General features: G+C 44.7%; 2 protein-coding genes, 1 non-coding gene and 1 pseudogene across 3 annotated transcripts in view; all 4 read right to left on the bottom strand.

The window, feature by feature from the left end:
- Positions 1-62,880: 62,880 nt before the first annotated feature.
- On the bottom strand, positions 62,881-62,984 carry LOC142853192 (U6 spliceosomal RNA). Its single transcript, XR_012911118.1, has one exon. It is a non-coding gene; the product is annotated as a U6 spliceosomal RNA (small nuclear RNA).
- Positions 62,985-76,876: 13,892 nt separating this feature from the next.
- Positions 76,877-243,534, bottom strand: Arsb (arylsulfatase B). Its single transcript, XM_075976301.1, has 8 exons — positions 243,109-243,534; positions 225,628-225,814; positions 221,046-221,236; positions 212,744-212,951; positions 163,517-163,760; positions 134,355-134,425; positions 80,285-80,407; positions 76,877-79,405 (listed from the first exon to the last, which is right to left on the bottom strand). Exons 1-8 carry the CDS (start codon positions 243,409-243,411, stop codon positions 79,140-79,142), a joined length of 1,593 nt encoding a protein of 530 aa, XP_075832416.1. The 5' UTR covers positions 243,412-243,534; the 3' UTR covers positions 76,877-79,139.
- Positions 136,562-136,682, bottom strand: LOC142853214 (small nucleolar RNA SNORA24; annotated as a pseudogene).
- A 16,030-nt stretch (positions 243,535-259,564) lies between the features above and the next one.
- Positions 259,565-278,330, bottom strand: part of Dmgdh (dimethylglycine dehydrogenase) — a 69,484-nt gene continuing 50,718 nt past the window's right edge. Inside the window, exons 15-16 of the mRNA XM_075977855.1 lie at positions 267,738-267,872; positions 259,565-260,167 (exon numbers count right to left, since the gene is read on the bottom strand). Coding sequence (XP_075833970.1) covers positions 259,922-260,167; positions 267,738-267,872 — 381 coding nt within the window. The 3' untranslated portion in view covers positions 259,565-259,921. The remainder of the gene's footprint in view (positions 260,168-267,737; positions 267,873-278,330) is intronic.

A 278,330-nucleotide genomic window follows, 5' to 3' on the forward strand; every position in this document is an offset into this window, starting at 1 on the left:
GGTAAGAGGAAACTTAATCATTTCATCATACATTCTAGACAAGACAAACGATATGCAAAGAGAATCCATTCCTTACATCTTTTATTTTCATAGACAATTTGCATCTTGCTCCAGCTATCAGGTTATTTTTTTTTCAGCCATCTTTAGAGGGAAGGAGTTCTTATAATTTCTAACTAAATCTCATATCTAAGGGAAGTCATCACTGAACCTTTCGCTGGTGGTGAGTGTTTATATAGCATTTTGCATTTATGTGCTCACTTCTGGTCTCTGTGGGAGAGACAGGATACAGTTACCTGTTTCACAAGTTAGAATACAGATCAGACAAGGGGAAGATATAAAGCAACTTTATGTTTTCTCACTTCAAATAACTACAGGCACCTTGTTGGTATGGTGAGCATCCTTTAGATAGCCCTGGCATTCTGGAGTTTCAAACTGTCACCCTAAAGAAGCAGAGTCCTGCCAGTGGGATTACATCCGTAATCCCAGAACTCAAGAAGCGAGGGCAGGAGAATTGCTCAAGGTTTGAGAGCAGCCTGGTCTATGCAGCAGGTTTCAGGTCAGCTAGGGTCATCTCTCAAGACTGTCTCAAAAGAAATGAAAAATGGGTAGAAGGGTCTGGTAATTTACCTCAGTTGTTAAATTTGGATTCCAGCACCCATGTGGCTCATAGTCACTGTATCTCCAGCACCAAGCACTGTATCCCCATTGTCTCCTCCTGCCTTCTTTGGGCATCAGTACTCATCACACACACACACACACACACACACACACACACACACACAAAGTGCATGTGTTTGCTCACTTTTTTAAGAGGTAGAGTTTATGTTCTTATACAAACTCTGTTGTTGCCACAAGCACAATTTCAGCGAAAGGAATGGAAGCAGCCGGAGAGATCATCAGATGTGCAGCAGGTGCTGTGTTCAATGCTTTGTGCATCTGGTCTCACTGGATCCTCATGATCTCCCTAAAGGGAGAGGATCTGCTATGCCTCTATTTTATATACGAGGCAGGTGCAGATGGATTGTACAATATATAATGCCTTGTCAGAGCAATTCCGATGACTCCAGTAATGTACTCAGTTCAACCTGACTCCTGGCTCCAGACCTTTTCTCTTTTCCCATTTCTCTTCCTCTTCTTAAATCCCCCCACACTCTCTTTTGAGAAAGGGTCCTTTTATACAGTCCATGTAGGTCTCAAACTTGTGATCCTCCTGCCTCAGCATCCAAAGTGCTAGATTTGCAGGCATATACCACCACATCTAGCTCCCGGAACTTGGAAGTAGCTCTTTACACAAAACTAATTCTATGTTTGTGTTGATGGCATAAAACAAGAGCATTTGTAGATCTGTCTACAATGGACTGTTTTTCTAAAACAACACCAAAAAAAAAAGAAAACCCAAAATGTCAGTGATATATTTCTGATACAAATAGAAAATGTCCTGGCCACTCAGAACAAAAACTGGTCCATTTTTAACAAAGTTAATCACAGGCTCCTGCATGCTTTTCATATGCCATAGCAATCCCGCCCCTGGGTATTTACCCACGAGAAATAGGAACATTAGCCGATGCTAAAACCTGAGTGGAAATATGCACAGTGCCTTTATTCAGAATAGCCCCTAGAGGAAACGGCTCAGCTGTCTAACTGGTGAGCAGATAGGCTGATCCAGCCATACCATAGACTGATACTCGGTAACACAGAGGAAAACCACCAATCCAAGCCAACCAGAGTAGATGACTCTCAAAGATGCTGTACTGAATAAAGACACCAGATACTAAAAGCTACATTCAGTGTGATTCTATTTAATGGAATGCTAGAGGGTTTAAATGTCATAGCACCCAAAAGCAGATCCATGGCCAGCAGAGGGGTAAGGAAGGACCTGAGTAAGAGGCGTCCAGGATGACGGAAACTCTCTTCATCTTAACTCTTGGGTGATTTTGCAAGAATATACATTTACTGAAACTTACACATTTTATTTTATTTATTAAAAACTCTTAAAATTCTTTTAAAATTCTGTATATGTGTGTGTGTGTGTGTGTGTGTGTGTGCATATATAGTGGGGTTATGTGCACATGAGAGTCCAGTACCCACTGAGGCCAGCAGAGGGCATCAGACCCTCTGGAACTAAAGTCATAGGCAAATTATGGGAAGTGAACTCAGGTTCTCTGCAATAGCGCCTACTGTCACCCACTGAGCCATCTCTGCAGACTCATACATGTGACTTTAAAGGGTGACTGCCAGCAGGTGCAGTGGCTCACGACCACAATCAAAGCCCTCAGGAGGCTGAAGGAGAAGGATTACCATAAATTTGCAGGCAGCCTGCACCACAAGTATAAGTGTCTGTGTCAAGAAACCAAAGAGAAAAATGAGATTTATTATGTGTAAATGTTATCTCAACCTGACTTATAAATAGGTTGGGTGTTAGAAATAGGTCCCGCTGATGCCAATGTAATAGACTGCCATTCAACATGGTCAAGGCCCCAAGTTCAGTTCCTATAAAAAAAAAAAGGAGGAAGGGAAAGGGAAGAGAAGGGGGAAGGAGAGAGGAAAGGGGGAGAGAAGAGGGGTCTTAGTCTTCGCCCCTCCTGCTCATCTGGAGTAGTTCCTGTACTTTTGGTTGGAAGCCTAGCCTTCAAAGGCTGAGCCATCTCTCTCACCCAGGAGTGTTTCCTTCAAGGCTACAGACATCAAGAAGTTAGGGCAAAGTTGACCCTGTCCCCTTTTTGATTCATAAAGCAACATTTGCCTTTTAATGTCTCTTACTCTTTAGGAGGTAACTATTTACCCTCTTCACTTCTCAAATGCTCTACCCACTCATCTCACCATGTCTGTAAGGCGTTTAGCAGAGATCCAAACTATAGGACAGGACAAAGTGAAGGCTGCCTCCTCTTCCCAAGGGCGAGCAAACACAGTGCTCACCCTCTATGAGGAATGATGGGTGATGGGAGTTCTGAGTGACGTATGGATGGATGGACATTCAAGGTCCTTTTTCCCTGAGCATCTCACCGTACTCAGATGCGGCAGGGGTGCTTCCTTGCAAAAGACTGCTCTTTTGTTTTCAGAGAAGACATTTTCTCTCTCTAGACAGTTAGCATTTACCTTCTGAGTTTAAAACCCTGTGCATTTAGGACCTGGCTTTCTGTGGGGAAGCTATGACATTACACAATACTCACCGTACTCTATCCTTAATAGCAAAGCTTGGAATACCAATCACAAAACAAAGTGATGAAAAATGCATACAAAATGCAAAGGGAATAACCAAACGGGTCTTAACAGACACAGCTTTGCATAAAGAAGGCTCTGGTGCATTGAGAACGATTAAAGAAACAGCATCGTTAGAGCACAGGGAATTCTGATCATTTTCCCTATGCATGTCGTAAGGGTTCCCACATATTCACACAGATTGGGATAAAGCCAAAAAGAATTTGCTATTGTCTTCCTGTAAAGCCATCAGAAGCTTGTGCCAAGGATTCAATCAAACGTACTCCATCAAATACATGCATTTATAACTTCTCTCTCTGAAAAGCCAATGAAAATATGAGCAAAACAGATACATAAACACAAGCATACACCACTCAAACATACACACACACACACACCAGAAAAGGAGACCACTTTGACGTTAGACCGTTTTGAAAGACGCAAGTGAATGTCAGAGTCATCACTGTACATTGTGTTGAGAAAACTAACATCTGTTTGCTTCTGATGGGATGCAGCCTCGAGAAGCAAGTCAGTTCACACCACAGGAATTCAGGGAGTCACAGGGACTGGGGTGCTAGGTATTCTGGGGGACAAAGTTAGTTATGGAAAGGCAATGAAAATGAGGTGCAGGTCAAAAGAAACAAATTTCTAACACCATGTTTTCCTCTTCTCATCAATTTACCCCTTCCATCGACACTGCATAAATTAGATACTTATTTTGTGGAAACTGAACACAAGAGATTCCCATCCTAGGATATCAACCACCTTCAATCTTAGGGGAAGCTGAGAGGGAGGTGCTGCCTTGGGAATTTGCACAAAAATGAAGTCCCACCTCTCCTTTGCCTTTTGGCTTTCAGAACAATGGCAGACAAGAAGGTTGCCAGCACATGGGCAGAAGATTTGAATCCTCTACAAAAGAAACATAAAATGCCACAAAGAAAAGATCTACAGATCCTGACACTTTCAGGAACCCCAGCTAAGGGACAGTTCCGGTTGGAACATAGTTTGTCACACATTCATGAGTTGGAAGATTAATGAGAGATGGTAGGGCTATTAAGCCGTGGACCCGGTGGAGAGACAAGATGAATAATTGCTAAAGGGATGGGTGAGGCCCCACACATGGCTTCCTCCAATGGGTGCTGGGAAGCAAACTCTGGTCCTCATGTTGTGTAGCCCTCCAGCTGACCTGTCCCCTCACCCTCTGGATCACACCTCTTGGGGATGGAGCAGTTACTTTGAGAATGAGATGTTATAAAGTGAGTGTGACCTTTGGCCTCGTCTACTGCTCCTTCCTTCTGTGTCTCCCCTTGCACACACCTTCATATGCTCTTGCCATGTAAACAACATACAATGTGCCATGATGCCCTTACCAGAAATCAATGCCAGGGACATGGTTTTGGACTTCTAAAACTGTGTAAGCGATGTACACTTCATTTTATAAAGTCCCAAGTCTTTTTGTTATAGGAGCAGAAACCATACTATGGAATACATACATAGTATGACATACTATGACATACAAGGACTCACTTGATGTCCTTGGGGCAGAATCTACTCTCCACAGTCCCTACCTGGATACTACATCTCACTCTTAAACCTTGTCAGAAGATTAAAAAACCACAAGCTACCTGAAGTAAACCTCCAACGTGAGAGAGAGGAGACAAATCATATCGGAAAAATTGAAAGAATGTAGAGAAAAATAACTACAGCTCAGAAGAGGAACAACAACCCTCTCTTGTTCTCACAGAATGAGAGCTGCAGCAGGTCTAACAAACAGGAACAGAATGACACAAAGGAATAATTAGAGATAAGATAAAATTCCCGTGCTGGGCACGGTGGCATAGGCTTATTACTCTGCTGTTTGGAAAGGCCAGAAGTTCATGGTCATCCTTGGTTACTTTGTCAGATTAAGGCTGCCCTGAGCTACAAAAGACACTACCTTTCAAAAATAAAACCCTAAAGAAAATACTCTTTAATACATAAATTATTACAGCTTAAATTAAAGATAAAAAGACAAATATAAAATATTTTTCATATTTGGTGAAAAAGGTAAGCAATGAGAGAGGAGGGATTTAAAAAATTGTCAGACAGCCAATCCTGTAAGGAGTCTTTCTCTGTCCCATCAGCCAGCTTCCAAATAATGACACAAACTTGCTAATTATGAAAGTCTGGCCTTAGCTTGGATTTGTCCCATCAGCTGTGATAACTTAAATTAACTCATTTATATTAATCTATGTGTGGTCTCATGGTTTCTTTATTTTGTATGTTTCACTACCTTCGTGTGGTGTCTGATGCATGCCTAGATTCATTTCCTATTTCCTTTCTCTCTGCCTGGAAGTCACTCTTATAACTCCTGCCTAGCTATTGACCACTCGGCTTTTTATTAAATCAACCATTGTAATATATCTTCACACAGTGTACAAATATTCCACAGCATTTTTATTTAGACAAAAAGGGGGAAATGTTGTGGGGTATTTGTACTGTGTGAAAACATATTGCTGTGATTGATAAAATAAAAACTGAATGGGCAATAACTAGAAAGAGGTTAGGAGGGACTTCTGGGGGCAGAGAGGACTCTGGGAAGAAAAAGGGGTGGAGTCACAAGACAGACACAGAGAGGAGACAGGAGATGCAAGATGGAAGAGAAGTAACACCATGTGACAGAACACAGATTTAAGAATATGGGTTAATTAAAATTAGAAGAGCTAGTTGAGACAAGTCTAAGCTAAAGACCAAATTTTCACATTTAATAAGTTTCCATGTCATTATTTATGAGCTGGCAACCGAAAAAAAATCTGGCTACACAATCAAAAAAGTTCTACATCTGAATGAGTTCAAAGATGAGAAACTGTAAAATCTTAAGTGAGGATAATTGTCAGACAGATAAAGTGTTTCTTACTATAGAATAGCATTGTCTACCAGACTGAGCTTTTAAGCTTCCAGAAAGAGAAGGACAAGGACCAGCAAAGCAGAAAATTGAGAATTCGAGGACTGGGAAGTATGGCCTCAGACTGACCAATGGCAGTGTCAGAATGTAGAAGGCAAGAGCAGCAGCAATGAGACCATGTCTGAGGGAGCTGGGGTTCTATTCCTTACTGTACCGTGCAGGAGGGAGCTAGAGTAAGGGCAGTTTCAGAGCCTTGGAATGTATAGTAAGTGTCATGTCTGAGAAAGCACTGAGAATGTGCTTCATCAAATGAGCACTTACAACAAAGAAGGAAGATGTAGAGTTCAGAAACTAACACCCGTTGATGGCCTGAAAACAAGATGCTGCTCAGGCTCCTGTCCACTGGCCGTCTGAAACTGTATCATCTGACCCCCTGCCTCGAGCTGGCTACCCCTTTGCAGTTGGCCTCCGTGTTTCTTAGAGTGGCCCTTATTCAACAGTTGAGCAAGCTTTATACCCATCCTGGGGTCTTCAAGGGATAAGATTTGCCCTGAAATTCCCCACTGGGTCAACAGATCCTTTGGCAGGTTTGCAACACAGGGGTGAGGGCAGCTTTCCCAGAACAATCCTACTCTACCTTTTGCATTTCTTGGATAAATAAATCTTGAGATTCTTACCTAAGCCTTAGTCTTTTTCAAAGAATGCCACTGCCCAGGACATGACAGGGAAGGAAAGGAAAACCGTGGAATAGTGACTGTTCAGCCCCGAGAGAAGCCAGAAGGCAACCTCCTGGCTTAAAACACAAATCGGAGGAGATAATCTGGTAGGCTCCAGCCTGTGAAAAACAGTTCCAAGATAAACTACATGGTTCTGCGGGAGAGTCTAGCAAAGCACAGGGGTGATACAGACAACGCTAAGAAAACAGGAGGGAAAATAATAACTGCAGACAAAACAGAAAGCTAAAAAATAGAAATATAATCATATTATACCTCTTGGCTAGCCTTATATGAAATTGTAAAAATAAACATCAAATTAAACTTTTTCAAAAATTCCTGGATTTGGGGAGGTGGTGAAAAGTAAATTCCCATTCCATGTTAGCTAGAAAGACAAGAGGCAATGTCCAAAATTGATATTTCCATCACACAAGTAAAGTTTAATAAATAGCAGGACTAGGAAGGAGTTCCATTCTTGTTTCCAAGGTACATGATCAAAGGGTCAGGTGGAGGGGTGTAGTTCCTAGTCACAGAGGTGTAGTTTACAGAAAGAAGGAAAACACATGATCAAAGGGTCAGGTGGAGGGGTATAGTTCCTAGTCACAGAGGTGTAGTTTACAGAAAGAAGGAAAACACATGATCAAAGGGTCAGGTGGAGGGGTGTAGTTCCTAGTCACAGAGGTGTAGTTTACAGAAAGAAGGAAAACACATGATCAAAGGGTCAGGTGGAGGGGTGTAGTTCCTAGTCACAGAGGTGTAGTTTACAGAAAGAAGGAAAACACATGATCAAAGGGTCAGGTGGAGGGGTGTAGTTCCTAGTCACAGAGGTGTAGTTTACAGAAAGAAGGAAAACACACGTGGAGGAAGTGAAACCGCATCGATAGACATTGATTCCCAAAGCAAGAAGTTCTGTAGGCAGAATGGTGGGAGGGGTGAGTGGTCAGAGCCTGAAATGGCTCTGGTCCCAGGCTCCATGCCCTAAGAGGACTGGGATCCCGAATGCTCTGCCCACAGAGGCCCTCGCCTGGATGACCTAACTGAATGTTTTATCATTGGAATTTCCTAGTCTGCTCAGGAAATGCTATTGATCTTGGATAGGATTCAGTTATTGGAAAGAAAAAAGAAAAGCGAACAGGAGAGGAGAGAAGGTGTGAGAGGGAAGAGGTGAGGAGAGGAGAAAGAGGGGAAGAGAGGAATAAAGGGAGAGGGGAAGGAAGGAAAGGAGAGGGAGGAGAGGGGAGAGGAACAGAGTGGTTTCAAAGGTCCAAATATAATAATGAAAGACAGAGATGAAACACATCAAGTTCCAGCTTGATACTTTTCACAGAAAAAATATCTTTAAATTACTGCCCAGTGCTTGGACTTGGTGATAAGAGGCAGCCTGGCAGGTTTGGACAGAAGTTGAGATGCAAGATGCAGAGGAAAGTTAGAGCAGGTCACAATCTGAGAAGAAGCAAAGTTCACTTCTTCACTGAGGAACAAATTGTGATGAGAGGATTAGGAGCCCTTGCTCCAGGTAAGGCATGATGAATGAGCCAGAAAGTTCCATGAACACGGCAGCCTGGGAGGGAGTCCCCAAGAAAAAGTGGAAGGAGTTTCAGAAGAAACAGACCTCTCATGTCGGAAGGGGGGAGACCACAAATACACTAGAGCCACGGGGAGACCACAGATACACTAGAGCCACGGGGAGACCACAGACACTAGAGCCACGGGGCGACCACAGACACTAGAGCCACGGGGCGACCACAGACAGACTAGAGCCACGGGGAGACCACAGACACACTAGACCCATGGGGTGACCACAGACACACTAGACCCACGGGGAGATCACAGACACACTAGACCCATGGGGTGACCACAGACACTAGAGCCACAGGGAGACCACAGACAGACTAGAGCCACGGGGAGACCACAGACACACTAGACCCACAGGGTGACCACAGACTCTAGAGCCACAGGGAGACCACAGACAGACTAGAGCCACGGGGAGACCACAGACACACTAGACCCATGGGGTGACCACAGACACACTAGACCCATGGAGAGATCACAGACACACTAGAGCCACGGGGAGACCACAGACACACTAGACCCATGGGGTGACCACAGACACACTAGACCCATGGGGTGACCACAGACACACTAGACCCATGGGGTGACCACAGACATACTAGACCCACAGGGAGATCACAGACACACTAGACCCACAGGGTGACCACAGACACTAGAGCCATGGGGAGACCACAGACACTAGAGCCACAGGGAGACCACAGACACACTAGACCCACAGGGTGACCACAGACACTAGAGCCATGGGGAGACCACAGACACTAGAGCCACGGGGAGACCACAGACACTAGAGCCACAGGGAGACCACAGACACACTAGACCCACAGGGTGACCACAGACACTAGAGCCATGGGGAGACCACAGACACTAGAGCCACGGGGAGACCACAGACACTAGAGCCACAGGGAGACCACAGACACACTAGAGCCACAGGGAGACCACAGACACACTAGACCCACAGGGTGACCACAGACACTAGAGCCACATGGTAATCACAGACACTAGACCCACAGGGAGACCACAGACACTAGAGCCACAGGGAGACCACAGACAGACTAGAGCCACGGGGAGACCACAGACACACTAGACCCATGGGGTGACCACAGACACACTAGACCCATGGAGAGATCACAGACACACTAGAGCCACGGGGAGACCACAGACACACTAGACCCATGGGGTGACCACAGACACACTAGACCCATGGGGTGACCACAGACACACTAGACCCATGGGGTGACCACAGACATACTAGACCCACAGGGAGATCACAGACACACTAGACCCACAGGGTGACCACAGACACTAGAGCCACAGGGAGACCACAGACAGACTAGAGCCACGGGGAGACCACAGACACACTAGACCCATGGGGTGACCACAGACACACTAGACCCATGGAGAGATCACAGACACACTAGAGCCACGGGGAGACCACAGACACACTAGACCCATGGGGTGACCACAGACACACTAGACCCATGGGGTGACCACAGACACACTAGACCCATGGGGTGACCACAGACATACTAGACCCACAGGGAGATCACAGACACACTAGACCCACAGGGTGACCACAGACACTAGAGCCACAGGGAGACCACAGACAGACTAGAGCCACGGGGAGACCACAGACACACTAGACCCACGGGGAGACCACAGATACACTAGAGCCACAGGGAGACCACAGACACTAGACCCACGGGGAGACCACAGACACTAGAGCCACAGGGAGACCACAGACACTAGAGCCACAGGGTAATCACAGACACTAGAGCCACAGGGTAATCACAGACACTAGACCCACGGGGAGACCACAGACACTAGAGCCATGGGGAGACCACAGACACTAGAGTCATGGGGAGACCACAGACACACTAGACCCATGGGGAGACCACAGACACTAGAGCCACGGGGAGACCACAGACACTAGACCCACGGGGAGACCACAGACACTAGAGCCATGGGGAGACCACAGACACTAGAGTCATGGGGAGACCACAGACACTAGACCCACGGGGAGACCACAGACACTAGAGCCACATGGTAATCACAGACACACTAGAGTGAGGAGGCCAAGTAGGGGCAAGAAATACTCAAAGGCTCCGGAGAAAGCACACCACCATGGCTTTTCACCCGGTAAAACTAGTTTCAGCCTGCTGGCCTCCAGCACTGAGAGAGAATAGTCACCTTTGGTTTTAAACCCCCAGGTTTGTGATCATTTGTTGTAGGGGTCACACAGGAAATAATGACAGACACACCATTAAGTCCACACTGGTAAGATATTTATATGTCTAGTTCATTTATTGGATCTAATCTTTCCCAAATAATTAAACATATGCACAGACTCTGGGATTGATTTTTTGTTCAATATATGCCTAATGTTTTTATGTTTTATTTCATGTAATTAATTCATTTTGGTGGTCAAAACTATTCTGTTGCCTGCTTAGCCACTCTCAGTAAGATTTCCATAGCTATCTTTCATTAAAGAAGGCTTGTTTTTTCCCTGACCTGAGATTATCCCCAGGATGCCACATTTCCGTGTTCTTTCACTTGAATTAGATGAGATAAAATCCCACAGATGGGATTCCAAGCACTCCACCAAGAGTGACCAGGAGTTCACTCCCTAACAGGGTGAGCAAGCTGGAAACCGTAAGGGAGTGGGACGCAGCCGCCTGGTGTATTCAGTCACGGCAGATGCTCTTCAATCCCATCTCCCAGTCCAGAGTAGCCAGAGGAGACAGGACCACATGTCAGAAGAGTTCAGAGGGCCAGCCCAGGACACAGTGACTCAGCAGTGTAAGAACAGCATAGGAGGTAAAAATTAAATGTAAGGAGATATTAAGATGCTAACTGGAGCTAGCCATAGCTAACTAGCCTTTCCCGAATAGCCCTAAAGCCACGAAAAGCACCATGGATGACTCAGCTTGGCACCGAATGGGTAAGTGTCCATGAGATGGTTTTTTCCTCATCTAAGGAAGACTTGTCCTGGGCAGTCTTGCCTGATTGCAGGTGATTCATCAGTCTGGACCTCACTAGCTAGCTACCCATTTATTATAACAACCCATTTTGTCAAACACGTCTTCATCACATATGGGAGCCCCTTTCTACTTGCCATTCAAATGATTCCTTCATAAGAGTCCTAGAATGCACAGACGCTTTCTGGGGGGTCACGGAAGGGGGTGCTGTACACCTCAAGCAAAATAAAACCACATTTCCCACATGAATTCTCTATCAGTTTTTTTTTATCTAGTAACAGCTGAGTGAAAGGGCAGATACATTCCTTTTGTGTTTGCATGTAGGTGTGTGTGTGTGTGTGTGTGTGTGTGAGAGAGAGAGAGAGAGAGAGAGAGAGAGAGAGAGAGAGAGAGACCAGGTTTCTTCCTTGATCATGCTACCTGATTTTCTAAGTCAAGGTCTCTGCAAACCTAGATCTCACTGACTTAGAGATCCCCTACCTCTGCCTGCTGACCCTAGCACTGGGGTTGCAAATGGGTATCATCTTGCCTGGGGATTTGAACTTAGTTTCTCGCACTTGCACGGCAGCCACTTTACCAAGTGGGCTCCTCCCCAGCAGCTACATTTCTCAGTTTAGTATATCCCTTCACTGGGAACCCCACATGTTGTAGCTCATAAGTTTCTGAGGGCTCCCCGTGAAGGAAGACCTCCTCTCTACACCTCCACGAGCCGACCTGCTGGAGAGTGTGGTCCTAGAAGGGGAAGCACCTGGCTGAGCCTATTAACATGGAAGGTTCCAGGTGAGTCTTCAGTGAGCATCTTAGATACCTAGAAAAGGTATCCCCGTGGTCCTCTTCATGACATATCTCTGGGACCGAAACTGCCTAGCTCACCCCTCCCGATTATCCTTTCTGTATATTTTCAGTCCTTCAGTCTCCAGCTGTTGAAACATCTGTTCACCCAGTCAGGCTTATGTGTTTTTCATCGTTCTTTTCCATTGTTGGCCCTTTGGCCACCTAATTCCTCGCAGGTCTACTTTAGAGACTGACTGGGCACAAACCAGGGGATGGTTTATAGAGGAGAAAGGCAAATAGTGAGATAATCTTCTCTGTTCACACTAACCCTTGTCACTCAGGAACCATCTAGAATGGTCCGTATTCTGCCATTTCCTCTTCATGGGTTATTCAGGTGTCCTTCCAGACACTCGGGGAAATTCCACCCATTCAAAGCACAGGAGAAGGCATTTAGGCTGCCGGCTCTCTCTCAAACTTCTCTTCCTCCGAGCCATATCCAAGTATTTGGGGTTGAAGCCCAACACATGCTCTCAGTAGTTCACCGGGACATTTGACAGGTCACCCTGGCTCCAATTGCCATGCGTAGACAGATGGAAACTCTGGCGGGCTTTGCCAACAGCTGTCAACAGTCTTTATTTTCACAGTTACCGACCGAGACAGCAAACCCATCGCAGGCCGTGCGTGGTCTCATGCCTACAGTAGCGACACTGAGATTGGGTCCAAATACTTCCAACATTTCTAGATCTTTCTTAAATCAATGACTTTCTTTGCAGAGCACAAAGGCAAACACTATTACCCTCCAAAATCAATACAGAAGAGTGATGGATGGAGAAATAGGACTGGGTAGCACAAAGCAAAAGAAATAACAAAGCCAAAGGTCACAGAGCAATTGCTTTCTAATTTGTCTTTATAAAATGGAGAAGGAATTGAAGGAGAAATTGGCAAGTTAAGTGAAAATGTCAGAAGCATTTAATAATCTGAGGCCGTGCCACATACTGCCTTGCACAATGTCAGAGGAAGTGAAGTGGAAATTGAGAATATTTTCACAAGTCTGAGTCAGCCAGGAAGCCAGGGGAAAATACTCTTAAATTTGGGAAAATTACAGCCTTGCTGTTTGACATTAGTTGGAGAAAAAACACCAAAGCTCAGAACGTATGCGGAGAACTTGGATGAGAGATCTAAGCACCGTGATTGGCCCAGGAGGGTCGGAGCACTGTTGGTCAGAGGCAGCAGGCAGATGCTGACACTGGGGAACGAAAGAGGCTTCATATCTTTGCTTACCTTGTTTGCTAACTATTCAGACAAGGGCCAAATCTGACTTGGAGGAACGGGTCTGCAGGAATTCTTGAGCAAGGCTGGAGAGCCATGTCTCTACGGTAGACCCCAGCATCAGAGGGAAATGAAAAAACAAACGCACTAAATATCTTTGAAAACAAGAGCGATGAGGGAACAAACATTCACATGATAAAACCCATTATCAAAATCTAATGAGTGGTCACAGGGGCAGCCATGGGGTTGATGAAACAGACCTGAAGGCCCCTTTGTACATCAGATTTGGCCAGAAATTTATACAAATAGAGCCAGTGGGCATTTCAAGTCACAGGGTATGTGGCCCATTTTAAAAAGTGCTGCTGGGACAACTGGATAGTCATCCAAATAAAAACGAATTCTAGATAGTTGCAAACCTGGAAAGAACTGTACTAAACCCTAGAAGACATAGAGGTGATAAAGGATATATATATATATATATATATATATATTAGAAATATGAGTATTTTGCAAAAGGTTCAAGACTTACAAACTTGACTATATTAAAGCAAAACTATTTCTGCACAGGATCCCTTTACACAAATAAAGTCTAAAGAAATATGTCACAATGGGAGCGGGGGAGCAAGGTGGCAGACACTGCGTAATACCTGAAGCAGAGTGTAAAGAAGGAGTCCTAGCTTCCTTTCCTGTTACTGTGGTAAGATAAAAAGCAACTTAATGGAAAAGGGTGCATTTGGCTTAGGACTCAGGTTACAACCCACAGTCTCTAGTAAGTCAGAGTAGCACATTGGAGAAGCTAGTTATATTACTTCTATAGTTACTTTGATTCTTCAAAGCAGTCATCAAAAAATTAATGTATTGTGCTAGTGCTCAGTCTCTCTCTCTCTCTCTCTCTCTCTCTCTCTCTCTCTCTCTCTCTCTCTGTGTGTGTGTGTGTGTGTGTGTGAGAGAGAGAGAGAGAGAGAGAGAGAGAGAGAGAGAGAGAGAGCCCGTGCGAGCATGCACGTTCATGCACACGCACACATAAACAATCCAGTTTCCTTTGCTTAGGAAATAAGGCTCCCACAGCCTGGATCTTCCCACTAACTAAGATTATCTCCCAAAGATATGCCCACAGGCTGACTTAATCTAGCCAATCCCTCATGAGACCCCCTTCCCTGATAATTGTTGCTTGTGTCATGTTTAAAATTAAAACCAACCATTACAGTAGAGCTTCTACATATGGTTAAATGAAAGACCAAAAGTTCTTGTCAGCTTTAGTCATACTATGAGAACTATGGTAAAACATTGCTTTCACTCACTAGACGGATACTGGGGTGGGGGTGAAGGGCAGCCTCTGGGGAAAGAATGACCGTTCTGTTCGCAATAGTAGCATGATTTTTTTTTAATGTTCTGGAAAATGTCTCGGAAAAGAGCAATCCAAATTATAATCACATTATCAACACTTAGGTCCAGGACTTTCACTCTTGGGAATTTTATGCTAATATTCTTGCATAATTGTAAAATAAAGAATGTGCTTAAGAAAGCTCTTTATTGTATTATTTATACCCATAGATCTTTCATTGAAATTCTTGGGACAAAATAGTCGTGATCTGAATGAAAATGGCCCCAATATGACTATAGGGAGTGGTATTATTAGGAGGTGTGGCCTAATTGGAGTAAGCATGGCTTTGTTGGAGGAAGTGTGGCACTAGAGGTGGGCTTTGAGGTTTCGGAAGCTCAAGCCAGGCCTCTTGTCGTGTTCCCTTCCTGCTACCTGTGGATCCAGATGTAAAACTCTCAGCTACCTTGCCAGTACCATGTCTGCCTGCATGCTGCATGTTTCCTGCCATAATGATAATGGACTAAATTTCTACACCTCTAAGTCAAGCCCAAAAATTCTACTAGCAAACTCTTACAGCTGATAAACACCTCCAGTAATGTGGCCGGATACAAGAACAACTCAAAAAAATCAGTAGCTCTATTATATAGAGATGCTAAAAGGACTGAGAAGGAAATCAGAGAAACATCACTCTTTACAATAACCACAAATAACATCAAACACTCACCAAATAAATGAAAAGTACGAAAAGAACTTTTAAGTCTTTGAAGGAAGAAATCGAAGGAGGTATCAGAAAGGAAGATCTCCCATGCTCTTGGATAGGTAGGATCAACACAATAAAAATGGCAATCTTACCCAAAACATTCAACAGATTCAGTGCAATCCCCATCAAAATCCCAGCATATTTCTTCACAGATCTCCAAAGAACAATACTCAACTTCATATGGAAAAAGAAAAAAAAAAACCCAGGAGAGTCAAAAGAATCCTGTACAGGAAAGAAACCTCCAGAGGCATTACCGTCCCTGCCTTGAAGCTCTACTATAGAGCTATAAGAATGAAAACAGCCTGATATTGGCATAAAGACAGATGGAATTGAAGGTGGACTAGTGAAATTGAAGATCTGATATTAAGCCACACACATTTGAACACTTGATTTTTGACAAAGAAGCTAAAATTATACAATAGAAAAAAAGAAAGCATCTTCAACAAGTGGTACTGGCATAACTGGATGTCAACATGGAGAAGAATGCAAATATATCCATATCTATCCCGATGCACAAAATTCAAGTCCAAATGGATCAAAGACCTCAACATAAATTCAGCCACACTGAACTTCATAGAAGAGAAAGTGGGAAGTAACCTTGAACGCATGAGCACAGGAGACTGCTTCCTAAATACAACACTAGAAGCACAGACACTGAGAGCAACAATTAATAAATGGGACCTCCTGAAGCTGAGAGGCTTCTGTAAAGCAAATGACACAGTCAGTAAGACAAAATGGCAGCCTACAGAATGGGAAAAGATCTTCACCAACCCCACATCAGATGGAGGACTGATCTCCAAAATATATAAAGAACTCAAGAAACTAGACATTAAAATACCAAATAATCCAATTAAAAAATGGGGTTCAGCTCTAAACAGAGATTTCTCAACAGAAGAATCTCAAATGGCCAAAAGACACTTAAGGAATCACTCCTTAGCCATCATGGAAATGCAAATCAAAATGACTCTGAGATACCATCTTACACCGGTCAGAATGGCTAAGATCAAAAACACAGATGATAGATAGTTTATGCCAGAGAGGATGCAGAGAAAGGGAACATTCCTCCATTGCTGGTGGGAGTGCAAACTTGTACAACCACTTTGGAAATCAATATGGTGGTTTCTCAGAAAATTGGAAACCAATCTACCTCAAGACCCAGCAATACCATTCTTGGGCATATACCCAAAGGACACAGACCCACACCACAAGGACATTTGCACAACTCTGCTCATAGCAGCATTATTCATAATAGCCAGAACCTGAAAGCAATCTAGATGCCCCTCAGCTGAAGAATGGATAAAGAAAATATGGTGCATTTACACATTGGAGTAGTACTCAGTGGTAAAAATCAATGACATCTTGAAATTTGCATGCAGTGCAATTGGATGTAGTGCAATTGGATGGCACTAGAAAAAGTCATCCTGAGTGAGGTAACCCAGACCCAGAAAGACAAACATGGTAAGTGGGTATTAGCTGTAAAGCAAAGTATAACCAACCTATAGTCCATGACCCTAGAGAATATGGGGAACAAGGAGAACCTTAAGAGAGACATACATGGATTCCCCAGGGAAGGGGAAATAGACAAGCTCTCCAAAGAAAACTGGGAGTGTGTGCATGGGTAGGCGGGGGTGGAAGGAGAGGGGGAGGGGAGAAGAGGATGGAGGAGGAAACATGAGGAAAGGGGATGGGCAAGATGGGGGAAGAATAGAGAGGGAGAGCAAAGAAAGAGATATCTTGATTATGGAAGCCATTATGGGACCTGCATGAAACCTGGTACCAGGGAAATTCTGAAGAATCCACAAGGATGCCCCCACCCCCAGCTAACATCCTAAGCAATAGTGTAGAAGGTGCCTGAACTGGCCTTCTCCTGTAATCAGATTGAAGACTACTTTAGTCTTCAATAACTGGTAGAAATAGATGCAGAGATCCACAGTGAAGCACTGGGTTGAGCTTCCAGAGATCACTTGAAGAGAGAGAGAAGTGATAATATGAAAGCAAAGAGGTCAAGACCATGATGGTGATACCCATAGAAACAACTGACCTGAGCTAGTGGGAGCTCACTAAATCTGGGCTGACAGCAGAGGAACCTGCATAGGACCAAACTAGGCCCTCAGAATGTGGGTGACGGGTGTGGTTGGGGCAGTCTTTGCAGCCACTGGCAGTGGGACCAGGATTTATCCCTAGTGCTTGAACTGGCTTTTTTGAGCCCATTCTTTTTGGAGGGATATCTTGTTCAGCCTAAATATAGAGGGAAGGAGCTCCTGCCTCAAAGTGATGCGTCAGACTTTGTTGATTCCCCACAGGAAGCCTTACCCTCTCTGAAGAGTGGATGGGGGTAGGGTAGGAGGAAGGTGAGGGAGCAGGAGGAGGGGAGGGAGTGGGAGTGAGACAGGTATGTAAAATGAGAAAAGATTGTTTTAAAAAATAAATTAATTAATTTAATAAAAAAGATATTAAAGCTAGGAAGTTTGGCCAAACATGTGTATCTATCAATTTAGATCCTATGCCATGCTATAGACAAAATGCATTATAGAGTAGCCAATGAATTGAGTGCTTTTTAAATCTTTTATTTTAAAATAATTATAGAATCAAAGGAAGTTACAAATGCAACATGGAGTGTCTATGTGTCTCTTGGCCAGTGTCCCCCAATAAGACATTTTCTAGAGTTAGAATATCAAATATCAAAACCAGGAAATGAAACATTGCAATTGACTAAGATATAAATTTTCATCAGTTTCTACCCTTTCAAGCTTCATTTGTTGTGGGAGCCCACAGATTTGAATCCATTCCATCTAGACTAAAAGTCAGAGAGTTCAAACCTATTCTTGCTCCTCAAGGTCAAACAACAGGATGTTTGACCAAAGATGTGGCTACTGAGTGTTTTGCTCCTCAAAGGCCAGAGAACAGGATGTTTGACTTGGGGCGTGGTTACCAGGTGTTTTGAGATGTAAGGAGGTAATTATGCTTGCTTGTTTTTCTTGTATCACTGGTAAAGAAGTCTTTTGCCCTCTGTCAGAGACCACACTATGTTGGGCTGCAATATGTCGGGGATTGGCCTCCACAAAAATATCTCTTGCCAGGGTAGGGGTGTGGGGACTTAGAAATATTAGTGAAGAATACAATGACATGTTTGAAAATAACAAATCGAAACCATAGAATTGGGAGGGCATTCTAGTGCATTAAATCATTTGCATTTAATTTTCCATACGCTTTTACATTCCAACACAGAAGGGGGAAGAAGGCAACAGAAGACTTCTTTAACATGATACAAAGGACAACTCGAACAGTTAATTGTTTTAACACTTTGGGGCATCAAGTCATTAGCATTCTGTTGTTTAGGCAGGGAAGCCTCCCTAGACCAAGTATCCCGAAAGCAGCCCTTCCCCAGGCAACCTCCAATTACAAAAGAAGGAGCAGAAGTTTGCATATCCTAACCACTGTCAGGATGGAAATCCGCTTACATTTTTGGGCCTCTACAGCCCTCCCCTTTTGATTGGGGTATATAAGGACTGTAAGTAAAACTTGGGATGGTTGCCGTATTCACTGAAAGCCCTCCTGACTCTATTCTTCTGTCTTTGTCTATTTCTTTCCTCAATCCTCACTCCTGTTTTCAGGCACGTGAGAACAGGTTGGCTGGTCCCAACAATATGTGTGCACGGGTGCCTTCAAAGCATGCTCTCTATAGAGTCTACTTTAGCTTAGGTTACTGCCGCTCTTGGTGGTGTATGTTCTATGGACTCGGACAAGCAGATAATGACACCATCACTACTGCAGGCCCCTGCAGAATATTTTCACTGACCTAAGTATCCCCTGTGCCCTACCTCTTCCCCCTCCCTGCCCTGCAGCCCACAATAATCACGATAATTACTATTCCCATAATAGTCTCTATACCTTCATGTCTTTAGAATGTCAGATTCAGGTTGAGCAATCTTAATCTAAAATGGCTAAATGCTCCAAAATTCAGAACTTTAAATACACACCTGATACCCCAAGTGAGAAATACACCCCTGACCTTATGTGACCCACGGCAGTTAAAACACAGGTGTGTTTTGTCTAATCACCTTCAGGCTCTGGGTCATAGGATAAGAAAACATAGGCAAATTTAGCATTTAGACTGGGGTCCCTTCCCAGTCTATTTTCCCTGAGCATATACAGATATTCCAAAGTTTAAAGTATCCAAAGTCCAAAGCTCTTCTGTTCTCATGTATTTTGGACAAAAGCTAATCTGTAACAGAATCTTAATGACATGTAGCTTTTCAGATACGCCATTTTTACTTAGTAATATGTGTTTAACTTTCCTCCATGTCATTTTATGTCTGAATACCTCATTTCTTTTTCTTCTTTTTTTTTCTTTTCTTTTCTTTTTCTTTTTGTTTGTTTTTCGAGACAGGGTTTCTCTGTGGTTTTGGAGCCTGTCCTGGAACTAGCTCTTGTAGACCAGGCTGGTCTCGAACTCACAGAGATCCACCTGCCTCTGCCTCCCGAGTGCTGGGATTAAAGGCATGCACCACCACCGCCCGGCTGAATACCTCATTTCTTAATATGACAAAAGACATCTTCACCTATTGAAAGTTACGTTGGTCATTCTCAAATTTTGGTAATTATCCAGAAAGCTGCTATCAACTTCTACGTGGGAATATTTATGTGGACCTCTTCATCCTGTGCTAATTTATTACCACAAAAGACCTATGTGACTCTACCACAAAAAGAGATGAGCTGCCCAGTCATTTCTGCAGAACCCCTGTCTCCTTCCTCTTTGTAGCTGCGCTCATTTCTACCCTTCCACACACCATCCCCCAACACATATATCATTCCTATCCCTTCCCAGTCACTAATCTAGTCTTTAACTTATAGTTTTTCAAAAATGTTATATAATTGGGATGCAACCAGAGATTATCTTTCTTACACTAAGAAATAATGTACTCAAGTAAGGTAGAAGCACTTGAATTGCCTTGGCACACTATGGATGAAAGGGTCAGAAAGCTCTGATATGCAGGGGTGATTGAGCAAATTTCTTTTGCAGGACAATAGGCAACACTGGAGTGCAGCATCCCTTGGCAGAAAGAAGGAAGTTTCCTGCACAAGGGGCACACTGACATCTTTAGAAGTTTGATGGTATCTGCTCTTGGCAGAAGAGGCTATTGTGGAAAAGACTCCCCAGTATCAACAGGAATGGTACAAACACTTGAAAATATGTTTAGGAACACGTGGCGGTATGCCTCACCAGACATGAAGACATGGGGGAGAATTATCTCCTAACACTGGCCCCATAAAACTAAACAAACAAAAACCAACTTGTGGTCCACATGCTTTGTTATAAACACTCATCACAGATCTTTCTGGAGACCTTTTATGGGGTGAAGATCTGGCTTTGTGGGTGGTAGACCGTCACTAAGCTGGAGTTGCTGTCAAGGGAGTTTATCTGCTCAAGGAGTGGAGCCAGAATGAAGGCGGTATTTACATTGCTCCTTGCATCCAATAGTCTTTGCCATGTTACCCTAGTTTGTCCCATGAAGAAGTGGTTCACCTTCCTAGTCCTTAATGCTGCCCTTAGCCATGTGACTTGGCTCTTCTGCTAATGGGATGTTACCACTGCACCAGGACAGATCAAATGGTGTTTGCAGGATTCCACTTATTCCCTTGGGTTCCTTCATACCCTGTCAGAAACATGCCCAGGCAAGATGCAGGGTGCTAAACCCAACCATTTGGCCTTCAGTCAGCTGAGTCAGATATGTGGTGTTCCCCAGCAGAGCTGTCCAGCCTACTCCTGACCCACGAGCCAATGTCCCTGAGGTTTGTGGTCATAGATTATGTAGAATTAGCGTGATGAGTAGGGTCATACTGTGTGGCAGAGATATAAAAATGAAATAGACTTAATAGAAGGAAGACAAAACAGAAGGGAGAGATCATTGTTCTCTTTGTTTCAGCAACTGCCAGTGTGAAAAATAAGGAAGTGTATTGGTGGTAGAATTTAACAACAACAAGGAAATTATCCGTACAAGCTGGTATGTCGGCCCTTTGTGTTAAGCTCTGTTTTAGTGACTTTTGTATCTCTGTGGCCAAATACCTGAGAACTGTACCTTAGATGAGGAAGGATTCCTATTTGCTCTTGGTCTGTGTGCATAGACAGAACACCATGGTAGCAGGGGAGACTGTATGTTGTGGGGTAGGACTCTCACTCTATGGCAGACAGGAACAGAGAGACAGGAACTGGGGTCCAAGTAAAACCTTCAAAGGCTTACCCCCAAGGCTCTTAAAGTTTCCTCAAACCTTCCCAAATAATCAGCCAGGGACCAAGTATCCAAACACATGAGTTTGTGGGAGACAAACTCATTCAAATCATGGCAAACACTTCACATCAGTGGCTTCAAATATCTAATATGTTATGGGATCTACTTGGATCCAACACAACTCAAACACCAAGTCAATGCAAAAAACTCTTGTAATCAAGTCACTACTGATCCATCAGGGCCACAGAACAGACTCAGGGGCTGAGCTGAGACTCTGAGCCAGATAATTACAGAGCTTTTAAGCATGATAACTAAAAACATCTGTGCCAAGTTCCAGCTACACTTTCACCAATCAGCTTTCAGGGATTAGGGACTTTCCTAGGAATGTTTCTCTGTGGTACACTTATCTTGCTCTCATTGGTTGGTTCACCCAACTGTGGCAGGATGACTTGCCCAACATTTATGTCTTACCTTGCCAACCAGCATGTCAGTGATGCCAGAAACCCAGGGAGATCTGCGGAGGTCTTGGGAACTTATTTATTTGGCCCTTATTCAAAATGGAACTTCTATCCAAAATGGCTTAAGTTTGGCTCTTTCTTACAATACCGTATCAACAATGAGAGGTAAAGCTACTAGGCATGAGCCTGTGGGAAAGTCTTACTTCCTGCCCATGCCTCAGTTTCTTCCTTTGTAAAATAAGGTTGACAGTGGTTGCCTCACACATGTGGGATGAGTGAAGGGTAAGCAAGACCTTGCAGGGGTCAGAAAGGACTCCTGAGGTGGAGGTAGGGGGCAGGGGTCACAAAAGCCAAGCATTGACAGGGCCATGGTATGTTGCCTGACTCTGAAGTGGGGGAGCAAGGGTGGGTGGCCCCTCAGGTGTGGAATCCCAGAGCTAGTAGGAACATCACAAGCCTTGCTCAGGAAAGAGGGGAGATTCTAGGATGGGAGACCCAAGCCTGGTGGAATAGCTTCCCCTCACAGGAACTAAACCCTCTAACTCTCACTGACTTGATTTTTGGCCCTGCCTGAGCCCTGCTTCCTTGGCTACTCTACTGGAAGCCTCCACATGTCCTCAGTATTCTCCTCCCCACTTACCAACTCCAACCTTCACAGACACAGCTCAATGTAGCATGCCAGCAACGCAAATACAGATTTGCTCTTGGCTAGGAATATCTAGAATATCACCTCAGGAGTGAAGGCCTCTTGAGTCACCCATGAAGTCAGAGCTCCACAGAAGCACAGTATCAACTCACGTACCCAAATTGGCTTGTGGTCAACAGCTTTTTATTGAAGAGCCTCTACCGTTCAGCAGACGCTGAAGTCTTGCCACCCACCAGAGGAATGGCTGTGTGGATAGTGGGTGGCTATTGTGAAGTCCCATAGTATCAAGAGCTCTACGGTGGGGAGGGAGAACCTCGTCTGAGGGTGTACAGTCAGGGTGGGAGGAACTGGCTTCTCCAACCATGGGTGAGCCTCCTCTGGGGCCTGGTTCTGAGCTGGTGAAACTCTGGGGCATCCTTCTTTCCTTGTGATGAGAAATTCACTCTTTTCTTAGGCCTACCTCTTCTGGCCAGGAAAGCAGGCCCCATCTGATTATCTTTGGACTAGAAATTCCCTAGCCCCGGGCCGGGCCAGCTCTTGTGGCAGAGCACCTGCGACATCCATTCTGGCCCCTCCAGGGCTCTCTGCTGGATCGCACACCCATGCAATGAGGAATTTAGTCTCAGTACCCCACCGCACTTCCAGCTGGGGTTATCCTCTGGTTGGGAGACAGTTCTGGCTTCTGGGAAGCACGGGTTTCAGGGCTGGCTTTACAGGTGGACCATGTGACAAGGGCCAGAGCCTGAAAGCTGCCCAGTGCTAGAACTTTCTCAGCTTTTGTAGACCTGTGATTGCTGTCTGTCTGGCACAGTGAGATCATGACCTCTCCTTAGATGCTTGACTTGGATGAGATTTGGAACAAGCTTCCTGTAAACACAACATGTTTGTATGAATAGGACAATCTGTCTGATTGTCACCACAAACAGGGACCTAACCCTAGATTTTTTTTTTATTTGTTCAGACTGGGGGGTTTTCTTTTCTCTTTCTAGCATGGGGATCCTTCCACAATCACAGCGGCTCTGCTGGGGCTGCAGTTTGGTGCAGGCGATTGGGAAGACCACATCTGTCTCCATGCCTGGGTGCCTTCTCACAGAGTCAAGGCAGGCGAGCAGATGCCTGATCTTAAATCCCCCATGACGGTTTCTTTTGGTCCCTCCTTCAGCCTCCTACAAAGCTGGAGAGCTCTCCAGGAGCACTGGGCTGGTGCTGCTCTCAGGGTACACAGGAAGCCGTAGGGCTCGGTGGCAACTCTGCACACAAGGGCTCTTAACAACCAGCAATAAAACACACTGAGCCCTGAAAGTAAACTCCCACAGAGGGGGGCCACATTAATGGGGCTGTCATTAGGACTCAGCCGCTAGCTTGAGTGATTTGTACAGGCGACCTTCCAGGCCTCTAAAGAACTGCACGAGGCCATTCCGGAGGAGGGAATGGAAGCAAAGAGAATGGTGTTAAAATTCAGTTGCTGGGCGGTGGTGGCACACGCCTTTAATCCCAGCACTTGGGAGGCAGAGGCAGGAGGATCTCTGTGAGTTCGAGACCAGCCTGGTCTACGGGACAGGCTCCAAAACCACAGAGAAACCCTGTCTCAAAAAACCAAAAAAAAAAAAAAAAAAAACCAACAAACTCAAGGAGTTAAAGGAAACTATTTTGTAAATAACAAAAGCAGACATTCATCCTCACCAGCAAGTGCTATCCCCATTCAGGAAGGGCAAAGGAGTCATTGTTAGTAGGGGATTTCCCAACCAACACCCAACACTGCAGGAAAAAGGGTCACAACCATCGGACAGAGTTAGAAGATGACATAATGTGACAGGAAACACCTTATTTCTCAAACTGGCTTAGCTGAAAAAGCGCACCTAGATTCATTATTTTATTGATTTGGAAAAAAAACTGAAGAATTTTCTGCCTTACCCCCAAGTGAAGCATCAGGAGTTCGGAAGTCGCTCATGGGTAGATCACTGGTCCAGCATGCACGAAGGCCTGGCTCTATTCCCCAGCTGTGGAACACACATACACACACACACACACACACACACACACACAGAGAGAGAGAGAGAGAGAGAGAGAGAGAGAGAGAGAGAGAGAGAGAGAAGCATGCATACACACACACCACCATCTGTCACATTTGAAAATTAACCACATTTTTACAAATCTGAAAGGTAGAATTTCATTTTTTCTAATACCAGCTTTAATAGTAACCTAGAAACCTCTGTGAGGGGAATTCACTCCTTCAGGCCATAGCAATTGAAGCTGCAATAACAATGAGGCTTTTCTTTTTGGTTTGGTTTGGTTTGGTTTGGTTACAGGATGGAACCCAGGCCCTCATGTGTGCTGGTAAACCCTTTATGCTAAAACATATCCCTGATCCTAATAGGGGTTACTCTTATTTTCCTCAAACATTTTTAAAGAATTTGATACCTAGTGATTTCCTCTTTAGAGGCTGAGAACCAAAGCCCAGCGACCAAGCTCAAGGACAGGTGACGAGTGAGTGGTAAGGCTGGGATCCGAACCAGGGGGTCTGTGCAGCCCAAACTTTGGAGCACTACATTATGCTGCTAACAAGAATGTGAGCAGCACACAGAAAACATTGTAATTAGTAGAGTAGACAAATAACTCTTTCAACATTTTCGCATCAGCTGTTTTATAGGAACTAAGAAGGCGTTATTATTACAGGAAAGTTAGAGTTTGGGGTAGAAAAGTTTGACTCCTAAAGCCACAGATCACAGCCAACAATCTTTGTGATCTCTTCCTCCTCAACTTGGTTTTTGAAAAGAGCATGTCTCAGTGTGTGCCTGGCTATCCTATGACTGCTCAGCACCTTGATCTCCTAGGAGACCATCTTCTAACCTACAGTCCAACGGGAAGCACGAGTCTCAAGCACCTGTCTTAAATGTCACACAACCATCTTCAGCTGTTAATCCGAAAGCCAGCAACGGAATTGAGTATTTGTGTTATCTCTACCCTGTTAGAGAGAAACAGGTTCTCATGACTGCCTTGTCAACAGAGTTATGAGAAATAGACTTTATCGTGTTCAAAACATGAAGATGCTTACTGTGAAATAGCCATTGGTTACAAATATAATTCAGACTTCTTATTTCCTTGAATCCCATAAGTATAACCTAAGCTCTCTAGGTGGTGATTTTACTTTTGTGGATGTCTTTGATCATCTCTCAACATCTGAAAAGCAATTCTCATTGAATGTGATTATGTGTTAAGAAGCAGTGTTTAGGTGTCCATGCGCTGTCCCAGGCCATCGTTGGTCCCAGCCCCAGGGGTGGGGGGTGGGGGGTGGGAGGAGTTATCTGGTTCTGCTCTGGTTCCTTTCATTTTAGATGCGAATGAAGATTGTGGTTTTCTTTCTTTTTCTTTCTTTCTTTCTTTCTTTCTTTCTTTCTTTCTTTCTTTCTTTCAAGCCAGTAAACAAGTTTAAAGTGTCATGTGGCCAGTGATAGGTGTTTTCTTTTGGGGAGAATGGCATTAGTTTCAAAAATACTACAGAGAGCTTTCTTATATTATATTATATTATATTATATTATATTATATTATATTATATTATATTATATTTGCCTACCCCATTTTCCGATGTTGCTTATTAGGTCTACTAAAGGGCCTTTATCTGCAGTTGAAATGGAAAAGCTGGCAAGTCCATCACTGTGGGGATCAGTTTCTAAGTATTTTGTTGTTGTTGTTTTTTTATTTTGTTTTGTGTAAGTAAAATTTTATTCTGTCCCAGCAGCAGTGAAGCCCATTAAGAGCTGCTGCCTGCTAAGCTAAAAAATAAAATAAAATAAAATGGAATCTATTACCCCTTAAGGGTTAATCCAGTTGGGCCAGCCAATCACCTGGCCAAGGGACCACCCTTCAGGGAGGCAGGTAGGAGGAATAATTATCCCTTTAATCAGATAACATACTTGTCCTCCCAGAATTCCCAGCCTTCCTAGTGCAGTCTCTCTGAGCTTCCTCGGGGTTCTGTTGAGTCCCCTGTTTCTCTGAGCTTTGACTAAGACAGACATAACTTTTCCTTTTCTTTTTCTTCTTCTGACTTTCCTTTGGGACACTGACTAGAGCCTAAGCCTGAGGTCGCTGGTTCTCCAGGCTTTTGTCATCGTTTTTTAATGCTCCCTCCTTTCCATGGGGCTGCTTATGCGTCACGTGACTGCTCACGCATCGTGGGGCCTCCTTAACTCAAATGGTGCAGCCTTTTCTTTTTCTCTGTCCTTCTTTTTCCCTCCGTACCTGCTCTGGGATTTTTCTTAAAAATTCTAGCAAAACTGTCCTCAAGCCTCCCTTTGAAGTCAGTTCTTAAATTTTCTTACAAACAAGACTATGAATCCCTTCCTGGGCACCCTGAATTCTCTATTAGCAATTCTATCCATGCATTCATTGTAGAAAACACTCAAAGCGCAGAAACATTAATTACTCATAACTTTACCTCCAAGAAAAGACTCAGTGTGTCCTGCCCTACACACAGGTGGGTGCCTATCACGTGACTCTGACTCCTGCTTTTCTGGAACGCACAATAGGCTTCCTCCTAGGGTCGATGCTTCACCTCTGCCAAACTGTCACCCCGTTCTCACTCTCCCTCCGTCATTCCACTGCAAACCTGAAACGTCCCTCGTGGCTTCATGTGACTGACGTGTTGTAACTGGCCCGGCAGAAACCAGCACGTTCTAAGGCGACACCTATGCCCCTTAATCTGACGTTCAGACATGGAAACAATGGGCCCTGCAGAGCTGGAATTCCCCCTAGGAAGCCAGTGTTGGGAAGGAAAAGGCTGAAGCCTGGTGCCAGCCAGAGGGAAAATTTCCCAGGAAAGAGACTGCACACAGTTCCAAAAACTTGTCACGCCACCTTGTAAGGTGAGCCGGAAGTCCAGACAGTGACAGTAGGCAGGACCACTCCTTGACCAGGAATTCTTAATTATGCTTATTTCTGGCCCTCTGTTTAAACTTTAATGTCACGTTGGGAAGCTGAAGATGGACTGGAGGAGGGTAACTGGATTTCTTGTCCTTCTTCCTTCTTCCAAATGCAGCCATATTGAATGAATCTCCTTTTTTTGGTCTTTTTACTACTGATTTATTTCAATTGACTTCTCCAGGACAAGTGGTCAAATTTGACTTCTAAGTGTACAGACCTCAAGTTTGATAAAAGTGGCACCATTTGGAGACATCCGGGACACTTTAGGAGGTGGAGCCTCGCTGGGGGAAGCAGGTTATTGGGTCCCTGATTCTAGTTCTCTCGGCTTCTTGTGTAACACGAAGCGAATCGGCTCCGTCACACACTGCTGTCTCCAGAGTGGCTTTTTGTCCAGGCAGACGGGGCCAAGCAAGCAAAAAACAAGCTCTCAGAAGCCGTGAGGCAAAGAGTAATCCTTCCTCCTTCATGGTGTTTTCTCAAGGGTCTGATTCCGGTGATACACAATAGTGACGGGATGTGTTCACATTTGCCCCTCACAGATGGCTCCAGCCCTCCTTACACCGACTTCTAATGAGCATGAGCAGCCGCTCCAGAAAAGCCCAGGCATTTCTGAAGCTGCACGTGGGCTCAGTCTGGACCATCCTTCTGTGTTCCATACTCCTGAGAAGAAATATAACAGATTTACGGCAGAGGCTTTCTGATATTAGAAAAGTGATCACGGGGGGGGGGGGGGGCGATGACATCACGCTCTAGGGGACAAAAGTGTAAAGTCGGGAGAGAGGTGAAGTGGGGAGGGTTGTGGGGGACACAGATGACACAGCCTTTCTTGAGAAGCTGTGACATTTCTGATTAAGTCTCAAACCCTGGAACAAATGGCTGAGGTGCCTATTTAACATATCAAAGTGAACCTGGCCACCAGGTTCTCCTAGCATCTGCCAGCCCCTATAGGGCTTACAGAGCCTCCTGGCTTGTGTAGGTCCTGAACTCTGCAGCCCAGGGGGCTAGGCTGACTTTCCCTGTTTAATACAACCATTTTGGTTTCCCCACCACCAACTCTATCTGGTGCCTTTGGGCCTTCTTGTTGCTACACCTGGTTTCCCTCTCTGCACTCCCTTTCCCTCCCCATCTCCTCACCTGGCTCAGCTCAGCCTTGTCATGTCCCAGATATCTGTTGCAGTGGACTGCTTGTTCGTCCCAGCCTCCCAGAACTGAAATAACCACACAGAAGACATATTATTTGCAATACTGTTTGGCCAATAGCCTAAGTGTATTTCTGGCTAAACTCATATCCTAAACTAACCCATCTCTATTCTGTATATTGCCATGTGGCTGTGGCTTACTGGCTAAAGTTCTCAGCGTCTGTCTCCAGTGGATCCATGACTTCTCTCTGACTCTTCCTTCCTCCTCCCATGTTATAGGCCAAGCCAGTTCTTCATTCATTAACCAATAAAAGCAACGCACAGACAGAAGGACCCCCCACACACCAGATGTCCCTGACTCTAGCTCTGCTCTTTTTTATCTACAATAAATTTTCTCCTCCACCATACCTAGGAACAGTCATGACCTTTCCTTCTTATTTCTTTTTTTTCTTTCAGGTTCTGATTTCTTGTCAAGATGGTTGCAAGAGGGAACGCCAAGGGCCAGAGGGTTGGTGACAATCTCTTCACTACAAAGTGCTGGGACTGTATTTTCTCCGAGACTGTCCTCACGCCTCATGAGTTACAGATGTTGTGAACTTTCCTCTGTGTCACTTGAGCAGTCTTGATGGTGGCTGTAGCCACAGGGCCTGGAGCAGTGCCAGGCACATGGTAGATGCTCGGAAGATGCTTGTTGGGATGAGCAAACCTAGCCGCTGTGGTTGCCCCTTTGCTCGGTGTCTGAGGACCATAGACCAGCCAGTAAGCTTCAGTGGGAAGTGCTCAGAATGGCTGGCTTCCTAACTCAAAGAATTATCTGGTTTCTGCTATTTTTGGGAGAGTCCCCAGTCTTGGCTTTCTCAGGCCGGTGTGTAGAATGGACTAAAAGTTTGAGTTTTCTTCTACCAAACAAATCCAAATTCATACTCTTTGGTTTGATGGACAGAAAACTGCTTAGGCAATAGATTGGGAGCCCTGGATTGCTGCAGCCTTTCTTTTGGTGTGTATGTAGGGTGGGGAAGGGAGGAGTGTTGGGTTGGAGTGAAGAGATAATGAGCATAGGAGAAGAGAAAAAGGCAATTATTTTAAGCAGGACATACCACTTTCAGGTATTGTGTGACATGTATGACATATATATATAGATTATATATAATATATATACATGTATGACTCATGTATATTGATTATATATACATGTATGACTCATATATAGATTATATATGTATGACTCATATATATAGATTATATATACATGTATGACTCATATATTATATATACATGTATGAGTCATATATATGATTATATATGTATGTGTACATATATATAATCAAGTATGTTGCATTTCTGTGACAAAAGGACTCCTTTTTTAGAAGCTCTTGGGATTGAACCCAGCACCTTGAATATGCTGGGCAAATACTCTTCCACTGAGCCACATTCCAGGCCCTGTTTGTAATTTATTTAAAGGTTTTTGAGAGATGGTTTATTAAATCACCAGGCAGGCCTTGAACTCCTGATTCTCCTGTGTCAGCCTTCAGTCAGGGACTGAAGACCTGTGCCCCCAAGTCCAAGAAGGAAAAATTTAAGAACTGCTCTATCAAGTGACCTTTTAGTAGTTCAGAAAGTGACTTACTGTTGGACAATGGTCTTGTACCCTGTAAAGATTTGTCACTTGTATTGGTTTAATAAAATGCTGATTGGCCAGTAGTCAGGCAGGAAGTATAGGTGGGGTGACTAGAATAGGCGATTTCTGGGAAGAGGAAAGGCTCTGTCTGCAGTTGGCACCCAGACACAGAGGAAGCAAGATGAGAATGCCTCACTGATAAAAGGCACCAAGCCACATGGTTAACATAGACAAGAATTTTGGGTTAAGATGTAAGAGTTAGTTAATAAGAAGCCTGAGCTAATATGCCAACCAGTTTATAATTAATGTAGGCCTCAGTGTGTTTCTTTGGGACTGAACAGCTGCGGGACAGGGCAGGGGGTTGGGGATGGGACACAGAAACCTCTGCCAACAGTGACTACCTTTGGCCTGTTTTCTAAGTGCAAACTGCAGTTCCATAAGTACAAAGGGACATTAAGCTCCTGTCACAGAAGAGACTGAAAATCCAGAGGACCCAGAGGGACTTCATCCCAGTCATGCCCGCTCTTCAGGCAGGGGGAATATCCTCCCAAAAGTCATTGTCTTTCTGCCTTAAAGAGTGTCTTTAGCACTGACTCTCTGCTCTTTATGAAGAACATCTAAGTCCCAATTATCTGCCTCCTTTTTATGTGTATATTTTTTATTTTTAAAAATTATAATTGCAAGGCCGGGCGATGGTGGCGCACGCCTTTAATCCCAGCACTCGGCAGGCAGAGGCAGGCGGATCTCTGTGAGTTCGAGACCAGCCTGGTCTACAGAGCTAGTTCCAGGACAGGCTCCAAAGCCACAGAGAAACCCTGTCTCGAAAAACAAAACAAAACAAAACAAAAAAAATTATAATTGCATAATTTCCCCCTTCCTTGTTTTCCCCCAGCCCATCCCATGCACCCGCCTTGCTCTTTCTCATGGCCTTTAATTGTTGTTTTTGGTGGTGTGTGCATGTGTTGCTAAAGTCCTGCTAAGTCCATATAATGTCACTTGTATGTAAATGTTGTCAGGGTTGGCTAATTTGGTATTGGATATATCCACCTGCCCCCTTTAAGATTCACATCTTGTGGGGCTCCTAGACGCACATGCACACTCACTGGTATTTCTAGGCCTCTCTCCTTCTAATCTGTTCCCAATTTACTTCCGCAGACCTAGCATGCAATGCTAAGAAGAAACTTGAACTTCTGTGGTTAGGGCTGAAAGTGTTTGGAGACTGTGCTCAGGCCATCATTATAGATGCTCACCAAGCACGGCAGCACAGGCTTGCATATGGCTCAGTGTTCTATTATTGCTACCTTGAAATCCCTGCAAGTTGGAACATGGTATCTCCTGCTTTTGTCTTTCCCTGGGTCCTACAATTACCGATCCGTTTTGTTCACATTTGATCATTGTAAAAGACCTTTTGTGATAGTTGATCTTTAAAAGACTTTTAAATTTACACTGATTTTGTATGGATTTGTGTGCCTGTGCATGTGCCACAGTATGCTGAGGTCAGAAGACAACCTACAGGAATCATTTCTCAGGGAGTTGAGCTTGGTGGCAAGCCTGTTTACTGGCTGAGCATTCTCAAAGGCCAAATAGTTAGTCTGGATTATCAGTTTGGCAAGATCTGGACTTAATGAATAGACACACCTCGGGCTGATCTGTGAAGGCATTTCTAGAAAAGGTTAACTGAACTGAGGGGAAAGACCCTTCCCCTAGAATGAATGGGTGGTACCTTTTATGTCAGCCCAGATATGAAGAAATCAGAAGAGAGTGCAATGTGGTTTACATGCTTCTGAGTCTTGCTGGTGAATGCATCTTTATCTTAGCAGCTGCTATATTCTTACATAAGACTTTAAATTCTTGGCCTTTAAATGTAAACTGAAGACCAAAAACACCCCAAGTTCTTCTAGGCCTTCTGTAGTGGAATGGGTCTGTTGAGCATCTATGACCTCTATTGTTTGCCTACCCAGTCCAGATAGATTCTTCTCTTATAGGATCACATTGTGTCAATCCTGTTACTGTGCAGACTCTGCCTTGCACACCTCTCCTCCTTCAGAGCGTGTCTGTCTCCACGGCTCTCCTTCATCCGTAACTTTTAGGCTGGTCAGCCTTGGCCAGCTTGGCCCCTGCTTCCTAGTGAGACTTTTGCTCCAACAAGCCGGCAGAAACCAGTGTCCCTGGGGGAGAAGTGAAGGAGGAAAGCCGAGGAAGCTGGAGAGTGGGAGAAGAGCCCCTGCAAAATTACCCTCTGCTCACAGGCCAATTCCAAGGACTCCAGCAGCAGAGAGAATTGCTGGCAGAAGCCCGTTCCCACCACTTTAAAATTAAGAAGATTCCTGAGCAGGGAAACACTCATATTATTGGTTTCTGTCACGCTGTGAGCAAATTCATGAGCAGCTGTAGGATGTTCACTAGCAGAGGCCTTGGCACAGGAGAAAATGTGAAGGAAAGAGAGGGATAATTGGGTCTTGAAGGTGAGAAGCTTCTGGAAGCGTAGGTCAGGATCAGGCACTAGTGTGTTACTAACTAGGGTAGTTGGAAGGCGGAGTTGGATTAGCAGGGAACTGAGGCAGGGGAGCTGTTGAGGCTTTTTGTTTGTTTGCTTGTTTTGTCTTCACAGTTTTGCCGGACTGTGAGGACGAGTGAGAGCTGACTGCTCAGAGTCAGTCTCTGCATGGTGGGCTTGTATAAATTTCCTGTGACTTCCATAAGTGACCACAAGCTGAGTGACTCCAAATGAAAGACCATTGCCCTCACAGCTCTGCAGCGTGGCCGTCTGAAATATTCACCGTGTCACAGGCTTGGTCCCTTCTGAAGGCCCCTACGAAAGAACACATTCTGTGACAGTCTTTATCTGATGATGGTTTTCTGGCAACTTTTGATGTTCCTTGGCTTGTAGACATGTCACTCCAGTCTCTGCAGCTCTGAGCATATCTGTGAGAGAAGTCTTCCTCTCCTTCTAGGGACCTGGATTGCTGGATTGATGGCTCACTCTAAGCGTGAGATGGCCTCAGTTCTAGAGCCCACCTTAGTGACAATTGTGACGCTTGCTCCATATTTTCAACCTGACCAAAAGACATGCCAGGGAGTAATAAAGCTCCTTGTTTGATGTATCTGGGAAGATGTTGCCAGAGATGTGGGACAGCAACAAAGGAAGAAAGCCCCGTCGGGAATGTGTGTGGCACCCGCCAATTGGCTGAGGGCCCAAAGAGAATAAAATTGGTGAAAGAGAAAGCTGGGGAGATGGCTCATCTGTCTTTCTGGTTTTGAAGCTTCCAGTCTTGTGAATTAAGAGGTTACTGGGTTCTCAATTCCCAGCATGTAATCAGCTATTGTTGAACTATATAACCTCCTATGGTATAACTTAATCCAACAGAACACACACACACCACACTTAGTTGGTTCTGTTCTGTTCTCCTGGAAAACCCTAACTAATATAACAACTGCAAAGACCCGAATTCCAAACAAGGCAATGGGGTTTGGAACCTGGTATATCATTTTGGGGTCACAATTCAATCCATTCCAGGGTCTTCACAGTTTCAATTTATGTTTGACTTTTGTTCTTGCTTACCTTCGGTTTTTGAACTGTGGGTGTCCCCTTGACAGAATTCCTGAAGTCTTGAAAACCATTATTAAAGCATAATAGCAAACCCTCTGCAGATCCAAGGAATTCTACAAGTATGTGCCCCAGGAGGCTGCAGGATCTGTGAGCATCCCCAGAGAATGGGACTGGAACAATGGTGAATGCCTTTGATGGCTCCGCAGCAGAGCCGCAGGGAAAGCCAAGCCCTGTGCCTTCAGCATCCTGTGCCCTGGAGTCACAGCACAGAAATGTGCTCGCCATCTGGAAACGGAAGTGGAATTGTAACAGAAATATGGCGTTGGGAGCTTTGAGTCAGAGCTAATGACTTGCTGAAAATTTTGGGGAAAAAAATCTAATAATATTGATGAATAAAGAATGGAGGAATCTCATTCATTTCATCCCTCTCTTACCATGGGTGGGGAGTGCATGGCAAATTATATAAAATAACATCACAAATCAAACTCCTGACCACTAGTGAAGCTACCCTGAGATATTGGGCACTCAATCGTGTTGTCAGTGCCGCAGAAGGAGCCAGCAAGCACCATGCCACCATGCTGCGTTCCAAGCCCCGAGCTCAACGGTTCAGACAGGGAAGATCAGATGAAAGGTTAGGGTTTTTCCTCCCTGTTCTCTGCTAACTTGGGTCATTCCTCTTCAAGTATCAGTGTGGGCTGGAGTAGTCAGCAGATTGAGGGTGACATTTCTCTCCCAGTGGCAGGCTTCTTTTTAGGGTGCCAGATCACCTCCCATTTCCTTCTTGTATGTTCAGAAAAATCCAAACAGCCCATGAGGCTCATTTACCTTAGCAGTATCGCAGGATCAGTGCTATGGCCATGTTTTAGTGTAAGATGTTTTCATGGAAAAACTAGGGAGACAAACACTAGATGACATGTCACAAGACTACAATTCTGTGCCACAATGCAGAGGGCACATACATGCACCAGATGACATGTCACAAGGCTAAAATTCTGTGCCACAATGCAGAGGGCACATACATGCACCAGATGACATGTCACAAGGCTAAAATTCTGTGCCACAATGCAGAGGGCACATACATGCACCAGATGACATGTCACAAGGCTACAATTCTGTGCCATCAGTGCAGAGGGCACATACATGCACCAGATGACATGTCACAAGGCTACAATTCTGTGCCATCAGTGCAGAGGGCACATACATGCACCAGATGACATGTCACAAGACTACAATTCTGTACCATCAGTGCAGAGGGCACATACATGCACCGTATACAAGCAATATAAACCCTAACTGTGGGACTTTCAGATGATAGACGCCACAGCTCAAATCATGTGTATAGCATTGGAGGAAAAGACACTTGAATCCCCACCTTATACTTGGGGATAACATTAATAGTAAACACATCAAAGATAAAAAATTTAAAAATCAAAGCAAACACACACATTTTTAAAGGAAACAAGAGGATATTAATTAATCTGCCCTAAGTGTTTTTACATGAAGAAATGATCATCAGCAAATTCAAAGGGAAATAATACACTAGGGAAATATGTAACTCACATTACAGGCAAAAATTAATTCTGCTCCCCCACCCACTTTTACAGAAAAAAGAACTATGACCCAGTAGAGAAATAGACAAAAGTTGAGAAAGAGGATAACTAACCACAGAGGAGCAGACATTCAAAGGGTGCTCATTGCATGCGCAGAGGAATACAGTCTTAAAGGTACAATTCAAGGGGTTGGAGAGATGGCTTAATGGTTAAAAGCACAAGCAGCTCTTCCAGAGGACCCGGGTTCTATTCCCAACACCCACCTAGTAGCTCCCAAGTGTCTGTAACTCCAGTTCCAGGGGACCTGACACCCTCACACAGACATATGTGCAGGTAAAATACCAAATGCACAATAAAGTAGAAAGTAAGTAAGACAGCTTTTTAAAGTACAATTCAATTATACTTGTAAAAGAAGTTTATTTTCAAAAACCATCCAAGCATCTAGCTTTACTTATGGGATCAGGCAGGTACCATGTGTACTTTGTACAGTGGGGCTGACCTCGGAGGGGAGCGCCTTCCTTGCACCTGGGGGTCCTGTAACCTTCACAGGCAGTGTGGACTACGCCCAGAGAAGTCACGTGCCTACCGTCCTTCTCAGTATCTCACAAGTGCAGGCCAGCCAGAGAGGTGCGCAGAACTGCCTTTTATTCTGCTGTGCTGCCCCAGGGCGGAAAGACCTCCTGAGGTCAAACAAAGGAACAATGCAAAATATTGGCATTGGCCTTGAGAAAATGAGCAACATTAAAGGGGGGAAGTGGGCCGCGCAAGTCTAATTAATGCTTGCAGAAGTATTTCCCAAGCTTTGGCTTTTCCAAACGAGAAAAGGACTTACTGGGTTTTCAACAGACAGGAGGTTAAAAGTTATTTTTTGAAAATGTTACTGGAGTCACAGCCTATGTCCTCACAAGCCGGGTCAGTCACCCCATCCTCAATGAGCAAATTAAAGGAACAAACATCAATGGTAGAAGCAGAAAACAGTGATTTACTCAGTGTGGCCACATAGAAAGACAAAGAGATCTAGTAAATGCCACCTCACCCCCAAGTCCCTCTTCAGGATCTTAACATGAGAGTCAGTCAGGTCTAAACAGAGGACAAAGTACATGTGCAGTTTAGCAGTCTGGCCAAGGTATGGGCCTGTCCGACACTGTCTAGGCTCCCTATCTCTCCTACAAGGCCAACAAACAAACTGGACACTTTCTCCAGCAGTCAATTCACCCCCTAGCAGATAAGTTCCTTTAGAAGATGCCTCCAGCACTTTAGACCTTCTCCAGTAGATGCCCAAGGGGATTCTTGAAGTCTTCTGTTTTAATAGTCTGATTAAAAAAAAGAGACAGGGGCATAAGCATCATCTTGGTTATATTAGTTGTTCCCAGGGAAGCCAGTTACAATATATATCCCTGGGACTACATTTGTTTCTAATGTGCAATAGGACTTTTTTACTTTAAGAAAATCTTTTCTTTGCTGCTTACTGAATGCAAACACGACTTCTGAGTATTGCCGAGGTGAAGAACAAGAGGGCACGAGCAGGACCCGGTCAGTCACCGTAGTCCACACCTCACTGTCTGTTCTTTGTATTTTGGTTGTTTGTTTTGTTTTGTATTTTAAGATAGGGCTTCCCTGTGTAATCCCAGCTGCCCTGGAACTCATTTTGTAGACCAGACTGACCTCGAACTCACAGAGCTTTGCCTGCCTCTGCTTCTGAGTGCTGGGATTAAAGGTGTGCGCCACCACCGCCCGGCCATTAGTATGTGTATGAATGCTTGCCTGCTTGTATATATGTATAATGTCTGCCTGCCTGGTGCCCCTGAAGGCCAGAAAAGGGCGTTGGACCCCCTAGCTGGAGTTATAGAGAGTTGTGAACTCCTAGGTGGGGACTGGGAACCGAATCCCGGTCCTGTAAGAGCAACCAGTGCTCTTAACTGCTGAGCCATCTCTCTACCCACCCACTTCTCATGTTTGACAATAACAATTGGTCAGATCAATTGTGCTGCAACTCCATCTGAACTGTTTCTATCATTGAGCTTGACAGTCACAGGATATATTGCAAGTTTCAATCTGCTTACATACGTTTGTTACAAAGAATGAGGAAGAGACTTAAAAATAAATAAGGCTTTTAAGCATTTGGGTAGATTATGCCAGGGATGATATTCCTGCAGGGGAAAGAGAAGAAGATGAGGTCTGTGCGCAGCAAGTATAAAATGCCTAGTCCAGGAGAATAACTTGCTGACCTAGTTTAAAGATAATAATGGTTGACGTAGAATGGCCATTTGAGCACACTCTAAAGAGTCATGTAAGAAGCTTTAAAAATGTCTACTTATTACATGCTGGAAATTATACATCTAGTTGAAGTAACTTTTTATAGCCGCAAAGAGAAAACCAGGTTTTCAATTTTTTGGAGGAAGACATAACCAAGTAATTGGAACTATTGCCCTAGGGAACAGCTGGCCAACCAATTAGGAAATGAAGACCTCATCCTTCCAAGTCTTTCTCAATGATGGAGTGATAAAAGGAAGTAAACCCTCTCTGCCTTCTTGGCCTAGGTAGGCAGGTCCAATCTAGGCAGACTGCCTGGAAGGAGTGAGTCATGACGAGCCTTGGCAGAAGCAGTGGAGCAATAAAGAACACAGGGAGTCACAGTCCAGCCTTGCAGGAATGCAGGAAAAGCCCCAAGCCATGACCTACTCCCTGCCACGTCCCCATGGGCTGTGCAACTTTCTGACACCTCCCTCTGTCCTTCCACCTTGTATTCCCGCAAATCTCCTGCCTTCACATCCTCATCTGACTGTCTCTTGAGAACTTGCCTAGTCCCTCCTGTCTGAGATGTCAGCAAACACTGCTTGGAGTTGGTGCAGGGCATGCCGCTGGTACTGAGGACGAATGGCTGCTGTGTAGCTCTTGTCTGGTGCTGTGGAGACAGGCAGCAAACACCCCAGTGAGTAGAAGCAGCAGCTACCTACCTAATGTGACTTGAGAGTGCAGAAAATCTGGGTGGAAAGACAGACGGACGTGGTGGGGACAGTAAAAATCTATTCTTTTTATCTAAGTAGTGCAAGAACACACAGGTGAGTTTGAAGTAGGGACCAGAGATGGTGTAGGAAAATATTCGGAGCAGACAGTACTGGACCAAGTTTGCTGAGAGGTGGGACATTCGTGGGCCCCCACTGCTGGGACAGACACTGTGTGGGACATCCCTGCGTGCAATTCCATTTCACTTTTCCCCCAAACCACATGGCGCGGTGGCCTCTGCTTTGTGTGCTTGGCTCAGTATGGAACGTCCCGGTGCCTCATTGCCTCTCGGAATTCTCTTTTATTCTTTGAGGTTGTAATATAACTACACCATTTCCCCCATCCCAGTACTCCCTGCAATCCCTCCCATATTCCCTCTGCCCCTTTCACATTTATGGATTCCCTTTTCATTAATAAAAATGTCTTTCAAAGGATCATTACCAGGCTAGCAGTCTGGTGGTGGGGCATACACTTAGCATGAGAGAGGCCCTGGGTTCAATCCCTCCTGCACCGGCATAGGAAGAAAAGAAGGGGAGGAAGGGAGGGAGGGTGGACCATTAGAGGATACAGGTAGAGCCAGGAATAAGAAGGGCAAACTCCTCCCTCAGTGCAGTTCTCCGCAGAGACCAGAGCCTTTGCTTGTGTCCTTTCTCCTGAACCTGATCAAAGCCTGGCAAGGGACCGGCAGGGACCATCCCTTTCTCATAACACATCCCTGTGCCCTAAGTGTCCTGACTGGGCTGCCAAGTTCTACATAGTTTATAAAAGACCAGTCTGATGATTTCCCTTGGTTCCACAGGGAGGATTCTTCGATTGGTCCAGCCTCTCCAAGAAAATGGTCCATTCCAAGATATACTTAGAACTTTACCAAAGTCTTCAGTCTGCATGTCTCTAAAAGCCCAATTCATCTTTTACCAGCCTTGTTTCTCATTCCTTCCTGTTTTCAATACGAGCCTGGCCTCTCTTCTCCCCTCTGCCCCCGCCGTGTGTGTGTGTGTGTGTGTGTGTGTGTGTGTGTGTGTCTGTCTGTCTGTCTGTCTGTCTGTCTGTGTGTTTTCAATTGTTTACTATGCCAAACTCTTTCTCAATGGATCCCTCAGCCTGGACTTACTTTCCCATGGATCATTCTTGTCTCTTAGGCCAAAAGCAAGGCCTGAGTGAGCGCCACTTCACGCCTATGTAAAGAGGCCCTGCTTGTTTCTCTACAGCACAACATCCTGCCTGTTTCTTCAGTCACACAGCACAGCCTGTAATCATCTTGCTCATCATATACTTTCATATACTTACATATAATTTTGGATACTTACTATATTTTCTACTCTATAATCATGCCTACTTTGCCATGATATAATCCCAAGGACCAGATCTACCTTTCCTCTGCTCCTACCCTAACATGTGGTTCATACAAGGTACTCAGCAAATGTTTCTTGATGATGACAACGGGCAGGAACTCTTACTGGGAATGTTAGGTCCATGAGTGTGACCAGCTAGCTAGGGAAGATTAAAAATGGCTTTGCCGCGGAAGAACTCAATCTTCAATTCTTTTTCTATTCTGTGCTTGTAAAATTATTGTAGCCTGGCAGTGGTGACACACCCACTTTAATCCCAGCACTTGGGAGGCAGAGACAAACAGATCTCTGTGAGTTCGAGGCCAGCCTGGTCTACAGAGAGAGTTCCAGGACAGGCACCAAAGCTGCACAGAGAAACCCTGTCTCAAAAAACCAACCAACCAAACAAACAAAGAGACCATTGTGCTAGCTAGTTATGTCAACTTGACACAAGCTAGAGTCATCTGAAAGGAGGAGAACCTCCACTGAGAAAATGCCTCTATAAGATCCAGCTGTAAGGCCTCCACAGGAGCAGGCCCAAGTGAGTGGCCTCCATGGGATCAGGAACGAGCCAAGGACATGTGCAGGCTCGGGAGAGTAACCTCAGCAGGAGCAGGCCCAGGTAAGCAACCTCTGCAGGAGCAGGCCCAAGAGAGGGACATCTGTGGAAGCAGGCCCAAGAAACAACCTCCGCCAGAGCAGGCCCTAGCCAGTAACCTCCACAAGACCAGGTCCAAACTAGTGACCTCTGCCAGAGCAGGCCTGAGCCAGGGACCTCCGCTGGAGCAGGTATGAGGGAGCAACTTCCAAGGGACCAGGCCCAGGCCAGGGACATCCACAGGAGCAAGCCTAAGCAGTACCAAGTCAGTGACCTCTGCCAGAGTAGGCCTGAGCCAGTGACCTCCACGGAGGTAGACCCAAGTGAACTACCTCCGTGGGACTAGGCCCAAGTCAGCAACCTCTATGTGAGAAGGCCTGAGCCAGCGACCTCTGTGGGAGCAGGCCTGACCAGCTGTCTGGATTGCAGAGCAACCACAGGGATTGTCAAGCAACCTCCAGGAATGCTGAGTGACCTCCAGGTTGACTGGAACTGTGGCTCTGACTCCATCACAAGGAACAACCATATGAGCCTTGGAACTATTGGTATCTGGAAAAGTGATCACCAGAGACACGACCCAACTACACTATTCAGAGGAAAAGACGAATAGACAAGGTAAGAACACACTCAACACCACAAAGAGCAAGACAATACCAACAAAAACTAGTGGCTATTAAACAACAAGAATTGAAAACCCCAAAACAGATGACAGAAGAAAATGACCTAAAAAATAACCTTAGCATAATGTTTGGGGCCCTTAAAGAAGAAATGGAAAATTTATTCAAAGAAATGTAGGGAAAGACAAACAAAAAATTTGAATAAGTCAACAAATCCCTTAAAGAAAACCAAGAAAAAGCAATCAAACATATGAAAGAAGCTATTCAAGACTTAAAAATCAAAATAGAGACAATAAAGAAAAAACACAACTGAGGAAATTATAGAAAGGGAAATTGTGAGAAACAATCAGAAAATACAACTGCAAGCATACACATCAGAATACAAGAAATGGAAAAGAAAATCTCAAGTGTTAAAGACACAATAGAGGAATTAGACTCATCAGTCAAAGAAAACACCAAAATCTAACAAAAGCTTCACATAAAATATCCAGGAAATATGGAATGCCATAAAAAGACAGAACCTATGAATAATAGAGATGGAAGGAGAAGTCCAACTCAAAAGCTCAGAAAATATATTCAACAAAATTATAGAAGAAAACTTTCCCAACCTAAAGAAAGATGTGCTTATAAAGATACAAGAAGCTTGCAGAACACAAAATAGAATGTACCAAAAACCTCCCCTCACCACATAATAATCAAAACACTAAACATACAGAATAAAGAAAGAATATTAAGAGCTGTAAAGAAAATAGGTCAAGTAACACATAAAGGTAGACCTATCCGAATTACACCCAACTTCTCAATGGAAACTATGAAAGCCAGAAGATCCTTGTCAAGCATTATTCAGACATTAAGAGACCAGAGATGCCATCCCAGACTACTATACCTTCTTCTCAGCACCTCATGGATCCTTCTCTAAAATAGACTACATACTCTGTAACAAAACAAAACTCAACAGATATAAAAAGAATGGAATAACCCAATATATCATATCAGATCACCATGGCTTAAAATTATAATTAAAGAACAACACTAATTTCAGAAAGTTCACAAAAACATGGAAATTAAACAGTGCTTACCTGAATCACCCAGGAGGACTAGATGGCAGGAAATAACCAAATTGAGAGCTAAAATCAACAAAATAGAAACAAAGAAAACAATACAAAGAATCAATGAGGCAGAGAGTTGGTTCTTTGAGGAAATCAACAAAATAGACAAACTTTATCCAAACTAACCAAAAGGCAGAGAGAGAATACCCAAATTCACAAAATAAGAAATGAAAACGGGGACATAACAACAGACACGGATGAAATCCAGAGAATCACCAGGTCATATTTTGAAAACCTGTACTCCACAGAATTGGAAAATGTAATGGAAATGGACAATTTTCTGGATGAATATCACTTACCAAAATCAAATCAAGACCAGATAAGTAAATTAAATAGACCTATAACTGCTAATGAAATAGAAATAGTCATCAAAAGTTTCCAACCAAAAATATCCCAGGCCAGATGGTTTCAGTACAGAATTCTACAAGATTTTCGAAGAAGAATTAATACCAGTACTCTTCAAATTGTTCTAAATAATAGAAACAGAAGGAACTTTGCCAATTACCCTGATACCCAAACCACACAGAGACATTACTAAAAAAGGGAATTACAGACCAATCTCCCGCATGAATATTGATGCAAAAAACACTCAATAAAATACTAGCAAACTGAATCCAAGAACACATCAGAAAAATCATTCACTATGATCAAGTTGGATTCATCCCAGAGATGCAGGGATGGTTCAACATATGAAAATCTGTCAATGTAACTCACCATATAAACAAACTGAAAAAAAAAAACAACCCCACATGATCATCTCATTAGATGCTGAAAAAGCCTTTGATAAAATACAACACCCCATCATGATAAAGGTCTTGGAGAGAGTAGGGATAAAAGGAACATACCTAAACATAATAAAGGCAATATACAGCAAGCTGACAGCCAACATCAAACGTAATGGAGATGAACGATTTCACTGAAATCAGGAACAAGACAAGGATGTCCACTCTCTCCGTATCTACTCAATATAGTTGTTGAGGTCCTAGCTAGAGCAATAAGACACCAAAAGGAGACCAAGGGGATACAAATAAGAAAAAAAGAAGTCAAACTCTCATTATTTGCTGATGATATGATAGTTTACATAAGCTACCCAAAAATTCTACCAAGGAACTTCTACAATTCTTACGCACCTTCGGTAATGTAGCATGTTCCAAGATTAACTAAAAAAAAATCAGTAGCTCTCATTTATACAGATGATACATGATCTGAGAAAGAAATCAGAGAAACATCACCCTTCAATAGCCAAAAATAACATAAAATATCTTGGAATAACTCTAACCCAACAAGTGGAAGATCTGTATGACAAGAACTTTAAGTTTTTGAAGAAAGAAATTGTAGAAGACACCAGAAAATGGAAAGATCTCTTATGCCCTTGGGGAAGCAGAATCAACATAGTAAAAATGGCAATCTTACCAAAAGTAAAGTACAGGTTCAATGCAATGCTCATCAAAATCCCAGCAAAATTCTTCACAGATCTCAAAAGAATAATACCCAACTTCATAAGGAAAAGCAAAAAACTCAAGATAGCCAAAACAATCCTGTACAATAAAGAAACTTCTGGAAGCATCACAATCCCCGACTTTAATCTCTACTACAGAGCTACAGTACTGAAAACAGCCTGATATTGGCATAAAAACAGACAGGAGGACCAATGGAACCAATCGAAGACCTAGATATCAATCCACACACCTACAAACAACTGATTTTTGACAAAGAAGCAAAAAATATAAAATGGAAGAAAGAAATCATATTCAACAAATGGTGCTGGCATACTGGATATCAACATGTAGAAGAATGAAAATAGATCCATAGCTATCACCTTACACAAAACTCAGAGATCCACCTGCCTCTGCCTCCTGAGTGCTGGGATTAAAGGCGTGCACCACCACTGTCCAGCCAAATACTGGAAAGCCTTTTTGGACAATGTAGAATGAAAATGTTCCCTATTGCACAGGACTGTACAGAGAAACCCTGTCTGGGGTGGGGGAGCTAAAAGAAAGGGGGGACTTTCTGATTATTATTGTAACTTTATCTTTTAGCCAGGAATTATTCAGAAGCATATTCCTTAATTTTAATGTATACTGATTACTTCTAGTATTTCTGTTATTAATTTCTATTTATCTATAGTGAAGTCAGAGAGTCTATATACCATGTAGCTTTAGTCCTTGGGAATTTGTAGAAAGTTATTTCATGATATCACATATGATCACTCATACAATCAGTTCAAATAAATCCTGGCCTGGTAATTCAGGTCTATAATCCCAGCCAAATGGGAGGTTGAGGTAGAAAAATAGCAAGTTCAAAGTCAGCCTGTACAACTTAGCAAAACCTTTCAGAAAACACTGAATAAGAAAAGGCGTGGGACTGAGTTTAGTGATAGGATACTGATACAGATATGTATGGGTTCACCCCCCAATACCGTAATTAAATGTGTACCCATCTCAACTGGAAATAATATTCTGTTATTTAAATCTTCTAGAAACAAATTCTATCAGCTTTTAAAAAAGATATATGTCTCATTCAAAGTACATTTTCAGTCATTCTTAGTGCCATTTTGAGAAAATATTCCACATTTTCTATATCACTTCTATTGTAGGCAGTTGTCTCTCCCATGGTCATGCTTTAAGTGATGTCGGAATTATAATCAAGAGCTATTTCAGATGTTCCTCCCTGAGTCTTAGTTTTACAAGCCTTACTGTATGATAACTAAGGTGGTTTTCACTCTACTTTGTTGTTTGTTTTGTTTACAAGAAGGAAGGCTTTATTTTGATCCACTGTTTGAGGTCATGGTCTCATTGGCCAATGAATGAACCTGTCTCAAAGTAGGTGAGTGCCATTCCTACAAATGGTACTTGATGTTATCCTCTGGCATTTATACACATGTACGCATTTACATAGGCACACACATAAACTTGCACACAAAACCACACAAACATGAATTCAACTAATTTAATTAATAAAAAACAAAACAAAATCTGTTCTAGATGGACAGCTTATTAAGACTTTTATCATTGTATTCTAATGTCTAGAGTATAGATTAGAGCTCTAACTATGGGTTCTCCAATGATTCCCACGGTGGACACTAGATTGGATCCCTGGTCAAAAGGGCTGTCATCTGGCCTTCCGACATTTCAGCTCTACCTTCATAGAAGGCAAAAGCCCATAGCTGTATGTGTGTGTATGTGTCTGCATGTGTCTGTGTGTGTGTATCTGCTCATGCTGTGTAGGTAGATTTTCATCAGAACTGTAGATTAGCTCTGTCCTGCCAGCCACTCCCAAATAACCACACAGAGACTTATTATAATTAAAAATGTTTGACCAATAGCTTAGGATTATTACTAACTAGCTCTTACATCTTAAATTAACCCTTACTTTTATCTATGCTCTACCACATGGTTCAGTACCTTATTTCAGTATGACATGTTCATCTCTTGCTTCCTCTGTAGAAGGAAGACTCTCTGACTCCACCCTTCTTCTTCCCAATATCCTCTTAGTCTGGCTCTCCAACCTAATCGTTCCTGACCAGCTATAAGCCAATCAGCTCATTATTGACCATGAGAGTCACACATCTTCACAGTGAACAAAAGGATTATTCCACAGCCATGCTGAGTCATCTCCCTGATGTCTGTCCACCAGCCAATTTCCTTTATCTTCCTTGAAAATTACCAGATTCTTAAATATTTTGTCCCATTGCCACTAGATTCCTCTGTGAGGAGACTGAATTAGATCAGCCACTCTATCATTTCCAAAATTTTGCTTATAAAAAGAGAGAAGCTGGGCATGGTGACTCACACCTATAATTGCCACTCTCTGGAGACTGAACCAGGACAATCACAGTAAAGTCCAGCCCACCAGACAATGGTGGACTACTGAGCAAGACCTTGTTGAGAGGGTTGTTGGCTGTGGTGGCTCAAACCTGTAATTCCAACTTTCGGAAGGCTGAGGCAGGAGGTTTTCCATGTGTTCAAAACCAACCCGAATCACATAATGAGATATAAGCTAATGCGGGCAATGGAGTAAGTGGGTCCCTGTCTCAAAAAATGAAAGCCAGAAGGAGGGTGAGGAGAGGTGAGGAGAAGGTTATAAATGTAATTGTATTGCCTTATTATATCACCAAGGTTAGAATGTGTACCTCTGTTTCAAGGTGATTAATTTGACATTTATACCAATATAAAGGCATGCAAACTTTTGTTTCTATACAAGAGTATAGGAAAAAATACTAAAATTATAGTCAAAGTTTGGGAATTTTCAAAAACTTTTTGATATGGTGAATGGATTTGGGAGAGTTCTCCTTTGTAGTCTTTATCTTGAATCAACTTTTTTTCTCTCTCTCTCCTCCTTCCTTCCTTCCTTCTTTTCTTTCCATTTCTTCATTTTCCTTCCTGCCTCCCTTCTTTTCCTTCCTTAGTTCAGAAATACTCTTACAAGATGAAATATATTACCATAGAATTGCATAATTTTTGTTTTAAGAGAATCTTAAAAATAGTTTCACCATTGAAGACTCACTCTTCAATTTCCTTTTTCTATTCTGGGATTTTAAGATGTCTCCTCTATTTTCCCCTAGGGCTTTTAGCTCATTTCCCTTGGAATGCTTTCTTATAGCAGAATGTCCCACTTTAAAGGGGTCAACATTATATCATAAGACAGAGATAAAAGTGGGTCAGCTCTGGGATGGACACATACTGGAGTCTTTGAAATCTCTGGAGATTGAACAATTGGTGAACTCAGCATCTTGCCAGAGCAGATTCAAGAGTGTCTTCTGCTTGACATATGCCCTAATGAAGCAACCTTATATATCATGCTAACTGTACTACTAAAATTGGGCTAAAGCATGTGGAGTTTTCTCTTTTGGAAATCAAGCACTGCACTTTCTTCGTAGTTTGGAGGGCTTTAGGCCTGATGAGTTTACCCAGCACAGACTGGATTCCCTGTGACTTTACAGGTAAGACTCCTTCCAAGAGGATAGAGGTCCATTTTTCTCACACTGGATACATCCAGCTGGACAAGTAAGTGACTGGGGACTGCAGCTTCTAGAATGAACTCTAGGAACCAAAGTTTAATAAGTGTCCGAGTTAGGGTTACTAGTGGGGTGATGAAACAGCATGACCAAGGCAGCTGTGGAGGAGAGGGTTTATATGGCTTATAAGGAAGGAAGTCAGGGCAGGCACTCAACAGGGAAGAAACCTGGAGACAAGAGCTGGTGCAGAAGTCATAGAGGAATGCTGCTTACTGGCTAGGGTCTGCTCCCACAGTGGTGGTTCCCTTGTATCTGCTCCTGTGGGGGTTGTTGCCTTGGGCCTGGTTCGGTGGAGGTCACTTGCTCAAATCTGCTGCTGTGGAGGTCACTGCCTTGGGCTGCTCCAGCATAAGTCACTGATTTAGGCCTGTTCCTGTAGAGGTTGCTGCCTCAGGCCTGCTCTGGCTGAGGTCACTGCCTTGGGCTGCCCCAGTGGAGGTTCCTGGCTTGGGCCTAGTTCCGTAGAGATCTCTGACTTGGGACTACTCCCTCAGCGGTTCAAAGACTATACTTAACTGTGGGTACAAGGCAAATGTTTATAGTTGTCGTTATGGATTATGCTGGTTCAGTAAATAACTGATTGCTGTAGATTCTCCTCCAATAACCATGACCTCACTAGGCCTGGGTAGTTGGCTAAGTTTCCAGTACCAGGCATGGTTTTCCTCTTGTTGAGTGGGTTTTATGTCCAACCAGAGAGTTGTTGGTTACTGTCATGGTGTGTATGCCACTACTACGCCCTTAGGGTTACTGTATCATGTTGACCATTGTTGTAGTTCACAGGTGTCATAGCTGGGTAAGATTGTTGGTTGCCTGTCTCATTTAGGAACACACATGGTGCCTTCTAGTGCCATGAAAGCTAGTCCTCAGGGAGGGACATTCAAGTTAGTTCTAGCTCAGGGCCTTTCTGGGCTCTCTTTTTGAAGTGCATTTCTTCGACAATAGGGACTTACATACTTGTCTAGGTAACCAAGGGCAACAGCAACAAGCCGTGTGTTTTGGGAGTCACTTAGATAGCCCTGCCATGCTGAAAGTTTTAACTAGCTTGATTTTCTGATGGTCTTATGCAGGTAACTTCATTTTCTGGCTATGTGTCCATGTATCTAACTACCATGTCATGTTTTGAAAACAGCATTACACAGCACCCCTCTTCATCCCCTGGCTTTTACAGTCTTTCCATTCCTGTCTTTCCCAATGTTCCCTGAGCCTTTGTTGGTGGTGCAGGGTGTTTATATGGATGTTTCATCTATGGTAGAACAGTCATAGTTTGCTATTCTCAGCTCAACAGGGTCTACCACTAGCTGAGTAGGGACAGAGTCATTGCTCAATGAATGCCACTCCCTTAGAATATAAGCACTGCCCCTAGGAATGTTGAGTATACAGTCCTTTCTGCTAGGCCCTCGGAGACACCTTCATTTCCTAAATGCTGGAGTGCTGTGAAGAGAAAATGGGAAGGTGAGGAGAAGAAAAGAGAGAAGAGGAAAGAGGAGGGGGAAAGAGTAGAAGAGAGTGGAGAGGAGAGAGGGGAAAAGAGAGAAGAAGAGGTGAGAGGTGGGGAGAGGAGTGGTGGAGGCTATATCAGGGACAAGAGCTGGTGGGGAGGTTGAAGGCTTTATGGCCATCCCTGAAGACCATGAAGTAAATGGCATGTTTGTTGAGTTTCCATCTGGAAACCAAATGGACTGTGCCACAAAAGCTGTGTGCATGGATACATGTTAGGAAGACACACGCAGTGCAGATAGACCTTGCATTTGAATGAGAGAAAAGAAAGAGTAGATCTTGCCCATCAAAAGCAAGAGCCTGGTTTCACTGTCTCCTGTGGAACCCCTAGATTCCCATGCAAGAGCTGGACGCCCAAGCACCGTTCATTTCATTCATCCAGTGGATGTTTCTAGAGCCCTTTTGAGTTCCGAGTCTGCTTTAAGGCTGGGAAGGCCCTTCAAGATGAACTTACACTAGTATACAATATAAAATATATATTGTGTAAAATATATGTAACATGAAAAGTCATTCATAACAACATCATAAGGCTACCTAGTAAGGGCTGCGGCTACCCAGGGTGTAGCTGTGTGACTGAGTACACTGGGAGAGGTAGTCTTAAGAACTGATGGACAGGAGGCTTTGAGAAAAAAAAGCTCATTTAAGGTGACACTTAAAATATGAGGATTTGTGGTGCTGAAACTATGGGCAAATGCTGTGTATCCTTAAATTGGTTCTTACTAATAAGATCTAATTGACATGTAAATTGAAGGTTGCTTGTGTGCTGGACCCCACCCCTGTCCCAGGAAACAATCTCTGATGCAGTTTCTCACATACCTTAGGCAGATTAGCATTGTCCCCTCTAGCTGAGGATAGCCTTGCACTGGGTTTAAGGCTGTGCACCACCAGGTGAGTGCTGGGGATAAGGTTTAGGCCTGGTGCATGCTAGGCACTCTGCCAACTAAGCTAGCTCTCCAAACCCCAGAGAAGCTTCCTTCCCATTGCTGTGAACGTAAACTCTCTCCCATTGCTTTGACTTTCAAGCCACCCTTTAAAAGATCCCAGTGCACTGAGTTGCTTTCTGGCCTTTCATGTAGCACAATTTCAAAACTTTGCTTGGGAATTCCAGGAGAGCTAATGGTCAGGAAAGCTGGGAACTGCTTTTTTAGAACATCTGCAGACATCTTCAAATACTAACTAGCCACGACCAGCTTTTGATTAAAATGTCATGAGATCAGTGATACAAACCACTTTCCACTACTGATCTATTTCCCAGGATCTCTCCACGATGGAAAGACGCTGGGGTTTCAGGCCAAAGTGGAAATACCCCAGTGCTTGCCGGCATCTTTACAGACTGCAGAGATATCACTGACACTGCCTAGCCCAGCTTCACTCTGGCTTGCCTCCCCAGCCAGAAGGAAGGTTGGCAGGTTATGTTTCCTCCAGTTTCCATGGATACCATAGCAGAGTTTTAAACGTTCCGGTATAGGTTTCTTCTTTTAGGGTACATTCCTTGGAAATCCATGGTGGTGTTTGTCTGGCTTTTAGCTTGTAGATCACATGGCTTTGGCTTGCTTCCTTCCAATGTGGCACAGATTCCCTCGTCACCGGGAGGTGGCCTTGGGATGGGCCAGACAGCTTGGACCTCTGGGAGCCAGAGCCCTTGGATTTGAGATTTGAACTTGTTAGAAAAAGGGCAGCTAACTGAGTTCCCTCTAAGTTGGCTGGACAAGTGGAATGAGGAGGAAAATATTTAGGTTAGTTTAGATGAGAAAAAAAAAAGAGAGAGAGAGAAAGCAAGCTTCAACTTTCTGGATCTTTCAGTGAGAGAATCCCAGCCTGGGATCCCTGGAATAGCCTCCTTGTTACTTTGAAGGTGTGGGCCCTGCCTTAGGCGTCCTCTCACACTTAAATTGGACACCCCCTTCCTTTGTAAGAAATTGCTTCTGGGTTCCCCCTCTTTTCCTCACATTCCATATAGGGGTATAATTATTCCTGCTTCTTTTTCTTTTCTGGGCAAGTCTTGTATTGACCACAGCTGGGGCTCACCACCAAGAGGGAAGAAATCTTGTCCTAAAAGTTGAGCCTGTGAATTAATTATTTACTGAGATGCTTAGAAGAGGCTAAGCCAAGATCAGGTGGGCTATCCTTGGACGGGGCTCAAAACACATCTGGTCAGTCCAAAGGGTGGGTGGGGTAAGGGTCAGGGAAGGGACAGCAGGGAATTCCGTTTCCTTGGCAACCCATCTGCTGAGGTCATGAACAAGCCACGTACTGGCTGCTCTGACATATCGCCTTGTGGGTGGTCTCCAAGCTCATTCCACCAGCTACGCGACACAGCCCACCCCTTGCTTGTGGCTTCTGCCAGGCTATTTATTAGGAGCTCTGCCTTCTTGGGAGACTAAATTGCTAGGACTTGATGATTAAAGACTTCAGTTGTTTCTTGTTGCAAATTTCTGTGGCTAATGGGACTCAAGCCTGCATTAAGCCATGAATGGCTTCTAATCCGTCAATCTCAGCCACCTAGCAGATCCCCTCCCACCAGGCTGCCAGCAGGATAAGGGGATCAGTGCCAGGTCCGCATGAATCCACACCGTGGCCGAAACTACACTAGGAAATTTGATGCCCATCTATCCATTATCATTCTCATCTTCTTCGAGACAGGGTCACTATGTAGCCTAGACTGACCTAGAACTTACTATGTAGCTGATTCTCCTGCCTCTGCCTCCTGAGTATACCAGGATTTGAAGTGCCCACCGCACCTGCCGTATGTGGTGTTGTATGCAGAGCATCATGCATGCTAGACAAGCACCCCATGGCTGAGCTCCAGCCCCAGCCCAGCCCTTATCGTTGTCTACCTTCAGTTCCTAAGAGTAAAGGGATCATTTCAGAGATGTATCTGCCCTCTCTCCAGGGCTTCTCTATCTAGACCATCCCTCCAGAGAATATTCTAGAAGTTGCTGGGACAGAGGCATAGACTTTTAGGGAAGTGGAACAGAGCTGCCCACGGAAGCTGGCTAGGTTGCAATCATGAGGTCAGTACATTTTGTCCCAGAAAGGGTCATTTTGTGTCCTGTTTTGAGAATGAGAGAATAATACTGAAACCATGGATATGCATTCTTCTTTGGTTCAGAGACTAGTCTGAAACTTTATGTGCATTATAACCCCATAAGACTCAGCTCTATATCAAATGCTGTGTGCTCTTTTTCCCCAAGAAGTATGAAGGGGAATTATATTTCTTGAATTATATTTCTCAGCTTCCCTTAAAGTTAGGTGAAATCGTATGACCAGACAATGAACTGATGTGTGGTGTACAATCCAGGTCTGGTCATACGATCTCACCTAACCATGGCCCTTATGACAGATCTGTTCCTCTTTTTTTGTAGACTGAATCAGTAGAAATTGCAGAGCCATCCACCAGGCCAGAGCGCTTGTCCCAGGCAGTTTCCTGGTCGGGAGTTAAGCTGCCTGATCTCTAGTTCATCCAACCCCAGGGATCTTCACCACCAAGCTTATGCTGTTCTGGCGTGTCTCCAACAACCCACCCAGGAATGCCCTCTGACGCTGAAAGGTTGGGGTATGTTCAATGAAATCATTGAGTTAGTAGTTAGCAACACTGGCATTCAAACCAGTTTCTTGAACAATCTGTGATGATAAAGGTCAGAGCTTGGTAGACTGAGTAGACTGAGGGTAGAATAGAAATCTTTCATCTTTCCTTTTTAAGAAAAAGATGCTTGGATTAGATGTTAATATTTGACCCATATCTGTATTATAACAGCATCAGCAGCAGTACTATAACCCAGAGTGTTTGTGAGCTCCAGAGAAGTTCATAAGATAAAGGTATTTTTATATACTAATAAATGTCTAAGCTGGGTGTTGTGGTACATGACTTTAATCCCAGCACTTGGAAGGCAGAGGTAGGCGGATCTCTGGAGTTCAAGAGCAGCCTGGTTTACATCGCAGATGTCAAGTCAATCAGGGCTACATAGTGAGTGAGTCCCCGTGTGATCATATCTCTGAGGACAAAGCAGAATTGCTGCATGACATGCTGGGCATCAGATTTCTTTCTTACGTATTTACCTGTGTGTGTGTGTGTGTGTGTGTGTGTGTGTGTGTGTGTGTGTACACATGCGCGTGTACCCCATGGGTCCCATGTGAAGGTCACGGGACGTCTTTGTGAAATTGGTCCTCTCCTCCACCTTCGTGTGGGTCCTGGAGACTGAACTCAGGTCATCAAGCCCAAACATCAATCACTTTTACCTCATGAGTCATCTCTCCTGTCCAGACTTTTCACTCTCTCTCACTTGATGGATCTTCTTTGTGTGGCTGGAAGAAAATAGAGCCAAAGTCAGCTCCAGTTCAGAGCATTGGAGTTTAGTTTCTCACAGAAAAGAGCGAGTTCTTGCTTACAGTTCGATTAGGTATTAGACACTGGAAAGATCTTGGGTCTATTGCCTTCTCCACAGACCACTGTTGAAGCCCAGGGGGATAGGGCAGGATAGTGTAACTGGTAGTCCCAAGAGAATCACAGAGAATGGATAGTGAGCCCAGAAGAATAGTCCATAGGAACTGTCAGACAGAGGATGCTAATGTCAGAACCAGGAAGGAGTGTCGGATATACAGAAAGAGATCCAGCATGCACGGGCTGCGTTATGGAAAGGGTCCAGCATAGCACATAGGCCTTAGTTTTGTATACATCACCTCTATGATTATTATAGTCTTGGATCCTCCATGCAGTAGTGCCTGAAGAGCTGTAATCCTTGATCTACTCCTTAATTCAAAACTCTTTCTGGAATGCCTTGGAAGCTCCCTGGTGATTACAGCCTCTAGGGGACTCTGACCAGGGTTAGGTGTGTAACCTTGTCCTAAGTACATCTGAGTCCCTGATTTAAGGAATGAACACATAAAATGCTTGCACACCGGTATGAGGATCTGTGTGCTCTCTCTGTAGGAGTTGCACACGTCCTTAATTTTCTGTCTCCAAGTTTTCTCTCTGGAGACCAGCATTCATTTTTATGACCATCCCTGACAAGACGAGAAGACTAGCAACACGATTCAGGTGGACTGTTTTCTCAGGCCTCAGGGTACAGAGGTATTGCCTCTGCTTCCGGTCCAGTCAGTGCACTTGGTGACCACATGGGTCAGTCTGCTGTGCCACAGACATAGATTCATAGGCTCCAGAGGCCAAAGAGGAAGATGGCCAGAACAGTGTCTACCACTTGTGACTTCTCTAGAAATTTTTGCCCCACTGCTAAGAGACCCACTCTAGAGAAGTGTTCCACGCGTGACTTCTCTAGCAACTTGTGACCCGCTGCAAAGACATTTATGTTCCCGGCTCTGCATTAATAATGGGGGGTTTTAACGTTGAAATAAAAATTAATTCTACAGTAAAACACGTTTTACATTGACCTGGCATACAATAGAGACGAAAGTGTATCTTGAGAAACACCTGTTAACTCCTGTCTTGTGCATGGTGCTCTGAGATGTTGTGTTCAATTTTACTTCATTTTGAAAGATCCGTGGATACATGCACTAACATTTCACAGCAAACTATTACCACCAATACTTTGGAGAGTACCACACCTAAGCATTCTACACTTTCTCCAGAGTACCCTCAGCTCCACGTGTAAGCACCTTGCCACCAAATGCCTTAAAACCCTTTGCTTAAGGACACCATCATTCAAAGAGCCTACAGAATAGGGACAATATTTCCCAGACATACGTATGACAGAGGGTTAGTATACAGAATATACAAAGAACTCAAAAATTTATATAGTAAGGAATAACCCAATTTTAAAAATGTGGCATGGAACAGAGAGTTATCAAAAGATGAAAAAAATGGACAACAACCATTTTTTAAAAAATGTTTATGATTCTTAGCCATCAGGGAAACATAAATAAGAACTACGTTGAGATTTCATCTTACCACAATCCGGTAAGATACACAGGGATCCACAAGGTAACTGACAATATTTGCTAGCATGGGTTTCACTCACTGGTTCTGTGAGTGGAAACCGGTGTAGCCGTTACAGAAATACTACAGATTGATCTACCCCAAGACCCAGCTATACCAATAGCAGACATACACCTGGATGTATGTCTTACTACAGAGAACTTGTTCTCTATGTTTATTGCTGCTTTACTCACAATATCCTAAAGTTGGAAACAGCCTAGACGTCCATCAACTATCAGTGGATAATGAGAATATAGTACATTTACATAATGGGATGTTATTCAGCTGTTAAGAAAAATGAGACTATGATATGAACAGATAAATGGATGGAGTGGTGGACACTCATTCTGAATGAGGTAACCAGACCCAGAAAGACAAGTGTTTTATGCTTTCTCTAAACTCTTATTTTAAGGACCCAGATTTTGTAAGGGAAAGTCTTCATTGCAAGACTGGAAGCTCTTGTCCTAGTTAAGACATTGGGTCTGCTAAGATTTCATCATTGTTATGAAGGGAAGTTATGTTATTTAATGTGAATTGCCTGAATCAGGGTTTCTATTGCTGCAATGAAACACCATGACCAAAAAGTAAGTTGGAGAGGAAAGTAAGTTGGGCTTACGCTTCCACATTGAAGGAAGTCAGGGCAGAAACCTAGAGGCAGGAGCTGATGCAGAGGCCGTAGAGGAGTACTGCTTACTGGCTTGCTCCTCATGGTGTGCTCAATCTGTTTTATTTTAGAACCCAGGACCATCAGCTCAGGGATAGCCCCATCCACAATGGGTTGGGCCCTTGACCATCAAAACTAAGATGATTGATCATTAAGAACCTGCCCTACAGGCTTGCCTACTGCCTGATCTTATGGAGGCAATTTCTCAGTTGGGGTTCTCGCCTCTCACGTGACTTCAGCTTGTGTCGAGCTGACAGAAAGCCAGCCAGTATAGGTGTGGAGTCAGTTTGAGATGCTGAATAAGTTCTTGAGAGTAATGGAGACACTAGTCAGCACTGTAAATAGACTTGAATCCAGTGAATTTAATGGTATATTTAAAAATGTTTAAAGTGATAAAATGTATTTTTTAAAAGAGAAAGGGGTTATATCGGGTGTTCCCAAGTCTGTGTCTCTAAGTCCCTCATGGTCCAGTCTTCTCTCAATTGCATCACCTGGTGGGGATCAAGTCTTCAACACAGGAGCCTTTTGTGAGTGTACATGTCATTTCTAAACCATAACATATATAACTTAAAGCAATCAAATAAACATAATTACAATTCCTGTCTCCTTAAACATTTATCAGTTCTTTGTTCTGGGAACCTGGGATTCCTTTTAAATTCTTCCTGCCTTTTTTTTCTAGGTCAGATAGATGTTGAGATTGGATTGGTTTTATTTCTCTTTTTCTAAATTTAAGAGTAGTCTCCTCCCTTTCTTTTGAAAGGTAAAAAAAAAGGGGGGGGGAATAAGTAATAAAAAGCCTGCAACAAACTGGATTTGGGGACAGATAGTTTTCTGTTGTCACAAAGGTATGCTATGTAACCAGGTAGATGTGGGGCCCAAGCCTGACCCGGGGTTCCCAGTCCTTGAAGTCTGGTCCCCATGCTGACCATTCACTCTCCTGGGACTCTGCAAAAGGATGCAAACCTTAAGCAGGAGGTATTTGGAAGTGAAATAATAGAGGTATTTTACTTATACTAATGTTTTTTCCTTTACAGAAACAACGAGGGAGCTGAAAACTGGACCTGAATAGCTTGCTGCTGAGTAGAGCTTGGTGCTTACATTCCCCAGTTCACCCACCACCAGAGAGACACGAAGGGGACAAGAAAAAACAGAGCCATTGGAGGGCATCTCATACCTCTTTCATAAGACAACAGAAGATGAGAGAATGCCTGCCATGGCTGAGAAATCGAGTCCGAAGACAAGGACCTCTTTGGCTTGAAGGTGGCTGGGCACAGAGGGTCCGTGGGTCTTTGGATTGAAGGTGGCTGGGCACAGAGGGTCAGTGGGTCTTTGGATTGAAGGTGGCTGGGCACAGAGGGGCGGTGTGCAGGTGATCAGCTGTGCATCACTTAGTGAGCCTCAAAAGCCTTCTGCGAACAGGGCTTCCCAATGATGCAGATGAGACTCCAACATGATGGGCAGATGACCAACAGCGGATGCGCTCCAGTCTCAGAACAGTCTGCCAAATCATGAGCCTGCTCCACCGTTCTCGACGCTGCTCCTATGAATGAGAATGCGGTCTTTTGTTGTTGTGTTGTTTAGAGATAGGGTTTCTCTGTGTAACCCTGGATGCCTTGGAACTCACTCTGTAGACCAGGCTGACCTTGAACACAGAGTTCCACCTGTCTCAGCCTCCTGAGTGCTGGGATAAAGGCATGCACCACCACTGCCCAGTAAGAGTACAGGCTTAAACCAGTCACTGTCATTCGGGTCCCTACACTGTACTATAGAATAATTCTTCCATTCTTTCGTTTTCATGCCCTTGTGGTTCACAGACTCATGGGTGCTTGTGCACAAGGGTATCACATTTAATGGCTCATGGTGTGCTTTGATCAATATCAGGAGATGGAATGAAGAAAATTGCTGGGTTTGTGAAAATACTCCTTTTCTACATGGGGCGTGCTCATTTGGTTCTTTGTATGCCAGTAAATTATATCTTTCTTACTGTTGAAAAAAAAAACCAATAAAAAGTCCTCTCAGACCTTGTTTCACTGAAGAATTTTAACATTTTACATTTATCACTGTAAAAGCAAGGACAATTTTATAGCTCCTTTGTATGTGTCATATGAAAAACAATTTGTCTTTGAGGAGGGAAAAATCACTCTTTTTAAAAAATACTACATAGCTTTTCCTTTATGTCAAAATGTTAAAAACATAAGTTTGTTTGAAACAAGGAAGAAAAGTGAGGTGGAAACAGAATAAAACTCTCAGGTGGTAGTTTGCATAGCCATTAAAGATTAAGAGCGATTGAAGTGCCCATCCTAGGCAAGGTCCCTTAGAGAGAACGAAGGGTTCACATACAGCCCCAGTTCGTATCCTCTCTACTTTCCTCAAACTGCAAGAGCCATGGCTAGGCCACTGCGAGCTCATCTGCTTCCCAAGTGTGATGCCAGGGCCACGCCTTGGGTCCTGGAGTTGGTCAATGTGGTTCAAATCCTGATCCTTTCATTTGCCAGCACCTGATTCTGAGAAACATCTTAGGCACCCTGTATCTCTGAGTTTACTCCCCCACAAAGGGAAGACACTGGCACTTACCTCCTAGGTGGTTATGAGAGCAAATGAGACAACAGAGTCCCCAGCAGACAGAATCTAGTAGACCTGTAGTTTTCTTCGTTTTTCATTTTACATACCAATTCCAGTTTCCCCTCCCTCCCCTTCTCCTGCTTCCTGCTTCCTCTCACCTAACCCCCTATCCCCTCACCAGAAAGGGTAAGGGTTTCCATTGGGAGGTCAAGTCTGACATATCAAGCTGAGGCAGGACCAAGCCCCTCTCCCCCCTGTATGGAGGTTGAGCAAGGTATCCCTACACAGGGAATGGGCTCGCTCCAAAAAGCCAGTTCAAGTACTAGGGATAAATTCTGGTCCTACTGCCAGTGGCCTCACAGACTACCCAAGCCACGCAACCGTCACCCACATTCAGAGGGCCTAGTTAGGTTCTATGTACGTTCCCCAGCTGCCAGTTAAGAGTCAATAATTTCCCACTAGCTCGGGTCAGCTGTCTCTGTGGGATTCCCCAGGTCTTGACCCCTTTGCTCATATAATCCCTTCTCCCTCTCTATGACTGGACCCTGGGAGCTCAGCCCAGTGCTTAGCTGTGACTCACTGCATCTGCCTCCATCAGTTGCTGGATGAAGGTTCTATGATGACAGTAAAGGTAGTCATCAATCTGATTACAGGGGAAGGCCAGTTCAGGCTCCCTCTCTACTATTGCTTGGAGTCTTAGTTGGGATTCCTGGGAATGTCCCTAGCACCAAGTTTCTCCCTAACCCCATAATGGCTTTCTCTCAAGGTATCTCTCCTTGCTCTCTCTCTCTGTCCCTCCTCCAACTCAACCATCTTGTTCCCTCATGTTCTCCTTTCCCTCCCTTTTCCCCTACCCTCCCAACTTACTAAGGAGATCTTACCTATTTCCCCTTCCCAGGGGAATCCAGTGTGTCCCTCTTAGGGTCCTCCTTGTTCCCTAGCTTCTTTGGGGTTGTGGACTGTAGTTTGGCTATCCTTTTCTTTACGTCCAATATCCACTTATGAGTGAGTGCATACTGTGTTTGTCTTTCTGGATCTAGGTTACCTCACTCAGGATGTTTTTTTTCTAGTTCCATCCATTTGCCTGTGAATTTCAAGATTAGACCTGTATTCTTTTTTTTTTTTTTTTTTTTTTTTCGAGACAGGGTTTCTCTGTGGCTTTGGAGCCTGTCCTGGAACTAGCTCTGTAGACCAGGCTGGTCTCGAACTCACAGAGATCCGCCTGCCTCTGCCTCCCGAGTGCTGGGATTAAAGGCGTGAGCCACCACCGCCCGGCCTAGACCTGTATTCTTATACCCTGCAATGTTCCAAATCTGAGCGAGCTGGTATTTCCTCCCTAATATTTTATCATAAGAATTTCTAACATACAAAGAAGCTGAAAACCGTACATTTAGCTAGGCATGTTTCTTTGTATACTTCTGTCTAAGCCACTGTCAATGTATTGTATTTTTATCTTTTTTCGTTTAAAATACAGAATGATTCACAAATTGGCAGGCCATCTGTGTTCCTATCTGTGCTTCTGAAGTGAACTGCATCCTTTGTTTTTAATAAATTACAGATACATGTATTTCCCATATTTATTTTCCTTATTGAGAACTTTTCCCCACCATTTTTGCCAAACAAAAAACTATGTGATATTATCTGGATTCTTTTCAAGGCAAAACTTACATTCAGGGGCAAGAAACAAGCCCGTACCATCAAGACACGTATCCTCTGTTGTCATAAAGACAGCTTTGCTATTGGCTGGACTCTCCCAAGGATCAGGTACTGCGTAGCAGTGGCTTGGGAGCACAGGGGAGGCCTGGAGGCAGGTCTCCACATCCACAGACTGACCCTTTGAGGCCCAGGACAGCATCTCCAAGAGGCACAGCTGAGACACAGAAGCAGCCACCGTGTCACAGGTCCAAGTCATTCTCTGATGCTGCCTGGGTTTCTGAAAATGGAATCTTTTCCCACAGTTGCTCATCTGTGTGTGGGCTTCAGGTGGCCTCAACATGTGTACACGTTCCCTCTGCCAAGGAACCAAATCCTCTGTCCTAAGCTCTTCCCATTGGAGATGGCTCCAGGGTCTCCTAGGGACTGCAACCTTACACATTCCCTCTGCTAAGGAACCAAATCCTCCTTCCTAAGATCTTCCCATTGGAGATATGGCTCCAGGGTCTCCTAGGGACTGCAACCTTACACATTCCCTCTGCTAAGGAACCAAATCCTCCTTCCTAAGATCTTCCCATTGGAGATATGGCCCCAGGGTCTCCTAGGGACCACAACCTTGCTTCTGCTGCACCCCTCATTTCCCTACATTCCTCCAGATTGCTGCCTCCTTCCTCGTTCCCTGCCTCCAATTGTTCGGTGACAGATCATACCCTTTGGTGATTCCTTGATGACACGTTCTGTGGCAAAGACCAGAGAAGGCATCCTAGGCCAGCCTGAAAGGCTCAGCTTCTCTGAAGGCGTGCCAACTGCCTTATGTGAAGAAAAGCAGCCTTCCACGGGCCAGACAGAAAAGTAATAGTCCAAGCATCTCCCCCAGTTTTGCCTTTCAAACACAGTCTGAACTGTATATCACAAGGAAGCCAATGCTCTACTCGGTGGCTCTTCTGTGCTGAGAACAGTCACAGGATACAGCATCTGACCGAAGTTTCACTGCATACGGTTATAAACAATGCAGAGATCCTCTAACTAACCCTAGTTAACTCTTGTTGTTGAGGGAGGAGGCCTGCGTAATCATGACTGCACACTTCAGAAGGGAAGTTTCGAGAATACCTTGCTGTTCAAGAACTTCTTTGAAATGTCAAGCCAGGTGCAGCATCTGCCCGGAAGCCCAGGGCCAGGGAAGCCACACTGCAGTCTGGAACACAGCCAGAGCTTGTGGCATGAGGTTCTGTTTTCTACAGCGATTGCTGGACCGTATGGTAGCCCAGTTTTATCCTGTCTCTCTCTTCCCCGTTGAGCCAGAGGAAACCCAAGTTGAAAAGTCTCTAAGTAACTTTTGATACCATAAGTGTCTGCACTCGGGGCGGGCAAAGGCCCTGCCAGCTCAGCTGGTTTACATTTTTTTCAGGCTGTGTTTATAGAAAGGAAAATGTCTGATCTAATTTTTACCAAAGCTGCTTTTCTCTGCTTCCCATGAGACCAAGAGTTAGACGAAGCCAAATAATCAGTCCGGCAAACTCACTGGGCCCTCACCCTGCGTGCTTCGCTTTGCTTCCAAATTTAAGAGGTGGAAAAACCCAAACGTATGTTCATCTGCGGTTTTCATGAGGGGAAAGAGTTGCTGACACCATCCAGATGGGGACAGGGAGGCTTCGGCTCCACCCGGGAGCAGGGGAGTGTTCCCAGCACAGGCAGAGGGATCTCTACCGGTGTCTGTCAACTCACAATCAATCTGGCTCCCTGGAAGTTTAGGAAATATAAACTATACCTGTGTTGGTTTTTTATCGCAGAAGCCACGAGGCAAAGGCATGTCTCCAGTGCACCGTGGCATGGGCAGGGACTCTGCTATTATTGATCGAGTATGCAGCGCAAAGGCTCATGGGCAGAATGCTTAGGCTCAAGCGTAGCAATGTAGAAGCGATGAGAGTGTTTAAAAGGTGGAGCTTGGTGGAAGGTTAGGGTATTGGGAATAGCAACCCTTGGAAGGGACTGATTAGTTCTGGCAAGTTGTTAGTCTCAGGAACAAGCTGATGTAAAAGAGCAAGTGTGGTCCCTGACACATCTGCCTTCCTGGTTTATCTGTGATCTCTCCCTCTGGCGAGTAGACTCGCCATGATGCCTCTTCAGTATTTCGACGCAGCCATGTAGCTCTCACCTGAGGGCAAACAGATGAGGATGTCTGACGTTGGTTGGACTTTCCTGCTGAAAAGAAATATTGTGTGTGTGCGCGCGTGCGTGCGCGCGCGTGTGTGTGTTGGGGGTGTGTCTGTATGTGCCAGAAGAAAACTGAAAATCTGCCAGCGTCCATTCTCTTCTACCATGTGGGGTTCAAGCCCTGAACTCAGTCATCAGGCTTGGCACCAAATACCTTTATCCACATGGCACTGCCTCTAATGCTGTTTGGTGTTTAGCCTCCTAAATGGCTTGCTGAGCTAAGCAATTATTTTCTTTACAAAGTACTGGCCTTATTCTTTTGTTATAGCAACAGAAAATATGCAAGACAGTCTTCTTTGGGAAGATAATTTCTGGAAAGAAAAGAACCAGCTAGAATCTCAACATTAGTGTAGACGTGTTTTATTTCCTTCCTGCCCTGGCTGATCTACCATATTTGATCCCGAGGTCAATACAGGAGCCCGAGATTGTTACACTTTCCTGTCGTTCTCTAGGAAAGCTGACCTAGTCTGGTATAAATGCTAAGAAGTGGTTCTGGAAGCAGCCAAGAACAAGAAGGTAAGAGGCTGTGTGACTATAATACCTGAGTGTACCAGGGGTCAAGACCAGGGAAGCCCAGCTCTGTGTCCGGTACTCATATCCCACAGCCTATGGCAAACAAAATGAATATGCTGGATTCCATGCTAAAATGAGTCGAGAGTGGAAGACAGGATAGGAGATAGTTCGGGGCAGCTTCCTAGGCTAAACGTCCTGTGCAATCCAGTTTCTCTGAGCACGAACAGCGTTCAGCTTGCAGTTTATGGATTGCTTGACACATGATGCTGATTTAATTTCATATACATCATCCAGAAACACAGCTGCTCCATCTGCCTCGGCAACTTCGGGCTCAAAAAGATCCAACATTAAAAAAAAAGATTTTAATTTGTTTTACCTTATTTTTATATGTGTGGGTATTTTGCTTGCATGCATGTCTATGCAACACATGGGTAGGGCACCCACAGAGACCAGAAGAGGGTGATGGGTCCCCTGGGATTGGGGTTATAGACAGTTGTAAACAGCTATGCGGGTGCTTGGAACCAAATCCTAGTCCTCTGGAAGAGCAACCACTGCTTTACGCATTAAACCATCTCTCTAGCCCTATTTATTAAAATATGGAATGTTTCATACATTTGTATTTCATCCTTGAGCAGGGAACATGCTAATCTCTATCATTCTGATTTCAGTATATGTGCTGCTGAGTTGAGAACACTTTTTTTTTTTTTTTGATTTTCGAGACAGGGTTTCTCCGTAGCTTTTTTGGTGCCTGTCCTGGAACTAGCTCTTCTAGACCAGGCTGGCCTCGAACTCACAGAGATTCGCCTGCCTCTGCCTCCCGAGTGCTGGGATTAAAGGCATGCGCCACCACTGCCCGGCTGGAGAACGCTTATTTTTTTTGTCATGTTATAGCCATGTGTATCTCTGTGTGGGTATGTACGTGTGAGTGTAGTACCCATGGAGGCTAGAAGACAGTATTGGACCCCTTGGAGCTGGAGCTACAGGAGGTTGTGAGCCTCCCAGTGTGGGCACTGGGGACTGAACTCAGGTCCTCTGCAAGAGTGGTGTGTTCTCTTAACTGCTGAGTCAGCTCTCCAGCCCCAAGATCCAGCTCTTGAATGGAAGTCAAACTTAAACTGTTTTGGAGTTAAAAACCTATAACTTTTAACATTTTGTTGATCCCCATTGTAAAAAACAGGCATCTCCTTTATTCTGGATTGGCAAGTTTAAAGATGCTCAACACAAAGTCGGCCCCCAGATACACATTCAAAACTAGTATATTTGATCATCTCCGCTGGAATTACTTTATTTCTACTCAGAGCCCCCAGGAGAGTCTGTCTAGATTATGGCCATAAAATGGTAAACATCTTTTACTTTTTAAGGCATGAGCTCATGACATAGCTTATGCTGGCTTTGAACTCATGATCCTCTTGCCTCGACCTCTTGAATGTAGGGATTTCGGGGATAACTACAACAGGGAGGAATAACTTTGAAATAAATATATTAGAATGAATAACCCAAATAAATGTTGGATCGGAGAGCATCATTTATTCACTTTGGCTTGTGGCATTTTAAAAGTCCTTACAGACTGGCAGTCTTTAAGGATGCTCTCTTTGCTTGCTTACGAGAGGGGATCCCCCTTTTTGATAAAGAAGTGACAAACTGAGCTCGTTCCCTTTGTAAGCTCCCACCACAGAGCTCTCTATCACAGAGGCCTCCTGCCTTCTGCCCATCCTTAGCCAGCAGATGGGCTTCGTTCAGCTCTTCTCTTCAGACTGCTTGCCATGCGTTCACTTTGAAGCAGCAGTGGACACCTGAGACAACAGGATGGGTTCCAGTCCACATCCTGTTGGCCATTGCTACCCCCAGCTTTTTTCTTCTCCTTCCTTGGATCGGCCTTCCGTCTGGCACCTCTCACCCTGCCGTCTATGCTCATCTAAAATGTCAGGGAATCACAGGGCAACTTCATCTTCAAACAAAGCTTCAAACAAACCAGAAAAATAATTCCTACGTACTTTATAGAGTGGATGTGGGATGGATAATGATGTATTCATTCTTAGCCTAAAAAAATGAGTTCTTTTTTTTGGGGGGTGGGTATTAGCTGTTGATGCTATTATATAATACACAGTATGGCTTTCTTCATTTTACATTCAAAGACAGGAAGATACAAAGAGATATTTTTGCAAAATCCTATCCAAGAGTTTCATCGGTTTCCTGAGGGCCTTTCTTCTCCTTTGATATTCAAATCACCTTTCTTTGAAGAGCCTTTTGTGTCCTGTCAATTTTCTCTCCTTTTCTGGTAACTGCTACAGTTTTTGCCGTATTCTTCTTAGTGAATGGATTTACCAACGAGAGAGAGAGAGAGAGAGAGAGAGAGAGAGAGAGAGAGAGAGAGAGAGATCAGCTCTCCAATTTCACTGCCTGCCTCACCCACGTACCTGTGTTGCAGCACTGGGAGATCAGCAGGACCAGAGGGAAGATGAAGTGGTTCCCAGGAAAGGGCTGGTCTAATAATGGCAGAGTATTTGCACAGGGACACCTTGTATAAAAAGGGGGTGGGGTTCACCGGTCAACATTATGCTTTGACAACCTTTGCTTTCCCAGGCACTAACGTTGGGGATTAGCTATTGGACACTGGAGCAAGCAAGTGCCTCTGCTGTCCCAGGGAGCAGTTAGACCTTCTGCGTGTTCCAGCCAGGATGGAGATACGGGTGGAGAGGAGCCATCAGGGAGTTCCTAGGTGCTCAGCGGAGGGGAGTGTGTTGAATCGTAGATCCAGGAAACCCTTGGAAGATTCTAGAGGTGGTCCTGAGAGGGTGCTTATCAAGACTAGTTTGGCCTCCGTGACCATCTGCACCAGGCTCAATCCTTAGATAAGATCTGAGTCTCCAAGTGACAGTAAGTATGTAGCAAGAGGCAGATGGGCAAGAGAAAAGCACAACAAATGGGTTGAAATGTAGTTTTATGGGACAGTGGAGTCTTCAGAAGCAACCCCATGGCTCACATGGGTTATGTTTAGCCTTTATAAAGACTGGACAACTGCATAGATGTTCAACTGGACGAAAGGAATCAGATTGTATGTAGAAAGACAGAAGTCAGGAACCCAGCAGAGAAAGAGGCTTTGGAGCCTCTTCACTTCAGCTCAAAGTAGTCAGCATGCCAAGGCGAGATACTTTGAGTACCACTTTTTTGATCTCCAGTGTAGGCTACTAAGGAGCATCAGAGGATAGCCCCAGCTTCAAGTCCTGTTTTGCAGAAGTGTTCTAGCCTAGATGTCTAGGTGTGACCTCTTTATGACCCGCACAGTCCCAGCTTTATGAACTGCTGTGATTGAAGGCCATTTCCTCAGTGACACAATGAAAGGATGGAAGCAGTGTCGTGTCATTGTCTAAATGTGTCCTGGACTTGGGCGGCGTGGGGAGCAGTGAGATAGAGCAGCAGCACTGGATCACTGGAGAAGGTGGTCTGGGGGACACAGGGCACAGTCCCCAGTCTCCAAGTTAGTCCCAGGGATTCCTACCATCTGATGTTCACACCTTTGAGGAATCCCACCCAGAGTGGGTGCCGGGTTCAGCACAGATTTCTAGTAGACAGCTATGACAAAACAGGGTGCCTGTGACAGCTGACTGCTTTGTTGCTATGGCAAACCTTGAGAGGAAGTTTATCTTTTTATTTTTTTAATTTTATTGATTTTTTTTCTTGAGCTCTATATTTTTCTCTGTTCTCCTCCTTTCCTCTCCCCTCCCCTTCAACCCTCTCCCAAGGTCCCCATGCTCCCAATTTACTCAGGATATCTTGTCTTTTTCTACTTCCCATGTAGATTAGATCTATGTAAATCTTCTTAGAGTTCTCATTGTTGTCTAAGTTCTCTGGGATTGTGGTTTGTAGGTTGGTTTTCTTTGTTTTATGTTTAGAGACCACTTACAAGTGAGTACATGTGATAATTGTCTTTCTGTGTCTGGGTTACCTCACTCAAAATGATGTTTTCTAGCTCCATCCATTTGCCTGCAAAATTCAAGATGTTATTTTCTTCTGCTGTGTAGTACTCCATTGTGTAAATGTACCACATTTTCCTTATCCATTCTTTGGTCGAGGGGCATTTAGGTTGTTTCCAGGTTCTGGCTATGACAAACAATGCTGCTATGAACATAGTTGAGCACATGTCCTTGTGGCACAATTGAGAATCCTTTGGATAAAAGTGGTATTACTGGGTCTTGAGGAAGGTTGTTTCCTAATTTTCTGAGAAATCGCCACACTGACATCCAAAGGGGCTGTACCGATGGAGGAGGGTCATCTGTCTATCTGTTGCTTTCATTGGTTATTTAATCAAGAAAGCTGCTTGGCCTGATAGGGCAGAATTTAGATAAGCAGAGTAGACCAAACAGAATGCTGGGAAGAAGGGAAGTGAGGCAGACGCTATAGCTCTCCTCTCCAAGATGGACGCAGGTTAAGATCCTTCCTGGTAAGCTACCACCTCGTGGTGCTACACTTATTAATAGAAATGGGTTAGTCAAGATGTGAGAATTAGCCAATAAGGGGCTAGAGCTAATGGGCCAAGCAGTGCTTAAAAGAATACAGTTTCCGTGTAATTATTTCCGGTGTAAAGCTATCCAGGAGCCGGAGTGGCAGGAATGCAGCCCCACCGCTCCTTCTACACTGTACCAGCTTGCACTCCCACCAGCAATGCAGGAGTGTTCCCTTTACCCCACAACCTCTGCAGAATAAGTTGTCATCAGTGTTTTTGATCTTGGCCATTCTTACAGGTGTAAGATTGGAATCTCAGAGTTGTTTTGATTTGCATTTCTCTGAATGACAGGAAGTTTAAAGGAAAGAAGGTGTACTTTGTCTCATGGTGTTGGTGGAGCCTGCTTTGCTGGCTGCATTGTTTCTGAGCCTGAGCTGAGACACAAAAATCATTGCAGCAAAGTAGGATGGTGGCAGCTCGTCTCCTAGCAACTGGGATGGTGACAAAGGGGCAGATGGAGGGAGGAAGAGAGGGAAGGAAGAGGGACACACACACACACACACTACACACACACACACACACGTACACACACACACACACACACACACACGTTTGGATCACGTGTCCCCCGCATGGTTATGTCCCCAGTAACCTACTTCCTAAATCAGACCCTAATTATCCACTGCTTCTCCAGATGCCAACAAATTATGGCTTTATCAATGGGTTAATCTACCAGGTAGGAACCAAGCCTTCAATACCCAAGCCTTTGGGAGGTAGATTATATTCAAACCATAACAAGACGCCATTTATTTCTTTTTTTTTAATTTTTTTTTTTTGAGACAGAGTTTATCTGTGTAGCCCTGACCCGCCTAGAACATGCTCTGTAGACCAGGCTGGCCCCAAACTCAGAGATCTGCCTGCCTCTGCCTCCAAGTGCTGGGATTAAAGGCGTGTGCCACCACTGCTTGGCTGCGGGACCTCATTCCTAAGAGGTTAAGATATAAGTGCTTGCAGCTTCCATCACGGGAATGCCCACTATGACCCTATTCATCCAAGCCATACCTCCAATCCAAACGCCTGTCTCCTGAGAGTTCCTGAGACAGACCACACCTCAGTTCTGGGCCCCTAGACATTGGGGAGACAATATGTGTTTTTTCTTTTAAGATGTAGTATCGTGGTATAGATCATTATACATTGATAGATGGTTTATATGGCAAAGTATTAATATGGGGCCATTTTTTTGATTTCTGAGGACAACTGAGAAGAACATAGCAGAATCACTAAATGATCCTGATAAACATATTAGCATCTTACACTTTTCACAAGATGCCTGCCTCAAGTTCCCCGCAAAGTTCATTTTCCTTAAGGACACCAGCAGTTTATCTCTGACATTTATAGTCTCCCAAACCACCCGCCATCCTGTGGCAGGAGAAAAGTCCCTGTGGGTAGGGGGTAGGGGCTGATAACTAAGAGACGTCAGGAAACATACTGCCTGCCCCTTATAGTTTGTCATTGACTTTGCAAGAATTGTCTCGCCCCTGGGCATAAATTCTGAAGCCTGAACTCAGCGTGGAAGGTCACGCACAGAAAAGCATCTGAAATAGAGTCGGAGTGAGTGGAAGGCGAAACTCTGAGGGGGAGCCTGGAAGATAAAGGGGGAAATCTGAACACATCCGATCTGGAGACTGTAAAAGGGTTTGAAGTCAGGAGCTGACCTGTTGGAGGAAATTCCCGGTAGACTCTTTGGTCTGAGAGGCCTAGAGAGTATAAAGGTTTCCCCTGCTCTGATAAAGGTCTTGAAGTCCTTCCAGTTGCTACAAACGAAGCCTTCACTGGTAACCTGGCTCCAGATGCCTAAGTCCCTGGAGCAAACAGCAACATGGAGCTACTACAGGGACTGGGTAAGCATGGTGGGCAGGTAGCAAGCACCACGCTAGGTCCAGTACTGAAATGTCTCCCTGAGTTATGAAGCAGCTAGGTCCTAATGAGTCAACAAGCAGCCCTCCTTCGCTAGTGTTGCTTAAGGCCAACCCTGGGCTGCGTTGCATATTCCATCAAGCAATCCAGACATGAGACAGGCATGAAGAAAGCACGCCGATGCCCATTTTAGAGGTGGGCAGGTCAGGCACATGGGTTCTGTTGGACAGGGTCCGAGAAAGCTGCTGGGGTTAGGGTAGCAGAAGTACAGAGACATAATGAACAATGGGTCATTTAAGGAAAGAGAAGAGAGACAAACTACACACAGGAGTAGTAATTGTACTGAAGTTCAAAGTCACTGGCAGGTCAGAGGTCAGAAAGGTGTCAAGGCCAGACAGCAAGAGTGGAGATTTTAATGTTGGGAAGGGAAGGCTAAATGCAGGCTTGAGTAATGAGCTCATACTGTGGTCAAAGGCTTCGTCTTCGGGGGCAGGTTGCTGTTCTTAGACATTGTGAGGAGTGCAGCCATCAGCACAGCTGGGCAAGTACCTGCATGGTTTGTTGATGCAGAGTCCTGCGGGTTCATACCCAGGAGTGACAGGGCTGGGGCATATGGTAGTTCCATTTTAGAATAGGGAGACCTCTTCGTGACTTCCACAGTGACTACGCCAGCAGAAGCTCCCAGTACCAGGGCTCCTCTGGCTTCATGTCCTCGTCAGTTAACATCGTTTGCTAAATCGATGATAGCCACTATAACTGGAGGGAGATGGAATCCCAATTTTTGTTTTTAATGTTGCTTTTGAGATAGGGTCTCACCATGTAGACTTGGCTGGCCTATCTAGAACTCAAAGGGGTCTGCCAGCCTCGGCCTCCTGAGTGCCAGGAGTAAAGGCATGCACTACCATGCCAGACAAGAGCTCAGTTTTCTCTGATGGCTGAGGAAGCTGAGCACTTTTTAAATATTCATTGGTTAGTTTGTATGCTGTGTGTGTGTGTGCGCGCACACACACACACGTGTACACGTGCATGGCATATGCACGTCTGTGTGCATGTGTGCATAGTCCAGAAGAGGAGTTTGGTCGTTTTATCACTCACTCTGCCCTGCTCCCTCGAGTCAGGATCTCTCATTGAACCTGGAGTGGGGCTGCCAGCCATCCAGCCCTAGCAATCACTCTGCCTCCACTGCCCCCAGAACCAAGGGTTCAGAAAGGTGCAGCCATACCCGGCTTTCTCTGTGGGTCCTGGAGACTTGAACCCAGGCCCTCACGCTTGTACAGCAAGTGTTCTCAGCCGCTGTGCCATCTCCCCAGCCCCTTTACTGCTATTTTGAGAACATTACGTTCAGTTTATTAGTCCATTTTTTTGGTTGGATGGCCTATTTTTTAATGTTCTTTTGTTTTGCGGTTCTTTTCCTACTCTAGATAACAACGGTGTACCCGACAGCTGGCAAAAGTCCCTCTCGAGGCTGCCTCTGCACCCAGTGCTGCCAGGTTACAGTCTTGGCATTAGTAACACAACTCACCGGGTGAAAGGTCATTCACACTTGAGGTCTTTCTTCCAGGCTGGGAGTCGTTCTGAGCTAACATTTAAGCGCAATTGGTAGTCATCGTATTTCTATGATTATTTTCCCTTTCTCATGGTGATTTGAAAAAGCATTACTTAAAAGTATTTGCAGAGTGAAGAATGTGAATTAGGGGAAGTTCCCTATTGTCTTCTAGCAGTGAGCGGGTCTGTATGAGTGGCAGCGGTGGGCCAAAAACTCTGGGGAACTTCAGGGTTGCTGGTTTCCCTTAGGAACAGGGCAGCTGGACTTGTGGGCCTTGGTGAGAGGGTGCAACAGGATTCATAGGGGAGACCTTTCTTCTCACCCTGCAGTCCTGGCTGGGAGTGGCACATAGACCAGCTGTGTGTTGTAAACTCAAAGGCATCCTTTCAATCCCTGTAGCCCTTTCAAATCAAAGTAGCCGTTTCTCTCACTGAATCAAAGTATGCACCAATCAAAGTGTTAGCTATAGTCTCTATAGAAAGAACTCATACTTTCATGGAGGTAAAAGATAAAATAGAAAATGTTTATCAATAAATATTTATCAATAAAATAGAAAATGATAAATCAAACTCCCTCGTTGGCCTGCAAGCTGCACTCATTGGATTAGTGAGAACCTCATAACCCTCTGCTCTCAGGCTCCATTCTGGAACCTTCTCTCATCTTTTACCTCACCCTTGGGAGCTGTGGTATCTGCCCGTGCATTCTCTTACCCTGTTGGGGGTGGACACTCTACCCATTTTCCCTCCCGAAGCACACCACAGCATAGACTCGCATGATTCCACCCATTTTCCCTCCCGAAGCACATCACAGCATAGACTCGCATGATTCCACCCATTTTCCCTCCCGAAGGAAGTCTCGCATGATTCCACCTCTAGGGATCGAAGAGTCCATTCACTAAGTGCCAATAAAAGCCAGGTTAGTCCTGTTTACGTGAGTGGCACGCGCTTGCCTCCTCTGCCTGGCTTTTCAGAACTCTGTCTGGTTGAGTGGCCATGCTCTGGGCTTGTAGGCTTCTTGGATGGCACACCAGCCCCTTGTTAACCAAACTGCTCTTGAAGCCCGTGGAGAATAGCAGGACGGGCACACAGGTAATGATTCATACCCCTTTGGAGTAAACAGTCTTAGAACATTTGTACTTCTTTAAGGATATTAAAATGATTACCCATTTTAATGGCAGCATTTTACTTACCAACCATCTTAGTCTCTAATGATGCTCAGCTGGGCACAGTGGGCTCTGAAAACCAACCTGGAAAGTGGCTACTTGATTATCCTTTTAGCCAGGCGTTAAAGCAGCTTCATGGGACTGGCTCCAAGTGCAGGGGTATGGCTGGCCTGAGGCTCTGTTTTAGATGTTTGAAATTCAGTGAAGCCTCTGGAGTTCAGGGATTGGTCCTGTCTCAGCTGGGGTTACTATGGAAAGGCTGGAACACCATGACTAAAAGCCACTCGAGGAGGAAAGGGTTAGTTTGGCTTCCACTTCCACATCACTGTTCATCAGTGAAGTCAGGGCAGGAACCTGGAGGCAGCAGCTGACGCAGAGGCCATGGATGGAAGCTGCTTCTAGCTTGCATCATGGCTTGCTCAGCCTGCTTTCTTGTAGAATCCAGGACTCTTGGGAAATTCAAAGATGACCCGTGTCACTGTCTCTCTGTCTGTGCGTGTCTGTGTATTTTAACCTCCAGCTCCCTTGCCCAAAGCTCGGTAACTGGGTGCCAGTGCACAGACCGCAGACACGGGGGGGGGGGGGGGCAGCACAGTGCGCGGCAATTGGAGGTCTCCTCCGAGATAGCGGCAATTGGAGGTCCCAGCAGAAATATCGGGAACTAGGGAACGCTGAGAGGTCGCCCTCAGAAGGTGAGGGTGGATTGGTGTATATGTGTTAATCCTGACGTCCTTTGCTCGGTTTGGCAGCAAGTGGAAGTCAACCGAGAAAGAGGGGTAAACAAACAGGGTTGTCCCCGGCCGGAGAGGATGTATGTATTGGGAAAAGATAGAATGTATATAGCTTAAAAAGACAAATGTGTACAGATGTATGATATGTTGATGGTGTTGTATTTTGTGCTCTGGGCTGGAGAAAGACATTTGATTCTAGGAACCGCTAAGAAAGGTATTTTGACTTTAAAATATGGGCTTAAGAATTTGATGTTTTGGAAAGGAGGCTCTGTTTTTTGTCTCCACAGACGATGAGAGCCTAAGGATTTATTCGATATTCATGTGGTTTGAATTCTCCAGGAATGCCCCCTTTATTGTGTTCAGGGGCAGATTATATAGAGATAGCCACGCCCCAGCCAAACCCACCAGAAACCACTCTCCTGCCATCAGGAACTCCTGAAGGTCTCGTGCTCAGAGCAGCTGTAGGCACTCAGATCAGGGGGTTACAAGAAATTCATGATCTGGGGTCTCACTGCTCCCACCAAAGGACCACCAGCTCAGGATGGCACCACTCACAATGGGCTGGGTCCTCACCCATTAGTCACTACTTAAGCCGTGGTTCTCAACCTGTGGGTTGTGGCCTCTTTGAAAGTCTAATGACCCTGTCTCGGGGGTCACACACCAGATAATTACATTTCGATTCATAACAGTAGCAGGATTACAGTTATGAAGTAGCAATGGAAATGACGTTATGGTTGGGGTCACGACAACATGAGGAACTGTATTAAACTGCATTAGGGAGGGTGAGACCCACTACCCCACAGGCTTGTCTGCAGCCTGATCTTCTGGGGCATTTTCTCAGCTGAGGCCCCCTTCTCTCAGATGGCCTGACATAAAAACCAGTCAGCACAGTTCCTTTGGCAAGTTACTTCGAGAGTGAAACACCCCTCTGATGTCCCAGAGGAACCAAGGAACTACAGTGCTCTTTCTTCCCTCCGGTGTTTGCGCCATCCTGGGGGCGGCTTTCATGGAAACAGGGCCAAGGTGAACGTCATATGCCTGCTGCCATCTGGTTTGATTCCACCCACCCTTAGGAATCATAAGGCTAGGGTGTGCAGTCTGGGTCTTTCAAATGAACCTATGAACACACATTATGGATAGTCCACCATTTGCACAAAAACCCAGATTTTAAAGCTCCTTTAGTTTCTATAAAGGGCAGAACTCATCACCTTATTGAGCCCACATATTGCTGGGATATTGTTTAAAACAACAGTCACACTAGAAAGACCACTGTAGCGCCGTGAGACTGCCTGTCTCTCTGGGCCATGCTGTTGGAGTCGTTGTGTCGCCCCCTGGTGTCTGCACCTACTAGCACGTGTCTAGTCCATCACACAGGGTGGTAAATGCTTCAGGATAACGTAGGCCTTCTAGGCTTGGAAAGATGGCCCAGTGGTTAGGAGTACTTGCTGCCCTTACAGAGGAGCTTAGCGTGGTTCCCAGCACTCACCTTGGGCAGCTCACACCTGCCTGTGATTCTAGCTCCAGGGGACCTGGCGCCCTCTTTCTGCCCCTACGAGCACTTGCATTCATGTGCGCACACCACCCCACAAAGGCATGATTAAAAATAAAATAATTTAAAATATAAAGTGTTTCCGCACAACACTGAAAATGTTGTATTTGTGCAACATTTTCAAAGATAAATACATGGTCCTTGTTTTGTTTAAAGGACGGGCACCTTGTTTTTGTTTGAAAGAACTGTGTAAGTGGGTATAAGATACACTCCGTAAGTGTATGTATCAGTGTATTTTGGTGGGTGTCTACACTTGCCTATGAGGAGACTAAGGTCAGCATCTGAACCCCAAAGCGTTCCCACCCCAGAAAAGAACCACTGTGTTGACATCCATCACCATCAGTTAATCAATCACTAAGAAATCTCACCTACATATGAGGCAGGGGTGCAGCTGTTTTTATTGAGGAGGCTTTGGGAACCCCAGGCACACAGTACTCCAGGCCCACGAAGCCCCAGGTCCATAGAGTCCCAGACCCACAGAGTCCCAGGTTCACAGAAGTCAGGCCCAGGGAGCCCCAGGCACACAGAACTCCAGGCCCACTGTGTTCTAGGCCCACTGTGTCCCAGGCCCACGAAGCCCCAGGTCCACAGAGTTTCAAGCCCACCGAGTCTTATCTCCTGCTGATATTTGCTTCTCTCTCCATGACCCAGTTCTGGAACTCTGGCGTACTCCCCTCTCCTATCTATTTATATTGTGATAATACATACACACACGACATAGAGTTTTTCTGTTGGTCCTGTCTCTTTGCCGAATACCCAAGGACAGCTCGAAGGGGACTTACTTATGTTGACTTATAATTTTACGGTTTCAATCTACAGCTCTTGGCTCCATTGATCCTGGGTCTGTGGTGAGGAAGAGCGCCCTGGTAGTGGGAGAATGAGGCAGAAACTGCTGGCCTCCTGGCGACAGGACACAGAGAATGCACACGCCTGTGCTAGCAGGTGCCCTCTTCCCACCTTTACTCCATCCAGACCTGCGACTTCAGGGATGGCCCCACCCCCACAATGCAGGCTTTCCCCTTTAGTAGAGACTTTCTGGAAATGCCTTCAGCTACACCGCTTTACCAATCTCTCAATCTAAGGAAGTTGACAAGATCAGCCACCACAGTAACCGGTTCAACAGTACTGGTTATATTCATGGTTTTAGGACGCTGAAATCCCCACCTACTTCTAAAATGTCTTCAGAAACTCTGTCTCCACTGCACTGGGCAATATCTTTCCAGTCTCTGCTTCCCCAAGACCTGAGTGGTATCTGCCTTTACACCTGGGTCTTTACATGTTACATTCGAGTATTATTGCTTTTTTTTTATATGCATTTGTCTATTCTTTAAAAACTTTCCTTTACATTTATTTATTTAGCATGTGCTAGAGTGTGGGAAGGGCACAAGATGGAGCTTCCTCCTTCCACTGTGTGGAACTTCGGTCATCAGGCTCAGCAGCAAGCGCCTTTACTTACTGAGCCATCCTACCGGCCCTGCAGTCTCCTGTCCTTAATAACACTGCAGTGGGATCATGCAGTATTGTCCTTCATGCTCAATGCCTTTCACCTATCATAATGTTTTTCAAATTAATCCAAATTATAGAATGTATGAAAACTCCGCTACTTTCTCTAACTGGGGAACGTTCCATTTTTGTATATACCATGTTTTATTACCCAGTTATATTTTAATGGGTACTTGAGCCATTCCTCGGATAAATCTTGTAAAAAAAGGGGGGGGGGAGAGATATAAAAATGGGTCTAGAGAGATGATCCAGCTACTGAGAGCACTTACAGATCTTCTATAGAACCCAGGTTCAATTCCTAGCACCTGTAGGTGACTTCAGGGGATCGCACATCTTCTTTCAGTTTCTCATATGTATATATTCATGTACGTATACACACATAGACACACGTACACACACACTAACATATTTTTAAAGACAGAATAATTCCTTCATTTTCTTGTTTTAAATAATTTTATGTTTGGACAAAGATTGCATGTTGGGATTGCTTAATCCAGCCATCTCCTTACTGGAAGGGGAAACAGGAACTGGCATGACTAAATGGTTTGCTTTTGGTCGTTCTACCACCAAAATAAAGCTGGAATCTTTTCCTGCCATTCTCTTCGAGCAGCAGCATGTGGTAAGTGCATGTCAGTTTGACCGGACAACCGTGTCCACTGCAGTGAAACACAAGTACAGACCCAACAGTCTCTGCAAAAGTGGGCTCCTTCTCCTGAGCATGACCTTGATTAAGAGATAGTTAGCATGCATATAAAAAGGCAGAAGTGACAGTGTACAATTTTGAAGACTACGTCACTAAAGGCGCCAAAGCTCCCTGCCTGTTGCTCCTTCTCTAGATTTCCTGCCCTGTAAGGACATTTTCATAGTCACCACTGATGCCCACATGGCAAGGAAGTCAAGCTTCTGGTCACAGCCAGGCCACGAGGCATCTCAGAATAAATCTGCCAATCACATCCAAGCCTCAATGATCTCTGCTCAACTGCTGGACTGCTGACTCATGAAAGACCCTGAAGCAGAGCCCGCAGATAAAACACTCTTGAGTCCTCACCTTTATGCAATGTGTGCAAGAAATGTTTGTTGTTTTCGGTGGCTACATTTTGGGATCATTTCTTGGCCAGTCATAAAACACTACCACGCTTTATCATCACCATTCTCATGCCTGCCTTTCACTGATGCTCCCCTAATCTTAGTAGTGAAGTCCTTTTCTGTGGTGCTCAGGACTGAACCAAGGCCTCATGCGAGAGTCAAGCACTCTTACCCTGAGCCTCATTATGTAGGTTCTTAGGGAAATGTCTCACTTGTTTTTCATTTTAAGTGTTTATTATTACTGTGACTATGATGTGGGGGATGTTTATGGCAGGGCATGTATGTCAGAGGAAAAGTCTATGGAAGAGTTCTTTCTTTCCACCCTTACATGGGTGCTGGAGCCAAGTTCAGGTTGTAGGGTGTGCATGGTAAGTGATTTACCTTCTGAGCAGTCTCACGGACACTAACACATTTTTAAAAAAGCTCTGATATATTTGTTCTTATTTGTGTAACAGATGTGTTGAGATATACTTCACATAATATAAAACTGGAAAATCAGAAAAAAGTGTGGCAATGCCTCTATTACACACAATCTGCCTTTTCCACCACCTCCTGGTAGCCCACTGGGCCCATCATGACCCATTCACCTACCACTGCTGCTGAGTTCCTGAACTTTCAACCATCGCAAGCTGAGGTCCCACGCGCACATAGTTTTAGAAAGATCAACTTTATTTTGTAGCTCAAATCTGAAACAGTCATGTGGTAACAAAGGGATGAGTTTGCACATTAATAAACAAAACCTTCTTTAAAGGCAAACACATTAGAAAGAACTAACAATTATTATTCCTAAAGATAGTTATAAATCTTTTCTTTTTGAAAATCTAAGGAGATAGATCCTGAGACCCATGGCATTCTATTTGTTTGACTAAACAGAATCTCCAGCCATTTTAAACATGACTGTCTGAAAGTCTTCTTTAATCCATTCATATGCTAACATTCCCAAGATAGCCCACGATCAAGATAGCCCAAGAGCTAGAACTGAGGGTAGCTGCTTAGAGAATAATAAGGAAAATTCAAATAGGTGTTGTGAAGTAGAAACCTTCGGTCTCAGAAGACTAACAGCCACCAACAGCTGTGGGACAGAAGGAGCATCCCGAGTCACCTCTGTCATTGCTCTGGAGTAAGAGGTGGCCTGGTGGTCAGCTATTAGCCAGATCAGCTGAGTAAAGGTTGGTAAAAAATGTCATTAGCCTTAGCACCACTTTCTTGCAATAGTTTTATCACAAAAATTCAGATTATTAATGACCAGGAAATACTACTACGAACTGAAGGTGGCTGTACACGAGGACCTATATATCCTATTATTTGATGGTTTTAATTCCTTGTGTTCAACGAAGAATGGAAATGGAGATTGTTGGCAACAGAGAATAACTAGGAAAAATAATTCTCTTGTGTCTCCCTGGACAGGATATCACAGTCCTGCCATGCAGGGCCAGAGACTGTCCAGATGTGCTCCAGACGTGCAGCTCATGCTCCCACCAGGGCAGAGGGAACAGCTTAAGGGCAGACTAGCAAGGACTGGAGGGTATTTACACTGCCCTTAGAGTCAGCTCACTTGACTAGTATCATTCATGGTGAGTCTTTCCCGTTTATTCGGTTCATTCACTCATTTTAAAAAAAATATACCGAGTGCCTATTATATCCCCGGCCCTGCTGCGGGCATTGGTGATAAGCCTTGAACAAGGCAACAGTGCTGATGAGAAGCAGTTTTGTGTCTCTCTGGGTTTGACACTCTCTGAGGCTAATCTGGACGGAGTCACATTGGTAGGATAGAAGAGGCTCTGAGAAAAGGTTGAAGATCAAATAGTGTATCCTCATTCTTCAACCTCAGAACCCCAGTATGAGGCAGTGAAACAGAGGACGAGAGGAATAGGGATGGTGTTTTCCTGCTTTACTAGGGCCAACATACCAGACATTGGTCAGTCCCTTCCTCAAACTGTTCCTTCCATCACCTCAGAATGAAAGTGCTTTCCTGGCTCTTCTTCCCACTGCTTGAGAAAACAGCACAGATCATTGCGTAGTGGGAGATACAGCCACATTCTTGCTGGATTCCATGCAGCTGGAATAGACCTGCTTAGCAGATGCCACGGACCCACAACTCCCACAAGCATGGCCACGGAATGACCAGTCCACCTCCTCTGGGCAGGGCTTGGGACTGTCCCAGAGCTCAGGATACTCAGAGTGGAGGGGAAAGTGCCCTCAAGCAAAGGACAGTGAAGTCCAAAGGCATAACAGAAACAGAGCCACACAAGCTGGGGTGGCAGAAGTCTAGACAGAATGAGCAACAGTGGGTGGGGGAAGTAGGAGAAGAAACATATTTAGTGATAGTGGAAACCTAAGCCAAGGCACGGGCATCCTCCGTGCTGGCTTACTACAATGGGTTTTATGCTTCACAGTGAGGTGAGTCAGTGAGTGGTGGCCTGTGGATCATGAATCTGGAAAAGCTGAACGAGATCTCAGAGGCACGGAGCCCTCACGGCCAACAGAATCACTAGCAATCATCTGCTCCCCGCCTTTGTTACAAGGCATATGTCTTGCCAATAAAACTGGTTATTAGCAGAGGGAGTTCTAATGACCGGCTTGTGAAGCAAAAAGAGCCAGCTGCTCTGGCCTCAGGAACTCAGGGATAGCTTCCTATGTCAAGTTCCCAGCAACTGGAGTTTAGGAAGCTGGATGAACCCAGCCACCCAGGGCTCCAGACACTAACTCCAGCCAACAGCAGGATCCGTCCAGATTTTACTGGCTTTTTGAAATGTACTGTGGGTTGAAACTGAACTCTTTTGGTAGATTGTGTAGCCTGAGGGCCAGGTGAGGGGGCTGGATGACTTTCAGAAAAGCCAGCTGAGTAGGGAACTGAGGTCCAGCCTGCACACAAATGCGCTCCAGCCCCCACCCCCACCCCGTTGCAGCCCTACATCCAGGGGCTCCAGACACCAGTGTCCTTGGGATCACAGCGGGGGTCCATGGGTGGGAAGAAGGAAGGCACAGAGTGCTCGTGGTAGTACTGCAGGCGGGAAAGGAGCTTTAGGACGACGTGGGGATGCTCCTGGGACAGATCGTGTTTTTCTTCGGGGTCCTGATCGATATCAAACAGCCAGACAGTCTTGGTTGATGAGTCCAGTGAAGGGATCTCAGAAACGTTGGATTGAGATGGAGGCGGGATCCAGTGACCACAGCCTGGAAAAAGACATGACACTTCAAGGGGGGAGAAGCACTGTTCATGGGTTCTAATCTCAAGGCATCTGGGGGACAAGGCTGCCCTGGCTGTGGGTATGGTCATATAAAAAAATCAAAACAAAACTCCAAACCCCCCTGTCTCTTGGTGTTGAGTCTAGATTTGTCTCGAACACTCAAGCATAAGCTAAGCATAGCTGAATTGCATCAGAGCCTGTGAAAATATACGTGTGTGTCCCTTTCTGAGAATCGGGTAACAGAAGCAAACACAGCATTGGTGGAGACTCTCGGGTAGAGCTAGGTGTGCTATGTTTGAAAGTCACACATGTCTGAAATCCATGTTTATGAAGTATTCAAATAGGATTTTCTCCTCTTGCCCCTGCTACAAATAATTAAAAAGCAAAACAAAAAAACCAAAACTCAGAAGAAGTTTGGTTTGAGCAGCTGAAGCCATTCCTCCACTCTGCAGCCTCAGAAAGAACATTTTATGATTTTTTTTTAAAAAGGCAGTCACAATTTTGGTGAGCTTTCCCTTGCCGTTCTTTCTTGGGGAGAGACTGCTCAGACCATGACAACAGCAGAAGTTGTGCAATTCTGACCAGACAGAGGCCACGAAACCCCAAGCAGATAGCTGCTTTCTTAAGATCTGCGGGGAACATGAAAGATCTGAAGGCCTAGTTAGCATGTCAGATGTCTGAGCAAACTGAGGGGGTTTGGCAGGGAGCCTTGAGGAGCCAGGGAAGGAAGAAAAGGGCTTAGAAGGCAGTGATAAGACCTCCCTTTCTAGGGAAATAGCCCAGAGAATGAAGTCCCAAGAGGACAGAAAGACTGGGGGCACAGCCCCTGCTCTGGCAGCTGTGGGAAGAGAGCTAAGCAGTCTACCTGGGTAGCCCGTGAGGAGTTTCCAGTTTTTGTATCTAATCCCAGCATGGATCGATGTGTTAAAGGGAGAATATTCGAATGGAAAAGAATCGTTCTTTTCTGCAGCCATGCTCTTGCCAGGACCTGGGGAGAAATAGTTTGGAAGAATTAGACGGCTGTTATTGGCCCGTGTCATTATAAATCAACATTTTATACCCTTCTTGCCGAACAGTAGCTTTTGTTCAACGCCAGAGCACAAATGAGTGCCCTGCCACAGAAACGAATCTTTTATTAAATATAAACAGAAAGTATAGTTACATTAGATGTCAGTCATAAACCACCACGAATATAAAGGAAACCCCAAAGAGATTAGAAGACTAATCCATCCTTAAAATCACTGCTTCTCGCCAAGACACAGAGGCCATGGGCAGAGCAGTGTCTGTTACAGCAACTGAGCTGGGCGTTGTGTGTGAGCGCACACGTGAGTGTTCTCTTTACTCTTAACTGTTTAAGGGAAATACATTTTCTGTGAATGCTTGTATCTTTGCACATGGCATATCAAATTATAAATGCACATTTTATTGCAGTATGTCTCTCTCAAGCCAGGAGAGGTTAAACACAGCACAAAAACCAAGGATACATTTATTTTTAAACCATTCGTGAAATTTAAAATTTGGTGAGCAGTACTTTTAACTATTCAACAGAACAAGTATGGTTATATCAACCATACTTAGGAGAGAGGATGGATCATATTAATTTATCATTTTAAGGTCTTTCAGCAATTGATCAAGTTTCTAAGGGAACAGTCATTAATACTTAACCCACCTCGAGCTTAGAACCAGTTAAGAGACAGAGGACAGATGGATGGACCTAAACTATCATCTTTGGGACGGATAAATCACCTACAGAGGCACGGCTTCAGGTCACCATGGAAAGAATTGCTAATAATTGACCCTTGGCTTCCTCAGCCACCACCACTGAGCTTGCTGGACAGGCTCAGGGTTCTCTTAGAGCACACAGTGAAGGCAGACTGCTTACATATACCCAGCACATGCGCTGGCTCTGAACTTAGACCTGGAAAGAGTCTCAAGCTGAGCATGCCCAGTCTCTTCTTCTAGGCTAACTTCCACTCTCATCTCCTGCGGAGAGGACTGTGCTATGTGAAGTCAAGTGCAACTTTAGCTGAAGACATTGGTTGACCCCTGAGGGCAGGGGATGGGTGGACTCATGGCTAGGAGTGTATATTTACATATTTATAAGTTTCCACTTTGGACCTCACTGTATAATATTTAGTCTGTTTTAACCTTACATTTCTTTGTTAACTTTCCAAATACGGTCAAGACCATTGTCCGGGGGTGGGGGTGCTTCAGAAGGTTACTAAACAGGTTGCCAGCCTAGTGAGTAATTGTCACCATGTATGGTTATGTCTATAAAAATGCAGACTCAAAACAACTAAACTGAACAGGCCTGGAGATGTGGCTCAGCTGCAGACACGTGCCTAGCATGTTCAAAGCTCCAGCACTTCCCAACGAAACTAAAACAACCAAGTGCACAATCCACCAAGGTGGTGAAAGGGAGGTGGAAGTTCAAAACCCGCTGAGTGAACAGCAGCAACTGTGTGTGCTGTGCCATGACCTCCATCCATCCAGAGCTTCAGGGCTTGCTGGATTCAAGGCAGCGGTTGGCACAGGCTCTTCGGGCCATGGAAAAGGTGGAGTCCTAACCCTTGTCAGTCTTTTGAGTCTGGGAATGGATCGAGTACACATCAGTGGCTTAGATCTTAGTAAGCATAAGGAAAATCTTTTCTGATTGCTTGGTTCTTTGCCTGCAAATGTTTTGGCTGTAACACAAACGGATGCTCCTAGTGCTGGATGTATAGATGGTGGGGATGTATAGTACAGGATGCGGGTTCATGGCCCACAGGCTGTGCTAAAACTGTAATCCTCTCATCTCACCCCTCACAGGTTTGTATAAAGGCCCCGTTTCGATAGCAAACATTTCGGATGTTAAACAAAACAAGCATGTTTTGGTGAACATAAACAAAAGAAAGGAAACAGCTATCTCTGCTATACTTATATTTATATACATTTTTTCTTAAAACAAACAGGAACAGAAAATACCTAAACAACAAGTCTAAGGCTAAATGATGAATGATACTATTATCTCAGCTTTATTTTTCTCATATTGAGTGACTGAACAGAGAGGTCAAAGAATACTAACACTCTATCTAGAGGCACTACCAGTGAACAGAAGTTAGTATTTTGCCACATTTGTTTCAAAATTTCTATTACATTTTATTTATGTTGTGTGCACTTATGTGCATGTGGGTGTCAGTGTGAGTGTGTGCACATGCGTCACTGTGGTATGTGGAGGTCAGAGAACAACTTGAAAGACTCATTTCCCCGCCCCCCATTCATTACATGGGCCCAGGGGACGGAACTTGGGTGGGCAGTTCTGGCGGCAGGTGCCTGTACCCACTGAGCCGTCACCAGCCTCACTCTAGCTTCTCTGAGGAAAGAAGCTGGACAACAGATCATGTTGTAGCTTCCTCTGTCCCCCTCATTCAGCTCTTTTTTCCATTGTTCCACCTGCCGTTGCTGCTATGGCTTGCACGCATCCTCCAGCCATTTCAAAGCTCAGGGTCATGTGGATGTACCAAAGAGTATACACAGTGTTGTTTTACATCTTACACACGTGTGTTATTATATATATTCACACCATACACGTGTGCTATTATACATATTCTGTAACTATCATCCCTCTTTAGAGTTTTATAATTATATAAGTGCATATGTTCCTCTTCACTGCTTAACTTTACACTACCTCTTGTCAATTGATGTCTCTGTCAGTGTTCACAAGCTGTCTGATTTAGGGTCTGTTATTGGTTATCCACAGTGAGTACTGTTGTCTGCACAAGGGATGGGGTTTCTCTGGGGTCTGTGTCTAGAAATGACTACTTACAGGGTCCATGCTTTTCCATCAAACCAATGGCCCTCCTATCAGGAACATCCCCATTCCTCTGAGTCCTGGATCAACTGAAAATCCTTGAGAAAACATTCTTGAAAAAGCACCTTCATGAAGGATGCAATCAGCAAGAACCGTGTGTGTGTGTGTGTGTGTGTGTGTGTGTCTATGTCAAAGAAGGGTTCTTACAGACACCTTTTTACAACCCTGGAGAGAAACACAACATCACAGGTTCACAGCTTGGTGCACAAGAGGCTGAACATCGCCAGGGCTGCAGGACCCAGGCAGGGCCTCCAGATGCTCCCTCCTCGCTCCAAGGCAGCTGCTACTTAACTCTGCACAGCGAAGACGCTTCTGTCTGCTTTTGAACTCAGTGTGAACAGAGTATGCAGTATGTTACTCTCACTTCTGGCTCCTTTTAATTCAAACATGTCCAGTCTGATAAAATGTCTCCACAAAACGTGACACTGAGATTATACGTAGCCACAGGAATTGGCCTCTTTTTGATACTTCCTCTGTGCCTGCCACTGGAAAGATTCCGTTGGTGAAGATCCAACACTCTTCTCTTATATTTGATTTTGAAACCCATGTGGGACTGATTTTTGTCTATGAAAAGAGGTAGGAATCAAGAATACTTCCCCTCCCCCTTTTTGAATATGGCTTTTAATGGTCTCAAGACCATTTAGTGCAAAGACTATCTTCTCTCCATTCATCGGCAGTGGCACCCTTGCCAGGCGCCCCAGGGAGGGGATCTCGTCCCTAAATCTTCAGTATCTAGTGGACTCTCCATGATGCTGGGAATGGCCTGTGTCTGTGCCAGGCTGTGCTCTGGGCACCAGTCACATGTGGCTGTGGCACAAATGAAGTGTGACTGGTACAACTAAAGCAACAATTATCTATCTATCTATCTATCATCTATCTATCTATCATCTATCTATCATCTATCTATCTATCTATTCATTTATTTTAAAGACAATGCCTCATTTTGTAGCCCTGGCTGGTTTGAAACTTGCTATGTAGACTAGGTTGATCTTGAACTTACAGAGATCCATCTACTTCTGACTCCTTGAGTTCTGGGATTAAAGGCGCGCACCACCATGTCCTGATATTTAACCTAACACATGCTTTGTAACCTAATACATGTTTTACCAATGAGTTATACCCTCAAACATTAAATTTAAGTATTTTACTGTTGTTTTTTGTTTGTTTGTTTGTTTTTTTATCTTTCAAGACAGGGTTTCTCTTTGTAGCTTTGGAGCCTATCCTGGAATTCGCTCTGTAAACCAGGCTGACTTTGAACTCACAGAGATCTGCTTGCCTCTACCTCCTGAGTACTGAGATGATTTTACTCTTTTTTGATAGATTAAAATGTCTTTCTAAAATTTCGTGTTTGTTTGGTTCACTTCGGCTGTCCAGGGTACAAATGATGACTCTATGCTGCTCCTAGACTACAAAACTGCTGAAACTGTTGTTGGTTCTCACGGCTTTTAAATTCTGACACATGCTTTAAACATTACATCTGTTTATTTAATGATTTATTTTTGTGTGGTGTGTGTGTGTGCACACACACACGCCAAGACATGTAGGTGAGTATCAGAACAATTTGAGGGAGGTGGTTCTCTGGGGACTTCCAACATGCAAGCCCTGGGGACCAAAATCAGGTCATCAGGACTGGCATCAAGAGGCTCAGCGTTCTATGATCACAACAGATTTACTTCCTTGACCTTTTGGGTGTCTATTCTTCTTTCATATTTCATTGTTTTGCCTAATTCTCCATATATGTCTGATACAAACAGTGAGAGTAGAATACAGTCCTTATAGCTGCTGATTTATAATGATACCTGTAGGACTTTCAGAATCAACTTCTGATCAAGGTAAATAAGACTCCTCCTACTGCTGGCTTGAGCGCTCCTATCAATGAAGGAGTGTAGTTTTGTCTAAAAGCTTCTCTGGATCTATTCGATTATCACTCTTTTGTCCTTTGATCCATTGACTCTCATTAATTAATTTTTCAATGAATGAAAAATCATTAATTACTGAAATGATGTTTCTCTTTGAAAAATCTTTCATTGAAAAATTGAAAAATCTTTGTCATTAATTGATTTTCAGATGTTAAGCAAATCATCACCCTGCATGGTCACAGCATATAATCTTCTTTACACATTTCTGCATTCTGTCTGTTAGTATTTTATTGAGGAATTTTTATTGTGTGTTCAGATATAATGATATTAATCTAAGAAATAACGAATTATTAAATAGGTGTTGATAAGCTGACACAGATGAGACAGACTGTTGGACTGAACGACAGGAGCACAAAATTCATAGAAAAACCAACATCAAAGATTTGTCTGTCAGGGTTGATGCTAATGATGCAGGGAAGAGTCATTGCAGCTGAATGTCTCCACCCCTGAGGCGCACAGTAGGACCATTCTGAACCTGACTGTTTGGGTTCAAGTACCAACTCCTCTACCCACTGTGTGTGATCTTGGTGTTGACTGACCTTCCTGGCCTCAGTTTCCTCAGTTGTAAAGTGTTGGTGCAATATGATTATGTGGCCTAAGTGTGATGATTCATTCAAATTGCCTGATAGTAAGTTCCTTCTGTAGAAGGTATATAATAAATGTTATTATTACCAGTTGCTCAATCTTGAACAACTTTCTGTTTGCTATCGATAAGATTCATTTAACTACAAGTGAGCTAAGACACATACCGTGCTTAACACATTTGTATATTGTGAGACCAATATCAACACTAAAGCTACTTAAAACAGCTGGTACACGAACTCACTATGTACTTGGGAACACAACACAGTATCATGAGAGTCTTCTGCTTGCTGACCCACTTAGTTCCCACAGTTGCTCTATGATGCAGGCAGCAATATCTGCAATCACCGCCAGCGAGTGTCAATTACCATCCGTGTGTACAGGTTTTCTGTTTTTATGTCCTCTTATTCCAAGGTAGAGCAAAGTAGGAAAGAAGAAAAGTAGGCAAAGTGATTATTATTTCAGGAAAACAAACCAAAACCGCCAACAAAGCAAAGCCTGCTCTCCTGACATGGGTCTGGAGAAAATCTGCTTGCTCCATCGCTGTCCAGAATCAGGACAGGGGTGGAGAAAAAGCATTTAAGGACAGAAACTATAGTTTTTGCCATTTTGAGGTTTAATCTCTTTTCTGTTCTGTTGTTTGGCCAGTTACCCACCTCCATGGATCTCTTTGCTTTTGATTATTTTATAATTTACAAAGAGCAGTTTAATATTTCCTTTTCCTACTGATCCATTTGCTTTTTCCTTTTGCCCCTCTTCTCCCCTCCCCTTATCTTCCTTTTCTCTCCTCTCCTTTTTTCTTGAGATAGAGTATTGCTACTACGGAGTCCTGGAACTCACTTTGTAGACCAAGCCTCAAACTCACAGAAATCTGTCTGCCTCTGCCTCCCAAGCACTGAGGATCATTCCCAATCCAAATGACCTGTGCTTCTTGACCAACATTGCAATTTGCTCCTAGGCTATGTCTAGCAAACTTCAGCTCTTCTAGAAATTTAACTGTCCAAGTGTTTTCTAATTCAGAATTCTGACATATATGTTTTTCACAAAGAGGAAATGTTTTGGTTTAGCTGCAAATACCTTCAACTTTTATACACCCAAGTTGAAAAAAATTATTTGTTTTATTTGTTTTTTAGGAGTAGACTGTTAACTTATGATAGGGATGAATCATCTCTTTCTACAAATTATTGTTATGCATGTGAGTGTTTTGCCTGCGGGTATGTGGGTGTCATGTGGGTTAGGTGGGCGCTGGGAATTAACTCCAGGTCCTCTGGAAGAGCAGTTAGCGTTCTTAACTGCTGAGCCACCTCTCCAGTCCTTCAAGTATCTCTGAAGGACTTACGTTAAACATTAAATCAGCTGATTATGTCTTCCTGGTCAAACTAATAGAAAGTTTAAAAGACCCAAAATCTGGGTGAAGTTCAAGTCACAGGTCCTTCTTGTGGCCACTGGTGAAAGGCCTCCTGTTGGGAGTCTGCATCATCTTCCACCAAACTTAAACCCATGCAGGCTGCAGCTGGATGGAGACTTGCTGCACATGTGGATCAAATCTTCAGGGTGCTCACGGCTTCATGTCCCAGGCACCGTGGGCCCGGGCCAAGGCTGTACTCTCATCTTGCTGTGTGGCAAAGCCTTACATCTCCAGATGTGAGTGCGTGCGCTGTTGTCTTGTTTCTTCTTTTAAAAAAATCATTACCGATCCAAACATAGAAGTTTTTCCCCTAAAAATAGTTTCCTAGATGTTACACTGCCTACAACACCCTCCCCCCAGCTGATGCTTTGCTGGCATGCTCCGTTTAACTTTGAAACTTCGGAGTCACAATCTGTGAGCCAAGACAGACCTAGGTACTTGTCCTCAAGAAGCCAATTAGAAGAAGCCAGTCAACAGCGGGAATCGGAAAAAGGAGACTCATTCAATGTGGCCACTTTAGGAAGAGGGACAAGGGGATCGAGCAACTCAAGTCCTTCTGCAGGGTTCTGAAGTGAGATCAGAGTTCAAAGAGAGGGCCCAAGCTAGGCACATCTAAGCAGTCCCAACCAAGGTGTGGTCCACCCACCACTGCCCCATCGTTATCTGGGTTTTAGTCTCCTTCTAGAAGGTGGCCTCCTCTTTCAGGTCCCCCTCTGCTGGCACCCTTTTCTTCTCCCAGCACAAGGTTCCTAGGGAGACTGCCGCTTCCTGGGGGTCCATTGTTTCAATGGTCTCTAGAGTATTATTTCTACCACACTGGCTACGACACAGCGGATGGCAGAGGATGAGAGCCTGACATGCACAGGACGTGGGTGCTGATGACCTGTCCAGTGTTACCCTGGAAACTAGAGGAGTAGAATAGGAGGGAGATGAGGAGAGAAGCTTGGAGCAATCAAAAGGGAGAGGCAGTGGGGCTGGGGAGACAGGGGAGAGTGCCTGGAAGGAGGAAGAGGTGGGGAAGAATGTGTGAGCCCAGTGCGCTCAGGGAGGGTTAGCAACCAGCTTTGCCTTTCACTTCCCTGCCTTTCCTTGTCAACCCCCACCCCAAGACAGGTGAGGACACAGGATAGAGACACTCAGAGCCCAGAGCTTGAGCACCAGTTCATGCTCAACTGTAAAAGCACTTAGCAGGGAGGCCTGCCTGCTGCGGAACCGTCTGCTCCCTCCCTGGGCTCTCCCCCGATCAGCACAGCTTTTCTCGAACATCCACACGACTTATTGAGAATCCTGTCTGTCCTTGGCAAAAGCCTTACAACTTGAAAGAGGAGTGTCGGGAAAAATACACCAGACATGAAGCTAATCAGAAAAAGGCGAGGAAGAATATTACAGATGGTATTTATTATGAAAATTGAAATGCCCATTATTTCTCGATGTACATGCCACGTGATGTGTTTGAAACAAATCTAAGTCCATGATTTTCAGTTTACAAAGTCATTTTCTCTGACACCTACTCACTCAGTCCGTATTTGATATTTTAAAAGTCCCTGTGAAAAAACAGCTTTGCTGCGGCTTGCTCAGCCTAGACAGGGTTCAGCGTTAATCACCGTTGAACTGCTCACAGTGAGTACTCAGAAAGGAGCCATTTATGGGGAACTTCAACAGTTGGTTAATGTCTGACACTAGCCAGGAGTGCCGGCTGAGCAATGTCAGCCAAGACACAGAAAGCAACCACTCCCTGAGGTCCTGTCAGCCCTGCGCTACTCTGATAAAGGAAGTCATCACCATTGGTACATAAAGTAGATTGGCAGAGACCTTCTTATGTTGAGTTTACGCTAAATCTTGAATAATTTATTTGGTGACATTTATTTATCTATAAGACAAATATCTATCTTGATCACTGTATCTCCTAGATACCAAATCACCAGAATAAAAAAAATGCCAGAGTCTAATCATAATGAAAAGATAATTTTGTTCAAACACCCCATATTGTAAAATAGGCAATAAACATTTGCTGCCAGGATGAAGAAACACACGGAGTGTTAGGAGAGTCTAGAGGAGATGTCACTCCCTGCGAGGGCTCATGGGTGGCGTGCGGCTCTGGAGAAGATGCACATGACAAGTAATGAAAGCTTGAGGAGATCATGCATGCTGGATAGCACATGCCTGTAATCTCAGCCCTTGGGATGCTGAGGCAGGAGGACAGAGAGTTTAGGGCTAGCCTCAGCTACATAGCAAGACACTGTGGGTAGGGGAAAGTCAGGCTGGGATCCTAGTGGAAAGAATGTCTCTCTTGGATGGGTGGCGGTGGTGGCGCACACCTTTAATCCCAGCACTCAGGAGGCAGAGGCAGGCAGATTTCTGAGTTTGAGGCCAGCCTGGTCTACAGAGTGAGTTCTAGGACAGCTAGGACTATACAGAGAAACCCTGTCTCAAAGAAACCAAAACAAACAAACAAATAAAATGTCTCTCTTTTTCGAAGCTCTTCACCCTTGGGAGTTTTCTTTCCCATCTCTAAAGGAGGAAAACGCATTCAAAGCCAGCACTGTGGTACCTGTCACAGGAATAAAACCAAAAAATTCCATCAAACTGAGCTTATTTTGATATTCTTTTGCCATCTCTTGTACTTTTTTCCTTTTCTGTATATGTGCATGTAGATATGTGTGTTTGTATGGGGGTTGTGGGGGGACGACACACACACACACACATATGGAACCCTGAAGTTGCTATCAAGTGTCTTCTGACATTGTTCTCTGTACTAAAGCAGGGTCTCTCTGGAAACCTGGAGTGTACCCTTCTGCTCAGCCAGCAGTAACCAGCCAGATGGTCCCAGACGTCCCATGTCCCTAGTATTGCAGGCAGTCGGCATGTCCGCTGTGTTAATATGGGTGACGAAGAACCCCTTCTCAATCAAAGCAGCAAGAACGCCCCAGACTCCTCGTTTGCCTCTTTGGCCTTCTCTGTTCTCTTTTAAATGTTTTTATTCCTTCAGATCAGAACGCAACATTCCGCTCGGTATTTTAGACTTCACCATCTCACCCCCTACCCACATTTCTGTCTGTGGAATCCTTACTGCCTCTTACCCCAAGCCCAACCCAGGTACTGAGTGGCCAGCATCCAGCTCTCCGCCTCACCCACACATGGTCTCTTCAGTCCAACCCTGCACTTGCAGAAGAGGGATTCACCACTTACCTCTTATTTTTGGCCTTGGCCATGAAGGCAGGTTCAACCTCGTTAGCCTGGCCCTCCCACTCTGTTCTCTCTAGTTCTCTGTGTCCCTCCAGCTCTGCTCTCTGCCCAGCCTTTGCTTTGTGCCCCATGCCACAGGCCTATTGTGAGCCATGTGGCCCAAGTGAAGTGGAAAGGTCAGGAAATCTTTTGTACTGGACAGTGCATCAGGAAGCTTCTGTGAGCATCCCTTCTCTGATGTCCCGGACGCCTCAGCTAGGTGCCTTATCCCAACATCTGCCTGCTGGGATTAACGTGAAAGAAACACATGGAGTGGCAAAGAAAGGGGCAAAGGATGGAATGCTGCAGAGGACCAGTGCTGAGAAGGAAGGTGGTCACAGGAAAGAGGATCCCAGCGAGGAGACGAGAGAGGGCACTCTGCGTTTGGCTAGCAGCATTGCGTGGAGACAGCCATGGCATCAGGCGGCTGTTACTTCTTTTTCTTCCTATAATTGAAAATAGTTTTTTTTCCTCACATAATATAACCCATTTACAGTTTTCCCTCCCTCTACTCCTCCCACTTTCTCCCCACCTTCCCTTCTTCCTAGGTCCATCCCCTTTTTGTCTCTCATTAGAATCAAGCAGGCTTCTAAGGGATTCTAGTATGACATGATACGATAAAACAGAACTATCACATCGAAATAGGTCAAAACGAAGAGAAGGAAAAGGCACAGATGCAGAGACCCACTTGTTTACACACTCAGGAACCCCACAAAAATACCAAACTGGGAGTTATAATATATATGTAAAGGACCTGTAGAGTAAAAGAATAAAAAATTAAATATACATAAATAAAATAAAAAATTAAAAATAAGATTTAAAAAAAATGAGAAATCCAAGATGCGACATTCTGAGGCAAGGAACCTCCAAAGATGGTACTGAATTTGTTTGCTATTGGTCATCTCCTGCTGGGCATGAAGCCCAAATTCAAGAGTAGTTTGTTTGCACAATGAGACTCCCATGGAGAAACTTAAATGTTCATTTGTGAGTTATTATCCATTGGAGCTTGCTTCTGGGTTAGGGATTGGGGGTGGGTGTCCACTTCTCCTTTCAGAGCGAGGATCCTATCTGGTGCAGACGTGGGCAGACCCTGTGCCTGCTGCCCTGGTCTGCATGCATCGATCTTGTTCATTTAGAGGGCCTTGTTTTCTTGGTGTCTTACACTCTTCTCTTCCTTGGGGCTCCCTGGGCCCTGAGAAGGGAGGGATTTGATGGAGACATCCCATTTAGCGCCGAGTGTTCCAACGTCTCTCACTCTCTGCAGGCTGTCTGGCTGTGTGTGGCATTTGTTCCCATCTGCTGCAGAGGAAGCTTCTCTGATGATGACCAAGCAAGCAGCTGATCTGCTCCCCTAGCCCGAGTATGCATTGCGTCTTGCACAGAATGCCCTAGAAACATGAACTCGTTTGTTTCTGAGCAATAAGCTTAGGAACAAAGATAAGGCAGACAGAAAAGAGAGCATGTATTTTCTCTTGTCACCATCTCGCTAAAATGCTAGCAGATGGACGTCACGGCCCAGCATCTGCGTGCCAACCACGCCCTCTCCTCTGATCCTGCCGCACTTGGGCCAATATGACGCGGGGCGACGGCTACTCCTCCAATTCCCATTCTCAGCCTGTCTCTCTCTAAATACACGTTTTCCAAGTAATTGGTGGAGTCCAACGACAAATGGCTATAAATAGGCATTGTGTGTATAAAAAAAAAGGAAACTAACCAAAAATATTCATCCTCAGCCTATGATTAAGGTGACGAGCGCGGAGTAGGCTGGGTCATCTGTTTTCTGGCTCAGGATGAAAGAGGAAAAGCCACCCCCAACCCTAGCACGGCATTTAGTGAAATCCCAACCACAAATCCTCACAGAGGATCCAAACGCCTCGCTGAAGACCAAACTCTTCCTGCGTGGCTCAGTTCATTTTCCAGCATGCAGGAAAAACGTGTCTAGGCTCTGAGCGCATGTTTTGGACAAGGATGAAATGATGCTGATAATTAATTTGGAAAGGAGGGGAGGGCTTGCCTGTGGTTCAGCCGTGATGGCTGTCAGGCGGGTCTGGCCTCTCTGTCTTGCTTGGGGATGGTATCCCTCTCTATCCCAGGAGCCCACACTTTAGCTGTAACAGTGACAATTATGGTGTAGGAAACTGAAGCTGGTGGCATCCTCCCAAGAACAGCCCCCGCAATACTGCCGTCCACTGCCCAGATCCAGAGTTACCCAAACCTATAATCACCGCAACAAGGGCCATGAGCTGCTGTTGCCAACGGTACATGAGCCAATAGCGAGGCAGTTCTTCCTTGCCTCCTCTGGTTCCTGGCAATGGTCAAGTTGGAAGAAAGTTTTATATTCTGAGGAGTTATCAGGGTCTCACATGAATCCAGAACATAATCTCTTTCCAAGAAAGATGGCAGTCTGTTTGAGAGAGTAGGCAAAGGTGGCTACATTACTCTACAGCCAGTTTAGAACAAAATATTAAAGAATTGCCAACAAGTCTTGAGATCTGCTTTGGAGAGCTTTGGTTTCAGGGCACCCATGCCTGGAAGGTCCCTGAAGTGCAGATCTGCTGTGCACATGAAGCTTAGCAATGAAGAACAACAGATAGTTCTTCTAAGGTTTCCAGAGACTCGGCCCTATCCCAACAGCCTGAGCTGAGACCTTTCTGCATTCACAACTTTTAGTTTCTAGACTAGGCCAGGCTTGAGGTACCTCAGGCGTATTGTGAGAAGATTCACTAAAGGGGAGACTGAGCCTGTGCTGGATGGCTGTTCTTCAGAGAGGGCTGTGTGTGTGTGTGTGTGTGTGTGTGTGTGTGTGTGTGTCTCCTGCTCTTCTCTCCCTCCCTCCGTCCCTGCAATATCACCTTATCAAAGCGGGTAGGAGGGACTCACCATCCCCACCACCTTTCCCTTCCCCTCACACCAATGGGCACTACTTGCATTCAGGGAGAATCTGCTCAGCAAACTCCCCATTCGGAGCCTGCACCTGGAAAAACAATGAAGAGAGGGAGAAAAACTAAATAGAACTGAACTTTCCACCTGACAGAGTCAAACAGATTTACAAAAAAGGCATTGGGAAGGGCAATTCACACTGGAGGCTTCTTTTTGCCAGAGGATGGTGCCCTGCAGAGGCTCCGAGGAACAAAACCCAGGATGGTGGACTCTGAAATACGGGCTGTTGGTTTGATGCCCTCTCTTGGCTTTGGGGCAGTGTATCATGTGAAAAACCATGGGCTGGTGGCTATTGGGTATGAAACACAGAGAGATGAAGAAAGACGCCATGGAGAACAACTATTGGTCTTCAGCAATCCACTCTACAATTCCAACAGCCAGAGACAAGTCTGGGGGTGCCCAATCCAGAGAAAGAATAATGTTCAAGGATACAGAAATGATAATTTTTATGATTTGGCCATGATAAATTATAAATATGTATCCAATTATAATAGCCTAATTATGTCAATTAAAAAATTTAAACCAGGCATGGTTGTGCGTACCTTTAATCCCAGCACTCCGGACACAGAGAAACGTGAATCTTTCTGTGAGTTCGAGGCCTGCTTGGTCTAAATAGTGAGTTACAAGACAGACAAAGCTATATATTGAGACTCTGTCTCAAAAAAACAAAACAAAACAAAATGAAACACAATTAATTTTAAACTGGGCATCGTGACTCATTCTTGTAATAGCAATATTTGGAGACCGAGACAGAACAGCTGTGGGTTCCAGGTTGGTCTGAACTTCCATGAAAGATCTTGTCTCAAACCAACAAGAACAAGAACAAAACCCTAAACAAAGCAAAATAAATCCAAAAGCCAGATTTTTGTGGGAAGCACGGAGATCTTGCAACTTCTTTCTTGAAAGAGAAAAGAGTTGTGAATCGGAAGGACAGACTATTTATCACTGAACACACAAGAAATCCTCAGAGTCACTTCCTGAATTGGCAAGAGCCGCAGGCAGGCAGGAAGCTGTGCCTAGATCTATGCTGCTGCCCTCCCAACGTGCGCAGAGTCTCCCTTTGGGGTTGAAAAGGCATTCCTTCCTGAACTGCCCATGGCTGTGCATTTTAGAGGGATTCTATGTTAAATGTCAAATTAAAAAAAATGTGAGCATCTCTATTGTTCAAGGGCATCATACAATGTTACAGGAATGACAGACAACCATCCATCCTTTTTCTTGGTATAAAGGGGTGCTACATTTAATTGTTAGAAACAAGGAAGATGTCCTCAAGAAGCTTAGATGTCAAAGGGGTGGAGATGTGCAACTATTCCTTGTTCATTAGTTAGAGAAAGGGATTTTTTAAGATAGGCATGATTTACAATGTCTGCATCAACTGAGTCTTTGGATAATGAGTTCCTCCAAACCCGAGACAGAAGGCTTATTTCTAGCTGGTGGGGAAGGCAAGGATTCCCAGAGAAGGTGAGACTTGGGTGAAGGCTCCCACTGAGGGGCCAGGAGGATTTGAACAGTGGGAAGAAACAGGTGATCCTGGGTAGAGGCGATTGTGTATGGGAAGAAAGGATGGATGGGAGAATGGTTGGGCACCCTGACTGGCTGGCGGGGAACAGAATAAGAACAGCCTGGGAAGAAGAGGTTGCTAGGCATGTGATACATGACTAATCTCAGTACTCAGGGGGCTGAGGCAGGAGGCCTCAGAAGAAAAGAGAAAGGAAGCAGACGGATTGGGTCGGTGCCAATTCCCCCAACTAGAGAGAGAAGAATTTCTGCAGTAACTGTAACCAAGATCCATTTCCCTGTTCCATTTGTTGACTAAGCTGCAAAGATGATTTAATACTGTGGAAATGTGGCCACAGATGGCAGCCAGGATTAAGTGCCCTGGAAGGGATGGTCTGCATCACAGCTGCATAAATGACATTCTGTATCGGCTCAGAGCCTTGCTGGACAAGTGCTGAGAGGGCTCCAGCCTGGGTGTGGGAGTGACCCAGGGGAAATCCAGGACCTCCTAGGGGCTCTTAGTCTCACAAACAAAAGAACTGAAGAATGGACTCAGATGAGGCACAAGCACAGCAGTATTAGAGATTCAAAGAAAAACCCCAGGGCAGGCAAGCTGTGACCCTCAGCAGGTGCCTGGAGGAGGGGACTGGAGAGAAAGAGAAAAGCCAAGGGAGCTAGCTGGTACGGAGGTGAGACACATGGTGGGAAGGGAGGTAGAGTCAGCCGCCCCAAATGGGAGGACGAGAGTGCCAAGTGTCACCTAGGAGACAGAAGAAGGAAGGTGAAACTGTACTTCCTCCCTGAAGAACAGAGACCCTGCCCGTCTCTTTAGCATGGCTCATGGTGAGTCCACCTTTGCAGCGGGTAGCCCTAAGCCAAACGGATGGGATGACCCAGTCTGTCTTAGTCACTGCTCTGTGGCTGTGAGGAGACACCACAGCCAAGGTAACTCTTACGAAAGAAAGCATTTGATTGGGAGTTTACAGTTTCAGATGGTTAGTCCATGACCACCGTGGTGGGGAAGTACGGTGGCATGGTGCTGGGGCAGAGCTAGGAGTTTACAACTGTACACAGCTGGCCGAGGGTGTGGCACTGGGCCTGGTGTGGGATTTTGAAACCTTAAAGTCCACCCCTAGCAACACACCTCCCTGCAGTGAGGCTACAAACACCTCCTAATCCTTTCAGGTAGTTCATCAACTTGGGATGCAAATATCCAAGGCTATGGGGGGCATTCTCATTCAATGCCCACCACACAGCCTAGCTGGAATGCTGTGTCCCCGCCCAAGCCAGAGACTGTATTCTCGTGACTCATGCTTTTCCTGATCTAACAGGAGGATGATCCAGATGGTGGGCAGACCCAGAGCAGAACTTTAAGGTGTGAAGCCATGATGTGGGAACAAGAAGAAACATCACTAGAGATGCTGCTTCTAAGGGATGATGATCTTAGCTTAGGAACCAGGGACAAGGTTACCAGGTGGGTTCACTAATAGCGGGTGTGCCCTGGATGTAGTTTCATTTGGCGTACTATGAATAATGCCAGAACTGCAACACGACCCACAGGACCCGCTTCTGTTCTCCTTTGCACGCTAGTAGAGAGTAAGAGCACCCTCCAGGCCTGGACCAGAACACACTCCTGTACCTTCCATGTAGACAAACGTGTGGCCTTCTCAGCTTGTTGAACTGGCAGAGATGCAAGAAGGGACTGTGGTCTCTAAAACACAAAACTTCAAAACTCCAATGGGCTTTGAAGAGGCCATTTCACACTATCTAGAAATATGAAACAAGTGTCTGTCCTGTCTTGGCCTACATACTCTGGGCCTGTTCAATCAGCAGCAGCATCTTAACCAGTCCACTTGCCTGAGGTCTCCTCTCGTATTACAGCCTTTGCTTGGAACGCTCCAATTGTGTTTACCACTCTAGCTGGTGTGGAACTGGGACACCTCACATGACAGCATTCTGACACACTGCACAAGTTTCTTTCAGAGCTTGGGGTAACTCTGGATGCTCGGAGCTCTGCTGGCCCCGCCTGGGCTCTCTCCACTGCTGCTGTCTTTGCATCTGCCTTCCACCCAGGGACCTTACTATGCAACCCTCTGCCTGGATAACGCCCTCTCTGAGCCTCTCATCAAATCACATTGGCACAGGGGCATTTTTGGCCTCCCAAGTTAACCTAGCCCTGTTAATCTTTTATGACAAGCATTATACTTTAACCACATGTATGTCTTTCCCTGGAAGACCAGAGTGCAGCTAGGTTCACGACTCTCTTGCTCTGTCATGTATTATACACCCTGCACATAGCACGAGGAGGAGGAGGAGAGAGTTCTGGAAGGCCTTAGACAAAGTTTTAGAATATTCACACAGGAAAAAACAAGTTAGCAAAGAGGAGGGCCGAAAACAATTTCCTCCCCAACCACTGAGCCAACTAAAATCAGCCACCATCGCAGGCCCAGAGATAACGCCAGGGTCCAAGCGTGACTGTGGATCTTTGTGATACTAAAACACACACCTGTAAGTGGAGACTTACAATGCTGACGAAGACGCACAATGCATGAAGTCATATGAAGAATGACACGTAACAAAGCATGTGAAGACAGGCTGTGATATGTAAACACGTCCCCAAAGCCCACGCTAAGGTAACAAAAGGCCAGACAGATGCTCAAAGTCTTTGTAGAACAGGGTTCTTCAAGTTGTTGAATTGTGACTGTCCTCTTCCTTCCTTGAAGAGTCTTTTTTTTTTTCTTAAGACAGGGTTTCTCTGTAGCTTTGGAGCCTGTCCTGGAACTAGCTCTTGTGGACCAGGCTGGCCTCAAACTCACAGAGATCCACCTGCCTCTGCTTCCCAAGTGCTGGAATTAAAGGTGTGTGCAACCACCCCCAGTTCAAAGTGTCTTTCTTAACAAACATCATGGGAGGCAGAGACTGGAGGGTCACTAAGACTTGCTGGTTATCAGCCTGTGACTGCCTTCAGAGTTTATCCAGAGGTTCAAACGATTCGAGCAGTGTATAGACTGGAAAACTTTCTCCCACAGAACCCACGGCTTTGTTCATCCCACACACTCTGCCCTGTGCCGGGACAGGAACTGCATGCTACTCAGGTTATTGCTTCACAGAGCTCAGGCAGGCTCTTGCAAAGTAAACCAGGAATACCAGGGTGAGAACGGCTCTGAGGACCAACATTGCTCGCTGTAGGTGGAACCAAACAGAGTGCCCATGCTGAATTCCTCCTTCCTTTCCTCCCCACCCACCCTGTCATTGAGGTTTGTCAGGGTTCTCTAGAGAAAATAAGAATAGCTAAAGCAGACAGGGGGCTGGGAATGGCTCACTTTCACTAGCCCAACCTCCTGACCCACTTGCAAGCAGCCTCAGCTCCTGGAAGGATCAGGGGAAATCTCTTGACATGGCAGATGATTAATCCGCTAACACTGACAGGCAAAGGCAGCAATGAAGGCTGTAATTACCCAAAGGCTTTCAAAGAGGGGATCCTGGAGAGGAGACAAAACTGGGAGGTTCTTACTTTGGTGGTTGATGGCTGGTGAGGACTGGCCTTTTTGCGTCTTCTGTCCTCCCAGCTCACCACAATTATCCCTGCTATAACATCAGTCCTTGTAGCTGCACCCTCAGAGGGAATGCGGAGATGTTGCTGGGGGTCCCATGTCCTTCTGAGGTCTGCTGATGGGTCAGTCTATCTACACTCAGGGCCAGCTGAGAAGAGCAGCTGTCTCAGGCTCCTTGCTTAGCGCTCAGCCTACAGAACACCTTGGAAATCTTTGCCAATTAGTGCTGACTTGGAGGGCTCTGTGAGAACTCATCCAGTGCTTCTTAGAAGCAGGAAGTTCCTCCCAGGTTTCCTCAGAAGAATATGTGTTGCATGCTCCTGTGAGGGTGGGTGCAAGCTGGTGTCCTCTGATGTGGGAGTGTCATATATCAATCTGTTGATTTCATTGGTTAAGTAATAAAGAAACTGCTTTGCCTCATAGCTTAGAACATAGGTGGGTGGAGTAAACAGAACAGAATGCTGGGAGGAAGAGGAAGTGAGCTCAGACTCGATAGCTCTGCTCTCTGAAGCACACGCGATGAAGCTCCGACCCAGGATGGACGTAGGCTAGAATCTTCCCCGTAAGCGCACCTTGGGTGCTATACACATTATTAGAAATGGGCTAGTCCAGGTGCGAGAGTTAGCCAAGAAGAGGCTAGATATAATGGGCTAAGCAGTGTTTAAAAGAATACAATTTGTCTGTTGTTATTTCTGGTGTAAAGCTGGCTGTGCAGGCGGCCGGGTGCCAGGAACATAGCCCGCCGCTCTTATACAACAGTCCTCAGTGTCAGTGCCTGCCTGAGACAGAATCGTGTGCCCAGTTCTGTGTGAGGAAGAGGTGCAGCGAGCAGCAGAAATAGCCCCCCACTTTATTTTAAATAAAACTAATGTTAATTGCTCTCAGAGCTGGACTTTTTTCCCCTCAAAATTAAAACTCTTTTTTTTTCTTTTGGATTTAATGAAGTACTGCTAGCTGAAGCCAGTTTGACATTGTGAGAGATGCAAGGATCATGGAAGGTGTGCAAGATGGTTTATAACCAAACCTTGAACTGTTTTAAAGACAATACATGTGCAGGAAGAAAGGAAAGAAGGAAGGAAGGATGGATAGATAGATGGAGGAAGGAAAGAAGGAAGGAAGGATGGATAGATGGAGGAAGGAAAGAAGGAAGGAAGGACGGATGGATAGATGGAGGAAGGAAAGAAGGAAGGAAGAATGGATGGATGGAGGAGGGGTACATACATTACGTGCTGGGCAGAGCCCCACAGCAATGGTATAACTTTAGAAAGCACATCTCCAGGAGGCTGTTGAAAACACCAGGGCCTTTTGCAAATGATTGCTGAATGGCATAACAAGCAGCAAGCCTAATCCTATAATCACATCAGGTCTATCTGATGCTGATTTACTTTCCCACTTACCACTTATCGGTGGCAGGAATCGGCAGGCCAGTGAGGCCCACGGGCAGCTCCCGTTACATCTCCAGGACCTGCACTGAGATTGACAGCAGGAATGTGATAAAGGTTGGATAAGCACATGAAGAGAACGAAATATTGGGAAGAGTGCCTCTCCACTTCTATTGGTTCCTCTTGTTTCTAGTTCTTCCCTTTCCATCCATCTCTGCCTTGTGAGAAAAAGTTTGTTTTTATTAGATTATTTTTTCAATTTTATGTGTATGAGTGCTTTGGATGCATGTAGAATGGGTACCATGTGCATGCCTACTACATGCTGAGGTCAGAAGAGGCCTGGAAAGACCCATCATTTGGGTGTTGGGAATTGAACTTGGGTCCTCTGCAGAAAGCAACAAGTGATCTCACATAATAAGTCATCTTCTCTCCAGCCCCAAGACAGAGTTCTTTAATACTGCAAGACAGCAGTGCAGTGATGGCCTGTGAGCCTAGACTTACAGAGCGCCCGCCCTGCTACTTTCTGAGTGGCCTGGGAGTATAAACAACTGAACTTGCCTGGGACTCACTTTCCTCATTTGAAAAATGGGAATACCAATGCCTGCTTTAATGGGTTGCTGCAAGCACTGAATGGTGGTCAAGGGAAAAGAAGCAAGTGGCTGACACAGAATAGAGAGAAAAAGATGATGAAGTTTTACCATCATTGTCAAAACTATCTCCTCTGCGTTTTCCGCCCTCTGCCCTCTTACCTAGTGTTGTTCAGTAGTATTGTGCAGACAGAAATGAAACCAGAGGAAACAGGAGTGATAAGAGTCAGTGACCAGGGTCCCCTGGGGGACTTAACAGCCTTACATCTGCTGTGGCTTGGTTTTGTGGGGTTTTGTTGTAGTTGTTTTGTGCTCTTATACAAGGTTATTTTCTATTGCAGAAGAAGCTGGCCACAGACTCAGTGGGTAGCTCAGGCTGGCCTCAATCTTATAGTGACCCTTCTGTTTTGGTTTTCCAAGTGCTGGGATTATGGTATGAGCCACTGTGCTGAACCTCATGTTCACACCGACAGCCAGTGCTGACTGAGACACTGGACCTCATGTTCACACTGACAGCCAGTGCTGACTGAGACACTGGACCTCATGTTCACACTGACAGCCAGTGCTGAGACATTGAACTTCATGTTCTCACTGACAGCCAGTGCTGACTGAGACACTGAACTTCATGTTCACACCGACAGCCAGTGTTGACTGAGACACTGAACTTCATGTTCACACCGACAGCTAGAGCTGACAGACATGATATCTTTAGAAGATCCCCCGGGACAGAATGCAGTGTTCAGATTGGGTCTCCTTTGCTAGACCTGTTAGAGCAGTGACACTTTTGGCCTTTCTTCCAAGCCATGCCGCACTAAAGCCTAATATTAAGTTCCCAGTCAGCCATTTCTCCTAGCCTGTTCTTTCATCACCCGCCTGCCACAGGGCATCTGACCCAGCCTGCTGGACTTGCTTGAGAACGCTCATTCGTCTGTCTCTCCATAATCTGACCGATCACTGTACTCATCATCACCAACAGCCCTGGTGACACCTGGAATGTGGTGTGTATAACTCGGTAGTTACAGCTGTGTGTACAGGAGTTAGCCAGGATGGCTTACTGAAACAGGTAGCTACCCCTGAAGACACTACCATCCCACTCTGTCTTCTCCAGCTGGGACACTGCCACCATGCTTCCTCTTCCGCTCCAGTCTCTTGGCTCTTTAGCAACCACACCTACTGTGTGCAGGGCCGGGAAGCTGAGAGTGGCTGAAGACAACAGGGCAAGCATAGAGCATTCCATGTCATGTCAAGGTGTGTGGCAGAGGACACGGTTTGTTAAGTAAGCGAGCTGGGGAAAAATCCACTCTGTAAAATGCTATGTGAATGGACTAGACAGCCTCTCTGGTCTAGATGGAAACACAACAGAAACGTTTGGGAGGTTAAATAATTCAGCATTGAGCCTGCTTCTTCGCTTTATGTTCCTAGCTGGCCAGGGGTCTCCAGGTTCTATCAGAAAGTCCATCTTCACAGGGGAGCTTCTAAACAGCTTCGGTTCTAGTGAAGGGTCTTTCTGTTCAAATGCTCCCTTGCCAGGTCCCTTGGGACACCGGCACAGCACAAATGGCACACTTCTGTCTCTCCTATCATCTGCAGTCAGCGGGCAGATACCTCACCAGAGAAAGGCAAGCGATGAGCCTCAAAGAGTACTTCAGCCAACAGTTCAGAGCAGGGTCCATAGGGAGGAAGGAACTAAATTTTCAAAGACTTTGAAACCTATTTAACTAAACATAAGCAGAGAGTTTTAAATGGGAGCCAGGACTGGGCTCTCCTAACTAGGAATCCTGATGTGACCTCGAGCAAGGCAGAGACACAGGAAGAGAGAGGAGGAGGGTCTAAGACAAAACAACCTTTCACCTACTGAAACAGCCACTTTGTTAGGAAAAATACCAGAGAGACCATCATAATAAACGCCACCAGATCCAAACTCCAACTCCAAAATCACTACAACCATTTCTTTCTATCTTTACTCCTCATGTGAGTATCGGTTCATCCGCAACGGGTTCAGTATGTCTCTAACAGACAAGGGTTTTAAAACAAACACTTTATAATTTCAGTAAGACTAACACATTACATTTGAGTTAATATGCCAAGAAGAATGTCCTTCCTAGAATGTTAAGGACATTTCTCTAATATTGCTCACATATCTGTTGGTGTTTAGAGATGTCCGACTGTTGTCAATCAGTGTGTATGCATGTGTGCTCATACATGTGATATATATGTTTGTGTGTATGAGATACACATGTTTGCATGGGCGTGTATTTGGGGGTCTATGTATAGAGGGTGGAGGTCAAAATTGTTTTTTTTCTTTAATTTGGTGGCTCTCCACTTTTTTTTTTGCTTGTTTGTTTGTTTCAATCCAGTCTCTCACTGAACTTGCAGTTCACCTCTGTAGCTAAAGATGGCTGGCCAGTGAACTCCAGGGACCTATCCATTTCTTCTTACCCAGTGCAAGGACCACAGACACACGCTGCAATGCCAGATTTACGTGAGTGTAGGAGATCTGAACCCAGGTCTTTACGCTTGTGTGAAAAACACAGACTGAGCCATCTCCTCAGGCCTCCAGAAGCAGCTGGTAGGATTCTGTCCAGTGGCAAGAATCAGGCAGAACCTAGCCTGCTGGCAGGGGTATCCTGTACTGGGTGGAGTCGGCTTCGATTTGTGTTGCATTTATCCCTCTGATCAGAGAAGCACTGCCATCAAAGCATTTCCCTGACTTCCGGAGCCAAAGGCACTTCCAGAGCCAAATACCTTTGAAGGCCTCAAGGGGCCAATTTCAGTCTGAGCCCTCAGACCAATGGGTTCTCCAGCCTTAGAAAGGTCTCCACACTACTTTGCAAGGAACTGGGATGACTGCTGGTTCCTTTGGCTGGGGCTGAAGAGATAGAGGATAATTTTTTGCTGGACCCGTAGAAGGTGGGGAAGTCACCAATAAATGTCAATCATCCCCCAGGCCCTGCCTTTATTTCTTCAATTAATCAGAGCTAAAATGCTAATGAACCCTAAAGGCTTCCATCTTGTTTGGTATGAACTGGCATAACAGAAGGCTTGCAAGAGAGAAGCCATGAGCCCAGGACCAAGAGGAACGAACAGGCCTCTAGGCCCTGGGAACAAATGTTCCTCCTGGGATGAGCTAAGAGCATACAAAATGTTGAGGGACAGCCAATCAGTAGCTGATTCTACCAAGAAAGTTAGTGCAGCAGTGGGCAGGAAGGCCCAACACGGAGGGAAGGTTCCATTTGAAATGGACCTCAAAGCGTGAGTGCAGTTTCACTACACAGAGATGCAGAAAAACACGGCGGGAGCCAACGATCTGCGTGAAAGCTGGCTGAAGAGGGGGTCCCATGGCCCAGGGAGAGCAGGGGGACAGTGCTAACTCGGCAGAGCCCAACCTGCAAAGGGTAGGGCCTGGTGTGTCAGCTCTGCCTTGGATCAGGCATCATGGACTCACTGAAGGGTTTCCACGGGCAATGTGACAGTCATGGAGGAAAGGGCCAGGCCTGGCTGGAGGGGGCGTTAGAATGTGATGTTCCCACCTTTCCTCGGGAGCTTGGAAAACTGCCCCTTAGGCTGAGGCTGACAGCAGACGGGAGCTGCATCTGCGTGGTATGGGACAGCTGGTCACTCTAGTCCTCTCACTCCAGGGTCCTGCTGTGATAGCGGGTGTCCTAGCCATCAGCCCAGCAGACAGGGCTTTCCCTTGCTCTCTCCACAGCAGGCCTACAGGCCTGGCAGGTTCCCTGTCCTGTGACACTTCTCAGTTACATGTCTTCTTGCCTGGCCCACTGGTGCGGGCATAGGATGTGACAGTCCACGCCTTAGACTATGTAAACAGGGCACAGTTCTAGCCCTTTCCTCAAATCCTCAGTCATTTGGTTTGAGGGGACAGACATAGCCTGCTACACAGTGAGTCATAAGAGGGGATGATAATATCTCATCCAGCACTAGTTTTCTGAGCCTATTAAATGCCTGGAGCGCTCACTGGTTCACGTGCTTCTGGGAGAACCAACTTGGGTATTGCTGGAGAAAAAGCACAGTGGGAAATCTGTGCATTGAATGGAAAACAGAGCCAGTGACCTGGACTTATTTGTTTCTCATTTGCTTTGGAAAGAGATCGTCTCGAGTTTGGAAATCCACATTCCACTTGGGAAAGTAGACCAGATTTCTGCTGACAGGGAGCTTGGCAGCGGGTAGATTTTTGCCATGTGAGCTCATTTTCTGGGGACACACTACCCAGCTCTCGTCCAAGATGCTTATCGAGGCTGTACCTTCAACCACAAAGCTTTAATTGTCACTGGATGGCTTTTAAGTTTTTATTTAGGATGCATTTTGGGAAAATATAATGCAAGGCCTCCCTTCTGCAAACAGTGAGAGCCACTGGGGAGCTCCCGAGTTAAACATCTCTAATAGAACTTACAGTCAGCCTTCCTATGCCTGGGGGCTCCAGAGGCTTCAGTTCTGTGTTCAGCTGTATTACAACACGGCTGGGGTTGGATTTCTTCTAAGCTCTCAAAGGCCTTGAATCTTTGACCTAGTGCTGTTAATGCAGTTAAACGTTTTCCTACACAGAAAGCTTTTGTTTGTTTGTTTGTTTGTTTAAAACCCAATATAATAATCAGCAAAACAAGAAAAGCTACATTTCTCATAGAAAACACAGGCCCTAAGGTGTTAGGTTAAATTTCAAATTTGGAAGGAAAAAACTGCTTAAAGCCATGAGCATGCCAGGCTAATGTATCCTCTTCTTGCTTCTGGAGGCAGGAAGAGGCCAGGCAGAGGCCTGTGTTTGACACCCCCACACACCACCATCTCATGGTTACTGAAGTTGCTCCACCTTTCCAAGCAGATGCTGATGCACCTGGGTCCCTCCCCACAGAGCAGAATGGGCGCTCACACTTGTAGGCGCATTCCGAGGCTGGGGCTTTACTGGGAGAGGCACTGCTCTGGACGGGGGTTTCTGTTCTTGGCAGTGGAGCTGCTTGCCTCATTTTCTCCTAAACCCCATCAGGAGGATGTAAACTTAGCATAGCAAACCAGAGCATAGGTGTTTACCGTAGGAGGTTAGCAAACAGTTAACTTCAGTTCTGACATGAGCCATGAGACGAGCGGATAAGGATTGCACACAATGGATTTATAACACAGTAGGGTTTTTTTCTTTCTTTTTTGGATGAAAGCAGTGACTGGGGACATCTCAGATGAAGAAATGGCTGTGTTTTTAAACATTTGCATCTGTGAGTTGCAGAGGCTCAACATAAAGCAGATTTCCTATATCCACCAAGAACCATTCTGGCATGAGAAAGTTCCCTTGCCTAAAGCAAACCAGATGTGTGAGTGGGACATGCCAATTCTCTTAGGGGTGTATCAACTTAGAACTACAGAGCGACCTCAGGAACTATATATTCTGTGGAGCAATGAGCATAGAATTCTGACCACATCTTATCCCTAAAAACATTGAAAGCAGAAACGTAATATTGTAAAAAGGCAAATTATTCGTGCAGATGAGAATCCATTACCCTTCCACAGTGTCAAAGGCTCCCCGCCAAGCAAACTGACCCCATCCTGCTTCTCATTCTTCCCGTTCTTGCCACGTGCTGCATCAAGATCATGAGTATTCAGAGCTGCTCGACTGTTTAAACAGTTACAGTGTCGCATCCTTGCTTTCTATGAGGGAAGACTACACCGCAGTCATCTGCACATGGGATCCACAGGCAAGGCAATATGGAAATGTAACAGGAACCCAGGCTATCTCACTTGAAAATCACACCCAAATGCTGGAAAGATTTCACATTATAGAAAGTCACAGAACATTCTATTCAAATACACACACACACATACCCACAGAGACATACACATACACACACATACACACAGAGAAACATATACACAGATACACATACAGACATACATACACATAGACACATACACAGACATACATATATAGACACACATACACACACATACAGACACACACAGACATATACACAGATACACATACAGACATACATACACAGATACACATACAGACATACATACACATAGACACATACACAGACATACATATATAGACACACATACACACACATACAGACACACACAGACATATACACAGATACACACACAGACATACATACACAGATACACAAACAGACATACATACACACAGACATACATATACAGACATACACATACAGAAACACATATACATGTACATACAGACACATACAAAGACATACATACACGGGGACACACACAGAGACACACAGACAGACAGACATATGCAGACATACACATAAACAGATGCACACACAGAGACACATACACACAGAGACATACACACACACAGTATTAGATGTATTAAATGCAGCTGGGAGAGTTTAGTGCTTAGAATTGTCTGGGCACACATGACTATAATTACAATCACAGTGGTGACAAAGGTCCACAGACTGATTAAGCATAGGCAGCATAAATACAGATCCTTTCACTAACAGTTCTGCTAGCTTCACGGTGATACAAATAGACTCTGGCCTCTCTTTACCTGAATTCACACAAAACTTAAACCCACAGCAGCGATTCATCTCTAGATAAACAGAGTCCTACAGCGTTACAAACTTTTCACTTCCTTGTTCATTTTCATGATGAATACTAGCAAGAAAGGGGTCTCTTAATTTCTTATGATTTTAATAAGACATAGACATTTTTCTGAAGAAAACTTACTCCAATATTCAAACTTGTTTGAATGAGAAAAAAACAGCTACGAACAAAGGTGCTACACCCATCACGCACTCGTCAATAAAGATCCTTAACGCTGCCCTAAGAAGAATGAGCTACGAGCAAATATATGAGCTGTACGCGGACAGGCAGGGCACTGCCCTGCAAAGGTCGACAGAGCATTCCCACATTCCATTTTGAGAGCACTTCCCTTGGTCGGTTTCACTGATTTGTAGTGCAGTCCTCGCTGTCATGGCTGCCACTTCTGAAGGAAACTATGCGGGGCAAATAACCACGCTTTTAATGAAAGCGTGTTCTGGCATTCGAACTTAATAATCAGATACCAGCGGCGTCTACAGAATTTGTCAGCAGTGCAGACACTTAAACAAACCAGGCTGAAATGACACGTAACACAGTGCGTACATTTCTTTTTCTACATGCCATGTGCAATACTTTCTGAAACATTCTGGAAAGCATCCTAATGAGGAAGCACAAGGCTGTGTTTCAAGAATCACCATAGTAGTGAGGCCATCTCGCTCGGTTGTCTGAGGCACTCTGAGCTGTCTGTCACCATAATTCCCACCCAGGGCCCCCTCTGCATTCTTTTAAACATAGGCCCTTTGATCATACCTCCTTCACTCATCCCCCAACTCCTCCCTCATCCGTCCTTTTCTCCACTCCTAAAGGCCCAGATAGAACCCAGGCCTTTGTTTTAATCTTCTGAAGACCTCATTGTGGAACAGTCTCTTCCCAGCTACCATCTCTCCCACTCTTGATTTCTCTGCTACCTGTTGGCTTTTTGGCATCCACAATGGAGGTTTATAACTTATCTTGACACATGTTGACATTCTAGCCCCTAAGACAGTGATATGTCCTTTGGACAAGAAACTACAGCTTGTACAACTTCAGGGAATGTCTGTGCGTGTGGTGTGTGTGTGTGTGTGTGTGTGTACATGCATGTGTGTGCATGGGGTGATCACCAAACTCAGAGATCCTGAGCTCTAAGGAAGCTGCATTTTAAACATGTTGCCTGGGGATTTTTATATATGGTAAAGACTGAGTACCACAGTATGTGGTGTGCAAGGACCACAGTATTATAGACATAGAATAGCAAGAAGCATTTGTTAATATACAAAGACATACAAACAAACAAATAAACAAAACCCAAACCCAAGCAATCAACAAATCAATCAACGAAACAAAATATAATGTGTGAAATTAAGAGTTGAGTGTCTTAGTTCTGGATCACAACCTAACTATATTTTCATGAAGCCTTGCATAAAGTGGTATTTTAAAAAGAATGGTTTTTCCTAGTCTCATGGCTGCTGAAAAGGTAAACTATCTTCCCCAGTCTTTCTCTCTTTCTCCTTTCTGAGTGTTAGAGTTAGAATTGTTAGGAAGTGCCTTACCACTAAACAAAGCCCCAAGGCTCTCTCTAAGAGCCTCCCTTCCTTCCCTCCCTCCCCTCCTTCTTATGCTTATTGTTCCAGCCCTGCCTTGTGTCTGGGAGATTCTTCTCCACTCTCCTCACTGAGACCTTTGGGTTCAAGATGAGGAATGGAGCAGGAGGAGCAGGGACACATGAGTTTTCAGTGTCTTGTTTAAAATAGAACCAGACACTGTCTTGTGTGCCAGGGAGATGGAGGGCAGGCAGTGTTCGTCCACAGTTAGCAACCTGCCATAGTCTATGGAAAAGGTGGAGGAAGGCATTTCAGTCTGCTGACTTTTCCCCACATTTTCCCAAAGTTAGCTCTTCCAGCTGCTTTTATCTGATTTCACTGCCCACCCCCAACTCAGGTCCAGATGCTGCTGGGGAATAAGGAAGGCCCCCCACAAATGCTCAAGGTGTGAGCACGTGACAGGTCCCCACATCCACGATGCTCAGGTGTGAACACATGAAAGGTCCCCACATCTACGATGCTCAGGTGTGAGCACGTGACAGGTCTCCACATCCACGATGCTCAGGTGTGAGCACGTGACAGGTCCCCATATCCACGATGCTCAGGTGTGAGCACGTGACAGGTCCCCATATCCACGATACTTAGAGTGTGAGCACGTGACAGGTCCCACATCCACGATACTCAGAGTGTGAGCACGTGACAGGTCCCCACATCCACGATGCTCAGAGTGTGAGCATATGACATCACATTGTGAAAGAAGTGGCCTTGATTTCTACAGAGGAGGGGATAAAGGCAGGAAGACATTTGGGGAAGGAGAAAGACCGTGTCCTAGGAAAGGGAGGTGGTTGAGGAGCTCTTATCACTGGAGACTGAAGAAGCATGAGGCATGAGGTCTGGGCCACACTGCCTCTGAGACCCTCTCTCTGCTCAAGGCCGCTCTTCTGACAACAAAGTTCCTGGACCTTGCTCTCACACCAAGGCCCTGTCAGTGCTTCCCTGTGGGTCTGAGGTCCCTGCTTTAGGCAATCAGACCCGGATTTAAAACACGTCCAATTACTTCCTAGAGGTACGTACAGGGCAAAACTGTATCAGAATAGCATTTCCAGTCAAGATGCCTCAGCAGCTATGCTAGGAACAGTTAAAGAGGTAAGGACCTCAACTGCTTCAGTATTCACTCAACCACAATGCAGGCTAATGAAAGGGTTCATTCTCTGCGCAGTAATCTGATTCTGCCGGCAGAAGCTGTCCTCGGGTTCCCAGAGGCGTCTCCCGTGTCACTCCATCCTCTGCAGCCTCGGCTCTCTGACCTTCCTTCTCCAGGTATCATTTCAAGGTCAGACACAGCCACATCCTGGACAGGGGGTGGCCAGATTCAAAGACGGGGCACATGGCTCCTGGCCCCCGACGTGCCTCCAGTGCTGTGTTACATTAGGGGCAAAGGGAGTTCTACAATAAGACAACTAATACATGACCAGCAGGGAGAACACCTGCAGGGCCAACCTAACCCTGCAGGCCTTCTGAGAACAGTGTTTTCTCAGCCTGGCAGCAGCCAAGTGGGTGAGAAGTCTATCTAAGAGAGATTCCACAGCAGAGGCTCTCTTCTGGGGACTTGGGGCTGAAGAGCCCAGGACACCAGGGCCTGAGAAGTGGAGGGTTGTCCCTGAACAGAGAGCGGGGTTTCAGTCCTATAGCCGCAGCCACTGCCTTCTGCCTGTGACCTGGATGGCTTCAAAAGCAGACCTTCCCAGAGCCCCCGGGCGAGTCCAGTCTAATGACCATCTTGTCTGTAGCCACAGAAGACCCTGAGCTCGCCTGGCCTGTTGCCTTAGAGACCGTGACTGAAGGCAGTGGGCATCATTTTAAGATGAATTCCTCAAAATGAATCACACAGAGGACTGACATGAGAGCAGGGTACCTCAGAAACTTCTAGAACCATGTTCAATTTGCCTGCCAGACTCTCATTCAATCAGCCAATTAATTAGAAGGGATGAAATATAATCATTTGGTGATGGTGGTAGTTGTTGTTGTTGTTGTGGTGGTGGTGGTGTGTGTGTGTGTGTGTGTGTGTGTGTGTGTGTGTGGTACTCAGAAGTGGAGCCTTTGCCTAATATATAGAGTCCTAGGTTCTGCCCCAGTACACAGTAGGGGGAGAGATTGAGAGAGGGAGAGATGTGGGGGGTGAGCAACAGTGAACAAGAAAAGAAAGCCAGCGTACTTGTTCTCTCACCTATCTCAAACACCTCTCCAATCCACCTCCTTATCCAAGGGAGCTTTGGGGACCACTGAGCTACATCCTTTCCGATCCCAGGACCTCATGGGCAATTAGAACTATAAATGTGGACAGATATAGACAGAGCCCCTGAAGAACCTTCCAGTTAGTCCTAAAGTGATCAAGGGTGGTGTCTTTAAGAATTCCATTATGCGCTTAAATGAGTCAAATTTTAAAATCTTTGATGGACAACCAGGGCTGCTCAGCTTCACGGAGACGGGGATGGCACAGGGTACAGCGCTGGCAGCCTTCACAAGATCTGAGGTGAACATCTCATATGTGTGCTAGGACTGAGGCGCTGAGCCCCCATTTCTATTCAGGCCTCGCCGACTAGGAAAAGCTCTACAGAGTGGCTCTCTAAAAACTCCACGTATTGCTGCCTCGCTTCTCCTTTCAAAACCCCACTTGCCTTGCCTTTGAACGAAGAAAATCCACGGAACAGAGCCTCCGGTTTTAGGTGGAAGCTGTTGTCAGATGTGTTGCTTGGTCCCACTTTGCAATTAAGCCGCCGCCTCCTTGAGCCGCCTTGCTGCATCCTCCCTTCAGCGTTGACTTCAGTCTGTTTTACATTCTAAGTGGCTGTTTATGCAGCTCCCATCCTGGCAGGCTCTGGCTTCAGGGGCATGTGGGTCACATCCCACTATTCTTTCCCAACGGCCTTCACAGTGAACACTGAGTACACAGAAGAGTTTAGTTTCCACATTGGATTGAATTTACGGCTGAGATTTCCTTTGCTGTCGGGTTTTAGGTGGGTGCTTAAGGTTCCTTGATCCAGGGAGATGAGGACCAAGAGGCTCCTTTGGCTCAGACCATGCCTGGAGTCTCCTGGAAGGAGTGTGAGGCTGCAGAAGATGAAGGCCTTACCATCCAGAGGAGGCTGGAAGGCCAGGCAAGGGAAAGAGGCTGTGGAGTGATCACCCTTCCGTCCCCTCAGCCAGTCACAAGTGGGATGGCTTCTTCAAGGAGAGCTCTTAGCCTCGGCCGAGGCCAAGTGTGCTCTCTGCACAGTGACTGTGTGACACACGGGTATTGTAGGGGCACAAAGCGAGGGGTGGCAAAGGTAAGGGGAGTTTTCTTCCTGATTTAGCGTTTGAGATGTATGTTTCAGGAGAAATGGTCATCAAGATAAAAATGCGCAATAAATTCTGAACCACGGAGAAAAAGCATTTCTCAACGGCCTTTATGATCTGTAATACTGTATCTAATTGGTCAGTCAGTCACTCAGCAAACTTGGCAGAATCCCCGATGACAGACCAGAGAGTCTGCAAAACAGGACCCACCCGTAATTTACCTCCCCATTCTCAGAGCCCAGCACAGTTCTGGGGAGCCAGCATGGTACCACAGAGCAGAGCAGGGATGGGCAGCCAGGGGCAGAGCCAAGGTGGCCCAGCACAGTTCTGGAGAGCCAAAGTGTGTTGAGGGAAAACCCTGTGACTAGTTTTGGGAAATATACAGGCAGCTGGGAAGGTAGCATGTAGGGGCTGCTGTAGGCATGGCCCCCTGAAACTGGACCCCAAGGCAGTAAGAAGTGGGGCAGTAAGGCAGAGTGATTTGGCCTGGTGGCTCCTTCGCCATGAAGAGGATGGACGGGGTTGGTTAGTGTGCTTACAGAAGGACGTGAGGAACAGAGAGATGCACACCTTTCTCACTTGTGACCTCCTGTGTGATTTGCCTAGTGTGGTCACCACGATGGGGCACCATCTTGGACTTGGAGATGAAGCCTTTTATAGATACCTTGATCCCGGCCAGGCTCCTCGGCCCCCAGAACTGTGCACAGTGAGTTTCTGATATTTGTGAGGTGTGTGACCTGTAGCATGCCGTCACAGCAGCTGGGATGGATTAAGGCAGGGGTGTGCAGGGAGGAGAGCCGACTGTGGTGAAAAAGGAAGAGAGACTGAGCTGAGTGTGCACTGTGGTGTGGTGAGTGGAATGAACCATGGCTGTGCAACAGTTCAGAGGGAAAAGATCCTACAGGGCGTTCTTGGCATTCTGGACGCTGTGTGTAGACAATTCTCTGCTAAGTGCTGATGTGCATACTGTTTGTCAGCATCCTTGGTTTCTACCCATTAGTGACTACACTCAAAAAGTCACCAAATCTCCCGGAGGCGAAACAGGCCCCACCGAAAGCCACTGATATGTACTTACCAACCTGGAAAAACCTCCATATTGATGAGGACTAAAGCATATGGCAAACAAAACAAAACAGACAAAAAAAATTATATAAAACCAAGTATATGTAAAAAACAAAGCGTATCACACACGTTTGCAATTCACTTGTCTGTATTGTGTAAATGAGTAACTGAAGGACTGACAGGGCAAGCCAAACGTGTTAGCAGAGGCACAAAGCTGCGGCGGGGGTCATGAACTCTGGCTTTATCCTCACTGCTTGTCTCAAAAGCAAACAATAAAAGAAAAAGGAAAAGATGATGGAAGCGTACTTGAGGTTGGAACTAATAAAGGAAATTGAAGATCCAGGGAAAGTGTGTGTTCAGGGGTGTAAATGAGGCAGAGCTGAAGGGAGAAGTTTTAGGGCGTGATAGAACTTAGCACTGCTAAATTCAGTCAAGCTACAGTTCTGCTTCTACATCGTGAGAAGGGGCTGAGTCACTCCTCAAATGCTTCCACTTACTAGACCAAGACTTCAACAACGCCACGCCAGCCAGGGCTTCCCCACCGCAGTTAAAGATGCGCGGACACTTGAATTTCTCTTTCTGTTTTCCTGCCGCGTGTTTTCTCATTTGCAGTGCTCTGGTGTGTGTACAACTCTCTGGAGCTATGGCACAGAGGCTGTTGTGGAAGCTGTCACTCTGCAGACGGAGCAAGCCCTGAGAACAAGGTTGACGTGGAGTGTGTTTGGTCTGGCAGAGCCTGGGACGCTGCAGGGATCTATTTGTTTTTCATTAATTTGTTTGTCATTTTTCTCCATGATCTAGGGAACATTTATTTCCCCTGAAGCAATAGGATCTGAAATGTCAGAGGTTTTTCTTGGTTTTGCTGGGGTAATGGGATGTTGAGCAAAAGAGATTTTTCTTATATGCTGTTTTTGCTGCAGAGGGAGGCATTTTGTGACCTTTTGCTGCTGTGCGGTGGTAATGAATTTTCTGAAAACCTAGAAACCTTGAGTTTCTTTGTTAAAATAACAAGCTTTAAAGAATAACTTTGACCCAGACCTTTGTAGAATTAATCAGATACAGATTTTGGAAAAATTGATGAGTTTGGTCTTTACCAAGACACTATAATTTATTACTGTCATGGAGGCAGTATACAGATCTATACCATGTAGAGACATCAAACGATTAACTCCAGCCCAAAGGCCCCTAGAGGGGGTGTCCAGTCTGCACACAGTATTGCTTTGTTTCCCTTCTCCTTTGTTCTTTTTATTTAAAAAACAAAAAACTTTTAATTGTAAAAAAAATAGATACAGTGAATAAGACCTAAAAGAGAATGAAAGCTGTCTATAATTGCACTTCCCCACACTAAGGGACATTGTAACACTTCTGTATATTCTCTCTAATCCCATTTGATGCCTCTATTACTTTTTTTATAAAACTGACACTGAATATAAAACACTTTTTCTTTTTATTAGATAGAGTGTTTGCTGCTAATCTTTCAACACTTAGAGAAGAAACCATAACAACAATAAATTCTCCCATTCTCCCCTCTGAATGTGGCTGGATACATGATGACATCTGCTTGTCAAATTCTAGGCAATACTTTCATTTTCAAGAGGCACAGAAATGCTGGGCCCAGAGCACAGGATGGGCTCTTAGGATGGTGTTGGGTGAGCAAGCGCTTGTTCTTTTGAGACACAGCGGCAGAACAACAGGCATCTCAGATCCTAACCTCACAGCCAAACAAATGCACAGGTGTCAAAGGAGGGGCCAGAGGGACCTGTCAGCTCTTTACAGATGGCCTCCTCAGCACACAGCAGCACCTGGTTTTTCTATGAAATCTTTCTGGAAGATGAGTTTTCTGCACCCAACCTTAGCACTTCTAAGTTTAGAAACCTTCTTTACTTCTGTAAAGCAGACAGGCCCATACCCAAACAAGGTCTCAGGGAGCTCACTGCCTACTACCTTACTCTCAATTTGGGAACCCCTTCCAGGAAGATGTTCAGATCACTGCCATTTATTGGGAGCCCAAGTTGTCTTTCTGAATGTTGACATCATGGGAAATTGTCTTAGTTAAGGTTTCTATTGCTGCAGTGAAAGGCCATGACCAAAAAGCAAGTTGGGGGGAAAGGGTTTATTTGACTTACACTTCTATATAGTTGTTTATCATCCAAAAATATCAGGACAGTAGCTAGGCAGTAGTGGTGCACGCCTTTAATCCCAGCACTCGGGAAGAAGAGGCAGGCGGATCTCTGTGAGTTCGAGGCCAGCCTGGTCTACAAGAGCTAGTTCCAGGACAGGTCCCAAAGCTACAAAGAAACCCTGTCTTCAAAAATCAAAAATAAATAAATATAGATAGATACATAAATAGATTAAAAATAAATTGTTAAAAAAAAGGAAATCAGGACAGAAACTCAAAACAGGGCAGGAATCTGGCTGGAGACAGAAACTGATGCAGAGGCCATGGTGCTGCTTACTGGCTTGCTTCCCCCTGGATTGCTTAGTCTGTTTTCTTATAGAGCCCAGGACCACCAGCCCAAGGATGGACCACCCACATGGGCTGGGATCTCCTCCATCATTCATTAATTAAGAATTGTCTGACAGTCAGATCTTGTGGAGATATCTTCCCAATCGAGGTTCCCTCCTTTCAGGTAACTCTAGCTTGTGTGTCAAGTTGACATAAGACCAGCCAGCACAGATATCATGAAAACAGGGCAAGGAATCATGAGTGAGTCAAGCTTCAAAACCGTCTTGCCTGCTGACTTGAGCTGTGTTTCGGTCAGACACACTCAACTACACTAGTATTGGAAAACATGCTGGGATCTGGATAATCAGGAAGACAATGTACATTGCTACAGAGCCAACTTAAACAAGAATTTGGGAGGATGGCTTATCATCAGAAAAATCATCTATGAGATTTAAGGACTTGTGTATGTGGTACTAGGGGTTGAATTTAGGGGTCCTGCATATGCTAGGCAAAAGATCTACTGAGCCAGATCCTCAGCCATCCCTGAAATTTAAAAAGTTTCTGTCTTAAATACAATACTTATATACATATATTAAATTATAAGACTTGAGATTCAGATTAGGTGAAAATCATCTATGTTATGGCTCTCTACTCACACTTTAGTCAAAGAACCTGCCACTTGCCTGGGCACTACCTACAAAGTCATCAGAAATGCTGATTCAGGGCTGGAGAGGTGGCTCAGGGGTTAAGAGCCTGCACTACTTGTTCTGAGGACCTATACCTTCCAGAGAACTCAAGTTCTGGTCCCCAGCATCCACATCAGGTTGCTCACACACACCTGCAAACTCCAGCTTCGTGGGGATCTGGTGCCTCTGGCCTCATCAGACGTGAATTCTCTGCCCCAACCCCAAACACAATCTTTAAAGGAAAGAAAAAGAAATGATGAATTCTGACCCAATGTTAATCAAGCAAAGCAGGAAATCTGCAAGAGCATTCAAAGGTGAGCAGCATTGGTTTAAGAGCAGAGTGGTAGACCAGATGTCTGAAATGCAAGTGTTGTTGCTATTGTTGTTATCATCATCCTCATCCTCATCATCATCATCCTCATCCTCATCATCATCCTCATCATCATCATCATCATCATCATCATCATCATCATCATCATCATCCTCACCTGACAGTCACAGGTAAGTTCCTAGGAGCTGCAAGAATGGTTACTTCTGTTCACACCTTGCTGTTTTCTTTGCGAGCAACACCCTAATTTCTAATATAACCTCTGCACTTTCGCCTCACTGATCATCAGAGTCTGCCCACTACTGAAAAGCACTACAGCAAAGATACTGCATGTGATTTTTCCCAAAGCAGAATAACAACGCCAAGGTTATTATCCTTTTGGTTTTGAGTGGGGCTAAGACAGGCAGGAAAGAGGGTGATTGGTGTGGATTAATGAGGCACCGCAGCGTAATTTAGTACATTTTGACAGATACTATTGGAACTCGAAGGAGTGCATGCTCCTTCACTCGCTCACTTCTATTTCTAGAAACAGAGAAACCCATGGGCAATATAAATTCTCGGGAGTGCTCAAAAGTATGTCTAAGGTCAGGAACACATTATGCATAGCAGTTAAGGGAATTTAAACTCAACCCCCATTGGTTTCTAATTCATCTCAATCATTAAACTTGATGAAGTGCCACTGAGTTATCTGAAGGAAAGCAGATAGTGCATAGTCGAGGGGCTGATGTCATCCTTGGAGCTGCCAGCCACCCAGAGCCGGGAAAGTGATTTGTTTTACAGGGAAAATGTACAATCAAGAAAAAGTACGGTTCTTAGATTTACTCGTATTCTCTCCCAAGAGCCTGGTGATTTATATACATCGTATATAAATTCTTTCTTTTCGAATTTGGTGCTCACTGTCAATATTTTCATTTTAAAAGAATGTGCATCTATTTGAGCTCAAAGGCGGGGCAAATGCTGCTTTTTAATATTTAAGGAGATATGTGTTAGAAATCACCTCATAAATTTGAAGATAGGACTGACATTAGATAAAGGGAAGAGTCTAGATCCATTTTTAATCTCCACATTTTGAAACATTAGTTATTCACAGAAGTCAGTACCATACACTAACTTGTTCAAGAAGCAACTCAGATGTAGTCCTCAGCTTCTAAAAATGAAATATTTATATTATAAATAACTCTTTATTGCAGCCAGAAGATCATAAAGGAAGGTGTACTTAAGCTGACTTCCCTCTTTTATTTTTTCATTTTGCTTTTGAGTGTGGCGCCAGATTTTATGCACTAAGTAATTTTTGCAAGATTTTATAAAACAATATAAAATCAATGATTTGAGGTGAATATAAGTCGTCTAAGTAGCTTTGATTGCCTGGTTAAATCAATGAATTTGAATAAGTATCAGTCTCAAGTAAATGCTCCTTCAACTTACAATCATCAGAGTCAAGCTCAGGCTCCCTCATGTCCCATCTGGCCAGCAAGCACTAGCTCTTTCAATGATGTATCTAGCATATGGCCAATCTCTTTTTTAAAGAAATTTATTTTTATTTTTAAGTTCTGTGTATGTTTGTATGTCTGTATATGTACGTATGAACACATGTGCCCAAAGAGGCCAGAACAGGGTGTCAGGGCTGGAATTACAGGTGGTTGTGAGCTGCCATGTGGTTGCTGGGAACCTAACTGGGGTCTTCTGCAAGAGCTGTATGCACTGAGCCATCTCTCTAGTCCAAACCTATCTATCTATCTATCTATCTATCTATCTATCTATCTATCTATCTATCTATCTATCTATCTATCTATCTACATATCTATCTATCTATCTATCTATCTATCTATCTATCTATCTATCTATCTATCTATCTATCTACATATCTATCTATCTACATATCTATCTACATATCTATCTATCTACATATCTATCTATCTATCTATCTACATTTCTATCTATCTATCTATCTATCTATCTATCTATCTATCTATCTATCTATCTATCTATCTCCATCTCCCAACAAATATTTTAAGGTGTCTCAGAATCTTTCTTAATTTACTTTAAATGAAACAGAATATTTATTCTACGAATTCTTTTCATTGTGCCACTATCTAGATGCTTGTTTACATAAATGAGTATGAGAGATGAAAATGTCTGGTCTCAGGAAACATTTTAAACAGGAGAAGGAAATGATGAACAATTTTTAAAAACTACAATGGGCAGCTGTGATGTGTGCTCAGGTACCTGACATGGGGGGTGACGTGAGTCCTAGCACACAGCTCAGGTACCTGACATGGGGGGTGACGTGAGTCCTAGCACACAGCTCAGGTACCTGACATGGGGGGTGACGTGAGTCCTAGCACACAGCTCAGGTACCTGACATGGGGGGTGACGTGAGTCCTAGCACACAGCTCAGGTACCTGACATGGGGGGGTGACGTGAGTCCTAGCACACAGCTCAGGTACCTGACATGGGGGGGTGACGTGAGTCCTAGCACACAGCTCAGGTACCTGACATGGGGGGTGACGTGAGTCCTAGCACACAGCTCAGGTACCTGACATGGGGGGTGACGTGAGTCCTAGCACACAGCTCAGGTACCTGACATGGGGGGTGACGTGAGTCCTAGCACACAGCTCAGGTACACGACACAGGGGTGTGACGTGAGTCCTAGCACACAGCTCACATACATGACACGGAGATGTGGCACAATTCCTAGCACACAGCCCAGGTACACGACACGGGGCTGCGGCAAGATTCCTAGCACACAGCATTGACGACAGTTAACAGTTTCTTGTCATTATTTCTTTCTACATAATTTTCTCTCCACTTTCTTTAGTCGTGCATGCAGCCCATTCCAAACTGCTTCTGCAGAGAACTGAGGAGAGGAGGCAGACAGCATCTGAAACTCACTGCATACTAAAGGAGAAGGTATCAATGGCCCAATGCGTCTTTCCTGAGAAAACAGGATAGTGCTTAAGAAATAAGCGAGAAAGTCGTGCACACGCCTCTAATCCCAGCACACAGGAGGCAGGTGGATCTCTGTGAGTTGGTGGCCAGTGAGTTCCAGGCCACCCAGAACTACATACGGAGACTTTGTCTCAAAAAAACAAAAGAAAAATTAATGTGAGATACGTGACATATTTTTTATAATATTGCTAATTTAGAAATAAAGGTAGGTTTCATGATAGAAGGGGAACCCCAGTTGGCAGCCTCTTTTGTTACCATGGATCAAGAATATTAGGATCATTTATTTCAAGGCACCCAGGAGCATCTTCATCACAGCAGATGAAGGAGTAAATGCTCGAGGCCCGTCCTAATAGAGGGTCAGACAGAGCAGGAAAGGGACCGGACAGTCAGTCACCTGCATGTCGAAAACACTGCCAACTCCATCAATTGCTCCGTCTAACACAGAAACCCAGAGAGTATCTCCCACTCGGATAGCCCACCATATCCACTGCTCATCTGTGGCAACCGCTGAATGAGTTTCTAGTTTATTTATAGTTTCGATACGAAGTGTCTCCTCTCAGTCTCATACATTGAGGGGTCGCTGCAAGTTGATGTGACTCCCCATAAAGCGAATGAATTCTGAGAGTCCCGATCGATAAGTGGATTCATCCCCTGGTGGGCTCACAGTGTGATGGCGTTATTGGGGGAGATGGGGAGAGGTAGGAGGTGAGGAAGAAGGAGGTAGCTAGGCGAATCCTTGGGGCTCTAATCTTGCCCTGGTCCCTTGCACACACACTCCCACCCTGCTCCCTGTCTGCAGCGAGGAAAAGAAGGAAAGCCCCTCTGCCTTAAGCTTCCACCACACAAGGCTCTGCCCGAGTGCACAGCCAACCATGAAATGAAGCCCCTGTGACCTAATTTGTTTCTCTCTTCAAATTGTCCATGGCCAGTCCTCAGTCATAGAGACGGAAAGCTAGCTTAACTAGTCCTTGAGAGTTTTCTAACAGTTTGCTGTTATCTAGCAGAGATAAGCTATCAGTACTAATTTTAATAGAATCCATCCATTATACTCACTGGCTAGATAAGAACAGCACGAGGCACAGAAAAGCATGCCAAACTATGAAAGTGCTCCGAGGAAGATGAACATATAATTTAGAGGTCAAGAACAGCACAACCAAGAACACTCACTGAAGAGAAGCTTAACTCCGTATTCATCTTCCTACGCAGACCTGGCTGGCTGGACACCTGCTTTATACTCCAGTCTGACCTCAGACCTCTACAGTGCAGCCTTAGTTTCTCGCTAGGACACCAGGTGCGCCCTGCCACACCTGGCTTCTCAGCTTCCTGCTAGGACACCAGATGCCCTGCCACACCTGGTTTCTCAGCTTCCCGCTAGGGTACCAAATGCACCACCACACATGGTTTCGCAGCTGCCCTCTAGGACACTAGGTGTTCACCACCATATCTGGCTTCATTTGCAAGTTTTAAAAGACATTTTAAAAGGACTCATGTGTGCGGCAAAAAATAAAAAAAAATACAATGATAATAAAATGCTGACGATCACGTTGCAAAAATACATGAACACCCTTTGGATAGAGGCTGTTCTAAACAGGAGAGGCCATAGCTTATTGCAGTTCTGATTTGCATTGCCCTCAGAATTAGAGATGCCCAGTGGTTTTTCCTAGACTAGTTGGCCATTTGTATATCTTCAAGGAACAATTTCTGTTCAGGGCCTTTACCCATTTTTCTTCTTTTCTTTTTCTTCTTCTTTTTTTTTTTTTAACATGGACTGATTTCTTGCTATGGAGGTGGAGGTGTTCTTGTGAATTTTGGAGAGTAACTTTATCCCAGATACTTGATTGGCAAATATTTATTTCCAACCTTTTCAGTGTTTTATACCCAACTTGTAGCTGTGTAAATACACACCAGGAAGGAGGTGCTGGGTCAGCTGCCTGGCAGATCTACAGGACCCCTAAACAATGCTGTCATCTCTCCTTCACTCTGACCAGGCTCCACACAGAACAGGGCACCGTTTGAAGGGCAAGTCATCCACCTCTAACGGTGCAGACCATGACTTCTATATCACTGAGTGTTCAGTCAAATAGGAAGTGCTGGAATGGCTGCTTCCTCACTCACTGTGCGCTCAGTAGATGTCAATCTGCAGCTGAAGCAGTTCAGGTGTGAAGGATCTTTTCTACGGATGACAGCGACAGTACCCTCGGCGTAACCCTGCTTAGTGTCCTTGGCCTTCAAGGACTACTGAATAGATGAAATTATCCCAGGAGGATGGGCGTCTGAGTCTGAGGTGAGGTGTGTGTATGTTTGGGGTGGGGCAGGGTACTTCTGGCACTCGTGTTCTAGCTAGGTATGCCTATACTCATGCTTATAGGGGAATGGTTTGTGATTCCGTCTGTCTGATAGGACCTAGCTTGGCACTGAACACTTAAGTCAACCCTGCTTCCAGACGAGCAGGTTCTTCATGCCGTAGTGGTGAGAAACAGTAGTCTGTTGTTCCCTACCAGCCAACTGAGTTACCATGAAATATTTGCACAAGGAAGCCATAATGCATAAAAAGGACCTCAATCCTAGTAAACTTGCCTTAAGGTAGTCACTGTGCAAAAAGTGGAAATAAAGTGATGTGTGTGTGTGTGTGTGTGTGTGTGTGTGTGTGTGTGTGTGTAAATAACCCACAAGAGGGGAAAGGCATTTACAGAATGGGAAATACTCTTAGCAAACCATAGAGGCTGTAAAAAGTTAAGAGTTAAGGAATTCCAACTACTTAAGTTTAAAACCCACACAAGAGGCTAGAGAGATTTCTCAGTAGTTAAGCGTACTGGCTGTTGTTCTAGAGGACCCAAATTCATTTCCCAGTATGCACAGGGAGGCTCATAACTATCTGTAACTCCAGTTCCAGAGGATCTGACATCCTTACACAGATATGTATGGAGGTAAAACTCAATGCATATATAATTAAAAGAAAGAAATCATTTAAAAATCTACATAACTCAACAGGAAAAGCATAACTAGCCTCATTAAAAAGTAGGGGAAAGGCTTGAAAAGACATTTCTCCAAAGAAGGGTTGTATCTGTGAGCTAGCAGAGGGGGTGCATGCAGCAGCAGCGTGGCAGGTCACACAGGGTGAACAGACCCGGGAGAGCCGCAATGCCTTGCTGTGCTGTGCTGTGCCCAGAGCCCACGATGCGGCATTGGGTGCCTCCACATTTATCCAGGGAGCAGACTTGGAGTTAAGTATTCTTGCTACAACTGAAAAATGCTTAGGGGGAGTAAATAATAAAGAACAGAAGTTAATAGAAAATCCAGACAATGCAGAGGACCAGCAAAGCTCGAAGAATATCCTCTGAATGAGCTAATAAAATAGACCAGTCTTGAAGTATTACTCATGGAAAACAAAAGCACAAACATGTAAGATTACAAAAACAGGCAGTGACGGTGACAGCCAGAACTCTGGGATGTCTGAGGATTAACTGTGTGAAGTCACTGTGTCTGAAAGTTAATCAAGGTCAAACGAAACAGAGCTGCAGAAACAGGAACTGGCCTGTGTTTCCCACAGCCAACTACTTTACATTGATGACTTTTGAGAAAACTTCTCATTGTATCTCAGGCAGGCCTTAAACTTGCTCTGTAGCTGAGGAAAGACACTGAACTTTTGCTCCTCCTGCCTCCACCTCCTAAGTGCTGTGATAATGGGTGTAGCCTTGTATACCCAGCTACAAACCCAGAGCTTCAAGCATGCTAGACAAATCTCTACCAAGTGAGCTGCAGGGCCAGACGTACACTTTGGAAAAAGACTATTAGCTTTAAAAAAGTTTTGATTGTTTGTTTAAAGGCAGGGTCTTTACTCTGTAGCCAGGGTTACCTGGAACCACCTTTTGGGATCAGGCTAATCTCAAAGCTGTGGTACTCCTTTTGCCTCTGCTTCCTGAATGCCAGAATGACAGGTATGTCTCACCATGCCTGGTTTATATGGTGCTGGGATTTGAACCCAGGACTTCAGGGAGAAACGTCAGAAAAACAACAAAATGCCACAGCAAGCTTTACTCTTAATGGGGTCAACTTTGAAAGTTTTCTCTCCGAGCCTGGGACAGAGACAAGCATTCTCTCCATCACCGCTATCCACACTCACTGTGCAATGAGATGAAACAAATGAGCGAAGGCAAAGGGATAAAAGGGAAGCAACAAGCTACTATCACCACAGATAGTTCTCCTGCTGGGATCAAACCGGCATCAAGTCATTAGACTTGAGTTTAACAACGACACTGACTGGATATAAAAGCAACCGTCTGTTAAATGTCTAAACTTCAGTGGCAGGGCTGGGGTCACATGTTAGTAGTATCCTGAATTCCATCCTTAGGAACCCCCACCTCTAAAAAAAAAAATAAAAAATAGAACATTAAAAAACTCCTCTGTGTGCCTCCTGTTAGGTAACAGAATTCAGAAATAAAAGTAACCCCTGACACCAGTAATAAAACACAAGGTACCTAAAAAATAATTGACAATGTGAAACCTCTGGCACCTGTGGGCAGTCCCTCAGGAAGGGCGGGATCGACGGCAAAGCACGTTGTTCGTGAAGAGGACAATCTGCCACTGCTACAAACCCCCAGTCTCACGGGCGCCATTTTCTATCTGTACGTCTGCTTGTTTTCATTCCGGCAAACCTAAGAGCCAGCAGTAAATGATTAAACGTCTATAAATGGCCAAAGACAAATGATTAAACCCTTGTGAAACTGGAATATTGGTGAGTAGATGAATGCCAAGAATTCTGCAAAATGAAAATTTAAAATTTACATTTAAAATGTGTGCTTTAAAAAGCATTGTATTTACTTATTTTATGTGTGTGTGCATCTGTGCATGCATGTGCCCCAGTGTGAGGAGTGGGCAGGCGGTCAGGACCCTGGGGGAGCCCATGCTCTCCCTTTACCACGTGAAACCCAGGGATCGGATACACAGGGCTGATGGATGCTTATACTCAGTGTACTTTTTCATTTTCATCCAGTTCTGGACCCCGGATCATAAACTTGTGCTCCCTACATTACGGCTGGGCCTTTTCACCTCAATCAACTAGATAATCACTTCCAGACATGGGAGGAGGCGTGCCTCTTCAGTGCTCCTGGATCCTGTCAGCTGGCAGACGGTGCTAACCATCAGGGAAATCATGTGCAGAGAGAAACTTTGAAAATATCCTAAAAATGCAGGATTAGGGCAATTGTTGAGCAAAGTATTTTATTGTAGAAGTAGTAGATTCATCTCATATAATACCAACCTATGTGACCATTCATAAAACTATCATACAAGAATTCTAGAAATCAGTGCCTTTATAAGCTTATGTTAAATTAACTTCAAATTTATGATTCGAATCCTGTAAGGATGTGTTTATATGTGTCTACTAATGAATAAAAACGCGCGAGAGAACTGTAAAAGACATACTGAAACATTTACAAGGCTTATTTTAGCGTGGCCAGGGTGTTCTAACATGATTTTTACCACTATCTTTGATATTTACCGTGTGTCCATGCTCCCACTTTAATGCATTACTTGCACAAGAGCCATTAGGCAGCTCCCATCGCTGGCAGGATCAAGTCCCACTCCCGAGGCTGGCCAGCCTTTACTCAGATGTTTTCTCTCTGCCCCAAGCAGGCTTGAGTGTGCCTACACACACAGCCTGCCACTTCCTGTGGTGATCCTTTCTCCTCCAGCAGCTTCCTGAGGTGAAGAGCCAGCCCCTCCTCTCAGCCAAGCCTTTGGGAGAGGGTCCTGCATTCAGAGCAACTTAGACTCCATGGAAACCACTGACAATTAGCCAAATACAGTTCACATTATCTCTACCACTCCTTCCTCTGTTATTTAAATTTATTAAACTCGTACATTATTCTTTTCTCCAACTAGCTTCCAGATGACTCTGTGTTTTTTCATAAAATCCAGGACAACTAAGTGTTTGTCGTAGACAGAGTAATGCATTCCACCCCTGCAATCCTTCATACTCCCAAACCCCATACACCCCCACCACCCACACCAAAGAGTCTCTTCTCCCGGATTTTCCCAGCATCTGTGAATGTGTTGGGCTACAGGACAAAGGGCAATTCAAGGTGTAGTTGGAAGAGACTGCAGAGCAGCTAGTACCCGAATAGGAGGCGGGCTGTCTCTCCAGGTGGGCCAGCTCATCCTGAGAATCAAAGCACAGGGGCAGGACAGGGGGTACTTTGAAGGGAAGAGGGGCTGGAGACATGCCTTATGAGAAAAGTTCAATCTTCAGAGACAGGTTAGGGGACACACCTCTCCCTGGACCACTGGGGCAGTGGTTAAGCACTGTCGGAGCACAGCTGAATTCTGTTCAACTACCGTTCCTGGGAAGAAGTCATTAAGTGTTTTAGCCAATGATTCTTTCCCTGTGTTTGGCTGCAATGTATCTAGCTGCTTCCTGACTGCCAGGCCAGCCTCATGCCCAGCCACCATGCTTTCCCTGTCACAGTGGACTGTATTGCCTCTGGAACTGTATGCCAACATAAACCTGTCTTCCCTAACTTGCCTCTCATCCAGATGTTTTATCTCGGCCACAGAAAAGTTTAAAGCTGTGGTTTAGACGTCTTGTTGTGGCAGAATGAAAGGAAAGGAACCAAAGTAATTAGTTGGAAACGAGAGAGTTTGCCTCCTTGGTAACCCTGGGGTGGGGCCAGCACACACGTAAAAGAGGAACATGGTTTGAGTGTGTCCCTAGTCAAGATGAAGGCTTGAGTCTCAGGTGATGATGGGAGGTGATGCCACCATTAAGAGGTGGGGCTTAGTGCCAGGTCATTAGGCCATGGAGGGCAATGCTGCCCTCTTCAGGAAATGAAGTCCTTGACTGTAAACAAAGACAAGGCTGACCCTCCCCTGGGGCTCCCAGGATCACCACCTGGTCCTGCCCTTACACATGCACTTCCTGATGCTACCCCCTACAACGTGACACAGCCAACAGGGATTGCACCAGAGGGCGCAGATGTCAGTGCCATGCTTAAATCTCCAAAGCTATAAGCTGAACGCATATCCTTTGTTTATAAATTATCCAGTCGCAGGCTTTTTTTTTTAAAGGTGTTTTTCTACAGCAATGAAACGCAATAGGGTTATAGAGAAGTAATCCCACAGTGATGTGCAGAGGGAATTTGGTGAGGCAGCTGGCCCTCGGTCAAATGGCCTCACTCCCAGAGACAGGGCCAACCCAAACCCTCCAGTCAACCTCCGTCCTCTGACGCCAATTACCCTGATTTCTCCAAACATCAAACTGGGGCCATGGGATTTGCTAGTGTTGTATAGCCAACATCCATGGTGAGGATTAATTAGCATGCTTCAAGTGCTGTGGTTTGGGTTTGGTTTCTGTATTTTCTCGGGAGGAAAGCCAGCTCAAGACGGAGAGTTAGCAGCAAAGGTTTGACGGATGTCGCTTGAGATTGCTGTGTGGAGTGGGTGAGATGGGGCATGCGGCTGTCGGGCTGCTCAAGGGATCAAGAAAGTCATACCCGGGAACAAGCCGGAGAGCTTCCCAGAATGGGGGAAGAGGCCTAGGCCTCTGAAAATTCAAAAAGGGAGGGCACAGAGTGACCCAAGGCAAGGGGATGTGTGAGAAACCACAGGTGACAAATACCGGCAGTTCTGCAAGCATCCTGAAGCATGAAGATGAGCTATGAAATAAGCTCCCTACTGAAAGATAGAATTCAACAGAAAAGGCGGGGTCTGAGGGTCTGTGGGTCTGAGAAGCTGACAGCCCAGAAACCTAGCTACACACCCGCCTCTCTGACCGATACAGTGTCACGACTTTGCACACAGCACAGCCGGTCTCCACGAGCCTTGAGTAACTTTTCAAACCCCACCTAACACATCATTTCCGACTATGAACGTGACACATGCTCATGGTTGGAACTTAAAACTGTAGAAATACATAAAGCAGAAAGTGCAGCACCCTCCCCACCCCAGCAACCACGATATACCTGGTGCTCACAGCAGAGGGATCTGTTTACAGAGCAGCACTGTCACTGTGTGTTGTTGACAAAGGAGATGAGTGGAAGAGCTCGTCCCAGGTGTTGTTCCTTTGCCGAACTACAGTTCCCAGCATTCTCCTGGATACGGACATTTCCCAGAAGCCTTTGCATTCCCCGTTAAAAGCGAAGGTCTTTACGAGTTCGCCCCCTCTTTTTCCTTCCCCCCTTGTTCTCCTAGTGTTTTGCACACCTGTACCTGCCTGTTGCCCCTCCCCCCATTAAAGTGCACCCACGTGGGACCGCCGCGTGTCTGTGTCTTTTCCTCGCGTAACCGCCTCCGCTTTTACATTACAGCCAAGCCAGGATTTTATTATTTAACAACACCAGGTGCTCAAGAAATGAGCCAACCTATCACTGAAACCCAAGTCTGACGCTCTACACACTGATACCGCCCATCCCAATATTCCTTTTTCTGCCTTCAGAAAAATAGCACAAGGCATGAACAGGGTGCCCAGGATCAGAAGTCAGAAGCAATCACCATCCAGAGCCAGACTGTACGTGAAGCCAGTAAGGCTGGTGTCACCATGAGAACCACTCTCCCAGGTTCACTGAAATATAACACACCCCAGCAGGCCATCATTGAAATGAGCTGATTGTCACTACAGTTGACCTGGTTCTGATCAGACCAGTGAAGGACAGGAAATGAGAGAGGCCTGGAATCAGTAGGGTTGGAAATGTGTGAGGGGAGGAGTCCCGAGGCCAAGCTCCGCTGTTTAACAGTTAAAAAGGACCTAAAACCTTGGTTTCCCCATCTGGGCTAGGAAAAAGAGGCAGGGGGTATCAGACTGACAACCCAGAATGCTCCAGAACTTTGCTGTTCTATTCAACAATGCGTAGCGTGTGACCGGCACAGCCTACCACACTCACCATGTTCTGCAGAAAGACAGGCAGCTAATCTGAAAATAGGTGAGACCATCACTGCTCTTGCTAGCTTGTGTAATCAAAGGGAAGCAGTGGTCACAGACTCCCTGATCAGCATACATTTCCATACATTCAAGGCACTGAGCAAGCTATACAGGTGATGTTGCATCTACTTGGAGCATGTCTCTCTGCATGGGAAGCAGGTGAGCACGGGTAGGAAAGATGTAAGCATGACATGATGGACTGGAGACAGCAAAAGCTCCTGCTCTTCGGAAGCCCTGCGGAAACTAAAGGAGCTAAAGTCTGGAGCGATCTGAAAAGTCCTCTACGGGCTCTCATTTAAATGCACATTCCCGCCACGAACTGCTCCTAGATCTGTTCCCCGTCCCTTCCCTGATGGACACCTGTCCGAAACACATCTTTCCTCCTCCGCTGCGTTATTTGCAACAGATAATACAGTCACAGAAATAACCAATAAAGAAAACTGGCATCGGAGAGCGAAGTGAGGCTGTTGCCATGACTACACGGGACAGGAACAACTGAAGAGAAAGGGCTTATTTCAGCTCACAGGTGAAAGATCTTGGTCTGGTTCCCAGTCGCTTGCCTTTGTGAGTCTGACCTCATGACCTCGGGAGCAGGTGGGGAGGAGATCTGTTAGATGATGGCAGAAAGAAAGCTGAGAGAGAGGTTGGGGCCACGGGTTGGTTTATAACTTCCGAAGGCATGGCCATAGTGATCTACTTATGCCAACCAGGCTGTTTTCTATTCAAATTTGAAACTGGGTGAGTCTTGCACTCCCAGCAGATGTGGCAACTATACTAGAGAAAATGTCTGTATGGGGAGTATATTAGTTAGGGTTTCTCTTGCTGTGAAGAGACACCATGACCATGGCAACTCTTACAAAGGAAAACATTTAGTTGGGGCTGGCTTACAGTTCAGAGGTTTAGTCCATTATCACCATGGCAGGACATGGTAGCATGCAGGAAGTCTTGGTATCAGAGATGGAGCTGAGAATTCTACATCTTGGTCTGCAGGCAGCAGAAGAGACTGTGTACCACATTGGGCGTAGCTTGAGCATATGAGACCTCAAAGCCCACCCCTACAGTGACACACTTCCTCTAGCAAGGCCATACCTCCTAACAGTGCCATTCCCTAGGTACCAAGCAGTCAAACACATGAGTCTATGGGGTGCCATTCCTATTCAAACCACCACAGGAGGAGAGGAAACCAAGTCCCATATCCACCATCATCGCTAGCAGAAGCAACATCTCAGAGTGACACCCAGAAAGAAGAGGCCTTCCGCCTGAGCTCAGAGCAACGCTGCAGAGCCATTTCAGAGTGGGCTTTCAGTGATAGGGATTATGCTAACTTCTGTTAGTGCCCTTCACCAACAGTTGGGCTCCTGCTAGCACAACTCGTGTGTGTGTATGTGTATGTGTGTGTGCACATGTGTGTGAATTACTTATGCATATGTCATACAAGTGGAGTATTCTGGAGTTCTCATGATGACATCCAACATCTGAGGTGAGCTGTGGTCTCAGATTAGAGGACCAGGACCAACCCGACAGCTGCAAGCTGAGGTCACTATAGGGGTTCTTCCCATGATTTGGATGGTTCTGGGAAACACGGAATATAGCACAGGAGAGCCCTCCGTCTATGCAAGCTAAATTCAGACCCAGCATCACAGCTGCTTCCCCAGTCCCCTCCAGGCTTTCCCATAACTCACTGTGGACAACACCATCCTTTTCCTCAAGTCCTCACTGGCTACTTCTGCTATCTACTTCTAGAGAAAGACCTTGGGTCTAGGTCACACCACCAAAAAGAAAGGCATAGAGGTACGGGCTACTAGGCTTTGCGCGTAGTCTGCCCTCCACAGGCAGTGTCCTTGGTCCTTCCCTGAGTGGAGGCCCTGAGAGCAGAAGCTCAGAGAGTGGAGGCCCAGAGAGCGGAGGCTCGGAGAGCAGAGGCCCAGAGAGAAGAGGCCTGAAGAGCCGAGGCCCAGAGAATGGAAGGAGGGCAATTGCTATCTCTCTCTCCTGCTCAGTGAGCACCTCACCTGGTTGAAGGCCTCACGTGAGAGCAGCTGAAGTTCCAGCTAGACACTAATCCCTTCTAATGGCCAGCTTTGGATCGGACCTCTGGGAGTCCATGGTGGAAATGTGATTATATCTATTCCCCAATTTCAGCTCACTTCCAAAACAACGAATGAGCACAAACGTTAAGCAGACGGAGATTAGTCATCTTGGAGGGCACTGAAGATAGACCCCTTCCTCGTGGTTGGCTTTGGACCCCATTTTTTCCCTGCTATCACTAGAAAGGAAAACATTACAACGGCCTCTCCTTAGGCCTTCTAGTCAAAAGAATGGAATACCTCTGGCCCTGAGAGGAGATATAACACTCTGATCTCCTCCAAAGACTACAACATTATATACTATGCTGTCTCTTCCCTTGAACTTGGCCTGTCAATCAGACAGCCAGAGTCTACTCTCCAGGAAGGCTCATTCACCTAATAACATTCTAAGGAGATGGGAGGAATAATTATCCCTTAATGAGATAATGTGCTCACTTATACTTCCATAAAGTCTCTCCCCTGATGCAGTTGATTGCACATCTTCACTGCTGAGCTGCCTGCTTTTTGAGTTCTAAACTTCAGGAGTATAATTTTTCCTTTTTTCAGGCATGTTTTCCCCATCAGAGTGTGCACTCCCTACCATCCTGCTTTCTCGCTCATCCCCTGAAGCCCCACATCCCACTTTTCTGCCATGCAGCTGCTTGCCAACCTCCCTCCACTTGCGACCACGCCAGCTCAAATGGACCCCAACTCCGAGGGCATGACCTTCCTTCCCTCTTCATTCTTCTCCACCTACGCCCATTCAGCAGCTGCCAAAATTTACGGCTGGAATGCACTGTTTTTCTTTCAAACGCTAATAAAATGGTCCCTGAGCTTCCCTCTGACTCTGCTTTTTAAATTCTTTTATTAATGGGACAGCTAGCCTAAGGAGGGAGCCCAGTTTCCCTGGATGTCCCTGCTACTCTAAGGAGTGCTTAGGAAGAACCAGCTTCTGTGGGAACCTGGGGGGACATAGAAGGCAGGGCTCCCCTGGGAAACAACCAGTTCACACAGCGTATGAGGTGAGGAGACATGGGTACAGGAAATAGGACAGGGCTCAGAGAGGTGAACGGGATGTAGCAATAACAAAACCATGTATCAACCCAAACTAGTCTATTGTTTATAACGCTTCTAAGGTTTTCATTTCTATACATTTGTGTGACTGTGCCTGAGGCATCATTACTGTTCATGAATAGGTGGTCCCTCACAGCGTGCTCCCTAACCATCCTCCCCTCAGTCTGATACTCAGTCTGGGAGACACTAGAGTTGCAGCCACAGTCACACGGGCTAATGTCAGCCCTTACTTGATACACTAAGTTGGCTGCATCCTGGTTTCACATAAGTTTCTAGAATATCTATCTGGCTTTCCAGATGTTGGTGTCATCTAAGTTAAAATTTTCTTATAACTGGATTGAATTTTTCCCTGCAAATAACTGCATAGAAAAGAAAGCAGGTTCATGTCTTCATGGTAAAAAGCAGCAGATAAAGATAGTTTTTTTCCTGACTTTGCCTCACAGCAGACTGAAGTGACTCAGACATAGCAGAAAGGCCTGCAGGGTCATTCTGAATGAGCAGGAGGTGGGCTGGTGCTCCCTATAGACATAGATAACAAAGAACATCTCACTTCTGTGAACAAGTTAGTGAGGAAGGCCAACATCAAGGGCTTCTTTATAAGGGGCGCAAGGGACAACAGAGGCCATATCGTGCTCCTGAATTAATGACCACAATTATGGAACTTAGCTCAGCTACAAATAACACAGTGGAAACATTCAAGCAGTTGAGGAGTGGAGTCCCCTATCCCGACTTCCACACCCCTACTAACCTGCATTGTGCAGAAACCTCTTGTTCATGTTATTATTTTGCTAGGAGTATTTTAGGGAGGGCAGTCAAAAGCGATAGCAAACAGCGTTGTGATGGCCACCTAAGAAGCTGGCTCTAGGTTGTCACTCCTAATGCCAAACTAAACTATAGCCCAGTAAGTGCACAGGCTATTTATTTATTTTGGTATGAGGATTTAGCAAATGAAGACAGTCCAGAGCAGTTTTGTGGAAGCATATTCCAGATGCCCTGGACCAGGGTTCTATGAGAAGTTTTTAAATCTACTCCTGCATTCGCACTGTTCTCCAGACACCCCAGGAGATTCTGGTATTCCTGGAATAGGCCAAGTCTCTCAGGTGTGCAGGAACAGGGAAAGTTACCATAATAGCCTCCAGGTAGCTAATCAAAGGTCTCTGATTCTCTGGGCAGTGGATAAACTTATTTTCTAGCACCTTCTAGAATTGCGCTTGTAGACCAACAGAAATATAACGCAAATCACATATATAATTCTAAGGTTTCCATCAGTCACACTTTAAAAAAAGGAAAAAGAAACAGAGGAAGTATCAATAGTATATTCAACTAAACATACTCAAAGTACTGTCCTTTCAAAGCATTCCAATATGTATACATCATATGTGTGCACTCAACATATTCAAAGTACTGCCATCACAACATATATGCGCCATATGCGTACCTAGCCTTCAAAGTCTGATATGTATTTTATACTTAGAGCTGACCTCTCAACTCATAATTACCTACATTTCAAGTGCTCAGTAGTCACATGTAGCTAGTGGCTACCAGAGAGGACAGCACAAATCTAGCCTATTTGGGCTGTCCTCAGGGTCTAACCCACAGTCTTGTCCCTACCATTAATGTAATTTTACTCTAGAAGAGACATTTCTTGTCTGTTATTAGAATAGAACACTTTCCTCTTCTAGGTTTAATGCATCCACCTGGGTGAGGTGGTGTTTAGCTTTTAAAAGTTAACATACTATTAGATTTCATAGGACATTTTCAAACAATTTGTTTTTCCTGTCCGCCCCTACTACCCCATCACCTGACACCCTTTCTAAAGCCCCTCTTTCCCCTTGCAAGGTCCTCTTTCCAGTTGCATGACTATACCTACACTCACATGCATTCATCTACCTAAACATTAACAGCTAAGAGCTGCCCATGGAAGAAAAAATGCCATCTTTATCACTCTGGGTTACCTTGCTTAATAATTCCCAGATTCACCCACTTTCCTGGAAATTTCATAGTTTTAATTGCATCTAATCCCTCCCACAGTTGTCCACTCTGTGATCAAGTAATGATTAGTGACTGCTTATCAAGGTACTGGGCATTTGTGTTAACTGGTGAGGGTCAAAATACAAACAAGTCCTGGATCTTGCCATCCAGACCCTTCACGACAAAGAAACCATATGCCCACTTAGACTGTGTCTGATGCTATTCAGAGCCACTAAGAAACACTAAGGAAGGAATAACTGTTTTTCATGGGGCCCCTGGAATGCTCTAGAAACTGCAAAGAGGCAGAAAACAGGTATTGAGCTTTGGGATGATATAATCCACTATGGGCTTTGAAATGGCGGGCAGGACAGGTAATGCTGGGCAACAACATGACAAGGCCGGGTGAGAGGATGCTGGGTGCTCAGTGACGTCACGTGGTTAACCCTCTGAGCAGGAACGTGTAAGGGGCAGGCTCTTGTGCTCTCAAGGAAAGAATGAAGAAGTAAAGAGAGTTGGCCAAGGCAGTCCAGTGTCTGGGAAGGAGGTGGCATGGCCCCCACACGAGCACAGTGAATGCAACAGCACCCTTTGAGGAACTGGCAAGGCTCTGGTATGTAGCAGGTACAATGAAGCTGAATGACTCCCAGGACACTTAGGAAACTCACACCTGTGAGATTCTGCAGGTTCTGTACAGCATCTGGCCAACCCAATCAGAAGCTGTGGAGGCTCCTACAACTCCAGAGCTGGACAGTGGCTGTTTTGATGGTGAATTTTCTGTAAAAAAGGTTCTGGAACTCTTAGGTGACACAGGCAATGACATGATATTGGTGGTGGAAAGGGGACTCGGGGCTCCTGTTACATAGAGCCAGCAAATGGGAGAGCCAGAATTTACTAACTTCACAGAACACTGAAGCCGTTGTGAGATTCCCAGAACAAGTGTCAGAAGGAAATGTTGACACTACCAGTAACTCTGGTAGGTAGAGGGAGCTAGGCTAGAGTGTGAGGATTTACTAAAACACAGCAACACATTTAACACAGCAGCAGTTGTGGTACTCACACGGTGAGCTGTCAAAGAAGTCCCGGTCAATGTTATGCAGCAGCTCCACTCTGGGGGATGGGATTCCTTCGCTGGAAAAGAATTTTTAGGAAAAATTAACTTCCTCTCAAACGGGTGTGCACTGTTTCATGACTTCTTTTCTTGATGCCTGCAGAAAATAACAAATCTGCCAGGAAACAATCTTATCACTATTCCGATGTACCTAAAAGCCGTGGATGGTGGATCTTCATTGGGTCATCTCTCTACATCATAACGATAATTGGAAGCTCCACATAAAAATGTCAGTGTCAGGCACATGATGACACCATGGCCAGATTTAACCATTCTTTATGAAAGAAACATAATATTCAAGTCATCTGTGGGGATGTCGTACTGTGTAGAAGGAAACGAAGAACATCTTTCAAACTGGTGACACAAAAATTGCAGATGTAGCAGCCTCCTCATTATCTGTCACAGTCTTCAAATCTTTCTCATAGCCAAAGGGACCGCAGATCTATTTTTAATTAATTAATTAGCTAATTAATTAATTTAGTCAGGGTCCCCCGTGGCCCAGGCTGACTTGGAACTTGCTATACAGCAAAGGCTGCCTTCAACTCCTGACCTTCCTGCTGAAGTTCTGAGGTTGTATGCTTATACTACTACACCTGGATCACAGATTTAATAGAAATGCAAGTTAAATACATGCCTTTTAAACCTTCTTTGAAAGAAAATGTAACTACCAATAGAACCTAAATTGACCAAAGAAAAAATTGATGTCTCTTAGTTCAATCTGCTCCTATTACAGGAAAGAAACTATGTCCTAAGTTACTGGAAGAATATTGGGCTGTATGACTTTGAAAGTAGGGTTCTTTAAAAACTGGAAGTATAAACACCCTAAAGAACCCTGGTCAGTTCATCTTGACCTCGTGGAAGCTGTGAATCAGGGTAAACCACTGGAAGAGAGCTGAAGACACTTGCTAATCCAGTATTCTTGCTACGCATTGCTGGTGGCAAAATACAGTTAACATCACAGGACTCAGGCATGCATGAATAAACCATAAAGTTCCTGATAAAACCATAAAGACATGATTTCCAGAAGGCCCAGGGTCCACAGCCAAACTCACAGTTCATTCTATAATAGTTATTTCAGATTTCAAAGACAGCAACATTTCAAATTGGTCCATCCATCAATTTGCTACTTGGTGTTTTTCAAGTAAGAAAATGCTAAAATATAATTAGTAAATTTAAAACCAAATCAAAGAACCTCAACTAGCATCATCGTTTTCTAAACTAAGATTAATTTCACACATATAAACACACAGAGAGATGCAACTTGAATATATTTAGTGTAAATATTTTACGAGAGTCTGTTCTCACTCTTACTCTCATAAAACACTCAGAGAGGCCTGGTCTCCAGGGACAATACTCACATAGGATGTTCCACAGTCCTCAGTCCTGGAGGCAGCATTGTAGGATGGGTTGGAATTGACAGCATGGCATATCTCCTAGGACTCTACGCTTCCTATTTTCTACTGAAAACACTTCCCTGCCTACCTATGGATTCTGGAGATTGACAGCTAGTTCCAAACTAGGTTTTAGTGCAGAGGCTCTGAATGCAAGGAAGGGAAGATGGGCAAAGAGAATGGTAACTATCAGAAAATGTGACCACGAGAGAGGCTCAGCAGTAAAGAGCACGCACTGCTCTTCCAGAGGAAGCAAGTTCAATTCCCAGCAATTATGTCAGATGAAGACTTTCTGAACCTGAAGTCTGTTGACAATCATTTTTGATTATCCTTGGGAAAGTCTTTACAGGCAGACTTCTCAAGATGCCAACAGGATCTCCAAGCCCCCAACTGTCATAGTGTGTTACGATTCTACTTTTAAAATATGCTAATCAAGATATTTTAGCAAGGATGTGGTTAAAAGACATGCCAAGAAAATACAATATGTGACAAGTGGTTAAAACAATAACAAACATATTGAGAGATTCCAGATTATTAAGAAAACCAAATCAACATTTAGGGGAATTGAATAAAATATAAATCTTGGGTTGCCTAATTTTAAAAACATGTAAAATCTCAATTCAAGCTCATATAATTCACATGGGTTAACCCTTTGGAAAGGGATGAATTTTAGAAATCTACACGACTACTTAAACTTTTTACAAACCTTTCAATAATCATCTAGAAAAGTATGCCCAAGACTCCGGCACCCTAGCTTCTTAACAAAAATGCTGCCAGTCAGGGTCTGATACCAGATAAATGGTGACAGTTTCGCCAATAAACAAGAATATGCTCTCCCAGGGCCAGGAAATGAGACTGCCACAGCAGCCCACGGACACAGATGAAACTCGAAACGATGCACACGGGGCTGGGGATGCAGCTTGGTGACAGAGCCGTTGCACAGGATGTACTAGACCTTGTTCTGTCCCTAGCATCACATAAAAGCAATGTTGCTGGGTACAAGAAGGGAAGATGGTAATTATGGGACTATGGAAAAATATACACCAGACTGTACACTGGGATGAGGAATCAGTACAAGGAAACTGTATAGGACTTTGACTTTCTAACATGCTTTTAAACTGTTAGGAAATAGAAACATAATCAAGAACGAGGTACTGAGCACTTGGGGAAGAGAACTGTGAGTCTGAGGTCGGCCTGGGCTATAAAGCAAACAAAAACAGCAGCAACAAATGTACTGTCTGTGGAAACATCCATGGAGGTACAAACAGAACACTTAAAACAATAACAAGGTTAAAGCTCGGATGCTCACACAGTCTAAGAGTGGACATAGTCCCAAGATGAGACAACTCTCCATCTCAACAAATACAAAATGTATGAGTAGTATAGAAGGTATTAGTAAATATTTGGGATTTAATTGTATTCTACCTATTTATAATCTATCATAGTAACTGATCATGAGTCTTGACATTTCCTTGCAGGTCTTTGAACAAAACTGTCTTTATCTATAGTTGGAAATGGCAATGTCTCAAGTTCCATGGCTGAAGTAATTTCTTCTGCCTTCAGTAAAGGGCTTGGGGGTCTCAATGTTTAGAATGGGGGATGGGAGTTAAGAGGAGCAAGAAAGGAAGAAGGAAATTCTAAGGAAGGAGGGAATAAAGCATGGGGGAGGGGAAATGTGGTTAGGGGGTTGTGTAGTTTCCATTCACAGTTACAAAGTAAGTTCCCAATAGAACATCCCCATCGTCTCAGTGTGTGGGTGCACCCCTCGTGGTCCTGAGTTCCTTGCTCATGCTCTCTCCTTCTATTCCTGATTTGGACCTTGAGATTTCTGTCCGGTGCTCCAATGTGGGTCTCTGTCTCCTTTCATCGCTTGATGGTTATTATTCAGGAGGATGCCTATATGTTTTTCTTTGGGTTCACCTTCTTATTTAGCTTCTCTAGGATGACGAATTATAGGCTCAATGTCCTTTATTTATGGCTAGAAACAAAATATGACCAAGGCCAGCTGGCCTGGATCTGAAAAAGCATGGGATAAAACCGGACTCACTCGCTGAACAAAGCAGGCAATGAGGACTACTGAGAACTCAAGAACAATGGCAACGGGTTTTTGATCCTACTGCACGTACTGGCTTTGTGGGAGCCTAGGCAGTTTGGATGCTCACCTTACTAGACCTGGATGGAGGTGGGTGGTCCTTGGACTTCCCACAGGGCAGGGAACCCTGATTGCTCTTCGGGCTGACGAGGGAGGGGGACTTGATTGGAGGGGGGGGGAAATGGGAGGCGGTGGTGGGGAGGAGGCAGAAATCTTAAATAAATAAAAAAAAAACAAAGTTGCGGGGTTGGTGAAAATCTTCTCCCAGTAAGTGGGTTGCCTTTTTGTCTTAGTGACGGTGTCCTTTGCTTTACAGAAGCTTTGAGCTTATAATTCATGTTCCTAGAGAAGCTAAATAAGAAGGTGAATCCAAAGACAAACACATAGGCATCCTCCTGAATATTGACCTTCATCAGGCGATGAAAGGAGACAGAGACCCACATTGGAGCGCCGGACAGAAATCTCAAGGTCCAAATCAGGAGCAGAAGGAGACGAAGCACGAGCAAGGAACTCAGGACCGCGAGGGGTGCACCCACACACTGAGACAATGGGGATGTTCTATCGGGAACTCACCAAGGCCAGCTGGCCTGGGTCTGAAAAAGCATGGGATAAATTTGGACTAGCTGAACATAGCAGACAATGAGGAAGAATGGGAACTCAAGAACAATCGCAGTGGGTTTTTGATCCTACTGCACGTACTGGCTTTGGGGGAGCTTAGGCAGTTTGGATGCTCACCTTACTAGACCTGGATAGAGGTGGGCGGTCCTTGGGCTTCCCACAGGGCAGGGAACCCTGATTGCTCTTCGAGCAGATGAGGGAGGGTGACTTGATCGGGGGAGGGGGAGGGAAATGGGAGGCGGTGGCGGGGAGGAGGCAGAAATCCTTAATAAATAAATAAATTAAAAAAAAAGAAGCCAGGAAAAAAAAACAAAGTAAGTTGCCAACACAGATACATTAAAATAATTCTCTGTTGAGAAATATTCCTTTACACTGTGAGAATGCACCACTGTGATTGGTTTAATAAAGAACTGAATGGCCCATACCTAGGCAGAAAGAGGCTAGGTGGAACTTCAGGGGGCAGAGAGGTCTCAGGGAAGAAAGGTGGAGTTGCCAGCTAGACATGGAAGAAGCAGGGTGGGTGGTGCAGAGTGAATGCAACCAAGCCTCGTAAAAGAACATAGAATAACACCAGGGGTAAATTTAAGCTATAAAAGCTAGTTAGAAACAAGCCTAAAGTATATGCTGAGCTTTCATAATTAATAAGTCTTTATATAATGATTTGGGGGCTGGTGGTCCAAGAAAGCCTACTATATAAGGTGCCCAACATCCACCCATGAATATCCAAATAAGTCCTGAGAAAGGCTTTCAAAAAAAGTTCAGAACACAAAGTCAAACATGGTTCTATATAGAGACACAGCTACCGGCCGCTGCCTGTGAGCTGGAGCCAGCTGCTGGCGTCATGTGCCTGCACCATGCGCTAAGCTGAGGCATGTGGCAGCTGACATGGCAGTTTAGGGTTTGTCTCACATGGTCAGAGAATGTTGCAGATGCTTAGTAAATCTAGGTTCAGACACAGAAACCTCTAAGAAGGTACAATTTGTTTAAAAATGTTCTTAGATATAGAAAAAAAAAGAAAATGGGTATAGACATTCATAGAAAAAATAAATAGCTTAAAAATAATAAAGTCTTTAAAAGAGAATAAATTAATATAGAAAAATAAGCTACATAAGAATGGAAAGTACTATAACACAGGGAGTTTGGACCTTATATTGTGCTTTGTTAATTTTGAATTTTTTTGAATGATAACAAACAGAGAATGACAGCTGCTGAAAGACACTGGATTAAACCAGCTGAATTAAACCAGCTGAGATACTTTAGGAATGCCTTAACTTTAAAATGGAACTCAGAAAATGTATTGCTTTGGGGAAGAGACTATTCTTTTGTTTCCATAGAAAACAAAAGACTGTGGATTCATTCAAGGCTAAAGAGGATAAGGTTTGATTTGGAAAGACTCCCTGAAAATCCTGGCTATAGAAATAAAGAAATAAATCTACAAAAACTTTAAGACTGGTGACATATATTTTACCTGCTCAAACATAAAACAACAAATAAAATCATCTTTGGCTGGCCTGTGTACAATACACAGTTGATACTTGTGTTAACGCAAATATGTATGTTAGATTTGAAAGTTTGATTGTTTTCAGAGCAAGGGGACCAAATAGCAAGAAAACTGGTGGCCCAGATGATCCAGTCTCTCAGAATGCCTCTGTTGCAGTTTCTTCGGAGTTCTGCATCCCAACAGCTTCAAGATTGCCGGCTGAGATGGTTCAGACTCACAGACTATTCTAGCCAGGACTACAGATAAGCCTTGTGCTTTCCCATTGCCCAGAGACTGGACAAGAAATGTTATGGGTAGTTTTTCTAGGACTTGACCAATATCTAAGTTTTCTCAGGGTTCCCCAAAGATGCAATCACCCCCAGACCACAGGAAGTAGTCTAGAGATTATAATGCCCACATTCCCAAAGAGTGGGGTGGGTGGCTTTTGGTCATTCAATGGGTTATAGATGTTTGCCATCATTTAGAGGGGTTGGTTACAAACTATTACTATTCACAGTGAGGGAGAAAACTAAACAAAGGAGATTAGATTCAGGAATCTCATTCTGAAAAGAAAAGGGGGAATACAGAAACAATATGATAAAAGGGTATGTTGTTGAACTTACTTTCAAACTAAAAAAGCAACTACTAGTCTCAAATATTTTGCATTGATATGGATTTTACACATTGATACAAAATTTGAGTTATTTTTGTTATACTGTATATATGTTTCTATTCTTAAGATATTTTGTATATTGACACAAATTTTGGGTTATTTTTGTTATACTGTATATAATTCTATTCTTGTTTAAGTATTGTACATATGCAGCTCATTTAACATTGTATGTAAAGTTCTAGAGCTTGAAAGCTATTAAGGATAATAAAGAAAGACAGGCTAATAGTTATTCATCTATGACAATCAAACTTGTAGTCAGGTTTGGTATGACACTTCAGAGACATACATAATATGGCATTTAAGATGTTTCAATAATCAAAGGCTTCCAATGATGATGAGACACATCTGTTCCTGGCAGCACCAATCTGCTTCATAGATGGATGATGGGCACTGAAGAACCTCCAAATGGAATTTGTTCTCACTGTGGCAAAGCCATCCATTTGGGTAAGAAACTGTCCTTGCTTCTACTGCTGACAGTATGCTGTACAAACAGGATAAGCAGGACACAAAGGAATAAGACTACTGAACTTTGCCAAGACAAGGTAGGTCAGTACTTCAAAATTCCTGCTTCACAGAAAAGTCTGTCAGATATTCTATGCATGTAGGCTGAAGGTGGATGCCCTAATGTTGCAGTGGAAGCTTGGGTGACTGACTGTCCAGGCAGCCAGCTGTTTCTGTTGTTTCTGTAGTTTTGGAAGTTGATTGTTCTGCATTTGTTGTTTACTCCAGTCATATTATATCCTGAGATATAATATTATATCTCAGGTCTTTGATGGGGTTGAAGATAAGATAGTTATAATTAGTTTTCCTTAGTCATGATAGAAAGTAAATTAGGAGGTTCAAAACTTTGGACTCAGACAAGATAGGTTGATAACGCAGTATTTTCTCTAAATTTTCCAAATACAAATGGAGTGGACACTGTGAATGCAATTCTTACCTGACAATTTTTCTTAATGTTTATAGTTTTATTATGTTAGAGATAAAACATTTCATTTTTGTTTAGACAAAAAGGAGGAAGTGCTGCGGAATATTCCCTTACACTGTGTGAAAATGTGTCCCTGTGGTTGCTTAATAAAGAGCTGAATGGCCACTATTTAGTCAGGAAGAGGTTAAGTGGGCCTTCTGGAGACAGAGAGGTCTTGGGGAAGAAGAAAGGCCAAGTAGTCAGCCAGACATGAAGGAAGCAGGATGGGCAGAACAGTCATGTAAAACATGCAGATTGAAAAATGCGGGTTAATTTAAGTTGTGAGAGCTAGTTAGAAACAAGCCTAAGATATAGAAAACACTTTCATAATTAATAAGAAGTCTTCATGTCATGATTTGGGGGATGGTAGTTCAAGAAAGCCTGCCACATCTCTCTTTTAAACAGCATCAGTTCAAGAAGGCACAGCTGGGCATAGTAAAGATGCACCTATAATCCCAATAATTCAGAGATAGTAAAGGCTGAAAGACCATGAGTTTTAGTCTAGCCTGAGCTACATATGTGTATTTCTAGAACATGGGCTCGGATCTGGGGATGGAGGCCAGGGAGGGTGGTGAACTGAGAAGTATCAGAAACTTCTGCAGGCCTTATAGGTTTTCCTGGGAAATGATGAAGAGAGAATATTTGTAAAAGGAAATAAAACCAATGACCCAGGACCATACTCTGAGAAGCAGATATAATACAATATAAACTGGGCCACAACATCTGTATTCCCTTTATAAACTACAGTCAGACAGCTGTAGCTTTAATTTCTAAGACACATAATGTTCTCTCTCATTTGAGAGAGAGGAAAACTCCAGCATTAACACATCCCACTCGTTATGAGCTATGTATTTAAAAAGATGAGATGTGATCTGCTACCTATGAATTTTCCTTATTTGGAGGCGTTTGAACAGGTACTGAAAGTTTAATTGCTTAAGTAACACTGTCTTCAACAGGCAATGAATCCCATCTGGGAAATTCCATATCTCAATCATGACTGCTGATGTTTGTGGAAATTTTTTTCCATAATCATATATCTAGTCTTAGGTAAACCAAAGCAACGGTTGCTTCTATTATAGCAGAGCTGTAATAAAATACAGACACAGAACTGTAATCACCCCCTGCTGGGCCTGTAAGAATGGCCACAGCAGTAAGCAGAAAAAGTAAGTAAGCAAAGAACTATGTAAAGGAAAAGGACAGAATCCCTTTGCTCACTCTAACCACTTAAGACAGAGGACAGTCTCTCAACCGTACAAGGGACGTGCTCCATCCATGCCATAAACCACCAAACTAGGATTAGCTTTTGATTGCTTTGGCAAGGTTGGATTGAATAATAGCAGCTAGCACTGACATACAATTTAAAATTGCCACAGGGGGAGATTGCTTAGCAATTAATAGTGCTTGTTACTCTTGCAGAGGACACAAGTTTAGTTTCTAGCACCCACATTTAGGTAGCTCTTAACCACATGTAACTCTAGCTCCAGCGTATCCAATGCCCTCTTCTGGCCTTCACATACACATGTGAATACACATACACACACATAAATAATAATAACAATCAAAATAATAAATCTTTAAAATAATTGACATGTACTAATCTCATCTAATTTTCAATGCTATAGATCCAACCTTGGCTAGAGTGATTGTTTAAGTTGACCTAATCTTGGCTAAAGTGATTGGTTAGGCTGACTCAACCTTGGCTAAGATAATTGGTTAGGTTGATCCAACCTTGGTTAAGGTGATTGGTTAGGTTGACCCAGTCTTGACTAGGGTGCTTGGTTATGTTGCTTCCATGATCCCTGGTTGAGAAAATGATGTATTTGGGTTTGAAACTCGGGCTGAAGGACTCCTAAACTTCACTCCTAACCAACATGCTACACTGTCTCCTCAGTAAAATGTTTACATATGGCCTCAGCATCTCTTTGGATGTATTATACCATACATTTAGCTTCTTTTTATGACTCCATAAACAACTACCTCTATGCAGGCTAGCTTTATGTCAACTTAACAGAAGATGAAGTCATTTGGGAAGGTGGGAAAATGTCCCACCGGACTGTGTGGAAAGCCTGTGAGGCATTTTCTTGATTAATGATTGATGTGGGAGGGCCCAGCTCACTGTGGGTAGAGTTACCCATAGGCTGGTGGCACGGGTTCTATAATAAAGCAAGCTGAGAAAGTCATGGAGAACAAGTTAGTAAGCAGAACTTCTCCAGGCCTCTGTATCAGCTCCTGCCTCCAGGTTCCTACCTTGAGTTCCTACCCTAAGCCCCATCAAAATGAACTATTATGTGTGAATAGAATATGGTCTGGAGAGATGGCCCAGCTGTTAAGAGCACTGCCTGCTCTTCCAAAGGTCCTGAGTTCAATTTCCAGCAACCACATGGTGGCTCACAACCATCTATAATGAGACCTGGTGCCCTCTTGAGGAAGAGACCTGGTCAGTCATCCTCATCAACTTAGACCATGAAACCCAATATGGACAAGTTCAACAAAACCGCCATACACAGGCTGCCATGCATGCTTCAGCATGGCCAGGGCATAAATTTCATTTATTCAGTTTTTCAAAAGATAAAACAAGGCCTTTTCTCCCCAAGTTGCTTTTGGTCATGGTGTTTTATCACAGCAATAGAAACTCTGAGGCAATCTCTCATGGCAAATCCTTGTATTAACAAACAAGGCAATCATGTCTTCATTCTTTTCCCATATGACTGACAAAATGGTATGTTGTTGTCACTGGTGAAATTTCAATATTTCATTTAAATCAATCTTTAAATTTCATATTGTCTATATTAGTTTTATTTGACATACAGACAAGAGACACTGAGCAGTGACTAGTCTTAATCCTTCCTAGGACTCTACAGTTTCAGACGCTGAGATCGCATCACTGTCTGATCACAGTACCCAGCTTTTGACTTCCATTATGCTCCACGTCGAAGGCTGAGGCAGAAACCCCTTCCCTCAGACAAATGAGACATGATGACATGGCTCCCCTTTTACCACCAACTGCTGACCATCTGTCACAAAGACACGTCCTAGAAGACACTGTCATATTTTTAGAAAAAGAAACAGCAACAGCAAGAGTTTTTGAGGAGAAATTTTGAAGGAAGCAAACAAGCAAAGCCCAAGCCAGTTGCTGCTAAAAACACGAAGAGACCTGCCAGGGCAGCTACCATCCACGTGTGAGCAGGTTCACCTCCCCTGCAGCTGTGCTCCCAGATGCTGAGTCATCCTGCACCCAGGCCTGAGCTGGGTTTTCCTACACATTCTGCCCGGTCTCAGTTAAGTTCTAACAAGACAGGTACCACTGTGCTCACAAATTATTTCAGCTCATTATTTTTTGCAGAGTTGGGGATTGAACCCAGAGCCTTCTCGTCCGTGCCAGACAATCACTGTACCATTGAGCTTCATTTCCAGCCTGTGTCACATCTAACACACGATGAAATTAATGCCTGAAGATATCAGGAAGTGCAGGAACAATAAACACAGGAGATGGGATTTGAACCAGAGCTGACCACAAAGTACACATTTGAAACCATTACATTGGAAAACCACTTATAAGACTTATTGTATTCACTGTGTATGTATGGGTGGGTATTGGCTCTATGCAAAACCTGTGCTCCTTGCAAAGCCCTGTAACATGCAAGTATTACCGTGAGAAAAGAGGTTAGGCATGGGAATTATAAAATTTAAACAAAATTTGGTAAGGATGTAAGTTGAATTTATTTGCTAGAGGATAGGGATTCTTTTGCATTGCTATTTGCTTATATTAAGGAGCTTATTAAGTTTTTTTAAAGTAGACCACTCAAGAGAAAAAGAAATTATCAAAACTCATACTCTTAATGCAATCTCTTCCTATTGGTTACTGAAAAGTAAGACTCTTGGGTTAGTAGCAGGACACGCCATAGGGGATGCTATGCCCTTCTTCCAATTTCCATTCTAATCCTCATGAAGAATCTTGAGAAGATGAAGACTGGCTGCAGTGTTGGCAACTAGGCAGGAGGCTGGCTGCCAAGGTCCTGAGGGGATTTCTGTAACGCCAGCGCTGATGAGACTAACAGCATATTTTTTGGTTTTACAATAAGGATCAAAACCTGATTCAAAGAAAGAAAGAAAAAAAAACATTCACTTCGTCTGCCTCTAACCTTACCATGTAGGGGCTACACAAGACAAAAATGGGCAGTGATCTCCCACGAACAGTTATCAGAGCTGGCAGCTCTGTGTCCGTCCATAGTGGCTCCCTTGTTTACATCCACACAGACAACAAAAAAAGATAAGGAAGAGATGTCAAGCTATGTACCTTACTAGACTGTGATACACATTAAGTTCTAGGGAAGGACCCGTGAAGTGGAGAACACTGCAGACACAGGACAAGGTACTTGTATCAGACACGGTTGTAAAGAAGGGAACCAAAACCAGCCATGGTTCCTGCAACAAGACTCTGGGATCCTAGTGGAAGAGGGGTTGGAAAGATGGCAAGAGCAAGAAAAAGAGTTTGCTATGAGAATGAAACGTCAGAAGCTACACCCATAAAGTCTCACCAACATGGCTGCCTAACCGTGAGCTGAATAAGAACACCACCAATAGATGTGCTAACATGGACAGGGACAATCTCAGAATGCCTCAACCCTATACAGAAAAAGGACAGGCAAACAAGGAATGCCAAGAGCAGAAGAGATAGTCTTCCTCTGGGAAGAGCCACCAAGTGATTATCCACTACCAATGACCAGCCCTGAAAACACATACATACAAATAACATTATACAGACTGAGCAGGTTCCAATTAGGTATTTAAGAATAAGCATACATACATACATATATGCATACATAAAGAGGCCATGAATTTGAAAGAGAGCAAGGGAGAAGATGGTACAGAGAGGGGTTTGGAAAGGGAAAGGGGAAATGATGCAATTATATTTTTATCTCAAAAAATTTTTACAAAGGAAAAAACAGCAAGCAACTTCTTGGGCATTTTCTTTTCATAAAATATGTACTTGGTAGTCGGTGGATCCTGTGACTAACGTTTCATCTAAGGTTACTGGTTCTGTTTCAGTTGAGAACGGTGAAAGATCCTAAGAGCACAGGCATTTCCATCCTTCCTCAGAACAGTGATGACCACTAAATTTAAATATTTTACACAACTCTCTCCAGCCTCAGGGGTAACGACGTCAAGTCAGAGTACCCAGATGTCAGCCCACAGCACACCAGGAGACTGGGTGCCCTTGTGCCCTAGATGGAAGTCAGGAAAGACCATCCCAGACCTGATGAGACAAGCCGGGACCCACCTAGGGGTAGGGTCAGGCCAGAAGGATGAGAGAGTGACAGCAGAGGAAAAGGTACGGGTTCCAACAAAATGATCATACAGTTCAACAGACTGTAGATCTGAGAGAGCTCTGGGCACTGGGTAGTTGAAAAGGGGGGCTGGAGAGTGCAGAGAAAGGCGGCAGGGGTGCACCTGTGCCACTGTGCGAGGAGAGAGAAGAACGGGTGTCTTTTGGAAGACATGGCAAAGTGGAAGTAGGAAGTGTCTGAAGAACAGGTTCCCCTCCACACAAGACCATCAGCAGTCTAGGGCAGAGGAGGGCATGGCAAGGAGATCAGGCCACCACAAAACCATCTGGCTCTGCTGTAGTAAAGTAATTCAAGTTTCTTTTTTCTTCATTCCTTGATTTTTAAAATGGGGTCTGTGATGGCTATTCTTGGTTGTCAACTTGACTATGTCCAGAATGAACTACAATCTAGAAATGTAAGGCATAGCTGTGATCGGCTGATCCGGATTTCAAGGCAAGAAGACAGCACGCCTTTGCTCCAGATGTTGGAGTGGAGAAGCACACCTTTAATCTGGGTCACAGTTTCTGCTGGAAGCCTATATAAGGACAATGGAAGGAGGAAGGGATTGTCTGCTCTTCACCTGCCTGCCTTCTCCTTGCCAGCACATCCACTCTTTCTCTGGCACAGGAGACAACTTCTTCAAGATTCCAGTATATACAGAAGACCAACTAAGACAACCAACCTCGTGGGACCAATCGGCTACTGAATTCTTGGACTTTCCATGCACAGCTAGCCACTGTTAGACTACAGCCTATGCCATTCCAATAAATCCCCACTGTGTGTGTGTGTGTGTGTGAGAGAGAGAGAGAGAGAGAGAGAGAGAGAGAGAGAGAGAGACAGAGAGAGACAGAGAGAGAGACAGAGAGAGAGAGAGAGAGAGAGAGAGAGAGAGAGAGAGAGAGAGATTCATTTCATATGTTCTATGGCTAGAGAATCCTGACTAATACAGGGTTTCTCTCTGCAGCTGAGGCTGTCCTAAAACTATGCAGCCCAGTTTGCCTTCAAGCTGGAAGTGATCTCTTGACACAGCTTCCTGAGTACCGAGTTACAGGTGTGAGCCACCACACCAAGCTCTGAAGTTTCTTTCGAATTGAGAAAGAAATTAAACTACTCAGATCCCACCCTTGCTGACTGCCTGCTATTTCAGGTCTAGGAAAAAAGCAAACACGCGGACAAGGCAATAGATAAGAATCTGTATGGGTACCAAGTTTCCAGGGAAATTAAGAAAATACAGCAAATGAGAATTCAAAACTTTTGGCTAATGAAAACGACTTTCCTACTATGGAAAGACAGACAGAGGGAAACTGTCATGTGATATTTCAGCACGAAGCAAGTATGATTTATAATTAACTTAGTAATTGTCAAAATTTAAAGCAGGGGGGGGTCACTTCCCAGCCTTTTGGGTAGAATTAAGCAAAAACCGTACACCAGGACTTGGGAACTCAAAGTCCCAGGTACTAAGGGAGGAAACTAGATGAAGAAATAAACAAGCCCAGCAAGGCGGTTTCTTCCTATAACCTCAGCAGGTAAAGGGCCTATCTGAGCACACCATAAACTATGTAGTGAGTCCCAGGCCAGCCTGAACCATGGTGTATACCCTACCTAAAGGGGAAAAAAGCCCAAACTCGCAGAAAACAGGGACATTATATATAACTAAAAGTATGTGAAGGCAGAGGCAGAGAAAAATAAAGAGAAGATAATTCAAAATAAAAGGTTCAGAGAGAAACTGACAGAAGTTTCAAATACTAGTTGGAGTTTCTGAAGAAGAAAATGGAACAACAGAACGCAGTATTTAAAACTAATTGTGCATATCTTGAACAAAAGACTTGGATGTCCACACAGAACTAACCTACTTTGTATCTGAGAAAACTGGCCCAGAATGGTCAGCTCTGAGACACACCTAGCAACGGTCTTTTACATAGGAACAACAGTGACACGGACAATCCCGTAGGCCTCCAAAGGAAAGGAACCTGCTACTTGCAAAGGAAATTAAACCGGGCTGAAATTAGAGCTATCCATAGCAATATATCAAACAAGCAAGGGGTAATGGTTTTAAAAATCCAAGGAAAGACAGTATGAGACAAAGGCATTTATTTTAAAATTATTTGAGACATTTCTCAATTATCAGGGTTATAAAAATGTTTTGATAGGTATGTAAGAATCTAAAGATTTCTGGGAAATTTATCCAAGGAAAATTCTTCCAAGGAAGAGACCACTGGGGATGCTTCAGAAATGGATGGCTAGCATTGCAGACCTAATAGTAGAACAAAATCATGGATAGGAGAAAACAGCATTTCATATTCTACACTCTGACAAAGTAGAAATAACATACTTTATAATAAAATTAAAAGATCTGGAAAGTAGAAAGGTAAGACTGAGCAAGCTTGTTGGGTCCCTTCTGGGCAAGAGAATCACCAAAGGATATTAGTATATTTGTGAGCAATTGAAGAAGATACAAATTATTCTAAATATTAAAATTTCTAATAAATAAGAGGTAAAAATATTCCATTAAACAAAATGACAATTGTAGTAACATACATATAAATAAAACTTACCCATTAGAGTAAAACATGCAGGGATAAGTCTTGAATTTAAAGGACTGACATATCAAAAGGGCAGAGGTTGGGAAGTTCTGCTGTGAAACAGCATTCTCTGGATATAGCGACGGCTGCCCTCATAAAGTCACAGCAGGTGTGGCTTCTGTCTGAGACCTGGATTAGATCAATCCAGGCAAAATTCCAGCATGGGTAGGGGAGGAACTCATGAGGCCCCATCTCTCACAGAGGAGCTTTTGGCAACTGATGGCTGCCATGGAAGGGAGACCCAGCTGTCTTCAACAGTGTGTCCCTGGTAGGTTGGCCATGCTCCAATGGATGGTCCTACACCTATGAGCATATAGACAGAACTAACTGGACTCGACAGGTTATATAAATCAGGGAGGACATGAGGTATTGAGAGATGGGATGTGGTAGTGGGGATCTGGGAGTCTGGGGCAGTGAGGGGTAGACGTGATCAAAATACATTGTGTACATGTATGCAGTTCTCAAAGAGCAAATTTAAAAAGCAGCTTTCAGAAAAGCATTGCTCAAACAAATGCAGTATCAACTGTATCTCTGAACAAAGCAAGAAGACCCACAAGAATACAGGCTTTGCAGCCACCAAGTAAATGTGTGATAATACAGAAAGGTGTGGCAGCCACCAAGATAAAGTGTGGTAATCAGAAAGGCGTAGCAGCCACTAAGGTAAAGTGTGGCAGTACAGAAAGGCGTGGCAGCCACCAAGATAAAGTGTGGTAATACAGAAAGGCATGGCAGCCACTAAGGTAAACATGTGGTGCCTGACTTTGAATCAAAGATCGACAGGCATGGGAAGATGACCCATAATGAGGATGATCAACTAGTCACAACTACCCAGAACTAGCATGCATGTTGGGATCAGTATTCTTGAAAATTTCACAGTTGCTATACTATAAAGATGACATCGTATGCGTTCAAGGAATTAGGGTCTTTGAACACAGTTAAAAGACTTGAGTTGAACTTTTAGAAGCAAAAACACCAAAGTGTGAAATGAAAAACATATGAGATGTAATTAACTGATGACTGGACTTTGAGAGAAAACAATACGCTTGAAGACTGTAATAATTAATCCCGATTGTGAACTTGATTGGACTAAAAATATCTAGAAGACTAGGAAATAAGTCTCAGATCTTCATCAATATCGTTGGTAGATTTGGTAAGACAACTGGGAAATCTTAAAGGGAGGAATTAGTTAAAAGAGAGGTTTTTCCCCACATTGAAAAAATGGGAAAACCTGTTACAATGGAGGAATTTGAGTCTCTGTGTGATAATATGCTAGACAGTTTGAAAATGGAATGATTAAATGAGAGGACATCTAATTTAGAAGGAATTTATGTAATGTCAACTGTAAACATTATCAGCTTTATCATCTTTGTCTTATCACTAAAAAAGTTGGTTAATCTGAATGCTAAAATACAGGCCTTAGAAAGCCTAATAAAACAGATCACAGAGATATTCAAATCCTGACAGATGAATTCAATGGAGAATCAATTTCAGCATTGTATTATAAGAATAGAGAGGAACAGCCTAAGGTTTTCAAACAACCAACCTTAATAATCCAGTAACTTTACAGGAATTGCCAAACGCCAGAGGCTCTGTTACAGCTAGTTGGACTCCTATCCCAATGTTAGATTTAAGGAGATTCAAGGAAGCAATAGTCTCGTATGACATGCATTCACTTTTTGTGAAGCAAATGTTAAACTCGTGATCTGTTTGTAATAGAATTATCCCTAACAACTGGATAGAGTTGGTTAAAGATGTTTTAGAGCCTGCTCATCAATTAAAATGGAGTACCTGGTTCAGAGAAGAGGTTAAGATTATTGAACAATGGAATAAAGCTAGAGGTAAGGAAATCTCTGAAGATCAAATTCTTGGAGGAGATTATGCTACTATAGAAAGGCAAGCTGTATATGATGACCACACCCTGGATTTATGCCATGCAGCAGCCATGAATGCTTGGGACAGAACTGGAGAAAAAGGAAAGAAAAGTGAGTCATTTACTAAAGTTCTACAGAGTACAAAGGAAGTCTTTACAGATTTCTTATAAAGACTGACTTCAGCAGTAAATACAATGATACCAAATTCAGAAGCTAGACAAATAATAATTTAATCTCTGGCTTTTGAAAATGCCCATTCTCTATACAAAAGGATAATTAGTACATAAAAGGCAAGGTCAGCACCTATGTTGGAATGGATTCTAGAAAAACTTAGTATTAAATATCATGACTGTGATGATGCATGGATAGGAGATAGGTGATTTCCAGAGGTTTGAGGAAAAAATGAAATGTCAAGTGTTATAATAGAAGCAAACAGGGTCACCTTAAAAGAGACTGCAGACAGGGAAGGTCCTAGAAACAATGTTTTCCCTAAGAATAATCCAGTCGGAATGCCCCTCCTTTCTGGGCTATGCAGAAGGTATGGCAAAGGCAGGCACTGGACTAATTAATGTAGGTCAACAAGGGATATTCACAGTAATCCTTTGCCATGAAGAAACACCATGAGAGGCCTCTTGCTGGCCCCTATGCCAAATCCAGTTCAGTTGTTTTCTGCCACCATAGAAGAAACTTCTTCCCAGAGCAATTAAAGAATCTAATGCCTGTTGTAAGAAACCATACTGCTCAGAAAAACTACAGAAGAGAAAACAAAAAATCTAGGAGAAACCATAAAGTGAGTATTTTGGCAAACTTCTATAAATGAACAAAGACCAAAATTAAATATGAATAAATGACATTGTCATTGAAGGTCTGGTAGACACATATGCGAATGTAACAATTATTTCATCAGAATATTGGCATCTAAATTGGCCTCTTCAGGATGTAAATGTTCAGTTTTTATGGACTGGAACTTTATCTCAGGTAAAGCAGAGCACAAGATGGGTTGAATGTATAGGGGCAGAAAAACAGAGAGAAATATTAAAACCACATGTGGATAAATAGCAATGAATTTGTGAGGACTTGATTTGTTATAGCAATGGGAATACTCAGATTAATATTCCTCAAATTTTAGAAACAAACCATATATTTATAAATGCTGATGAAAAAGGAACAATAGCTGCAGAGAGACACTGGATAATAGAAAAAAACTACAGAATTAAATCAGCCAATATACTTTAAAGATGTGCTGACCTCAGAATGGAAACCAGGACATGTGTTATGTTGGAGAAAGGGTTTTTCTTTGTTTCCATTGAAGAAGAAAAGCTATGGATACCATCAAAATTGATAAAAATTCTATTTGAATAAGAGGCACCTCTTAATTAGAAGAGATCATAGTTCATTAAGCACCATAGCTGTTTAATCTAACCTAACCTATAAAACTAACAAATGCTTTTCATTTGATCAGATATAACTTCCCTAAAGAGAATCTCCCCAAAGTTAGGGTTGGAGAGGGGTTTTGTTTCTGTCTTTTCAGGGGAATGAAGACATCCAGTTAAGGAATCTGAAGACCACCGGACAAATGAGACATCTGAAGAAAAAGGACAAATCATCCAGAAAAAAAAAATGTCTCAAGAAAAAAAGTAAATTGGCCGTTTGGTATAACACATTTCCAACAGGATAAAATTTCAAAAATCATCCCAAATGCTTATTTCTACTGTTCTTTACAGACATATAATGCAAATAGTCTTTTTGTAGTCCCAGTCCAATTGAAGATTAAAGCTGGTTTTGGAGTTGGAGTGTGGCTCTCCCCTTCTCTAAATCCAAGAATGCTTATTAAATTACAATCCAAAATCTCTGTCTCATGTCAGAGAGTCACCTGATATGGGACAGAAGAAAGACAAAAATTTAAGGACTATTTTATTGTTACTAATCTCATTATTCATTGCTTTAATATTGACTCTTTAACAGGTTTCTTAAGGTATAAATTTTATAAGATTAATAATATATATTCTATATTTTTGTCATGATGTTAATGGTCATATGGAGTACTGACTAATTCTAGAAAAAGTTTTCATCTACCTTCCTATACATGATATTGGTTTGAGTCTCTATTAGTTTTCTGCAGTAAACCATGAACATGTCTAACAGTGACCTTTGAGGTCTCCAAAAGGAGGGTAGGGCCTCACAATGACAATTCCTCCAGGACTATGATAACACCACTAAGCTGAAAAATACCACCTAAATATCAGCTTCAGACTACAAACTACTCAGAACAATTTTGAGGTGGCTAGCTGAGATGACACAGCCTAACAGACTACTCAAGCCAGGACTTGAGAGAAGTCCTGCACTTTCCCAATACATAGAGACTGGACAACAAATGATACAGCTGCCTCTCCCAGGACTTGACAATTAACCCAAATTTTTCTTTTCAAAATCCCCTAAAGATGCCATTGCTCCCAGACAGCAGAAAGTAAATTTAAGAATATGATACCCACATTCCCAGAAGGTGGGGTGGATTGTTTTTAGTCATTCAATGGGTTATGGATATTTGCTATTGTTTAGAGGGGTTGGTTACAAGTTGTTATTGGTTACAGCAAGGAGGAAAGTTAAACAGAGGAGATAAGATTAAGAGTTTTTGCTTCGAAAAGAAAAAAAATGGGGCTAAAGATATGATAGGATAAAAGGGTAGATTATTGAATCTACTCTGGAAAGAAAAAAGGGAGGATGTAGATATGATAAGATAAAAAAGGTAGATTATTGAATCTACTTTTAAAAATCAGCTACTAGTTTTAAATGCTTTATAATGGATTATATTTTTTTGTATATTGTATACAAATTCTGTATAATGACTTAAATTTAAGATTAATTTTATTAGAACATACTGTATGTACATTTCTACTCTTGTCCAAGGTGTTGTACCTATACAACTCACTTAACAGTGTAATGCAAATTTCTAGTCCTTGAAAATTGTTACTACCAACTGTCTAGAATAATAAGGAAATGCAGGTTAATAGTTAATCACCTATTATAATCAAACGTGTGGTCACATTAGGTATGTTTTCAAGGTCAAACATAGATATATTTTAGATAGGTCATCTTCAAACACTTCAGAGATCTACCAAATATTTAAGATGTTTTAATAACAAAGATTCTTTATTTTATGACCATGAGACAAGTCTGTTTCTTGCAGCACCAATCTACCTCAGAGAAGATAATGGGCATCAAAGAAACTCCACATGGAGTTTACTTTCTTTGTGGCAAAAGCAAGCCACTGAGCAAGAAAATGCCCTTATCTTGGCCGCTGACAGTATACTGTCCTAATTAGACAAGCAGGACAGAAAAGAGAGTGACTGCCAAACACTGTCAAGACAAGGAAGTACAACTCTGCAAAATATCCTGCTTCACAAAAAGTGTGTCAGATATGCTAGGTCTGAAGGCTGAAAATGGATGCCCCAATGCTGCAGAGGAACTTTGGGTGACTGTCCAGGCAGCCAGCTGTTTCTCTCATTTCTTACATTTTTTGGAAGTTACTTGCTTGTACTTCTTGCTTACTCAGTTAATATTATTTTCTTCTTGGGTCTCTGAGGGAGTTGAAGACTAGATAAGTTATAGTTTTCCATTTTTACCAGATGCAGAAATCAAGTTATGATAGAAAGTAAATTAGGTACAAGATTTTGGACTCACCAAGATAGGCTGGATATGGTGTATTTTCTCTGAATTTTTCGAAATGCAAAATAATTTATTGCCTTATATATTATAAATAGTTATTGTACTTATTATATATAGTTTTTCTTATATTAGTTATAGCCTTCCTTTATTTTAGATCTTAAAAAGGTGGAAATGTAGTGACATATCATTTGTATTTTAAAAAATAAAGTGTTCCTAAAGACCAGTATGCAAAGCAGGAACAATAGTCAGCCATACAAACCAGGCAGTGGTGGCACACACCTTTAATCCCAGCAGCCACACTAGTTAGTTATAGAGGCTGGGCACTGGTGGTACACATCTATAATCCCAGCACTAGAGAGGAATATTAGGTGGATGAGACAGGAACTTGCTCCCTCTTTCAGTCCTAAGATTTCATAGAGGTAAGAGCTCCCTAGTGGCTTGACTGCTTTGCGGCTCTGATCTTCAGGTTGAACCCCAATATATGTCTCTGGGTTTTTATTATTCGTTTTACATAAAAGAAATAGAATGAAAAAGAGACCAGTGGCGAATCTAGCACATATTTAAACACACTCAAGGAGGGCAGTGATGGCAACAGTGAGGCACTCGCTGTGTGAAACAGATCCCAGTGCTAACAAGGACTTCAAACACTATTACCACGTCTAGGAAATACTATTCACAGTCCATCTGACTGCAGTAGTAGTTAGAATGAAGAATAAGAATCAGAGGTTCTTTGCTTCGGCTCAGTGACCATTGGGCTTCATGGTATCCATGATGCAGGTGGGGAGGGGAGGGAAGTGATTTTTTTTGTATGGCTTTCTTCTTGAACCTTTAATAGTAAGCAAAACCATCTCCAGAACAACACAGTAAATTTTTAAGACATTGTACATCAGCAGTTAATAGTCAATTGTCATTGAAATCGAGTGCCATACACAGATGCAGTCCCCAGGGATGGGAAAGGACAAGCACGTTCCTACCATTAAGCGCAAGGCTTCAATTCTGTCTTATGTTAAGATCAACTAAAGAGCAAGTTCATAAAGAAATCATATGAAGTGTGAATCCTTTGATCTCCCCTTTTGTCATCCAATCTTATACAATATTTAGAAACAGCATGTAAGCTGCTTATTGGTGTAAGGCAGAAAAACACACAACACTGGAAAGAACCAGGAGAAGACTGGGTACCCTAGAAATGATGTGTGCTCTTGGAAGGAAGAGAAACTGCCCTATCGAAAACAACATCAGTGCCCTATTTAGCTTTAACTATCAACCCGGCACCACCCAAAGCCATCTGAGAGGAAAGCTTCCATTGCAGAATTGCCTAGACTGGCCCATGGGCATGTCTGGGGTATTCTTTTGATTCATAATTGATGCAGAAGGGGCAGGCTCACTGTGGGCAGTACCATCCCTTAGAAAGTGATGTTGGGTTATATAAGAAAGCTTGTCTAGCACGATCCAGAGAGTACCTAGCAAGCAACAAGCATGATTTCAGCTTCACACTCCTGCCCTGATTTTCCTCAATGATGGATTGTGACTGACCTGGAAGCATAAACCAAATAAACCCTTCCCTCCCCCGGGTTGCTTGTGGTCACAGTGTTTTCTCACAGCAACAGAAAGCAAACTAGAAAAGCTCTAGAACTCTGCATTTTGAAGCAAGTCTAAGAAGAACTGGTGTCCATGCCCTGAGGGAGGCCTCTGCTGCCCTGGCCAGCACTGATGGCCATCCGTTAACTGTCATGCCCATTTCACGCGCCTCTGCTCAATGTTGAAAAAACTGCCATCACCTAAAGAAATGGTTTTTCCTTTCCTGGAAAAAACCTCCTGTCCTCTGGGCACAGATCAAGTGTCTCTGACCCTTGGCTGGCTGCTTGCTTTTGCTGAGTTGGGAAGGCGGCTCCGACACCAGTGTGACTGGTCACATTCTGTGCCTGCTGGTGAGCGTGAGGTGTCCTGCCACCGATGTGGAAAGACTTAAGCAGAGCCAGGGGCACATGAAGATTTGTTTTTCCTCAGAACTTTTGTCCTGGAATGATATGATATGCTGGGTTTTCCACAGAGCAAGCCTGGAAACATTTGATTAACCTGCAGAGACAAATCTGCCTTAAAAAATAACCAACACAGAAAAGCCTACTCTCTTATGATATAGCATATACAGGCTATATCCTTCTAGTAACAATCCTGAAGAACCCAGAGCCCTGACTCCCTAAAGGGTTGATCACTGAGAAAACATTCTGAAGAAAGACAGTAACTTGGAGTTAAAGGTGACCACATACTGTGCCAGTTTCTCTGCAGGCAGAAACACAGAGAGGCCAGACTCTGAAAGGTCATTCCTGATTGAGATAATCTTAAGAATGAAATAGGGGTTGACAACCTAAAATCTGGTGATACAGATGAACATCGATGATGTGCACTACGCCAAAAATAATAGCCCCAGTGGGTCAGGAACAAAGGAATTTTCTCAAAATGAACAAAATGTCCCACAGAACCACAGTGTACATTTCTGCCTGAAAACAAAACAAAAATAAAAACTGACTTGGCGCCAAGCACACCACAGCGCGACCACATCAGAACCACACCACGTTTATATTTTCCTTACTTAATTTGCATGTGTGTGTGGTATACACGCGTGTGTGTCATGCATGGGTGTGTGAACGTGTATGTGTTCATCTGTGTGCGGAAGCCAGAGGTTGGCATTAGTTGTTCTCCAGCTTATGCGCTGAGTAGCGTCTCTCACGAACCCTTAGTCTGCTGATTCAGCTAGTCTCCCTAGCTGTTTGCTCCAGAGACATTCTGAGTCACCACCTCCCATGGGCTAGGATTACAGGCAGACTGCCGTGTACCCTGGCGCGGACATGAGTGGTGAGGATCTGAACTCAGGCCCTCATGTTTATGGTGTGAACACTCTGTCCACTGAATCATGTCTTTAGCTCCTCCTTTTATTTAATTTACTTACTTGTTTTTTGAGACAAGAGCTCGCTGTGTAGCCTAGGCTATCCTGAAATTGGCCATCCAACTGCTTCAGGGTCCTGCCTATTGTGTACCTGGCTTTTCTTCCTTATCAGCCTTCACTAACTTCACATTTAGTCACTGATAACGTGAACTGAAGTCAGTGATGCATTACTTGGATGCTATTTCCTTTTCATTACTTGGATGCTATTTCTTCTCATGTTGTGAGACATAGACTTGTCCAAAATTGTTTTCATATTTCCCTGTGTACTAACATTTTGGCATCCTTATATCTCTCAGTGAGATCAGCTTTTCTTGCTTTTCTTTTTTTTTTTCGAAATTCATTTCTCAGATGTGTGCTTGGTATCCATTGAGATTTTCTTCTGAGTTTTGTGGATTGATTTTCTTCCACATAAATCCTGAATTGTGAGGTGGTGGCTCAGTAGTTAAGTGCATTTGAAGCTCTTGCAGAGGACCTGGGTTCAGTTCCCAGCACCCACATAGTGGCTCATGACCCTCTGAACCTCTGGTTCAGGAGATCTGGTGCCCTCTCCTGGTCTCCATGTGAAGCAGACACGTACCTGACGCACACGCAAACACTGAGGCAAATACTGTAGGAAAGGAAAAGTTTGTGATTGCAAAAGATAAAATGCAAATAGAAAGAACACTGAAGAGCTTTTTCAAAGACCATGCAAGAAAGGCTGTGATGGCCAGGAAGTGGTGGCACACGCCTTTAATCCCAGCACTCAGGAAGCAGAGGCCAGTGGATCTCTGTGAGTTCAAGGCCAGCCTGGTCTACAGAGCAAGTTCCAGTACAGCCATGGCTACACAGAAACCCTGTCTTTAAAATCAAACAAACAAAAAACCAGAAAGAAGAGAAGAGAAAAGAAAGAAGGAAGGAAGGAAATAAGGGGAAAGGAAAGAAAAAAAAGAAAGAAAGGGAGAGAGGGACGGAGGGAGGCAGGCTGTGAAAATGAATATTTCTGTTCATCATGCAATATGAGAGAAGCCTACTTGGAGAATAGTTAACTATAGTCACTGTTTATAATAATATATAATATTATATATGTAGAGAGATCATTATCTCTATCTCTAGAGCTATATATTATATAGAGATAGATATAATAATCTCTATCACAATTAATTTAAAATCATTTCTATATTAAAAAAATTTAAATGCAGGCAAAGATTTTATCCAGGAATAGTTTATTTCAGTGTTATTTACTAAAAACATCAGGTAAGAATTTGAGGCTAGTGTCGGAGAAATAGCTCAGCGGTTAAGAGCACTTTCTGTTTCTGCAAAGGACCTGGGTTTAGTTCTCAGCACCCGCAGGGCAACTCACAATTCTAACTCCTGTTCCAAAGGGGCTGATGCCCTCTTCTGACCTCCATGGACACTGCACACATGTGGTGAATTTACATTCATACACATAAAATAAAAATAAATAATTTTTAAAAATTAAGGCAATGGTTTAGCATTTCAAGGCGCCTTCCACAAAATGGTGTTTGCTAGGAGCAGCTGGATGACATAATGAAAAACTGGTTATTTATAGCAATTGCTTATAAAATGATTATTTTTCTTTAACGCAAGTAATTTCAAACGTGTTAAATGAGGGGAAAGATGCAGAAAATGGTGAAAACATATGTGTGTGTATGTGTATGCATGTTGCTGAGGATTGGATCTGAGGCCTGTGAATGCTAAAAAAAATCACTTTACCACTGAACTGTATCACTATCCTTAACACAAACCTTTTAAAGAACAAATATTGGGTTTAAAAAAGAATTTTTAATACTTCTTGGCTCTACAGTTCACTTGCAAGTTTTTTCAAATTGTCATAAGTTGGCAATGGCAAAAAATGTGTTCTCTTGTGGTCCTTTCGCATAATTTTATGGCATTTAATTCGTATAGCACAAAATGTGTTGTTTGATTGCTAAGTCACTGGTGAGGCTTATGACAAGTAGCAAGCTGCTTATAAAGTTGTGGAAGAGTGCAGTCACATATGGAGAGCAGAACCCGGAGAATGTGGGCTGCCTGGTTCCACTACCACCATAGTAACGGGTAGTAGAGGTGAGAGTCCCCTCACGGCAAAGAAGAGCAGTGAAGCAAACAGGATTGTCTGTCACCCCCACCCCAGCACTGCAGCATCAAGCTGTGCACCACGCCAAAACGCAGGGTGCACAACCAAGTGTGCAGGGTGCACATGCAAGGGTGCAGGGTCCACAACCAAGGGTGCAGAGTGCACCACACAAGGGTGCAGGGTCCACAACCAAGGGTGCAGGGTGCACCACACAAGGGTGCAGGGTGCACCAGCAAGGGTGCAGGGTGTACCACACAAAGGCACAGGAGCCGCGTGTGCAGCCTGAATGTTGGAGGGGAAGGGAGTTGGGGACAGCAGATGAGAATGGGACCAGCAGAGCTTCAATTCAAAGTAAGACAATAGCCGCTTCTTATGTCATCCACACCTATAGTCCTTCATACTCATAGCATTCCCAAGAGTGAGTACAGATGACAGAAAGGATGGGGCAGGGCTCACAGAGCATGCTCTAAGTCTAGGACCAGCATTGCTGCTCATAACTCAGGTGAAGGTCTCCACTTATTATATACAGAGACCATATGGTGAACACCTCATGTGCAGACGGAAGTGATGGAGATTATTGATAGCCAGGGTGTTCTCTCTCTCTCTCTCTCTCTCTCTCTCTCTCTCTCTCTCTCTCTCTCTCTCTCTCTCTCCAGAGAGCCTAGAAAGGACAAGGTAAACTAGGTGATGAAGGTCAGAGCCCAGAGGCACAGCTACCTGCAGCTTCAATCCCTGATGCAGAGGTAACATATCCACTCTCAATGATGAAGAGAGCAGGACAGAGAAAAGAGTCATTTATCTGCCATATCACCTATCAAGAAGAGAGCATGCAAACCGAGCAATAAGGACAGAAGAGACTGAGTGGCAGGGCTTGCCTTCTGCCTGCTGAGAGATAACTGTGGGGGTTTTGATCACTGTCCTTTTACTTAAAGATGCTTCTTTTCAGACAAAATAAATAAGGCCCCGTTTTTCTCAACATAGCTTTGTATATTATTTCATAAATGATCAAACTGAAAATTTTTTTAAAAAACTTCATTTTTAATCTTCAATAAAAGTTTAGAAGTTTTTTTTTGAGTCTACTGACTTCAAATACCTGTTAATGAAGCTGTTAAATAAGAAGTTTTAAAATTAAGTGTGAATTTGTGGCCATGCAGGGGTGACCTCAGACCCAGCATTGCTCAAGGGTTATCTCTAGTTGAAAAGTTGAATAATGGGCCAATCCTTCTCATTTTGCTGCTTGAAAAGCAAGCCTTAAAATTTTATACATTCCTCAGGGAAAACCTGGAATTTGAGAAGCACAATCATTTAAACAAAGGTATAAAGTTGACAGAATCAGACCACCTTGGCTTTGGAAGAGCTGAGACCTTCCCTCATCTTTCCTCCTAGAGGAGATGCTATGCTTTGAGAAGCAGGACAGCCCGGCTGAACATATTTCCCATCTTTCCTAAACTCAGGAGACTGTCAACCTCACAGTTCACACATTAATAGCTGCCACATGCCCTCTGCAGGGAATGATATCATTCTAAACCCTGATTTAAAAAATTAATTACATTTATCTATCTATTTATTTATCTAGTTAGTGTGGAGGGTTTTGTGAGAGTACACAGGCCACAGTGTGCATGGTACATGTGTGTGCATGTGTGTGTGCGTGTGTGTATGTGTATGTACAACATATGGAAATTGGTTTTATTCTCCACATGCGTGGAGGAGATCAGACTCAGGCTGTCAGGCTTGCAGCAAGCACCTTTATCTACTGAGATACCTCAGCAGGTCCCTATATTTTTACCATTAAAATTACTATGGAAAAAACAAGAATATTTAAAAGAAATGACTGGGCGCTGGTGACACATGCCTTTAATTCCAGCACTTGGGAGGCAGAGGCAGGCGGATCTCTGTGAGAGTTTGAAGCCAGCCTGGTCTATAGAGCAAGTTTTAGGACATCCAGGGCTGTAGATAGAAATGCTATCTCAAAATACCAAAAAAAAGAAAGAAAGAAAGGAAGGAAGGAAGGAAGGAAGGAAGGAAGGAAGGAAGGAAGGAAGGAAGGAAGGAAGGAAGGGAATAGAAAGAAAGAAAGAGAGAGAAAAAGAAAAAGGGGAGGGAGAGAGAAAGAGAAGGAGGGAAGGAGGGAGGAAAGAAGAAAGAAAAGAAATGAAATAAGCTAACGCTCAGCAGTAAGGGATCAGTTCGATCAGCGTATGTGCAGAGTATTGGCACCCTAACTTTGTGAACATGGATGACCAACTAGGGACTAGATAGGTGTCACCAGTGAGTACAGGGGCCAGTGGTCAGCTAGGAGTCTGAGTCCCCACCCCACATGTTCACGCATACACACAACCTTATAAAGAACCATGCACACCAAGGCTCTTCACCCCTGTGTCCTCTGCTGTGTATTTCCTCTGAAACCTGAAACTTCACTATTTTGAACTCAAAACATCATAGATGAACAAAGCAAAGTATGGAGTGGTTTACAATAGGACACTCAACGAGCAACCCCCAGACAGAGCTCGGCACACCGAAGAGCCTGAGAAGCATAGTACTATCCAATTTGTTGCTTCAGTGAATATAGCACTTCCAATGCATGTAATTTTATGTGTAAACTGGATCTAGGTACTAAACTACAGATGCACATGCTATTAAACACATGCTGAATATAGATGCCACACTCGAGGTTTCCTTCCCACACTCCAAGGAAGCACCTTCCAGCCTCCAGGACCTGTGGGAGAGAAATGGGCAGGACAGCTGCCATGGCTACAGCTGAGGACAAGCCCTGCTCCTGCATGGCGTCCCCCTCTCCCAGAGCACAGCATTTATTTCCTTCACACTTCTTATCTCCTCCCAAAGGACCCAAAGTGTCTCGCTTCTTTTCCTGGTTTTAACGCCCTTACTCCCTGCCCCGACATACTCCATAGGGTAAGCTTCTTGAGAGCCAGGGTTTTGCCTGAGTTATTTCTAATTATCCAGAACCCAGAACAGAGCATCACATAGTAGGTATTCATCAAATACTTATTAATAAACTTAGTTCTCCAGACTGCGCAGTGTCCCCAGGCTCCCATCCCACGCTTTCATCTCTGTTGAGTCCTCTATTTCTTTAGCTAGTAACAGGGTAGAAATCCCACCACCCTGCAGGGAGCCAGCAATACTCTGTCCTACACCAAGAAAAACTTCTCAGCTCTAAAGAGGAGAATCCTGTCCTTTGCATAAAACACAAAACCAAAATGCCAAATGTAAGATTTAAAAATATGTAATGACAATATTTGAAAGAAATATTTAAGACTCATTTCTTTTTCTTAAAAAGTGGGGGGTGGGAAGTCTTGTATGTCTACGCTGGACTGTCATCCTACAAAGCAAAGTGATTATTCTCCATCAACCATGTTAAGTTGCTGGAGTTTCTGTCCTGGCAAAGAATGGGGAAAGGCATACAGGTACCTGATGGTTCTCCACACGTCGTATCCATCCAGAGGCTTGGTACCATTGGTGCTTCCCCCAGCCAGTTTCACCAGTGTTGGAAGCCAGTCTGAGATGTGAATGAGTTCCCGGCTCTTCACGCCTTTCTGTTTCAGCAAGGGGCTTGCCACAAAGCTCACTCCACGGATGCCTCCTTCCCACAGGGTCCATTTCCTTCCGCGAAGTGGCCAGTTGTTGCCCCCAGACAGAGTCTGCCCACCATTATCTGAAAAACAGATAAGCCTTGGCATGAGCAGGTGAAAGATATCACAATGGAGTCAATTGTATCAAGCCCTAACAGACAAAGATGTCACTGGAGAAGCTGAGGTTATGAAGGAGTGGGGTGTCATATGCATATGACACATGATGAGAACACGTCAGAACCACAGTCTTGGGGGTGGGAGCTTACTGTGACCTTATACAAGAATACTCCTGCAAGGACATCCATCAATAATTGTCAACCTTAGACAAATTCTATTCTTGTTGCTCAACTCTGTGGCCAAGGACTATTATGTCAAAACAACTTATGCAATCTTCCTCAGCTTTCCTTTAAAACATCCCAGGTGCCAATCTCTTTAAAAGTGCCCAGAGTAGCAAGAAAACATGTTCCCATTGTGATGCTCCCTGCTCTCAGAGAAACTCATGACCTTTGAGATTCTGTTTGGTAGTTAGGGGGATAAGGACAATGCTTCCTCTCTTTAAAGAAGTTAATTATGTGTGTGTGCCAGTGTGTGGGGGCAGGGGGCCTACAAATTCAGGTACCTGTGGAGGCCAGAAGAGGATGCCAGCTGGGGCTACAGGTGTGAGCCACCTCATGTGGGTGCTTTAACCTAACCAGGTCTTCTGTAAGAGCAGTACACATACTCAGAGGCTGAGCTATCTCTCCAAACAGTAATGCTTCATTTCTCCTCAGCCTGTCTTGCCTCCCCATCTTTTAAGTAGTAGAAAGGGTTTCAAGCACTTTGCCTAAGGGTGGGGACGAGCGGTGTGGCCCAGCTACTGAAAAATGGTTAGGGTATGTTTTCCACTGCTCAAGAAAAGGTGGCTTCCACGTAACTCTGGGTAAATGGATCTTGAGGAAGAACAGTGTGCCCTCTTCCCTTATCCCACGGGACACCGCCCTCCAGGACCAGACATAACCAGGGTCCAGAATGACACTCATCTGGTAGAAAGCCCTTTCATCCTCTATGAGCTCTACAGTGTAGATGGAGGCCTGGACAAAGCCATGGAGGAATCTCACGGGCAGAGGACAACGATGCATACACAGGAGCATGAGAGCTGGCCTTCCCCAGGTTCAAGAAAAGAAAACTCAGGGGAGTTTTGATGGAGGAAGGTCATTGGCTAATAAAGAAACTGCCTTGGCCCATTTTGATAGGCGATCCCTTAGGTGGGTGGAGTAAGCAGAACAGAATGCTGGGAGAAAGAAGCTGAGTCAGAGAGTCGCCATGATTCTCCTACTCCAGACAGGTGCAGGTTAAGATCTTCCCTGGTAAGCCACCTCATGGGCTACACAGATTATTAGAAATGGGTTAGATCAATATGTAAGAGCTGGCCAATAAGAGGCTGGAACTAATGGGCCAGGCAGTGTTTAAAAGAATACAGTTCCCGTGTAATTATTTTGGGTAAAGCTAGCCGGGTGGCGGGAAGCAGCCCGGCCGCTCCTATTACAAGAGAGTTTCACTTAGTGACTCCAAGCTCCTTCAGAGGAGGACAGAAAACCTTTTAAGATTTGTCTTCCAGCACTAGGCCTGGTGGCCCATGCCTTTAATCTTGGCACTCGGGAGGCAGAGGCAGGTGGAGCTCTGAGTTGTAGGCCACCCTGGTCTACAGAGCGAGTTCAAGGACAGCCAGGGCTACACAGAGAAACCCTCGAAAAGAAGAAAGATAGGTTCATCTTGAAAGAGAACTTCTAACCCTGAAGCTGGTATCTCAATTACCAACCCGCTCTCTGATGACCTTTTTCTTATGTGAAGCCCTATCTTACGTGTGAAAGTCACAGTTTCTCCCGACCCTGCAAACAGCGAGGTGTGGGAGCAGGGGAGGGGAATTGAACCATTTCCTCCCTTTACAGGGTGGCAAGGTGAAGGTCCACCGTATGCTGTACCAGGAAGAGAAGGTCTTGCTTCAAGATGTCAGAGGTGTGCAGGGCACTGGTGCAAACAGGGTAGAAGTGATAAGAACAACAGACACTGGGTGGCTTATGAGCCAGGTGTGAGCTCAGAGGGAAACACTGAGTTAGGACTGTAGAAAAACAGCAGTAATGTTTCTTGGTTACCAAATTTGTAGAATCATATTAGTTTCCAAAGGTACCCGGGGGGCCAAGGTGACTTCATGTACATATCTAAATAATCTTTATTTGCATGTATATGATACTTTAACATTGCTTCTTTTAAAAATCCACTGTTGTCCAAATGACCTACAGGAGGGTGGTAAGATAGACTTGTTCCATGGAATGTTCCACATGGTCCTATTATCCTGGAGGAGTGGCCCAAGACATCCAGTGGATACTTGAAACCCAGGTAACCACATTCTGTTTTTTCCTATATATACCTATAATAAAAGTTTGATTTCGTTTCTTTTGATTTTTACTTTTTATGTATATGGGTTTATGTCTGTGCAACATACACACACCTGGTGTGGAACTCTGGAACTAGAGTTACAGTCTGCTGTGAGTCACCATGTGGGTGCTGGGAATTAAAGCCAGGTCCCCTGGAAGAGCAACCAGTGCTCTTAACTGCTGAGCCATCTCACCAGTTCTGTATTATATACAGTGACCATTTATAAGTTAGGCTAGTAAGTCACTAACAACGATAACAATAAAACAGAATGACTACAATACATTGTTACAAAAGCAAGTGCATGCTGCCCCAGCTGAGGAAGGGGGATGTTTTCCAACCCTGGAGCTTGAGGCAAGCCTGAACAATACAGAAAGACCCAATCTAAAACTCGAAAAGCCATGTGGCTGTGGTTTCTCTCCCGCAGTATGGTACCATACTACATGTTGCATGAAGGAACAGTTCATGTACTAGCATGACGGCAGACTTCACTGTACTAGATGTCTCCATGCAGAAGAAAGTATAATTTAAAACTTGGAGTTTATTTATTTTGGAATGAATTTTCCATTTACTATTTTCAGTAAATGGTGGACCCTAGCAGACTAAAACAGTGGAAAGCTAAGCCGTAAATACAGGGGACTCTAGAGTATGGACTGTGTCTACAGGAAGCAAGGAAGTATTAACTCCACATCAGACACCACGGATTTCACAGGATCTTAAGGTCTAAGAGGGGACAGAGACGCAACTGACGACTAATGCCAGCTGCTCACAAGCTGGGTGACCAGGGACAACACGCTACCTCCATTTCTTCACTGTTCCTGTTTGAAAGTGAGAATGAAATGCCACATGGGTGTTCAGTAAACAGTAGTGACCGCCACCATCCTTCACGCCCATGGCCATGCCAATTGTCTAGATTACAATGCTCCTGTTCCTTGAGGAGGAAGAGGAGGACTGAAAACAGTCGAGAATGGAACATCTAGAGCTCCAGGCTCTGGCTGACCCACGAGCCTCTGCCCCACAGTGCTAGGCCCTGGCATTCCTAGTGCAGTGTGGGCTTATAAAAAGGCTTCATCTCCCTGAGCAAGCCACAAGTACCAGCAAAGAGCAAGCACACTCTTCCCATGAGACAGCAGGGAAAGTCACTTCCAGGGGGCTCCTTTTCCTGGTGTTGGGGGAGGAGGCTTCTCATGGAGTCACTGACACACACACGCTTGGTTCCTTGTCCTGCTTCATGAAGGAGAGTGTAGGGCTAGACTAGATAAAAGAAATACCTCTTCGGCATGTGCCTGGATGACAACGGATCTCATCACTTGATATCAATGACATAAGACCATTTCTTCAAGCTCCATTGCATCTTTTTAAGATTAAGAAAATATGTGTATGTGTGTTTCTTCCATGAGTTTATGTGCACAACGGGTGTGCAGGTGCCAGAAGAAGGCACTGGATCCCCTGGGGCTGGAGTTACAAGCAACTGTGAACTGCTATGTGGATTCCTAAAACCAAACCCTAGCCCTCGAAAAGCTGCAAAGTCTCTGAACCGTGGAGCCATCTCTCCATGCATCCTGTACTACATTTTCTCCTCCCCCGAAACCCAAGGACCAAGTCCTTATGCAAGTTTATGAAACCCACATTCTGTGTCATGTGGCTTTCAGTTCTCACAGAGTCTCAGGCCCCTTCAGCCAATACAGCAACATTATAAAGAAGGAGCCTTCGTGTGCTCAGAACTCAGACCCCTACAGCCAATAGAGCACACTGCAGAGAACTGCTGTGTGCTCAAAATTGCCCTTGTAGCTGAGGAGGGTTGAGAACGAGAGAAATCGTCTTCCTCGGAGATTAGATAAACCACCAAATGGTTATCTAATACCAAATGGTCAGCCCTGAAAACATACACACAAGTTATACCATGCAGACAGAGCAGGTTGTATTTATACTTTTAGGAATATACACATATATGTATAAGATAATGACAACAATACTGAATTTGCAGGAGAACAAGGAGGGGTATATGGAAGGGTTTGGAGGAAGGAAAGGGAAGGGGATTTATAATTATGTAATTATATTATGAGCTCAAAAAATTTAAAAGAAATATTTTTTTAAACGCACCAAAATGGAGTGGTCACAACCTGGTGCGTGAATGGCTGGGGTGGCCTGGCTGTGAAGTGGCACAGTGCCACCAACGATGCCTGCTGTTGCTTTTCTGAGCAGACACAGGTCTTTGAAATACTAGCTAATGAGTCCCTCTGTTCCATACACATACTCGTTTGTGCTCCGTGGAAAATACCGGATGGTGGGAATGGTGGAGATCAGAGGTGGTGGGGCCGAGGGCAGCTATGTCTGGAATCTGATCCTAGTCTGACTGAGGGCGTCAGGGAGGAAAACACTCCTGGATGGAAATCGAATCTGGCCACTGCTGCTACTGCAGGAATTGAATGCATCTCCACACAGCACGCTGCCGGGGCCAAGGCAGCGAAGAGGACTGTTTTTGTGATTAGCTCACCGTGATGTTTCTGCCATTAGCAATGATAAGGTCGCCAGCACCAGTTAGCAACATGGCTTCCTCTTTCGGTTTCTTGAGACTGCTCTAAAGGAAAGAACCGTCAATGGACACACTTGTGACTTCCACCTGCTTCTTCAGCCACAAAACCAATTGCAGCTGTGCCACGGCGGAGGGAAGTTTGGCGCCCCCTGGGGGTGGAATCCCTACACAGCAAGAATCATGCGCTCTGATAAAACAGTAGAAAAGGGGCGGGGGGGGGGGGCTGTAGTGATCACTAGTTCAGATAGAGATTTTTAGAGGGACTATGGAAACACTGTACTCAAACATCTCTTAATTCTCCCTTCCCATTCTCTACATAGCCAGAGTTAATTTTCTCCTGTTAAGAATTCATTTTCAGGAGAAAGTCTGGTTTCATTTTCTGACGGGCTTATGCAAAAACTTCCAAATCAAAATAAGATGACTCCAGCTTTTCAGCCTGGAAACTATGAAACTTTTTTTTCCAGAGAAATAGATCCCCCCAGCAACATTTTGGCAGACACAAAACCTAATTAGAAAACCTTTGCTGTCTAGAAAGAACTGTCAAAATAAAACAAATGCTGTCAGATGGAGACCGTAAATCTCACTTTATTATTTATTATCGAAGAAAAATAACTGTCAGAAATCATGGAAAAGCATTAGTTAGCCAAAGGTTGAAGAGAAAAACATTTAGGTCTATGACACCGACACCTCATCTGTATCCAGCTGATAAAACCTGAAATGAAACCATGACAACAACACCAGGCTTATCCCTGCCTCAGACAATCTAGTGGCCTGACCATGTGACATTGCCCTGAGCCATCAGCCTGGGCCAGGCTTCCCCAAGACCTCCTTCTCCCACAGACCTGAAAAGCAAAGGAACCTTCCTCATCTTTTCAGAAGCCCAGCCTTCTCTCTACACAGGGCACGCTTGTGGGTGTGAAGGGTCGTATGGAAAAATGCCACTCTGTAGAGGACAAGGGTTTGTCCCAAAGCTGTACCTACTGGTTGATAGTTGATCCCTTTTGTTTTGTTTTGCCGAGACAGTAAGGTCTCTGTGCAGCCCTGGCTGTCCTGGAACTCACTCTGTAAACCAGGCTGGCCTTGAACTCACAGAGATCCACCTGCCTCTGCCTCCTGAATGCTGGAACTAAAGGCATGCACCACCACTGCCCAGCTGGTAGCTGATTCTTTTGAATTCATTTTCTATATTACTCAGGTGCAAAGTGGAAAATCTGCCTCAGTCTTAGCATTATCTAAAGGTCTGGGAAAAGCCAACTCTCTCGCACTAAAAGGTTCTGAGAAAGTAACCATCAAGCCGGAGGCTCCAAGGATTGACCTTCATCTCACCACGGTCAAGCTTCTTTGCCTAAACTGGACAAGCACTCCTTCTCTCTATGTGTTGTCAACTCTGCCATGGATAAATTCAAATCGGCTCTCCAGTTTATCACCTACTGCCTTGGGTCAGGCCCGCCCCTCACACGGGCTCTGTGGATAAGCAGGATTCCTGTCACCTAGCTGCCACCAGAGGTATTTTTATAAAGTTACAAACCTATCAGGCCACACCTACATGTAAAGACCCAGCTGCTTTCCCAGCACAGGAAGGGAAGACTTCAGCCCCCTGACAGAATCCTTTACACACGTGGCCTCACCCTGCTGTGTGGGCACTCATGCCTACCAAGTCTCTCACGCTTCAATCTCGTACAACCAAATTCTTCCACCGTCAGAACGCACCACGGCCTTTCAGGCTAACTTGATCTTGGTATCCTCACACAAACACATCCTCCTTCCTTTCTGCTGGACTCAGATTTTAAGGCCTGAGGTTAAATATCAGATCTTTAGTGAACCGTTAGTAGCCCGAATAGCCTTTCTCTCTCCTAGACCACACATTTATTTCCATCACTCCTGGGGCACTTGGCTCGATTGGCTCTGGGTGGTTCTTTTCTTCCCTATAACTCTGCTTCTTGGGGCCAAGAAGGAAGCTCTGCTGTTCGTGTTTGCAAGACCTGGAAAAGGACCAGCTAACAGAAAGAGAGGTCAATAAATGAAGACGAAGCACCCGGTTAAAACAGGGAGGACCGACACTGAAAACTAGCATGGGATGCTGCAGGCTCTCTAAGTCCCTGCCTGGCCACTGCCTGACCTTGACCCTTAGGATGGAGATGCTGCTTCAATCAACAGATGGTCAACTAGCAAGTGGGGCCCAGGTCCCCAGGGCCCCAGTGAGGATGTAAGCATCGAGCCTACAAGAACTGCTGGTCCCACCTGGGTACCTCAGTCACACTGAGTTTGGGGGTGGGGAGGAAGGAGCTGCTCAGGAGCCCTTTGGAAAGTGCTGGCCTGGAAGGGACTCTCCAGAGCACACTGTCGCAAATCTGCTTTGAGTTCTGCCATTTCCCAGGGCCACCCTAGCTCTAGAACATGGCAGCCTACATACGAGACACACAAACTCTTCTCATGATGTAAGTTGGAAGAGAAGAGAGCCCTTCTTTGTAAGCAGGAACCCGGGCTGTCCAAAGAGAGGGAATGAGGCAGAGGCAGAGCTGGCACGGTGGTTACAGCACTGGCTACTTCTGCAGGGGACCCGGGTTTGGTTCTCTGCATCCACTAACCCCAGCTCCAGGGAGCTGACAGCCTCTTCTGACTTCTGTGGGTACCAACCCATGCAGCTACAAATAATCCAAAATAAATCTTAATTTTTTTAAAGCTGAAAGCAGAAGGGCAGTCACATGACCATCACAAAGCAGACATCCCAGACACAGGGAGCAGGCAGTACAAGGGCCTTATTCAATTACACGGGTTCCTGAGACGAAGGCTAAGGTCTCCTTTAGTTAGAACGAATTAGCTATATCTTTCCTTCTGTAGCGCTGGGAAGGGGGCTGAGACACATGCTCCGTAACTGAACTGTGCCCTCATCCCAGCAAACTACAGTCATACAGAACCAGGGAACTGAATGACGGCTAGATAGGAACAAAATTCGTCTAGCTCTTTTATGGCTGTTGTCATTTTTCTCCACCGTCCCTACTGTGACTTTGCTAATTCCACTGAAACACATCCAAGTGACAGGGCTGTCAATTGGGCCAGGATACTTAATCTCTGGGTCTGGGAAAGAAAGCTAACCAAACCCACCTTACCACAGAGTCTGGCAGAGAAGCACCACCTAGCAAACATTTGCTGTTTTTGTTGACAGAAGCCACCAGAGCCGGTAAAGGGTGCCGAGCAGACTGCCCTGACATTAAAGACAGCCTAAATTTAGGAGCGGCGTTCTCAGGCTCTCTCCTTATCGCCCTGCTGGATTACACGCTACACTGTGAGCAGAAGGCTCCAGTGAATTATGATGGGTTTTGTTATTATTAGGGAGAACTCAGGATGGTTTCTTTCTGCTTCTATGGGTTTAAATGAAGTTCCTCCGTGAACCGTGGTTCAGCAATGATGTCCTGAGATTCAAATGAAGCATCAGAATCTGAATATTTATCCAGATGTTCATCTGAGCATCTGGAAGGCTGTGTGTTGGTTTCTTTCCTCAAGGAAGATAAGAGCTGTGACCCTGGGCTCCCAGCACACACTTCTGTCTTGTTCATCTTGATAAGCCAGCAGCTAGGGGAGGATCCTGCTGAGTGGGCTCCAAGAGGATTCTGGGAATGTGGGAGATTTGGCAGCTAGTCACCAAATAACTGACCTGGCCACCAAAAGAACTGAGATAAAGGAAGATGGATGTGAGGAAAAGCCACAGCAGGACTGGTGGGATCCAAAAGAAAGACTGTAAATACAGCCCTTCTTCATTTGCCCGTAGACATGTCATTGTTTAGAATAATGAGCGACCACTGAGATCTTATCTCTCCTTTGAAGTGTGCTGAGGGCATAGAGACAGAAAAGTCTGTGGAAAGACTGAGAGCATTTGTTCTCTGGAAGCCATGGTGGGTCTGGGAACCGGAAAAGCGTTCTAATTTACTACACTGTGCTCAGTGGATAACTTTTTCTGAGTTTAAAGCATTGGACTTCCCACAGGGCAGGGAACCATGATTGCTCTTTGGGCTGACGAGGGAGGGGGACTTGATTGGGGGAGGGGGAGGGAAATGGGAGGCGGTGGCGGGGAAGATACAGAAATCTTAAATAAATAAATAAATAATAAAAAAGCATTGGTATCCACAGATTTGGGAGCTCTGTGGATGCAGTTGTAACATCAGTACAGAAGGTTGCAAGCCCTTTGCTCTTAGAAAGCAGAGATGATGTGGGTTTACTCTGAGTATTCCGGGTCCTCTGGTAAACGGTACAAAAGGGTCACGTCTGCTATGCTAAGCAGAAGTACCAAATGCTTGTTCTGGCCTTATCTTCTCTGTCTTTGCTATGGTTTGATCTTACAGGAAATACTCAATTTTAAATTTAAAAAAATTAACAAATTTCCAGATTCTAAGAAATTTCGGGTCTTCCGAGGGTTCTAGAGTCTCCTGACAAATGGTTTAACTCCTTTCAGGCCGGAAACAATCCTTGGCGATCAGGTGACTCTTTACTAGACTGCTGCTTTTCTCTCAGTAGTGCCAAACCAAAACCCAACAAACCGGTTACCACAGAAGTGCTTGAAGGTTTGGGAGAGCAGGGAGACACTGAAAACGCTATTAACAGATAGAAAAAAAAAGAGATGTCATTTTGGAATAGGCGTATTACCTACATACATGTTGAGGAAAATGAAAGTTGAGGGCAGTGGGCTTCAAAGAGTCTAAATCAGAGAAAGCTGGAATATTCCACGTAGGCAAACATTGGCGATCTTGTCTTTATGCTTCCAAATAAGGAATGTAAGCTAAACGTGTCAAAATCTATGGAGCCCTTGCTAAATGGCACTCTCGGGGTCAGCATTGCACGGGCTCTCTTAGGGTCACTTAGAAAGGTCAATGAACCCAATTGAGAGGCCGGGCAGTTCCGTTTCCCCAGAGCACTTCTCTGAAGCTCTGCCAAATGCTAAAGGATCTCACTGGGGGTTGGAGTTCCGAGTCAGGAGAGGCAGGCAAACATAAGAACTGACCTGGAGGAAACACTCAATGGCAGACACAAAAATAACTCTGTAAGCCCAAATATGATGCAGTCTTTTTCAGATGCTGAGCACAAAGAAAAGATTTCCTTCAGATCTGCAGATGACGCCTGCTCTAAGGCCAAGAGGACGAAACCCTGTGAGTCCCTAGGACACTGGACTTTCATGCAGGCAGAAGCAGCCCTCTGACTAGCGCAGTGGGAGGGAGGGTGAGCTCTGGCAAAACCAGGAATCCCTAGCAAGTGCAGAAGCCATTGTAGTGAGAATGGCTGGAACAGAGAAGCTGGGAAGGAGGAGGCTGCTCTCTGTGCCCAGCGAGGTAAGAGCAGATAAACAAGGCAGGGGGCAAGAGCATGCCAACAGCCCCAAACAGTATGCCACCAAGACCAAACAATCAGCCAAAGCAAAACATGTCCTTGAGTGGTCACATCAGGCTCCTGATGTCCCAGGCCATGAGACAAATGTCCCTGAGTGGTCACAACAGGCTCATGAGTCCAGGCCATCAGACAAACATCCCTGAGTGGTCACAACAGGCTCACGAAGTCCAGGCTATTAGACACAGCACAGGGCTGAACTGCCTCATACTCAAGTCTACTGATGTGGGTGGTGACCAGCCTCTGAGCAGGCTAGGATCCTGATGCAGCAAGAAGCCCAACACTGTCTCCACAGACAAATGGAAGAAAAAAACCTGAGCATTAAAGATAAATTGTGCACTGTTTGTTTTTCCAACATCAAGTGTTCCACTTTCCCGATAGAGTAAAGGAGTTATTATATGAAACACATTAGAGTAAAATGGTAGAACGGTGACCCCTCTTCATTGAGATAGTGAGAGGCGCAGGGCTGAGTATTTTAGACTTAGGGAAACAACTGTTATATTTCATAGTCACATCATGGATTCTGTCTATATCGATATAAGGTAAATCTTCACAAATGTGTCTTCCAGAATCATCTCCATATGCACATGCAATCTATGCTGGGATAAAGTAATGTTAGGCTTGAATACTACTCTACTCGTAAACAAACAGGATGCCTTTGGTGACTTTTATCTCCACAGCAATAATGCTACCAGATAGTTCTTTGTGATTCCTGTCACCTCAACCCAGGAAGCAGTCAGGGCAGTCAATGCTTGTCCTCTGGGGACAGAGAGTGAGCAGATGACACCTGGCTGGATCCACCATTCAGAGCTGGAGGAGGAAAGAAGACAGCAAAAAAAGGCAAGGGAAGGAAGGCAGCTGCATCCCCACGAAGACACTCTGTCCCCCACCCTGGAAACCCTAGCCCAGTGTAGAACGACAGTCATAGGAAGAGTGGAAAGGGCGATCTCACATCCCGGAGGAGATGGGGGTAGAGGAGGGAACAGCGAGACTGTGTTTTCAGGTGCCAAGTTAGTCATCGGATAGCAATGGCCACAGCAGGGCATGGGGGAAACTCAGGTCCATCCATGAATGCTCTGTCTGTCACTGAGAAGCACACAAATGGACGTGGAGGTGATCCAAAGAGTCTCTGCAGCAGGGAGCCCCCGGCATGGTCCTGGTGGGTGAAATGGAGGTCTGGCAGACAGGAATGTCTCACCTGAGGCTGGTGTAGGAGTGAGGCACTCCTACCAGACACTCCTACCTCCTGCTCCAGCTCCAGTGTGGTGACTTCTTGCAGAGGAGCCAGCAAAAGAGACAATAAATTAACTGAGATGAACTGTGCTGAGTGAAAACAGCTATTGGTTTCTGTTAGCTGACTTCCCTGGCCGAGTGACTTATAAAGGCATGGCTTAGGGTTCTGTGGGCTGTGAAGTCCAGAGTGTGGCTCTAGGATCCAGTGAGGGCCTCCCTCAGTGTGGCATAGTACCGCAGCAGAAAGCTGGAGGACCAAAGAGACAGAAGAGAGATTTTACCATAAAGCTACCCCTGCAGAAACAGCCTTAATCTCTCCGGGACCACAGCACTTCTTACAGCCCCCGACTTTCAAACACACAGAGGCAATTAAACCTCCGTTTGGGAAGGGACAGGAAAACCATAACAGGAGGTGGCCTCTACACAGCAGAACAGGAACCTGGGCAGTCCTGGAGTCCTTGGGGAGGAAGGAGGAGTCACATGTTGCATTTCTTATATATCTATGACTTTTATATTGACATTTTTGTTTTTATAAGTTACATTTTCAAAAGTAAAACTTTTGAGTCGAAATGCCTGTATAAATTTCACTTTAACTTGCCTGCCAGCTGGAATGGCATTTCCAGGAACTGCAGTACTAACCCCGAGGATCACCCATATCAATACTGAGTGGCATTTCTAAGTGTGAGCCCTGAAATCTGGGGTCACTCTGCTCATATCCGATCACTTGGATCTTAACAAAGGTACCAATGTTAGCAGAGGGAAATTCAACAAGAGAGGCCAGACTCTGGTGTGTTAAGAGCAAAAGAAAACAAATAACCAAGACAATAACAAAACAAGCCTTGGCCAACCCCTACTCAACACATACCTTAAAATCTAAAGACAGTGCTATTGCAATTCAACAACAAATAGACAAAGAACTCAATTAAAATATGAGCAAAAGATACAAAGAGACATTTCTCCAAAGAAGGTGTATTAGTGGCGTGGCTGATAAGCACGTAACAAGATGTTCATATCGTTCCTTAGTAAGTAGGCAGACACTAAGACTACAGGCGGTACCGCATCACACTCCAGAGTACATGAGAAAAAAACAAGCTTCACGGCTTCAACATAAAGCAATTAGAACTGATTATACTGCCGCTGGGAATGCAACACTATTCGGCTGCTGGGATGCAACGCTATTCAGCTGCTGGAAATGCAACACTATTCGGCCACTAGGAATGCAACACTACTCAGCCACTGGGATGCAACACTATTCGGCTGCTGGAATGCAACACTACTCAGCCACAGGGATGCAACACCATTCGGCTGCTGGGATGCAACGCTATTCAGCTGCTGGAAATGCAACACTATTCGGCCACTAGGAATGCAACACTACTCAGCCACTGGGATGCAACAATATTCGGCTCCTTGGGAGAACATTTACATAGCTTCTCAGAAGGTTAAACCTAGAGGTCCCATGTAGATTAGTCACTTTTGTGACCAATACATTACATAAAATATATTAAAATAAATTAAAAGACAGAAAATACATTAAAGGACAGATTCGTGTTACAAAATGGATGAACCTTAAAGACATTACACTAAAGAGAAAGTGAGACATAAATAATCAAATACTATATGGTTTTATTTATAGGACATGTTCAAAACAAAAAAAAATCTATACTGAAAAAAGTAATGACTGCAGGATTGGGAGGGACAGAGCTGGGAGCAACTGATAACGGGTACAGGATTTCTGCTGGAGCTGATAAAATGTCCTGGAATTAGATAATGACAGGGCACGCACAACTTCGGGAATCTACTAAAAACCAGTAAACCACACACTTCCTAATTTGATGGTAGGTGAATCATAGCTCAGAGAGCAATACTGTGTGATGGTCTAGATGGGTTTCGGGTGCTGTGATAAAACACGGATGGAGGAACTGAACAGACGGCTCAGTGGACAGGAGAGCACTGTGCTCTTCCAGAGGACCTGGGTTCTCAGCATTGATGTGATGGCTCACAGCTGTCCATGACTGCAGTCCCTGGGGCTCACAGCTGTCTGTGTCTACAGTCCCTGGGCTCACAGCTGTCCGTGACCACAGTCCCTGAGGCTCACAGGGACTCACAGTTGTCTGTGACTACAGTTCCTGGGGATCACAACTGGTGATCCAATGCCCCCTTCTGGCCTGCACAAGTACTGCATGTATATGGTACACATACATACATGCTTGTAAACACTTAAACTAAAAATAAATAAATCTTTGAAAAAAAAAAAAACACTAGCAACAAGAAACTTAGGGGGAGGGGAAGGTTATTTGGCTTACACTTCCATTCCATAACCCATCACTGAGGGAAATCAGCACAGAAATTCAAGGAAGCAACCTGAAGGCAGGAACTGAAACAGAAATATGAAGGGGGGCTGCTTACTGGTTTGCTCCCCTCTAGCTTGCTCAGCCTGCTTCTTATACAACACAGGACCACCTGCACAGGAATGACACTGCTCTCTGTGGGCTGGGCCCTCCCACATCAATCATTAATCAAAACAATGCCCTACAGACTTTTGTATAGACCAATTTGATGGAGGCATTTTCTCAATTGAGGGTTCCTCTTTCCAAATGTGTCAAGTTGACATAAAACTAACCAGCACATATAATAAAATAAAAAGGAAAGATGGGCTAAAGTCTTACTGGCAAAACAAGCCCTAAGAAACTCTTACAGAAAAACATAAAATAATTTGTGCACTGGGACAGGTCAAGGGTCTCTCTCTAAGCCTCTCTCTAAGCCATGTCTTTGTCTCACTACACTTGTGCATAAAACTAGTAAGGCCCAGCATGGTGTGAGAGGAAGCAGGGTGATCATGTGACTTCAAAAGGAGAAAGTGCAGTTCCGGTTGGCTGCTGGACACCATTACAAGGGAGCAACCATGACTCCTGGGGCAGCAAATGGACCCTCCTGGACAGGTATTCCAAACACCGTCCTATTGAAGTCCAGAGCTTTCAGGACATGGCAGATTCTTCACTCATGTTTTTGCGGGTCTACCACAGTGACTTGGCTTCTTACAAATAAAACACACACGCACATGTGCACACACCAGCAGGTATGTTCTGGAGCCAGGGAGTCTCTCTCGATTTTATAGACCCTGACTTTAATAACCCATTTCTCAGTGGAGTCTTTTGGGGGCCAGCTGATCCTACAAAACATCCATCTGGCATGTGAAACAAAACATTCAGATTTGGAAAGCTTTCTGTATGTGGTCAGAGAGACTGCCTCATTGTTTATTCCATTTTTGGCTTCCTGAAAGTTTAAATATGAATCAAGTGGAAAATGACTTCAAAATAGATAAGGGATTACACAAATCTTTCCCTGCTTCCCATTGCCATGGAAATAACCCTCTTAGACACGAAATGGTGTGCTGGCGCTTTCTCTTTTGTTTTAAAATTACAGATGATAAAAATCCAATTATTCTACATGCATTTCTATGGATTTTGACAGCTAGAAATGGAGCACCCCGAGGACTCCCTGTACGGCGCCCAACCCCTGATATTCTCTCCATCTTTGAAATTTTCGTTTGTCAGAATCTTTCATTAGAAAAAAAAAATCTCACCGTACAATCTTAGCCACGCTTCTTTTCCTCGGCATAACATTTCGGCAAGCCGTCCACGCCAATGCCTGTGGCAAGCATTCCTCACGTGCAGTGGGAAACCCCACTCTTGTTCACCGTCCACTCCTTAGTTACAGAAAATGGCTGTGGTTGTCACCCATTATCAGTAAAGCTGGCCTGGGCGTGCAGCTCGGAGGCAGAACACTTGCCTGGCACATGTGAGGCCCTGGGCTCGACTCTACGCACTGAATGAAAATGCTACAAACATAAAAAGTATAAATTTTAAATTAAAAAAATCTTTTGAGGGAAGGCGTTCATGTGTCTTCATTTGGCCTCAAAGTAGGAAGCCAAGGATGACCTGGAGCTTCTGATCCTCCTGCCGCCACCTAAGTTCTGGGGCTGCAGGGGGACACCAGCACACTTCTTTGCTGTGGTGCTGAGGACTCCACTTCTGTGGCTCCAAGGAGCTGCGTCCTCCACCCCAGGGTTTACATTCACATGAACAGTTTCATTTCTCTTAGCAGAGCCAAGCAAACAGGGCTGCTACCTTTAAGGCATTCTATTTCATTAGTTTCCAGCAACTGATGGTTTGAGTATTTTTTTTTTGTACTTTACTGTGTAGGTTTCTCTTTCTTTTCTACACGACCCCTTCATTAAATCCCCAATGTCTTCCATCATTACTTCCATCATTCCATTCATTATATATTCTGCATCGATATTCTTTACTCTGGGAAAGCTAACAACAGCTTTAACCTTTAACCCCCACCTTTAAAGCTGTATAATCCCCACGGACCCATCTTGAGTTTCATTGGTCTTTTTCATTGTCATCTTCATTTGGGCCACTAAAATATATTCTGAATTTCAACAGGACAGTTTTCAGTTAGAAAAATTGGATTTGCCGGGCGATGGTGGCGCACGCCTTTAATCCCAGCACTCGGGAGGCAGAGGCAGGCGGATCTCTGTGAGTTCGAGACCAGCCTGGTCTACAGAGCTAGTTCTAGGACAGGCTCCAAAACCACAGAGAAACCCTGTCTCGAAAAACCAAAAAAATAAAAAAGAAAAAGAAAAATTGGGTTTGTTGATTTAAGTTGCTGTTTGGTTGTAGCGTCCACTTCTCTACTGAGAACTAAGGTTTTCCATTCATTTCAAGAGTGTTTCCCTCATCTCACGGAGCAGGGCAGCAATGCATGCCTGACAGAAGCAGCTGCAGCCTGACTTGGAGAGGCCGCCTCTCCTTACAGCGAACAGTGGCGATAATGAAGACTCAGGTCAGGCCGCCCAAGATGCAGAGGATATGTGTGCAGGATATGGCATGGGCTCAAGCCTAAACAAGCCATGTATGCCACCCGCTGAGGCTCAGGGAACACTGGGAAAGAGGAGACAGGAAGTGTGGAAGAGCCAGAAGATGGGGTAGGGAGCTACAAAATGCCATCCTCTAGACCAGATACAACCACTACAACCGTTAACTCCCATCAACTGTAGTTACTGCACCGGACCGACAAGACCAGTCAAAGGCTCACATGGTTCTCCCCTTTACCTCAGAACTACTGGCTGTTAACAGATTCTGCGAGAGGAGGAACCACCGTCTTTAGTTTTCTGTCCTCTGCTGAGCCACCAGGCTCCAACAGGCAGCTTCATGGTCACATACATGGCCCTGGTTAATCTTGGTAGGTCACAAAACAAAAAGATAAACATGAACGTGTGAGAGAGGTTTCGGAGAAGGCAGACGTAGTAAGAGTGGTAGGGAGATAGATAGGAGATTAAAGTGGTTTGTTTACCAAGTATACACATGTGAAACCATAAAAAATAATTAAAAATTTAAAAATATTTATCTTTGAATTCCAGTATTCAGCCCATCTCAAAGATGGCCATCTACACTTAGATTTTTGCTCTGGGTGCCAGTTCTTCATAAGGCGATTAATTTCGAATTGTTTCTGGTTAATCGGAGCACGGGCCTGCTCCACAGTCTGCGGACAGTGGTGATAATGACGGTTCAGACCTGAACTCTGCCATCACGCACATGGGGTTAGTCTAGGGCCTGGTGAAGAGTCCTCAAAGGCCTTGTTTTGCCTCTGTGGGTCTGTGTGGCGGTTCCGGGTGGAGGGATGCCTTGGCTCACAAAGCATCGGGTGCTTCTCTCCTGGTTTGTCTTTTCTCCCAGCAACTCCTGCCCGGGGTCTCTCTGCCAGGACAGCTTTCTTTTGTGTTAATTTACTCCATCATGACTTTATGCAATCTGTACAGCTGAGGTCGCCTTTGGGAGTAAAGCAGCCCAAGAAAAGAGAGGAAAAAATAATGAGGATTTCCCACAGAAGACCATGGGTCTTCTTTTAGGTGTTAGATACAAACCGCACCACAGGGGCAATGGAGAACCTCAGCTGGAGTTTACGCTGAAGCTGGGTCAGAGAGCATTGAGAGAGGCAAGCAGAGAGGAGAGCAAAGAAACACAAGTCGAATAGAAAAGAGAAACGAGAATTCCCCATGTTTTCCAGGGTGTTACTGATTTCTTCACTCACACTAGAAGTAGGGTTTTCTACAAGAAAGCACTATCCATGCCTGCTTCGTGTTACCTGAGCCGGAGCTGGGAGACAGAGGAGAGGATATAAACAAGGAAGTCACCCCATCACAGGAACTAATAAAGCCGAGTTCGCTGCTCGACTGCCCTCTGCCCTTACGAAGCCTCCGCTAGTCTACTTTGCTGCATCATCCAATTTTCAGCTGTCAGAGTGGATGAGAAAGACGAGCCTTGGTGGGCTGACTCCATCTTAGCTAGCCGGGGAAGGCTGTGCCATGGTGTGAATGATTACAGGCCAAGGGCACTTGGGTTTTAAAGCCTGTGTCTGGATGAACACAAAAGTACCCTGTGTAAGGTAAGAAGTAAAGAGAAAACGACGAACTGAATGCCCTGATTAAGGGCTTCTTAGGCTGCACGGCTGTTAGTGCTATGGAAACAGAAGATAGAGGTTTAGAAAGTGGTTCCTGATCTCCAGGAACACAACGTTGGGAAACCTGGCCCAGGGGGAAATGTATGGCTGCACACAGTCAAAAGTCAACAAGACTGCACAGGAAGAGGAGGAGGAGAGAAGAAAGCTGGAGTGACATGCGGGCCAGGCATCTCCGTGCTGGACCTTCATGGAGACCAAAGGCATATTCCACCGGGGCCAAGAGACCTTGACAGGGTAATTATTTTTCTCCAGATGGTTTTGTCATTTTAAAAAATTATACAGTGAGATTATTTTCCTAAAAGGAAACCGAGAGGCAGTTCCTAAGGGCATTTTTTTTATTACTCCTGACCCTGATCTTGCCTTCCCATCTCCGTGCGTGGTAGAAAGGGTCTCTGGGTGGGAAGGAGTGGCCCAGCTGAGGCGAAGTGAGTCATGGTATCTTCACTAGGGAGTCTCAGTGACCAAGGTAACTCAGCAGGTTGCTGGCGCTGCTGTGTGCTTTGGCTGAGCTCAGGCATTTGGAAGTTCATTTCTCATATTCTATCTGGGCTTACTCCTACCAACTCTTGATCCTAGGAGAGAATCTATTATGTTAGAAGCCACTTTCTGCTAAGCATTTGGAAGGTCTTCACGGAGAACCCCTGCTAGAGGCCAGCCTCACAGGGGAGAGGCCCTGGGTAAGCCTTCGCACAGATGGCCAGGAGGAGCGAGGAGGCCAAGTCCACGGTGAATTTTCACTTGCAGCTGTGTAGTAAGCAGCTATGCATGCTGGTGACTCAATAGCTGTGGGTTTCCAGCTTTAAATTCAGGCGTGGATGTAAATCTTTTCCAATGCTGAGCATACAGTGAGATCAAAGGACCCAGGGGAGGTCTGAGCCCATGATGACCTTGCATTGCAAGCCTGAGCGTGAGGGATCTCTATGAACTTGAGCATCCAGTGCACAGAAACCAACCTGACAGATCTGACGGGTTCTTCCCGTCATATATATCTTTACTTCCATCTAGTAAGGCTTTGTGCCAGGGTCCTGATTTTTCTTCTCTGCTACTCCGATCCAAAATTTATGCTCACCCAGCCATACTGGGTCACGTATGAACGGCAGGACTACGAACGCATCACACTTGTGCCTTTTCGGAGTTTTGTCTGGAGCCCTCCTCGTGTCAGAAAGGACCCTGTGTCCTCGGACTCCCACCCCATCCCCCTACTGCACCCCTCCCCCATTTGGCCTGCTGGTGGGACTGTATTCTGTCACTTATCTAGCATAAAATAAACAGAACAATCTGGAGCTAATTTAAGTGGCTGACCATATCAGGATACAGCTGGGAAAGATTTGAAGAAAGGGCTGAGCAGGGAACAATAGCGCTGTGAAGTGGGGCTGCGAGGCGCAGCGCGCACAGGAAGGCCGACGCAGACAGCCTGGCAGACAGCTGTCAGCCACTCCAATAACAATCCCCAAAGCCAATGAAAACGGGCAGGCTCTGTGCAGGCATCTCGGCCGGAACACCAACAATGAAAACAAGGGATTATAGGGTGTTCTGACTTAGTGGCTAGGAGTGTCAGGGCCACCCCTCTCCCGGGAGCCCTCCGCGGGGCTCCTGACCAGTGAGGCCTAAAGATGAATTGCAGATGAGACTTTTCATTTCTCGACTATGCTGGCCAAGATTTTTTTTTCAGACTCATGCATACATACTGGCTTTATCCTGACTTATGAATTCAGCAAGGCCCTCAGCGGCACATCTGTTTTTGACATCAATTTCTTCCACTCTGTAGGATGGCTGGGGTTTTTATTAACTCTTTGGGGGACTCTGGCTAGACCTTAAATTTCCTGGTGCAACTTGATGGAGCTGAGAGGGCTTGAGGGAGTTAAACAGAGCAGTGTGCTGTTCTTGAAAGAGCTTGTGAATGCTTTATATTAAACCAAGCCAAAAAAAAATAGTGTTCGGACGGGGGGTTGGGGGGGAAGGAACCACTTCGGATGAAGCTTTAGACAAAGATCCAGTCAAGAAGGGGTTCTCAGAAGGCTAAAGGCAGCGGAGGGATTCCTGCAAAGAGATGGAATCAGAAGCAAGGAGACCTGACCCTCATCAGCTCTTAGCACTAGGCCAAGGCTTCTGGGTCAGTTTCTTCATCTAGGCTGGATGACATTCTCCCCCTCACCATCATGTAATGTCTGACATATGCTCATACTCTCTCCTTTCAGAAAGAGTTCTAGCTAGTGAAAATTCCCCCCTGACAAGAGTAACTTTGGGGTCTACTGTGGGAAAAACTTCATTTGTTTCAAAGTAATTTAAAAAAGATAACCTAACCCTGCTGTCCTAAAGCAAGCAGAACGACATCCGGGAGGCTCAATAGAAAATTAACCAGCTGAGGAAAAGAAGTAAAGGTCTTATTAGTTACCATTCTCACCATTTTAAATCGTGTCTACCACATCACTGTAGATCACTGAAATAAGTTACTCATGTTTCCGTAATGGAAGCTAAGCCTAAAATTTCGGTGTATAAATAAGTTTTCCAACAGAAGTAATGTGAAAACCTCTAGGAAGCACAAGGGTAGAAAGACTGGAAAGTATTTCTTTAAAGAATATAACACCCAGGGCCGGAGCGACCACTCCGCAGTTGAGAGTATGTGCTGCTCTTCCAGAGGACGCACGTTCAAATTCCCTGCATCCACACTGGGCAGCTCACAGTCGCCTGTAATTCCAGCTCTAGGGGATCCAACGTCCTCTTCTGGCACTGCAGACACTGCACGCATGTGCATAAACCCAAACACAGACACATCCGCTGTGCTGGCTAACTTTATGTCAACTTGACACAAGCTACAGTTATCGGAAAGGAGGGAACCTCAGTTGAGAAAATGCCTCCATAAGATGCAGCCGTAAGGCATTTTCTTAGTGATTGATATGAGAGGGTCCAGTCCTTTGTAGGTGAGAACACCCCTGGGCTGGCTGTCCTGAATTCTATGCTGAAGCAGGCTGGGTAAGCCATGAGGCAGAAGACAGCAAGCAGCACGCCCTCCTGAAGGGTTGTTGTGAACATCTTCAGAAAATTGCTTCGCTCAACTGCCAACTGAGATGAAACTAGCACACAGGTTATACCATGAAAGACCTAATTAACGACACCCCCATTCAGCAGGAAGCAGTTTGGAGAGAAAAAAAACTGCGCCCATGTTCCCAAATATGGTTTATAAACGTTCTTTTACATTTAAAGGGGGATATGATATAGATATGAATAATTTGCATTAGTATAGATTTTGCTTTATTGATAGAGATTTAAGGTCAATTTTGTTATGTATAAGTGTTTCTGATTTTGATTAAGGTATTGTGATTGTGTAGTTCATTTAAATATGTACTTATAATTAAGAAATATAGGTTGTTAATGGATAATCACCGATAATAGTAAAGCTTGTAGTCATGTTAGATTTTCTAGATATATAGAGATATATTTTAGATAGACATTCTTCATGTCTTTCAAAGATTACAGAATAGGACATTAAATGTTTTAATAACTTAGGACTTTTCATGACAATGAGACACTCTGCTCCTGGCAGCACCAATCTACTTCAAGAGGAAGATGGGCATCGAAGAGGCTCGTTATGGAGTTTGATAGCCATTTGGGCAAGAAACTGCTCTTGCCTGGACTATTGCATAAACTGGACACAGAGAACCCGCAGAGAGAGGACTACTGAACTTGCCTAAGGTGAGATGATCTTTCGGGATTCCTGATTCATGAAAGAGTCTGCGAGACATTCTGCAGGACACAACAGATAGTGACTGAACTGACTTTGAATTTTCCTGCTTTATGGAAATGTCTGCTGGATACCATGGGCCTGAAGGCTGAAGATGGATGCCCCAACGGTACAGAGGAACTTTGGGTGACTGTCCAGGCAGTGAGATGTCTCTGTCATTTCTAGAGTTTTAAAAGTTGCTTTTTTCTTGTTTGCTTAGGTAGTAATGTATCTTTCTGGAGTCTTTGATGGAGTTAAGAATAGTTAGTTATAGTTATAGTTTTCCTTAGTTATGATAAAGATTATTGTAATTTTTACTTGATAACTGTTTTGTTATATGTAATTTTGCTATGTTAAAGTTAAAGCCTTCCTTTTTTTTTTTGGTTTAAACAGAAAAAAGGGAAATGATGGAGGAAGGTCATTGGCTAATAAAGGAACTGCCTTGGCCCAATTTATTGGTTAGAACATAGGTAGGTGGAGTAAACAGAACGGAGTGCTGGGAGGAGGAGGAAGTGAGCTCAGACTCGACAGCTCTCCTCTTGGGAGCAGACGCCTCAGAGAGACGCCATGCCCCAGCTCTGACCCAGGATGGACTTAGGCTAGAATCTTCCCAGAAAGACCTGTGCTCACAGATTATTAGAGATGGGTTGATTGGGATATCAGAATTAGCCAGTAAGGGCTAGAGCTAAAGGGCCAAGCAGTGATTAAAAGAATACAGTGTCCGTGTAATTATTTCGGGGCATAAGCTAGCCGAGCAGGCGGCTGGGGTGTTGGGGATGCAGCCCCGTTGCCCTTATTACTACAGTTACTCCCCAACACCATGGCTAAGTGTTTAACCAAAGTGCCACATTAAGGTACCCAAAAATTTAGCAATGACAAACAAAAACTCTTTTGGTAACTGTATTCACCAGAGTCTTGTATTCTTAAAGTGAATGCTATTGCTAAAACAGGATTTGTTTGTTTGTTTGTTTTCTTATGTTGCCTTTTTAAAAAACAGGGAACGGGACACCACATATGCCCTATAGCATACATGTTGGTTAGAGTACAGCTTGGGGGTCTGTTCCCTCATTCTACCATGTGGGCTCTGGAGACCAAACTCTGGTCACCAAGCTTGGCAGCTCTACCCACCTGGCCATGTTGCTGATTTTTTTAATCTTAGGACTAGAACCCACAACCTTTCACGTGCCAGGCAAGACTCAACTACTATGGTACGTCTCAGACCACAACTCATGTTTGTAAGGAACTGTTCATGTGAGGAGAAACTTTCCCATGAATTCACACAATTCCTATTTTCCTCTTTGTCCTCTCACTACTTCTAACTTTCTTTCATGATCATGAATTGATTTTAAATCCGAAATATGAGCCATTTGATAAAATAACTGAGATGATTTTTGGGAAATCACTGAAGAGATAGTAAGGATTTCTCTTGACAGCTAGTGTTAAATCAATAATGTCTGTGACGGGGCTGGAAAGTTGGCCCTGCAGTTACCAACACTTGTTGCCTTTGCAAAAGACATAGATTCAATTCACAGCGCCCACACTGCAGCTCACAACTGTCTGTAACTCCTTTCCCAGGCACCTGATGCCCTCTTCTAACCTCCAAGGGCACCAAGAATACACATGGCACTCAGGTACATATGCAGGCAAAACACTCACTCACACACACACTAAAGTAAATAAAAAATAGCTTCATTAAAAAGTCTAGGGAGCCGGGCGGTGGTGGCGCACGCCTTTAATCCCAGCACTTGGGAGGCAGAGGCAGGTGGATCTCTGTGAGTTCGAGGCCAGCCTGGTCTACAAGAGCTAGTGCCAGAACAGGCTCCAAAACTGCAGAGAAACCCTGTCTCGAAAAACAAACAAATAAATAAATAAAAAATAAAAAGTCTAATCTAGAAATCTAAAAATCAGAAAATAGTATTCACTGGTGTTAAGTTACAATGAAGGGAGACATGAGCAAATGAGGACCTTCTTTCTTTTGAAAGAGAGAGAGATCACTTTTTGGTGGGGAAGCTGTTAACCAATTATCTTCAAGAGGTGGGACCTAGTTAGGGTGTAGCCCGGGTGCTCCCTCTCTGTGGTTCCCAGGCAGCACAGCTGAGCTTGGATTTCTCGTTCCTGTTTCATGAGTTTTTCTCTTACAATAAATAAAAATATAACTGCTTTATCTTTTAGCTAGCCTGGTTATTTCCCAAACTGAGCTAACTTCTACAACTTCTCAGAGCCATGTCATTAAACAATACCAAGACAGACAAGGTTCCCTCCCAATGTGCTTAACTCTGCTGAGAGAAACAGGTTTAAACAAGAAAAGGAAAACAGGAACAGTCAAGAGCGTTCCCACTGTGGTGAGGGCTGTGATAAAACCAAGCACAGTAATATGGCTGGATTTACAGAATGGGGAGGAACACACCATATGACAGCCATCATGGCAAGGCCAGAGTGCAGAGATCAGACAGGAAGGAGAAGATCAAGTTGATGGCATCAGAGTACATAGAGTACACCACAGTTTCTTTTGAACTGAAAACTGTATTAACTGTATTTTTTGTTGTTTTCTGTTGTCAAAACAAACAAAAAACCACAACCCACCTCTAATTAAAGTTAAACGGCAGGCACCTCATAGTGCAGCAGAGACGCTGTGGTCGGGGTTTGGGGACCCAGTGCAGCAGAGACGCTGTGGTCGGGGTTCGGGCACCCAGTGCAGCAGAGACGCTGTGGTCGGGGTTCGGGCACCTAGTGCAGCAGAGACGCTGTGGTTGGGGTTCGGGCACCCAGTGCAGCAGAGACGCTGTGGTCGGGGTTCGGGCACCCAGTGCAGCAGAGACGCTGTGGTCGGGGTTCGGGCACCCAGTGCAGCAGAGACGCTGTGGTCGGGGTTCGGGCACTCAGTGCAGCAGAGACGCTGTGGTCGGGGTTTGGACACCATCCTGCCCATTTGTTATCTGTGTTACCCACCACCTGGTTTCACAGAATTTGTTTGCTCATACGACAGGACACACATCCTTGGAAGACCTTGCTCCAGAGGCAGTCGAGGTTACGGTGGCCTATTAAACCACAAGTCTTCTTAAACCACACGTCAAAGCTGGACACTCTCAAGGCAAAGCTAAAGAAACAAACTAAACAACACGAACTATTTGCACATGTCCTCTGCTGGCCTGGGAGCATCCGGACCCAGGCTCTTATCCCTGAATAAAATGAATTCAGAGTTCCGAGCTCCGTGTTCAATTCAAATGTAGAAACTAGACTTATTGGTAAACAGAAACACTGTCTTCTCCATAGCAACTAAGCATTCTCTGTGAAACTCTGTAGTGACAAGTTTACACACCAGGCACAGAGAGTGATGTGATATTAAAAGTACACCCTAACACTTCCATGTAGACAGCCATGCGCTGTAGGAAGATAATCCATAATACAGCTTCCTACAGTAGAGTTTCATTTTGTGGACACGTTTGGACAGGCATTTGGTGTGACCACTCAGTTTACTGCTCAAAGGTCCCAATTTGGCTTTAATAGGCTATCAGATACTTAGGAAAATAAGTTTATTTTTTAGACTATTTCGAATGTCTGAGATGTCCTAGACAATGGCTTCCACACACTGTCGACTGTTCCCCTGATACTAATATCGCAATCAGTCCTGTGTATTTTTTTTAGAAGAAAGACTCCCAGTTTCATTACACACACACACTATGAAGAAATCTCAAACAAGCATGGGTTTCCCCATAAAGCTATATGATTTGTCATATCTTAAATACTACCCAAGAGTGTAGAAAACGAGAGCAAAGAATGAGAAAAAGATTGAGAACTGGGGGCTGTCACTCATAGTAAGACATTATAGTATAGTATACAATTATAACCCCAGAAAAAAATCTTTCTTTTCTTTATATTTTCTTTCTTTTTTGAGACCCTGTCTCACGTATCCCAGGCTACCCTCAAACTCACTATGCATACAAGGATGAACCTGAACTTCTGGTCCTTCTGTCTTTAGCTCCTGAGTGCTGGTGTTGGACACCACATTCAGTCCATACGGTGTTGGGATCAAACCCAGGGCCTTGCGCTTGATAAGCAAACATTCTATCAACAGACCTGCATCCCCAGCTCCTTTCTTCCTTCCATCCTCTTATTCCCTGTCTGTCTGTCCCCCCCCCCAACCCCTTATTCTTGAAACAAAGACTTCCTCTTAGCGAAGGCTGGCCTGAAACACTCCATCCTCCTGCATCAGCCTCCTGAGCACTGGAATTATAAGCAAACACCTCAAGGCCTTTCCTTTTATGAAGATCTGTTTTTTACTTTTATTTATGTGTATTTGTGTGTGTGATGTGTGTCATAATATGTGCAGGTTCCCTCAGAGGCCAGAGGAGGGCACTGGATCACCTGAAGCAGAAGTTACGTGTTTGTGGTTATCAGTCAGGTCCTCTGCAAGTTCAGCAGATGATTCAAGACCTTTCTCAGTGTTACAATTTTCTATGACATCAAAGCAGCAGTGATTTATTAAATTAAGCAATTCTTCTTGAGACAATTTTAGACTCAAAGCAATTTTTTAAATCAAAAGGTCACTACCCAATAATTATCTAATTAGTGAATACACTTTTTCTCAGCGCAAACGGTAATTAAAAATTACAACCGTAAAAGAATGCTAATTGGGTTTTCAGGGAAGTGTGAAGGGCCTAAGCGTTTTTTGTGCCTCTCTCCTCTGTTGATGGTTGTGCTAATTACTCCTTTCTCTTGTGTGTGACAGCGCCAACAGGAGATGCTTGGGTTCAATAAAGGCAGCGGGGGAGAAGGAGCAGAGTCAAGCGAGCCTCCCGGATTTTCCAAATCTATGAAATTTCCTACAGATGGTGTAGGTCCAGTCTGGGACAGAAGCAACAGACCCCATGCTTTCACCTGGGAGGAAGAAATGGAGGTGAAGCAGGGAGGGCAGAGCTCAAAACATCCTTGCAGGAAAGTCCACTGCAATTGTATAACACCAAGTCAACGTGACACCATCACTTACATGCCAGTAACCTTGTGACATCCTTGACTGGAAGCGGGCTCATGATAGGTCAAGCTTCGGGACTGCACCGTCCTTACCCTACTATATGCCTGCCCAATCCAAATGTCAGTGACTTGTGGCATATTGATGGGGCCCAGATGTGGAGAGACTATCTGCCCCATGGCTAGCAGCTAGGATGGACAGGGTTTTGGAAACATCCAACCCAAAGCTCTGCAGGTGTCTAATTGGATTGTGTACTCTGCAGGGTAGCTGCAGAGATGAATGCATATCTGCTAATTGGCAGAAGGCATGAACAGTTCCCTTGGCCCTAAAAGGGTTCTGTGTACATTTTGGAGATCAGAAATCAAGGATTTTCCAACATAGCAGCCATAAAGTCCTCCTGCACCTAGATGTAGAGATCTGGCTGGTTCAGTTGCTGCTCAGTTCTTCCTAGTAAGCCCCGATCCTGACAGATGCACAATGACATTTTCCAAGTAAAAAGACCGGTTTCATCATTCCCCAGCTCTCACAGGGTAAGAAGAAAGAACAGGGCATAGGCGCCATCTCTCCCAGGGGAATTAATGGAAACAATCACACACTCCGAACAAGATGGAAGTGAGGGGTAGAGACACAGAGGGAATTCAGGTCTCAAAGTCATGGGCAGTGCCAGGGCAGGGCGGTGAGAACGCTCAGAAGACAACATGAGAGTCGAGGAACGCGTCCCTCAGCCCTCAGCCCTCTGTCCCCTGCAGGTCAGTGGTGTGAGCCCAAGCACTAGCTCTGCCCAGCTCCTGCACCCCTTCCTCTATGCCCAGCTCCTCACACACCACCACCGCAGAAACCCTGACTCTTAGGGTCCTCAGTGCTCCCATCATTTCTGCACGTTTCCTCTTTCCCTGTCCTTACCCTTCATCACACCTGCCCCTCCGTGAAGCCCAAGCCATGGGATCGCCTGCTGGCTCAGCTACTTTACCGTGGTGGTCTTACCTGCCATAAGGGCTTTAACCCTGTGCCCCTGAACTTTCCCCACCGCCAGTCCAGTCATTGTCCTCAAAAAATTAGTTATGTGTGTGTGCATGTGGGCACACATGTACAGTGTGTGTTTGTGTGTGAGTGTGCACATGCCACAATGCCTGTGGTCTCGGGTCATCATGTTTGGTAGCAAGAGCCTTGGTCTGCCAAGCCATCCTTCCAGCCCTCACAATCCTTCATTTCCATATCAAAACATCTTTCAAAAGATGACCTTTCAAAAAGCCTGAGTTCTCCTTTCTCCTTGGGCCATCTCATCTCCCACCCTGCTATCATAACCCACTTCAGTTCTTAACTCCCCACAACCAGTCTCCAGCAGCACACTCTCTGATGACCGCTGACCATCTTTTCAGCTCGCTACCTGTAGAACCGAGCTGTTCAGAATAGCGGCCACTGTTGGACACCTGAAATGAGGTGATTTAAACTGAAATGAGCCATGAGCATAAAACTCATGGTTTTAAAAGATGGCAAAATTCTCCTTCATAGCTTCTGATGCTGATTTCTTGTTGGCGTGGTAAGTGATATTTTTGATATATTGAATAAGAAAATATATTGCTAAAATTAATTTCTCCTAGTTCTCTTTAGTTTTTTTTTTTAACTTGGCTATATAAGATTGCATCTGTGGTTCACATCAATGACTTGAATTATATTTCCACTAGACAGGACTTCATCTTAGTAACTCTTCAACTGTGGAGGTGCTGTATTTCAGTCCTGTAATCCCATCATCTTCTCACTGCACCTAAACGACCATGGTTTCTTCCCAGCTCGCATTCCAGTGCCACCCACCACCCTGCCTCTCACTTCTCGTTCTGCAGAGCAATAACCGCAGTCATCTCCATTTCCCATGGATATTGACGTGTGCAGAAACAAGTGTCCTTAGTATCTATTTGACCAACTTTGTCAGCACTGGGTCTCTTCCTCCTGACGGCCCAGCTTGACGGTCAGCATGTAAGCTGCATGTGGCAGGGTGACGGGCATTTTTAGAGGACAGACTATTAGCCAGAGGCCAGGATGAAGTTCTGCTCCACACCTGTCTCTGGCATGTTGTGTGACCTGGCGAGTAACTTCACATCTTTGGAGCTCATTTTCCTTATCTACAAAACGAGGCTGTTAACCTGTTAAGCCCCCAGGCTGGTGAGATGGGGGAAGCTAGTGTGAACATGATGAAGGACAAATGCTTTCGGACACCAGTTCTGCTTGGGCCGAACGCAGAAGCGTGTACACAGGAGGTTTGCTTTGGAAGCGATCCCAGAGAGTAGGAGTGAGCAGCTGGGGAACAAACAGGGAAAAAAGGAAAAAGCAGCACATGGAGGTGATGTCATCCTAGTGGGTCCCTCCCGCGGATGACCAACGTTCAGCCTCAGCCTGACCCTTAGGAAATCACAACAGAATCCATCTCAGACTCTTGCCCAAAGAAACATTAACCAGTTAGTTCCCGATAAGTAAGGGCGGCCCTGTGGAGACAGGCTCCCTGCACATCCAGGTTACTGTGACCCCAGGGAGATGGGCTCCCTGCACATCCAGGTTACGGTGGCCCCAGGGAGACCGGCTCCCTGCACATCCAGGTTACGGTGGCCCCAGGGAGACCGGCTCCCTGCACCTCCAGGTTACGTATGAAAGTCCTGCTGTGTCACAGATCTCATGGACTCAGAGCAAGGTCCTGGACGCCCACTGAGAAGCTGACCAGCTGCTCACCTACTCAGCACAGTGGCATCTGGAGTACGACGGGGAGGGAGAGAACCCAGTGACGCCTGGAGGCGCGTGCAATGGGCTTTGTCTTAGCATGTGTGATTCCTAAATGAAAGCCTGGAGCTACTGGACACAACTGTCTTAAACTGTGTGCCATTGTGCCAGCAGGGATAGTTGTTAGCAGTAACAAAATTTGGCCCTGGAATCACCGAGAATACTTTGCTTTTTGATACTCAAAGACAATGGAAAATCGAGTGTAGTGCGCTTGAGTTTGTCCAGGTGAAGTGTATAGAAAAGTAAGGGGCCTTTGCTTTGAAGGGATGCTGCTGTCTCTCAAGCCCATTTTTGTTTTTCATGTGAGAAATGAAGAACTAAGCCAACATTCTGAGAAAAGCTTAACAGTAGAAAGTTAATGTTGCATAATTTACAGAACCTCTGTAATATTTAAATTTAACGCTGGTAATCAGGTCACCTGCCCCAGACATGCACAGAGTGAGTCTGAGCCTTCAACACACAAGTTCGCCTCCGATACCACACTCTCGCGGAGTCTACAGTTTTCCCTCCTACCCTTACTTCCATCTTTCTTGCAGCAAAACCTTCACCCTACCTGCAGTGGAAGGTTTGTTTCCAAATAATTGTTTCTGTGACCCGAAAGTGGGGTTCTGAAGCCTGCACAGCCCTTACCAACCGTCTCCTCCAGGGGGCGCTAGTTTCTATCCATGGAACAGCTGGACGTTTGAAACAGATTCCACCCAGAGACTACTGCTGCAGTGTCCTCTCTGGCCAGGCAGGATGGTCAACATGGTGTAACCAATACAGCTGCATTTGTGAATTCCCACTTCTGTCAGCTTTTCTTCCAGGTGCTTTGCATCAATTCTTTCATTGGATTCTCACAGTAGCCCTGGTAAGTCCGAGTACCATTCTGAAGATAAGCAAACTGTTGAGAAAGGGCATAGCCCTACACGGCACTGATTAGCAGGTAGTAGAATGCGGATCTGAGCTCACGTCTCTCTGCATCCAGAGTCCCTGCTGTCTCAGGCACTGTACCATACTGTCTTTCAGCCTCGTACCCGTGACTTTACTTGGACCTGGCTGCCCACCTTCTCCCCTTCCCCAGAATGCCAAAAAGTTGATTCTGTTGTAAACAAGATTTTCCAGAGAATGTTATACTGACTGGGCCTGGAATCTTTCAGGCACATTATTTTGTTTTATCATTCATTTGGCTTGGGCCGTCTTCTTGGGTTGAGATGTAATCGAAAGTCCTTGTGTTAGAACAAAGTCTGGGTTTAGTACCATATTCTCCACAAGAGCAATGGATACCCAAAGCCAAGAAGAGAAAGAGAGGGGGGGCAGATGAGGGAAGGGTGGTCTTCAGGGACTAATACTGAACCTGGCTGAACTCACAGCATGGGACTCTGAAAGCAAAATGCTGTCCTCAAATACCAGCACGTAAACACTGTTCTTTTCCAGATGTGTATCTTACTCCACACACATTGTATTCATATATGGCAGAGAGAAATATCTACTGGCCATTATTTTACATGTGATAAAAATATCCTCTCCAGACTCCATTCACTCCCCATATTCTAAGTGTTAAGGAACACCGTGGCAGACTGGCCGCATGTCTGCAAGGAAAAGGTTGTTAGTGTCTGCTCTCTCCTGGATATGCAGACATGGAACAACTTATTATCATGGCCCACGCTTTCTGATTTCTGATTTATAGTGCTCCACAGGATCCCCAGCCAATGCGGCCTGTGCACCAACCCACAGGAACACAGTTTCTGCATTGAGTGTAACCAGGGATCTTGCTGAAGTCTCGTAATCAATTAATGCTCCAAGCCTGGCTAAGATATCAACAAAGGGATAGCCATCCAAGAGAAAAGTAAACACATTACCACAGAGAAAATAAATGTCATTGCTTTTCAATCATATGCAGCAAGACAGGAAATTAAGTTCCTCAAGCATGCGAGCTGACAGAGCAGTGAGAAGGACAAGGAAATTCACATGACTTCAGGGGCCTATCATCCCCAGAAAGGCAATGGGGATGAAAGACTGGCTTTTGTTTTAACTGTAGGGTGTATTGACTAAGACCAACAAATTATTTAGCTCTTTTACCTTTTAGGCATTTTATAAATATCTATGCTTCCTAAACAGACAGTGCAGAACCTAGGGAAAAGAAATCCATCCAAAAGTGAGTCTTATCTTTGAAGTTTTCAGAATACTATGCTCTATTAAGCACAAAAGATATTTTAGTTCTTGCATAGCCATGCCAGACTGTTGTGGAATATTATTTTAAAGTGTGTTACGTTTCTTCCTACTGTTTATGTTTACAATGCAAAAACATGTTCCATTTGTTTGATTAAATAAAATTAACCTGTGGTCAGAAGGCTGAGTCAGCAACTAGCTGACAGGAAGTAGAAGGGAGAAACCAGGTATAGTGAGTGTTCTTTAGTGGGAGCTAAAAGAACACTCATGGGTTTTTTGGGAGATACAAACAAAGAGATGAGGACATCAGGGGCCAGCCACCCACTTACATGGTAAGCCATGGAGAAAGAAATAAAGAAAGGTATACAGTAATAGAGAAAGATAAAAGCCTAGAGGCAAAAGATAGATAAGTTAAGAAAAGCTGGCTAGAAACAAGCCAAGCTAAGGCCAGGCATTTGAAGACTCTGTGTGTATTTACTTGGGAACTGGAGGACAGGCCACACAAAAGAGAAAGAGTAAAAAGAGTAAAAGAAAAGCCAACAACATTTTGGTCCTCAAGCATGGGGCTATACTAAAAGAACAACCAACTACACCAGACTGTTGTAGGTTTGAATGAGAATGGCCTCCATACGTTCCTATGTTTGGATACTTGGACCCAGCTGGTGGAACTGTTTGGGAAGGATTAAGAGGTGTGGCCTTGTGTGGCTTTAAAGGTTCAAAGAATTCAAGTTATTCTCAGCATATTCTCTTTTTTTCTCCTCCCCTCTTCTCTCCCAGCCCTCACCTCTGTCTCCTGCTTGTAGACCAAGATGCATGCTCTCAGTTATTCTTGCCACCATGCCTTTGCTCCACTATCATGGACTCTAACCCTCTAAAACTGGAAGCCTAATCACATGCTTTCTATTGTAATTTGTCTTGGTCATGGTATTTTATCATACCAATAGAAACACAAACTAAGACAACCATGAATGTAATAGCTAGAATAGAAAGCCACTGAAATTTTCAAACTATTTCACTCGTCTCTTAGGGCTTTCAATAACCTCACTACAATTGTTATTTTTACTTATAAAAGAGATATAGTTATTTTTAATATACCTCAGAGAAGAAAAAAAATGTTGCAGTGTATAAGAGGTACATGTTATTGAATCTGAAATGTCCCCAATATGCTCATGTTTTGAATACTTGGTCTGTAGCTTGTAGCACTATTTGGGGAAGCTGTGGGGACTTTAGGGAGTGAGATCTGGCTGGCAGAAGTCTGCTGATGGAGGTAGGCCTCTGAAGGTGGGATCTGTCTGTGCTTCATGTCTGAGCCTTTGCTTCATGGACGGATATGATGTGGACAGCATCAGCTCCATGCTTCTGTCCCCATGAACGGCTCCACAGTGTCTTCCCCAGCAAAACACACTGCATCTCTGAACCTGCCCAGATGGATCTTTCCTCCATCACACTGTTCTTCCAGATACTGTGGTCACAGCTAGCAAAAGTAAACTAATACAGCACAAATACAGAATGCTAGACTAATTAACGTTCTTCAATGACTGAGCTGCATAATATGCTTTCTTTGACATCTTTGATGTGGGATTCCCTTCTGTGTGCTGTGATTACTATTAATGAATAAAGAAACTGCCTTGGCTTGTTGATAGGGCAGGACTTAGATAGGCAGACAGGACTGGACCAAACGCTGGGAGAAAGAAGGGCGGAGTCAGGGGACACTATGGAGCTGCTGCCAGAGATAGAGTGCTGACACCTTGCTGGTAGGCCATGACCTCATGGTGATACACAGATTAATAGAAATGGGTTAAATTAATATGTAAGAGTTAGCCAGTAAGAAGCTAGAGCTAATGGGTCAAGCAGTAATTTAATTAATACAGTTTCTGTGTGGTTATTTTGCATTTAAGCTAGCCAGGCAGCCAGGACAAACAAGCGACCTTCCCCCTACACATCTTTTTTTTTTAATTGAAAAAAACATTTCCGCCTCCTCCCAGCCTCCCACTTCCCTCCCCCTCCTCCCACTCTTCTCCCCCTCCCCCCACTCCTCTCCCCCTCCCTCCCAATGTCCCAATGAGGAGCAGAAGAAGGGAGAACATGAGCAAAGAAGTCAGGACCACAAGGGGTGCACCCACCCACGGAGACAGTGGGGCTGATCTATTGGGAGCTCACCAAGGCCAGCTGGACTGTGACTGAAAAAGCATGGGATAAAACTGGACTCTCTGAATATGGTGGACAATGAGGGCTGCTGAGAAGCCAAGGACAATGGCACGGGGTTTTGATCCTACTTCATGTTCTGGCTTTGTGGGAGCCTAGCCAGTTTGGATGTTCACCTTCCCCCTACACATCTTAATCATTAGCACCAATACAGTTTGAAAGTGTTCTCAGAGTCAGAGCATCCCTGCTCAAAAATCTCTTCTCTCCTCTCCTCTCCTCTCCTCTCCTCTCCTCTCCTCTCCTCTCCTCTCCTCTCCTCTCCTCTCCTCTCCTCTCCTCTCCTCTCCTCTCTCTCTCTCTCTCTCTCTCTCTCTCTCTCTCTCTCTCTCTCTCTCTCTCTTTCTCTCTCTCTCTCTCTCTTGTTGTGTTTTGCTTACACTAGCATCAAACTCCTGAGAGCAAAAGATGCCCCTGTTCAGTCTAACAAGTAGGTAAGATGACAGGTATACGCCACCATATCCAGATTTCTTTTTAGATTATATTCTTTTTGCAAATTTGTTATTAGTATTTTCTCTATCAGACAGAAATAGTCTTTTCCTCTTAGGCATAGGCATAGAAAATTCCCGGGTGGGCAGAGGGAGCCAAGGAGGGAATGTCATACTTAGAGTCAGTAAGGGAAAAATGACAACTGCCTCTGAGGACCCTGCAACTCATTATCCTGGGAGACGGCCCCTGACGGTTCTCTCTGCTTTCTTGACAAAAAGAGCAGACTCGACTCCTGGCCTGTGGCAGAGATGTTTCACAGCCGCCGTGTGAAGACAGGCAACTGTGTTGGGGACCACACTCACTACTATGAAAATCACCATCACTGGCAGTCCCCAGAGCCTGCCCTCTCCGCACATTCTGGGGTTTTCTAACAACTAAGCCAAATCTTCTCACCTCCTTAACCTTGCCTGCCACAGCAGCCCTGTGGATTGCTGGGCAATTTTGATCCCTGTTGACGGCCACTGACTATGAAAGAATGGAGTCAATGACCACTTTTAAAGAATCTTCAACTGTTACACTGAGAGAGCAAAAGAAGAATGGAGATAGGCACGGTAGTGCACCTTTAATCCCAGCGCTTGGAAGGCAGGGGTGGATCTCCAGAAGTTCAAGGCCACCCTGGTCTATGTAGTGAGCTCCAAGACCAGCCGAAGCTGCAAAGAAAGACCTGTCTCAAGAAGGAGGAGGAGGGGAAAGAGGGGGAAGGGGAGAGAAGAGGAGAGGTGGGGAGAGGAGGGGGAGAAGGAAGAAAGGAAGGAGTAGAAATCCGAGTTCTTACATTTTTAAAGTCTATGGGATTGCATTCTCTTCAATGATGTGCCCCTGCTTTAACATAAAAATGTTTAAAACTACTACATTGTTAACTTATTACTCTTCTCTCCTATGCAGACAAACAAGATGCTGAGTCCTGGAGGCATGTCTTATCTACTCTGGAGCCATGTGCTGCCGAGAAGATGACTGGCTCAGTCACCATGCTACCCTCTTCCCGTGCCCCAGGAATGTCTCAGTCACTATGCCACCCTCTTCCCGTGCCCTACATTGTAGTGATTGTGAGCACAGCTTGATTTAGATCCCATGTCCTCCCTCTAAGCCAGCCTGATGCCAGTCTCTTCCCCGAACTCCATCATTAGCACCTGCCTCTTGTCCTAGAATCGAGTCCACGTAGATGTGAAGTTAAATTCCAAGTATGCCCACTATCTCCACTGCCCAGGACTCCTCCATTCTTTAGGAAGCACTGCGCTAGCCATAAGGGACAACATACAATTTTGTGCCCATTCACATTCCCTTTAGATCTTGTTGGAGGAAAGTTCATAACCTCAGACCTAGGAAAAGATTCCCAAGGACAGGAACGATGCTTACGCCCCAGACCACCAACTGTGCCAGATAAGTTAAGAGACCATAGCTCATTTAATGACAGATCTCAGAACCAGTTCCTTGTCTAAACCAAAATTACAAAGTCCTGCCTGTTAACTATGAATTCCTATTGCCTCCCCTAGTAAAAGTCTGAGGACAACCTCCACGGGAACCAATCAGGCCACTTCCTTCAAGGACACAGAGATGATGTGTACCGTGCACACAAAGCACGTTGAGGGCTGCACCCCACCCCTCAGCCTACTCCATTAACCATAGAGTGAAACCAACACGAGATCTGACAACGACATTGCATGGCCACCAATCTCAGAAACCCCACCTCCATTTATGATTTCACAAATCTGCAAGTGTCTGAATATGTCAGACCACAGGCTGAACTGGCAGGAGAAAGAGGTCAAAGGCATTTGGCAAGTTCCACAGCACTGAGATTACTTTTAAGTTTTGTTAAATTTTAGAAACAATTCTTTTAAAAAAAAGCAAAACCCTACCTAAGGTAGAAAGTGCTTTATGGATAGAGATGGAAAGGAGGGAGGGAGGAAAGGAAGAAAGGAAAGAAGAGAAGGAAAGAAGGAAGGGTTGTAAGAGTCCTCTTGTTTGTTCCTGGCTGCCCAGAAATAACCATAGAAACTGTATTAATTAAATCACTGCTTGGCCCATTAGCTCTAGCTTCTTATTGGCTAACTCTTACATCTTAATTTAACCCATTTCTATTAATCTGTGCATCACCACAAGGTCTTGGCCTACCAGCAAAGTTTTAGCATGTCTGTCTCCAGTGGAGGCTCCATGGCTTCTCTTGGAACCCGCCCCCTTCCTCCCAGCATTCAGTTTAGTTTTCCCCGCCTACCTCTATCCTGTTCTGCACAAGCCCAAGACAGTTATTAACCAATGGTATTCACAGCATACAATGGGGAATCCCACATCAAGGAAGGAAGAATATTTTGTTTCAAATTTTTTAATTTTAAAAGTTGTTTTAGGTTTATTTATGTGTGTGTGTTGCCTGTGTACCATGTGCATGCCCGATGCCTGAGATGGTCAGAAGAGGGTCCTGGATCTCCTGGACCTGAAATTAGTAGACGACTGTGAGACATCATGTAGGTGCTGAGAATTGAACCTGAGTTTTCTACAAGAGCCATCTCTCTAGTCCCTGTGCTCTTTAGTAGTTGACTAGATGTGGCCCATAATGGAACAAAACTACAAACAAGATCACAGAGATTTTAGTTGGTTAAGAGTGAAAAACCACCAGATAAATAAATAAATAAACAAAAACAAACAAACCTGCAGTGCCAATAATCCCGAAAATATTTCCTCATTAAGAAAGCATGAGATCCCGATAGAACATCCCCATTGTCTCAGTGTGTGGGTGCACCCCTCGCGGTCCTGAGTTCCTTGCTCGTGCTCCGTCTCCTTCTGCTCCTGATTTGGACCTTGAGATTTCTGTCCCGTGCTCCTCTGTCTCTGTCTCCTTTCATCGCCTGATGAAGGTTAATATTCATGAGGATGCCTATGTGTTTGTCTTTGGGTTCACCTTCTTACTTAGCTTCTCTAGGAACATGCATTATAAGCCCAATGTCCTTTATTTATGGCTAGAAACCAAATATGAGTGAGTACATCCCATGTTCACTCACCAAGGCCAGCTGGCCTGGGTCTGAAAAAGCATGGGACAAACCCGGACTAGCTGAACATAGAGGACAATGAGGACTACTGAGAACTCAAGAACAATCGCAGTGGGTTTTTGATCCTACTGCACGTACTGGCTTTGGGGGAGCCTAGGCAGTTTGGATGCTCACCTTAGGAGACCTGGATAGAGGTGGGCGGTCCTTGGGCTTCCCACAGGTCAGGGAACCCTTATTGCTCTTAGAGCAGATGAGGGAGGGTGACTTGATTGGGGGAGGGGGAGGGAAATGGGAGGCGGTTGCGGGGAGGAGGCAGAAATCCTTAATAAATAAATAAATTAATAAAAAAAAAAAAAAAAAAAAAAAAAAAAAAAAAAAAGAAAGCATGAGAAAAGAGCCCTGTGAGGTTAGGGTTGCTTCGTAGGAGGGGAACAGAGCCTGTGAGGCAGAACTTTTATGTCCAGCATTTTGTTGCTGCTTTGACCCAACTGCCAAAATCAGCAAGAAAAGTAAGTGGGGAACCCTTAGAATACATTCCTGCTATTGTTTTAGGCCCGGTAGGGGGGGTCTGATGCTCCTGCAAGCACAAGACTGGCGGGCGGCAGCAAAGCCAAGCACAGCAGGGCGGGTCCCAGCCAAGAGCCTCCACTTGGGTTCTCAGGCCCTCTCCTCAGGAAAGCGGCGGCTGACAATGTGCTGAGGAACAGCATTTGTGGACTTTCCTCAGCCAGCTCAAAGCACATCAGAAGGTCAGGTCACAGTGGCCTCTGCAAACCCCACAGAGGAGAGGGATCCAGGATATACGCGCCACTAGCTAGCCCTGGCGCCACTAGCTAGCCCTGGAACTCTCTTGTCCTTGGAGAAAATGCTTTCTGTATATGTATATACAGCACCTACCATTGCCCTCAGGGAGAATCTGCACAATTAGAGCTGAATGGGAAAAATGGCGCTCTGGGTACATCAGTAGCTAAAATTTAACCAATCTCAGTTTTCTTCCTTAAAAAATAAATAAAATAACAGCAGCAACAACAACAAAACTATAGAGTAAATAAATGTGCTTTTTTATACTGTGGAAGAGATGAGGGTAAACAACGCGGAGCTTTTTGCCATTCAAAGGCCAGTCCCTGTTCCCACCCCCAGATGTACATGTGTGTCCTTTACCTACTGTTAATAACGTCTCCGTTAAAAGATTCCAGACCCTCAGCACCTGCGGCCCACCCACTTTCTCTTGGGTGTTCAGCCCTTTCTTCCTCTGGCTGCTTACACTGGGTTCTACACTGCTCACGGGCATTTCCACTAGGAGATGAAATCTGGAGTAGGAGAGAGGGAAGGAGGGCAGGTGGGCTAGGGGAGAACAATTAGCTCTTCAATTTTGCCACGGATTGGCAGTTAGAATAAAAGCTTGGAAAGAATGGCAAGATTCTCCAGTTTTCAAGTCAGCGATAAACGCATGTCAGCGATAAACGCATGTTTTCTTCTATGCCGGTCCTCATCCAGTTCTTAAAGGTGGCTACATACAGGTTAGAAAGACGTTCTGCCCAAAAGCTGAAGAGCCTCACATAGTTGTTTCGGCTAGAGTTCAGCAAGGCCTGTTCTCAGAGGGCATCCATTTCCAGGTGACTGAAGCTGTGCTCTAGTCCCCACGGATGGACATTAAGAACTCCGTGTCATTATCACGTGGACGAACCCTACCGTGCAGGGAGGGAAGAGCCTAGGGTTGGGAGGAAAGATTAACCCAAGTGTCTACTTTGACATCATCTGCTCAGCCTGCCTAGGTCTGTTTCAGTTTTTCGATGATCAGGGTAGACTGGAGTGCCTCCTAACCCTCCCCAGCTCTAAGATTCTAGAACCCCACCCATCCAGGCAGGCCTTGTTCCGTTCCTATGCGCTGAGCTGAGCTGTGTGTATCTTCATATCAGACCCCACAGACACAGAGGCTGTCAGACAGCCCTGAACTGGGTTCCACCTTCCACTGAAGAGTGCTGTGCATGGCTGCAGATTGTGAAGACCCTGCTCCAGGCACGAGGGAGACTGCAGCACCTGCTGCTGATGAGCTGGCACATGTACATCTGTGATGCTCACCGACTATTGGCTGTCACCACTGTCACTGTCTCCATGAGACCTCTAGAGATGACCATTTCTTTACTCTCCCTCTGCCTCTCAAATCTAGACGTCCTCCCAGGTCCCATCTTTCTGTGAATCTTTCCCAGGCTGTTCCCATTTGCATTTTTCCTTCTCAGCTTCGAACAAAGTTTTCTATAGCGCATATTAACAACTATCGGGACCACACAATTTAGAACTTGGTTGTAGCACATCTTCTACTACTAGGGGCTTAAGAAAATGGCTCAGTGGTTAAGAACACAGGCTACTTTCCCAGAGAATTCTGCTTCAGTTCCCTGTACGCCCGTGGCACTCATTACCATCTATGATTCCAGCTCCAAGGAATCAGATGCCCTAGTCTGGCTCAGAGGCACCAGGCATTGGGCAAGACATGCATGCAGGCAAAAGAGCCATACACATAAAATAACTTTTCAATTAAAAAGTTGTATAGCACTAGCAGGTTGGGTCAGATGGCTGGTCTGATGTGGGTAATAATGGAAGCTCTCAAAAGCAGAACTCAGAACTTAGAACGTGCAATCGCAGAGATCAGGTCATGACTCCTGAGGAGATGAGGAGACAATGAGACCTCAGAGGACGGGGCAGAAGGTCATGATTTAAAGGTGAGTTGATGACTGAGTTGACAAGGGATGGAGTTGGGATGTTTCCATCCTCCACCTAACAGACTTTGGAATCACACCTCCAGAGAGTGTCAACCAGTGTACTTCTGGAAAGGGTTAACGGAGGAGGGACGACACTCTGAATGGAGGCAACACCACCTGGTAGGCTGGGGTCCCAGGCTGGCAGGAAGACAAAAACAGACTTAGCACCAACTGGCATCCTCACTCATCTCAAGGGTTCCTTGAGGCTGCAGTTCAGCAGCGACTCCTCAAACTAGCTCCTCATTTTCCTGGGCTCCCCTCTAGTCTACAGAATCCTCTCATGGGAACAGCCCTACAGTTATGTTTGGACAAGACTACCTCGTCAAGTAACGCATTCTATAACATTTCTTTGCAGGGTTGACAGGCATGTTAACGATCAGCTTGTTTGATAGGCTGCGATCTTGAAACACTTGCAGCTGCTGGAGGAGAACAGATGTGAACAGACCAGACACGTGTAAACAGGCAGGGCCTGGCTGTTGGCTTTGCTTCAGCCCCTTCCTCTTATGTCTGTGATTTCTAGGTGCCTACCTCTCTATATGTAATCTTCCTTCATCCTGACTCAACCTCCCATAAAGCTTGGGCAACGAAGCACCTCCTCCCCTTGCCTCAGAGGGAACTTGAGCTCCAAGTTCTGAGAGGACTGAGCAAAGGAGCCATCTTAAGTGTGACCTTTAAAATGGAACACAAAGGGAATGTGGAAAAGAGCTCCAAATGATTTGAAAGTTTCCTGCAATTTAGTCAATAAATATGCTCGGTTCAATATGACCGTCCATTAATTATAAACCCAGAGAAAGGCCACCATGCTATATTCTCACAGAAGCATGAATACGTCGATTATTTCATGTTTCACCTGCTGGAAATTCAAAATATCAACAATACGATATTCTTGCATCTATTCAGTAACATAATAAAAACCGACAGTCTATAAACAAAGGATTGAGAGGCGTCCTTTCCTTAGACTTGGATTGAGCATTCAGCGTCCCACCAGAGAGACACTAAAACCAAGACTAGAGCCCTGAACGTACACTGGTGGTTGTTTTCACTTGGTGATGCTATCAATAAATTAACACCCCTATGAATAAAAACTTCACGTGACCTGACATGCTCATGTGGACGCTAATATGCAAAATCTCAAGGGCTACCATGATCCTAGAGGGCTCAAGGACAGCTCAATCTCATCTCAGTTTTAATCCACCTACTGCTGCCTTCCTCCAACAGACACGTGTTCAGTGCACACGCCACTGCAGGGTGAGCGGTGGGGTGGTGTGTGCAACCCACTTCATGGACCTGACAGCTCTCAGCTCTGTCAGACATGGCCTTGAAGGTCTGGAGCATCCCGCCACGCCGCTCTGCCTGTCAGGTGGCACATTCCCAGCATAGATTTCTACAATATTTGTAAGTCTGCCAACTGCACAGGCATCCTGAAAGCCACAGGGCAGCTCTCTATGGCCACCTACCCATTCTGAAGAGAATTCTCATCAAATGCCAAGGGGACTTTGACATCAGAGGCACTAGTTACGATTCCTTTCACGCTCACATAGTTCTGTGAACGCTCAAGTGATAGGTGCAAAACTTCATATTCTGCAATAACTTATTCCGTCCAAGCATAAACATGCTGCTGAGCGGGCCCTGATGGTCTAAGGATGATATCATGGACAAGACCCCTCTGCATAGGGCTCGCCTGAACACCACAGAGCTTGCTCTGTGAACGGCAACTTCTCTGTAGTCAGGGCAGCAGCAAGGCCTGCTTCACACATTCCTGACTCCCCCAGTCTATGTCCCAAGTGCACAGTGTATCCACGGCCTGTGACCCTACCGCCACACAGATTACACATGCACTCGGCCAGAGTCTGCACCCTTTGCAGGTCTTTGCAAACGCACCCCAATCTCTGGCAAGACCTCCCCTGCACTGGAGACCACAGGTTGACAAGCTGTCGGCATTGCTAGAAATAAAAATATTCTTAGCCCCAATTCTGCTATTTCTTAAATCTCTTGCAGCTCCATCTCTTACCCCCATTTTTGTCTTTTCACCCCTCTTTCTTGTCAGTCTCCTAAAAACCCTGCCTGCTTTTAATGTGCCTACACACACACACACACACACACACACACACACACACACACACCGAGTTAATAGGGAGATTCGATCCTGCTGAACACCTGACGTTATTTCCCCAGTGCTCACAGAGGCCAAGTGAATGAACAAATGGTCATTTAACAGACAGGGAAACTGAGGCAGAACCACAAAACTCATTTACAGGAAAGCTGGACTGGAACTCTGATAACATGATATCAGAGAAGGATTAAAAGGGTCACTGTGGTATAAAAACACAGCGGTACCTGTGTAAGGAGACAAACAGTATTTGCTTATGGTAAAATTAACCCCCTACGCAGAAAGAGTGGCACGAGATGGAGCTGTGGCCAGTGGTAAACATGCCTGCATCGGTGTGAAACTCCCAATCACAGAAGAAAAGAAGTCCTGACCAAATCCATAACAGAATGACAGTAATCAATCTATTGAAACTCACATCAGTAGGGGCATGAAAAGCAGAATGAATAAGTTTAAGCTTGTCTTCTTAGCTTTAATGAGGAGCCTAGAAATGAGTACATTTTCTGTTTTAAGGAAATACATTTGCTCATTTTTATCTTATGTAGGTGGATTTTGCCTGCACGTGTGCACCATGTGTGTACACTGCCCACGAAACCGGAAAAGGGCATCAGATACTTTGGACCTGGAGGCTGCCATGTGGGTGCTGGGAGTAGACCACGGTCCTCTGGAAGAGCAGCCAAGGCTCTAACCACTAAGCAATCTCCCCAGCACCTACTTTTTCTTTAAGGGAAAGCTAGCTGGGAGAAGCTGAATGGTATGCTCAGTTGGTTTCTGGCCGGCGCATATGATTAACGCAACCATTAGCAAACATCCCATCTCGTTTCTTCTTACACAGAGATCGCTAGTCCTTCTCTGGTAGCATGTGAACAGAGAACACATTTCTCCTAGTGTGGAGGACATGTATGTGAACTTACACTTTGTCTATTTTTAGCAAGGTAAACTCCCAGGACCTGAATGAGAGTCACCTCAGCTCAGAGGTTCTCAAATTCTCTGTACAAAATAATTGTGTGCAGTGTTACAAATTCCAAATCCCCCAATCTTGGGGCATGTGCTCACAAACAAACACACAAATAAACAAAAAGGCATTACACTTTTAAAATTAAGGCAAGATTCATAGGACATGAAGTTAGCCACTTTAAAGGGCTGGTTCAGCAGCATTTAGTATATGTGCAGTGTTGGGCCACTAACACTCCAGAAAATCAGTACTGTGATGGTCTTAAGAAGATGACAGATAATGGCTACCTTAAGCCCTCAGACAAAGGTGACAAAGGATGAGATGTCTTGTGGACTTCTCTCAGATTATAAGGTGGAACTTCAAGAAGAGAGCAAGCACCTCATGACACCCTAACCTAGAACCTGCCTCTCTCTGGCATGGAGCACAAGCTGGACACCAAGAGGCTTGTGCATTTTGTGGTCTCTCTAACACATCCAACGCTGCACAAACCCTCAAGCGCTTACAAGGAAGAGGAGCGCTAAGTAGTAAGAAAACTGGAAAAGATGAACCACATGGTTTCAGCGCAGGCCCTCTCTTCTGGGGCGCAACCACACTGTCCTGCTCGTTACTAAATGCGACCTCAGGAAATAAACTGTCGAGAGCAGCAGAAAACCCTCTGGAGAAAGAAACACAAATTAGGTTTCTCCTTAACGCCAAAGCCTACGTGAGACTAGCTGTTCTGGGAAGAGCTGGCGTAGACATGTACAAGATGACACTGTTTCTTTTTTGGACTCTCCTGGTCTAGTTCAGTGGTTCTCAACCTGGGGTCACGACCCCTCAAAGGTCACTGGAGAACACATATGTTTGCATTACATTTCATAACAGTAGCAACATTACAGGTATGAAGCAGCAATGAAACAATTTCCTGGCTGAGGGTCACCATAGCATGAGGAGCCAACCATATTACAGAGTCACAGTGTTAGGAAGGTTGAGAACCACGGGTCTAGCTGATCAAAAACCAGCTCTCACTCCTGAAGTTTAGCAAGTAGAAAGATGAACCCTAATGAAGGGAGTCCAGGCTAACGTCTTGTCCTTTTGACTGTGACGAACACTGCTTCTTTTAGCCAATATCTAACTAAAAGCAAACAGAGAAAGATGGGAACTAATCATAGCTCAGGCATGACAATAGGAAATAGCTTATAATCATAGAATCATGAAAGTTTCACAAAGTTTAAGGCCAGGGATGCTGGACTGAGGAAACAGGGCTAATCTGTGCTACTTGATCTCTGGACGTGAGCCACTCTGCCTATCTGAATGGACGCAGGAGAAAGGCTAGGAGTGCTAATTTTGCACATAACCAAAGAAAGAATTATTACCTCTTTACCCTTATATATGTAGTTAAGAGGTCTTGATCACTTCTAGAAGATGGGATGGGAGGAAGGAAGGGTTTCCTGGGCTATTTCCAAAAGTAAAACATTAATAGAATGGAATTGACGGGAGTCAGGTCATAGTGACCTGGGCTGGTCTCTGTGCTGGTCAAAGGACCAATGGCCAGAAGGGAAGGAAACGGCTTCCCCTGGGTGGAATACACTTCACTCCTAGAGGGCCTGGGAACCCAGTGAGCTGTGTCTATCAACCTGACCCCAACCACAGATGTGGGACAGAATTAGCCAGGGCACAGAGAGATGGCCACACGTGCTGTGCACATAGACTGCACATCACTACATTGGGAGAAAGTTGGCAATGATTTGGCATAAAAATAAAGGCTTTAAAGTTCTCAGAAAGATTTGAGAAGAGGTTGGCTTTGGGAACTGATGCTCAGAAAGCCAAGAAGGAGATAAAAGACAAGGAGATGAGCTAAAGGACAATCGATAGGTAATTAGATATTGACCCCAGTAGACCTGAAGAATTCTGGCTGTCTCATGTCGGACATGTAGCTAATCTCTCAGCTTCTTGAAGTCGGGGTTCTTTCTTTGATAAAATGGAGACTGGGAACCAGCTCACAAAGGAACCTTGCTGCCCCACTTCCATTATGAGCAAGGGCAGCGTAAGTGGAAGCAAACACTAGAGGGTGCCTGGGTGTGCAGTCAGGACTTAACACAGTGGTCACTCCAACTATGAAACCAGGCAGAGAAGGGCACGGAGCAAAGAAGGGAAGGAATGCAAAGATATTAAAAGCACAGTCTCAAATAATCTCCACCAGAAACACTGATGGACAGAGCCAAAACGGCAGAACCTCCAGCTGGTAACACATGAAAGATTGAGGGAAAGGACAGAAACACAGGAGGGACAGAGGGGGAAAGGACAGAAACACAGGAGGGACAGAGGGGAAAAGACAGAAACACAGGAGGGAGGGAGGGAGACTCAGGGGGAAGGACAGAAGTACAGGAGGGAGGGAGAGAGACTGGGGAAAGACAGAAAGCCAAAAGGGGATAAGAAAAGAAGCTGGATGAGCAATCCAACCTATTAAAAGTTTGATTTTCCCCTCCCCAATTCAAGCAGACCAAAGTCAGAGAGCTAAATATGGGAAACTTTCCTGGGATGGAGAATCATCTGAAGGTGCGATCAAGGCAGGCACTGTATCTCAGGGAGAACTAATCTGAAACCTTTGGAGACTCATATCGAGACATAAGTAAGGAAAAATGTAAACTATGGAGATAACCTTTAAAGAGCCTCCTAAGAAGGCTCAAGGGACTGCCCATTACTCCAGATCATAGAAAAGATGGGAAACCATCCTCATTATTTTGTCATGTGATTCAACCAAGACAGCAAAGCCTGCCAGTGAAAAAGGAAACAACCCCACTCTCACTGTGAACTGATGTGAAAATCCTAACTAAAACTCCACTGAATCAAATTTAGGAGCATTATTAAAACGTCTAGACATCATCAAGCTGCATTTAGCCCCCAAAGCAAAGATGACCTAGGATTAATACATCTGTTAAGACATCATCATATCAGGAAACAAGAGCCCTATTATAGGGTGATCACCATGTTTGCAGTGAAAAGCTTCAAATATTATTTTTGCTAAATTGAATAAGATGTTCAGATGTTTATAAAATGTTCAACTCTATTTTAAAATACACCTATCTGAAATCATGACACAAAAGAGACATTAATTTTTAAATATTTTTTCATTCTCATATATCACACAAAAAATGATTCCAGCTCTTCCCAGACATCCTTGATACCAATATTATTATTCCTATGAGAATCACTGAGATATGTAACAGTTTCCAGAGTAAACATCTTCACTTCTGAGCACTCTTTAGCTCATGAGTAACATATTAATCCATATTCAGGAAATCACTCTCCAGAAACCGTGTAATCATGATCTCTGCAACAAGGCTTGAGTTTTTTTTTTTTAACTTATAGTCTCCAATTTTTGCGGTCATGAGGTCATTTCCAATGAATAATTGATAAATCGATGTTGAGCTTCCTGGTCTCCTTTTCCGAGTGTTTCTAGAGACTCCAAGGCCTTCAACACCAGATTGATCAAAAATGCTATAGAGGGATTTTTAAATGAAGTAAACTGAGGTTGACCCCCAGATTATAAGACACCCTGTAAAGGGATACAGATAAGATGTCTTTCTTCCTTTCTTTTTTGTGAAAAATATCTTATATTCAACCCTTATCAATATAGGAAACACTTAGAAAACTATAGTATTTATATGGCATTAAAGCAACCACACAAGCTGCTCACACCAACCACCGACTCACTGTGCCCTGCCCGGCTCCTTAGCAGCCTGTCACTGCAGCCCACCGTGGAGACAGTTCTGCTGTGTCAGGAGTTGGAAGAGAACACAAACGTTATCAACTCACCAGGGATGGTGATGAATACATACAGCCCAGCACCGAAGAGGCTGAGGCAGGAGGACTGAGAATTCAGACCTGCTTGGCTATATGGCAACAAGATCTTGTCTTACATAAACAAAGATTGCCATCGTTGAGGCCAGAAAATGCTACGGAGCCTGAAACAGAAAGTCAGAACTGCCCAGATATGGCGGTGTAACCATGGGCTAAGTATTAACTTCTTGGTGTCTCGGTCTCACATTTGCAAGACGAGGGAACAGTCCTCAGCGAGTGAATTGCTGAGAGGGTTATTTGAACTAAACATGTGAGGCTCTTGAGATTGTATACAGTAAATGCTCAAACACACTAGATTTGACAACTATACTTAACTAAGCACAAAGCAAAACAACAAACAACAGAAACAACTATGAGGCCAGCAAGATTAATTCTTGGTCATGTTGCCTCACCCCCAGCCCCCACTTTCAGTATAGCTCACTGGATGACAAGCTCTGATCTCACACAGAGTTTCCAATCAAAGATTTTGGTATTAGCCAAGGTCAAAAGGATGTGAAGAATTAACTCACTTGAAAGCCTGACGAAAACAAAAATACAAACATACAAAAAAATCTTTTAAAATAGAGAATGGCATGAATATGGTAAATGTAATGATGTATATACATACACATATCATATGTGTACCAAGCACATGTATACATATTAAAGACTATAAAGAAAAAAACCTTAAAGAAGTGGAATTACCAGGAAATAAGAAAGAGTTCTTGGTAGTTTAAAAAAAATAGTGAATGAGATAAATTCAACACCAAATTTAGAAAAGACCGGTAAGTTAATTTTCCAAACAGTAAAAGAAATGTAAAGAAAACGGAACAAGAAACTAAGAGCAGAAGACTGATCAAGTAAGGAAATATGGGGATTCTGCAAAGCAGGGAGGAGGGGCAGGGTTGTCTAACAATCCCAAAGTCCACTATGAGAAAAGCTCCATCACGGTATGCTCCTGCATGTTCAGGACAAGGAGCAAGCAAAGATGTCCGCCCAAGTCCCACTGGAGGGAAGTTCAAGAAAACCACTTCTGGTGGACGACGGGAATCATGAACAGAGAGATTTCCGCTCAGAAAGTCCCTGACTCCATGAAAGCGGTCTTCAGTCAGCTCAGGGGCTGATGTTGGACTCTCCTATCACCCTTTTCTGTGCTTACTTTTCCTCGGTGAATGTGTGACTTTTATTGTCAGAAAATCAGTTTAATACAAAAAATCCTATGCTCTGAGACTCCAGTGTGGGGGTCCATAGACGTGATGTGAGCTGTTCCACCTGACTGGAGGTCAGAGAGGTTGAGCTTATTCTTGCTCTTTCAAAGTTTTTGACCACAGGTGTGGCTACAAACAAGCGATCCTGACCTAGAGTGTGGCTAGTTAGGATTTTGCATAGAGAGGTGGATGGGCTCCACCTGGACCAAAGGTGGAGGACACTTGGTCCACTCCTTAGGTCATGTTAATGAAGTCTGTTGCCTCTGCCTCCCCTAGAGTGAAAATAAAAGTGGGTGGGTTCAGTATTCACCGAATTTTCCTCCCGATGCTGTTCTGTGTTTCTGTCTCTTTCATGTCTATATTCCTTTTGCTTAATAATTCTAATCCTCATGCTCCTACCCGGGAACATACGAATTTCATCGAGGCTGGACCCGGACACTCTGGCCTAAGTTTAATTGGCTCCTTTTCTAGTCTGTCTTTACAGTGTCACAGCCTGTATCTGCCCAGACACAGCCCTTCAGTTAGCAACAGGGGCAGTCACAGACAATGGCTGGCCTGGCGAGGCACTCCGGGGACTTGCCATCCTGATGCCCTGTAGATGTGTGAGGCCTACTCCTGCACTCAGTGAGTGCTGGTCTTTGAGCACACTCCTGTATCCTCAAATATTAACTAAAGGAGACGAGGTATGTAATTCTGTTTCCTTATTCACATTGCGACTGCGGTTCCGCTACCACAGTTAGCTCCTGTTTTCATAAGGAAATGCTAACTGCTCCGATCTGTTTTCATTCCGCCTACCGAATGCCACATCCTAGGCTTTGCCAGGAGATGGATTGCCCTACTGGCAGACTGACCTGTGGAGAAGATGAACACCGTGTTGTTCCAGAGACCATGGTTTTTCAAGGCTGCGGTGACATTTCCCACTGCTTCGTCCATGAGGGACACCATCCCTGCATAAATACGTCTGTGCTTATCTTGGATAAAGTCGTACGGCTTCATGTATTCCTCAGGGACCTGAAGGGGATCGTGGACAGACTGGAGAGCAAGGTAGAGGAACAGCGGCTGGAAAGAGAGTTTGGAGACTGCAGTTAAAAGCGAATGGAGGCTTTCGATACAAAACATGAGACAGTTAAGATTTATCGGTTCGTATCAGTAATTTCCAGAACCTACAGAGGGCTCCAAAAGTATCTGTGAACCATATCTGTGGTAAAGAACCCACATCCAGAATACATAGAGTCAACAATAAAAAGCAACTTAGTTCAGCACAGAAAATTTAAATAGGTATTTTTCCAAATATGTAACCAATGTTCATAACCAGGGGACTGCAAAACAAAACTGCACTGAGACATTATTTCATGTCCATTAGGATGCTTGGAGCATTTAAAATAGTAAGCACTAATGTTGGCGAGGCTATGGGGAAATCAGAATTCTCAGCTGCTCTTGTAGGGAATGTAAGTGATGGATGCAGACCCTGAAAAGCAGTGTGAAGGTTTTAGTGTTACACAGCTACCTTACAACCTGGCCTTCCTATTGCAGAAAACCATGAAAACACATGCGCATGTAAAATGTACATTGATGCTCCCTGCACCGTTATTCGTAGTGGACAAGAAGCAGGAAAACGCAAATGTCTGCAAATCGATGAATGGATAAATAAATTCAGAATAGTTTAGTTATGGTGCATACCAACAATACAATCAGTGACAAGACAGTTGGGCTTTGAAAATATGAAAAGAGCCCATCAGGGACCATATCTTGCATTGCTAAATTGACCTGAATATTCTGAAGAAGTAAGTCTACGGAGACAGAAACTAGGTGAGTGACTGTCTGCGGCTACAGGGAATTCTGGGATAGAATGATGATGAGGCACTACTAGTGGGCAGAAATTACCCTCCAGTGATGAAATATTTTAAAAGCAGACTGTAATGATGATCAAACACCTCTTAAGTTTCCTAGTTAACTGTGTACTTTAAGTGGGTGAATTTTACACAATGCCAATTACGCCTCGGCAAATATGTTCAAAGATGACAAAGGATCCAAAACATAACATGAGAAAAGACCCTAGACTGACCAAGTCCAGGCACCAGCCAAGGTGTAGACGGGACAGACCTAAAATTCACAAGGCACCTGCCCAGTGGTGAGAGTGGGTTTTAATGTGTGATTTAAGCTTTAGTAGTGTTTATTTTATATATGAGGGTGCCCTTGTATTTGGGCATAGATGTTCAGTATTGAGATTTCCTCTTGATAGATTTTTCCTATGACGAATATGATGTGTCTTTCTTTGTCTTTTTTGATTGATTTTGTTTGAAGTCTATTTTGTTAGATATTAGGAAAGCTTATTTCTTAGGTCCATTTGATTGGGAAATTTTTTTTCCCAACCCTTTACTCTGAGGCAATGTCTTTTTCTGAGGTCGAGGTGTGTTTCTTGTATGCAGCAGGAAGATGGATTCTGATTTTGTATTCAGTCTGTTAGCCTGTGTCTTTTTATAGGTGAGTTGAGTCCATTTATATTAAGGTGTATTAATGAGCAGTGTTTACCAGCTCCTGTTATTTTAGTTTTTGTTGTTGGTGATGTTATTATGTATGTTTTCCCCTTTTTTGGGATTTGATACTGTGAGATCATCTATTGTCTGTATTTTTGTGGATGTAGTTAACTTCCTTGAGTTGGGGTTTTCCTTCTAGTACTTTGTGTAAGACTAGGTTTGTGGCTAGGTATTTGTTAAATCTGGTTCTGTAATGTAATATCTTGTTTTGTCCATCTATGGTGACTGAAATATTTTCTGAGTGTAGTAGTCTGGGCTGGCATCCTAGTCTCTTAATGTCTGCATAACACTTAACCACCACCTTCTGGCTTTCATTGTTTCCATTGAGAAGTCAGGTGTAATTCTGGTAGGTCTGCCTTTATGTGTTACTTGGCATTTTTCCTTTGCAGTTCTTAATATTCTTTCTTTATTCTGTAGGTTTAGTGTTTTGATTATTATGTGGCAAAGGAACTTTTTTTTGGCCCAGTCTATTTGGTGTTCTGTAAGCTTCTTTTATCTTTATGTGCATTTCTTCCTTTCAGTTGGGAAAGTTTTCTCCTATGGTTTTGCTAAATGTATTTTCTGTGCTTGTGAGTTGAACTTCTTCTCCTTCTTCTATCCCTATTATTCTTAGGTTTGATCTTTTCATGGTGTCCCATATTTCCTAAATATTTTGTGTTAAGCTTTTGTTAGATAATGTTTCTTTGACTGATGAGTCTATTTCTTCTATTATATCTTCAGGGCTTGAGATTCTCTCTTCCATCTCTTCTATTTTGATGTTTTTGCTTGCATTTGTGGTTCCTGATAATTTTCTCATAATTTCTGTTTTATATCTCCCTCAGTCTGTGTTTTCTTTATTGTCTCTATTTTGGTTTCCAAGTCTTGGACAGTTTCTTTCATCTGTTTGAATGTTTTTTCTTGGTTTTCTTTAAGGGATTTGAGGATGTCTTCCCATTTTTTGTTTGTCTTTTTCTCCATATCTTTGAGGGAATTTTTCATTTCCTCTTTAAGGGCCTCAAACATTCTCCTAAAGTTATTTTTAGGTCATTTTCTTCTGCTTCACTTATATTGGGGTGTTCATGTCTTGCTGTTTCAGGGCCACTAGTTTTTGTTGGTGTCATGTTGCTTTTTGTGCTGTTGAGTATGTTACCTTGTCTACCCATCTTTTCTTCTGATTGGTGTAGTTGGAGTTGTGACTCTGGTGATCAATCTTCCAGGTGCCAGTGGATCCAAGGCTCAGATGGTTGTTCCTCGTGGTGCAGTCAGGGCCATGGTTTCAGTCACCCCGGAGGTCACTTGGTGTTAGGTCATTCGGTGCTCCCAGGGGTTGTTTGGTCCTGCTCCCATAGGGGCTGCTTGCTTGGGTCTGCTCCCACTGAGGTTCCTGCCTTGGGCCTGCTCCAGTGGACGTAGCTAGCTTGGACCTGCTTCTTTGGAGGTTGCTGATTCACGTCCAGTCCCACAGAGGTCTCTGGCTCGGGCATGCTCCCTCTGCGGTCACTCCCTTGTACCTACTCTTGTGGCTCTCCCACCTTCTTTTCTTAATGTAGACTGTCTCATGTCAGTTTGATTCTTGGAAGCAGTCAGAACCCCAAGAGGACAGAAGTGAGTCTGTCCGCTCCTAGCCAGACCACTTGCAGCAAAATAACAACCTATTTGGTGAAGGGGATACAGGGGAGAGCAGCCTATCCCCAGCTAGCAACTAACCCTGAAGACAAAAGCAGCAGAGCATGGAAAGCTCTTGTTGTTTTGCCAGAGAAAAAACGTGGCCTGGGGAGATGGCTCAGTGGTTAAGGGTGCTTTCTGCTCTTGCAGAAGACAGAGTTCTGAGCTGGCTCCATAGCACCCACATGGGCCAGCTCACAGCTTACTGTTACTCCAGCTCCAGGGAATCCAATCCCCTCTTCTGACCTCTGCAGGTACCTGTACACATTTACACCACACACACAAACACACAGAAAAAAAATCTTAAAAAGAGAACACGATTCTGGAATCAATATTAAAGGGATTCACAAATTCTCAGTGTGGAACAAATTGTGCTTCTTTTTGTTAAATATTGAAAAAAAATTGAGCATCAGTCTATAAATATTCCTTAGTTGCTAATGATACGACCATCACTCTTAAAGGGCTACAAATATAAAACCACAAAGACCATCATATTGTTAGCAATCTGACTTACACTCACTTAAACCTTAGTGATGGAGCTAAAGCTAGCCTGTCAGGTGACCGTCACATGCAAAAGCCTCACACCACTTGCTGACCAGACCATAACTTCATAACATACAAGAATAAATACGTGCATTTTTTGAACAACAAAAATGTTGTCTTTCCTTACATTTCATCAGGAGCGGTCAAGGGCAGTTTGCTGTGGGGTAAACAGCCCCACACCCTTGCACAGCTCTGGGTCACCGGGAGGACACAGTGATGGTGGAACCAATGAAACACATTTTATGTGCTTCCCTACTCCCCCAGGCCCCGTGTCTGTCTGCCCTTCCCCCACCACCCATTTTGTTTTATTTTAAGACATCATCTCTCTATGTAGCCCAGCTTGACCTGGAACTTGCTATGTAGACCAGGATAGCCTCAAACTCACAGAAATTCACCTGTCTCTACCTCCCCAGTGCTTGGATTAAAGGTGCACACTACCACACCCAGTCATTTTATACACGTGTATAACACTATAAATCAAACTTTCAGCTCTCAGGAGTACTTTATTTATGAACAACCAATTCTCAAACATTACTAAACGAAGTATCAGTATACTACTTTTAAAGCTTCTTTAAAAAAAAAATCATGTATTTTGCCGGCATGTATGTCTGCGCACCATGTGCATGCGGTACCCATAGAGGCCAGTAGAGGGTGTCAGTTCCCCTGGAACTGGAGTTGGTGTTGGGAACTGAACCCAGGTCCTCTGCAAGAGCAGCCAGTGTTCATAACTACACAGCCATCTCTCCAGTCCCGCTGTACTGTTTTTAAATTTCAGGGGGGGAATGGTAGTTTTTAAACTACATGGTTGCCTAATGGAGGGAGCAATCATCTAACGCCGTCTCCAATCGCCATCAGGACCCTGCCTGCAGCCACTATGGAGTCCTCCAATGGAAAGCTGTACCCAGTTTCTCCACACCTGCCAGCTGCAACCTCCGCTCACTGCTCAGAGCAAACAGCCAGCATCTGGCGATGGGTTCCTTACAGGTCTACGGACCTGAGGCCTAGCCTGCTCTGGCCTTGGCTTTGGAGAGGGGCCATTCTCACCTCACCGACTCTGGATTCACATGAACGCCCTGCCCCACGTCAGCCTCCACCCATCTCTGTTTATGTTGGAGCCCAACATGTCCTTGGTATTCTCTCAACTCCAGACTTGTGTTCTGATCAACTTAGCCAGTCCTAACTGTGACCCTTTCAAGTATCCTAAGACTATAAAATGAAGTCCCGGTTGGGAAATCATAACTAGACATTGGAGTATCACAGAAAACCCAGATCTAGCCAGCAGAGCTGTTCGATGCTAATGGCTCTTTCTCCTTTCTAGTATGCTCCATGGCTCCTCGGTTCTATACTCCGAACATCCCCACGATGGAAAGAAATCACACGTCACTGAGGAGCAAAGTCTTATTTTCATTACTTTATAGGTTTTCCTAATTCACAGTATGACTGGAAAAACGTATTACTTTTTTTAAAATAAATGTCACTACTGTGAGAGTCCCCTGACATGGAGGAGAAAGGACATCCCTTCCTGACGCGTGTACAGCCATGAGAAATGTCCCCACTCAATAGCGACACAACAGCTCTATCGATTTTCTCCCTCAGCTGCCCCTTAAAAGCAGGGACATTTTTAGTTGACTGTGGACACTTCACATGAATTCCTTTAATGACTCCCATCTTAGAACGGATGCCATGCTATAGTCTATAAATGTCGCCTGGCAGCCTAGCGCGGAGCCAGGTTAAACCTTGTAAGAGATCTTACAAAGGTGCCACTCCCAGAGCCAGTGAGACGCACCGGTCTTGGGACCTGAAGCTGGCAGATGTGCAGGACCTGCCTTGTGAAAATGGTTGAGCTGCCACTGACTACCATTTCCTCGCCTGTGCCTGTGCTTGGGGACACTGGGCACCTCAGACACTGGCGGGGAACGTCCATCTCCCATCTGCTCATTTCGTAACGCGATCTGTGAGCGGTGCCATGCTGACAACACCCTTCCATAGCATGGCAGCGTCTGAGGCCTGTTAGTGTCCTCAGTTCCGGTGCTTTCCCCGCCAGCCCAGTTTAGCCGCCCACCCACAAAGAACAGCTTCTGCACAGCTGCTTCCTCTTAGCTGCTCGATGTCACGAGGGCACCGGGAGACAATACTGTTCGGTACACATTTCTAAACATTTGAGAGAACGTTTCCCTTTCTTCACAGACACAGTTGTCTAGAGATGTCAGCAAGAAGCTCTTAAAAACCCCAAGTGAGGCAAAGCTGAGATGGTCACCAGGAAAGATTCCCTCATCCTGAGTAAGAGGAGCCAAGACAGAGGCTGGAAGCTTCTATAGCAGACAGGGAGTCGTAAGGCGGTCACTAAGGATGGACAGGTGTGCAAGCCAGAACCTTCGCCAAGACCTGTGCTGGGTGCCTCCAGGCAATGACTTTTTATTGTAGGCAGAGTGTCCCTGTGGCTTAGAGTATCATGAGGTCAGACTGTGAACCTGGGCTAGGTAGTTGAGAGTGCCCTGAATAACACGTCATAGAATCCTAACTACACAGGCTATTCACAGTGACAGCATGGGACAATCTCTGAGACGAGGTGACAGAATACTGGCGACTCAGTCCTGCCGGGGACAGGTCCCTCACAATGTCTGACATCATCATTTCTTACAAGTGTCCCGGGAGAGTCTAATATGGTGTCGAAACTGGGACTGCAAAGCTGAATATGAACTGGGTTTCAAAATCTCTGCCCTCGGATACTAGCTGGGAGCTAGGGACGCTGATTAGGAAGAGAGCTCACATTCTGACGCTGCCTTCCAATGGCCCTGGGACCTTGAACAAGTCTCTTCGTTTCTCCAAGTCTCTTTGCTTAAATAAAAGTGGTGTGCCTTCCTCAAAGGATAACAGAACATTTATTTAAAACCTGACTTTGAATTTTTTGGTATGAGGCCATGCTTATAAAATGCCACACACACAGTTAAGAACTATAGTACTGTCAGCGAGGAGGGCCATGCTAGCGAGACCTCTTCCATGGAATACAGGCTCTTAGGGGCTCCTATTGTCCTCAATTTCGTGCCTACCCCACCACTCCCGGCTTAGAATACCCACCCACAGAGAACCCTTTCATTTAGCTGCTGCTTTCCAGCCATTTATTGATTCATGAAGTCATCAAGCTCACCAACTAGCTTAGTTTAAACCTAGACTGAAAGTGTGCCCGTTTCTAAACGTTCGAGAGAACGTTCCTCTTTCTTCATGTTGCGTGGCAGACACAGTTGCCTGGAGATGTCAGCACGCCACTCTTAAAAAGCCAGAGTGAAGCAAAGCTGAAAATGGTCACCAGGGAAGATCCCTCATACTGAGTAAGAGGAGCAAAGACAGAGCCTAGAAGATTCCATACCAAACAGGGAATCACTGGTAGGTCACTAAGTCTGAACAGGTATGCAGGTCGGGACCTGCACATCGCCAGAGACGAAGTGCAGCGGCAGGACCTGCGCACTTTCTGGGCTCCTCCATGTCGGGCAGGCTCCCACCGCAGGACGCTCTGTGTGAGTGTGTGACTACATTCATGAGGACACTCTTTGAGCCCAGTATCTGGCAACATAATTTCCAAAGCACTTGGACGCTAAATCCAGGCAATCTGGGTTTAAGGCTAGTCACAGCTCTTTTTAACCTGCAGCTGTCTGTGCACGACATACCCAGTGGCTTCCTTAGTTACCTGTGCAAACCGATCTAACACGCATTTGAATTTTTAAAACTCGGTGTTGCTAAGATGGCCGTTTCCTTTAAGTTAACCAATGAACACCAAATAAAGCAACTACCTTTGTTTTCTTGGTAAAAGTCAACAGATTCTAAAATTAACATGGGCATAGAAGTGATTGAGAGTAACCAAAATAATCCTGAAAAGTATAAAAGATGGGAGAGTTTGCTCTGAGCCCTGAACTCCTAACAGTTCTCCATAGGGGGCCCCACCTTGTATGCAGACACCTGTTTGCTAGCCATTTACAGTGCTTGCGCGCAGAGCATCATAAGAGCAAGCAAAGACGGGCAATAGTGGCGCATGCCTTTAATCCCAGCACTCTGGAGGCAGAGGCAAGCGGATCTCTGTGAGTTCAAGGCCAGCCTGGTCTACAGAGTGAATTCTAGGACAGCTAGGCTATGCAGAGAAACCCTGTCTAGAAAAAAACAAAACAAAACAAAGAGAAAGCAGGGTTTCCATGAAATCTTGAAAGTCAGCATCCCTACGCCTGCAGTCCAGGGTCCTCTCCCATGAGAATCATCTCTTCGGGGTTCCTGTATGCTGCATGACTTTCTCCCACACTGATCCACAAATCTTTAAGATTCTTCACTTTTAACCACCTTCCCTTTCTGGCTAACTGGAATGTGGTCTAAATTTTTTTTTTAAAAAAAAAACCCTTTAGAAGTAACAAAACTTTGCGAATAATTAAGAAGGAAGCCTTACCTTCTCTGGTGGGTGGTTAGCTATGAGGGTTGTAGCCCTTTTGCTAAATATGTTTGTTGAATAAATATTTGTATACTCTGTCGCGGGTTTTTCACCGTCTCGGAAATCAAGAGCACACCGTGTAACATTCAAAGGCTCAATTAGTGCGCAGACCTCGTGGGTGTAATAGTTTTCACTGCCGAGGAGATAGCCTACAAGAAGAATGGGAGACGAAACAGTCAGCAGGCAAAAAGCTTGTTAAGTAAACGAATGTTCCAGCATTTAATTGCCTAATGCAACTGATTGCCCGTGACGAGGCTAATCAAATGACAAGGCTAATCAGAGCTCCATTTCTTAACATCTCTATATCTGTTGGCAGACCCCGTTGAAATGTGACTGCACAGAAGCCCAAGTCCTCTTCTCACTCGGGTCTTTCAGGGCATCAGTTCCATCACGTCAGCTCTATAGGTGGATGGTTCTGTGGAAACAGGTTCTTAGAAATCAGAGTTCAGGTTCAGCAGGCAATAAGATGTTAGTCCTTTAAGGCTAAGAGAAAAGATCATTCGCTGGTAATGTGATTTGATGCAAGGTTTATTTGTAAGATAATAAAAATGGGATTCAGCTCACGCCATTTGCTGTCACTGCTGTTGGGAGACTGACGCCCGCGGTTATTTATGAACGAGGCCTCAGCGAGAGTTATATTTAGTCAAATGCTGACACCCACTGGTGGGAAGGTACAAACCTTCCCAAATACGAGCTCTCTCTGCTCGCATACCAGCTCCAGGTCAGAGGAGAGCGTTCTAGCTAGACTTCCACACACAGCAAGTTTGGAGTCACGCTGCTGCTCACTGAGCTGAGTGGCTGTCACCTTCACCTTCTGTAAAGAGCTCTCTCCCACAGCAGGGAATGAAGCCAAGAGAAAAGGAAGTTTCCCAGTAGCTCTTTTGTGGATGTTACCTGTTTTGTTAAAGTATAAAAGCAAGCTGTGCTGTGTATTAGGACAGAAGTCAGTCAGCACAAAGGAGAGGCAGTGCTGGCCCAGGGCTGGGGTCCGAGGGGAAGCTGGGATGACTGCTCAGGAGATTTGGGTTCTTTTGTGAGTGATTAAAGATTGTCCTGTGCCTGAGTTGTGATGATATCGACACAATCCCTCAATTTGCATAAAAATTACTAAATTAAATACCTTGATGGGGTGAGCTATATAGTATATGAATTATACCCCAATGAAGCTATTAAAAAGAAATAAACTTTCCTAGGCTCTTAAATATATTCCTTTTTATTCTTAAAATGATGAAAAATGGGCCTAGCTCTTTCCCTTCTCATGGAATTTCTCTATAATGATAATTAAGAGCCTTCTACAGCTTATATAAAATAATTCAATTTATAATTAACTTATATAATAATTCACTTTAGATTAACCATTTTCCATTATCCAAGGTCAAGGTCCTAAACATAACTAGTATAAGGATCTTAAGACAACTTTTTATATGATTTTCACCTTTTTTCATTTATAGCAAAAAATACATAACATATTTATTACTTAATGTGAAATAGAAAAATACATATTCACAAAAAATAATTTCAGCGCTGCTGAGATGGCTCAGTGGGGAAAGGTGCCTGCCACACTTCAAACCTGACAACCTGAGTTAGATCCCTGAGATCTACAGAGTAGAAGGAGAGAATTCATTCCTGCAAGCTGTCCTCAGACCTCCACACGTGTCCTGGCATGCATGCGAGCACACACACATACACATGGATGGATGGATGGATGAGTAAGTAAATAAATAAATAAAATGAAGAATAAGAATCTCAACCCTTACCTTGGCAATTAGAGTGATTGGGACCTAGTGTGTAGTTTAACATAGATGAGGTATTAGAGTTTGGAGAGAAAACTTCAGGTTCTCTATCCATTCATATACACTATCACTGGGGAGGACATGTGCACAGGCTATATTTGGTTATAGGAGCCATAAACATTGACAGGAGACTTGCAGAAACAGAACCACATCCTCAAACACTTGGCCAAGCTGACCCGGCACAGCTAGTGACCGTCACACAATGCTGTCATCATTGCAGTCCATAAACTTGAGGGCTGAACCTCAGGACGACGGCCGCCTAGGCTTTTTGAGGAACTTTAGAAAATACTTTTGAACAACTAAATCTGTGCCCTTCAATGGTTTTATTGAGATGCAGTTCACGTCGACACAGTTACCTGTCAAGTGTGTACTTCCTTGGCTTCGAAGGCATTCACAACCACCTACCCGCTTCCCGCAGGACGGGTAAACTACAATGCTAATGACGGCCAAGGGTTCCAAATACTCTCCTCAGCTGCAAGTCTCTCTTTACATGAACGTGGGTATTGGTCTACCTAGCTCCCGGATAGACCTTAATTCTCCTCAAGCCTATGGTTTCTGCCTTCTGTGTAAAGGTTTCCATTCATGTCTGTGTATGAGTGCGCACAGGCTAAAGTGCAATACCTAACCACTGCCAGGAGCTATTATCCCCCTTTGTGGTTTAAGACAGGTTCTTTTACTGGCTTGGCAATTAGGCTAGGCCCCTTGGCCAGTGTGCCCCAGGGATTCACCCCCCTTCACAGCCCGTGTGCCAAGACTAGAACCCGCAAGGCACCCAGGGTTTTTTTTGGTTTTTTTTTTTGTTTTTTTCACTTGGGCCTAGGGACTGAACTCAGGTTCATGGGTGCACTTTAGAGACTGAACTCTCTCCCTAGCTGTCCAAACAAAACTTGGATTTTTCATAAAGATTTTTAAGATCCACAGTCTGTCAAAGGACAGACACAAAACATCTGGCAAAGTCCTGGGTGAAAACAAAAGTCCCCAAGGTGCACAAGCCATTCCTCTGGAATGTCCAGGATGCTAAATCAATGAAGGCTGAGTTTTAACAGTCATTCAAGAGTGCTGAAGATTCAGCCAGAAAGAATGTCTGTAGGCCCATGTTTCTATATGGTGTGGCTGCCAGTTTCTGAAGCCATAGGCCCCATTTGAGGTGGTCACGTAGTCCTGAAGACAGGCTGTCTCTGCCTAACAAAGGGTCAGGATGTTTGTTGCTCCTTTCTTTGTAATTTGGAGGATGCCTTATAGAGATGCTGATTCAAGCCTACATGACAGCTAGCATACACAGCAGACAGGTAGATGCAGACGTGACAAACCGTCATTCACCTGGTTACCTAGGAGACAGGTATTTTCCCGCTCAGTTTATGTGTTGGTATAAAAGTTGGTTAAAGAATAAACACGGAGAGATCTTCAGGAGAAGAAGCCTGAGATGCCCTGACCTTCCGTGATGACCGTGTAAGCTGTGTCTGATTATTCCTTGTGGCTCCATACCAATCCAGTTAGGGAAAATAGTTATCTATGTTGGGGCCCTCGGGCTCTAACAAATGTCATGGCAGCACCCTGGGTGAGAGAGGGACACACCTGCTCTCCTTTCTGACATGCTGGTATCTTGACCTCAGGGTTAGATCCAAGTGTTTGGTGCGTCTAGGCATATGTGGACCCGCTCCCTTTCACTGGGCTCTGCTTTTGTCCTTACCTTACACGGAATGATTAAGGAACTACAAGGAAGCCACCACTCTGCCTAGAGTGGCTCTCCCCTCTGCCTCCTTCCCCAGAAGCTTTTCTCACAGCTAAGGGTCGGGAGCAGCTTCACTCCCTCAATGCCTACTGTCCACTTAGCTTGGGATAATGTCCCTCTACCCCTCCTCGCTCCTCCCTACCGACATAAGATGTCTCCAGTCTTAGACTTGAATGTAGAGTGCTCCTGCAGCCACGCAGCTTTGTACTTCTTACTTATTTATTTATTTTGTAATTTGGTGCGTTTACATTACTCCACGTCTGACTAGTCACTCCGATTTTGTTAGTCTACTTAAATGTTTATGTTAACTAACCATCCAGTTTGGAAGAAGCAGGTGGGAGGGAGGGAGGGAGGTTACTGTACAGACAACAGAAAGACAGATCCATATAAAAAGAACTTGACAGAAAGACACACAGTTAGCGGCAAACAGGTTAGTAATTACTGCAGAGTTTATAACAAACATACGGTGTCACACTTTAAAACAAACAGCAGGCTTCACGTTTCTTTCCGAGGGCTCTCCCGTTTCTAGTTATCACTTCATTATCTCCCACTTCTGTTTATTATCTTTTATTGCTATTAATGCTTTAAATTGATTTTCTCCAATCTAGTAATTTCAGACACAGATCTCACAGGTAGGAGAAGATGCCATCATTCTTCCCCCTACCCCCAAAAAGAGGGGCCTTTGAACCCAGGCCACGGGGAGAAAAGCATGTGAACTTTAGTGAAGGAAGCACAAAGTCTGCCTCTAGTTCCACAGAGCCCCTCCTCATCATCTTCAAGATGACCCTACAGAGTGGACAGTGGTCTCTGAGTGGTCCCCTAAGGGTGTCCCTTAGGGCTCTGGCAAAGGTCCACCCAGCGTTCAGCACGGAGCTGGCTTATGGAGGGACCATCAGAAAGCAGCCCCACTATGGTGCTTCAAGTTTCCAGTCATTGTGTTTGATGACACTTGAGTGTGTTTTATAAGTGGGATGTAGTAGGTCTGTGTTGTTAAAGAAACATGAATTTCCATTACCGAAGTAGGTATCGAATCCTCGGCGTGTTGGCAGACATTCTTTCTGACGCATTCCCAGGTGCCATTTTCCGACCATATGCGTAGCATAGCCTGCTTCCTTTAGGAGCTGGGGCAGGAGTTTTTCATCCAGGGGAACACAGCTGGGCTGACAGGTCTTGATGAGGTAATGCTGTAAGCCCATGTGGATCTTAAAGAGACAGACACAGAAGCAGGGATTAATGCCCTGGAAACACTGTGAAGGAGAGGATACAGCAGCCACTTAAGTCAAGGGAGCCGGATGTCCAGGTTTATTCTGAAAGGCGGTTTCCCCAGTGGCGCAATAGGTAGTGGACACAAATAGGAATTGGATGTATGAATGAAAAGCATTATAACAAACCAATGTTTTCAACAAACATTGATCAAGGCAGTATGTCAGGAACCAGTAATTTAGTCTCTCAAGAAAAAGGATTCGAATCAAACTGCAGGTGAGAAGTTAAAATCTGATTAGAAGGATTTTGATTCTTCGAGGACTTGATGATTTTTTTTAAAGACTTATTTAATGGTACGATGAAACTAATGGTTCATGATTCTTATTAGACTTTACATAAACCATAATCTGGAAAGACACTGATCTTTTCAAGAAAGCATCCCACTGACTGCCGCTTTGGAATGGCTTACAAAAGAAATCCCAGGGCACAGGGACCACAGAGCATACTGTATTAAAAGACAAAGACTTGTTTAGTTTTAGAACAGTAAAAATGTAATTTCCATAATTTCAGAAGTTCCTTGGATTTTAATGGGAATACAATCCTAATAAATCCTTCACAAATTGAAATGATCATAAATTGCAAAATGCATTTAATAAAGCTAACCTGGAGGATATTGCAACCTAGACTAGCCCACCTTACATATCCTCAGCACAAAGCCTGCTTAACAGCAGCGTGCTGGATGGTTCTTGGAATTTAATGAATGCCATACCAGAAGTGAACAGTACTGACTATGTGGACTTGGCTTCTGAACTGTTATAAAGGTGAAAAGTATTGAGCTGAACCATGATAAACTGGATGCTGTCTATAAATGAAACTCCCTTTTCCAAAAGAAGGGGAACTACAAGCCTTTATGAGGTCAGACTTTCTTCATCAACTTTTACCTAAATAACATATTTAGGTCATATAGATCAGATGGCAGAAACTGTTCGACAACCTAGCTATCTTTTATGAACAGAGGCAATTTAAAAAAAAATCAAACAATGCTAAGCTTCATGGCTGTGGTAGAAAGCATGCTCTTTTTCTCATTCTTTGTTTTTGGTAACATATAATGGGTCCATTATTGCCATTTTCACTGAATAAATGCATTTTCATTTCTGTTAGAGTAAATTGCAAATGGTGTAATTTGTGCATTTACTCTTTTGGTCCTCAATAATTTTTTTAAGCAAGAGCAGATATCCTAAGACCAAAAAGTTTGACGCTGGACTCTACTGTATGATAAAGACCACTGTTCTGAAGAAACATAAGAGACGGTGACAGGTGACATGGGATAGGTGGCCAAAGAACACGTCTCTGAATCTCTGAAGATATGCGTGAGAAGTCAGCTGCGCACGAAGAGAACTAACACCATCCCTGTCCTGGATTGTGAGAGCACTCTGGACTTGCCCGTGGCATTTGAAAGCCAACGAACAGGAGCCTAGGGACCTGGGCCGAGTCCTGTGCTGTTAGATGCTACCATACCTGAGGATGGATGAAGTACTCCTCCGCCGGCCCTGGCCTTCCCTAGCACTAGATCCTGTGTTTCCTCAAAGCAGTGGTTCTCAACCTTCCCAATGCTGCAACCTTTTAACACAGTTCCCCATGCTGTGGTGACCCCCAACCAGAAAATTATCTTCATTGTTACCTCATAACAATAATTTTGCTACTTTTATGAATTATAATGTAAGTATCTAGTGTGCAGAATATCTGAAAGGCAACCCCAGAGGGGTCTCGACCCACAGGGTGAGAACCAATGCCTTAGATACACAGGACTCTGAGGAGAGTGAAGTCTATGGGTGTCAGCTCACCACCCAGGGAGGACTTCAGCACCCTGGTCCACTAAAGGTGGGTATCAAGCAACTTGCTGCTAATAATTCCTTAAATGTGTTTGCGGGTGATCGACATGCTACATAATATAATGCAGAATAGGATAGAGCAGGAACGCAACTCCATCATGGCCCTATCATTTACAAACTTTGTGACCTTCAGACAGTAAGATAGTGGCTTCTGTGACTTCCTTCAGTGTCCACATTTGTAAGGTTATCGTCATCTGCAAAGGAGGGAGCACAACAGTATCTATTTCCTGTGGTTTGGGCAAGATTAATGAAGGGATACATAATGCCAAGTGCATATTAAATATCCAGCAATGGTGATGGTAACAGGTCTGAGCAGTTATCAACAACACCCTCCTGTCCTAGTATGTTTCTCTGCTGGTGAGCTAAAACGCTGACCAGCCCACCCAGCACGAGAAAAGCGTTTATTTTGCTCACAGATTGACCGCAGCCCGTCACAGAGTGATGCTGAGAACTTGGAGGCAGGAGACCACAGAGGAACACTACTGACGGGCTGTTTCTCAGGCGTCCTCAGCTGCCTTTCTTAGAGAGGAGGGGCCCACCTGCCTAACGATGACACTGCCCACGGTAAGATGGCCCATGCGGCATCAAGTAGCAACCAAGAAAATAGCCTCAGAGACATGCCCCAGGTCAAGCCAATGGATGCAATTAGTCAATAGGGATTCCCTCTTCACCAGTGTTATCAAGCTGGCCACTAAGTTTAACCATCACACCTCCCTACGCTCTGCTTCCTTGAGGACCAAGGCTTTACGGGACTCTTTCGGCTACTCTTGAGCTGATTTCCTGGATTGTGTTTTGCAGGTGACTATCATATACAGTGCACACTGGAACTTCACACGCGCAGTTTTGCTCCCACTGGAACTAAATAAATACACAGTCAGCACTGACTTTCTCAAGCCTTCAATTGCTAACTACTCAGACCACATAGATCCATAGACTTACATTTGGATCAGTGTTATTTTCACTATTTTTAAATTATATCTACATGCGGAGGGAGGTGCCTGGGAACATGAGTGCAGTGATTACAGAGGCCAGAAGACAGTGTTGCAGTCCCTGGAGCTGGAGCTACAGGCAGCAGGGAGCAGCCAGCTCTGGGTGCTGGGATCTGAACTCAGCTTCTCTGAAAGAGCAGCAAACAGTCTTAGCTGTTAAAGCCATTTGTTTTCAAGGTTTTGTTTTTAAGTATTTGGCAATAAACAAATGCAAAATTCAGACAAAAAAATGTTCAAACTTATTTTCATCAATAAACAAATGCAAAATTTAGACAAAAAAATATTCAAACTTAAAGTTTCATTTTCACTATGACTTAGATGAAAGAGTTTTCTCCCGAGTTCTGAGAGAATGTGCGAAGCTGGGATTGAACACGGAGCCTTGTGCATGCTCTTCCACTGAGCTTGGCCCTCTTTTAATGTTTTAAGATAGGGTTTAACTCACTCCGAATCCCAGGCTGGCCTCGAGTGTGTGACCTTCTTGCCTCAGCCTCCTGAATAACTGGGGTTACAGGGCTGTTCCACCAAGTCTATCATTTTTGCTATTTTGTGTGGAAACCATTAGTTTGCAGGCTGAGGAGGAACCACAATTCCTTGCCTGCTGGGCAAATGCTCTGCCACTGAGCTATATCCTCACACTCCTCATGAACTTTGGATTGTATTTTTTGTGTATTTTGTCAGAGCCAACACTTTTGAAATTGTGGCTATTATGGCTTGAGTCCATGTTATCTTTCCATAATTTCATTTGAGAGACACATGGACTATCTTAAATCTTAAAGTATGATAAACTCACTATCATGGTTTCACAGGTGGATATATATATCAAGTTGTATGTTTAGAGTATGTACAGCTTATTGCATGTTAATCATATGTCAATAAATATTTTTATTTTAAAAATGAAAGTACATTTTTCTGTGGATTCTTAGGCCTCTGTCAGCAATAACTGGACACAGACAACGAGAATGTTCAGAGGCCTTTCAGGTGCCTTCCAACCAGGTCGTGTTCAGTCTCCAAACTGAAGCCAAAACAAAGGACTTGTTGCCCTTCCAAATCTGGCTTCTGATCGAGGTCAGTCAGTGGGGAATCACTAATCCAAGAGAAGGGGGCAGGAGAGAGTGGGCAGCCTTGGGTCAGGTGCCTGGCCACCGCACCTCTGCACTGAAGGTCACTTTGAAGGCAACTTCCCCATATGCCTCCCCTTCCAGGTCACATCAGCCCTTCCTTCCCTCCCCACTGGGGTCTCTCCCGACACTTTCTGTCCACTCCCACATCTTCTAAAACCTCACTTTGCAGAGAAACCCTCCCTAAGGGGCTCTCATTTGGATATGCCATCTCTTTCCTCATTCGTCCCTGAATGCCAAGGGTTTTATAATTTCTAGGGAAAGGTCCTCATCACTCTGCAATCGCATATGCACATACATGTGCGCGGACACACAAGCACATATGCACATGCGTACAAGCGTGTCCATACACACAAAAATTTCTTTCCACTGTTAGCACTACAAGCTTACTATACAGAAACTCGAGCCAAGGCCCAAACACTTCATAACATATTCTAATATATCACCCAGCAGGATGTAAAAGTAGTATTTATGGAACCCAAAAGCATCGGTGGATATAAATGTGCAAATCTCACATGGGAAGCTCATCTATCGCGCACAGAGAATGATCTCTGAGCACTAGAAAACGCTGCCAAGAGATGCTTGGCAACTTGGTTTTCCTGTGCCATGGGCACCAAGCCAGGCGGTCAGCTGAAACCCGTCTCCATTCTCTCCGATCACACAGAACGGGGAATTTGTTCTTTTTAGTTCCTGAGGATTTATTTGACAGGGCATTTTCATGGCATTACTGGGAAGCAGAAGTCAAACTCTGGATGACAGCCAGAAACGTGGTTGCGGTCTGTTCAAGCACTATTTGAAGTCAGGAAGCTATAATGTGCGGAGACGCAGTAAACAGGCAAGAGCCAAGCTCACGGCCCTCCAGCGCAGAACTCTGGAGTGACCCCACAATGCCTGGGGCAGGCTGTCATGGGGTACAAATGCCAACCAGAGAAAGAAGGGCAGCTATCTAAACAAGAAATTCTACGACTCCAATCCAAACCTCATCTTCAACATCCAGAAAAAGGTGTGAAGAGAAAAAGGCATAGCTGTAACCTATGAAAGCCCATGGGAGCTACCATCCGTCTGCCTTGTGTGGCGGTCTCTTCTTCATGAAAATAAATCCTCCTGCAAAAACGCCCCTTCCAAAGATTGCGCTTGACCATCGAGGATCTGCTCCACTGATGCAAAGTCTGCAAACCCAGGGAGGGACTTGCTTCCCACGAAATAATTGACAAGAAACCTTTAGTCATTTTGCTGAGATCTAGGAGATGCATGCTTAGTTTAAAAGAGAAAAACAAAACCAAACAAAACCACCTTCTGCTGTGGGGAAGAGGATCATGGCTCTTAGGTCAGAACTTTGTCCAGTCCTCTTTCTGAGGCCCATGCAGTCTACTGATTAAATGTGTGTCTGTGCTGTGTCAAGTTGACATAAGCTAACGTCATCTGAGAGGAGGGAACCTCAACTGAGTAAACACCGCCATAATATCAGACTGTGGACAAGCCTGTAAGACACTTCCTTAACTAGGGATTGCTGTGGGGAGGGCCCAGTCCATTGTGGTGATGCTATCCCTATGCTGGTGGTCCTGGGTTCTATAAGAAAGCAGACTGAACAAGCCATGAAGATCAAGCCAGTAAGGAACACCTCTCCATGGCCTCTGCATCAGCTCCTGCCTCCAGGTTCCTGCCCTGATTGAGTTCCTGCCCTGACTTCCATAGATGATGGAATATGATATGGAAGCGAAAGTCAAATAAGCCCTTTCCTCCCCAACTTGCTTTTCGTCATGGTGCTTCTTCCCAGCAAGAGAACCCCTTCTAAGACAGTATCTCAGAGCTCAGGATGCTTCAGCCACCCCATAAGAAACTGTACCAGGGGCCCAGTAAACCCCTGTAGCACACTTGGCAGTGAATGCCATTTGTCTCCCACCCTGAACAGTGGAGGGATAACACCCGGTGGAACAGAAGGGAAGCGTCCATCTGTCTATCCTTCCATGCACCCGAGTGTTTGTGAAATGCCACCTCTACAGCACTTGAGAATTCAGGAAAGTGAGCAGGCCTGGCCTCTGCCTTACACACCACGGAGCCTGAAAGGAGGTTTCCACAGATCACAGCCACATGACAAGGCAGTGGCCGGCCAGGCTTCAGAACCCTCAGCCTGTGGTCTTGCCAGTTTCTGCAGGTTTTGATCACGGTCAGAAAACACTTGAACCACCCCACAGTTTACGCCTGGAGATGGCCACAGGACAATTGGAGAGTGGAGAATCTGCTCCTTCCCCCTTGCAGCCCTTCTGATAGTCAGCTGCCCAGGGCGCTGAAGCCAAGAGCTACAGAACACACATTATGCCTCAGGAGCCTGGCATGGCCAGCTGGCCTGGCCCCTCAGCGCTCAGGTTTTAGAACTGGCCCGCACCACTGACAGTTTTAAGGGCCTATTTATTCTGTGCTGATCAGTAAAGAGCACAAGGCTCTGATTAAACCCACAAAGCGATGTTGTTTGTGAAAAGAACAAACAAGGCAGAAATGGTTTCCGTGACTTGGTCTGTTTAAATTATGAATCTAACAGAAGCTTATTAAGGAAGAAAATATAAGGAACTCTGAGAAAAGGATTTTTTAGTAAAGAGATATGATTAGGAAGCAAAATCAATAATGATAATGATCTGAGAGCAACAGAGTATGCACAGATTTCCTTGTCAATTAGAAATTATTGCATTTATTATGTGGGGGGGTTATGTGCATGTGTGTGTATGTATGTGTGTGCTTGTGTATGTGTGTGTATGTGTATGTGTGTGCTTGTGTATGTGTGTGTATGTATGTGTGTGCTTGTGTATGTGTGTGTATGTGTATGTGTGTGCTTGTGTATGTGTGTGTATGTATGTGTGTGCGTGTGTATGTATGTGTGTGCTTGTGTGCAGACATGTACACACCATCTCACACATGTGGAGATCAGAAAAGAGTTTGCAGAGGTGGTGCTCTCCTCCCCACCACATGGATTCCAAAGATTGAGCTCAGGTCAGCAGGCTTGGTGACAAGCAAGTGCCCTTACCTGCTAAGCCATTTCATTGTCCTCAAAGTGATAACCAACCGCATCAATCAGCTCCAAAAATGCCACAAGTCAACTGATCACATTCCATGCAACTCCGAACTTACTTTCTTATTTCCAGTATCTTGGGAGGTAAGTTAAACATCTCCATCAGAGCAAGTCGCCCCTGGGTTCCTTGTACTGGAGACCCATGCCTGACTGCTGGTCCTCTTGCTAGCTCATATAAAGCCGATGCATCCTTTGTTTCCCCCTTAAATGAACACAGTCATGAAAACTACCACCGGCAACACGATGGCCTGCTGGCTGCATGCTGCTCTCGTCTCTGCCTTTGGCCGGACGATGCTACAGCTCTTCTGACTAGAATCACAAGTCCTCGCCCCAATTCTCCCAGCTCCTCCGTTATCTGTTTAATCCAATTCAATGACAGGAAGCCATCAAGGCTGGTGGGGACCAGGCCAGACACTGAGGACAAGCAGGAACAGCAGCTAGTAAGGCCATGTTTAGCTGGACCTTCATGCCACCAGGCCCTCTTCCTCTACAACTGTCTCCTGCCAGTCGTGAGACAAACTTGAAGCAAAAGTCAGGAATCACCTGCCCTGTGCCTGCACGGCCTCTTCCCTGTATTTCCTGTCCAAGGTTCCACTTCGGGGGTGAGTAAAAAGCCCTGAGAGTGGCTTGTCTATTTATCAGGATGATTAAGAAAAATGTGGCTCAGGTCCCCTAGGAAAGAAGCCGTGTCATCTTTCATTGTCTGTCTTCTCTGCCGAGGCTTATAGAATTCTGGCGTGGAGTGACCTCCTCGGTCCCCAGGGGAAGAACAAGCTGAGGACTAAAAAGAGTTACTTAGTGTTTTCCCTGAGACCTGCCATTTTTGTTGCCCTTCAATCTTTGCTTCCTTCCTCCCTTCCTTCCTTCCTTCCTTCCTTCCTTCCTTCCTTCCTTCCTTCCTTCCTTCCTTCCTTCCTTCATGTGTGTGTGTGTAAGAGAGAGAGAGAGACAGACTGACAGACAGACAGACAGACAGACAGAAACAGATGGGAGGGGGGCTCATTATGTAGGCCTAGGGTAAACCAGCCTGACCTCCAACTCAGAGAGATCTTCCCAAGTGCTGGGATTAAAGGCGTGCACCAGCTCGCCTGGCCTTCTCAACAGCCTCGTTAAAAACAAGCAGGCATTTATTACCACAGAGCTACATTTCAAGTCCTTGTTTGTTTGAGACAAGTCTTGCTTTGTAGCCCAGGCTGGCCCTATGCACTTGAGTCTAGCCTCAAATTCCTAGTCCTTCTGCCTCAGCCTTCCAAGGCTGTGATTACAGGCACATGGCTCCACCCAGCGCAGTACTAGGCCTTGAACTATGATGGAGCTCCTTCTTGTGTCGGTGCACAGCACACACATCTGCTTATCCGATCAATGTGAGTGCTTCTCACAACAGAGAGAATCAAAGTCAGCCTAATAGGAGGAGCAGGCCTTGAACTACTAACACATGGGACTAAAGAAAGGGCTGAACGGTGGCTCAGCAGTTAAGAGCACTCAAAGCTCTTGCAGAGGACCTGGGCTCAATTCCCAGGACCCACATGGTGGCTCACAATTATCTGTAACTCCAGTTCCAGGGGATCTGATGCCCTCTTCTGAGCTCTGAGGGTACCACAGTATCAGATACATGTGGTACACGTGCCTACCCCCAGGCAAAATACTCATGCACATAAAATAAATATTTTTTAAAAGTAGACAATTTTTATTGGAGCATGGAGAGATGGCTCAGGGGTTAAAAGCCCTGGTTGCTCATCCAAAGAACCCAGGTTCGATTCCCACATGGCAGCTAACAATTATACATTAACTACAGTTGCAAGGAATCTGATGCCCTTTTCTGGCCTCCATGGGCACCAGGCATAGACACAGCATACCACATACATGCAGGCAAAACTCCTATACATGTAAAAAATAAAATTTAAATCAAAATTTAAAAAAATTTCACTGGGAATGCAGACATAAAATGAATATTGTATAGTGAATCGAGTTAACTTGAATTTGAGAATTCAGTATTTTTAAGCTCTCTGTCTGAACTGAAAACAGTACAGAAATGCTATTAGGAAAGATGAGCAGTTTGAATAAAGGACAAATGAATATAAAATTCTTTCCCCTACAGAAACCATTAAGAAACTAGTAAAGAGGGGCTGCCAAGTGGAAGTGTGGGAAACAGGAAAACACAACTTTGCATTAGAAACTTCTGGATGCATTTCCTACATGCAATTTTAAAAATAAGAATGCTTATCTGGACATGGGCAGTACAGCCTTTAATCTCAGCACTCGGAGACAGAGGCAGGTGGATCTCTATGAGTTCCAGTGGACACAATCTTTAGGGTATAATAATATCAAGTATAATTTTACTATGGAAATAGCAACAACCAGAGTTGAAGACTTAACATTTTTATCCTGAACAGGAAGCATTAGGTCCAGAGAGACCTTGCCTTCCTCTGAGCTCCCAGCATCCCTTTGGCCCTTCATTCCCTCAGCGTCCACCACCATGACCTTCTCCAGTCTTAGGACAAGCTGGATCCAGTCTCAGTGCTTGCTTCTCTTCTTTCTCCCATAGCTTGTTAAATCCTTTGCAGGATCTTGACCCCGCTGACTGTGACATTTGGGCCTCCGCCAACCTTGCCTCCTTGGGGACATTCTCAGGGTCCCTATCACTCTACCTACTTTATTCTCAACTCTTATGGCCACGCCCTTTAGAGTCACCTTCCTCACTTCCTCGTTCATACCCACTTTGTTCACCCCTCCCCATCCCTCCTCCCTTCACCTCAAACACTGCAAACACCGGAAGATCCTGCAGGACAGCACAGTGCCTGGCACAGCAAGCTGATCCACAAACACCTGCTCAACAAAGGAACGAATAAACATCGCATTTCATGGTGATGGACTGCAAGCCTGAACAAGATACGCATCTATTCAACACACAGCAAAGGTTCTAGCCTGAGCAACCAGGCAAGGAAATATGATGAAAGACACTCAGGTTTGAAATAAAGCAAGAAAAGTGCTAATTCAGGAAACCTTGAGATTTCTCACACACATACATACATATATATACACACACCCAGGAACACGCATATGCAAACACACGTGTACAAACCCTAGTACATCTCACAAGGGTGGCCAATGTATACACATTAGTTGCATTTCTATATAAGAGCACTAAGCATCTGAAAATGAAATTAAGAAAGCAATTCCAATCACAATGGTACCAAATACGAAATATTTAGAAATAACTTTTACCAACAAGTTACAAAATCTGTATTCTGAAAACTACTAACTACTGCCGAAAAGCATTAAAGAATACTTGAAATACTGGAGAGATGGCTCAATTCCAGGACTGTTGTCAAGGCTGCAATACTTTTAAGTGGTTCTGCAGACCAGTGACATCCCGGTCAAAATTCTGTGTCTCATTCCCCACTCCAGAAGTAGATAAGTTGATCCTAAAGTCCACATAAAAATCAAGGGAGCTCACAATCATTAAAACACTCTTGCAGGGAAAGGAAGGCGGACAGAATCCACACTTCCATATTCTGGAACCTAGTATAAAGCTACAGTGTCATTTAGAGTCATGAGAAACACACAGACTGATGGAAAAACCACTGTGGTCAGTGGGCTGACACTGACTGCGGAGAGAAGACAAAGGAGGAATGAGCAGCCTTTTCAGCTAAGCACACATCTCCACACCTTAGTGGCGTGCACAAATTAGCTCAGAATAAATGCAGAGCTCAATGTAAGGGTAAAAGTCATACAACTCCTGGAAGAAAATAGAGAGACCAATACATGCAATATATTAGGCAATGATTTTAATATGTAATACCAAAAGCATAAGCTATCAAACAAATTAATTATATTACATCAAAATTGAAAACTTGTTGTATATCAAAGGACACTGTCAAGAAAGTAACAAATAATTGTCTGATTAAAGTTTACTACTCAAAACATAAAGACCAAGAGCCAACATTAAAAATACACACAATCCCATTAAAATTAGGCAAGGGCAAGAGAGGCTGAGGAGAGGCCGCAGTGCTTAAGAGCACTGATTGCTCTTACAGAGAACCTGGGTTTTGTTTTCAACATCCACATGGCAGCTCACAACCATCTGCAACTCCAGTTCCAGTTACTTCTGACATCCACAGGCACTGCACTCATGTGCAGACGCACATAAGCAGATGCACATAATTAAAAACAAAAACAAGATTTTTCTAAAAGTTCAAATTTACAGTACAAAATGACAAACGAACGTTACATTAAACCCAGAAATTTTGTTTTTAAGAAAGTGTTCGGGGGCTGGAGAGATGGCTCAGTGGTTAAGAGAATTGCCTGCTCTTCCAAAGGTCCTGAGTTCAATTCCCAGCAACCACATGGTGGCTCACAACCCTCTGTAATGAGGCCTGGTGCCCTCTTCTGGCCTGCAGGCATACACAGACAGAATATTGTATACATAATAAAAATAAAGAAATATTTTTTTAAAAAAGAAACTGTTCTACAAATGTGTTTCAAATGAGCAAAAGGACATGTGTACAAGATATCGATTTCACCTTCTTTGATAAGGCAAAAGGTTGAAATTACTTTTATATTCATTATTATGTGACTGGTTAAAATGCTCTGTTCATGTAACAAATCAGTGTGCAGACATGCACGAGGATGCTGTTTATTTAACAACATGAATGATGTCAAATGTTCAGTAAAATTAAACATGGGTACAGAGGTGTGACGAGAACATTACAACATCTACATGTGCGCTTGCGTGCACAGTCATGAGGCACTTCTGGAAGGATCTTGTCGGTCACAGCTCGTCACTTCTCTGTGTGCTTCTCTATGAATGGGAGTGAACGCCTAAGGGAGAGGCTGGGGTATGGAAAACTTTCAACGTAAGCCCCTTTTGTGAGCTTTGAGGGTTTTAATTTTTTATTTGACAGGTTCACATATTTACATAGCAGATTCATTCCCCACCCTGCGCTCTCCATGAAAGCCAAGCCCTTCTCAGCAAGTTCCCCTCCTGCACTCATGACTCCTCTTTCGCTGTGACCCTTTGAGTTGAATGAGAGTTTGTTTCCTGAGGGTGGGACGGGAAGATTCCACAGGAACGGGGGCTACTTACAGGGACTACACCACTGAAGAAAATAAATCCTCCCTCCCCCAAAATTTGGGTTTTTACACCATACATGTTTTCTACTTAAAAATAAAATGTATAGGCAGATTTTAAAGATAATGGACAAAGGTCATGGGGAGAACACCAGCCTGGCTGTAGGAAGACTGAATTCTATCTACCACGACTACCTCCCTCATCCACGGTGCAGTCTCCCCACTACCCCACCCACCTCTCTCAGATGCTATACATTTTCCACCAAAGCATGATGGTTAAAAGGATCTTGTGAAACAACTGGTAATAATTAAATGTCTTAATATAAAAACTTGAATTCATATTTCTGTTTAATTCTCAAAAGCTGAACGACCAACCTATACAGTGTGTAAGGCAGCGCAAGGCAACAGGGTCCCATACAGCGTGTAAAGCGTGCTAGGCAGGGTGCTCTCCTCCCGTGCAGTGTGTAAGGAGTGTGAGGCAGGGTCCTCTCCTCCCGTGCAGTGTGTAAGGAGTGTGAGGCAGGGTCCTCTCCTCCCGTGCAGTGTGTAAGGAGTGTGAGGCAGGGTCCTCTCCTCCCGTGCAGTGTGTAAGGAGTGTGAGGCAGGGTCCTCTCCTCCCGTGCAGTGTGTAAGGAGTGTGAGGCAGGGTGCTCTCCTCCCGTGCAGTGTGTAAGGAGTGTGAGGCAGGGTCCTCTCCTCCCGTGCAGTGTGTAAGGAGTGTGAGGCAGGGTCCTCTCCTCCCGTGCAGTGTGTAAGGAGTGTGAGGCAGGGTGCTCTCCTCCCGTGCAGTGTGTAAGGAGTGTGAGGCAGGGTGCTCTCCTCCCGTGCAGTGTGTAAGGAGTGTGAGGCAGGGTCCTCTCCTCCCGTGCAGTGTGTAAGGAGTGTGAGGCAGGGTCCTCTCCTCCCGTGCAGTGTGTAAGGAGTGTGAGGCAGGGTCCTCTCCTCCCGTGCAGTGTGTAAGGAGTGTGAGGCAGGGTCCTCTCCTCCCGTGCAGTGTGTAAGGAGTGTGAGGCAGGGTCCTCTCCTCCCGTGCAGTGTGTAAGGAGTGTGAGGCAGGGTCCTCTCCTCCCGTGCAGTGTGTAAGGAGTGTGAGGCAGGGTGCTCTCCTCCCGTGCAGTGTGTAAGGAGTGTGAGGCAGGGTCATCTGCTCCCATGCAGTGTGTAAGGAGTGTGAGGCAGGGTCATCTCATCTGTTCCTACCAAAGACAAGCTGGTGAGTATGATAATAGCCCTTTCCCTAGGAACAGAAAAGCATCAGCGTCAAAGACATGTAAGGCTAGGCAGAGCATCAGATTTTAGCCCAGGTCCTGTATCTATCTGTAAGGAACCGATTCAGCAAGGTCATAATTTGACACAGCCAAGACTGAAACCTACCTCTCAGCATTCCTGACCATTCTTTTTACTCATCACTTTCAAAAGTAAAACACACACACACACCACACACACACACACACACACACACACAGCTCAAGAGAGCAAAGTTCGGTAGTCTAGGCTTGTCTAGATTTTCAAATCTAAAGGGTTCCCTAAACATTAACTCTCTCAACATTAGTAGGAGTGACATCCTATTTTCAATTCTATTGCTGTGATAAAAAAAAAAAAGTAACTTAGAGGAGAAAGGGTTGTTTCACTTTGAGATTGCAGGTTTCATGACAGGGAAGTCACGGCAGGACCGGAAGCTAACCAGCACGTCCACAGTCAAGAGCAGAAAGAAACGCACCTGTGCCTACTCTGCTCACTTTCCCCATTCCCATCCAAGACCCAAGTTCAGGCCATGCTGCCAACACCGTGGGCTGCAGATGAATGAACACAATCAAGATCTGTCCACATGCCAACCTAAGACAGGCAGTCTCTCACTGAGATTCTCTTCCCAAGAGACCGTGCCAAGCTGACAGAACCCACTACCACAAGTGCAGAGGTAACAGACAGGACTCTTGAAGAGTTCTTTCAAGTACCTCATTTTGAAATAGTTAACAATCTTTTCATCTTATTGTACTGAACAATTCTTTCAGAAATAAGTCATTCCTATTTTATAGCTAACACAGGCAATCTTTAAGTAAAAATATGTTAGATTCATTTTTCAGATGGAGATGTTTAGGAGTGACTTAAATGCTCAAAAAATAATAAGGATATTAAGTATGAAGGAGCAACTAGAGGTAATAGGCTGAATACTTCTGAGGAGGAAACACAGTTGCTGTAAGTGCTGATTCTGAACACATGGCCTGGTACGTGAGCAGTTCCATCATTTAGTCCTGTGGCCTTGGGCGCATTTCTTCTGGATGAGTGGTTGTGTGTGTGTGTGCGTGTGCGTGTGTGTGTGTGTGTGTGTAAATGTGGCTGCAGGTGTGTACACACACAGCACCCATCGTGGAGCCAGAGGACAATCTAAGGCAGCAGCCCTCAGGCACGATCCACTTTTCTGTCTTGAGAAGGCTCTCTCATTGCTCTGAAACTCTGCCATAGAGACCAGTCTAGCAGGCCCAAGAGCTTTCTGGTGCCCACCTGCCCCCGCCTGCCCCCGTCTGTCCCTTGCCTGCCCCCGCCTGCCCCTCCTGCCCCCCTGCCTGCCCCTGCCTGCCCCCGCCTGCCATCTTGCCAGGGTTCTGGCACCCGAGTTATCCCCAAGACCAACATGTCTTATCTTGTTCCAGTCTCAGTTTACATCCTTGTGATAAAACAGCGACGTTAATACAGCACGACTTTTAAAAATGTAAAAGCTATGCTCCTCAGTATAAATATGACATCGGGACAGAGGAACCAGAAGTCAATTTCAGAGAATAATCCTGATATTACGAAGAAAAGTATCTGGATGTTCCAGAACTATCGCCACTGCTGTATCACTATAACTCCATGAAATATAATGAGGTTGCTATGTGAGAAAATCTACAGCTGGATATTTGGAAGGTGCAGAAAATATTTCTTATAGTTTTGACAATGATTCTAAACAAGGAAGGGTCATCAGTTTTGAATTATTTAAATATAAAAATTATTGTCTTAATTATCTTTGAAGGATAGGAGAAAGGTACCCAGAATGTACCAATGTGTAGAATTTGAAAGCAATAATCATTTTTAGACTCCAGCAAAAGGATATCACTAAGCCAAAGTAATCTTTAACAGGAACTCGTGGATCCTGTGACAGACTATAATGGGTGGAAAAAACACCAACTATGTTTGAGTCAGCTCCCTTGAGATGCCTCTGGTGGTTCTGAAGTACACGGCTTCTCCTATCCCTTCACTTATTAACCACAGATGTACTCCCAGTACTCAAGTGTTCTCAAGGACTTGGTGGGATAGCACATTAGGGGGTGAAAGTAATCAAGTCCTACAAGAGGATCGAGGTGCAGCATTGGCTTTCCTGTCCAGGTCTGTTAGGACGCTGTGTAAACCAACAGCCCCTCTGTTACTTTGCAATGTGAGTTCAGTTCTCTCTCTTCAGAGCAAACACAGAACCACCTTCCCTTACTCCTGGGAGACTCCTACTGTGTGTTGGAGACACTTGCATTGGCCCAGGGACTACTGATTACACTTCACAGTCAGGAAGACTCCTTGGCATGACCTTCCCGCTGGTAGGGAAGCAGACCACGCTTAGCTTCTATAGTAAACTCTTGGCTGGGGTGTTCCTGAGTCTCTTAGAGAAACATTATCTTCTCTCTCCGGCCTTCTGTTGAAATCTTTATCTTGGTCTTAGAACATGAGGTTAGCGTTGGTCTGAAAGGTTTTGGGAACACATATGGCGGAGGGCAGTGAGTTCAAAATGCTTGTTGAATAAACTGTGTGCTTAGAATCCATTACACAGTAGATGACATCATACTTACACTTATTGCTAACTCGTTTTTCCTTGAATATCTGTTACCTGACATCTGTGATTGACTTGTTCTGAATATCCACACTGGCTCCATGTTATCTAAATCTTTGCATGAAGAAAGTCCAGAAGATTATGTGATTGCGTGTGTGTAGAAAGATAAGAGAGATGGATGGATGGATGGATGGATGGATGGATGAATAGAGACAGAGATTGAATATCAGTATCCAATAGTAGCCACTAAAAATTATTATATTTAATTTGGTCATAATCACATCAGGATCTTATAAACTTATCAACTGCAGTCAGAATGGGGGGGGTGGCTAATTTCATAGGTGTGAGATGGCCGGTGGATGCAGGAAACTGAGGCCCACAATTGAGTAGCTGTATGACTGTATGACTCGTCAGCTGACATCCGTGTAGGCAAGCTATCTCCTCACCTGTGAAGGGGATTCACGATAACTACCTCATGGGGTGTTTTTCAAAATTAAGCTTAAAGACAATAAAACACCACAAAAGTGTTCTTCCTGTTCCTGATCATCTAACATACACATAGTCCGTGGGGAAATCCGTGCGTGCACTTTTCTAAAGGGCAGTGAAGACGATCATACAGGTTGGATTTACTCTCCAATGTGGAAGGAGTATCAGCATCCCGTGTTCATTCTAGGGGTGCGGAGGACATGGAAGTGACTTCCGTTGTTCGTTGTGTACAGCAGAGGACCTGGGGGGCAGGCGCTGGAGTTTGCAGGTTGTTGGCACATGGGTAGTTATGGGCAAGTGCTTATTAAAGGGAAAGACAGATACAGAGGTGCCTGCAGTACACCTTTTCTCTCCTGTAACAAGCTCCAAGGCACAAAGGAACTGGGTGTAAAGGTTAAGACTTTTTACAGTGCCCTCCAGGCTCACACACTGCAGGCTTCTCTGATTTCGCTCTCCTTGTCAAAAATCCCAGTCTTTTTAATGTTTCCAAGTTAATCTCTGAAACTCCCATGGTTTCCTATCCTTCTGTCCCAACAGCTCACTCCTGACCACTGAGCACACCGGTTATCAGGATCCTTCCCACTCTAATTCCACTCTGGAGCTCCGTGGGCCTCTCTCACTTTCTCCATCCTTCCTCCTTAGGTCCCCATCTACCCTTGACTCTGGGGGTTCACAGGCACAGCACCTCGAGTTCCCAGAAACCTCCTCTCCTCAGACCTTGAGAAAATGAAAGCCACTTCAGCACTGGAGCCACCAAGAGGAAGCCGAGCATGCGCAAAGGCCTGGGGAAGCCAAGGGCAGCGAGCACGGTCCCACTGAGCCCCTAGTGCCAGCGCGCCGGCTCGCAGAGCCACGCAGGGCGAGAGGCCACTCCGTACCTGATAGCGCCCGGTGAGCAGCTGGCTCCGCGAGGGTGTGCACAGCGGCTGCACGTAGTAGTTGTCCAGGACCACCCCGCCGGCCGCCAGCGCATCCAGGTGCGGCGTGCGGATGACCGAGCCATGGAAGCCCACGTCGTTCCAGCCCAGGTCGTCTGCCAGCACGAAGACCACGTGGGGCTGCCGGGCAGCCCCGGAGGCCCAGCCCGGCGACGGCTGCAGGAGCAGCAGCGACAGGAGCAGCTGCAGCTGCAGCCCGAGGCTTCGGGCCTGCCTCCCGGTGCATCCCCTCGGCTCCCCCATCCTTCGCAGCCGGCCGAACCCGAGCTGCTGTTGTCCCAGACAGAATCGAGAACTGAGTGACCCGGGGCCCGGCAAGATTTCATTCACCGGGGCGGGCCGCGGGCTGGGGAGGGCCTGTGTCCACGCCCTCTGCCTCCCCGACGGGGGCGGGGGAGGAGCCCGCACAGAGCACGCGTGTAAACTCCACTGGTGTGGTGCTTTCAAAGCCTAGAGCAGAGGCCCGTTATTTTCCTAGCCATGAACTTGAGAACCATGAGTTCCAAAAGGGTTTTCATATCCCTTATCTGATTAAATCTAGCTGCAACCTTGGCAGCTAAGCGGTATAATTATCTCCTCTCTTCACCCTCCAGAAGAAACCACCTTGTAAATGGCTCTACTCCTGACTCCCCTTTCTCTGCTTCCCTGTGCCGGTGTCTGTCTGTGTCTGTTTCTCCCTCTTTCTCGTGTGTTTGTGTGTAGGGGAGGGGGTTGTAACTAGCAAGTCGTGTCTAATTCAAGGCCATAGCTTGGGGCACTTGAGAAAACAGAAGACAGCCATGCAGATGGTGGTGTTTCAGATCCATTTATAAAAAGTGTGTACCCATGAAGCCGCTTCCTTCCCATCAGCCGTGGGCTGAACACCGTCCGTTTGCACAGGGTGAAGTTTCATTTCCAGGTTGTTTGGGGGTGTGCCCGCAGAAGACTGTCTGCTTACTCAATGCCTAGAGATGAGTGATAACTGTTGGGTGGAGGAGAAAATACTGCACCTAGGGAAGACACCCTCTCAGGCCGAGGCCAAGTCCACGGAGCTATTTTACAGCTTTAGATACTGTCCTCGAATGATAGCCTTGACAAACAACTACCCCCATGTGCACACATGACTTCTATGCAGCTGGTCAACAGGCATTTGTTGCCTTGTTCCTTAAATGGCTTTTAACTTCTTATTGGTTTGTTTATTAAGTTAAATAAAATCTGATGATGTATTCATTTTTGCGTTTGTGTGAAAGTAAAGATTTTTTCCTTTTTTGGGGGGGGGGGAAATTATCCTTAACTGCTTAGCTTATTTCCCTCTTAACATACTTACATCTTTTTCCTTTGCAGTAGATAACTACTTTTCATCTTTTATAAAGAAGGTAGTTGAAAGGTTTTAAATTTTAGCATTGTAATTTTAGCTTTATAAAAGAGCAGTTTGTTTCCCTTTGTGTTGAGAATGGACTCGGGGGAGACAGAATTGTCCACTGTGGTCTTTGCGTATTCTTCCACCCCATAGTTGTTCTCTATATCCCCCCTCCTTTTTTGATGTTTTTGTTTTGAGCCAGCTCCTCACCATGCGTCCCAGGACAGCCTCCTCAGGTTCTCTGTCTTCCTGCCTCTTCCTTTAACAGAGGGGAACTGGGGTTACAGTCACATGCCACCATCCCAGGCTTTCCCTGTCCTTGATAAAACTCCAGCAATCTAGCAAACCCTTCTTTAACAACTGCTCCTCAATCTAAGCTCACACCAGACTTGCGGTGTCCTGCACTCTCAGCTAAGCATCTAGGCGGGAGGTGCCCTGGAGACCTGCAGGTGGAAGGGTCCCTTTTGGTTTCCCTATGTCCTGAATGTCCATGGCGTGCATGCTGTAGCAATAGGTTAGTTGTTTTAAGTAATCTCTCTACTGGTGTCCGTTTGCTGCTTCGTCAAAATTTGAGTCAGCGACACCTTGTACACGCATGCAGCAAAGTGGTGTGGATGCTTCTGGAGCCTCAGACAGAGGCGCAGTGTGCTTAGCTCCTTTGTGGAACCACTGTGGTACTGGCATCCTATCTCCACTGAAAGTTACCCTTTCCCCCTTGTCCTCAAACTTCGCTCTTTGGCTTTTGTACCTTGCTTGAGTTGGTTATAATTAGCATGGCTACCAATAGTGACCTTTTAGTTTTCTTTCTATGAGTTTCTGAGTTCCCTATGTATTTAATTCACTGTGAACTCTTGGAATCTTGTTTTGATTAATATGCCCGAATTTTTCAGCATAATTATCCCCCCATCTCAACAGACAGAGACTGCTTTATTGGAACAGTGAGTGGCCCCCAACATTTCTGAGGGATGAAAGTTAAGTGCATTTAGTGGGCATGGGAGATACACACACACATGTACACACACGCATATGCACATACGCACATGCACATGCATGCACATGCACACACAGATAGAATGCACACACACACACACATGAGCGCGCGTGCGCGCGCGCACACACACACACACACACACACAACAACAACAACCAGGAAGTTAGAGCCAATTTTTTTGTGACTTGCTTGGGAGCAGAGTGGGTTATTTTTACTATCTGAACATATTGTTTCCACAGGTGGATCCAGAATGGTCAGGCTGGGGCTAAGTCATTCTTTATGGCTCAGAGCTATTGCCCCCCCCCCCCAGTCTGACTCAATTCATCATGACCTGAGGCCAACATATCCCAACTCTGGAAGAAAAAAAGGGGGGGTGTAGTTTCAGGGAGGCTGATACCTGCTGGAAGGAAGCTACAATCTCAACCTTGGAAGGGGCATGTGGAGGTAGCATTCAGGTGGGATAGGGGCTGGTCATTTTCTGCATGAAGAATTCAGTGACCCTCTGGGAGGCAAGAAGATGCTCAATTCAAGGCCAGTATTGCAATTCTCTGTTTCCAAATAAATAAAATGTTTGCTGGTGTTTTATTGAAACTGAATTAAGTTTCTAAGTTAATTTTCAGAGATCAAGATTTCTATGATACTCAATTATAGCCACCGGTAAGAGGTGCCTCTCCTTTTTTTTGTGCATTTTTTATTAGATTAAAAAAATACCAATCTAAATTCCCACTCCCTCCCCTCCTCCCATTCCCTCAACACACCCTCCCATCCCACCCCCTCCAGTCCTCAGAGAGGGTGAGGCACATTGCTTTGTGGAAAGCCCAAGGCCCTTCCTACTAAATCTAGGCTCAACAAGGTATCCATCCAAAGAGAATAGATTCCCAAAAAGCGAGTACATGCAGTGGGGATAAATCCTGGTGCCACTGCCAGTGGCCCCTCAGTCTGCCCCAGTCATGCAACTGTCAGCCACATTCAGAGGGACTAGTTTGGTCTTATGCTTGTTCCTTCCCAGTCCGGCTGGAGTTGGTGAGCCCCCATTAGCTCAAATAGACTTTTTCAGTGGGTGAACCCATCATGGTCTTAACCTCTTTGCTCATATTCACATTCCTCCCACTCTTCAACTGGACTTTGGGAGCTCAGTCCAGTGCTCTGATGCAGGTCTCTGCCTCTGTTTTCATCAGTTGCTGGATGAAGGTTCTATGGTGATATTTAAAATATTCATGAGTCTGACTACAGGGCAAATCAAGATCATGCCCCCTTTCCTCTATTGCTTAGGGTCTTCGCTGGAGGGGAGAAGGGAAGGTGTGAGGAGAACTTGAGGGAATGGGATAGTCGAGATGAAGAAAAGACAAAGATGAAAAAAAGGAAAGAGATATCTTGATTGAGGGAACCATTATAGGGTTAGCAAAAACCTGGCTCTAGAGAAATTCCCAGACTCTCCACTTTTAAGACCTGCTTCTGTAATCTTTAGGAGTACATTAAGATTTTTCTCTAGCACTTTTTTGGTGGCTTTTTAAAATTTTATTTTTATTTTATGTGCATTGATGTTTTGCCACAGGTGTCAGATCTGGAACTGGAATTACGGACATTTGTGAGCTGCCACGTAGGTGCTGGACATTGAACCTGGGTCCTCTGGAAGAGCAATCTGTGCTCTTATCCACTGAGCCATTTCTCCAGCCCTCCTCCAACACTTTTCCACTTATTAAATCAGTTCCTGAAATGGAGTGGTCACTCTACCATTTTATCTTTCAAAACATTGTTAGTTATGCATATTGATGTTGTAATCATTTAAAAAGATAATGTGGAACAATCTCCAATACACCTTCTTCTTGGAAATAGTGAAAGTTATGGGTGGCATGCTTTTATTTTCTTCAAGTGTGTGCATGCATGTGTGTGGAGAGAAAGCGGGAGGGCTGGTTGTCCTAGGTGGATAGGTTGGTCAGCAGAGGGATGGGAACATACTCAGTTTTCCACCATATGTGTCCTTCTGTGCCTTCAGTTTTGAAAAACCTCTGCCTCTGAGTACCGGTCTCTTCTTGTCCTACTCCTATGAACATTATTATTAGTGATGCAATGACACAATTTGCAAAGCGTCATGAGCAAGTCTTCACCCTCTGCTAGGGAACCCACACCCACAGCCACAGCCACCCATGCCTGCTGTCTCCTGCTGAGTCTGGCTTGTGCTGAAAACCAGCGAGCTAAGCTCAGAGACAGAACCCCAAGCGATTGTCTCAGTGCCTTTGAGGTGCTCAGTCCCAGCAACCGAGGCCAGGCCTCCTCAAACCCCTATGTCTGAATGTGAAACCGTTGGTGTGGGTGAAGAGAAGCTAAGCAACTGCTGAGATAAGACTGGCAAGCGGGCTTTCTTCAGAGAGATAACTAAACGGCATACCCATGTGTTAAGTTGTGGTTGATGTTGCTCATTGCTCCTGGCTGCACAGGTCAGGCGCCTGAGCATCAGAAAGGGGGCCAAAATCTGTTCATCTAGATGCTGTCTACTAAACTATTTTCATGATGTATTTGGTTGTAGAAATGGATGTGGGAGGCATTTGTAACTAAGAGCAAAGGATCTCATAGATGTGGAAAGGCCTGTCCAAGGAGTGTTCTAGAGGCCTTGGACCCTTCTTCCATTTGTTAGTACTTACGTGCATACACTTTCTGTACTGTTGAAGCAGAAAGAGCCCTTGAGCCTCCAGACAGCATATTAAAAAGGTGATTCTTCATAAAGAGTACCTTCAGTTTAGTGTGTGTGTGTGTGTGTGAGAGAGAGAGAGGGGGGGGAAGATGGGGGGAGAAGAAAAATAATTCCCTTTAGCTCTTAAAATTCCCCAAATTTATGAAATTGGTAAGTTAGAACAAGAGCTGATGCTAATTCAAAATGAAACTACCTTGACCCCTTCACCCTGGCCACTGTTTATCACCTCCAATCTCAAAGCCAGCCACAGCAGAGAGAAGACCATGCTTCTGCTCTGATGATGAGACCTTGGCATTGGCAGTGTGCCCAAGGCAATGGATTCTAGCAAAGTGATCCCATTTCTTCTCTCCTTGAGCACAGCCTGCCCATGGCAACAGCTTATTCCTTGAGCTAGTTAGTATTGCTCTCTAGAATTCATGGACCTGTGTATACTTTTATGTGTTTATTTTGTGCATCAAAAGAAATATGAACACTGTTTTTATGTTTGGTATACTACACTGTCTACAATTTATATCCATTTCCTGAATATAAGCTCCATGGCCACTCTTTTCAGCCATGTCTGAGTGTGCAGACTAGTGTGAACACATGTGTTTAAAAAATCATAACCATACTCTATAATGAATAATCCACTGTCAGAGTAATACATGTACTATGTTAAGGAGAGTAAGTCTTTAAAAGGCAAAATGTACATAATTGTGTTAAATTAAGTATTACAGAAAGTCACACAATGTAAACTAGGTCTTTCGAACTCTCCCTAGGATAACTAATAAGAAACATCAGATTTCAGAGATAGTGTACACACACACACACACACACACACACACACACACACACACAACCTAAATAGTAGCTTATTCACTCTGTCATGGAGCAGAAAGCTCTCCACGGGTTGTACTTTGAAAGCTTCATCCCAGCGGATAACACAGCTGTTTGGAGACACTGCAGAGTTTTTAGGATGTGTGACCTGGTTGGAGGAAATGGGTCCCTGGGTCATAGATGAGCTAGAAGTTTATAGCCCAGCTCTACTTCCTGCCCTGACCCCAGAGGTGTGAGCAGACAGCCTGACTCTCCTGTTTGCCACAGTGTCAAGCCAAGCTCACCACTATGCTTTCCTCCGAATGATGAGCATGTCTTCAAACTATGACCCCAAATCAACCCTTCTGCTCTTCAGTTGCTTCTTGTCGGGTGGCCACGGCAACAGAAGTCATTAGTACAGTCCTAACATGAGCAGACACTTGAAAAGCGTTGGCTCACCTGGCTCTCACTCCTTCCCACTAGGCACACATGCTCCTTTTGATCATGAATCAGCAACCATCTCTCTGTCCCAGGGGCAGCCACTGCCCAGGTTGTGTTATCTGTTCCACAGTCTTCTTTGCTCTCTGTCACAAGGAGCCAACGCTTACACAAGAGGCCAGGCCCCTCCTCCTCCTTGGTATCCAGCTGGACTGATTCAGTGGGGAGCCCAGGACAGGGTGTAGAGGGTGACAGGAAGGAAGATACTTTGGATTCTGTTGTGACAATAGGGCTGTATCTATGGTTCCAACTCCTGATAGTGTCTGGTCCACATGACCCTAGGGACTGTTTGGTGATTCCTGAAGAGCATCCTCATCGGTCATTCTGCATGTTAGGTTGATTTTTTTTTTAACTGTTTGGCAAGTTAAGCCCATGGAGAAGTATAGTTAAGAGGCCACTAGTTCGTTCCCAGCTGCTCAGGCCTGAAATAACCACACAGAAACTGTATTAATTAAATCACTGTTTGGCCTATTAGCTCTAGCTTCTTATTGGCTAGCTCTTACATCTTGATTTAACCCACTTATATTATTCTATATCTTACCACAAGGCTCGTGGCCTACCAGCAAAGGTCCAGCTGAAGGCTTGCGTCTTTCCCCTCTCATGGCTACATGGTGTCTCTTGACTCCGCCTTCTTTCTCCCAGCATTCAGTTTAGTTTTCCCCACCTAGCTCTGTTCTGTCCTATACAGGCAAAGACAGATTCTTTATTCATTAACCAATAAAAGCACCATATATACAGAAGGACTTCCCACACCAGAGAGGCCCCTTACTCAGAAGGCTGGAGAAGAGTTTTGCAGTTCAAAGCTATCCTGGGCACCTTTGAGTCTGTCTTGAAAGGGGGTCTATGGACATGGTTCAGGGGTAGAATGCTTGTTTACCATGTGCAAGGCAATAGATCAAATCCCCAATACTGGAAAAAAGAAGCCTTTGGTTATCATTGGATTACCAAATGATGAAATTAAATTTTTAAAACAAAAATTTGCCTCTTCCATGTGACAGTTATTTTTTTTAGTAATTTCATCAAATAAAATGAGAAATAGTGACCAGAAAAGAAATATGACTGAAAACTTTTCTTTATGTCTGTAAAAAGGAAACGAGAAAAATAAAAATGAAATAAATATTACATCACAAAAGGAAGCAAGAAGATATTTCTAAAATCGGTTACGTAATATAGTTTTGAAAAAGGACAATATTCAGCAAGACTCCTGGAATCCCTGTGTCTGCTTTCATCAGTGACTAGATAGAGTATCTCTCATGACAAGTATGGTAGTCACCGTTATGATTATAGGGGAAGGCCAGTTCAGGCACCTTCTCCCCCATTGCTAGGAGTCTTAGCTAGGGTCATCCTTGTGGATTCTTGGGGGTTTCCCTGGCATCAAGTTTCTGCCAAAATGCCCCCCATCAAGACATCTCTTTCTTTACTCTCCCCCTTTGTCTAACCTCCCACCTGCCTCCCGTACCCAGCCACCTCCCTGAAGTTCCCATCCCCTGCCCCCAGTTTACCCAGGAGATCTCTTCTATTTCCCCTTCTCAAGGTGATCCCCACATCCCTCTTTGGGCTCTCCTTGTTATCTGGCCTCTCTTGAGCTGGAAATTGTAGGTTGGTTATTCTATACTTTACTCTTAATATCCACTCACATGTGAGCACACACCATGTTTGTCTTTCTAGGTCTGGGTTACCTCACTCAATGATTTTTTTTCTAGTTCCATCTATTTGCCTGAAAATTTCAAGATGTCATTGATTTTTTTTACCACCAAGTAGTACTCCATTGTATAAATGTATCACTTTTTTTTTCCATTCTTCAGTTGATGGGCATCTAGGCTGTTTTCAGGTTCTGGCTATTGCGAATAATGCTGCTATCAACATAGTTGAGCAAGTTTCCTTGTGGTATGATTGCACATCCTTTGGGTATATGCCCAAGATGGATATAGATTGATATGGGTCTTGAGAAAGATTGATTCCCAATTTTCTGAGAAACCACCATATTGATTTCCAAAGTCGCTGTACAAATATTCATCCCCACCAGCAGTGAAAGAGTGTTACTCTGACTCCTGCATCCTCTCCAATACATGCTGTTATCAGTGGCTTTTTTTTTTATCTTAGCCCTTCTGACAGGTGTTAAGGGTCATTATTGATTTGCATTTCTCTGGTGACTAAGGATGTTGAGCAATTCCTTAAATGTCTTTTGGCCATTGGGTTCTACTGTTGAGAATCTCTGTTTAGATTTGTACCCCATTTTTAAATGGATTATTTGATATTTTGATGTCTAGTTTCTTGACTTCTTTGTATATTTTGGAGATCAGACCTCTTTCAGATGTGGGGTTGGTGAAGAGACAGGAGGATCATGACAGAAGAATACACGGAGACAGTCGACTTGAGCTCGTGGGAGCTCATAGACTCTGGACCAACAGTTAGGGAACCTCCATGATACCTACCTAGGCCCTCGGCATGTGTGTAACAGTTGTATAGCTTGGTCTCTTTGTAAAGCTCTTAGCAGTAAGATCAGGATCTGTTCCTAGTGCCTACCTGGCTTTTGGGAACCTGTTCCCCCGTGTTGGATTTCCTTGCTCAGCCTTGATGCAAGAGGAGAAGCTCCATCCTACCTCAGTTTGATGTGTCATGTTTTGTTCAAGCCCATGGAAAGACCTGTTCCTTTCTGAATGGAGATGGAGGAATGGATGAGGAGGTGGAATAGATGGGAAGATGGAGGTAGGAGTGGGGAGGAGAGTAGGTGGAGGTGGGGGACAGGGACCGGGAGGAGAAAAGGAAGGGGAAACTCCAGTCATTGTGTAAAATAAATGAAAAAATGCTATTTAAATAAAATAAATTTTAAAAAATAAAAAGGGCAATATTAATTCATATATACACATTCTGTTGTAATAAACTAGTCTGCCATGTATGCAATTCATTTATTACTTTTTAAATTTCATGTATGTGAATGTTTGCCTGTGTATATATATATGTGCACCACATGGGTGCAGTGCCCACAGAGGCCAGAAGAGGGAGTCAGATCCCCTAGAGTTACAGATGGTTGTAAGCTGCCATGTGGGTGCCATCTGGTCCTCTGAAAGTGACCTTAACCTCTGAGCAATCTCCCAGCCCCTCGGCCTTTCTGTCTTTAAACCCAAACTTTTACAAAAAATGCCAATGACTTCAACAAAACCAGTTTTTTTTCAAGCATCAGTGTTTAAATGTCAGTGCATCCAGATTTGTCCATTTATTGAAAAAACATTTTTTAGGCTTTGCCATCAGTTTCTTTCACATGAGCAACAGACAAGTGGGTGGTTAGGAAGACTCCACTCTAATGATGAGTTTGGCGAATCTGCTTTCACAACCCTATTACAATCGTCTGTGTCTTTTTTTTTCTCCGAGAACAATGCTGGATCACTTTAAGTATCCTCTGTACTTGAAAAAAAATATCCCTATTCAGCATGAAATTCACAGAGTGCTTCTTTGTTTTTTCACACAATTAACAACTTGAAAAGAAGAAATCTGGGGTTCAACAATTCAGAGTATTTGCTGCTCTTTTAGAGGGTTTGAGTTCAGTTCCCAGCACCCATGTTGGGTAGCTCACAACTGCCTGTAACTCCACCTACATGTGATCCAGCGCCCTCTTCTGGCTCAGCAGGCACCTGCACACAGGCGGCATACGCACACACACATACACACATGAACAAGAATAAACTAATCTTTAAGCAATCTGAAAAGAGTCTGAATTTGACATATATCTCAAAACTGGTGAGATTTTCATGTATGACCCTACCGTGTTCTCTTACTGTACACATTGAAGCTCACAGTTTGCCTACTGTTTTATAACACACATAACAAATGAGAACTCCAGTCACACAGAACAATGGGATCTAAGAGGCTTGCTTTCTGCCCTTTTCTGTTTAAATACTCTGTGGTTATTGTTATTTCCAATTTGGGTCTTAAACATAGGATAGCTAGATCTATAGGGACTGAAGACATAGATTCAGCCTATGTAAACTTGAATGTATCCAGCACAAAAACTCATTCTGAAAATGAATGGCATGGAGCAGTGAATACTGGGAACCCATGAGAAAACTGTAGCTCTCCAAATTATCTCTGTAAACGGTCCAGTGTTCGTGGATGTAAGTGAACTTACAGGCCTGTCATTCTAGCACTTGAGGGGCTGGGGGAAGGATCAGAGACAGTCTGGGCTACAAAATGAGGCATGGGGAGATGGTTAGCTGCTAAAGTGCCTGCTATGCAAGCATGTGAGCCTGAGTTCGGAACCCAGCACTCACATAAAAGCTATGGGTGGCCAGGCCATGGCAGCACACACCTTTAATCCCTACACTCAGGAGGCAGAAGCAGGTGGATCTCTGTGAGTTCGAGGCCAGCCTGTTCTACAGAGTGAACTACAGGACAGCCAGGGCTACACAGAGAAACCCTGTTCCTCTATACACACACACACACACACACACACACACACACACACACACAGCCATGTGTGGTTCTGTGCCCCAATAATGCTAGCACTGAGGTGAGGTTGAGGGAGAGAGGTGGGTCCTAGAGCTGACCAGTTTAGCTAATCAGTGATCTCTAGGTTCAGTGAAACACCTGTTCCAAAAATTAAGGTGAAGAGTGATAGTGGAAGACAGACAGCCAAGCAAATGTCATGGGCTCAAGCCCTCCACCAGAAGAAAGACATCCAGAATATTCTCTCTCTCTCTCTCTCTCTCTCTCTCTCTCTCTCTCTCTCTCTCTCTCTCTCTCTCTCTCCTCTCTCTCTCTCTCCCTCCCTCCCTCTCTTCCTCTCCCTCCCTCTCCCTCTTTCTCTCCCTCCCCCTCTCCCCCTCCCCCTCTCTCCCTCTCCCCCCCCCTCTCTGTCTCACATACACACACAGACACATGCACATACACACAATTAAAAAAAAAACTTTTAAAACCCAAAGATGTAATTAACCAAAAGTGCAAACTTGAAGGTAATCATATGTTACATAATCATATATTGATATGTATGAGAGCCTGGATTTTGTCTTCATCCGTTCCCTGATATAGTTCATGCCACTAGCATCATCAATAACCACTCTGCTTAATTCGGGTGGCGGGTGTGTTTCAGCCTTTAATCTTAGTTGACCTCTCCTTCCTTCTGATATTAATCTTGTAGTTAGAATTGAGGAGACTTCAGCAGCGTAGGAAAAGAGATCTATGAAGTTCTGGCACCTACCAAGCTTCTTAAGTGATTTAATAAAACCATCATCACCCCAGCTTCTGTTATTAGGAGTGTTTTTAATCTGCAGTCAAATGCTTGTTGCTAACTGACAGTCTTTTAATCATCTTATTAAAGGTTACTTACCCCAGACTTTAAAAAAAAAAAAAGTGTGTGTCCCAATTCTCCAACTCCTTGTTTCTTGTTCATCTTATGATGCAGTCTGACTTCTCACTGGTCTCCTAAAACTGTTCGTGATGGTGGCATGAAAAACCTGGGCCTAAGGGGAACTTTCAGCTTTTATTTTTACCTGATGGCTCCTTATGTTCTGCCCTCTTCCCCTTCCCCTCATTCTCTAAAGGTGTTGTCCCTTTGACATTTACGACAGCATCACTTTTAACTGCAGAGCTATGTGTTCTTTTCCTAAATGCTTGCCTGGAGCTTCCGCAGTCTGGACAGCCCTGGAAAGATGTGTTGCCAGGGAAACCTCTTCTTAAGAAAGGAACTTAGAGACAGACTCCGAAGAAAGCTTTGGGACAATTTTATAAGTCTCTAAGAGAAAGTCAACAGGGCAGGCAAGCTGCAGATCTTGGCAACTGCCAGGCAGAGAGACAGCAAAGAGGAAGAGAGAAAGCCAGGCCATCTGCCATTGAGGTCAGCAAGCACCTGCATGGGTGGAAAGGCAGGGCCTTCAGAGAAAGAGAGAGAAAGTCCGGAGATCCAGGGAACCCATGTGGAGGCTTTTGGCCAATATCTGAAAGCAGGAAAAGGCAAAGTTAGGACAGCTCTACTGTGCTGCTTGCGGGGTACTAGAGCATCCCTGACGAAGAGGCTGCTGGAAGGCTAAGAACACTATAGCATTAAAGGGACAATTAGTCCTCCCCTAGCCTTAACATGTCTTCAGGTGAACTAGTTTCCCTACACAAGTGATTGACAGGCCCTGCTGTAATCCTTGAAGGCAGAGACTAGCATACAAGGTTTTGGGTATCTCAGACTGTGACGTCTCCACCCAGGGTCATAGAACTTAATTCCTATTCTTTTGACCAGAGGAAGTGGCTTTGAAGGACCTCAGTAAGGCCAAGATTCTGCACCACCTCCTTATACTGCAGTTTAAATCCTAAGGCGGGAGTTTCTTGTTCTAGTATTAACAAGAAACAAGAGATGGGATTGGAAGCCCACCTGGAAAGAAGGGTCCATCCTTAATGGCCCCCAATCTCTGTAATGGGAGGGGCTTGTCTGCTCGGCAATCACTGCTTTCCCAGGGCTGGTCTGTATAGACCAACACATTCTTCTCTAAGCTGTTGATCACATATTTGAAATACAGCTATGGCGTCAGGGATGGAATGTGTGCTGTCTGTGCTTTGTTGACGAGAAGCAGGTCTGGAGTCCTTCAGTCCTGATGCCTCCGCACTATCCACTACCTCCATGATCCTACGATTTCTACAACTATTAATGGCAGAGCAATAAAGCTGGGATGGTTCTATATGCCGGCCCTCCTTAGCCTTATTCCCCAGGGAAAGGTGAGTGCGCTATCTGCCTGTTCCGCAGCCCCACGGTGCAGGACAATCAGACCCGTAGCCCTAAAATGCAGGACAATCAGATGCGATAGGGAGTCAAGTCAAAGCAGGAACTCAGTTTATTACTGTGAGCATCAGCTTATATAGGTTAAGTGACATAGTGTATGTGGGGGCACCTCCAGCCAATGAGAGATAACCAAGCCCTCTCTCTGGGGCAGCTACCTAGATTTTGCTGTCTCATCCCCCCTCAGTAGCTTTGAGACTACCCTTCAAACTCCAGCCAGGTTTTTCTCTGTCCTACTGGCCCCGAGGTATAGGCCCTGAGATAATTTTGGCCCAACACTATATACACTAATTTTTTAAAAATATTTATTTACTTTATGTACTTTGAGCAGTTTGTGGGCATGTATGTATGTGCACCATGTGTGTGTCAGAGGGGACATTAGATTCCCAGGAACTAGAGCTACAGATGGCTGTGAGCTGCCATGTGGGTACTGGGAATTGAACCCAGGTCCTCTGCAAGAGCAATGTGAGCTCAAAAACACTAAGCCAGCCCTCTAGCTTCCCTACTTTTCTAAACGTCATAAACTTTTACTTTTTTAATAATACAACTTGCAAATAAATAAAAAACACCACACACCAAAATTACCCAGACCAAAGTCTATTCTGCTCAAAGGACACAGCTACACTAGGCACTTGGGGCAGGAGCCCGTTCCTCTGGCTCCTCAAAGGGCAGAAGGGACTCAGCTGCCTTCTCAGCCCCTGGTGCTGTGAACGGCCTTCGCTTTCATGGCTGCTCTTTTCTAACCCTCCTCGGCTTTCCTTCCTTCAGCTCAGTTTATATATTCACAAAGGGAGGTCCACAAACGTCCAGAATCTAGCCCACCTATTTAATACCCTCCACTGCAGACTTCGAAGTGTTAAAATAGTTTTTCTCCTGTCATTTCCCCTTCAGTAGAAAAGAAAGATGCAAATTCCTTAGGACGTGAACATTAACAGCATAGTAACATCCATAAGTATCCTGAAAGAGAGAGAGATTCCCTCTCCTGTACCTGGGTCTCTTGTAGCCCAGGATGACCTTGAACTCCACATCCTCCAGCCTCAGCCCCAAGTGCTGGGTTGCAGGTGTGTGCCACTAGGTGCAGCCATCATCGGTTCTTCAGAATGGTTTTCCTTGCAGCTCTTCTACACATCTCTCCCTAGTGCTTTCAAATTTTTATACTTATTTATTTATTAGTGGAAGGGCAGGTCACGTGAGAGAGTAGAGGTCAGGGACAACATGTGGAAGTTGGTTCTCCCATTCCACCGTGTAAGTCCCAGGGAATGAGCTCAGGTTGTCAGGCTTGGCTGCAAGTCTCTCTATCTGTTGAACCATCTCGCCAGCCCTCTCTCCTCTGTTCATGAATGCTGGTTGTTAGCTGTTCAGAGCTCACATCAGTCCTAGGCCCAATTCTCAAAAATCTCTCGGTCTATGATCCACATTCCAGAACTGGTTACACTTAGGCTTTCCCTCCACCCCTCCCCCCTACCCCTGATGCCAAGGATCAAACCTAGGGCCTCATAGTGGTTGGAAAATACTCTGCCACACTGCTATGTCCCTGGCCCATTTTACTTTTGATTTTGAGACAGGATCTCACGAAGTTGCCCAGGCTGGCCTTGAACTTGGAAATCTCCTGCCTCATGCTTCCAGGAAATTGGAATTATAGGCCTGAGCTACCAAGCCCAGCTTCGCTTTTGAGCTCTTTTGGGTCACAGTGCTCACCTGAGAGCTGCTGACTAACCATCAGGAGCTAAGTGCTTGGGGACCTTGTGGTCTCTGTCTCTCTGGGGCTTCCTTCTCAGAAGCTTGTGGCCCTCTGTAGGCTTCATGGCTTCTTTTGCTGTGTATCTTGTCAGCCCCAATTTTACATACTAGCCAGCTTGTTCACTGTGAGACACCGCCCACATTCCCATGGGGAGAAATCTGCTTAACTCGCCTCTCTAAGGGCAAACTGGGCTGTGTAGAAATGGATTGCCTAGAACAAGGTCAGACCACTGACTGGTAGGGATAGGAGCACAGGGGTGACCTAACTCCTAATGGTACAACATGAACAGAAGAGGGAACTTGGGCAACTTCCTAGTGAACTTGCAACGTAAGAGACGACCTCTTTTCGAGGCTTACATCCTGTGCATTCCAATTTAATATGGTTGTTTTGTTTGGGTGGCTGTGGCTTGTTTGGTTTCTGTTGTTGTTGTTTTTTGGTTGAGGGCTTTAAAAACGTGTCTTCTTCTGTCGCCCAGGGTCTTCTAGAACTCGAGTTAATCCTCCTGTTTCAGGCATTCAAGAGCTAGGATGACAGGCATGAGCCGCTGTTCCTCCACATCAATATTGTGCTTTCCACATCGCTTCTCGCTGTTGTATCTTTAGAATAAGAGGAATGTGAGCTCACTTGGCAAAATAGAGAGTAACTTTCCTGTGGCCATCCAGTAATGGAACCAGAGGATAGGAAGCCAGGTTCCCAACCCCGGCCAGCCTCGCTGGGGAACTGGGCTCAAGCCTGGATAAAATCCCTGATAATCAGGAAGCATGTGTAAGCAAGGGTTCCCTCTTTATGTAAGAGGACATACAGAAAGGAATGATGGGAGAGACTTTTAGTATGTAATTTCTTGGATAAAACATTTAAAAATGTAAATTTGGTGTCATTTCAAAATTTGCAGGGTAAGAACTCATTTTAGAGTCTGTTTTGATTACAGACTCTTAAAAGTCTTCAGGTCCAGTTTTCTTTGGTACCTAGGAAAAGTTCAAAACCACAGAGCAAATGTATATATGTGTAAATTAATCATGAATGATGTACCACCTTTAAAAGCCTTTTGATTTATTCCATCAGCTAAACTCTAATGATTTTTTAAAAAATATATCAAAGGTCTATCTCTCGGTTTTTCTCCCTTGCCATCTACAGCGCTACGGGTAATCCTGTCATTTCTTAGGCCTTTGCCGACCTGCATGGTCAAATGCTTTGTGAAAAGCTGCTCAGAAGGACGCCATGTGATGTCGGCTCACATTAATTCTCTCTCCAGGAAAGGCACTCAGTATTCAAACTGTGTTTGTGCTGGCATAATCTATTTAGTCTTCAGCTTCGCTTCTGGAGATTTACAAGCACGCTTTCTCGACAAGACTCTCCTCTCCGCAAGCCCTTTGCAAGCAAAGCCCGGGAAGAGAAATCACAATGTCCCTAAAGCCGCTTTCCATGGAAGCCATTAAGAAACCAGTATATATCTAAGAGGACTGCATAAAGATGTCCGCGACGGCCAGAGAGCTGCCCCCATCATAGACATGCGATGAAAACTTAAAACTTCCACTTACGCACCTAAGGGAAAATTTCTCAAAAAGGCAAATCCATCCATGTCATTGCATCTTTTTATGTAGAAAGTAATTTATTCACTTGTTTTCGGCTTTCAGCCACATTCTGTGTTCCTGAAAGTACGAAGTCCTTTAATTCCATTAGAATCATGATTTCATGTTAGCCAGCGCCTAATATTTCTCTGACTGGGTTTCATATACATCAGTTTGGGGTAATAAAAAGTGTCCATTAAATTCCTCATTTGAATAGACGACGCAAATCACTGATTCATCAAGCCATGGTGTTCAGAAAACAATTAAGAAAAAGCTTTTACTAAGATGATGGTCTAGATGTTGATGATTCTGAAATGAAGTCTTGGGAACCTTTATCCTGGTTGGAGCAGGACTCCAGAGCGGTCCTGTTAGCTACAACCCAGTTGGCGGGAATGGGCCCTTCCCAAGTTTTGTCTTTCTACCATCCTTCTGGAGTCTGGTTCTGGTAGGTTCGGTGAGTACCAGGGGTTCCTGTATGATGGTTGCTGGGTAATTTTTGCCCAGCAGTTCAACCTCCACTTGCTGCCCCACTTCACTGAGCTCTATGGGGACATAAGCAAAAGCCAGGCTCTTCTGGATACTGTAGCTGTAGCTTCCAGACGTTGTGTTGCCAACCACCTGAAAAAGAAGAACAGCTGTCCTCAGCATGTCAGCATAATGGTCAGATGTAGTGGGAGCTGTGGGGCTGCAATCTGCCACCCAGCTCCCGCCACCAGCTAGCTTATGCCCCAAAATAACAACACACAAACTATATTCATTTAATCATTGCTTGGCCCATTTCTATCTAGCCTCTTCTAGGCTAATTTTCACATATTAATTTAGCCCATTTCTAATCATCTGTGTAGCGCCCCTAGGTGTGATTACCGGGAAGATTTTAGCCTATGTCCATCCTGGGTCGGAGCTTCATCACGTGCGTCTGCCTGGGAGTTGGGAGCATGGCGTCTCTCTGAGGCATCTGCTCCCGAGAGGAGAGCTGTGGAGTCTGAGCTCATTTCCTCTTTCTCTCAGCGTTCTGTTCTGTTTACTCCTCCCACCTATCTTCTAACCAATGAGGGCCAAGCAGTTTTTTTATTTAACCAATGACCTTCCTCCATCAGTCAGAGCATTGTGCTTCTCGTCTCCAGAAGTTTCCTGAGCTAGAGAGTTGGCTCACAGTGGGGAGGAGGCTATTAGCATATATTCACAGTACAGAATACAATTCATCCTGAAATATTTACACGTGTGTCCCATGTCCTTCCCCATCCCCCATCCTGCTGGTCCTTTTCTACTTTTATGTCTTACCTATAGATATTTTTCAATCTGTATTTCACAGATGAAAGCAAACACGTAACCCTGTCTTTCTGAATCTGGTTTCTGTCACTTAACACAATGATCTCCAGTTCCACACATTCTTCTTTGTCCCTTGGGACCACACTAGTTAACCCTCCCACCAGCAGTGTTCGAGGGCGTCTTTGCCTCTCACATCCTCACCAGCACTGTCTGCAGGGATCCTGTCTGGGGAGGGCATTCAGCCTTGCCCATTAGAAGGCACCTAGGTAAGGTGTGATGTTAACAGTTGTTTTACCACGTCTCCTAGACTCTGGAGAAATGGGCAGGAGTCCTGGCACCTACCTTCAAGAGCTTTCAGCTTAGGTGGGAGAAATAATAGAGCTAGAAGGAAATAGAACCAAAACGCCATGGCTTAAAACATGAAAAGCCTACTTTATAATCTGAAAAGAGGTGGAATTAGGTTGGCAGAAAGGAGGGTTAAAGCTTCCAGAGGGAGGGAAGGCTACAACCAGCACATGATAGATAAGTCAATAAAAATGTGTTTGGTAAGATTGCTCCCTACCTTAGTTGGCAATGGGCAAAGGAACAAGCCATCAAAAACAGGACGTTTCTAGGTAACTGGGGTGTGAACAATACCAATCAAGCAATCAAAACTCAGGATTTGATAATAGGAACTTTATAGAAAAAAAAATCATGCAATAAGCCTCTTTAGAAAATCAGAAGGCTAGTGCAAGCCAGATCTAAAGGAAAGGAAGACAGAGAAATAAAAACAGAATGCCGGGCTGGAGATATGGCTCAGCAGCCGAGAGCACTTGCTTCTTGGTCCCAATACCCATGACCTGTGACAACTCCAGCTCCTGTACCTGGCGTCCCCTCAGGCCCTTAGGCACTGCACACACATGGTACACACATGAGCAGGCAAACAGGCACATAAAGTAAAAACCTCTCTTTGAAGAAATTAAAATTCAAAACCACTTGTTAAACCAAAACACTGCTTGGAACAAAGAATAGAAGACAACAAAAACAAAATAGGACATGTAAAGAAATGTACTCACACAGATACAGACCCCCCCCACACACACATACACACACACACACACACACACACACACACACCACACGAGGTCTCATGACATTCTGCTGTTCCTTCTGTCTAGCACAGTGAACTGCACGTGGGTGGTATCAACACTCACAGCATGAGTCCACCTAGTCCCTCTGACAAGAGCACAGGCTAGCCCTCGTCACTTCAGCCTTTTGGATGTTAGCACACTCATGAACTTAACCCTAGGCCTTATCTTTGAGGTCCGGGTTTTTAACTATCCCTTTGAAATTCTGAATCAGAAGCTCTCCGTGAACTTATAACGAGAACTGGCTATTAAAGACAGAAACAACGGAGTTGAATGTTTTCTCCTGGCATATGATTGACAGTTAAAATACTGCACATGCTTTGAAGTTGCTTTTTCTCCTTTGGGTCGGACTTTAGTAACACAAACCAAGGACCTGGGTCCAAGAGGATGGGGGTCTAAAGGCTGTCTTGGCGACTTTGTATTCCTTTCCACGTCTGGAAACCAGAGATTTGTGTGGGCAGGTAGGAGAGTTGACCTGGTTTGCCTGGGCTACTTAAGAAACAGGAAGAGCTCTGGGTGACACCGAGTGCTGTCCCCTGACTCACTGATCACAAGCCCTCAATCACACAGAGATTCCATAGCCATCCTGCTTCTCCTAAGGCCCCACAGGAAATGCTTGCTGGCATTTCTTCCTTAGTCTCCTAAGAGGACTTTGTATTGAGTGTTAATTTTTAAAGGGGCTTTGTTTTGTGTTAACATTGACTTTCATTTCTACTTTAGCCCGGGACAGTTTCAAAATCTAGCCTTTCCTTTTATCTTACTTATAAAATCCACAGAGAGGTTTTTTTTTTCTTCTAGCACGATCTACCCCAAGTCCTCTGGATTCAGTTAGACCCGTCCCTTCTCACAGAGGACACCATAAGGACACGTGTCCCACCCTCCCCTACTAGACCCTCACTCTTCGTTTATTGGAACATTGACCTTGGGATTTTGTTTTTAACCAATGTATATAATTCTCATTTAGTTTTAGCCTTTTCTCATTTGTCTCTTAAATTAAGTCTCTAACTGATGCAGGACAGCATGGGAAATGAACTTTCACGAAAGTGGCACATTTTAAAGTTGCATGGTAACTTCTTGTGCCTCTTCTGCTGTCCCTATGTATTGCGATTTGTAAGCAGAAAGAGGAGGAGACAAAGGTAATGACAACGACCACTGCGCTTACCTCCTGAGCTCTCTAGACTTTCCCACAAGCCTCTTCCTAAAAACCCCCTTTGCTGCTAAGGGTCTTTCAGAACTAAAGTGCCCTTATGTCTTAATTTCTAAAAACTTAAACCATATTAAGCACAGGCATCCCCCAGCCCCCACTTGGACTGTCCCCAAAGGCTGCCCATCTCCATTTAACGTGCATACATCTCATGGACTCCCCTCTCTGTCCACCCCCTCTCCCCTAGTGTATAAACTCCACAAAGACAATGGTTCTCTTCTGTTTAATTTGCTGTTGTGCCTACAACATTGCTGGCACAGAGTAAACTACTATATATATATATGTGTGTGTGTGTGTGTGTGTGTGTGTGTGTATATATATATATATATATATATATATATATATATATATATATATTGCATTGAAGAACATAAACTTATTTTCTATCTCCAACACTGGGAATGTTTGTAGTAATAAAATGTCAAATACCAAAAGCATAGGAGATAAGCACAGTCAGGAAACAAAAATCAAAACAGTATCTATCATTCCTGAATCTAAAGAATATCTGACCAGAAGGATAATGCCTCATGTTTGGTTGGATAACATAGTTAATAGAGAGGGTTCTAAATGCTCCCGATTGCCTCACAAGGTGACCCATGCCTTGAATCCCAGCACTGGGGAGGAGAGGCAGGTGATGCCAGCCTGGTCTACATAGCAAGTTCTAGGATAGCCAGGGCTTCCTAGAAAGACCCTATCACAAAACAAACAAACAAAAAAAACAACCAAGCAAATAAAAATAAGCACTGTCAACACAAAGAAATGATAATGTCTCTGATAATAGAGCTGTCAATCACCCTGAAAGGATCACCACACTGTGTCACACAGCCCCTCATAGATATACATAATCAGTGTGTCAATTCAGACATTTACAAGCATTTTAAAAAGATGATCTTTGAAATGAGGATTTGCTGTGGAAGATCTTTTAACTAGGAATAGTATATGATATATTATTTTAATTAGTTACATTGTTTATGCTGCGAACTATTACTTTACCTGCATAGAGGTGTGTTGCTTTTGTTTATTCTGCATTTGTTTTATGATATAAGAATGTGCATTTAATTATGTAAAAATGTGTTGCATCTGTTTCACCTTGCCTGCTTAAGGTAACTGATTGGTCTAATAAAACTGCTGAACAGCCAATAGTTAAGCAGCAAAAGGATAGGTGGGGCTAGCAGGCAGAGAAAATAAATGTGAGGAGAAATCTAAACTCAAAAAGAAGGAAGAAGAAAGGAGAGAAGAAGGAGGAGAGAAGGAGGGACACACCTGGGGCCAGAAGCCAGGCAGCTGTCAGCCAGTCAGACAGAGACAGCAAGAAAGTAAGAAAAGGTAAAAAGCCACAAGACAAAATATAAACAAAGAAAAATATGTTCATTTAAGTTAAAAGGGTTAGCCAGAAACATGCCTCAGCTAGACCGAGCATTCAAAACTAATAATAAGTCTCTATTGCGTGATTTGATAGTTGGTTGGTAGCTTAAAAGAAATAGCCTAGGGCTGGAGAGATGGCTCAGTGGTTAAGAGCATTGCCTGTTCTTCCAAAGGTCCTGAGTTCAATTCCCAGTAACCACAGGGTGACTCACAACCATCTGTAATGAGGTATGGTGCCCTCTTCTGGCCTGCAGGCATACAGGCAGACAGAATATTGTATATAATATTTATATAAATATTAAAAAGTTAAAAAAAAGAAATAGCCTGGTAGACGGCTTTAAAAAAGAAGGCTTTTAGCACAATAAACGTGATGACCCTACTAAGCGTCAACAGCAGGCAGGATCCTGTTAGGGAATTTGAGAGGAAGGATTCTATTTTGGGTTAGAACTCTATTAGCACCTGGCATGAGGTAAGAAAGATAAACTGGGCAGGGGATGTGGTTCAGTCAGTAGAGCTCCCGCCTAGCACACACAGAGCCCTGGGCTCCATCCCAAGCTCAGCATAAAGCTGGGTATGGCAGCATGCTCCTGAAATACCAGCCAGCACTTGGAAGGAAGGAGAATCAGAAGTTCAGGGCCATCCTTAGCTACAGAGTGAGCACGACATCTCCAGCATTCACGGCTGAGTACAGTAGCAGCATGTCGGTGGGAGGGTAACGGAAGACTAATGACTAATTTTGATTGACAGCTTGTTTAAATTATGAAACAGTGAGATTAGCAAAGCCCAGCTCTACATATGTCTGTGAGGAGGTTCCCAGTTACAGCTGCATTATGGGGGCTTTGATCTAATCAGCCGAGCAACGCCTTGATGGGTCCATATGATGATTGCATCACTGGGAGGCAGTGAAAGGAGGGAGATGGAGCCTACTGGGAGGGAGTAGGTCACTGGGACTACGTCCATGGGCCTCTGCTTTAGCCACTTCCTGTTGGTTTCCTCCTCCATCTTCTACCTGCCAACCAGGAAGAGGAAAGCCTGCTTTGCTCTGCTCCCACCCACCCCCTGCCATGATGCTCTGATCAAGAACATGGGGCCAACCAGCAGAGGACTGGGTTCATTGACACAAGAAACTGGAGTTACCTAAAAGGAGAGAATCATAATTATGCCCCTATAATATCCATTTTTTTTTTCAATTAGTGATTGATGCAGGAGGGCCCATTCGTGGGTCAGTGGTCCTGAGTTCTATAAGAAAACAGGCTGAGCAAGCCATACGGGAGCAAGCCGGTAAGCAACATCCCTCCACAGCCTCTGCATCAGTTCCTGCCTCCAGGTTCCTGTCCTGTTTGAGTTTCTGTCCTAACTTCCTTTGGAGATAAACAGTGATCTGTAAGTGTAAGCCAAATAAACCCTTCCCTCCCCAACTTGCTTTTTGGTCATGGTGTTTCGTCACAGCAATAGCAACCCTGACTAAAACAGCTGTAGACATTATCCGGTCCAGGGGTTTCATTCTATAGATGAAAAAACCAAGGTGAGCAATCGGGTCAAGAACCTGGTTAATAGCAGTTGGTGCTTGGTAGAAGTCGTGTCAACTGTGGACAAACTAGAAATCGGAGGAAGAACAGGTCGTTGCTGTGCAACTCAGGCTGGCCTCAAATTCACTGCATAGCTCAGGCTGGTCTGCAACTGACGATCCTCCTGCTTCAGTTTATTGAATGCTGAGATTATCAGAGTTCCTAGCTAACAACATGTATCAAGGAATGAGGTTGAGAGCCGGAAAAGGGCCCAGTAGCTGAGAGCCCTTGTTGCTGCATTTGATTCTCAATGTCCATATGGTGGGTCACAGCTATCTATAACTCCGTTTCCAGGGTATCCAAATATAGAGAAAGGAAAGAGGAAGGAAGGGCCACAAGGAACATTTCAAACAGAAAGGCAAGCTCAGCCCTGGCTGAGAAGGGAAGTGAAGACCAGCCTGGTGGGAAAGGCAGAGAGGAACTGGAGATCTGAGGAAAGCCTGTTAGCTCCACTGTGTGTGATAACACGCTCAGACAACAAGTGGAGCTGTGGCGTATAACTAGGCAGTAAAGTGACTTCAGGGTACACCAGCCAGGACAGAAAGAGGACAAACTGAAAGAGTCAGCAGTCTTTAGAGGAAGGGGCAGGAATCAAAGCCTGAATATAGGTTGATTAACTCAGCTCCATCAACCAATCACTAGCTGTAGAAACTAAACGGATTTACCCATTCTCTCTGAGCCTCATCTTTATGACAGAAAGGCTCACACATGTCCAGCAGGGATGCTGCAAAGCTAAACGAACAAACAGGTGAAAAAATATCTGGTATGTAGGGGCAATTCAGCCACAACAGTTCTGTCAAAAGGCGTGTGTCTTTGTGTGTTTGTTCAGTGAGGTTATGATTTGATGCCACAGGTCCCCCGACTCCAGCCACCTACCACTAGAGGGGTGGAGAAGATGAAAACAGGTCTCAGAGGCGCTGTAGTCAGTGAGAAAAATCACAAGACCGGGATCTCTGAGCTTCTCGTATTAACAAAGCTGACCCTGCTCTATATAGAATAAACAGCTCTTAGAAGGGCCTCGAAAGGCCAGTGCTCTCTCTCCCTCATCAGCCCACTGGGCATCCCTCACCAGCCAAATCACATCCAGATGCTGAGCCACACTGGACTTTACAAACGGAGAAAGTGAAGGGAATGGAGACCTGTGGCTGGGCTATCCCACTAACCCTGCGTAGACTGAACTTTGAGAAGGATGTGAACAATGCAAAGTTGGAAGACAGCGACCATATTCTTCCTGAAAAACCAAATGAGAAGGTGGCTCCCTCCCATGTCACCTTCTAAGCTTCAACCCTCATTGTCATGATGTGTCCATTTGCATCTGTGGTTGTTGTGCTAATAGTATCTTTTAAAGAGATTCCTGAGAAATTAAATCGAATACCAAATTCTTACAAAATCAATCTTTTGCCTTCACAGACATAAATATATTGTTTCCCACTATGTTTAAAATCTTTGGCTATATATTTTCAAATGCACATAGATTCTTCTGTTTACAAAAATGAACAGCATTTCAGTTTCTTGTCAGTTACTTGCTTTCTGTTTCTTTAACGTCAGCTCAGAAATTAAAACTGTGTCATCCTTTCAGTAAGCAGATAAAAAACCCACCCCAGTAGAGCCCAGAGAAGTTTGGTCGTGGGTGATGGGGTGGCCCTGGCACCCACCTTGCCCTTGTACCAAATGCTTTCATTTCCCTCCGGATCCACATCCTCCGTTGCCAAGGTGAGGCAGACGAGTCTCCGTTTCAGGCCCGCGGCTTTAATCTGCTTCAGTGCTTGCTTGCCTATGAAGTCGGCTGGCTGCAGGAATCCGAGATAATGATGATGAATGAGGGCTCCGACACCGTGACAAGGTTAGAGATGCAAGCATTTAAATTTGTCTTTGCTATTTTTCCCCAATTACACATTAAATAAAAATACAGATTGGATCAAACGTCTACACAAATATTTCTTAGTGGCCAAGTGACAGTACCAGCCACCCATACCTTCGGAATAGCTTAGACTTCATGTAATAACTTGGGAAGACAATTTTACCAGAACCAACTCAGCAGAAAAGCACAAGGAAAGCACGCACACTGTGCCGGTGGGTGACACAAGTGGCCCTGTGTCTAGTGGGTCTGGACAGTGGCATCAGCCGTCTGGACAAAGGACGTCTCAATTTCCACCCATTGGAAGCTTTTTATAAAAAAAAATTTTTTGATATGTGATGCCAAAACCTCCCCCTAAATGCTACATTTCCCCTCTCCTTCAGAGTAAAATTCCCTGGGATGTTTTAACTACTGGGCTGTTCTCATTACTTCACTCAGGAGAACACCCAGGTGTGGAGCCAGAGTCCGCGTGAGACCCCGTGTAGGCTGTGAGGTAACAGAGTCAGATGTGGGCGTCTGTAGCAAAGACCTCACTCCTGAGCCTGCTCTTTAGCCTTTCTTCCTCCTTCCCAGTAACACGTGACTGCCGACACTCATGCTCCAACTTGAAGGCTTTCCCTTTATTAGACACCCCTCAACTGAGCAGGACACACCGGTGAGCCATAACTGATCAGCGGGGACGCTGGGTAATAAAGAAAGGAAGATACAATTCCACCCAGCCAGAATGCCAGGGGACCTGGGATAAAGTGAGACAAATTCACCGGAGGCGAAGAGCGAGGACAGTGCCCAGGAGAGAGGAGTGCCCTTCAGGTGAGAAGATGAGAAGCCACACACGCACCTCGTAAGGGGTGAAGAGAGAATTCGCTACACAAAGCACACCTCGATAAAAGACATTCGAGATGCAATAAGGAGTCTCGAAATCAACTGTCACATAGACTCAAAAACAAACAAACAAACAAAAAACCCACAACCCAAAGAAGCCGTCTCAAACTTTATTTCTCTACTAGTCAGATAGGGAACACTAGTTTGTTTCAAAGGCGTACTCTGTGGCCAGCACTTAAGATTTATATAGTGATCTCTCAACATGAGGCATTTAGGACTGTGTGCAATAAAGCCCATGCCAGCCGACAATCAGCGGGAGTTCTCACACGCCTCACACCCGATGCCCCCTCACCATGCCTTCACTGGTGCTAGGCTTCCAGGATGGGTCCTGCAGGGACTGCAGCTGACCTGCACAGGACGCTGAAGAAGGCTTCCATTGCCCTAGGCTTAAATACTATCCTAAAAAGCCTTGTTTAAAGGGATGGGAGGAATAGTTGCCCCTTTAAGACAATGTGCTTTTCTTCCCTGGAAAGCCTGTCTCTGGTGAACCTGGAGCTGCAGCCAGGGGTCTGGGTTACATCTGCCCACTACGCCCACTACGCCCAACACACCCACTACACCCACTGAATTATTCGTCGAAGGATAACTTCCCCTTTTCTCCCTTTCATCTGTTCCCACTTCACAAAGCTTGGGCATGTTTTCCTGGACACTTGGGTTCCCTCGCTTTCTTTGTATGGCGTTATCCTCCCTCGCAGCCCACCACCCACACCTCGCTTCCTCCCCAGGGCTGCTTATAAAAGGCTTAGCCTTGCTCTTCCTCTGCTCCAGCTCCCTCCTCTGGGTAGCTGCTGAGGTTTAGAGTTTGCTATCCTGCCGTTTTCTTTTAAATGCTAATAAATAAAACTGCCCCGGAGATTTCTTCTGAGTCTTTCCTTCATTCTTTTATTAACAAGACTAACAACCCTGAAAAGGGCCCCAATTTCTGTGGTGACAGGTGGCACCCCAGGTGGTGCTCCCCAAAACTTCCAGTAGCCAAATAACAGGAATAATTCAGTAGAGAATAATTCTTGCTAAGTCACATTTACGATGGGTTAGGTTTATGATGGGTTAGGCTGTGCTACTCAGTAATCCTCACAGTAACCCTGAGGTAGGACTGGGTACTAGATAGGACTGGATAGGTACACCAGTTCACAGGGCAATGACCTGAGGCTCAGTCAACACAAATCAGCATCTGTAGATTTGTCCATATGTAAAAACAAACAAACAAGCAAACACATCTGTATCAGGACCTGGGATGCATGGCGGCTAGAAATACTCAAAACGCCAAGTTAAAGATGGGAAACCCATGCCTGGAGTCCTAGCACTTGGGAGGTCAAGGCAAGGGGATTTTTGGGTTCAAGGCCAACCTAGGCTACAAGAGACCTTATCTCAAAATAAAATCAATAAATTGTAGAAGTCAAAATTAACCTGTAAGCACCACCTGCCCAAGGACAAGGTAACTTCCTGAAATTGGTAGTTGTCATTTTTGGGAAATAAGCCATGTGGTTTCTCTCCCCTAAACAAGTTTGTTTGAAGCAACTACATCAGAAGTGCTTGATCACATGTGGGTGGGAGGGGCGTAGGCAGGAAAGACATCAGGATGTATGTTTCCCTCTGATTGGACCTAACGGGAAACGCAATGAATTATGACTTTTGCCTTTTTAAGTCCCTGCAAAATGTGATCCATGGCTGTCTTCTGGGGACTCAGAAGTGGACCTGGCCAGTGTTTAGTTAAAACTTGCTTCAAACTGGGCTCAAAGTTGTGAAACTTTTTTTTTCTCTCAAGAATCTCAAGATTAACAAAACACAAATTCTCTAAAAGGAAAATGCTTTAAAAAATTTCCTTCAGGTGGCCTGTGTCTGCTTTGATTGGCATTCATTATCAGTAGTTTTGTAGTGTGAAACATTGAAAACACTCTGCAAGCCAATACTAATAAAATCTGACAACTTCTGTCTCTATCTTGTGAGCAAGAGCATCATCCTTCGACACAAGCGTAAACAATGCCCTGACAACCAAATCCTCACTGCCCGAACATCTCGCGATGGTTCGTGTAGTCAGCGTGACCGGATGAGAATCGCCGAAGATGCTCATAAAGCAGAGTTCTGTGTGTCTGCCGGGGAACGTGCAGAGATTAGAGGGTGAGCGCTCTGACCTAATGCTTTAATCCACAGGTGACTTCAGAATTTGCTTAGACCTATGGGAGTTGGTGGCCCTGGTTCCCTTCTGCAACTCCAGTTCTCTCTGCTTCCTGGCGGCCCTGGGCAAAGTCTCTCTCCCATGGGCTCTTCGCTGGCATGATCCTATACTCCAGTACATGAACTGAACCCTCTGAAACCACGAGCCAGAATAAAGTCTTCCCCTTCCAGGTTGTTTCTGCTAGGCATTTTGTCAGAGCAGTGAGGACAGTGACAGAGAGGAAGGAGTCAGCTTCCACCCCTTCACAGGCCCCTTCCCAATCTAACGGGATTCCCAACTCAGGCAGACTTAAAGTGCAGTCACGACATTCCAACCCTGTTTTATTTGGCTTACTCTCAAGATTTTACACTACCACCTACTAATTAATTATAAATGAGAAGAAACAAGTCTGCAGGGGATGCTGTAATTAGAAGTGGTGCTTTCAGAATGACCCAAGAACAGAAATACATCTATTTAATGAGTCATTGATGAATTACTGATATAAACAGCAGTTAATGTCTTTAAGAAATGTACCGATTTCTGAGGCACTGAGTCTTCAACTTAAAAATAGTCTTGACATATTTTTTTTAAGTGTACTACTTTTAAATAGCAGTAAAAGTCATAAAGTCAGGCACCTGTGATACACACTAAATATATCATCCGTATATACAAAGTAGGCTGTCTGTGGAAGCTGATTACTCATCTCTATCAGCCCTGTTAACTGCATGCATGTTACCTGAATGCTGGTGTAAATTAAGTAAATTAAACCCATGTATTTGGGGGGAATGAGTCTTAGGGCAGTGAAGGGTTTGAAGACGCAGTCAAAGGTGACAGCTACATTGGAGGAAGACTGGAACACAAAGCTGGAAGAGGGGCCTGCCATAGACCAGAGGAGAGAATAAGGATGAAGGCCCGTTTATACAGGATAAAATGCTATCAGAAATTCAAGGGTGTCTGTCATCAGTTTAATTTAAGTCTTGGGCTCATATCCTTTAAACTCAAATATTAAAAGTTCCAAAGACAGAACTGAACTAAGTTTCACATCCCGCGTCCCAGAATCCCCAAGAACCAGGCATGGGCGTCTAATCCTGTTCTGTATTTTTCAGCCGCTGGTTACCAGCTGTTTCAGAGTGCCGGGTGAAGATGAAATGCCAGACTGCCACTGTCTCTCATACATACTTGAGAGCTTCTTGTTTAAAATGGGCTCAAAGAATCACGGGAGGCATCCTGGGGGAGGTCTCCTTGGGAAGCTCATGGCCATTGCTAGCCCGAGACTGGGTTAACTGTCACATCCTCCGGTCAGCTGTTCAGTGCTCTGGGTGTGACTCTGAGGCTGAGAAAACTGTGTCCTGAGGTCACTCATTTGGGGAAAGGATTGGTTCAGGGTTCACCCCATCAAGACAAACCACAGCCTTATTCAGAGGTAGACCACAGAGCCTACGAGAGTTTATAGTCATGGGGCCGGTCTCACTGTATTACCAGAACTGCAAAGCCGGCGGAGGCTGGAGGAGATTGAGCAACCAGGCTCAAGCCTGGGCAGCCCTGGTACACTTTCTCTGCTGTCCAGCCAAGCGCATCTTCAACAGAGCCTTTGTGGCGAGGTGGTAAGTAATGAGGTTAGCTGTATCGTTGGCTGGAAAATGAACGCTCCCACATACACCAAGTTTTCATTCTCGGCCCTTAGCACACACGCTGAGGAACAACTCCACCAGCATTTTCCTAGCCCCAACTTACTACACAGACGAGAGAGAATTCCTTCTCAAAAAAAGTCTTTAAGGGAGCAAGGAAAGGGACTCTGCCAGGTACTGGGAAGGAGAGGAGAGAGGAGAAACCCAAGGAACAATGTAGTGGCACACGCCTGTTCTCTCAGCAGTCAGAGGTCGAGGCTGGAGGATTGTGGGCGAAGAACCAGACTAAGTAGCAAAACCCTGACTCAAATCCCAACAAAACAATCTGTAAACTGAGGAAAACATTTAAAACATGCCCGAGGTAGACCAATAACCAGGATAATTACCATCTAAACCAAATTAAAAAATTTTGAAAACTAAAATAGCCCCTCTCACATGTATTCTGTGACTTCCATTCAATCCAATTTTAAGGGAAATAGTCACTAGCCTTTGAAGCGCATGACTCAAAAGCAAGCTGGTGGCTGGACGTGTGACTTTGCCAGGTACACTTTTATGCTTAACTTCAACAACAGCATTTAGCGTGCTCACAGTATAGTGGACCACTGCAAATTCTGCAAGTTCAATCCATTGCAGAGCAAAAAAAAAAAATGGTCAGGAAAAATTGTGCTTGTGTTGGACTTATGTGAGCATTTTTCTTATCATTTCCTAACAGTGCAGCGTGGCTCCATTTGCATAGCATTTGCGTTGTGCTGTGTGATTTGAAGTATACAGAAGGGTAGGAGGGTGTGGAGGGCTCAGAACTGGGGTCCCTCGCCATTTTCTAGAAGTGTTTGAGCACATGGAGATTTTTGTACGCTGGAAGGGCCGGGTCTCCACTACCCACCCATCATAGGGACAGCTGGGTTTTCCTCTCTCTACAGGTAAACAGGTAAATGAGTGCCTGTTGGGTGTTTTACATCTACACAAAGCAAACGACTCTCAAGAAAACAAGCAAGGAAACCGAGTAAGCCTCGGCAGAGATCTTTCCTTGATGACTTCTTAACTGCTGCAAGGGTTTCATGCGTGGCTGCTTTTGCCTATGCATTTCATTTAGATCTCCGTGAGCCAGATGTTTAGTGAGGTGACAAAGGCTCTTGATCTCATCTCAGGCTCATAGCTGGCTCGTGAGGTTTATGTTTTCTTCGTGAAGTAAGTAAGAACACTGAAGTGCATGTAGATGAACTACCTTGGGTGTCTTAGCCTGGCAGGTGGAGCAGAAACCACTGAATCCGTCAGCAACCCACACTCAGCTGCCACCAGAAGTGCAGGTGGAGCTGAGGAGGCAGCGAGCACTCTGCAGGGTGATGCACTGTACTCAGGGCGGGCCGCGGGAGCGCCTAACACCCTTCACCGTTAAACCCAAATCCCTACTTCCAGAACAGAGCTCCAAACCCACAGGCCCAGCTGCCTTTCAAGCCTTTTCACCTGGTTATTCCACACCCACCAAGCCTCCCTGTCCACCAGCCACATCTGTTTTGTTTCCAGATGCCGACAATACCCTGTCTTTCTCTCCACCCTTCACCCGCAGCCCCCTGGGTGAGCTCCATGCTACCGTCTCATATTGTTCCCATTATTTCCTCCTCCACCTACAGCCTCCACTTAGCCGAAGCCTTTGCCCTCTCTCCTCTAGACTCCTTCAGTAATTGGGGAAAAGATCTTCCTGTCACACGAGCAACTTTCTTCTAATCAGTTTTCCATCACCGGAGTGTCACTTCTTGCTCAAAAGCCTTAAATCACTCCTTAGCTTGGCAGACAAGAAAGCCCCCTTCCTGACGGGCAGCTCTGAGTTCCTAATAGCAGTTCTGGGCACTGCTTTCAACGGAATACATTAACCGAAAAGTTATTTATGTGCCAGTTCTGAGTTAGGTGTAGAAGATAAAATAATAAAGCATTATTAATTGAAAGTGTACCATTCTGATCAAAAGAAATAAACAGAATAACTTTACTCTTTGAACAAGTAAGATGATTTCAAATGCTCAAGACCTACAAGGAGATCATATCTGTTAAATTTATGTTGGATTCCCTAATTTACTTTAGAAATGATTTGCTAAAACCTGACAATATCTTTTAAAAGATCAATTGTAATCACCAAGTTAATCTTATGCCTAAAGTGAAAGGCTTAACATTAGAAAATAAATATAATTCAACAGATAGCAAGTAAAAAAGAAAAACTAGCTGATTAAATGTAGAAAAACCCTTTAATAAAATGAATATCTACTCCCAATTAAAAGAAAACATTTAGCACTAGGAACAGAAGAAATCGCCTCAACCTGAAACAAAGCAGCCGTGCAAACCTATAGTGAACACAGTCCGTGGTGATAGGGAGCCATGCAAACCTACAGTGAACACCGTCCATGGTGAAGGGGAGCTGTGCATACCTACAGTTAACACCGTCTATGGTGATGAAGATGGTATTTTCCTCCTGTGGTCTGATGGAGGAACATCATTGGTAATAAACATTTTGATAGGCCATCCCTTAGATGGGTGGAGTAGGCAGAACAGAATGCTGGGAGGAAGAGGAAGTGAGCTCAGACTCGATAGCTCTCCTCTCTCTGGGGCAGATGCCTCAGACAGACGCCAGGCTCCTCTCTCCCAGGCAGCTCCGACCCAGGATGGACATAGGCTGAATCTTTCCCGGTAAGACTGATGCTACACAGATTATTAGAGATGGGTTGATCGGGATATGAGAATTAGCCTGTAAGGGCTAGAGTTAATGGGCCAAGCAGTGTTTAAAAGAATACAGTATCTGTGTAATTATTTCGGGGCATAAGCTAGCAGGCGGCCGGGTTGCTGGGGACGCAGCCCCGCCGCTCCTATTACAACAGTGGTCAGGGTCAAGGCAAGGGTGTTTGTCTTCACCATCACCATTCAGCTTTGCTGAAGGTGAAGCCAGTGGAGGATCTAAGCAATGCAGTGAGGTAAGAAAAAGAAAAAGACTTTAAAAGAAACAAAGAAAAGCTGTCTTTTCATACAACATTGTTGTCTGTGTAGAAGATCTGATGGAACTTGCAAAAAGTTTACTCGAGCTACTAGGTAGCATTAGTAACACTGAAAGGTACAAAACCTACTGTGTTATATTTATTCATCTCTGTGTGTATATTTGCATGTGTGTATGTGTGTGTAGAGGTGTGTATTTGTGCGTGTGCGTTCTTGTAGGGTTTGCACATGTATGTGTGGAGTGTGTGCGTACATGTGTGTGCAGGTCTGCAGGTGTGTACATCTTCTTTGATGTGCATTGGTGTTTTGCCTGCCTACATGACTGTGTAAGATGTTGGATCCCCTGGAACAGAAGCCACAGACAGTTGTGAGCTGCCATATGGGTGCTGGGGATTGAACCCCATCTCTGGAGGAGCAGTCAGTGCTCTTACCTGCTGGACCATCTCTCCAGGCCCCAGGTGTGTGCATTCTTACAGAGGGTGTACATGTATGTTGTGAGATATTTGATTACACTGTGTAAAGATACGTCACTCTGATTGGTTTAATAAAAAGTTGAACAGCCAATAGCTAGGCAGGATTTCCTGGCACAGAGGATACTGGGGAGAAGAAGGGCAGAGTCAGAGGAGACTTCATGAGACACAGTGAGCGGAATGGGAAGGATGTGGGTGAGGTAGGTGAGCCTTGGGGCAGCACCTAGATTAATAGACATGGGTTAAGTTACAAAGGCTAGCTAAAAACAAGCCTGAGCTATTGGTCAAGTATTTATGATTAATAATAAGCCTCTCTGTGGTTATTTGGGGAGCAACTGGTGGGACAGAGCTCTCAGAGGTCTAGATGGAAAACTCTGCCTATACGTGTTTGTTTGTGTGGACACATATCTGCGGGTGTAGCACTCTTTAGAGGGTGCACATGGGTGTGTGTGTGTGTGTGTATCCATGGAAACTAGAGATTGATGGTGGGTGTCCTCTTCTATTTCCCTCTAACTTGTATTTTGAGAAAAAGTTTCACGCTGAACCTGGAGTCCACTGAATGGACTAGAACTGGTCAGTGAGCCCCCAAGATCCTCCTGTGTCTGCCCACCCAGTACTGGGATTACATGTGCACACAGCCATGCCTGGCTTTTTATATAGGAGCTGAGCAATGAACTCAGGTCCTTATAGCATGGTCTGCGAGCTCTTTACCATATGAACTGTCTTCCAAGCTTCCAATTGCATTGCTATAGACTAACAATAAACAATTGAAAGCTAAATTAAAATAACATTTACGGTAGTATTAAAACATGAAATACTTAGGTATGAATATGTACAAAGATTTACAGACTTATGTACTAGAATATACAAAATATTTCAGAGAAAAATGAATGATGGTCTAAATGGACTTAGAAATATACATTGTTCTCAAGTGTTGAAAGACTTGGATTAACCTATAGATGCCAAGTATTTTCAATCAAAATACCAACAGGGATTTTAAAAATCAATTGTCAAGCTCATTCTACAATTTATGGAAAACCCAAAGGACCTAGAATAATCAAAATTAATCTTACTTAAACTATAGCAATTAAGGCAATGTAATATTAGTATCAGGAAACGCTAATAGTTCAATGGAACATGGCAGAGCCTAGAAATAGGACCTACAAACATACAAGAGCTGAGTCCTCCAGGTACATAGAGGCAGCGAGTGCAGAGAGAGCAACCTTTAAACAAATGGTGCTGGAAACTGGAGAGCCACAGGCAAATAACTTCATCCACTCCTCACAACGGATACAAAAATCAACCAAAAGTGGACCATCAACACAAATGTAAGAAAGTGGTTTCAGACCTTGCTTCAAAATGAATAATTTTTAAATGTTTACAATTTCTAGATGAAACTAGCTATTGCTGAAACTTTGGGTTCAGCAACAGTTTCTTAGACATGAACTGAAAACACCATCTGTAAGTGGTCATCAGAGGGTCGGTGAGATGGCTCAGTAAGTAGAGGCACCTGCTGCCAAGCCTGAGGGCCTGAGCTTCATCCCCAGGCCCCACATGGTGGAAGGAGGAAATCAACAGTCGTTCTCTACTCTCTAAGGCACATGTATACCCTCCCCCACAATCCATCAACCAACCAATTCATGTGAACCGTTTTAAAGATCAGTTGATAAGGCTTTGAATTTTATAAATTAAAATCTCTGAAAGACACATTTCAGCAAACAAAAATATAAGATATTTGCAAAAATATTTACAGGGCATTTGCCTGATAAAAATTTATATATTAAAAATATATAAGTAACTTGATCAACTCAGCAATAAAAAAAGTAAACTGAATATGGGTGAGAGATCTGAGCAGACACTTACCAAAGAAGAGACAGAAAAAGCAGACAGGAAAACAAAAAGGTGTTCAACGTCATTAGCCACAAAGGAAACAATTTACAACCATTTCACACTTCACATAATAGCTCCAGTTAAAGAAACAGACCAGCACCTGGTGGTGGTGGCGCACACCTTTAATCCCAGCACTCGGGAAGCAGGGGCAAGCAGATCTCTGTCAGTTTGAGGCCAGCCTGGCCTACAGAGTGAGTTCCAGGATAGCCAAGGCTGTAAAGAAACCCTGTCTCAAAAAAAAAAAAAAAGAAGAGAAGAGAGAGATAACACCTGATAAGGTTGCAAAGAGAGTGAAATTTCTACGTGCTGTTGTAGAAATATAAAATAAAAATGATGCACTTTGTAAAAATTAGCTTGAAACATTGACATAGGAGCTAGCAAGATGGCTC

This window comes from Microtus pennsylvanicus, chromosome 6, assembly GCF_037038515.1.
Source record: "Microtus pennsylvanicus isolate mMicPen1 chromosome 6, mMicPen1.hap1, whole genome shotgun sequence".
Taxonomy (NCBI): domain Eukaryota; kingdom Metazoa; phylum Chordata; class Mammalia; order Rodentia; family Cricetidae; genus Microtus; species Microtus pennsylvanicus.

Excerpts from the sequence above, each read along its gene's own strand:
- Arsb (XM_075976301.1), bottom strand. The coding sequence starts at position 243,411 with ATGGGGGAGCCGAGGGGATGCACCGGGAGGCAGGCCCGAAGCCTCGGG. Across the intron at positions 225,815-243,108 it reads TGCTCACCGGGCGCTATCAG|ATCCACATGGGCTTACAGCA; the intron begins GTACGGAGTGGC and ends TGTCTCTTTAAG. Across the intron at positions 79,406-80,284 it reads ACTCCTCACGGGCTACCCAG|GCTGTGGTCACTGGATCCCG; the intron begins GTAGACTGCTTA and ends GTCTTTTTCCAG.